The sequence below is a fragment of the Peromyscus californicus genome, unplaced genomic scaffold, assembly GCF_007827085.1.
Source record: "Peromyscus californicus insignis strain IS unplaced genomic scaffold, ASM782708v3 Scaffold_15__1_contigs__length_86483966, whole genome shotgun sequence".
NCBI lineage: Eukaryota > Metazoa > Chordata > Mammalia > Rodentia > Cricetidae > Peromyscus > Peromyscus californicus.
Genome location: NW_026294447.1, coordinates 40,713,721 through 40,920,081, shown reverse-complemented (window position 1 = coordinate 40,920,081; position 206,361 = coordinate 40,713,721). Strand labels below are relative to the sequence as shown.

Genomic DNA, 206,361 nt, shown 5'->3' with positions numbered 1-206,361 from the left:
ATTTTTAACTTATTCTTTGAGAATATCATGGGTATATATAATGTATTTGGTCATATCCTTTCCCCAATCCCCACCCCTAACACCTCCCAGACATTCCCACTAACAAGTCCCTTTTTTTTTTTAAATCCACTAAATCCAATTAGTGCTGCCCATGTACCTACAAGTGTAAGGTCATCCAGTGGGGCATGAGCCACCTACCAGGAGGCATGTTTTGAAATTTCAAGAAGCATGAAAAAAAAATGCTTCTCCTTCCCAGAAGCCATCAACTACTGTTGGATCCTCAGCTAGGAGTAGGAATTGCCCTGCCCCCGCCCCATCCCCCATCAGTGCTAGAAAGTCGAGGGTTTGACCTAGGAGGTGTTTCCCTGGGACCTACATCTGCTGTGAGTCTGTGGGTGTAACCGTACTGACACATCCAGAAAACAGTGGGTTTTTTTTTTTTTTTTCCCAGCAGTTCTCCTTGCCTCTGGCTCTTATAAACTTTTCTCCACCTCTTCCAAAATGTTCCCTGGGCCTTGTGGGGCTGGGGTGGGTCGTGTAAATAACGTTTAAGGCTGAGCATTCCCCAGTTAGCTTATTCTCTGCATTCTAACCAGTTGTGAGTCTCTGTGTTAGTAACAACCCATGACAAAAAAAAAAAAAAAAAAAAAAAAAAAAAATATGCTCTCTGATGAGGCCTGAGGATTTTACTTATCTCTGGACATGAGGATCTGTCACACCCAGCCTGTTATGCACCACGAGAAAGAAGAGAGACAACACTTACGGGTTCCAAAGATTTTAATAATTCGCCACATAAGCAGGTCACTGATCAATCAGGGCTGCAGGACAAGGACTCGGGAGCCTTGTTTCTCCTGACAGCCCTGCACAGGGGCAGAAGTGGGGTTTATGAGCATAAAATTCACCAACATTTGTTGCCAAGTTACAGTTACAATTTTCACCCATCAGAAATCAAAGATTAGGGGACTGCCTTGTGAGTTCCATCATTGTTAACTGACATATGATGCAAGCCTTTCATTCCAACCAATCAGATTCTTTTGTTCCTTCTGTTGTTAGGGACAGCCATGATGTTTCTAGAGACTTAAGATGCATAACGACTATTCTATGGCTTAGAGAGGAGGGTGGTCAGCTATTGAAAAGTTCTCAGCTCCCTCAGGGCTTGGGAACCTGAGCTTTATTTCACCCTACAGGTAAAATGGAGTCTGAAGTCAAAATGGCAGTACTCAGGCCAAGGTGCTTTTGCCTGCTCCCTTCAGATAAATGTGTTGAGTCATGCCTGATGACCAGAGTTTGATTGCTGGGACAAAAAAAAAAGAATGGACTCCTGCAAGCTGTCCCCTAACCCCCACTCACATGCCTCCCTCCTAAGAATAAATCATTGTTTTCTTTTTTTTTTTCTTTTCTTTCTTTTATTTTTGACAGGGTTTCTCTGTGTAACTGCCCTGGATGTCCTGGAACTTGCTCTGTAGACTAGACTGGCCTCAAACTCAAAGATCTGCCTGCCTCTGCTTCTCAAGTGCTGAGTTCAAAAGGCGTGTGATACGCAACCCCCCTACCCCCAGCTGTAATTTTTTTTTAAGTTTAAAAGGTAAGCATTTAGAAAGTAGTTTAATGCTATGTCTATTTAGCAAAATAACAGTAGTCAGTTTTCCCCTAAGGTTTATGACCTCCCCAGCCATGGGTCTCTGGCCTAGTTTACAGTACTAGGCCTAAGTTCCGTCCTGTGGACAGAGCCTTAAATCCAATCAAAAAGTGGTTGGTTACCCACATAATGTCACTATCGTATCAAAGGACATATCTTGCCAGTCTGGACATTGTTTTAACTCTCAGGATTGACTGTTGGATGAGACTGTTGTTTTCCAACTTCAGCAACCTACATAGTACCTCCCAGCACTTCGAAAGCTAGCCAGCAGGGAGGAGCTACCTGATTGGCACCAGCTTGATGCCTCCATGTCCTGTGTCCAAAGTGTGTGGTGTTTTCACTACCACGTTCTGGAAGTCAACCAAGAGTGATGACAATAGCCTGTTTGGTTTTGAGCATCTCTGGGCCCCCTTGACCAACAGAGTTTACCTCGCTTAGCCCTGTGTATTTCTTATACCACAAGAGGACACAGCTCCCCCTCTGGAGAACGAGGTAGCAAGGTGCCATCTTGGAAGTGGAGACTGGCCTCTCACCAAGTGCTGCACCTGCTGGTGCCTTGCTCATGGACTCCGAGCCATCAGCACTGTAAGATATACATTTATATTCTTTTAAAAAACATTTATTTTTACGTGTATGAGTGTTTTGCCCGCATCTATGTATGTGTACTACATGCATGCCTGGTGCCCACAGAAGTTAGGAAAGGGTATTGGATTCCCTGGAACTGGAGTTACAGATGGTTGCCAGCCACTGTCTTAGTCATTGTTCCGTTGCTGTGAAGAGACACCATGACAAAGCAACTCTTATAAAAGAAAGCATTTAATCGGGGGCTTGCTTATAGCTTCAAAGGGTTAGTCCATTATCATCATGGCAGGGAGAGTGATGGTATGCAGGAAGGCCTACCCATGTTCGATTCTGGAGCAGTAACTGAGAGATTTATGTCCTGATGAACAGGCAGCAAGGAGAGAGAGGGAGGGAGGGAGGGAGGGAGGGAGAGAGAGAGAGAGAGAGAGAGAGAGAGAGAGAGAGAGAGAGAGAGAGAGAGAGAGAATAGGCCTGGTGTGGGCTTTTTGAAACCTCAAAGCCCCACTCCCCAGCAACACACCTCCTCCAAGGCCACACCTCCTAATCCTTCCCAAACAGTGTTTCAAATGAGGACTGAGCATGCAAATATTACATGAGCCTATAGGGGGCCGATTTCTCATTCAAACCGCCACAACCATCATGTGTGTTCCGGGAATCAAACCAGGTATTTCTTCTGTAAGAGCAACAAGTGCTTTTAACCAATGAGTCATCTCTCCAACTCCAAAAATGTATACTATTTATAAATTACCCAGCCTTAGGATAATACCACAAAATGGACTCAAACAACTAAAACAGCTAGTTCAAACTCAAGACATCCTATTATTACAAGGAAATATAAATATCTGGAGAATGTCAGTTATGTGTGCCACATTTGTTAAGCCCAAATGCCCACCTGCTCCGAGGCATCCCACAGACAGCCTAAAGCAGCAAGAAGCATGCAGATATGGTGTTTACCTTAACCACAATGACCAAGTCTGCATAGCAGTCATGCTTGAACTTTGTCTATTTGTAGACCTCCAGCAATCCATTACCACTCTTTACCATGGAATTTTCAGATTATACTGTCTGTTTAAAAAAAAAAAAGAAAGAAAGAAAGCAGCCACCACCAAACCTACCAATCTAGCTACATAGTCTCAACATCAACTCTGTTTTTCTCCTCATTCTTCTCTTTTACAGTACATAGAGGCCCTAGCAATGGGGCTAGGGTGAGGAGCGCAGGTGAATAAATACCTCCTTTTATAGCACAAGCCCATCTTTAAGCAATAACATTGATAGAAAATGGCTGTAAACTTTGGAGCACAATGCAGGCTTGCAACTTCACAGAGAAGCCTTAGATGGCAAATGGCTGTTAATTTTGGTCGTTTTCAGCTCTTGGCACATTAACGGTTTTCCAGCTACCACTCAACCTTTTGGCAGACGGCCAGGCACTCATTCCAGGAACAGCTCTCATATAGCCTGTGGGAGCCCCGTGGGTACAAAGGACACTACCATGCGAGTGTTTGGATCTGTGGCCCAGTAGCTGATTGAAGTTTAGACAGATTATATTTTTAGAATAGTTTCAGGCTCTCAGAAATTTCCCATATACTCTCCACACAAGCATCAGCACTGGCAGCATTGTGTTCAGTAGTGAAAGACAGAAAGCTTTTCCTTTGAGATGAGGAACAAGGCAGGGCGGCCCACTTTCGCTATTCCTGCCCATCATGCTTTACTACAGGCAATTAGGAAAGGAAAAGAAATAAAAGGCATCCCAATTGGGGGGGAAAAAGATAATAAAATGACCTCTCTCCCAGATGGTATGATCATGTGTGTGTAAAACTCTGAAGAGTCTGTAAAAAATTGTCAAAATTAAGAAGGCAAATTTAGCTCCAGAGAGACAGCCCAGGGGTTCAGAGTACATACTGCTCTTGCAGAGGACCCCAGTTCAATTCCCAGCATCCATAATGGATGGACGTATCGGACACCTCTGACCATGGTGGGTACTCACATGCACATATCCCCACACGGACAACACACACACACACACACACAATTAAAAATTAAAAATAGCTGGGCAGTGGTGGCCCACGCCTTTAATCTCAGCACTCAGGAGGCAGAGGCAGAAGGATCTCCGTGAGTTCCAGGCCAGCCTGGTCTACAGAGTGAGTTCCAAGATAAGCCTGGGCTGTTACAGAGAGAAACACCATCTCAAAAAAACCAAAAACGCAAATAAACAAACAAACAAATGAAAATAAATCTAAAAAAGGACCCAATTTAGTGGAGTTGACATCAAATCAACACGCAAAAACTAGTTAGAACTTCTTTGTACTAACATCCATTTACAACAACAACAAAATCTAAAAATACTAAGGAATTAATCTAGACAAAGAAGTTAAAACAACTGGCTGCTCTCCCAGAGGACTGGGGTTCCACTGATTCCAAGCAGCCACACAGAAACTCACAACCGTCCATAACTTCAGTTTCAGGGAGCTGGTGATCCAAGGCCCCTTCTGGCCTCTACTGGCACCATGCGTGTCAATGATGCACAGACATGCAAGCAGGCAAAACAAACACAAATACACTTAAAATAAATACTTCAAAGTAGTTCAAAATAACCAAACACCTAACTATCTAAACGTTTTACAAGAAAGTACGAACAAAAACTTCGCGGTTAGATTTAGTGATGATTTCTGTGTTTCCAAAGGTACAGGCAACAAGAGAAAAAAATAGACAAATTGGACTTTATAGAAAATAAATTTAAATGAGGTGGAATGCGATTTTAGCACGTCTGGGGACCCAGGTTCAATCTTTAGCATCCTCGACCCACCCACCCCAAGAAATGGTGTGTGGAGAAGACACTGTTGGGAAATTAAAGAGTAGAATTGCAACCCAGATAACAGGAAACCAATTTGCAAATCATGTAGTTTGACAGGGCTTTAATATGCACAACATAGAGAGAACTCTTAAATTTCAACAAAGCAACCCAGTTCAAAAGGAACAATGGATCGAAGTAGAGATTTTTCCAAAGATGCCAATGGCCAATAATGGATGGGAAATGTCCAACATAACTAGGCCTTAGGGAGATACAGACTGAAAACATAAGGTGTCACTTATAAGTCATTAGATGCTTAAGAAAAATACAGAAAATAAATGTTGGCAAAGATGTAGAGAATTTGGAAATTGTGTGCAATGTCAGTGGCTACATAAAACAACACAATTAGTGTGGAAAATGATGCAGCACTTTCTCAGAAAAATAAAAATCTAATTACTATGTGATCCATCAATTATTTCCATGTCTGGATCTATACTCCAAATAATTGAAGGCAGGGTTTCGAACTGGTATCTAGATGCTGTGGCATATAAAGAGACATTACATTTGTTTATGCTGTGGAATATTTGTTTTGATGATGCAAAGATGTGTTGCATTCTATTATGTTGCATTTGTTGAACTCTGTGAAAAATCTTGTATAATATTAGAGGGACCAGCCTTAATATTATACGTCCCAGGGGCTCAGGAGAGGGAACTACTAACGGCGAGGACTGTTTTCGGGAAATAGAATCTCAGCACACCGAGCTCTATAGTCCACTTGCTTTAATTCCTCTGGCATAACATCCTATATGCATAGCTTCAGTTCTTCTGTTCACATGCCTAGCTCCTTTCTTGCCTGATTTCTCTCTCTATTTAGCTACTGTTCCCTCTAAGTTCTATCTTAATTCTTTTGTCTTAATTCTGCCTCATCTAGGTCTGGGGGTGATAAGAATCATATAGAGGGGCAATAACCGTTAATTAACATTTGCAACCCCAAAGGGAAGTGACCAATGGGGAAATGAACTAACTAAAGGATAGATTTGGGTAATATCTAAGAAGAGGGATCTTATGTGCTCAACTATAGTCTTAAATGTGATTGGTAGAAAATGTTAAGAATCTATAAGTTGCTAGGTCAATAGGAGACAATAAAACTGCCTTCTTTTTTTTCCTGTGACTCCTATCTGTGCAAGCTATCTGCCATTTTTCTGCAGGGTGGGGAAAAGTGTGCTCGGTCACTAGGCAACCTGTGTACAGCTAGATGCCTCTGGTGATAGTTAAAGGGAGATCTGGAACTAGAGGTAAGATTTGGGAAAGGTCGGGCGGTGGTGGCGCACGCCTTTAATCCCAGCACTCGGGAGGCAGAGCCAGGCAGATCTCTGTGAGTTCGAGGCCAGCCTGGACTACCAAGTGAGTCCCAGGAAAGGCGCAAAGCTACACAGAGAAACCCTGTCTCAAAAAACCAAAAAAAAAAAAAAAAAAAAAAAAAAAAAAAAAAAAAAAAAAAAAAAAAGAAAAAAAAAGATTTGGGAAAGGAGGAAGTTAAGCTTAATTGGCACAGCTGCCAGGCCTTCTCAAACAGGTTGCCTGGATGCTTAAGTCTGTTCTTAGATAGTACAGAGGTATCTCTGATAAGGTACTTTCCTCCATCTGGGAATGGACCTGGTCGGATGTTGCCAATGGTGATAATTACAGGGAGGCTTGAACTGGGGTTCTGGCTGTGCATAGCTGTCAGCACACAAGGTTATCTAAATATTCCTAGAAGTGGTTAGGTAAGGAGTTAGAGGTCTATAAAGTTAGTAAGGCTGTAAGAAAGGAGGGTCCGAGCCAAATTGTGTAAAGCTATTACTTAACGTCCACCTGACCTAGGCAGTGTCTCCTTGTGGAATTTACCTTAATTACCTTACAGGAGACTTGCATGTGGACTGTTATTACTGTTAGTCCTTGATAGTAGCTAAGGGAAATATCTGATTCCAGAGGAAGCTTTTCCTAAGGCTGTTCTCCAAATACCTTGAATGTGTACGCCCAGAGAGTGATCAGTCCACACTGTTAGGCCTTCTTAGGGAAATGCTCAACATCATTAGTCATGAGAGAAATGCAAATCAAAACGACTGTGAGATACCACCTTACACCTGTCAGAATGGCTATGATCAAAAACACTAATGACAGCCTATGTTGGAGAGGATATACTCCTCCACTGTTGGTGGGAATGCAAACTTGTACAACCACTATGGAAATCAGTATGGTGGTTTCTCAGAAAATCGGGAATTGATCTACCTCAAGACCCAGCCATACCACTCTTGGGCATATACCCAAGGAATGCTCAATCATACCACAAAGATGCATGCTCAACTATGTTCATAGCAGCATTATTTGTAATAGCCAGAAACTGGAAACAACCTAGATGCCCGTCAACTGAAGAATGGATTAAGAAAATGTGGTACATATGCACAATGGAGTACTACTCAGCAGAGAAAAACAATAACATTATGAAATTTCCAGGAAAATGGATGGAACTAGAAAATATCATCCTGAGTGAGGTAACCCAGACTCAGAAGGACAAACATGGTATGTACTCACTCAAGTGGATACTAGATATAAAGCAAAGGACAATCAGACTGCAACCCACAGATCCAGGGAGGCTATCTAGCAGGGGGGACCCTAGGATGACTGTGGCTTATAATAAGTATTGGTTTTGCCCAATCACTGGGCAAGCTTTAGTGGAACATTTCACTATTAGGATAATAATTTGTACTGTATCAAGCTGATGAAAGAAAATGCTGGCCATACTTTCAGGAGGGGAGGCTAAAATCTTTTTAGATTATGGATTAGCCTATAGAAAAATGTCTGCCATAAATCAAACAGTGAAGGGGAAGATGAGTAGGAATCTCACTTACACAACTTAAGTAAAACATAGCTCTCTGGACAGATGAAGATAGGTCTCTTCTGTATCCCGGAATCTAATCAATATGTATATGTATAATTCAGCTATTATTTGGCTTAAAAGGGCTTATTGGGAAATGTTATCATTTTTACTGTTTTCTACAGAGAAAATATTTTACTGTTTAAAATAAACCCTGGACTTTAGAATTATAACCCGTTTTTATGTTCAAAAGGAGGAGGAGGAGGAAAGAAATTCAGTACAGAATGTGAAGCTCCACGGCTTCTGTTCAGAATGTCTGCTCCAATTGTATAGAAGTTCATTGAGTTGTATAGTTTTTGTGTCTGGTTAATTTTGGTGTGTGATTGTTTTCAACTATTTTTATAATAAAGTTTCAGAAATTAAAAAAAAGAAGGTAGATGGGATAATTTAAGGAAAGCTGACTAGAAATAAGCCAAGATAAGGGAGGGCATTTATAAGAAAGAATAAAAAATAAGCTTCTGTGTGATTTATTTGGGAGCAGGGTGGCAGCCCCCACCAAAGCCATGAGTAAAAAACAACCAACTACATCTATATAAATCACAGCAGCATTATTTGTGATACCTAACACTTGAAAGCGAACTAATGTCCATTGCCACATAAATGAAAGGTTGGAAATACACATAATGGACTGTTATACACCCTTAAAAGGGAATGGTGTTCTGGCACATGACAGCATATACGAACCATCTGGGAAAGATGCTGAGAGAAATAAGCCTGATTCAGAAGGCTAAGCGTGGCATGGTTCTTCTTATACAAGGCACTTAAGTCGAAATCATACAGACAGAAAGTAGACCGAGAGGAATGGGGATTTTTTGTTTATTAGGTGTCTATCAGATGTGCCAAACACAAAGAGTTCTAGAGGTCCTTGCTGGTACTGACTGCACAACACTATGAATGTATTCGCCATGACTAAACTCTTTACTTAAGATGGATATGACAGTAAATCTCATTTTATGTGTGCTTTACTACAAGGAAAACAGAGAAAATACACCTAGCCCCTACGCCAACCAAATAAACCCCATCTGGGGTCTCTCACAGTAAAGCTTCTTAAAATGGCTACCTGTAACTGAAAAGTTTCTCTCTGGTCCTGCCAAGCCCCCGCAGTCCTGAAGCCCACTTATAAAATAATCACTCAGAAGCTTATATTACTTATAAACTGTATGGCTGTGGTAGCCTTCTTGCTATCTAGTTCTTTTATCTTAAATTAACCCATTTCTATAAATCTAGCCACGTGGCTCCTGGCTTACCAGTGTCTTACATTTTGCTACTTATGGCGGGTCTCTACTTAGCCTTCCACCCCGCAGAATTCTCCTCTCTCCTTATCCTGCCTACACTATACTTCCTGCCTGGCTACTGGCCAATCAGTGTTTTATTTATCAATCAACCAGAACAACACATTCACAGGATCCCCAGCAGCCACCATTCTCCCACTTCCCTCTGACTTCATTCCAATTTCTCATTCATCTCTACTATCACACTAAGGTATGCTTTTGTCATAGTCTTCCAACTTGACAAATCTAGGGTCCTATCTGCCATCGCCTTAACGTGCCTCTCAGCAGCATCTGACACATTTCATGGTTCTCTTCCTGACACGCTTCTCTTTCTTTGTTGTCTCCCCTCCCCTCCCCACCCTACCCTCCTCCTGACTGACATGCTCCTTCACAGTTTCTTTCCATTTGAGGGAGCCTTTTCTCTTCTGGGGTTCTAAGTATGAAAGAGCCTCCACTTTCTCCCCACAACTCCTCCAGCGATCATGTCAACCTTCTGGCTGTAATGAAAACATTCCAAAGGCACTCCTGGCCCTCCCTTTTGCTATCAGACCAGTGAGATAATGGTCTCCAAAGAATTGGAATTTCTCTTGGAGTCTCATGCTGGGAGAAGGAAAAGGTCAGAGCCTAGATACCAGCCAGAGAAAGAGCCTATCCCCAGGGAATGGGATTTCACAGAGTGCTGACATGTCAGACCACCTCACAGGAGAGACTAGAGCTGAAATGATGGGTGCCACTGCACCACACTTTGAAGGGGAATGCCCACTTATGCACACCTTTTGTTGTCTCCTTACCTGCTTAGCTGCCGGCCTCCCTAGCCTGAGGAGTCCCCCCATGTTTTCAGGAAACTTGATTTAGGCCAAGCCAGGATCTGAGGCATCAAGGCTGAGGAGAATTTCAGTTATTTAGAATACAGAGAATTAGTTATTTAGAATATAGAGAATTTCAGCTGATACAGTGATGCAGACTTAGAAACTATATTAAAGATATTTTACTTTAGGCTTGGGCATAAGGGTTAAGAGAAAGAGATGCGATCAGAGGTAAGGTAAGGTGCACATAAGTGGGGACATGCAGTACCCAAGGGAGACTAGGGGTATGGAAGGGAGAGGAAGCCACTCATTTCTTGGCATTAGCATGGTAGCTCTGAGGCTGCATCTAAAAGTCACTAAAAACTCCCCCCCTCCCCATTCTGGATGCCTTGAACGGAATTATGATCTTACAAGGTAAACCTGGAAGTCACTAGGGTTATACAAGGGGTAAGTACATGTCCTTTCCTTAGAAATGGGTTTTCTGGTGAGGTTACTAGAAATTGCAGGTTTATGGCTCTTTCGCAGGTAATAATTGTGCTGGGGTTCTTGCTTCACACTGGCAAGGGTTTTAGTCAGATTCCAGAGTGAGGGGATCCTTTCCCTGTTCAAGTCTCCAAAACTCCCCCTGGCTTTCTGTACTATTTCAGTAATGGGAGTCCTAATTAGAATTTCTTCAGGAAGGTAAGAACAGGCCCAATCCCTGCCTCATGGGAAGATTTCTCTCACAGTTTTGGTGACTTATCTCATAGCCGAATCAATACATACACGTTTCCTGGCATTTGTTTCATCTTTTCTGTGAATCCTAACACTGCCGCAAGGCAGAGAGAAGCTGAGAATTGTACTTCCTCAGTTCTAGACAAAACTGTAAATGAAACCTGTTCCTTTCACTGGTTCATCGAGCTTCTCCTGGTTTTCAGTACAGAGATCAACACACCTGAAATTCTGGTCACATCGTGGCTTAAATAAACAGAATTGTCAGAACTTTTTCCACTTGTGACCCCTTTCACCTGAGCGGGGTTGTGGTGGAATTTTGTGGGTTTTTTTTGTTGTTGTTGTCGTTGTTGTTTTGAGACAGGGTCTCACTGTGTAGCTCTGGCTGGAACTTGCTATGTGTCCAGGCTGGCCTCCAAGGATCCAGCTGCCTCTACCTCCCATGTACTGGGATTGAAGATGTGTGCTACCACACCCAGCAAGAATGGCTTTTTAAAAATTTTTTTAAAAATATTTTTACTTTTTAAATTATGTTCATGTTTATGCATGTGAGTGCAGGTTCCATGGAGGGTAGAAGAGGGTCGGTCCTCTGGAACTGCAGTTACAGTTGTAAGCTGCTAATGTGGCTGTTGGAAATTGAACTCTGGTCCTTTGGAAGAGCAGCAAACACTCTTAACTGCTGAGCTACCTCTGCAGTTCCACACCTGAACATTTTTTTATGTATCCCTGGGTATATAGGCATATAAAATAGGTATATCGGGCCGGGCATGTAGCTCAGGTGGAAGAGTGCTTGCCTAGCATGTGCAACGCCTTGGGTTTGTGTCCAAGGATCACATAAACTGGCCTAGCAGCATGTAACATAATCCAAGCAATCTGGAGGTACAGGCAGGAGAATCAGAAGCTCCTCCTCAATTATATAGTGAAGCCAAGGGCAGCCTTGAGCTGAAGTGTTTCAGGCAGCATTGCTTGACTACGCATGATGTGACAGCATGCACAGTACAAAGTGCACACTGTGTGTTCATAACTAAGCCTGCACTAAGATTTCACAATGCCAAACAAGAACTCCTAGAGACACATCAGAGTCAGAGTCCTCATTTGATTTTAAATTCGATTTTGGTCAATGTGCTTTCAGAATCTTTCTTTTTGCCAAATGTTTCGTGATATCTGTAGTAGGACAGGCCCATAGGGTCGAGGAAATTGGCTTAGACCAGTTGCCAAGGCATGCACATAATGTACTCCTTAAGAGCCAACCTGGAGTCTGCCTGAGGGCCTAACAACAGGAGCTGTCAGTGTTCCCAGTCACTGTCAGAGTTCCTAGTTGCTGTCAGAGTTCCTGATCAATCAGAGTCTGCCTGAGGACCTAGCAACAGTTGCTGTCAAGAGTTCCTGATCAATGTCAGAGTTCCTGATCATGCCCAGTCAATGAAGGATGACCACACAGACTGGGTGTGGGGAGGAGGGTATATAAGGCCTTCCCTGTTATTGAGTAAAGGAAGTCGTTATTTGCCTTGAACAGATTCCCGGTGTCTGTGTCATTGACACTACACCTTCTCACTCCCCTCCCCTGAGGGAGCCATTAGGATCCAAGCTACAGATATCAGCCTCCAGTTATGCAACCCCAAATAGGTTCACAACCCACAGTGTAAGATGCTGTGGCCTAGAACACAGACTGATGCTCAACAGACATTTGTTGAATGAAAAACACAGTGCCTGGAATCCTAGCACTCTGAAGAGGCAGAAACAAAAGACTCAAGTTCAAGGTCACCTGTAGCTACACAGTGATTTCAAAGTCAGCCTGGGATCCATGAGATGGATCTTAAAATGTATGTTTTCTTTTATTGAATGAATATAAAAATGATAATTAGGCATAAATTATAGTCATAAGATATATTTTAAAACAAGAATACATACCAAGTTTAGGAAAGAGAGGATTTCCAGATATTTTTGAAGTAGGGACAGCTTTAGTTTTTCTCTTGAGACAAAAAAGAAACAATCACAAGAATTAAAAAAAAAAGAATACTGGAGCACACTCACCTTAATTTTCCTGTGGATGTGGATGTCTAAGCAAAATATACAACAACTATGTCAAATATTATCACTTTCCACATGTTTAAAACCAAGACCACAGGGGTTGGGGAGAAAGAAGAGAGGCAAGGGGAAAGTCAGGGGAGGGGACAGGAAGGAGAGTCAGAAAGAAGGGATTTAGACCTGACCGTCTTTGGCTGAAATGAGAGAATTTACACGCAAATATGTGTGGAATTCTATGCTTTGAAAATGAAGCCATTGTTATCAACACATTTCACCACGGAGACTAGAAATGTGAAATGTTTCCAGACTTTGTGCTTTCAGGGCCCAGTGGTTTTTTTTCTGAGTTCAGGCATATTTTGCCATCCCATGGCCAACTGATCGTACTGAATGTCAATTACCTCACATATTATAATACAATATACCTGAAGGCTAGAAAAAGAAAAAAAAAAACACCCACCATTTTAATCTAACAGTTACTGAGGAATAACTTGAAATACATTTTACACTTGAAAAATGAGCAATGATATTGCTTGTCTAGATGTTGATATAAAGAATCTAGTTTTAAATACGTTGAATCATCCCAGGAAACCAAGGGATGGTTTTCAACTGAGAAACAGATTAGTTACTCAAATGATTTAGCTCAAAAAAGCTGGCAGAAAATATACTTAGAGTGAGATGTGTGTTTAATTTCAAACTGGCAATTGATTTCTTTTCTGATTCTCATTTTTACAGATGGAAACATGCATGTCTTTGTAGGACAGACGTGTGTCTCGTTGGTAGCCTGGGTTCACAACTGTGCCCTAATTTCCCGATTCTTTTTCTACTCCATCACTCAATAGGATCTAGGCAAGGACAATGTAGAATCCATCACTTAATCTTCTACACTATCAATACTGTCAACGTTTCTGACATTTACTGAAGATCTACTTTGTGCCAAGCACTATATAGGGGTTTTGGGGGGAGTTATCTCTTAATTCTCATACAGTTCTCTAAAGTAATTACTGAATGCCTTTTTATTTTTTTTATTTTTTATTTTTTGTTTTTCGAGACAGGGTTTCTCTGTGTAGCTTTGCGCCTCTCCTGGAACTCACTTGGTAGCCCAGGCTGGCCTCAAACTCACAGAGATCCGCCTGGCTCTGCCTCCCGAGTGCTGGGATTAAAGGCGTGCGCCACCACCGCCCGGCGCCATTTTATTTTTTTAACTTAATTTACTTTGTCTTTTACATCGTGCATCTCTATCCCTTCGTATCTACCCTCTGCCGCACCCCCCAACAGCCTCCCCCCAAATAAAATAAAATTTAAGAGAAAAAAAAATCTTGTCATGGAAGCTGCAGTGTGACACAGTGAGTCACGAAGTAAACCCTTTTATCCATATATTTTTACCTGCAAGTGTTCATTGCAAAGAGTCATTGGTCTGGTTTGAGGCCTCTGGTCTCTGCCACACCATCCTTGCTGGGCCCTCACTGGGACTCTTCTTGGTTATCCTGTTGTTGTCCTGTGTCTCGGAGATCCTGCAGCTTTGGGTCTGCAGGACCAGCCCCTTCACCTGTTCCAGCATAGATCACAGATTGGGTGGATTTTGGGGTGGGCCAAGTTAAAACCCTGTTTCTGGGCCTGGGTAGTTGCAGGCTTGGTTAGCCTGCCAGCTCTCTCCCATCCTTTGCACCAGGGTGAGCTCTCCAGCATTGCCCTTGCTAGTTCACCCTTTGCAGTAATGAGCAAGGGGGACAGGGCCAGTTCTCAGGCTGTCACATCCTCTGGGTAGGTTCTCCCACACCTACACCTATGGTGCTGCCCAGGCAAGGTGTAGGGGACACTCTCCTGAGCAGTGCAGTTGGTAGGGGGCATGGGACAGCTCCCCTGCTCTTATGACCTCAGGGCCAGCTCTCCCACTGTCAGCATGGGGTGGTGGTGGTGGTGTGGTGGGGATTGAGGTGCTGCTGCTGCTGCTGCTGGTTGTGGTGATGGTGGTGGTGGTGGTGGTGGTGGTGGTGGCGGCGGCGGCGGCGGCGGCGGCGGCGGCGGCGGCGGCGGCGAATACCATTTTATAAATGAAGTAATTTGCCTGTAGAGAGGATAGTGCTTGAATCCATTTGTCTCATGCACACTCTGGAACTTGCAGTAGCAGGATCTTTCCAACACTTTCTCTTCTAATTACTGAGCAGCAAGATTGGCATGGGCACAATTTGCTTTTCTGTTTCCATAATGGGAAGTATGCCACTGGCCCATTAAGTAAAATAAAAAGAATTCTCCTTCCCAATTTTCAACCACTAAATATGACCATCCTTCATTTTTCTTGTTTTATGGAAGCATTTACAATTTATAGTGTTACTAGATGGCAATGTTTTCCACTAGAAAGAATCTCATTGGAACATTACTACTTTTTGCCAAATTCAGTAATTGAGAAATTGCTTTTCAAAACAGGAAAGTGAAGGCTTTTGACTGATACAGAAGCAGAGAAAATCTGTTATTCAAATGATTTTTTTTTTTTTTTTTTGGTTTTTTCGAGACAGAGTTTCTCTGTGTAGCTTTGCGCCTTTCCTGGAACTCACTTGGTAGTCCAGGCTGGCCTTGAACTCACAGAGATCCACCTGGCTCTGCCTCCCGAGTGCCGGGATTAAAGGCGTGCGACACCACCGCCCGGCTGTTATTCAAATGATTTTACAAAGACTTTTTTTGTTTGTTTCTGGAGAAGGAGTCTCACTCACTATGTAGCCTTGGCTGTCCTGGAACTATTATGTAGACGAGGCTGGCCTTGAACTCACAGAGATCAAACTGCTGAGATTAAAGGTGTGCACCACCATGCCCAATAATAACAAATATTTTTTGATGACCAGGACAACTATATTTAATTGGAGTGAAGTCATTGTTTCAAGTCTTAATTTTATCTACTATATGTTTCTCTTCTCCCAAACTTATATAATCTATAAGAGTAATTTATATAATTAAGAAATATAACGATTTTGGAGAACAAGATGTTCCAATGCAAAACCCTCACAAGCTCCTGGGCAATTCCATATTGCTAAATCAGGTGCAAAGAGCCTTGAACTTGTACCTGTAAAATTTCACAAATAAGCCGGGCGGTGGTGGCGCACGCCTTTAATCCCAGCACTCGGGAGGCAGAGTCAGGCAGATCTCTGGGAGTTCGAGGCCAGCCTGGTCTACAAAGCGAGTTCCAGGAAAGGCGCAAAGCTACACAGAGAAACCCTGTCTCGAAAAACCAAAAACCAAACTAAAACAAAAAAAAACACCCGACATTTAGTGGTGGTTACATTATACTATAATACCAGACTTTCTGGGAGTTTCCACCAAGTCTGCAAGATAAACCATATAAATATGGAACTATTGTCAATGGTAACATAATGCTGCATTGGGTTTACTTGTCAGCATTTTAGTTACTTTAAAAAAGATTTATTTTAGTTCATGTGCATGAGTGGAAGTGTATCACAGCATGCAGTGTCCTTCAGCCGCCAGAAGTCAGATCTCCTGGAACTGGAGTTGCATACAGTTGTGGGTAGCCATGGGGGTGCTGAGAACTGAACCCCAGTCCTCTGTAAAAGCAGCAGTGCTCTTAACTGCTGAACCATCTCTCCAGCTCCCCACTTAGATTTGTCATGTATGTGTATGTTTGTGTGTATGCACATGTGTGTGTGGCTGCCCACACAGAGGCCAAGAGTCAACGTCATGTTTCTTTTTCCACTGCTCTTCACCTAATTTTTGGAAACAGGGTCTCTCACTGAACTCGGAGGAACTCTTTTGGCTAGATCAGCTGGTCAGCCAGACCTGGAGGATTCCATCTCTGCTTCCCGTATTGGGCTTGTACGTAAGTTCTACCATGCCTTCCACCATGCCTGGCTTTTCTGTGAGTGCAGGGACTCCAAACTCAGGATCTCATGATTGTAAAGTAAGCACTTTACCCAGCCTGGTCTACTGAGCGAGTTCCAGGACAGCCAGGGCTACACAGAGAAACATGTCTCAACTCCCACCCCCAAAATATAAATAGATAGATAAATAAATAAATAAACAGAATTAAATAAAATAGTGTACTGAAACCCATTGTACCCTATTCACTTTTAACCATGTTCAACATTGGTCAAACTTGTTTCATTTATACCTGTCCATGCTTCTGTTTTTCAATTACTTTAAAATAAATCCAGAGCTCTTACCAATTAATTCTTAAATTCTTCAGTATGATCCTGGCTGTATCATTTTAACTTCTACCACTGTGGTCATACTTTTCTTTCTTCTCTTCTGTTTGTTCTCTTTTGTGTGTCTCTTTTAAACTTGTATCTATTTTTTATTTTTATTTAAGTGTAGGTGTGTGTCTGGAGACAGAGACAGAGACAGACAGTCAGTGACCATGGGGACCAGAAGTGCATGTTAGAGTCCCTGGAACTATAGTTACAGGTGGTTTTGAGCTGTCCAATATGTGTGCAGGGAGCTGAACTTGGGTCCTCTGGAAGAGCAGTAACTGCTCTTAACTGCTCAGCCACTTCTATGGCCCCATTGTTTGCTCTTTTAAGGATACTTGTTGTTAGATTGAGGTTCTGTCTAGGTAATGTGGCAATTCTTCCTAACTGGTGCCCTTATAAAAAGGGAAGTTGGGGAACAAAGGCAAGAGAGATTGGCTTGTAAAAAGGGAGGCATCAGGCATGGCCACTCACACCCGCAACCCCAGCACTCAAAACGCTGAGGCAGGAGGATATCTATGAGTTCAAGGACAGTCTGGGCTACATAGTGAGTCCAAATTATGTACAGATTAAGGAATACAGGGATTGCTGGGCTCCTGACACTGGGAATAATCAAGGAAGAGATATTATTTGCATTGTACAAAGAAACAAGATCAGTAGGAAAATTGTATTGAGAACACGTGCACATCATTATTGAGACTGAGAAATCCAATGACCAGCCATCTACAAACTGAAGAACCGGGAATCCATTGGTGTAATCCAGGGTGATTCCAAAGGCCTGGAAAGTCACAGGAGCCAGCGGTGTAAGACCAGGTCCAAATGTGTAGGACTGAGAACCAGAGTGAAAGGCAGAAACTGAAGGACATTATGTTCTACGTTCCCAGTCCCCGCTCAAAGCCCCCCAAAACCGGAAATGCTGAAATCCTAGGGAAGACGACAGATGTTTGAGTTCAAGCACAGTGAATTCACCTTCATGCTGCTTTTTTTTTTTTTTTTTTTTTGGTTTTTCGAGACAGGGTTTCTCTGTGTAGCTTTGCGCCTTTCCTGGGACTTACTTGGTAGCCCAGGCTGGCCTCGAACTCACAGAGATCCGCCTGGCTCTGCCTCCCGAGTGCTGGGATTAAAGGCGTGCGCCACCACCGCCCGGCTCATGCTGCCTTTTTGTTCCACCGTAGCCACCAACAAGATAGGATATCAGTGCACATTCATGATCCTAATCTTCAGTATTTAGTTTACTGACACAAATGCCAAACCCTACTGAAAATACTCGTATTAGTGACTTCTGCATATTCGTAACCAAAAATATCTAAGAGAACAACTTAAAGGGAAGGAAAGATTTAATTCATAGTGTCAGACTCTCATGGCAGGGAGGGTAAGGCAGAACAGACTGGCTCATAGCGTAGTGGGAAAGCAGCAGAGAAAATAGGATTACACAAAGGGCCAGGCCAAGATATAACCCCAAGGGAATGCCTCCAATGACCTATTTCCAAAACAGGTCCCATTTCCTACTTTCATCAACCCCCAATAATCCAATACCATCATATTACTACTCATCAAGAGAATAATCTATTTACTAGTCCAGAGCCTTGAGAATCCAATCCCTTACTAAAACTCCATCCTTGGCAGCCAAGCATCCAGTGCACATCCAGACCACAATACATCTTTAGAGACACACTCATAAAATAATGTTTTATTACTTATCTGGACACTCATTAGCCCAGGCAAGTTAACACAGGACAATTAACCATTACAGGATTCTATCCAGTGTCCATGACTGTATAGACCTGCCCACACCTAAGTTTCAGAATGCTAGTTTCCAAAGCCATGAGAAAAATAATTCTTGTTTAAACTACTTAGTGAATGGTACTTTGTCACAATAGGAATTAAATTCCTTTTTGGTTATCTGTAGGAAAACATTCCACATTTGGTTTGGATGAATAATAATTTTGTTTAGACTCAAGTAAATTTTCTTTATTTTTGTTTTGAGACAAGGTTTCATGTAGCCCAGGTTGGACTTGAACTTATGTAGTCAAGAATGATTTTGAGCTTTTGATACTTTTGCTACTGCCTCAGTTGTTAAGATTACAGGCTCACAGCACTATGACCAGTTTTAGGAAGTCCTGGGGATAGAACCTAGAGCTCTATGTATACTATATACTCTACCAACTGTCTTACATGCTTCTGTCCTAAAGAAATATTTTTCTTGTACCATTTCTGGAGTTGTTGTAGGGTATTCACCAGAGACTACTTGGACATGGTTTAAGCCAATAAGAAAGCCCTTATTAGCAGGCTGGTGATTACAGGATCCTAATGTTGCCTTGAGCCTTTCTCGGGGTAAACTTTTAAGCACAAAAACCATATCCTGGTTTGACATACATTAGTTAACAAGAACAGTTAGCTAGAAGTGGAACTACAGAAACCAAGAAGCAAGCTTAGTACTTTAGAGATTTTCCCATAACTATGGACTTTGATGGATTAGGTCTTTGTTTTTGTTAGTGATGCTGTCTATGAGCTGAGTTTTATGGTCAGAAGTGTCTTTACTATCTCCAAGCAACCCTGATTCCCCCTTGTGAGAAATAGTTCAAGATCATAACCCAGAAACAACTTTTACTCAGCTACTGGATTGGTCACTGTTTTGAAGCTCTTTGAGGTGCCTATTTTATAAAATAAAAAATTGAGAGGTTTCGTTCTTATTTTAAGAAAGGCACTCTGGACTCTTAGAATCAGTAATCAGAAATTTCTCAAGAGCACTGGCCTTGAAATAACACACACAAGCTAGGTACTAAGTGTACTTGTTGCTGCTAGGTTGATTTCTTCTAGGTCTCTTCAAAGACAGAGGAAAAGAATTATGGGAAAATTTGTCATGATTCTTAAGATTCAATACTAAATTTTGTTTCTGCTCTGTTTCTTGCATCTGTTATTTCTTCTCTCCCACATTGACAAGAGATTAGCATTTCAGTGTGTAGACTAGGTAAGGATAATTTTCACTAATTTGTGTATCATCATGGAGGTCCTGGTTCTCCAGAATATACAGGTTTTTTTGTGTCCCCCCCCCCCCCCCCAAATGAGACAGGTTCTATGTAGTCCTTGGTTTATGCAGATGTTTCTTTCTTTCTTTTTTTAATCTTTGAACTTTTTAAATTTTATTTTTATTCATTTATTTTACATCCTGAAGTTTCCCCTCCATCCTCTCCTCCCATTCTCTCCCCTCCCACTTCCCTCACCCCAATCCATTCCCTGTTTCTGTTCAGAAAGGTGCTGGCCTCCCATGGGTATCATTGAAGCATGGTATTATCAGTTTAAGTAAGGACTAAGTTCCTCCCCTTGTATTAAGGCTGAACAAGGCAACCCAGTATGAGGAACAGGTTCCCAAAAGCCAGCTAAAGCATTAGAGACAGCACCTGCTCTCACTGCTATAAGTCCCACAAGTAGACCAAGCTAACGACTGTTACTCATATGTAGAGGGCCTGGGTTAGTCCCATAGTCTCTCTGGCTCTCAGTTGACTGTGAGCTCCTATGAGCTCACGTTAGTTGTTTCTGTGGGTTTCCTTGGGATGTTCTTGCACTCCTGGCTTGTACAATCCTTCCTGGCTGTGGGTCTCTGCATCTGTTTCTATCAGTTACCAGATGAAGGCTCTCTGATGACAATTCAGGTAGTCACCAATCTATGGGTATAGCATTAACATTTTTTTCTCCAGTTGTGTTTGGTTCTATCCTAAGTCTCTGGGCCATCCAGCCTCTGGATCCTGGCACTCCAGGCAGTGTCAGAGGTGGGCTCACTCTCGTGGTATAGGTCTGAGGCTACACCAGTCATTGGTTGGCCACTCCCATAATCTCTAAGCCACCCTTGGACAAAGGTTGTGTGGCTAGGCTGGTGTCCCAATCCCTCTACTGGAAGACCTGCCCAGTCACAGGTAACTACTCATCTACCATTGCTAAAAGTCTTATCTGGGGTTATCCTTGTAGATTCCTGGGAGTTTCCCTTGCACCAGGTTTCTACCTGACCCCAGCATGCAGCCCCTCCTTTCCATTCATCTCTTTCAGTACTCTCCCCATCCATCCATCCCCCAACCTGATCCATCATGTTCCCATCTCCACCCGCCTCTCACCCACTCCGATCTATTCTTCCCTGAGGCCATAAGAAACAGGCTGTATCCTCTCCTTGCTCTGCTAGTCTTTGCTATATTTCACTGGCATAGATGACGTCCACTTGGATTCTTTTTGCTTATAAACTTCACATTTCCACATTACATTTTCTTTTTTTAATTCTGCCTACGGAATAGGAGTCTGTTCGGTGAAATACTGATACAAAGGCAGAATTTGCTTGAATGTCACAGGTCAAACTGTTAGTAAGTTGTACCCCGAGATACCGACAAACTCTGCCTGATCTCTTTTAAGTGACTGGCCAGGCAAGTTGGTGAGTTGGGACATGAGATCTCTTCTATTTTCTCTTCCCCAGGAGATCCATTTATGCAAGTATTTTTTTTTATCAGCCTATATAAAACATTTTGAAGTTAGAGAAAGATACTCATTACAAAAAAAAAAGCACTATTATGTGTCTACATACATTAAAAAATAAATTAAAAATGATGCTGTTTTGCTTGAGTGATTCCTGGCTACAGTCTTTGTTTTATAAATTAAAGGGCTAGAGGTTCCAAAATTTTAATTTTATTGATTTTTTTTTTTTTTTTTTTTGGTTTTTCGAGACAGGGTTTCTCTGTGTAGCTTTGCGCCTTTCCTGGAACTCACTTGGTAGCCCAGGCTGGCCTTGAACTCACAGAGATCCGCCTGGCTCTGCCTCCCAGTGCCGGGATTAAAGGCGTGCACCACCACCGCCCGGCTTATTGATGTTTTTTGAGACAGGGTTTCTCTAGATAGCCTTGGCTGTCCTAAAACTCACTATGTAGAGCAGGCTGGTCTCAGAACTCACAGAAATCCATCTGTCTCTGCCTCCTGAGTGCTGAGATTAAAGGCATGTGCCATTACTGTCCAGTCCAAGTTCCAGAATTTTGATACAAGATCAGAAAATACCTCAAACTTGCTGACACACACACAGACTGTGACTGAAAGGGTATTACAGCTAAATGAAGAATTAGAAACAATACAGAATCCAAGGTAGGTGTTTAGAAGTTAGGCACATGGGCCCTGGAGAGGGGAAGCATCTTGGGAAAATATTAAGTACTAGGCATTGTTGCAATCTAGACTGTACAGAGAACTTAGAGCCAGTAAGTAGTCTAGTGGTATTATCTTTTTCTAAGACAATTTATTTATTTATTTTTTTTGTTTTTCGAGACAGGGTTTCTCTGTGTAGCTTTGCGCCTTTCCTGGGACTCACTTGGTAGCCCAGGCTGGCCTCGAACTCACAGAGATCCGCCTGGCTCTGCCTCCCGAGTGCTGGGATTAAAGGTGTGCGCCACCACCGCCCGGCTGACAATTTATTTTTATTTACATATATATGTGTGTTTACCCCTTGTGTGCAGGTACTAAAAGAGATGGAGCAGTAGTGGTTGTAAAGTCTCCTGATGTGGGTGCTGGGAAACAAATTGTTCTCTGGAAGACTAGCAAGTACTCTGAACTGCTGAGTCATCTCTCAAGACCTTAAAAGAATCCTTAAAAAAAAAAAAAATCAGTGGGGCAGTGGTGGTGCACTCCTTGAATCCTAGTACTCGGGAGGCAGAGCCAGACGGATCTGTGAGTTCAAGGTCAGCCTGGTCTACACAGTGAGATCTAGGACAGGCACCAAAACTATACAGAGAAACCCTGTCTTGAAAAACAAAAAAACAAAAACAAAAAAATCCAATTAACACTGATTTCATAAATCAGACCTAACAACATAGATCTCATTAATCCCCTATGAAGATTAATTCTGTAGAAGGAAGTTTATGAATTAGCTTCCATGTTCTGTCTTCAGTGGTCTTAACCTTAACTGATGGCAAAACACCTGATCACTTAGTTACAAATACCAAGTGGCAGGAAGAAAAGCTAGGTGCAAAAAGTACCTAGTATGTATGCACACAGGTTTTCAAAGTAACAGGGAGACTCACTAGGAATCGGCCTCCTCAGTTTTCAGACTAATTGTTACCTAAATGTTAAATACGTTCAGAATGTTGGTTGAATCAGTTTCATATACCAAGAATACTTATGTCCTGTTAATTATTTTAAAGTGCTCCAGACCAGACAAGCCTGTGCAGGAAACTGCTGAGCCACTTATTGGCCCACCGGAGTGGTACATGCCTTTAATTCCAAGCACACTAAAAGGCAGAGGGAGGAGGACCTCTGTGAGTTCAAGGCCAGCCTGATCTAAAAAGCTCGCTATGCAGTCTTGACTGTCCTGAAACTTGCTATGTAGACCTTGACTCAAAATGTTAAAGCAGAGAATGGAGCTGGTGTTGAAACCCCACACATGCCTTTAGTCCATGCAGAGGCAGATGGCTTTCTGAGTTTTGAGGCCAGCCTGGTCTACAAAGGGAATCCAGAACAGCCAGGGCTACACAGAGAAACCTTGTCTCAAAAACAAAAAAGAAAAACAAACCCAAAAGCAAAAAAACAAAACAAAAAAGCCCAAATCTCAAAACCAACAACGAACAAATCCAAGAGAAACCTCTCGACTTTTTTTTTTTTTGGTTTTTCGAGACACGGTTTCTCTAGTGTAGTTTTGCACCTTTCCTGGAACTCACTCTATTCCAGGTTAGCCTCGAACTCACAGAGATCCACCTGGCTCTGCCTCCCGAGTGCTGGGATTACAGGCGTGCACCACCACTGCCTGGCTGAGACCCTTTTATAGTTCAGTTTCTCAGTATTCATGGCCTTCTGTCTTTTCCAATTCCTTCCCCGAGGTCGTAGGAGACAGGCTGTATCCTCTCCTTGTTCTGCTAGTCTTTGCTATTTCACATATCTGGCTTTACTGGCATAGAATGTCGTTGTTCGCTTGGATTTGCTTTTTGAATATAAACTTCACATTTCCACATTACGTTTTTTTTGTTGTTCCCAAATCCCCAGGACCAGGAAAAGTGGCACTGTAAATCCTGCCTACGGAACATTCCGTGAAAACACTGATGCAAAAGCAGGATTTGCTTGGATGTCACAGGTCAAACTGCTAATGAGTTGCGCTCCAAGATAACGACCAACTCTTTTAAGGGACAGGCCAGGCAAGTTGGTGAGTCAGGAGCATGGGTTTCAGATGTGGTTAGTCACTATGCGCTGGCCAATGTGCAAATCACAGTACTTTGATAACATTACAAAACAAAAGCAATAAAATCGCCGGGTAGTCCACAATCTAGTGGTTGGATCCGAGTTTCGTTTTCTTTTTCGTCATTTTTCTACCACCCTAAGAAGTCATGTAAAGATCATGCGAGATGGTAGGAGGCTGAATCTTTGGGGGGTCCTGTATCCCAACCACGTTATTAGCCTCCATCGGTAGAGACAGGAGTTCCTAACTCAGGAATGTAGAGAAGGGCGAGCACCACTTCGACACACAAACTTTACCAGGTCTATCCTTGGCAAGAGGCGCGAAACTTCCTCTCCGTCTGACCTCCGCTCGCGAATCAGAAGATGACTCCGCATTTCAAACTGTCCCAAGCCCCGACCGCGCGCGCGCGCGCGCGCCGGGGGGGGGGGGGGCCCGGAAACCGGGCCACGTGACGTGCCCTCCCTCCGCAGCCCTCCGGAGAGCCCGTACCCCCACCTCCCTTCCCCGCCCCCCCCCCCAAGGCTACTCCACGCCTCATCTCCACCAGGGAGGTCGGACGCCCACCCGAAGCCGTGCTAGGTACCCTTGAACCCGGGAGGGTGGTGGTGGTGGCTGGGGATGGGGCGGGGGGGGGGCGGGGGGTGTCCGTAAATAACCAGCGTCCTCCAGTTCCATCGCCCCGGCGGTCAACTCCTCCCGGCACGCCACCCCCGGAACGCTCCCGCCAGCCGTGTGCCCGCCACGTGATCACGCGAGACTTGGAAAAGGCGGCGGCGGCGGCGACCGCGTCGGCGGCAGCGCGCCTTCTTTACTCTAGCCCCACCCACCCCACCCCCACGCACGGCCCCGCCCACCCCACGGCCACGCCCCCCACCCCACGCCCACCCCACCCCCTTCCAGGGCCAGCGACGCGCCCGGCCGCGCGTGCGCACGCGGCTCTCGCGGTGTCTCGCGCTCGGCCCCGCCCCCCGCGGCCCCCGCCCTTTCCGCCCCTCCCTCCCTCCGCCCTGTCTCTCGGCGGCGGCGGCGGCGGCGGCGGCGGCGGCGGCGGCGGCTCGCGCAGCTTGTTGGCTCGCTATATAAAGGGGAGAAGCAGGCGGACCGGACGGCTGGAGCTGCAGCCGGTGGCGGCAGCGGCAGCAGCGGCGGCGGCGGCGGAGGAGGAGGCGGCGCTGGGAGCGGTGACCGGTGTGGGTTTCCCTCCACGGCGCCCGAGTGGGGAGCGGGCGACGCCCCCTCATCCTCCCCCCCCCCTCACCTCCCCGAGGGGTCGTGGCTTGTATTTTTTTTTTTTTAAGATTTTTTTTTTTTTTTCTTTAAGGCGATTCTCGAGGCTTTTAGCTGCGGGAGGAGTGCCCCCCTCCTCCTGGTCTCCCGCCTCTTACTCCTTCGGGATCGGTTTTTGTCGAGAACATTTTGCCCCACGCTTTGGCGGGTGACTTGGGTCCGTCACCCTCCGGGTCTGAGTTTTTTTTTTTTTTTTAAATCCTTTTCCTTTTTTTTTTTTTTTTTCTTTTTCCTTTTAAATCTCGTTCCCTTCTTGTTTGTGTTGTGTGTGGAAATGGCGAACTCGGCAAACACAAACACCGTGGTAAGGACGTGGTGCGGTGGCCGGCGGGGGCTGCGAAGGTTCCGGCGGCAGGCAACGGCCGGGGCGAGCGGGGGCGGGCCCGGGCGAGGCGGCGCTCCCGACCCGGTTTCCCCCCTCCGCCCTCCACCGCCGCTGCCCGCCGCGGGCCTGGCCGGGCCGGGCCGGGCCGGGCCGGGCGGGCGAGGGGGGGGGGTGGGTGGGTGTTCGCCGAGGGCTGGCGGGCGGAGGGCGGCGGGGCCGGGAACGCCGCGGGGCGGGCTCACGCAGGCCGTTGGGCCCTGACTGCCGACCCCAGGGTGCGGAGAGGCGGGCGGCGACCCCACACGCGGGACCCGAACCCGGCCAGCCTTCCGTGCGGCCGCGGATCGAGCCCCGCGCCTGGGGAGCCGCTCGGACGCTGCCAAGGTCCGACGTGCCTTCGGGGGCTCTCTCTCTCTGGAGGAGGTGCTTTGGAAAGCCTGCACTGGGGCCGGTTTTGCTAATCCTCCAAAAAGAAAAAAAAAAGGACAAGAAAAAAAAAAAAAAAAAGGTTGGAAAGCACTTGTCTCGGTTCCTCCCCAGTGGGTAAAATGGCGAAGGGGAAGCAAAACCCCGGTGGTATCTTCGACTAGCAAAAGCACCAGAACAAACAAAGCCTTACAGTGAGTGGCCCAAGTGTCCCTGCACTCGCCTTGAAATGTGCCTACTTCTTCCCGCTGCTCCCTTTTTTGGTTACTTGCGATCACGTAGGTTTGCAAAAAGCAGTCACATAAAAATAACCTTTTCAATAGTCACCAACGCAATGTGATCACTAGGCCACCCCGACTCTTGATTTTTTTTTATTATAACAATAAAACACGTGGTTTTCATTTTTTGTTTTTATTTATTTTGTTTGGTGTGTTATTTTTTTTTTTTGTCCGGTCCCAAACGCCGCAGAGCAGCCCGCAGCCGCCCGACACCGTACCGTTGGCGACTCGGGTCGATCCATCATGGCTGCGGCCGCTTACCCTGCTTTTCAGTGCCTGCGCCTTGTGGCTGCCCTGTTTATATAGAGCCATTGCCGCTCTCTAATATAGACTCTGCCAGGATGGGAAGGTGCTTTTCAGGCCTACGTCACCGCCTCTCCATTTAAACACCAGATCCGGCTTTAAATAGTGAGAGCTGCCGAGCGCGGGGCTGGGAGGTGCGTGCTCCCGAGGCGAGAGGCGCCGGCGTGCGGAGCTCAATTTATTTCTAGGTTCCTTTCACGCCGAAATTTCGCTTCCGAGCCGGGAGGCTGCTTTCGCAGATCCGAGTGTGGTTTACTGTAACAGCTAGGGTACGCTGCCTTTGTTTGCAGTGGGAAGTAGGCCAGAATTGCTGCGTCGTTTTGGGTCCCCCCCCCTTTTAGTTATAGGATTTCATTTTAAATTATTTTAGATCACATAGAATGCTTTTTTTTTTTTTTTTTTTTCCTTGAAGAGGTACCCTCGACATTCTCGGCTTTAAAAAATACATTGTACATTAAATGTTTCTCCCGCAGAGGACCTGGTTTGGTAATGTTTTGTTCATCAGTATTCAGGAAATGTTAAGAAATACAGCTCCTAACGTTTCTTAAGACAAATACACAAGGCACGAAGCTTTTCAAAGAAGTAGTGACGGGAGGTCCCTTGTGACTTGTGAGATCTTTATGTCCACAATGCATTGATATGTAGAGTACTTGAAGAGGCATAGCCTAAAGTGGATTTTAAGAATTAAAGATTAGGTGGTGGTTTTAATTGTATCTGCGGTTAACATGGGGTCCAGTGTAAAAATCCACCCAGTTTACTTAATTTTGTGCCAGAAAATTAGTACTTTCTAAAAGGAAATTCCAGCGAATCACTTGATAATGCCACACACGTGGCCTGCAATTTACTGTTTCAAAGTTTGGAATATTGTGTTTTGAAAGGACAAATCTAAATGACTGTCTACAGTGAAGACAAAAACTGGCTGAGGAGAAGGTTAGAATGTAAGCGTTTCCCTTTTTCCTTCAAGCACAGTGAAACCAGATTTTTACCTAAGTCTGAATCTCTAAGGAAAAGATTTTGGGGTAACTGATGTCTGAAACATTTAAACATCTGGTTTGCTGGAAATTTGTCCTACCAGTTTCAAATTACACAATTCAATATATAGTTGAGGTATAGCTTAAAGGTACAAACCAGGGCAGGGAAAAAAGGGGTTATTTTATAAGATCAAATACTAATTAGACTGCTGGTTATGACCAGGAGATGACTAGTGAAGGAAAAGTTCCTCAGAGTCCAAGAATTGGAAGGTTATGAGATGGGACAGGGGTTAAAACAAGCACGGGCAGTAGGAACCAGACATGACCATAAACTATCATTAATCGTGATGCTCGATATTTTGCTCACAATCAAGGAAATTATAACTGGGATTTGTATGGACTGTCAGTATATAAAAAATTTTGGTTTATGAACGCCATTGCATAGCCTTATACTATAAAATATGTAGTTATCAAACCTAGTTTAATGAGACCAAAATATGTTTTATGGTTTTTTTTGTTTGTTTATTTTTAAGACAGGGTCTCTATGTAGACTAGACTGGCCTGGAACTCTGAAATCTTCCTGTCTGTGCCTTCCAAGTGATAAGTCTGGTTTAGGATTGCTATCTTTAAAGGCACAATTTAAAGTAAATTTTAGATAGTTGACCAAATGACTTGTATTTAAGGATCAGATATTTAATTAAGGATTTCTTAAAGGCTGCTAAACTTTTGAAATCAGTCTTTTATTGAATCTTATTTTTCCTTTAAAGCCTAAATTGTATAGATCTGTGATTGAAGATGTTATTAATGATGTCCGAGACATCTTTCTGGATGATGGAGTGGATGAACAAGTCCTGATGGAACTAAAAACTGTGAGTTTGTTTCTTTTTAAAGAATATCACCCTCAAGGAAAACCTATTTCCTTAGTCACCAGTAAGTAACTTTCTATAGGATGAATGTTTGATGTTAAGGAGAGACGCTGTAGTCTAGTGAAGGGTGTTCATTTTAAGCCCAGCTGTGCCATCTATTCTGACTGTGGGCAGAGATCTTGTATTTCAGCTTCCTTTCCTAGACTTAGGAGATGGTTGTTCTCAGGATTTAATGTAATAAGTGTAGAGAATACCTATCAAAATGCCTAATAATGGCTATACTTGTTCACATGCAGTGTTTTATGGTCCAGTTACTTGACATGTCAGTAACAGTTTTTTAACTTTTTTATAATCTTACTATATTTGTATTCTAGGATTTGTTTATGTTGGAGGGATTGAACAAATGCTTGATAAAAGAATTTAGTACTAGACTTAAATCCTTTGTGTAGGTACTAAATGCTCCATTTATTATGTTGTAAAGATTGAGAGCTAGTTTTCCTCTTAAATTTTTTCAGAAATACTTAGATTTGTAAAATGGCATTTGTGTGGGGGACTGGAGAGATGGCCCAGTGGTTAAGAGCTCTGGCTGCTTTTCCCCGAGAAATTGGGGTTTTCAAATCCTAGCACCCACGTGGTGGCTCATAATAGTCTGTAACTACAGTCCCAGGAGATGCCCTCTTCTGGCCTTCACAGGCACCAGCGCACAAGTGGTGCACAGACATTTATACAGGCAAAATACCTAGATACATAATAAAAATAAACTTTAAAAAGATAGGATTTGTGCAGAATGATTGAAATTGGAGTATTTTTGTACTGGTTGGACTAAGTAAGTACCCAAGTTTGAAAATTTCATAGTTTATTTATTTATATTTATTTAATTTTGGTGTTTTTGAGACAGGGTTTCTCTGTGTAGCTTTGGTGCCTGTTTTGGATCTCACTCTGTATACCAGGCTGGCCTCGAACTCACAGAGATCCACTTGGCTCTGCCTCTCGAGTGCTGGGATTAAAGGTGTGTGTCACCACCGCCCGGCCAATTTATCATTCTTTAAAAGTTGTATCCAGTGTGGTTGGAGAAATGACTCATTAAATAAGAGTGCTTGCTCTGAAATTAAGAGGACCAGAGTTCAGATCTCCAGCGCCACATAAAAGCCAGGTATGGCCACATGTGCTTGTCACCCCAGTGTTTTGGGGGATGGAGACATCTGGATCCCAGGAGCTCACTGGCCAGCCTGAAACCTGTCTCCAAGCAAAGGTGGAAAGTGATGGAGGAAAGCTTAGCATCCTTCTGTGGCTCCACATGCTTACATACAAAAGTCCAGTGAGAAGCCAGCAGCTCAGCTCACACTGTGTGCACAGTATTTACTGTACCTTTCTTTTAGAGCAGCAGGCTTGCTTTAGTTATATTTACTCTGCTGATGACTATTTTAAAGAGGATGTATACTCGTTGTATAGGGAAATGTGTGAACGTTTGAAAGATGTGCATAATTCATTTTCAATGCATGTTGAAAGATCCATTCAAAGTATAAGACATATTAGATTACTCTAATTAAATATGAAAAGTTCATTGGTATATAGGTTGAGATACATTGCTGAATTTTTTTTTTTTTTTTTTTTTTTGGTTTTTCGAGACAGGGTTTCTCTGTGTAGCCTTGCGCCTTTCCTGGAACTCACTTGGTAGCCCAGGCTGGCCTCGAACTCACAGAGATCCGCCTGGCTCTGCCTCCCGAGTGCTGGGATTAAAGGCGTGCGCCACCACCGCACGGCATATTGCTGAACTATTAAGAAATATTTTAAAATATCTTTTGCTTTTTCAACTGTGTAAGTGTAAGAGAAGTTTTTCTTTCTACCCTTGAACCAAAGCAGTAGCAAAATGCAGAGGCAGATGGGAGATCTGGCTTCTTTCTACCTTTTTTTTTTTTTTTTTTTTGTTAATTCTGGAAAAATTGGTGTCATTTATGTAAACATAGACCTTTATTTCATTTAAAAATCTTCATAACACTAAAAATACCTAAAATTTTTTGAAGTCTTGAGTAGTTTTTGAAAAGAGAGAAATGGAACAGAAACTGATTCCCTAAAGTTGTTCTCTATGTGCCGTGGTATGTGCACCCTCTCCATCATCCATACACAAAATAGTAAATTAAAAAACACAATGAACCTAAGATCAGAAGATAGTACCGTTGATTTAGAAATTGGGAGCAGTTCCTTTAGAGCTGTGTTCATCACAGCTAATAAATGGCTAGGAACATTAGCTGTGGTCTTCTCCATTCAGATGTGGAAGCTAGAATTTAGCACTCACTCTAAGTGAAACAAATCTGAACTTCATTGTGGAGATGAAATATGTCTTAATATGTTGAAGCACCCATGGGCAACTTCTAGAATATTCAGTAAGAATTTGCCAGTGTGCTAAAGGAGATGAGTAATATCTAGTAATATCAGTGAGATGAGTAATATATCTAGTGGGAGAGAAATGTGTTATTAATGCTTAAGGATGCAAGTTTTAGAATACCTCCTCTGAAACAGGAGTTGGAACAGCATTGAACAGCATAAAGTACCTAAGTTACATGAAGGGTAAATAGAGATGTTTAGCATGATCCTTCATTTACTGGGGAATGTTTTACACTTTGCTGCACTCAGTGGTTGTTCTTACATTTTGTGACTTTATGTAGAAGATGCAATTTCTGTAGATGTGGAAATGAGCCCTAAGTACTTCAATTGATTTATGGTAGGGGTCAATCTGGGATTTTTATTTTCTTCTTTTGTAAGTTGACAGACTGGAGAATTCAGTCTTCCTACTGGTCCCCAAAGCTGTAAGACATTCTCTTCAGAGAAACTGAGGTTGTCTTGGAAAAATCAAGTATCTTCATTTGCATGTTTTTTACATTTGAAAGTAACTCATTCAACTTTTCATCTTCAATTTCTACCATAATACCTGGCATATATGGCCGGCACTCAGTGAAATAGTTAGCTGAACTGGTTAATGACAGATGCGACTCCAGAATCTTAACAATGCTATTTTTGTTGTTGTTAAGTGGGGCATACTCTTACATCTTGGTTTGTAATAAGAGTTAAAGCTGTTAGACCAGATTGAACTTAATTCTCTGCACTAATTTTTTTCAAGACCTCATTAGAATTTTCAGAATGTGCCCTAGATTTAACGATTGGACACTAGTCCTGTCCAGGAAACAGCTTTCTACAAGTGATGTAAATGCTCTGGTGTCCGTTGTCCACTGCATGCTAGTCATTAGCCACATGTGGCTTTTAGGTATTTGGGATGTGAGTAGAGGAACTGAGGAATACATTTTTAATTTTACTTAATTTAAATTTAAATCACTACATGTGGCTAGTGCTTACCGAAGTGAGCTACACAGATTTTCTTGTTAAAGTAAACATCCATTGTGTATTTTATGATTTATAATGGATTTTGATTTAGCGCTAGCCTTTCTCTTTTTTTAATTGTTTAACAGATTATCAAAAGGTTCCTAAGGCTATCAGATACAGTGGCAAATTAGATTATGAAATGAGATGCATGGTGAGAATGCCTGTAATTTAAAGCATGACTAGATACTGCAGGAAATGTCATGATTAAAAAAAAATCTGCCCAGTTATTGTGATCATTTCTGAATTGTTAAGAGCTCACTTTGATGTGTGAACTTTGGGAGGTGGGGAGGACACAAGATATAGTTGGTAAACTTGCATTTAAGTGGATTGTGGATTGGAATAACCCTAGAAATTCTCTTCAAAGTGAATAATAAGCATCTAAGAAGGGGAAGGTAGGAGAATCTGCACAAATTTGAGGCCAACCTAGTCTGCATGGTTCTAGGCCAGTCAGGGCTATTTAGTGAGGCTATCTCAAAGAAAGAAACGAAAATAAAACCCAAACAAACAAAAAACTTGTAAAAACTAAAACTTAAATGATTAAAAACAATGTCAGACCTGCCTATATCAAAATAGCAAGTACAACTTGAATATAAACCATGACCTTTTTCCCCCACCATTGCTGGAGCTCAAACCTAGAGCCTTATGCTGGCTAATGCTCTGCTGCTGAGCCACATCCCTTTGCCTCTGTGCTGATCAAATAGATTCATCAGAGAGATGAGGCTGAAAATGCAGGTTCCGTGTGTCTGTAGTTTATAGTGCCTGAGCTTCGGTGCTTTTGACATGTTGGATTGATTGGTTAGTTGCGTACAGGATGTTAGCAGATAAGTGACTTCTGCTCACTAGATGCCAGTAGAGCACCTTTTAGTTGTGTTCAGAAATGCTGTTGCTAATCTCCCTAAGGAAATAGTAGCAAAATCACCCCAAGTTGAGAACCACTTTTCTAAACACTCTAATTATACATTGATACTTGATACACTGATAACAATATCTAGACTATAAATTGAAAAATTACCTGCTTTGTATCATTTGACAAGAGCATTTGGCTAATAGGTAGTAGAAATGTGAACCTAGGTGTGCCATGAGGTAAAAGGTATACTTTGCCATTTCTGCAATCTTCTAGCTAAATGCCCTTGTCAAGGGATGATCAGAATTAACTTTTGAATCAAAATGTGAACTGCCCATTCTTCAGCAGTATGCTGGGCTAGAAATTTAAACAACTCTTCCTGCTTCCATATCTAGCTCCTGGATAAAGTGTACAACTAATTTCATTTCAGAGCTTCCAAAAGCTGTTAGGGAACTCAGCTTCCCCAAAGAGCAAATGAAATAGAAAGTAGATGAAGTAACAGTGTGGTTAGATGAGAAGCTTGGATTAGAGCCAGCATTAGGGTGAGGCGAGTGAGTACCCAGGGTACAACATTCAGAGATGCTGAAATTAGACTTCTGGGTTGTAATTATCCTATTTTTTGCCTTCTATTCTTTGTTGATGTAGGATAACTTGCCTAACTTCTTGTTCTTCAGGTTCTTTTTCTCTAAAGAAGAAGGTGATGCTGTCTACATATATACTTACTATGTAGAACTAAATAAAGTTTAGTTATTAAACAGTAGCACATACAGTTGTACACCTTAGTCTTTTGGGGAACAGAGTTAAATTTTCTTCATGTCATTTTTAGATACCTAGGCAAAAATTGCTGAAGTGTGGGTATACCAGAATAGTTACTTGTGGGAAAGGGAGTAAATAAAGTAAAAGGGCGCTTCTGATTTTCTAAACAAAAGAAATATTTAACAATTTAATATTCCTAATTTCAGCATTGCTAATCCAGTTACTATTGCAAAAACATTGTAACATAGTTTCAACAGCTGATATTTAGAACCTGAAAGTTTCTGATGTAGTTAAAATTGTACTGAAGTGAAATTAAAGGGCTGGAGAGATAGCTCAGCAGTTAAGAGAACTTGCTGCTGTTATAGAGGACCTGGATTCAATTCTCAGTACCCACGTGGAGGCTTACAACCATTCATAACTTCCTTTTTCCAGGGAATCCAAGGCCTTCTGACTCCTGTGGGTATCAGACACATACATCCATGCAAGCAGGCAAAACAGTTGTACACATACATTTTTTTGTTTGTTTGTTTTTGTTTTGTTTTTCGAGACAGGGTTTCTCTGTGTAGCTTTGCGCCTTTCCTGGAACTCACTTGGTAGCCCAGGCTGGCCTCGAACTCAGATCCGCCTGCCTCTGCCTCCCGAGTGCTGGGATTAAAGGCGTGCGCCACCACCGCCCGGCACATTTTTTTTTTAAATGAAGATAAAGTATAAACATTGGATATATCAAATTTTACTTGATGGTATAAGCTTGGTGTTTAGTTATATGGTATTATATTTGTTAAGTTACTAGAACACTTACCATGATTGCCAAGTCCTGATTCATGGTTGACTGTCCTAGCCCCTGCAGAGCCTTTGGCAGTATGTGGGACCATGTTCCTGTGTCATGATTAGCTAACACTTTTAACATTTAGTAGGCAAGAACTAGGAAAGTTTCATTTCCTATGGTACCGTCCTGAATGATACAGACATACTCTGCTTAAAATGCCAGTAGCATGCTATACAGAAAATAGATAACAATAGTTTTTTTTTTTTTTTTTTGAATTTTGTTTGAATATAATACTAAATGGGTGGTAAATTCTTAGTTATCTGTTAGGTCTTGAGTAAAATAGTTTCTTCATGAAGGAGTTTATTCGAAAGTAGAACTATTTCTAGTATGCATAGGGAGTGACTGCCATGTCTCCCTCCCCCTTTTTGAGCCCTGGCTGGCCTTGAACTCACAGATCCACCTGCATCTATCTCCCAAGTGCTGTGGATTAAAGGCGTGCAACCATCATGCCCAGCCTAAGTGACTGCTTTTCTTTGAGGCTGTGAAACTTTGATGTTTTCATTTTAGAAGACTGCAGATTAAAAGCAGTGGAATAGTCTTAAGGTTATTTCACTGGAAGTAGTTTAGTAATGTAAGAAACACAGAACAAGTTAAAGTAGCAGCCAGTCTATTTTGACTAGACCGTCTAAGTTCTACTCCAGAGTGTGACTAAATGGGGTAGTAGCATGGGACCAAGCCGCCGTTTTTTTAAAATTAGTTAGCGTATTAGTTTCCCCTTCTCTATGGTCTTCTTTCTTAAAAAATAGATTTTGTGTGTAAGTGTTTTACTTGCATGTATGTCTGTCCCATGTGTGCTTGGTGCCTGTGGAGGCCAGAAGAGGCCATTGGATCCCTCGGAACTGGGGTTACAGACTATTGTGAGCTGCCATGTGGGTGCTGGGAATTGAACCTGGGTCCTCTGGAAGAGCAGAAGTGCTTTTAACCTCTGATCCTTCTCTCTAACTCCTGATCTTATTTTTTGAGGTTTTGTTTACCTTGGTCAGCTTTGTTAGAAAATATTAAATGAACTATTCCAGAAGTAAGCAGTTTGTGAGGTTTAAGTTGTGTGCATTCTGATTAGAATGATGAAATCTCTCCCCAGCCAGCAGCGTAGTATCTAGGTTTGAGCCATTTCTCTGTCCAGCTTATCAGTTGTGCATATGCAACTCATCCATTAATCACTTAGTGTCCACCTAGTTGTCAGTCAGAGTCCCTGTGGCAATGGCACAGTGTTTGTGTTCAGGTAACCCGTAGAGTTGTTCTGTCACAGTGTCTGTGTGCCTTACCATGTTATCACGTAGGCATTGTATTTCATATCCCCATGAGAAGAAGATTTCTCAAGTACAGTACATTCAGTAAGGTACTTGAGAAAGAGACCACAGTCACAAAGGTTTTATCATAGGATATCCTTATAGTTGTGTTTTACTAATTTTAGTGCACTGTATATAATTTACAAATTAAACTTTATCATGGTTATGTATGTATGAGGGAAAAGTATCATATTTGAGTCGAGTATGGCTTTAGACTTCCTGTTGGAATGTGGACTATTTTCTCAAATATAAAGGTGAATATATTATAGGTTTTATATACTACATTATATACAATATTACATATTGTATAATTTACAGATTATGATTTACTCTGGGTACAATTAAGTAGAAGATGTGTTTCTAAATTTAGAAAATGAATACTGTTAATAGTGCAGAAAAAAATGTTTCTGAAGCTTCTATGCACGCTGTATAACAAATAAAAATACAGAAACTATTTATGTTGCATTTCCCTTTCAGTTTGGTTTTCATAAAATTCAGCATTGACTTTTTATGACCCACTAATGGGTTTCAACCCTCAATTTGAAAAGCATTGGTTTAGACTTGAATACAGCTACTCTTACTTTTGCAAGCCTCACAAATAATCTGGACAGTTCATTACAACACTTGTGGTTCACTTCTAAACCTGCTGATAGAATAGGTCTGGGATCACACTTTAGAATTAGCTTCCCTCTTCTGCAGCTGCTATGGCCACCCCTACCCCCTTTCTCTTTTTTCTTTATTTTCTTGTGGTTCTGGATTTGTGGTTCTCTTTTATGCTAACTGCGCAAGCAATCTTAGCCACTGAAGAATACTCTACACCTTTTTAGTTATGACTTTGATTGCTACGTCCTTGCCATGAGAACATAGGGGAGTTGAATGTATGCTCAGCTGCACATTACAGGTAGTCAATATTTCTGCTTATCATAGACGCTTCGTTGGAATGACGGGCTCTCATTACAGTGGGTAGACCAATTAATTGATGGTAGTAAAAGTGAACCATGAATTTAGAAAAGTGGGAATGGGAGCTAGAGCAGTGACTTAGTCATTGAGAGTGATATCTGCTCTTCCAGAACACCAGAGTTCTGTTCCTAGAACCCATTTCAGGTGACTCCAAACTGCCTGTAACTCCAATTCCAGGGGATCTGACACTCTTCTGGTTAGTGAGGGCAGCCACAAGCATGTGCCATATTCACACACACACACACACACACACACACAAAATAATAAGATAAACCTTTTTTTAAAGAAGTGTGATGGATTGGGGTTTTGGACCAGTGTTAGAACTTTAAGAACTAGGTTGGATCTCCATCATCATCTCAATTAGAAAATTGTAGTGCAAAAAAACCTTTTTCACACCCTCAAGGCAGGCGCTCACTATGTAGCTCTAGCTGTCCTGGAACTTACTATGTTGACCAGGCTGACATCGAACTCAGAAAAATTTGCCTGCCTTTGTCTCCCAAGTACTGTGAAGGCATGTGCCACTACACCTGGCTTAAAAACCAATTTCTTAAATAGTAATAGTTCTTTTACTTCACACTTCAATTTTTTTTTTTTTTAAGAAAAAATTTGTGTATGTGCACATCTATATGTGTGCATACGAACCACCATGTGTGTGTGGAGGTCAGAGGAGAACTTGTAGGGGTTGGTTCTCTCTACCCGTGTGGGTCCTAGGAATCAAACCCATGGTCAGCTTGGTGTGCCTTAAACCCCTGAACCAGCTCAGCAGCCCCTCCACCTTGATTTTGACTCATAAGAAACTAGGTTTTGTTTTGAGTTTGAAAAAGGGCAAGAGGAAGATGGGAGGTTCAGGTGAATAGCATGTCTGAGAAACTTACCGTATATAATACACTAATCATAATATGTCTTACTTGTCATGCACGTACCTGTTTTGACCTGCTTTTAGCCCACTTTGGGGAGATCAGCCAGACAATTTGGACTCTGAGGAAGTAATACTTTGTTGCTACAGGAAGAAACCAGTAGTTTTTAGTGTGGTGTTTGTAGAAGCCTCTATTACTGGCTTAGGAAGTTTAGGAGTAATCTAAATCAATTTTCCTTTAATTTTAGATGAGGAAAATGTCTAAGAATGTTACATGATAGAGTCACATTAGTAGACAAACCAGGATTAACTGGTTTCCCAACCTCTGATGTAATGCTGTTACCTAATTAAAGCCACTACTGCAGTAGTAATAGCAGCTAGCATTCAGTGGTCACTACTTTTAAACTCTGATAACTATGAATACAGTTTAGAATCTTTTTAAGTATAGATTTCTATAGCTGGAAGTTTTCCTGTGTCCCACCTAGTTCTGCAGCCGCTCAGACTCAAGTAAATACACAGAGGCTTATATCAATTATGAATTGCATGGCCATGGTCTATGGCTCAATTTTCTTGCTAGCTAGCTCTTATAACTAAATTCATTCCATTTCTATTAATCTATATGTCGCCACATGTTCCCCCTGGATGGTATCTCCTCTCCTCTGCATTTCTTCTCCCTGTCTTTCTCCTGGATTTCCCGCCTGCCTCTGAGCTGCCTTGCCATAGGCCAAACAGCTTATTTTTTAACCAGTGGGAACAACATACAGCATACAGAAAGACCAGGCATTTAAGTATTGGACTTGCTAGAGAAATAGTTTTACTGTGAACCTGACTTTGACTTCATTCTTTCAGTATACCTTTGGAAAGATGTTCAGGTTGTTACTAGCAAGTAGTCATACATCTAGGTCGTCTAGATGAGGAAAGGTGAGGGTTTTTGTTTTGTTTTAAATCTGTGAGTATGGCAGGAGGAGCCTCTGAGAGGATCTTGAAGAAGCCTCTGAATTAGCAGTAAGTATCCCAAGAGCAGGTCCTGGAGTTAAAAGCAGTATATGTAGATGTGCTAGTGTAAAGATGACCAAATTGTTCATTTGCATTTTAGGGCTACAGCTTTACTTTCTTGGATAATTTCTTATGGAAGTGAGGCTCTAAATTAAAACTAAACATAGCAGTAAGCAAATATATTAAGGAAAGAATGAAATAATTGGAAATGTTTTCGTTTCTTCTTTCTTGGGTGGCTCTTCCTCCTTCCTCCTCCCATTAGAGAACTTCCCCTGTGGTGAAATGAGAGAATACAGATTGGGTATCCCTAATCTGAAAGGTGTCACCAACCCAGGAATATTTTCTTTTTGCATTTTTTTTTTTCAGATTTTGGAATACTTGCATATAATATACAGTGAAGTTCACTTATGTTTTATATATACCTTGTATACATTGCCAGAAACTAATTTTATACACTTTTAAATAATTTTGTGCATAGAATAAAATTTCATCAGGTGGAATTTTCTGCTGGTCATGTCATGTCAAGAATCAAAACAGTACATATTTTGAAACATTGCAGATTTTGAATTTTCAGTTTAGCTATGTTCTGCCTGTAGAAATGGCTAAGGGGAAAGTGATTGTCATATTGGAAGAAAGGAAATTTCATGAGATGTGGAGGATTGGAATGACCATTGAGGCCTCACTTTCTTTTCCTTATAAGATGAGACAAATGGAAAGGAAGTTGGTCTGTCTTAATTTAGAATGTCTCTTTCTCATTCTACTGAAGGAGAGGTGAATATTTGTTCTGTTGACTGCTATCTAAGAGATAGAAAATTTGGGGTTTTTGTTTGTTTTGTTTTGTTTTTTCGAGACAGGATTTCTCTGTGTAGACCAGGCTGGCCAGAGATCCACCTGCCTCTGCCTCCCAAATGCTGGGATTAAAGGCATACACCACAACTGCCTGGTGAGATAGAAAATTTGTATTGAGCAAAGGTCTATAAGAGTAATTTAATAATGGTTTTGAAATGAAAAGGTAAGCTATGACTACTAAGATATTGACTCTGGGAACTGCTTTATTAAGTAATTTCTGCCAATTAAGGAATTAGTATAGAAAGTTTCTTGGAATGTAAAAAAAATTCTTCAGTATGCTAAAGTAATAAAGATGAAATTTGATTAAAGTTTATTTTCCTTATATAAAACTTATTTCCTTATATAAAACTTAAAAAATTCTTATTCAAGAATTAAAGGCTTGGGAGGCAGAGGCAGGCGGGTCACTGAGTTCGAGGCCAGCCTGGTCTACAAAGCAAGTTCCAGGACAGGCTCCAAAGCTACACAGAGACACCCTGACTCGAAAAACCAAAAAAAAAAAAAATAAGTAAATAAAAATAATAATAATATTAATAATAATAAATAAATAAAGGCTAATTTTTTGTGATTGTATCATTTCTTAAAATGGGAGAAATGTCTAAACATGTAATAAATGTTTTGCCTGTATGTCCAGAGTTTTCTTTACCTCACTGAGAAGTCTTTACTCTTCTTTGTCTTAGTTGTGGGAGAATAAATTAATGCAGTCTAGGGCAGTAGATGGATTTCATTCAGAAGAGCAGCAGCTTTTGTTGCAAGTTCAGCAGCAACACCAACCCCAACAGCAGCAGCATCACCACCACCACCACCACCAGCAAGCGCAACCTCAGCAAACGGTACCTCAGCAAGCACAGACCCAACAGGTCCTTATACCTGCATCACAGCAAGGTGAGAAGAGCTGGATTGTTCCTGCCATGGCTTCCAAATTACACTCGTCTTTGGAAAGCATTCCTTTGACTCTTGAGTTTCTTGGATCCTCCTTTTAAATAGATGCTTGGTTCGGGGGGTGATCTACACTGATTGTTCTTTTTCTTCCCCTCTATTGGCTGAGTTTCTGCTTGTTGATATTTATTTAAGAAAAAAGAAGAGAAATCCTGATCTATAGAGGCTTATTTTATATAAGATAGTTTTCTTTATGAAACATGTTATTTCATAAACATATTTGTTTTGTTTTATCCGTGTATCTTAAATACTGGAGAAATGTGTAACTTTTGTAATCTGAAAATTTAGTCTAATTTAAGTAGAAAATGAATATAAAATTTATTAATGCTTGGTTTAAAAAAAACTCATTATAGACTTCAATCATAGTTCTTTACAATATGCAAATATTGTAAATAAGGTCCTGTTTTGTTAATCTTTTATTGGGGTGTTGCAGAATAGCTATTAGCTCCATTTCACAGTTGAAGAAAATCTGGGCCCTGGAAAGATTAAGAATCTTGCTAGGTGGTGGTGGTGCACGCCTTTAATGCCAGCACCTGGGAGGCAGAGGCAGGCAGATTTGTGAGTTCGAGGCCAGCCTGGTCTACAGAGTGAGTTCCAGGACAGCCAGGGCTACACGGAGAAACTGTCTTGAAAAACCTGGGGCGTGTTGGAGGGGGAAGACTCTTGATCCATCATACATACCTTTTTTATATGACAAATCTATTCAGTTACAAAATGTCCTCAGTATTGTGGTTGGATGAATCTTAACTGCAAAGGAAACAGGATAACTGAAAGCTTGGTTAAAGGTGGTAACTGGGGATTCATTTGTTTCATCTCATATGTGAGATACAAAATGAACAGTAATATGTAGTAGAAAAGCCTAGATGATTTGGTTTACTGTTTCTAGTGAATCGAGTTTGAATCTTTTTCTTTGCAATTTAAGATTTGCTTAATTTAGTGTTTGTGGAGGAGTGGTAGACCATGGTACACATGTGGAGGTCAGAGGACAACTTGCAGGAGTCTGTTCTCTCCTTCTTTTCTCCCTTGTGGGTTCTGAGGATGGAACTCTGGTCTTTAGGCTTGGGGGTAGGTGCCTTGGCCCACTGAGCCATCTCACCAGCACGTAATACCTATGTCAAGTCTGTACCACATGATCTCATCCTTTTCATCTTTGATGACTGTTCCTCCTATTGCCTTTAGGCATGGCACTAGGATTTTAGGTCATCATAAATTAAAATTGATTTTTTTCACTCAGAGAATATCAAGATAATGGGATTATCTGTGTATTCTCTGAAATTTGCGGGATCAAACAGTTACTTCTGTTTTTTAACTGACATTACCATTGTTTCTGAATAGTGTGTGTGATGCCTGTGTGTGCACATACAGATGTAGGTGCTCTTGTACCATGGTGCATGCATGGAAGTCAGAAGACAACTTGGAGTCTTGATCTTTGCTTTCCACTTGTTTGAGACAGGGTGTCTGTTGTTCTCTGTATTCACCAGGCTAGCTGTCCTCAAGCTCCTTAGAGTGCCCCTGTGGTTGCCCTCAGGGCTCCCCGTCCGCCGCCTGGAGCAGTGGTGCTCTAGTGCTCATGCTGTCTATGTAGCAGGCTTTTCCGTGTGTCCTGGGGATTCAAACTCAGGTCCTCATGCTTATGCAGCAAGCACTTATGCCCCTTGATTTGTATTTTCTAAATAATTAGAATGCCATGATTGTGGTAGTTGTCAAGACGGTAAAAAGGATGTTGTAGGGTTTATTTGTTTGTTTGTTTTTAGACAGTGTCTCTATGTAGACCAAGCTGACCTTGAACTCAGAGATCTATCTGTCTGTTTCCTTAGTGTTAGAATTAAAGGTATGGACTATCATGCCTGGCCTAGGTATTGTCATTTTAATGTTTTTCAGTATAAAATGAATATATCCCAGCTGTTGATTTCCATAGAAAAATTTAAAAACTCTGAAATAGAAAATGGTTTAGAGTATTTTAATGTACAAAATACAACAAAAGCATAAAAATAAAAAATTATTTTGTATTTTATAACATGACTGTGACTGTGAAGTATCCTCGTGGTTCCTTGTTTGCAAATGTGTCTTTTTTTTCTTTGTATTTTTGTAGCTACAGCACCACAAGTTATTGTTCCTGATTCTAAGTTAATACAGCATATGAATGCGTCAAGTATTACGGTAAGACTTGAACATGGCACGTACGTTGGCTTTACTTACTTAATTTAAAATTGCAATTACTAATATGTATATTGTATTTAGCAATTCAAGGATTATGGAAGGTTTGAGCAAAATAGCTTAAAGTTCATAAAATAATGGTTCAGAAAATCAATTAAGTGTAAGAGGATAGGAATGCTAAGATTTACAAACTTGTTGAAAATAAACTGTTTTGGACAATTCAAGATAGCTATTTCTTTTTTTATTTAATTTTATTAGTTATTTAAGAATTTCATGAGATGTATTTTAATCACATTCACCCCCTACTCCAACTTTTCCCAGATCCACCCCTTCTTTTCTACCTACCCACCCAAGTTTGTGTCTTCTGGGTGTCTTTTAAACCATCAAATCCAATTTTACTGCCTATGTACACTTGAGTATGTTGCCATTCAAGGAGACTATTTCTAAAGTCACATGTTTAAAGAATCTTGGTTCTGACTTAAATGTAACACATAGTATGTTCTACTGTAATCTCTAAATTCATACCTTAAAATGTGTTTTGTGCAGTTGAGTTATGGTAGAATTTTGTGATGTTTCAGGTAGACAGGTACTCTCCCCATACTTGGGGCATGAAATCTATCTTATCAGATGAATCAGCGTGTGATACTATGAACTGATGAAAGAAGCACTGTAAGCTCTCAGAATGTCTTCACTGGATCTTCAGTGTTGAAAAGAAACATGAAAACACATCTGATCAGTTCTTTAGTACCTTATCACAAATGGCTCATTTTCTTATACTATCTATGTAAGCTCTTTTGAAAGTTAGTTTCACAATTGTGGTCTTTCATTTCATTCTTTTGGGGGGGGCGGGTTTGGGGGGGCTTTCAAGACAGGGTTTCTGTGTGTAGTCCTGGCTGTCCTTTGTAGACCAGGCTGGCCTCCAACTCAGAGATCTGCCTGCCTCTGCCTCCCAAGTGCTAGGATTAAAGGCATGAGCCACCACTGCCTGGCAATGTTTCATTATTCAAATTCAGTATAAGTATTGCTAGCATTGAGGTTTTTGTTTTTAATAAAGAACAATATTTTTACAAACACGTTGACTTTTTGAGTGGTAACTAGTGAACTATAAAAGTTCACAAATGTAATTTATAAGCACATAAGAAGTAGGGTCACCTGCTAGTCACATGACTTCTTCCTGTGTACTACCAGTCTTGCTAATTCATACCTAGGAAGCATTGTATATTGCTGCACAATGCTAGTAATTCCAATCTAATTTTTACTTATTTGTATTTTTAAAAAAAAATTCTTTGTGTACGTCTGCTTGCCTGCATGTGTAATTGTGTTCCACATGCATGGCCAGGTACCTATAGAGCCCAAGAGAGGGTGTCAGGTCTCCTGGAACTGGAGTTACAGATGGTTGTGAGCTACCATATGGATGTTGGGAGTAGAACCTGGGTCCTCTGCAAAGGCAATAAGTGCTCTTGATCACTGAGCAGTCTTTCCTGCGCCTGAATTGCACAAAGTCATTTTGATCTCTTGGACATTAGTTTCTCCACAACACTTACATACTCATTTCTCTAAACTTAATCCAGATGTGGGTTTTCTAAAAATTTATGCATTAAACAGAATGTATAACAGGTTGGTGTCTTGAGGAGTATGTAAGCTTAAGGGAATAAAACCCTACCTAAATGTAGTTACAGTGAGATGCATAAAAATAATTAAAAGTACAAAATGAAGCTAACAGTGTTGTAAACCTGTTGGGACAAGCAAGAGGAGAAATGACATCTTTGGAAGAAATAAATGGAGTGATTTTGCCTGTTGTAGTCAAAACTCAAGTCTCACTGGGGCCATCATAGGGCACTTTTGTATTCCCATCCCTCAGGAGACAGAGGCAGGAGGATCACCAGTTTGAAGCCAGCCTGGACTATGTAGTGAGACCCTGTCTTAAAAAAAGACTAAGGGGCTGGAGAGATGGCTCAGCAGTTAAAAGCACTGGCTGTTCTTCCAGAGGACCTGGGTTTAATTCTTAGCACCCACATGGCAGCTCACAACTGTCTGTAATTCCAGTTCCAGGGGATCCAACACCCTTACACAGACACACATGCAGGCAAAACACTAGTGCACATAAAATAAAAATAGATAAATAAAAAAAAGACCCTGTCTCAAAAACCAAAACAAGACTAAATATGTTGGTATACACTTGTGTTCCCAGTACGTGGGAGGCAAAGGCAGGAGAATCATGTCAAGTTGAAGACTAGTCTGTCTGGAGTTACAGGCTAGAGAGGATTACATAAAAGACTAATCTTAGAAGAGGAAAAGGGAAAAAACTCACGGGCTACGAAATTATATCCAGGGTGTATGTACAAATGTATGAATGAAAAATAGCATCCATAGACCTTTGGGTTCACATATCCAGGATATATAGATTGTGTGTGTGTGTGTGTGTGTGTGTGTGTGTGTGTATGTATGTGTACACAAGTCTTTCTAAATCTGGGGAAAATACCTGACGTTTGAGATACTTCTGGCTCCAAGCTTTTGGGATAAGAAATACTCAGCTTATTACAAAGTTTACCTAGACTATTGTGTCAGTGTGTTCATGTTCCTCTGAGATAATGTGGCATCGTAGAAGAAGTGCCAGTTGCAGAAACCAAGACGTTCTTCAGATTGTTTGGTAGGGAGACCTGCTGATGCTGGTAGAAATGTAGAAAATGAAGAAACAAGAGTGGGTTGACTTTGGCCTTTAGTGTATTATTACTTGAAGCAGGAAATTGGGTGTAAGGAGCCAAATGTGGAAGGATGACAGTCATGGAATGGTGGTCTCCTCTGTGGCACAACATGACTGCTAGTGCATGTATTTCTAAAAACATACAGAGTAGACCGTGTCTGTGAGAACTTGAATCGGGAGCGAAAGAAGCTTCGCTGTGAGGTTGCTTAGAGTAGGTTCTGTAGGGGAACCAAACAGACTTGTAGTTCCTTGAAATACTTGACTAGGTTTTTTAGGCTATGTTGTCTGTCTTGTGCCACACGGAACTTCATCCTGTTTTTAGAGTGCCATTATAGTCAATTCTTCCATGTACTCTTAAAGTACACTACAGATAAGCTAAGGTCTTGTTGAGTGTACATGAAGATATGATTTTTCCCTTTGTTTTTATTATTCCAGAGTGCTGCTGCTACAGCTGCTACCTTGGCACTTCCTGCAGGTGTGACTCCTGTTCAACAGATATTAACAAATTCAGGTAATTAGAACAAGGAATGCAGTTGTAAATATTGTTCAGAAATGAACTCCAAGTAGCTCATAATGTTGTATTGCCATTGAAGGGAGACAATACTGACACTTGTTTTAACCTTTGTTAAAATAATTTGAGGGCTATAAGATAGAGAATTGTAATCTTTGTTGAGGATACAGTTGAAAAAATGAAAATTGTAGCCAGATATGGTAACATACATAATCCTGGCAGTTGGGAGTTGGAGGCAGAGGGTCAGAAGTTCAATGTCATCCTTGATTTCATAATGAGTTTGAGCTCAGCTGAAACCCTGATTCAAAAAAGAAAAAAATTAAAGTGGGAATGATGAATCTTTTATTCTGTAAATGAGAACCTTGCCAAAGAAGTGGGATTATATAGAAATAGGGTTTTTTTTTTTTGTTTTTTTTTTTTGTAAAAACTAGGCATCTGTTTTGCCAAATGAGTTAAATGAAATATTTGAATCAACGTGATGCCCAAATTAAATTTCACAGGATCTGAAGAGTCGATTCATTGTGTACTTTTAGACATAGTGTTTCTGCATTAATGTTGAATGCATATTTTTCATCTTATCTTTTGGAAGACAGGCTGTTACATGGACTGATGTCTGTCATTATTTTATTTATTTTCTTCTTTGTTAATTTCTAAATTTGTGAGAAACCAATTAGAGCTTTGTCTTGGTGCGTGCTTTTCTTCACTCTTAAGAAAAATATGAGACTATTCTGTATATTATATGTTATTTAGTCATAATTACAGCAGTTCTAATTGGCTTAGCAAATTTTCATTGCTTGTTGAAAATTTGAAGCAAAGCCTTGTGCTTTGAAGATATAAATGAGATGTTTGTGTCGCCATTGAAATGTCTGATACTGTTTACTGTGCTTTCTTCACTGCTACCATGTAAGCCGAAGTGATTAAGGCTATCTTTAAGTCTTTTTGATGTCATTTTAAATTTTACATGTATGAATATCTTGCTTGCTTGTGTATCACATGCTTGCAGTTCCTTGGGAGTCCAAAAGAGGCCATCAGATCCTCTAGAATTAGAGTTAGAACTGACTGTGAGCTACCATGTGGGTGCTGGGAATGGAACCCCAGTTCTCAGGACGAGTAGCTAGTTCTCAGAACTGCTGAGCTATCTCTCTAATCTCTTTCTCTCTCTCTCTTTTTTTTTTTTAAGATTAATTTATACAGTGTTGTACCTACTTTCTTATTAATCAAATCTTATAATATGTTGTTAAAGCTGTATTGGTAAAAAGTGAATGAAGGGGGCTGGAGAGATGGCTCAGTGGTTAGGAGCACTGGCTGTTCTTCCAGAGGACTCAGGTTCAATTCCCAGCTCACATGGCAGCTCACAGCTGTCTGTAACTCTAGTTCTAGGGAATCCACCCTCACACAGTCATATGCAGGTAAAACACCAATGCATGTGTGTGTGTGTGTGGTGGGGGGGAAGCTAATGAAGATAATAAGTATGGTAAAACATTGGGATATAGAAGGAAGTTGGGAACAGTAATGATTGTAGTTTGTCATGTATAGTTGATAACCCTTAGTAAAATGGTTAGTCTTCTAACTTGGTAATTTCTAGGTTCTTTGGCTTGAAAGCAATATAAAGTCATTTTTTTGTGTATTGATTGCTGCTGAAATAGCAACTTGGAGATAAACAAACACACACACACAATTATATATTATAATTTTTTTTTAATTTTTTATTTTATTTTTTTTGCCTTAGGCCAACTTCTTCAGGTGGTCCGAGCAGCCAATGGTGCCCAGTATATCTTTCAACCTCAGCAATCAGTTGTTCTACAACAACAAGTTATACCACAGATGCAGCCTGGTGGAGTACAAGCTCCTGTTATCCAGCAGGTAAAGCAATGTTACCATCCTCTGGGACCCATCTGCTGCTGCTGCTGCTGCTGCTGCTGCTGCTGCTGCTTTTGCTGCTCTAGCTGTATGAATTTATTGTGTGGTTCTCCACTTTCCCCCCACAAGTTTATATGTGCACAGTAGTCAAAACAATGTTACTCTGAACTGTTGTTATTAATGTTACTACAATCATCATCACCATCATCGTCACCAGGCCTCCAAGCCTAATTCACGTTTCTCATGTTTAAAACTGAATTATTATTAGTTTGGTTCTGGTTTCTTGATCCCTCTTACCAGTTGCTAATAGGTGGTTTTGTTTGCCCTAGGTCCTAGCCCCACTTCCTGGAGGGATTTCACCACAGACCGGTGTCATCATCCAGCCACAGCAAATCTTATTTGCAGGAAATAAGACTCAGGTCATCCCTACTACAGTGGCAGCACCCACACCAGCACAAGCACAGATACCTGCAGCTGGCCAGCAGCAGCCACAGGCCCAGCCTGCTCAGCAGCAAGCTCCATTGGTGCTGCAAGTTGATGGAACGGGAGATACATCATCTGAGGAAGATGAAGATGAGGAAGAAGACTATGATGACGAGGAGGAGGAAGATAAAGAGAAAGATGGAGCTGAAGATGGGCAGGTGGAAGAAGTAAGTTTCTAGTCAAAAGAAAAGAGACTTGACTAGAGAAGCCACTCATCATTTACTGTTGGGTTTAGTGCTCAACAGACAAATGATATGCTATCTCTTCAGAGGCAGAGAGAGGTGGATGCTTGGCCTCAACTAGCTTTCTCTACACTGTCCAGGACCCAACCCCAGGAAGTGGTTTCACCCGCTTTTGAGTGTGGGTCTTCCTACCTCAAAAACCACATCATCACAGTCCATCAGAGGAATTCTCAGGAGCCAGATTATCCCTCATAGGTGTGCCTGGGGGTTTGTCTCCTAGGCGATTATAGATCCTGTTAAGTTGATAGTAACAGTAGCCACCACAGGCTCAGTTTTTAAAGGTATGTATACCAAATGGAAATTATATTAATAGGGATCGTGCAAATCAAATTCTTGCACTTAGTTATTTGTAACGTGGCTTAAGCATAAGCTATTGGTAGAACAGATGGGTGTAATTTATCTCCTGTTTTAGTAATTAAAAAGGCATGGCAGTTTTTGGGGAGAGAGGAAACTGGAGAAAAACTGAATGTGACAGCCCAAGCCAAAGCCATCTTCTGACCTATTCTTACCAGGTCCTCAGTAATCTGATATTCATACCTTTTTCTTGACGCCTATAAACATGTTCCCAATTTCTCCATTCCTCCAGGGTAGTTACTATGCCCAAGGTGATTATTTGGCCCACCACAATTTTCATGATTATTGCTTTGCCATAAAATGGAATCTTCCTTTTTTAAAATCTTAATACAAAATTGTTTCATTTTACTTATTTGTATTTATTTATTATTATTTTGGTTTTTTGGAGACAGTTTCACGTGGTAGCCTAGGCTACAGGTGTGTAACTCATTATCTGGCCCAGATGGGCCTTGAGTTTGTGGCGATCCCAAGTACTGAGATTGTAGGTTTGAGCCATTGTTTGGGCTGAAACATTTTATTTTTCCTAAATAATTTAGTTGAAGATAGTTTATTAAATATTTGAGGAAGCAGAGTGAATAAAATATTTTAAAATATGACTGTCCTGGCCTCTACCATTGAGGTGAAATTTTTCCATTACTTAAGTGTTTTGGTGTTCTTCCCCTGTCCCACCTCTTCCTTCTGCTCTCAGAGCATCTGTGCCAGACTCTCTCATTAACTTGTCTTTGTATTTCAATCCGTGTTCATGTTTCCAAAGATAATATTGCTTGAGGTTTGCTTGTCACGAATAGTGGAAGTGCAATATTTTTAACATAGTTTCTGTTCATTTTTTTTTTTAAAGAAGATAATCCTGAGGTTCAGCCAGGTTGTTGCATATAACTGTGATTATTTTTACCGTTGACTGTACCATTATTTGATTATCCTTTTTTGGATCCATTGAACTTTTGGGTGGCCTCTAGTTTTTTACTGGGAACTTACATATGTATTTCTCTCCAGTATTGTACATGAACATGGACTTGGCAACTTACTGTACTGATGTGCTCTGCCATTTTGTCTGTAATTTGTAGATGTCCACATCATCACTTCCTGCTATTGGCAGACTGTTGAGGTTTTCCAGTCTGGTAGAAAAATGGTGTTTTGGTTTGGTTTAGTTTGAACTTCTTTAAATACTTAGGTGCTTCGGCCTCTTTTCATGTTATCTACTTGTTATTTGTATCCTGATGATGTGGAAATTCTTACTTAGCATTAGCCCCAACCCTTTCCTCAGCTTTGATCCTTCCCTAAGGGACATTTATATTGCATTTCCTCCTGCTTGCTGGTGTTAGAGATATGTATACAACTTTTCATAGTCCTCATTGAGCCAGCGTGATGATGCCTTTTGTAATAATGCCTTTGTTGATTCTTTTATTTTCTATGTAGATGGACCTGCTTTTAATAGTCTACTATTAAGTATATTTGTTGTTTTTTGTGGATGTCTTTTAGGGCTGAAGGAATTCATTCTCTTTGTAATTAGCCAAGTGCTTTGCTTTAAAAAACAAAAAACTAAGGAAATGTATTTTGTTATTAAATGCTTTTCTGCAACCATTAGATAGTCACAGTCTCTGATTCAGACTGTCATTTATGAATTTCATTGATTTATTTTAATTGGCAATGACACAGCTTAGTCACTGTGTGTTGTATGTACTCCCTGTAACTCCAGACTCACGTTGACAGAAGTTTTGCATCCGTGTGCATAAGTCCTGTAACTTCTTTTCTCAACCATCTTCTCACCAGTTCTCATGTTAATAGTACCCTTATGGAAGAATTTGGACTGTTTTGTTCTAAAGATGATATGAATCTCTTCTGTATTTGTTTTTGTTATTTTTTTTTAATTTACTGTTTTTGAGACAGGGTCTCATGTAGTCCTTGCCAGCCTTTAACCCTGTACCGCCTAAGTATTGGGATTAAAATTGTGCACCACTGTCCATGCCTGACTAAATTTGGGGGTGATGGTTGTTGTTTAAAGGCAGAGTCTCACTACGTAGCTCTGGCTGTCCTGGAACTCAGTACATAGACCAGGCTGGTCTGTAGCTCACCCAGATCTGCCTGCCTCTGCTTTCCGAGTGCTGGGATTAAAGGCGTGGGCCACCATTAGCAGCATCTGTGGGTATTGTTAAAACTTGTTGCTTTATTCTGCCATTGAACTGTCTGTCCCTCATCTCATGAGACCACCTACTAAAGTAAGGTCTCATTGTTAAAACTTTAAGCAATTCAGTTCTGCCAACAACCTGAATGAGCTTGGAAAAGGACCCAAAGATTCAGATGAAGTTATGTCTTGGGATACCATGAATTTTAACCTTTGTGAGACTAAACAGGGAAACTTGTTATGTTGTGCTATATGCTTGCACCTTTGACCATCAGAAACTATAATAACAGATGTGGTTTTACTAAGCATTTGTAGTCATTGGGAAAATGCAAATTTAAACCACAGTTAGGGGGGCTTGTCACACCTCCTAGGAAGACTACAATTGTGTTTGTTTTTTTTAAAATTATGTGTATGAGTGTTTTGCCTGCATATATTTCTGTGTACCACATACATGCAGTGCCTACAAAGACAAAAAGAGAGAGTGTTGCCCTTGATGGTTGCGAGCTGCCATGTGGGTGCTGGAAATGAATTCAGGTCCTCTGGAAAAGCAGCCAGTATTCTTAAGTGCTAGAGCCATCTCTCTAGCCAGGATGGCATAATTTTAAAAGAAAGTATATATACATTGGTGAGGATTGGGAAAAATCGGAAAACTTGTGTTTTTCTGGTGTGAACATGAAGTGGTACAGCTTTTACGGAAAACAGTGTGGTAGTTGTAGTTCCTCAGAGTTAAGCAGAGAGTTAGTCCTGTGCTGCCGAGACTCACTTGCAAATGCGTGTAGGGAAGAATTGAAAATAGGTGCTCAGACAAAAACGTGTACATGAGTGCTCATGGCAACACTCTGTCTATCCAAACAGAATAGGCGTCCTGGATGTCTGTTAGTCTCTTGTGAATAGCAAATAAAATGTGTCATATCCATACAACAAAATAGCATTTAGCTGTAAAGAAGCATGAAGTACTGAGTACACATTGAAAACCTGACAGCACAGCACAAACGCCCACAAATTGTGTTACTCCATTTTTTTATCCAGGATAGGCAAATTCATGAAGTCACAGAGCAGATTGGTGGTTACCAGGAGACAGGAGGGACTGTAGAGTGATTGCTTATGAGTAAGGTTCTGGAAGTGCTCTGGAGCTACATAGCAGTGATGATTCCGTTAGGAATGTCTGTAGAGCATTTGAAATGTACATTCTGAAAGGGTTAAAGTTTGACCATTTTTCGCCATTTAACATAGATATTTTCATTTAAAGAGTATATATCCATGCACACCTATGTTTGAGTGACATACACCTAATACACGTAGGCTTTTATCTTTCTTGGTAGTTTTCCTTTTTACCTCTGTTTTGTCTTGTCTTTTTCCTCCTTCATTTATTAGACAGCTGAGTTAAAAACTTTTGTCCTGTACAGATGGAAGTTTAGCCTTAGTTTATCCCTTCCTTTGGCTTTATTTTGGCCCTGAGATATTTCATCCTCTGCATTTAAGAGTAATTGAAATCTTAATTATTTATTATAGCTCCACCATAATGTCATTGTAAAGACAAACAGTACTGATTTGGTCTTTAGTGTAGTCCTAAAGCCATATTACAAAACGATTGTATTCGTTGCTTTCTTCTCCAATGTCACTGTTGGTTTGGTTTGGTTTTTTGGTTTGTTTTACAGTTGCTGGTGCATAATACCATGACCTCACAACACAACCTTCATATTTTCTCAGGTTTATTTCTAGGTATCTGAAACATTTATTGGTGAGAATTTATTTTGTGCAATTATTGCTATTATTATTATTATTATTATTATTTTCCAAACAGGGTTTCTCTGTGTAGTTTTTGCCTGTCCTGGATCTCACTCTATAGACCAGGCTGGCCCCAAACTCACAGAGATCTGCCTGGCTCTGTCTCCCTATTTTGTGCAATTATTAAAGAATAAAGAACAATTTAAAAATTACTTTATGTGTATGGCTGTTTTGCCTGCATGTATGCCTGTTTACCACATGAGTGCCTGGTACCCAAGGAGTCCAGAAGAGGGCATCTGGTCCCCTGATTAGATTTAGAAATGGTTGTGAGCTGCCATATGGGTGCTGGGAATTAAATCCAGGTCTTCTACATGAGCAGACAATGCTCTTAACAAATGAGCCATCTCTCTAGCCCCAAAGGAAATAAATTTTAACCCCTTTGATTCTTTTGTGTTCTGTAGCTTAACTTTTACTGAGTTTCTTGCTGAAGTAACACTGGCAAACCTTCAGTATTGACAGCACTACATCCATAGTGTGTGTGGACACACCTGATACTTAGTTCTCAGAGAACAGCAAGGTCACTGTACTTCTTTTCACTAAATGTTAGTTGGAGACTCTATAGCAATACATTGAGATCTAGGTATAAATTCTCTTTTTGTTTGCAGGAACCCCTCAACAGTGAGGATGATGTAAGTGACGAGGAAGGGCAGGAACTCTTTGACACAGAAAACGTTGTTGTATGCCAATATGATAAGGTAAGGACTTCATTTTACTCATGGACATTGTTTTTGCTGTAGTTTCTCCTCTAAACCATCTTCTCAGCCTTACTGAAAGATGTAGGCAGATGACGACTGCCCATACTTAATTTTATGTTGTACTTCTGAGACCAGGTTGTATTTAACAACTAAAGATGGCCTGCAACTCTGTGTACCTAGCTAGCTCAGGGTGGCTTCATTTTCAACTGTACTCCTGCCTCAGCCTGGGTTTATAGGTGCACACTACCACATCCAGCTTAGTGGGACACCAGCCCCCACCGTTATTTACCCCAGGAACTCTTGAGGATTGAGGGATAAGAGACTTAGTTAGAAATAGACTGGGCGGTGGTGGCGCACGCCTTTAATCCCAGCACTCGGGAGGCAGAGCCAGGCGGATCTCTGTGAGTTCGAGGCCAGCCTGGGCTACCAAGTGAGTCCCAGGAAAGGCACAAAGCTGCACAGAGAAACCCTGTCTCGAAAAACAAACAAACAAACAAAAAAACCCAACAACAACAAAAAAAGAAATAGAAGGGAGAGAAAGAGAGAGAACACAGGATAGACTCAGGTGGGCCTGGATCCTTATCCACCGGCCTGAACTTTATTCCAAAGGTCTATTTATAACAATGCCAAGGGGTGGAGCAAAAGCCCTCCCCCTTGCTAGATACAGTCCCTGCCCTCAGGACCGTGGTCCAGTCATCCTCTCTATGCAGACCTCTTGGGTAAAGCTACTAGGAAACCTGGAAGTGGGCTCCTCCTACATAGCTTGCCTTCATTTACTTTTTATAGGCAGTGTGAAAGAAAGCATTGTGTTTGCTTCATAGATTGTCTGGATAGACTAATTCCTTAGCATTACCTTTGAAAAGTAAGTAATGAGTAGAATGGCAAGAGATGATTATTTTTCTTTCTTTTTATAAAAATTTATTTTTTTTTAGTTCATGTGCATTGGTGTTTTACCTGAATGTAGTATGTCTGTGTGAGGGTGTCAGATCCCTTGGAACTGGAGTTACAGACAGTTGTGAGCTGCCATGTTGGTACTGGGAATTGAACTCAGGTCCTCTGGAAGAGAAACCAGTGCTCTTAACTGCTGAGCCATCTCTTCAGCCCTGAGATGATTGTTTTTGTATTCATTCCACATCAGCTTGTAAACATCCCCTTTTCCTTTCAATGACACAAACTCTTAAGAGAATTTTGTCTTCATAAACTTCAGCTCCCTTGAGTCTGAAAAGACCTAATTAGATTATATTTTATTACTAAGAGGACCAGGAAATAAGCAGTAACCAGTAAACAGATGAGCTTTAAGAGATTGCTTAAATATTGTGTTTTCTAATGGTCTTAGGCAACTCCTACAAAAGGGTCATTTGACCCCCAAGGGGCTGCGACCCACAGGTTGAGAACCATTGTATTAGTTTTTTTTTTGAGGGGGGGCTATAATTAAGTCACTTAGTGGTAAGCTCTTTGTCAATCTTGAAATTTATAATACTTTCATATATTACTTTGATTTTTCTTTGTAACTATGTGTTTCTTTCCTTAAAGAAATGTTTATTGAGAAGCAGGGAGCCCTAAGTACTTGGGGACTAGAGTTGTGATAATGAACATGCATTATTTGTATCCTACAAGAGATTCCCTTTTAGATTAAAGAAATCTTAAATTTTTGTTGTTACAACGAATATGATAAGTAGTGCTTATATCAAACATCTATAGGGAGAATGCGAATGTAATGGTTCTTACTTAGTAAAAGGTAAAACCAGTCCAGTTGCATACCAGTAACCTAAAGTCTGATACATTATTGATAATTTTGTGTATTGTGACTTACCCTCAACTACAAACCGTATAGCAAATGGAATTTTTTTGTTACCTGTAGAAAAAAGAATATGAGGTTAAAACAGCAGGAAGTCCTAAGAGACCTACTTGCAGCCAAATACCCAATACATAATTTCATGATAGCAAGTTACCAGATGAGAACTTGCTTAAATAATATTTCATGATGTATTATGAATGGGATTTTGTTGTTATGTTTTCCTATGATATCTTTTGCATTCTCAATTTTTGTTTAGATACACAGAAGTAAAAATAAATGGAAGTTTCATCTCAAGGATGGCATTATGAATCTTAATGGAAGAGATTATATATTTTCCAAAGCAATTGGAGATGCAGAGTGGTGAAGAGTTGCTTCTTTCCTTTTATAAGTAAGACAAAAGAAACTTAAAAAGTTAAAATGGACGGTTTGAAACTTGGAACATATATCAACCAAAACTTCACTTCTGCATGTCAGAAAGCTCAGTAGAAGCAAAGCTCCTGGAACAAAGCGACCGTGACAACACAGACACTACTAACTGGCAAGCCATGGAACTGTAGCACCTGGGGTTGTTGGGCGGGCGGGTGGGGGAGGGGTTTGTGTAGGAAACTGTAACTGTCCATTTTAAATACAGGAACCTGCCATTGGTAATTAGCATGTAAAGCTTTGTCTATATTCCTTTCTCCAAGTTGGGCTGTCAGAAGATACTTGTTGGAATGACCTGAAGAAATTTCCCTTTTGATAGATTGAACTGAAACTGCTTATTGTATGTGGTTATATTTGGTACAAATTGCTTGTGAGCTTTTTACAGAAGGGCAAGAATTATGGTGTTGAATTTTAATTCACTTGTATAAGAAAATTTAAAACTCATAATAGATCTTAAACACTTTTACTTGTTATTCTCCCTCAGTAATACATACCTCTTGCTTCCCTGCTGTATGAAACATCTACTTTAGATTTAAAGAAAGGATCAGTGGTCACAGTTTGGAGACAAAGTTGACCCAAGAATGGATGCTTGTTTTAATTAGGTTTCGTACTTGTTAAATGTAACTTAAAGACTTGGGTCTTACCTGTGTTGAGTAGAATTAAAATGACAGCTTAATTTCCATATAGAAAAACTGCACTCAGTCCCATACTTCAAGAAGAAACCCCAAATTGGCTCTTCAGGAATATGTTTTTATTCACAAAGGTACCACCGAGCTGAAATTGTACAGTACTCTTGCTGTGTGAAGGTTTTTCTTGTGGGGCTACAGTGTGTGCTTAGCTGTGCATTTAGTCTTTATGTAACACTGAGGTGGCATTCTGTACATTGATCGAAGAGGCATAAGGGCAGGTGGTGAGGACTGGATTTTTATTAAACAATTTAGTAATTATAAAAGTTTCTTGTGTTTACTAGTAAAGAATTTTAGAAATTATTATTTCAATTGAACAAATTTTTTAAAAACTTTGTAATTTGAGGGGAAAGTTTGGGGGTGGAGGGGGTAGAGGGAGGTGGGCCACTAAATACAAATTTACCTCTCTTTCATTGGGTAGCCCTTCCAGGCCATTGATGATCTAGACTTGGGCTCCAGTTTGCACATGGGAAAGAAAGTATAGAGCTTTGACTTGTAGATGAAGAACTCTAGACATTGACTGTGTGTGATGATGTAGCTCTGGTTCGTGCCTGTAAGGGGCTCTCCCCAGTGTGGCGCTACAGTGAGTCAGCCTCCTAGGAACTGCGGGGATGCTCGCTCACCTTTATCGCCGTCCTAGTGACTAACAAAATTTACATTCAAGTTCGCTTGCCTGTTGGTTTTTTTTGTCTTCCACTTTTGTCTTCCTTTAATTTGACTTTATGTAGTTCCAGAAGTAACAGATAAACTAAAGTATATTACAAAAGGAAAACTGTGAGTTATATAGTGCTTTTTTAAGCACGTATTTTTAAATTTCTTAATGCAATTGATTCCCCTCCCCACTTACCACCCCACTGAGCCAACTTATGTTGTGGCACTTGGTATAAGTGGTGGTGTCTTAACGTAATAGTAGTTAGATAATACAGTTTCTTGTTTTATTATTAATGTAGCCTTTGGGGGGAAGTTTGTTTATTCTCCTATTCTCAAAGCACACGCAGTTCTGTTTAATTATAACACTTGGAGAACGGAGGGAGTAAAGTCCCATGGGTTCTGTTGTTAAGTTGTCCCTTGGTATAGTCTCTGGAAGGTTGTGTTTACTCAGTGAAGCCAGTGACCTGAACTACCTATGGCAGTGCAGCGGTGTTGCTTCAGTGAAACTCGGGGGCTAATCAGTAGTTGTCAGGCTACGGAAACTTGGCTTCCTGTATGATAATTCAGCACACGTCCTGGGCCCTCTTCGTAGTCAAACTTACTGAAGGTTAGCATTGTACGCCGGCCTGTTTTTTCAAACACGAGAGTGACAGCAGAGGACTGTTTTGAAGCAGGAAGTAACCATTTGTATTTGTACCTGTATGTTGCCTACTAATGATGGCCTCCTGGATGAGTGCTTTTCTCTGTGAAAACTCTGGAAGCTGGTTCAAACAACCCCGCTCACCAGATTGTGCTCTTATATGCTGGTATATTGTGTTCCTTTTTAAATCAAGTAGCATGTTGTATTTTTTATTATACTAGCTTTTGCTATGTAAATGTCACTTGCTTTGAATTCCTAATCATGCTTTTGCCATTACATTTACCAGATGATGACATTAGGGCCTATTAAAATGTCATTCCTTTGGAAAGGCAAGGGATTCCCACTTGCAGAATCTTAAGATGAAAGTAGCTTGTTTATCCAAAAGGTAGAAATAGTTCCGACTTGGAAATACTGAAGTCTTCAGCAGTGTTTTCAGAAGGTGATCTGTTGAGATTTGTACCAGTAGTGATGGCACCTCTTATATACCATGATACCAATAGTGCTAACGTCAGTTGACGCTGAATGACTGACTAAAGCAGAAATGTGTGCCTTTCAGTCTACGAACTCTTGCCTGGTGGTCATTTGCAGTCTCAGACCACTGGAATGCCCGGGAGCACATGTGGTTTCTTAGAGTAACACAGCTTTGTCACGTGCAGTTTCTAGAGTCAAACACGACAAGAGGGGATCTTTATATTGGGCTTTTATATCTGCAATGTTCACATTTCTGTTAAATACACATCCTATTACACTGTTGCCTTTTTAAAAAGTCACGCTGGCATCATGACTCATGCAGCGTGTGCAGTGATTGAAATGTGTTCTTGACAAGCATACTAGATTCTGGCTTTAGAAAACAATGTAAAATATACTAGTTTTTATAGAAAGGCTTTCTTTTGTTGTATTGAAAATCAAGGAATTTTCTTTTGGTGGCTTGTATGGACGAATGCAGAGTTGTCTCCCTCTGAGAATATTTTTTTTTATTTTCTTATAGCAATAATGTCACCATATTAGAGGGTAAGTATTCCTTGTATAAGAAAACAAACATATCTCCTCTTAGCAACTTGCCCTTTATAACAGCATTTTCCTCCACTTGAGAAAGTTCTTATATTTTCTGATTACTTCATCTTGAACTTTGGAGCTTTTGTGCAATGTGCTATTTTATTGATCTTTGTACATTTTCGTTTCATGTTTCCTGCCTACCTGTCTGAATCAGCTACAGCAGACACCGATGTTTTGGTTTAAAAAATGGTTGTTTTGTGTGTTTTCTCATGTGTTTCTCCTTAGGTTTGGATTTTAATCTGTTAGCCCTATGGAAATTATTCTGGTTTATATTCTTCCACCTGGAAGCCTGCCTTTTGTCTTTCTCTTTAATCTTTCTTGCATGCATGATTTAAGGAAGAATCATCAAATTTAACCTTTTTGCTTATTTTGAGGAACAAAAGCTTCCTCCCTTTTGAGGGGAGAACAAAACAACATTGAATAAATAACTCCTCATTCAGTCAAGCTTCCTTAAATCAGTCCGGTATGCATCGGGTTGGGGAGGGGCTAATCCCTAGCTCTTCGGAGCTACTATTGTCGACTGCTGTTGTACATACTGTTATGTGTAAGGGCGTAAATATATTTATTATGTTTGTAAAATTCATTCTGTACACTTGCAGATCAAGGTTGCTCTTCTGTGATATATGGGGTGTTAGGTTTTAAAGACCATCTTGGAATACAATTAAAGAGCTTAGTATTTTGATGTATACTAAGACCTATTTTAAGTTTAATATTTTACCTTGCAAAAACTTTAATTAAAGATGTTATTTAAAAAAAGTAATGTTGCTTGCTTTGCTTACTAGTCTATGACATTGGCATATGGACAACTGAATAAAACCATACAGTTTAGACAGGAAAAGTTCAATAAAAATAGGGATATTGTTAAATTCTGTACCCTTAGTTAAATTCTGTACCTTTAAGGTAGTGGGTTTGGGATGCCAGACTGAATTGTTAAACTGTCTTAGAAATCTTAAGTGCGTTTAAAAGTTGTATTTCCCAGGCACAGAGACATTTAGGATGGGTAAATTCAAACCAACTAAATGTAAATTAAGGTTAATATACCTAATGTTGTATTGAATGAGTATTTCTTCTCAAAAGCTTAGATTACATAGAATGAAGTTACTAAGAACATCATTTCATTTCTTTGTCTGGCTAAACTGTTTTCTCTCAGTTCAGAGTTTGTAAATAATTGCTTATTAGGAGATTTGGATTATTGAGGTTTGTATTACATATTGAATATATTTTGTGTTACTTTAGAAGATATTAAATTACTAGCAGTATTTTGATTTTATAGTTAATTCAAATGAATCATTAAGAGCTTGCCTTTTTGTAATTTTTTATCCTGTTATAAACTACTTTATCTAAGGAAACATGCAGATTTTAACTATTAAATAATCATAATAAAGATATTTTATTTATTGCCAGCATTTCTTGTATTTTGCAATTTAATTCAAGCTCCTACATTATGATTTAATCCTTGTAACCTGAGTTCCTGTCTGAGAAATAACAATGGCAAGGTTTTGAGTATGAAATAATTTGGATAATTTAAAATGACTTTTTTAAAAAAAAAAGTAAATCATCAAAATAACAAACTGTGATTGAGAGACCAAAATGTTCGTTCACAAAGAAGCCCAGAAGGGAGAGTTGGTGGACCTGTGCAGCTAACAAGAGCCGACCAAGGCAGAGGAGGGAGAGGAGAGGATAGGATGGGCATCAGAGAGTGGGAAGACTTCATGCCCTGAATTACATGTCCGAAATAAGTTGCTTTTTCAAAATTGAAATTGATAGAACTATACTATTTTTCATTTTCTGTGTATGATTGTTTTTTTTTCCCTGCATGTATATACATGTACCATGAGCATGCATGCAGTACCCGCAGAGATCAGAAGAGGGCATTGGATCCCCTGGAACTGGAGTTATGAATAGTTGGGAGCTACCATGTGGGTGTTGGGAATCTAACCTACTGTCTCCATGTCTTTAAGTAAACATCCCCTAGGGTCTAGTGTAACTTTGCTTCACATGTCTGTCACCAAAAAGAACCTCAGCTGCCATGATGATTTAATTGGGTGGCGACCATAATAACAGTAAGTACAACAGTACCCACCGACAGGGTTCGAAGGCAGTGGGAATGAGACTTGCTATTTGCCTGTCGGGGTGGGAAGGGTCAGGATACACTCCCTTGACTGCAGTCACCACACCCCCTGCCTCAGCTGCACATCATCCTGCCCCTAGGGTGGTCTTAGTGTGGGGGTGAGAGCATGTAGGAGGTGGCAGGTTATTTGGGCATTGAGATATCAATGATGCAAGCTGGACTTGGGGCAGAATCCCTCCTGTCTGCCTGATCTCTATATGAGGTGAGTAGATTATTATTATTTTAATCATCTTGGCAGGAGGGAAGATATTCTAAAGAGAGACACTTATGCCTCTGCTTTTGGCTACCAGACTTGAAACAGTAGTCCCCAAAGGAATTGGAATTTCCTTGAGTCTTGTGCTGGGAAAAAGGAAAGGAAGAACCCTGGTGCCAGCCCGTGGGAGAGAGGGGAGCTTGTCTGCTGGAAAGAGATTTCAAAGTTTTAACAACCCATCATACCACCTTTCAGGGGACAGCTAAAACCATGAGTCAGTTGATGGGTAGATCACACCTTGCCCCGGACACTTAGCACAAACCTCTAGCTCTGTCTAAACCCAAACCAAGTCAGGACCCCAAATACGGGCTTGGGAGGGTGTCACTGGACCTCTTGAATGTGGCCACACTGGATAAATCTTTGACTAATACTGGTCTCTTCATTTGGCTTGTTGAGGACAGGTGGCTGAACCTAGCTTATGGCTGCCAGGGCCCAGGCTTCAACCCTAACAGTTCCTACGACTGTGTTCCTAAGTCATTCAATCTGGAAGCATGAGGGCAAAGTCACTGCTGCTCATGTGAGAGTCAGCAAAGTGTGTAGTTAAAGTGTTTACACCTCACACAATAGTAAAATGAATTAAAGATTGGAAAAGATTGGGTTTTGTTTTGACACGGGGTGGGGGGGTAGTTATTTTTGTTCGCCCAAAGGAGATTTGTCTAAAATCAACCCATGTTTAAGTTTCCCAGTGCAATTAAGTGGTCTTGACTTCTAAAGTAGTGTGTAGCCCCCCCCTTTTTTTTAGGTTATTATTATGATTTGAATCTGAAAGTCTTGTGTCTCTCTTAGATTCTATATTGAAATCCTAACCATGAAAGTGATCATATTTGAAGTTGGGCCCCTGAGAAGTGAATTGGTCATGAGATCTCTCCACTTAATGAAGATAGTTAATCACTGTCATTATGTGATACCCCAGAGAGTTAGGGAGTGAACCTCACGTGTGAGGTTGCTGCAAAGAATGGTCTCTGGGAGGATGCTAGGTGTACCAGGATCTTGACCATGGGCTTCCCGATCTCTAGAACAATGAGAAAGGAATATTTGTAAGTTTTCCAGTTCTTGTATCTTGTGATTAAACAGCCCTAACAAACTAAGATAAACACTCCAGTCATCAAAGTTAAATATCTGAGATCAGTAGCTCCTGCTGCCAAAGCTGTGAAATCACACTGCCTCACTTGGCATGTTGAGCAGCACAGGTGTGCTGGGGTGAGGGGTGTGGTCTCTCCTGGGAGCAAGCAAGGAGAGGATAGATTATTGGGGGCCTGTATAAATGATTAAAATGCTGATTAACGTCAGTGTACTTTTTGTTATTATGAAGCTCCAGCAGTCCTAAATCATACTTAGGAAAAACTCCTCTCTTCCTAAGAAATAATTATGTGTTCCAATCGGTTTAGTTGTCACAGTGTAATGGAGCTTTAGGACAAAAACCCAGCCTCAACAGTCTAGGCCCAGCCGCCTGTTCCAGTACGCCAGTTAAAGACAAGCAATGGTAAAAAGCAGTGCATGGCCGCATTGGGAAGATGGATGGATGCAAGGATCCAGTGATTACTAAGTCCATTGTGGCGCTGACCTGAACTTTCTGTTTATTTAGAAAGAAGAGAGAGAAGATGCAGCAGTTGGGCATGATTAGGCAGTCTGGTCGAGCTGTGGCCTAGCTGATTGTCTCGGCACTTCTACCAGATGATTTGGAGCTCAGAGGGGATCAATCTGGTTCCAATAAGGTGATGCCCCTGCTCCAGGCTAGACCCTCTTTATCACAGATACTGTTCTCAGTTTAGAGGTGGTTAGTCCTGCAGGATTTCTGTTCCTGGAATCCGAGGTGTCTGCAGATTTAGGACAGACCTACCTTTGTGCCGTCAGCTTTGACTGGGGAAGGGATGGGTCTGGTTGATAGACAGTCCTTGGTGATTATCATGGCAATTCAAAGAGGTAGGGATCTGACCCAAGGAAAACAGACACAGCGGCCAAGCTTTCAGCTTGCCTTTATTTTTAATTCAACCTTTTTTTTTTTTTTTTTTTTTTTGAGACAAGGATTCAACTAGCCCCAAACTCACTGTGTAACCAAGGATGACCCTGAACTGCTGATCCTCCTACCTCTACCTCTCAAGTGCTGGGATTACAGATGTGTATTACCACATCTGGTTTATGTGGTGCTGGGGCTCAAACTCAGAGCCTCGTACATGCTAGACAGACATGATGCCAACTGAGCCCGCTCCAGCCCCTGTTCTGCTTTTTAGCCACCTCGGGCTTGAGTGGGGTTGGTGCTTCTCAGCAATGCAGCTTCTAATTCCCTGTTGTGAGAGTGCCGAGGACTTAAAAAAGTTTTTTTTTTAATGTGTTGTATTTTTATAACTACAACTTAGAGATGTTAAATACATTAATGATGAATTTGAATCCTATTTTATTGTCTAATATTTTCTTAAGTTTTATAGAATGGTTAAGGCAATTCCCAAAAGAGGGGTAGTGTATGAATCCGCGTGAATGAGTCATCTACAGTAGTGAAGTTCTTAAAAATAGCAGAATGGCCAATACCAAGACCTGAGGATTGAAGAAATGCTTAAGGGGTGTAGAGTTTCAACTTTGAAAATTGACAAAATCCTGGAGGTGGTTTTGTAACCCTATGAATGTACTTAATACTGGATAGCACATTGAAAATTAAGATGGTAATTTAAACCATTTTAAAGTTTGTTTATTTTTCTTTTTTACTTTCTATGTGTATGGGTGTTTTGTCTGCATGAATGTCTGTGCACCATGTGTGCACAGTGCCTGTAAAGGATGCTGAGTCCCCAGGAACTGGAGTTACAGAAGGTTATGAGCTATCATGTGGGTGCTGAGAACCTAGGTCTCTGCAAGAGAAGCAAGTGCCATCTCTCCAGAACCAATTCGTGTGTGTGTGTGTGTGTGTGTGTGTGTGTGTACACCACAGCATCCCATGAGCAGATGACAATTTGCAGATGTTAGTTCCAGCCTTTTGTCACGTCCCAGACAGAACTCAGGTCTTCACACTTACAGCTAGTGTCTTTATTCACTCTGGCCCTGTTGCCTACAATTCTGTCTTTAGTCCTTTAATAGCCAATTATTGCCACCTCTGTGTCTAACTGAACTGGCATCCTTGTAACTAGTGGATCAAACCTTTTGGGATATATTATATTAGCAGATCACTAGCTTCCACTAACCAAAAGCTAAGAATATCAATGACATCTGAAACCTGTACCAAAGATTTCCTCTCTTTGCTATTACCCACCTTGGTTGCCCTACATTCTCACTGATATTGGTCACAATATTGGTCACTCATATTGGGCTCAAGAATAAACCGTTACTCTCTTTTAAGTGAGAGCTGCATTTAACAGTTTCATTGACTATAATATAACTTTTAATATGCTAAGACCCAAGATGTCTTCTTGATTCTCCTCTCAAAACACATTGGGGCTGGAGAGATGGCTCAGCAGTTAAGAGTGTTTACTACTCTTTCAGAGGACCCAGGTTTGGTTCCTAGCATCTACATTGGGCATCTGCTAACTGCCTGTAACTCCAGTTCCAGTGGATCTGGCACCCTCTTGTGGCCCCTGTGGGCACCTGTGCATACATACCAAAACACAGAAACAGACACATACAAGCACACACTCACAACTAAAAACAAAATTTTAAATGTTTAAAAAAACGTAGATTTCAAACCACCATCAAATCTCTGTGGCTTCACTTGCCAAATTTAGACAGTAAGTACTTCTTACCCATGCATCACTGCTGCCCTGGTCTAGCTTGTCATCACTGCTCCTCCTTCAAGTATTGATGGTCTGGTTTTCTCCTCTTGTCTCTCACCACAATCTGTTCCGGGGTTGACAAACTACCTTTCCCCAGGGACTAAGCTGGGCCACTGCCTACTTTTCTATTTCCTAGGAGCTAAGAATAGTGGTTTTTTTTTTTTTTTTTTTTTTTTTGTGTGTGTGTGTGTGTGTGTGTGTGTGTATGTACATGTGTGTATGTGACTGCATGTGTACATGGGTATGGCTGTGTGTGGCCTGAGGTCAACATCAGGATGCTAGGTGTCTCCCTAATCACTTGCTCTCTGATTTGTTCTCTCTCTCTCTCTCTCTCTCTCTCTCTCTCTCTCTCTCTCTCTCTCTCTCTCTCTCCCTCCCTCCCTCCCTCCCTCCCTCCCTCCCTCCCTCCCTCCCTCCCTCCCTCCCTCCCTCCCTCTCTCTCTCTCTCTCTCTCTCTCTCTCTCTCTCTCTCTCTCTCTCTCATTTTTGAGACAGCGTTTTAAAATCTGAAGCTTATTAATCAGGCTAGGCTGGCTGGCCAGTGAGCTTTGGGGATCTGTCATCACTTCCCTCACCCTGTCCCCTGTTAACCCTCGCCCAGTACTAAGGTTGTACCACCCCTGGCTTTTTGCATGGGTCCTGGGAATCTGAACTCAGATTGTAGTGCATAGGCAGCAGGTGCTTTACCAACTGAGCCATCTCCCCAGCCCCATAGCTTCATATTTTTAAATGGTTGGGAAAATAAAAAGACAATTTTGAAGCATATGAACCATGACATTCAATGCTAGCACTCCTAAATCGTTCCAAGGGAAGCCAGCCAGTTGCTCATTTTCTTACTGTGTGCAGCTCGTCTTGTGCCATAACAGCTGAGGTAGACAGCTGTGGCAGAAGTGTACAGCCCACGACTCTGCTTTTTCCAGAACATTCTTTTTTTTTTTCAACCAGTGCATTCTCAACAGCTCAGCCAGGGTGTTTCTGTCAACAACACTCAACTCACTCAGGCCGCTCTTTCTGCCCAAAGCCTCTGAATGGCTCTCCAGTTCTCTACAGCAAAGGGCTCTTTAATAAGGCCTGTAGGATGCTATCAATTGCCTCTTAGTTTTTATCTCTTATAGATCTCCTCCATGCTGGCTTCATTCTAGCTGCTCTGCTCTTCTATTCCCAGGCGTACTCCTAACCAGAATGTTGACATTTGTTCATTACTGTCTAGAATGCTTTCTCCCTGTAGCTGAGTAAGTCTCTCCCCTCCATGAATCACTGGCCCAAATAGCAAGGGTTAGCGAGGCCTGCCCTGACCTACCCTGCTTCCTTATGTCTTTATTATACTCTATATTTTTTTCTACTACACCATTACCAACTAGCAGGCTATGTACCCAATACAAGCCCCACAAAAGCAGATATTTGGGTTGGCTTTATTCACTACAATGACCCCCACCCCATAGCAGATGCTCCATAATATTTGTTTGATTTGAATTGAATGTCTAATATACCACTGTTTGTGTTCATAATTTGTTTACTTGACAGTGAGCACTTACAAGCACCTCCCAACTACACTATCATAATTCTGGCACAATAGAAATGTTTGAACATGGACTGGAGAGACATCTCAGTAGTCAGGAGCCTTGGGCTGCTCTTCCAGAGGACCAGAGTTCAGTCTCCTGGTGCGCACTTGGTGGTTCTCAGCTGTCTGTAACTACAGTTCCAGGGGATCTGATGCCCTCTTCTGGCCTCCTTGGGCACTAGTTACGCAAGTGGTACACAAAACATATACAGGCAAAACACATTAAACAAACAAACAAATAGAAAAACATTTGGCTGTTATCTGCCTTATGACATAGTGGGGTATCTTTTGTAGTTGAAAATTACAGTTGGCCATATAAATTCCCAAAGACTATGAGAAAAGATTTTGCCTTGTACCATTTCCTCTAGAGGGTGGGCTCTATACTGAATCATTAGTCTTAGAGTTAGGAAGCATTATGACGTCACTCTGAAAACCTCCTAAGCTCCCAAAAATTCATAACTGCTTCCCTCTTAAAAGCACAAAGATTTTTTTTAAAAAAAGAACAAAGATCGGGTCATCTGCATCTAAGAAAGAATTGATTAGGGCTTTTGTTTGATTCAGCTCTTGATTCAGCCCCCAAGAAGGCTGCCTCCTTCTCTAGCTGGGCACCCATAGAGCTTTCCTGCAGACAGCCTGTCCTTGGGCTCTTTAGCTGGCATGTTCACTGTCCAGTCCTGCTGGATGATTCTTACTACATAGTTTATCCTTCTGTGAAAACTCCATCTACTGCTGTGATTCATTTCCAGTGTCCAATGTTGTAATGGAGCCTTAGCATCTACCTCAATGACACCAAAGATCTCATGAACATTTGACTACTATGGTGACCTGTTTTCTTGAGGCATCTACTCTTAACTTCTGTAACTTAGCTACCAAGAACTAGACTTGTCCTATTAATAACACTCACCATAACACACAATATTTACTCTCTTATCCAAACCAACCCCTTGCCTTCAAAAACAGACAACAGAAAAATATACTAGGGATTAGGAAACTACCTCAGTTGGTAAAGTGGTTAACTTGTAAGCATGAAGTCCTGAATTCAACCCCCAGAACCCATGATAAGTCAGGCATGGTAGTGTGTACATGTGATCCCAATACTGAGGGGGAGAGACTGATGAGTTCTGGGGCCCACTGGCCAGTCAGTGGTGTCTACTAGGCAGGTTCCAGGGCAACGAGAGACCTTGTCTCAACAAATAAAAAAGATAGATGAAATCTGAGGAATACACACAAGCACAAAATATAATAGCCATAGACTATTTAATTCAGAGATAAATAGCTCCAACTTTTTACCCCAGAAGCAACAACTTTAACATTCAAGTATCTCTCTCTTTGTCATGCTTCTTGGCTAAGTTCACTCTGAACTAGCTTTTCTTAGCGATCAATAGAAAATTCTACTTTCTCCCTCATGTGAAGCAAGTATGAGAGATCCCCCACCAGTTAAGTATGCACTGTCACAAGACATTGGTGAACTCCCCAGCTTGTCACAGGTCATGTGTAATAACATCTAAGTTATTACCTGTGTCCCAGACTAATCAGTTCTAGGAAACTGAGCTCTGCCATGGTATCCCAAAAGGACCCCAAAGTCTTAACCTCCAAGTCAAAATGTGCCAGGGATGAACCTTCCTCCATATGTGGACAAGGCTAACATGATCTTGCTTAAGTGATAACTCCTTTGTTCTTTGCCAAATACAATTGGCTATTCTTCAAAGGACCTTTGTGAATGTTGTAATTTAAAAGAAAATGGCCCCCAAAGGGAGTGGCACTAATAGGAGATGTGGTCTTTTTGGAGTAGGTGTGGTCTTGTTGGAGGAAGTGTGTCACTGTGGAGGTGGACTTTGAGGTCTCATATATACTCAAGATACCATCCAGTGTCTTAGATCACTTCCTGTTGCCTGCAAGATGTAGGACTCTCAGCTACTTCTCCAGCACAACATCTGCCTGCACTCTGCCATGTCCCACCCTGATGATAATGGGCTGAACCTCTGAACTGGAAGCAAGCTGCCCCAATTAAATGTTTTCCTTTATAAGAGTTGCCATGGTCGTGATGTCTTTTCACAGCAATAGAAACCCTAACAAAGACAGCAGAGAACTCAAAAAGAGAGCCCTAATGAAATACACCTACGTCACCAGGTGCTTAGAAAAGACACTCACTCAGCAGCCTATCGGGTCAATGAATGAGGTCAAGAACTAAGTCACACTGAAGGATCCTTGTCAACCAGTGGAACAGAAAGAGGAGAAGGAGGTAGAAAGTTAAGTAGTTCTGACCTGAGAGGTGAGGCACTGCCTTCTCAGAACTGCTTGAAAAATGTATCTTTGTCCACTTTTCTCTTGCCAAAGAATTAAGTGCCTGTTGGGTTCTTCACGGTTGACTGATGTTACACACCAAGTCCTTGCCTGGATAGAATGCTCTCTTCCTACCACGGCAGCACAGAAGCACAGAAAGCATCTCTCTCTGTGTGATCCTGTGTATAATCCTGTGTGACTTGTTTCCTGAACCCATCATCTTTGGATGTCACTATGTCAGCCAGCACTTTGTGATATGTATGACTAATTTCTCTGCTGTTGAGTCACAGACTAGGGAGTAGAAATCACAGCAAGGCCCTGTGTAAGACCGACATGGTTGTTTCTTGACCACTCTGTGTTGGTCTGTAACATAGGTCATGGGTTAGGTACTCGTGAGTGTGTGTCTCCTACAGTCTCCTTAAACACTAAATTGGAGCTGGGAAGATGGAGAAGTTGATAAAATACCTGCCATGCAGGCAGGAGAACCCGAGTCCAGATACCTTAACCCATACAAAAAGCAGGGCATGGGTGTGCCCAGCACTGGGGAAACATTGACAAGTGGATCGCTGGGGCTGGCTGGTCAGTCAATCTACCCTAATTGGTTCAACAAGAGATCCTATTTAAAAAAAATAAGGTGGAGGGACTAGAGAGATGGCTCTATGGTAAAGAGCACTGTTTGTTTTCCTGCGGACCCTGGTTCAATTCCCAACACCCACATGGTGGCTCATGACACTCTGTAACTAGTTCCTGAGGATCTGATATTGTCTTCTGGCCTCCTCAGATACTAGGCATGTATTTGGGTAACTTAGGAGACATTGGAAGATATGGAGCCTTTAACTGATGAGATATTTATTATAAGCAGGTATATGATGCCTTTGCTTATAAAACCAAGTCCCAAAGAATAGGTGGATATCCAAAATGATCAGAAATGTGATATTCTGAAATGATGCATATGAGGGAGAGATGTTGTCCTCAAGAACCAAACAGGGCTTCTCACAGAAAAAGATACCTCACTAGATAAAGATAGACTTGCCAGGATTCTCAGTGCCCATGAGGTGTAGAACATCTCCTTGTAGTATATATGGAGTTTTTGGTGAGAATTCTAGAAACTTATAGGTTCGTAGCTGTGAAGGGAGACAAGCCTTTAAGCAATGTCCCTAAGTGTGTTGAAATTCTTGATTCTCAGCTGGCAAGAGGCATCAACCAGACTCTAGAGGGAGGGTTCCTCTCTTTTTTCATTTAAATAACCCCCCCATCTTTTTATCCTGCCTCATTTTGTAAGGGACAAAATTGAGAACTGCTTCTCGAAATAAATGGGCTATGTGTTTCTGGGCATTTCTTCCCACCACTAGTTGATTGTTAACTTATTAAAAAGTTAAGGAATTATTCTCTGGAAATGGGTGATACCAGGCAACTGCTATCAGAGTCAACCACATGTGTCTGAAACTCCTAGCCCTATTCCACTTTTCTCTACCTGGGGCAGATGATAGGGAACAACGGCCACAGTTTCTCTATCATGTCTGTTCTTGCTGTGTCAAATACACTGACAAAAGTCACTTGGGAGGAAAGGGTTGATGTGGCTTACACTTCTAGATTACATTTTATTATTACAGGGAAGACAAAGCAGGAACTAAAAGTATTACATCCATTGTTAAGAGCGGAGAGAACCCACAGATTGCTTCTCTCTCTTACACTGGATACCACCACCACCACCACCGCTGCCACTACTACCAACATCCCATCACACCCGCCTAGGTAGTGGTGCCACCCAACGTGGGCTGGGTCTTCCTATATCAATTAACAAGACGTTTCCCTACAGGTATACCAACAGGCCAACCTATTTTAGATGATTCCTCATTAAGACTCTCTTTCTAGGTGATGCTAGGCTGTGTCAAGTTGACAGTTAAAACTGACCAATGTATAATTAAGGTCTCTGTAGCTAGAGTTTTCCTGCCTGACCCACAGTCAGGACAAATCTCTGTCACCCTCCAGTCCCACAGCCACTCAGACCCAACCAAGTAAACACAGAGACTTATATTGCTTACAAACTGTATGGCCATGCCAGGCTTCTTGCTAACTGTTCTTATATCTTAAATTAACCCATTTTTATAAATCTACACCTTGCCACATGGCTCGTGGCTTACCGGCATCTTCACATGGTGCTTGTCATGGCGGAGGCTAGCAGTGTCTCCCCCCTCCTTCCTGTTCTCTCAATTCTCCTCTCTGTTAGTCCCGCCTATACTTCCTGCCTGGCCACTGGCCAATCAGTGTTTTATTTGTTGACCAATCAGAGCACATACAGACCATCCCACAGCAGGTCTCCATTGCTAAACCATTTCTATTACATGATTACTGTACACACTTTCTATTTCTATTGCCATCTAGAATGATTTTTGGGAAGTTTCTCAATATATCATAGATATGGCATCAGCCATTGTAGGCCCCTTTTCCAGCTTTAATGGTAGTGTTGGGGCAGGAAGTCCCAATATACCCACTTAGAAAGACACATGGACAAGGACATAATGGAATAGGTTGGAGGGGATGATTCAGACTTGTGTCCTTTGGGAGGATTAGTGTAGTATGCACATTGTCCATGTGTAATACACAATATGGGCTTAGGGTGAGTAGGCTGGAAGAGAATGATTGCTCTCTAGATCGGATGGACGAACAGTTAAAGAAACAGAAGGAAACGCTTGGATTTCAAGTACTGCTCCCACCAGTGCCTCCCCTGTACTAACTAAAATGAAGTCAAGTGGCAGCATGCATGTCTGGGATGGCTTACGAGTGTCACAGACATACTCAGTTTTTCCTTTTTACTACAGTTGGCTTTGAGATGGTGAAAACAGGTATGATGTCAGCCATCTCCTCTTTCTCCTGGATCGTGATGTTGATTGGAAGGGTATCCCTTTTCTCTGACATTTGTTGAAGCTATTAACACTTCCCCTAGTGCCTCTTCTGTCAGAGTGCTTAAGGAACTCCGAGAAAGCAGAAAAGCATCTCAGCAAATAGAATGTAATCAGGAGTCCCGTGTTTCCACAGATCTATGGACCATTTGTCAATGTCTACTCTGAGGTTCTCATAACCTTTATCATTCTAAAGCCCTTTCCACCTGCTGTTAGGGGACTGAGATAGAATGTAGTAAAATTTAAACTTGAATTTGTTACCAAAAAATGCGAATAGTAGTTTTGCTTTTCTCAAAAGTTCACCTCATTTCTTTTGTTGTTGTTGTTATATTTTTTAACTTTCTTTTTATTTATTCTTTGCATCTTTCACATCATTCATTTCCCATCCCTTCATATCCACCCTCTGCCCTTGCCGCCCCCCACCCCCCATAAAATTTAAGAGAAAAAAGAAAAGGAAAAAAGGAAAGGGGAGAAAGATCTCATCATGGAAGCTGTAGTGTGACATAGTGAGTCACGCAGTAAACCCTTCTGTCCATATATCTTTACTTGCAAGTGTTCATTGTAAAGTGTCATTGGTCTGGTTCAAGACCTCTGGTTTCTACTACACTATCTGTACTTCACCCTCACTGGAACTCCTCTTGGATATCCTGCTGTTGCCCTGTGTTGTAGAGATCATGTCGCTTTTGGTCTGTAGGACCGGTCCCTTCACGTGCTCCTGCAGATCACAGGTGAGGTGGATATTGCAATGGGCCAACCCATAACCCTGGTTCTGGGCCTGGGTAGTTGCAGGGTTCGTCAGCCTGCCAGCTCTTCCCTGTCCTCACCACCAGGGTGAGCTCTCCTTCACTGCCTTGGTGAGTTCACTCTGCAGCGATGAGCAAGGGGCGGGGCCAGTTCTCCTGCTTTCATGTCCTCAAGGTCAGATCTCCCACGTCTACACCGTCAGGGTAGGTCGCCCAGGCATGGTGGAGGGGCCACTCTCCTGAGTGCTGCAGCAGTTGAGGGACCAGCTGTCCTGCTCTTATGACCTCAGGGCCAGCTCTCCCACCTGCCTTAGACATTGATGGGAAATGGGGAGAAGGATATCTCTCCCCTGCCCATGCTGCCACAGGAGAGGTAAGTAATGGGGACAGCTCTTCCATGTTCACAATATCAGGACTGGCTCACCCACACCTCTGGCAATGGGCTTGGCTCTATTGTGCTGCTCAGATGAGGTGCAGGAGCAGCTCTCCCGTCCTTCTGACCTCAGCCCCTTAGTTCTTCTTCTGACATAAGGATTCTGAGTTTATTTCTGGCAGACAGCTTGCTGAATCACATGGTAGTTGTGGTGGTTTGAATAAGCCCATACACTTCATTATTTGAATGCTTGGTCACCAGGGAGTAGAACTGTTTGAAAGGATTAGAAGGTGTGGCCTTGTTGGAGGAAATGTGCCACTGGGGGGTGGGCTTTGAGGCTTGAAAAGCCCATGCCAGACCCAGTCTCTTTTCTCTGCTTGCAGATCAGGTTGCAACTCTTAGCTATTTCTCTAGCACCATGCCTGCCTTCCTGCTGCCATGCTCCCTGCCATAATGATAAGGGACCAATCCTCTGAAACTGTAAGCAAGCCCCTGTCTATGTAAAAACCATAGCTCTCCCTCCCTCCCTCCTTTCTTTCTTTCTTCCTTTCTTTCTCTCTTTCTGTCTGTCTGTCTGTCTGTCTTTTTAGGAACTTCCATACTGCCCTCCATGATAACTGTACAAATTTACATTTCCATCAACAGAAGGTTTTTCTCAGTGCTTGCATGATAATGGTATAAATGCCAACATGTTACTTTCACATTTGAGCAGTAATTTGGATGGTTTTGGATCCTAGATTTAAAATGTATTTTTTATGAAGGCATTGAAGGTATTGTCAAGTTGTTTCAGATGCCAATCTGATTGCTAATTCTTTCCCAGACCTGACTTCTTTCTCAGTTCTCTCCTTAGATGTTTCCTTTACTTTGGAAGTGCTGACACTGTAAAGGGCTATTCCACATGTGAGTCTGACTCATCCATCTTAACAGTTACTAAGCACAGAGTATCTGTCTTTACAAGTGGAACAAATTCTTCTCTTTCTATTTCTCTTCATACTGTATCTTCTATGCTATCTCTAGAACAGCGGTTCACAACCTATTGAATGACCCTTTCACAGGGGTTACCCAAGAACATCAGAAAACACAGATATTTATGCTACAATTCACAACAGTAGCAAAATCACAGTTATGAAGTAGCAACAACAACAAAAAAACTTTTTTGGTTGGGGGGGGTCACCACAACATGAGGAACTTAGAGGGTTGCAGCTTTAGGAAGGTTGAGAACCACTGCTCTACACCAGTCTGGAGGATATTGGAGACTGACTAACATCTTTCAACTTTGTGTGTGTGTGTGTACGTTCGCATGTGCACATGTGTAGGACAGAGACCAATGTCAGGTACTATCCTCTGTTACTCTCCTCCTTATTGTTTGGAGACAGATCTCTGATGGAACCCAGAGCTCATTGATTCTGCTTGATTGGCTGGCCAGTGAACTCCAGGGATCTGCCTGAACCTGCCTCCCTCCTTGGAGTACTAGGGTTCCAAATTCAGATCCTTCTGCACCTCTCCAGCCCCCAGACCTTTCACCTTTTACTTCATAGCTCACATCGTTGTTCATTTACTTAACATTCTTGGAGATTTCCCAGCTTTAACTTCTTCTGTTAAAGCTTTTGACTTGGCAATTTGATTTTAAAATTTCCAGAATTCCTAATTTTGGGCTACTTTTTTTTTTTATTTTTAAAGATAGCTGTTGTGGTGAAGTTCAATAGTTTTTCAGATTACTCTGTTGCTATTAATTGAAATTTTAGTTCTAATATTCTGGACTTGGATTATCTTTTTTTTTTCCTGAGAAAAATGTTCTTTTTGTCCATTTATTAATGTGAAGTTAATGTTTTTCAAGTGTGTGACAATTCTTTTGGTCCATTTATATATTTGAAAGAAGGATGAAAGTGGTTAATGTAGATGAAGTTTTCCTGTGTCCTATCTGGTCCCGCACCCACTCAGTCCCAAGTAAACACACAGAGGCTTATATTAATTACAAACTGCATGGCCTATGGCTCAGGCTTCTTGTTAGCTAGCTCTTTCATCTTAACTCAGCCCATTTTTATTAATCTATATGTTGCCATGTGGCCATGGCATTACCTGTCTGCTGGCATTTTATTGCTCCTTGGGTAGCAGGCTGGCATCTCCTCACTCCACCTTCTTCGGCTCTTTCTTCAGTTTGAATGTACCGCCTAACCTTATTCTGCCTCACCATTGGCCAAACAGCTTTACTTATCAACCAATGAGAGCAACACATATTCACAGCATACAGAAAGATATCCCACAGCAGGTTAATATCATCAAACAGTGTGAAATGATTTCCCCCCAGATGCCTCTCTCTGACTTGGGGATGGAGACACTCTGGTTATAATGCTCAAATCATGCTTACTTTGTGTTGCTGGGACTAAAGGCGTGCACCACCACCAGCCAGCTTAGGACACAAATTTTATAAAATCTACCCTATGGGTAGTTTTTTTATTTAATTTTGGTGTGTGTTATGTGTAAGTGTTTGTGTATTCGTGTGTATATGTGTGTACGTGTGTAGGTCAGGGGTAGATATTGGTGCCTTCCTCTATTGTTTTCCGTATATTTTTTGAGAGACAGTGAATGGAACATCACCCATTTGGTGAGGCTGGCTGGCCAGCAAGTCCTAGGACCAGGCCCACTTCTCACACTTGGTTTTTCACACTGTTGCTGGAGCTCAGACTCAGGTCCTCATGCTTGTGCGATAAATACTTCCTGACTGGATCATTTCCTGGAACGTATCCTCACTAATGTCAGTCAATCTTCAGATAATTAAAGGATTCCAGTTAAAGTGACTTCTTAAGAGGCCTTACAGACGTATTAGTTCATTACAATAATACTTTATTTGAGTATGTATATTTCTCTGTTTGCATGCCCATATGTGTACAGGCATGCCGAGAGGCCAGAATAGGGTGTCAGGTCCCTTGGGGCTGGAGTGATAGGACATGGAAAGCTGCATGATGTGCGTGCTGAGGACCAAGTTCTAGTGCTTTTCAAGTGCAACAAGAGCTCTTTAACTGCTGAGCCACTTCTTCAGACCTTAGCATGCTATTTAAATTCAGTATCTATCAAATTCAGTATGCTATTAAAATACTGATCATTTGTTTGATATATTTTGATTTACTATCTTTCCTTCTTATCCATAGATGCCTACTAATGAATCCTAATCAACATTCTAGGAGTTACTAACCCATCAATTTCAATCAATATGGTTTTCTTAGCAACTGTGCACAGTGTTTTCTCCTCTTTGATTTTAACATGCACATCTAATGTTAACCTCAAGAGAAATTGACAAATTAAAAAAAAATACCGTATACCTTAGTCCAGGAAGAAAATTTACTTTATTTTGTCAATGTGAATTTTTAGTAACAATTTTGTTGAAGTCACTCTTCTAGGACTTTGTTTTCAAAGCACGCGATCAGCTACTCAAGATGAGACACATCATCTGTCCAGATGTGATATTTCAAAATGTCACAAGAGAGAAGCATATGCCACATGGTAACACCTTTGTTCAATTTCAGTAGTACAAGTGAACTGTTGGGAAAGCCAACACTTACGTGACTGTGACAAAGCACCGGGCCAGTTGTCACGCCAGGACCGTATCAGATGACCCATAAACCCTCCTTCACAGACATAAAGCGACAGAAACCCTTTTATTTCCTGTTTTGGTTCATGAGCACTGAGAAGCAAATATCAGATCTGCTTGCAGGGGAGACCAGAACAATGCAGTAAGGAGCTCTCCTGACAGGAAACCCGGAAGGTACTCCCGTAGACACAGTTCACCACAGCTGTTTGAAGCAAGGTTACTATGGGGACAGAAATGTGTTACGTCAGTGACTGGCAGGGTTAGAAGGAAACCGGCCGTGTCAGATGGAAAGGGTTCTCTTTTGACAGTGTTAGTGTGGTGTGGGCTGCAGAGGGCTAAGAACTAATCTGTGATGATGAGGTAAATGTTTTGAAGTGAGTCTACACAGTCGAATAATAACTCTATTATTAGTCTATCTTTTTTGTTGTTGTTGTTTTGAGACAGGGTTTCTCTGTGTAGCCCTGGCTGTCTTGGAACTTACTTTGTAGACCAGGATGGCCTCGAACTCAGAGATCAACTTGCCTTAACTTCCCAGTGCTGGGATTAAAGGCATGCACCACAACACCAGGCTGTATTATTAGTCTATTACACAAATTCCAGTCTGTTTTGGACTTAACAGCAGAATAGATAAAGGAATTAGGTGAATAACTAGGATCTGTCTCCATATAGTCACTCAGTAGAATTTTTTGGTTCAGACATGATGATCAAATTGAAATAAAGAAAAATCTTTTGGGTCATATCATGGTTCCAAAAAGAAGTAGACAGCAGCTCCACAAGACAGAAAAACCAGATTCTTCTTACTTGGTGCTTTTCCTCTTTGTCATGAAAATGTATCTTTGAGGACAAGATGTACCTAGAGTTCTTAAAATGGAAGAGGGCATAAGTGGCTCCATTTCTAGAGAATTTGGAGTTCCAGGGACTTACTCAAAGCCCAACTATTAAGTGACCTATAGTTATATTGTTCAACAGGTGACAAAATGTGCATGGTCCTCATTCCCATGTGTTGCCTAGAAATGCCTTCCGGAGCTCACATCTTCTACAAGAAGATACTCCTCAGATTACTCAGCCACAAAAGATGAAATCTCAGCAGTTCCTCCAATCAATGCATAACAGTTGGGTCACAGCAGGTAGATTCTGGTGAAGAGATACTTGTTTCAGAGTCTAAGAAAAGAACAAAATCCCCTCAAAGCTAAACTTCTCCCGTTTCATGTTTAATGGAAGCAATTGCGTGCCATCTAGTTGTGTTTGGTTTTCCAGGGTTCTTTTGGTCTCTTGAGATGGGGTCTCATGTAGCCCAGGCAGGCTTGGAACTCACTATGTAGCTCAGCATGAACTTTGGATCCCCCTGCCTTCACCTCCCACACACCACATGTGTGACATGTTAATTTTAAGGAACAAAAACTTTCTTTGGTTACATCAGGGGATCCAATATAGAGCTGCTTAAGTAATTGAACACTGGCCATCTGTTGACTCTTTTTTTTTTTTTATAAAGCAGCACTACATAAACCAGAGAAGATAGATGTGGGAATGGTCCAGCTGGTATCAGTGGAACATGTTGCACAGTGTCACAGATGAGCATCAGGCAAGTCCCCCAGAGAGCGTAGACTATTTTTATATCACCTGGGACTCAGATATGCTGATAGCTTATCTCCCTTCTTGGAGATAATACTCTCTAGAGACGAACTGTGTTCCTATGAAACATCACCTGCATGAAGCTAGGCATCCGTGTGTTGTAGATTAGAATGTGTGTTCAAGAAACCAGCCTTTTAAAATCCCACTGTGAATAGAGTAGCATCACTTTACAAGGCTGTTTGCTTATACTCTTCCGAGCCGTGTCCCTGTATTTTTGGAGTCAGGTGGGAGTTTCCAAGGAGTTCATAGGCATCTTGCATGTTGGGGAGACTCTGCCTCCTGTCCTGGGGAATCTTTGGAATCTGAATACCAGTGCTGTTATTCAGATAGACTCTCTGACCTTGATATGCCTGGGCCTGGCGTTTACAGATGCCAAACTTGCTGAGCAGGATGAACACATCCCTCTGGAAGGCCTTGGTGAAAATAGCATAGAGGAATGGATTGGCGCAGGAGTTGAGGGGGTAGAAGAGGACCAGTAAGATTTTGGAGTTAGTAACGGTGATGAGAGGCTTGTTCATAAGTGCCGACAGGGCGTAGAAGGAGATAGGGGCCATGCACATGAAGTCGGTGAAGATCAACACAGCCATCCTCTTGGCAATCTTGGTGTCTTTGTCTCGAGGGTTGTACTGGGGACTCCGGACTGTGATGTAGATCTTTACATAGCAGGAGCAGACGATGACAAAGGCAACGACGTTGAGCAGCAGAACAAGGACAATGTACGCTAGAGCAAGGGGCGTGTCGGTGTCCATTGGCAGGCAGATACTGACCTTGGCATAGCTACTTATTCCCACCATAGGGAGCAGGGCAAGGAGGAAGCAGGAAACCCAGCCCCCAGCCATGATGGTGTATGCGTGCCGGAGGCGGAGCTTCCTATCCAGGCGCATGGCGAAGGTGATGGCGTACCATCGCTCCAGGGTGATGACTGTTAGCGTGTACACGGAGAGCTCACTGGCAAACACAGTGAAGAAGCCAGCTGTGTTGCACCCAGGGCCTGTCTGCCAGTCAATGGCATGGTTGTAGTACTCAGAGTGTGTGTACAGGTCTACCGAGGCAATGAGAAGCAGGTACACCCCCATGCAGAAATCCGCAAAGGCCAAGTTGCACATGAGGAAACGTGGCACAGTCAGTTTGTAGTGGCTAGTAAGGAGAATGAATAGGACAAAGATATTGCCCAGGAGAGCCAGCAGACTGACAAACCACACCACGATTCTCAGGAACTTGTAGCCCATGATGTCTTCACAGGGGTTAAACTCATCTGATTTGGGGGTACACACCATGTCTTCACTGTCCCCACACACGGTGTAGTCATAGTGGCTGTCGAAGGCTTGCAGAGTCTCTTCCTGAGGATTTTTGAGCACTTGACCAAAACCAATGATCTCATCCTCTTGTTCTTCAAAGAATACATAATAATGAGAGTTGCTGGGGCTCTCCTGGAGCTTGGAGTTCTGTTTGTACCCAACACTGTTGTCACCCAGATCTTCCTCGTATTCCTGGTAGATGGGACCTCTCAAGACATTCACCGATTTCCTTTGACGAAGGTTCCGGATACTGCTCTCATTACACATCAAGGATTCTAGGAGTCTGGAAGGCAACAGATAGGAGTCACCTCTTGCTTAAAGCCCACCTTTGAGTCCCCTTAACCTCTAGGAAGATATGCAAGTTACTTATTTTAGTCTTTGTGATGCTACCGAGTTTGCATGATCTGGGTCAGGCCTGCCTCTGCTACATCACTGAAAACATTTACTTAATTTATTATGCATGCCTGCACCACAGCACAGCGCAGTATGGAGTTCAAAGTGTAATGGCAGAATTAAACCTTCCTAGTCAGAAATCACTCCAAGCACTTCAAAGATTAATAAGATCACGTTAATAAAAGCATGCATCCAGATTCTGGCTAAGTCGATAGGATCCCGGCCACAGACAGAAATCATCTACAGCTTGGAGGCTTGAACTACAATATGGTAACCTTACATATGCTTTCATTTGCTGGAGGCTTTTTAAAAAAGATTTATTATTATTTGTTATGTATACAGTGTACATCCTGCACACCAGAAGAGGGCACCAGATCTCATTATAGATGGTTGTGAGCCACCATGTGGTTGCTGGGAATTGAACACAGGACCTCTGGAAAAGCTGCCAGTTCTCTTAACCTCTGAGCTATCTCTCCAGCCCCTGCAGGTGGGTTTTTTTAAAGCTCCCATCCCAAGCTATATTTTCTGAGCAATTAGGTGGGTTTTATAGAAACAAAATGAAGCTGCAGGCTTTGGTTATCTTTAGATTATGCTGAGCAACACAGATAGAGTTCTCTGTTAAACCAGCTTTGCTGTCTGAACAGCTGGCAGCCAAGGCCATTTTTGCTTTGCTTTCGCTGATGGGAAGAAGGGCTCCTCATGAGGGAGTTCTATAGAAACATCCCAATTTATTTCACTAGTACAACTCTGCCTTCCTCATCTCCCACTTCCTAAGTTTGGTTAGTATGCGATTTGTCTTAGGGTTGTGTTGGAGGCAATACTTCTTTAGGTAAATTCTGCTTCTGTGTGAATTCATGTTTTCTAAGCAAACATTGGTCAATCCTCTATGACGCTTGTTTATTATTTTTCATTTTCTTTTCTTCAAAAGGACAACCGGTGGGAGTCAGTTTTCTTTTTCCACCATGTGGGTGTTAGGGATGGGACTCAGGCCAGCAGACAGGGCAGCAAGCATCTCTCTGTGCCATCTCTGCCACTCTTGGCTGCATCCGTTTATACGACCTCACCTCTCCTATTGTGACCAGCGACATTGGCCTTCTTTCTCGTCATCTTGAGCCACTTGAAGAAGAGTCGTGATGGAAAAGCATGAACACTGGAGCCCACTTACAACATGGCTCCTTTAGTTATGGACATTGGAGCCCACTTACGACATGGCTCCTTTAGTTACTAGCTGTGCCCCGTTGGGCAGATCTGTGAAACTTGTTCATTTGTGAATGGAAAGAGAGCACTGAGTGAACAGACAAGTATCTTTTCCAAGCTGTTACAATGGTACTGGGAGCATGGGCTGTGCCATCTATGTGTTTGTGATTGCTGTTAACACTATTCCTGTTCTGAGTTCAGGACTCCATACTCCCTTCGCCTAGAAATTCATGGCCACCTCTACTTACTATTCATTTTTAAACATAAACTGCTTTTTTCATAGGAGTCTTTCATGATCTCCTTAAATAAACCACCCCACCCTGGTGTTTCATCTCTTCACAGCCTTAACTGACATTTCCTTCTTTGTTTGTTGACTTCCTCCAGCAGAGGATAAGCTCCATGCAAGAAGCTTCCTTGTACTTCCTGCTGTGGCTAGGACAATGCCAGGCACATAGGCGATGCCCATTAAACATTTGCTAACAAATGAATAAATGGCCACAGCACACAGGTATAGTCATAGAAACAGAACTTACTTTTTCAACTTATTTTTTTATTTCTTTGATATTATAGTATAATCACATCATCTCCGTTTCCCGTTTCCTCCTTCCATCCCACATACGCCTCCTTGCTCTCTTTCAAATTCATGACTTTTTTTTTGTTAATTGTAGTTATTGTTGTTATTGTGTGTGTGTATTCCTAAATACATAAACACAACCTGTTCAGTCTGTATAGTGTTATCTGTATGTATACGGTTTCAGGGCTGACCATTTGGTATTGGATAACGAACCGGTGTGCTCTTCCCTGGGGAGACTGTTTCTCCTACTCCCAGCATTCCTGAGTTGCCTGTTGTTCTTTGTGTGGGGTCAAGGCCTATGGGCTTTCCTTGCCCCGATAACAGCATGCATGTCTATTGCTGTCCTTGTTCAGCTCGTGTTTGGGAGTTGTGTTTGGTGAGACTCCATGGGTGTAGCTCTGACACTTGTAGGAGATACAATCTCATAGCAGACTCTGTTCCTCTGTCTCCGATGTCTTTCCATCCCTTCTTTCTCCATGGTCCCCAGGCCTTAGGTGCAGGGGTTATGCTGTAGTTGAGACTGGAAGGATTTACAGTTTTACTACATCGCCAGAGCTATATCTGCCAGCGAGGTCCACTCTAACCATGCATTCACCCAGTCCTTTCCCGCCAGTGTCCTGTAGTGTTAGTGTAGCTCCTGAGACCAACACCTTGTGCCCCTGCAGTTATGATGGCCATGATGGTCCCCTTTGCCTAGCTCTTCATCCTTCCGCTTTGCATCTGCCTCTGTGACCAGGTCCTGATATATATATATTTCTGGTTAAAATGATGAGTGTGGAAAGTCACCTAGTAGATACTTGTGTGGAAACTAAAGGAGATGGAAATAGAGAAACGAAGGGCAGAGTTAGAACACGAGGTGGCACAAGACACAAGAGAGGAAAGAGGTCAGAGCAAGAACCCGAGGCAGCTTGGAGTGTAAAGTGTGAAGGAGCATCTCACCTTGGCACTCCTGCAAATATCCAAATATTGAAATGTCATAGTTAATACTTTTTACTTGTTACATTACAGATATTCAACTCCTGGTCTTTTCCAGTAAACGTCTTTATCTTCTCAAAACCCCTACGGATGACGACATGATAATTTCAATCCTTAGAAGCTCAGAGTAGTTGAGTAACTAGTCTGAGATAACACAGCTAGAAGCTGATAGGCTTGGTATACAAACTGATCCTGCTTCATTGTCTGTGCACACCGGACAAATTAGCTTCATAGTGAGCCCTGTCTCCATGACATCATTTCTTATCGTCTCCCCTTCCCCACCACAGTCCAACAATGTTGGCCTGATTTCTCATCTGCAACCATTTTGCTCCCACAGCCATCAGGCCCATGGATTTCCTGCTCATGTGGATGTTTCCAGTTCTTTCCCTCCTGGGATTTTCAATCCCGATCTTTTCCAAACCTAAAAATGAACTCAACTGCCCTCATGGCCTCTCCTTGCTTATTCCAGAGCGCTGCTACTTACCCCCTGATTTTCTTCTGGTTCTTGAAGGCACAGCAGTGGCTTGGGTAAGAGAGGTCAGCCCGTGTGAGGTGGAGGAAACTCAAGGACAGTGGGAGCTTCTTGAGAGTCCAAGTGTCCTTTGCGATCAGTTCTTTCAGGTGCTCCAGGCCTTTGGAGGGAAGGGCAGTGACGCTGGTGGAAGACACGTCTCTGGGATTCAGAGAACAAAACAACACAGACAGGCAATGAACAGCCAGGGCCTTCTTGTCTTTGTCCCCCCCCCCCCCCAACCCTCCAAACAAACAGTCCTGAGATTAACCGCGAGACGACGAGTTCCTTTCTGCTATTGACTATGCAATCTGAATTCATTACCTATATCTACTAGTCCACAGTGGATATGAGTTTCTAAGTCCAGGTTATAAGGGACTGCTGTTTTTTTAAAGTTTTAATAAGTCATTATTGTGCATATGTATATTATGTATGTGTGTGTGTGTGTGTATGTCTTAGTACACACATACCCTGGTACGCATATGGAGGTTAGAGGGCACATTTGTGGAGTTAGCGCTCTCCTTTCACCTTTACACGGGTTCTGGGGATTGAACTCAGGTCTTCAGGCTTACGTGACAAGTGCTTTTTACCCGGTGAGCCATCTTACCCGCTTAGAGCTACTATTTTTATTGCATGAAAGTCTTGCATTTAATCAACACAAATCCATAAACATTTGATTCTCTCTGTAAACGCTTGGAATCAGAGAGGGATATGAATGCTATTTTGTAAAATGACATCATACAACTATTAAAAGATCTCCCGAAAAAAAAAATCAGACAAGGTCAGTGGCAACCAAACTGTTGTCACTTTCTGGGGGTGAGGTTGGGGTTCCCCAGAACCTCATGTCTGGAGTCACATAAACTACTCCTTTGTTGGGATTAGCATCAATATTATGAAATTACTCTCCATTAAAGGCAGAACTTAAGAATTCAATAGTTACATAATGAGCCATGGCTAAGAGAACCCTCCCCAAGACAGTTTCTTTTTAGAAGACTATAAATATATTCCTATTTTTAAAAAGCTAATTATTTTATTAATAGTCTAACATTACTTCTGCAAACTGTGGGAGGGAGATGTGGTGGGCCTAGGAGTTGCATAGTAATGTTGGTTATTAAAGTAGAATGGTTTTTGGCTTTTAAGTAGCAATTCTCTCTTCTCTAGTCCCAAAGGGTATAGACTGTCTGTCTTGTTGATAATTTTTCTTGCACTGAAAAATAGCTTGAATAAAGCAATGAATATTTAAATTATCATCTCTCTTCTCTTTATTTCATCAGTTAAAATAGTCACTATGTGTTCCCTGTCCAAGGCTTTTCTATTTAATATGAGTTGGGTGTGGTGATGTATGCCTTTAATCAGAGCACATGGGAGGCAGAAGCAGGTGGATCTCTCAGAGTTCTGGACCAGCCTGGTCTATGTAGATAGCAGGTTTCAGGACATCCAAGACTACAGAGTGAGACCTTGTCTCAAAAAAAAAAAAAAGGCAAAAGCAAATTTAAAAAAATTAATATAAGCCTGGCATGGTGCCATATGTCTGTAATCTCAGCACTTGGAATGCAGAGGCAGGTGAACCAGGAGTTCAAGGTCATCATCCTTGGCTACACAGTGAGTTCAAACTAGCCTGGACTATGAGAAACCCTGTCCACATACCTAGGTGGTAACCAATAACTCTCTAATAGAACTTAAGACTGACTTAACAAGAGGGAAACTGTGCTTGCTACTGGAAACCCAGCCAACTAGCAGGACTAGTGAAGTCATGGACTTTGGAGGAGACTCTACAATGCCATTTTACTAAGTCAGCATATCCCCAACTACATTCTAAATATTTGTCTTCTACCCACAGATAAGTGTAGTCCTCACCCCTCATTAAGGAATCCTCCCTTTGCAACAGATGGGGACCAGCACAGAAAACCACAACCAGTCAAAGTACAGAGTTGTGGGGCCCAGTCCCAATGTATACATCTACAACACAATTCCTAAACCCAAGGCTCAGGGCTCATTGCAGAAGAGGGGGCAGAAAGACTGTAAATGAGAGGAACAGGAAGTTTTCATCTCCTGGGAATGTCAGAAGCTACACCCATAAAGTCTCACCAACTTGATTTCCTAATCATGAGCTGAACAAGGACAATAACAATAGATGTGCTGAAGTGGATTTGGGGGGAGGGGTACCTACCACAAGGCCTCAAACCTACAGAAAGAACCACAGGCAACTAGGGAATACTGAGAGTGGGAGAAACAGTCTTCCCCAGGGAAGCACACACCAACTAGTTATCTAATACCAAATGGCCAGCCATAAAAATGTACATATGAGTAACATTATACAGACTGAGCAGATTACACTTACATATTTAGAAATATATAGGTATATACATGTGCATGTATGTGTGTAACAATACTTAATGAAAAATAGAGGCCATGAATTTGAAAGAGAGGAAGGGCATATGGGAGGGCTTGCAAGGAGAAAAGGGAAGGGGGGAATAATGTAACTGTATTATAATCTCAAAAAATAAAAAAATTACAAAAAAACCAAAAAGAAAAAAAAAACCAATTAGTAGTGTCTGCTAAGCGAGTGAAATCTAGTGTTGCCAACTTCTTCCATTAAAACCAGATTTAACTGGGGTTATATTATCAAGGTTCCAGGGTGCCAGAACTTCATACTCTTCTTCTTCTTCTTCTTTTTTTTTTAAAAAAAAAACAAATATAAAGCTCATATATTATCCTTGTTTTCACCATAGAACTACAATTGTTATGGGAGAAGGTGTCATATTAATTTTTGGGGTTTGTTTTTTATTTAAATTCTACAGTTCTGTGTTGGCCAACCTTGCCTATCAACGAGAACGAACTTTGGCACTTGTCTCTGAACGCTCTCCAGGTGATTAACACTAGAGAAAGATGTTTGGGAAATTGGCACAAATAACGCCGCAGCTGGGGAAAGAGCAGAGGGAGGAGAAGGAGCCTTTAGCACAGCTGTGAAGTGCGGCCTCTCCTGTCCTTTGGATGCCCCTCACTCACTCCTCCTCCAACCTCCCCCCCCCCCCCCCGACTGTCTTCTAGGTCAGGCCATCTTTCAACTCCAGTTTCTCTTGAAGCAACTTAGGTATCTCTCTATCTTGTGGTTCATCCATCTGTCTATCTGTGATATTGAAGGAGGATAGCAACTTTCAGCTCATTTTCCCTGTCTTGCTCTCTTCCAGGAAGTATGACTGGTATAGTATGTGAATGTGGCCCAACACAAAAATTGTAAACTTGCTTAAAATATTATGAGATGTGTATGTGTGATTTTTTTTGTTTGTTTTTATAACTTGGTTTTGCGCTCTGGGTGGTGCCATGTCTGGCCTGATGATCCTGAGTTCTATAAGAAAGCAGGCTGAGCAAGACATGAGGAGCAAGCCAGTAAGCAGCACCCTTCCATGGCCTCTGCATCAGCTCCTGCCTCTAGTTTCCTACCCTGTTTGACTTCCTGTCTTGACTTTCTTCAATGATGAACTGTGATATGTGAGCATCAGCCAAAGAAATCGTTTCTTCCCCAGCTTGCTTTTGGTCATGATAGTTCTTCATAGCATATAGTAACTCTAACAGTAGGCATGGACAAGGTCAGTGTTGGAACATGAGTATACACCTGAGAGACATCTGTGGCGTGATGTGTGTTTGGAATTTAGTGGAGCTCAATAAATCTTCATTTCCTTCTATCTTCAACTTTGAGTTTATCTGAACTCAAACCCAAAGCAAAGGATTCAGTCAATATAACTCCAGCCTGGAGCTTAACTAGTCTGTGTAACTGTTCACTTGACATCTTATCTGCATGCTTCACAGGCATCTCTAGTTTAATAGAGTCAAAACTGAGGGGTGGCAGTAATTTGTGGTTACCTACTGCCACCCCCTCCTCTTTATCCTCCATTTTTATCTGTCACAACAATCAGTACTCCTATAGCTCAGTTGCTCAATCTTGGAGTAACTCCAGTATGCTGAACTTCAACATTTAACATAGCAAAGAGCTATGGGTTAAACTTCAAAAGATCTCAAATCCATGCACATCCAGCAATTTGTACCTCTGGGCTCTAAATCCTTGGATTTAACCAACTCCACACTGAAGACTTTTAAAAAGATAAGCTGCGCCGCGCGGTGGTGGCACACGCCTTTAATCCCAGCACTTGGGAGGCAGAGGCAGGCGGATCTCTATAAGTTCGAGGCCAGCCTGGTCTACAGAGCGAGATCCAGGAAAGGCGCAAAGCTACACAGAGAAACCCTGTCTCAAAAAAAACCTAAAAAAAAAAAAAAAAAAAAAAAAAAAAAAAAGATAAGCTGCATCTGCACTGAGGATAAATAGAGTTTTTCCTCATCACCACTCCCCCAATAAAATATGGTGATATTAGCAGAACATTTACTTTGCATAAGGTACCTATAAGCAGTTTAGAGATTATTTAAAATATAAGGGAGGACATCCACAGGATATATGCAAATACAATGCCATTTTATATAAGGGATTTGATCAGTCTGGATTTTGATAGTCTTATTGGGTGCCATAATTCCTCTTAGATATCAACAACGGCTATGTTCAAATCCAGCTAAGGAATCTGAAGACCGCTGGACAAATGAGACATGTGAAGAAAAAGGACAACCACTCTCCCCCACCAAAAAAATGTCCCAAGAAAAAGAGTAAATTGGCCTATTGGTATATCACATCTCTTCACTTTAGCTTTCTCCCTCTAGCTAGCATCCCCTTTTGCTGCAGTAGCTTTTATGTTTACTGTTTTTTCCTTTCGATCTGTTTTTCAGACACCACCGAGAACAGTGTTGAGAACTGAGTAATGCCACTCTCCTGCCCAGCTCCCCAGTGACTCCCCAATATCCTATTCGCTCTTTGTCTCCTCCTTCAAGGCCTTGCAGATCTGGTCCTAGACAACGTCTCCAACTTTGGTCTCAGGGGTGTAAGGTCACTTGACACAGCTCGAAGCATCCATTGCACATGCTGCGCTTCAGGCATCCTGGTGTGACTCTCCGGAAGCACGTTATCCCACCCACATGGCTTCACACTCACAGGGTCAAGTAGCACAAGCTGAGTAGCTTTTGTTGTTCTTTTCCTCAGCTGTTTTAAAATTGACTCTGTCTTGCAGAGATCTGAAGTTCTCAACAGACACTTGGGATGTTATCAGAAACAAAGGTTGCGGCACCTCTCGGTTTCCCTGGCGACACTGCACGCTATCTTCACTCGAAACAACTGGAATGAATCCTCCCTTCATTCCTATGGGTATCAAAGAAAATCTTTCCTGCTTTTTCTGTAGCGGCTTCCAGGGTTTGAAGCTCCCATGTTCTTTCATGTGGTCTCCTTTGCCTTTGTTCTACGTTCATGCCATAAACATCTATAGTAAAATAAAACTGTGCCCCCTCCAGCTGTCAGATACCAGCCTTGTTGTCCATGTGTCCACATACTTGTGATCCTTCCTGCCACCATAGTTTAGGTCTCAATTACATTTCATCTGAGCTTTGCAAGAAAGGTGCGAAGGTCTCCCAGAAATCTAATGATTCTGCCTTAACACTTAGAATGGAATGTTCTGCATAAAACATAATCTCATCAAATTGCTCCAGCAGTGTGAAAGTCATGGTTCCTTCAAGGAAATTCAAGTTGCTCAGAAGCATGTTCTCCCTTCCCTCCGCAGGGAAATTGTTCCTAGATTCTATGTCATTTATTTTGATCCTCTCCCTCAGTCAGACTGCACTTTCAAACAACCTCTTAGAAAGGCCATCTAGAAAGAGATTTTCAGCATGCTTGGATTAGTGCTTTGCCTGGCTATAGCATTTTGCATTGCAAACTTTTCTTAAAAATCATTCTTTCAGGGAGCCGGGCGGTGGTGGCGCACGCCTTTAATCCCAGCACTCGGGAGGCAGAGCCAGGTGAATTTCTGTGAGTTCGAGGCCAGCCTGGGCTACCAAGTGAGTTCCAGGAAAGGCGCAAAGCTACGCAGAGAAACCCTGTCTCGAAAAACCAAAAAAAAAAAAAAAAAAAAAAAAAAAAAAAAAAAAAAAAAAAAAAAAAAAAATCATTCTTTCAAAATTTGTCTTATTATATTCCAACCCCACTGGTGCTTTTCATAAATAGGATGCCACTCAAGTTCCTATTAGTTGGACTAGCTTTAACTCTCTCTGTCTCTCTCTGTCTCTCTCTGTCTCTGGCTCTGGCTCTCTGCAACCCCCTTCTCTTTCTCTGTCTATCTCTGTTTCTCTGTGTCTGCCTGTCTGTCTGTTTAGCCGACTCTCTCTTTCCCCTCTATATGTGTGTGTGTGTGTGTGTGTGTGCGCGCGCACGCGCGCGTGTGTGTGTGTGTGTGTGTGTGTGTACCTGCCTGTATGTACATGATGGTGATTAAACTCAAGCTTTTACACTCTACAGCTGACAGTCTAACCCGCCCTGGAAGTCCTTAGAACCTTCTCTTTATCCTGAGTGTGAGATTTCATGAAGCTGTGCCATTCTGTGAATCTTTTTACCACTTTTCTCCTGGGCACAGGGGTTTGGATCCTGCTCAGTCTAGACATTTAGGAAATGTTCATCTCTGGGAACTTTTCTTATATCATTCTTGCTACGACTCATTTTTCCCATTTTCTCTTCCTCCTTTCTGGAATTCCCAGAAAGTGGAAAAAAGCATCTTGTATTCCTCAGACACATGTTCATCTTGTGTTGTAATTTTCTCCTCTTGCTCTTTAGTCTTCTGGTAGACTTCCTCCACTGTATTGCCCATCTCTTGTACTGAATTTCTAACTTTGGCTTCATGAGAGCTGGTACCCTGTCCTGTCTAGAGCAGTATTTTTGATACTTAGACTGAAGGCTCTAAGTAGGGTTTCTCAAGCGCAAGAGAATGTTTTTGAGCCTTTCTTGTTCTTTTGTTTTTCTGGTATCAGGGTAAACTGGGAAACCCAGCACAATGTTCGTGAACGTGGATAAAACCACACTGGATTTTAGCACGGTGAATAAACAAATATAGAGGATGAGTTTGAAATTCATGTCCGAATCCTGGCTTCCTCATTTACTAATAGTCACTTAGCAGCAGCTGCCAGTGTGACCTCAGTAAATACTAGCTGTCATTATTGTTACAGGTGTGGGTCACTAATTATTGCTTTGTGAGAAGTTCCTTGCTGTTCTCTGCAATGTCTGGTTCTTCAGGCTCACTTTCCCCTTTGTTTACCTGGGTTTTGATCTCTCATGTTAGAAGTATTCTTTGCCTGGTGATCCTTGGTTACTCATTAACACTTAAGAGTGAGCGTTGCCACTGGCTGATTTTGTTTAGGGCAATTGTAAAGAAAGGTGAGTATTATGTTATTGGACTCTAAAATGTCAAGTTACATTCCAACATGGAGGGTAGAGGGGCTCATGAGCCCCTACCCCTGCTGATGACCTACTGATACTTGGTGGCTTTTGGGTGAGGGAGAATCAGTTTTCCTTAAGGGTGTGGCCTCTGGTAGATCTCCACGCTCCAGCAAACGGCCCACATGCACGAATATTTTGGCAGCACAGATTGGACTCACTGGATTATTTTAAAAAACAAAAGGACTTGAAGTTTGGAGGGAGGTAGGGAGTAGGGAGTGTTTCTGGGAAGAGTCAGCGGGAGAAGTGGGGAATGAATATATTCAAAATATATTGTATGTGTGTAGTCAACTGCCAGAGAATTAATAAAAGTATTGTATTTATAAAATGTCAGGTTATGGTGTCTTTTTGTTTCAGTGTTTCCTAACTTCTTCACAAAGGAGATTTGACTTCTAAAGTCCTGAAATCCTCGTAAGGAGATATTATGATGCTAGCATTTTGCATGAGTGTGTTAGGGGGGATGATGGTTAAGTATTGACTGTCAACGGGACAGAATCTAAAGCCACTGAGGAGATGAGCCCCTGGGTATGCATGCTTGTGAGGCATTATTGAGTTTTGGTTAAATGAAAGAGAAATCGTACCCTAAACGTGAGAAAACCTATCATTCCATGGGATGGGATTCTAGACTAAGTAAAAAGGAGAAAGCTAGCTGAGCACATATACTCATCTCTGTCTGCTTCCTGACTACAGATGCAGTGTGATCAGCCGGCCGCCATGCCTTCCCTGCCGTGAAGGACTGTGCCCTTGAACCATGAGCCAATATAAAAAACCCTTTCTCCCTTCAGTTGCTTGTCAGGGTATTTTATCTCAGCAATAGGGAAAGTAACTAATCCAGAGGGTCAATGTTACCAGATAGACACATTCAGCCAATCCTTCATTTAGTTCCACGTTCTCTCTTGACACAGGCCACACAGATCACCTCTAAACCCTGTACTACAGAGGTTCTGTGCAGAGTGAGACTGTCGCCTCTGGCTATCTTTCCCCGTGAGATCTCCGCATTTTGCTTTCTTTCTCCCCTGCCGTTCTTTTTCAAGATTCTCCAGACCCTGGATAGGCTCTTACTCATCTTCTTTGCCCTTGTAGATGTATATATCTTAAAATTTCTTTTTTCACCTTTTAAAGGAGGGTCTAAAGAAGAAGAGAAAATAAAAGCATGACCTGTCATCTTTTACTTTTAGCTACCACTCTGCTGAGCATGTGCACATGATGCCAAATGCCAAGCTAAACCAGACGGTCTCCCATCTATACTATTGATGGAAAAGAAATACCGAGCTAAACCAGATAGTCTCCCATCTATACTGTTAATGGAAAAGAGTGCTGGTCTGAAGAAAATCCCCAAACGGAACAACTTCAGGTCCTTTTAATGTACTTGAAACTGTATATCTTTTTTTACTCTGATTTTTTTTTTTAAATTGAATCACTTTTCATCCTGGATTTTCTTAGGGTAATTTCTTAACTACAATTAGATATTCAGTTAAAGCCTACAGGTACCATAATTTATGTCATGAGATCTCATGGAGTTTCCTGTTGCATTATGGATCTTACAATGAAAAATTTCTCACAAACTGGAATCAATCAAGAGAAGAGCTCTACCACAAGGAGAGGAGAACAAAGGGACTCTGAGTCAGTCCCTTTGAACTGAATTAACAAGATGAATTTCTGTGTCCTGTCAGAGTGTGCTCACATGAAAGCCCACAGCTTCCTCTTTCCTTCCACTATTGTGGGAACAGAACTGTAGGGGAGACAAAGGAGTTGGTATTCACCCCTGTTTGCATGGGACAAATTGTGTGCATAAGTCTATGAACTAAAATCTCCACGTAAACTTATGTTTGTGGCTTATTTGTTGAAAAACAAAAGACTCCCAGATAGACCAACCTGTCCCATCAGCTAGTCAGCCACCAGTAGTGTCTAGTTAATTAGAGTAAAGTTAATCATGAGTAAAAGTTATTGCAGAATGTAACACACTTGATTTTTTTTACCTTTACTACAAAGTCTTATACATCCTCAATTCTTTTAACCATAAGTACTTGAATCAATATAAATAAAACCATCAAAACTTATGAGATGAATGGTGATAGAAAGGCCATAATTTTTTGAAATTGAAAATACAAGATAAAATTGGTGTGAACATGGTTGTCAGAGTCTTATAGGCATTCACAAAAAGTAGATTTCTTTATAAAGACGTGAAACAGGGAACTGTACTGTTCACTTGACAGGCACATCACTGGGGAGGGATCTTGGTTAACAAATGCTGACTAGTTAATAAACCATGAATTTGCATGACATTTTGACATTCAGGATGTTTTGCCGGTGTTATTTTCCTGGGGTTCATTCAGCAAAACTTCTTATGTTCCATTGTTTTTTATCCTACTAAAAGACAAACACAAAAACACCCTTTACCTGAACAATTAGCTGTGGTAATTGTGTGCTACGAGAGAGCTTATGGATTTTTTGAATTATTTTCTCAGAGATGAAACATTATTCTACTGGCATTTGGCATATATGAAAGCATTTATTCTGAATGAATCTCTAGATTCGGGGCAGGGGTTCTCATGATTTTAGTGATTTTTTTCTTTATTTAAAATAAAAACAAACAAGAAAACAAAACCCCCTATTGAAGGATAATACTGGTTGTATTTTTAGTTGATTGAAGAAAAACAGTATTTGTCTGACTCTGAAGATCTTCACACTAACTCTGTCACCTCTCTCCTTCCCACTAGCTAGTGTCTACTCTGAGAATGATATCTCAATAGTTGTTAAAAAGTAATGCTAGCATTAGAGACTGCTGTGATTTTTAAGTATTAAAATTTTCCCCATGTCCGTAGCTACAGTAGTAAGAGATCTCATTAATAAATGAGGATTTGGAGGAAACTTAAGCATCCTTAGTTTCTGGTACCACTTCTTTGATCTGAAGATTCCTAGGATTGAAGCTGCCCTTGTCCAGAAGTCAATACACACAGTGCCTGAGGGATGACTGTCTATATTTACTCTGAAAAGACTTCTGTGAACCTCTTTCAATGCCTTTGCTGGGACCATGAAGGTAGGCCTGTGTCTTAAGAGGCATGAGGTACTTGAGCTGTTTCCTTAGCAACCTGGCTCCTGAGCTGAGCATTGCAACAGATCTGTTTGTCTTGGGTTTGCAATGCTTTCAAAGTCAGTAAGCAGAGTGACTGGTCAGATCTTTGAATCTTCTAACTTTGAATCCTTAGGAGGTCCCCTTTCCAAGACAACGGCTACAAGGAGCTCTCTGAGTAGCCCAGAAGAAAGCTAGGGTCCAAGTTGATATGGTTTTCGGAACTAGATTCTCTTCTTTGAGGGAGGCACAATTCCTTAAAAGAAGTTAGGAGATCCAGAAGAGTCAAACCAAGTACCCAGGACTAATAAAGCCAGGATTAGAGGCAAAGTAAAGGAGGCATGTGGGTTAGTTGAAGGCATGTGGGCCTCTCTCTGTAAGGAGTTCTTGGGCTACTACCAATGTCCTCACAGCCACCCTACAGTCAACCCTTCTTCCTCATCCGATCAGGTTCTCCACAATATGCTCTCAATGGATCCTTTAGATGCTATGTTTTGAACCTAGCTAAATCACACTAACCAGAGCTAGTATCTTGATTTTTCTAAATATCTCTTTCTGGTTCTTCTGACGTCAAATTTATGTCATAGTCACTTATTCACATGTCTCTTAAATTTTGTTTTAACCTGTCTAAAAGAAGAGGTCTCATCTCTTCATTCAACAAAATGCCCAAGACAAAGTGAGTGAATGAACGTCTACCCCTACCTAGTCTTAGGCCAGTCAGTTGTCCTCAGGAAAGGAAGAAAACAACGGAGTATAAACTAGAGATGGCGGAGGGTCGGTGGTTAGAACTAAAACTGACCTCTTTTAGGACCAAATGTTACCCAGGATTACAAGTCAATAAAAGACAGAAGGCCCTGTTAGCATTCAGACCTGCCTCTGGCCTGCCCAGCGCCAGAAAGTCATCTTACATAAAGTCCTCTTTAAGAGAAAGCCCCGCCCCTTCTCTCTCTTCCTTCCTCTCTCCTCGAGGTAGTGCGCACCTCCTCCCTTCCTTTTCTTTCTTTTTCCCCTTTCTCTTTCTCTTCTCCTCCTCCTCTCCTCAGACCCTGCCTATTTTCTATTTCTTTCCCCTTAATAAAACTTTCCATGTGGGTGCCATGTCTGCATGGTGTAAGTGACTTTAGCTGCCACCCACTGTGTCTGCATGGCCGTGGGGCCCCCTGGCTCCACCCACCAAGACCTCTCTCCCACCGTTTTACAAAAGACCCAATAGAAAAACGGACACAAGATTTGAACAGACACGTTTCAAAAGAAAATATGCAAATGCTAGTAAGTACATTAAAAGATGATCAACGTCATTAAAATTAGGGAAACACAAACTGGCCCACAATAAGATACCATTTATACACACTGAAATGACTAGACTCGAACAAATGGACAGTAACGCTAGATGTGGTGGTACATCCCTGAAACCCCAGCACTTGGGAGCCGGCAGCAGGAGCTTGAATTTGAGGCCAGCCTAAGCTACCCAGTGAAACTCTGTCTCAAAAAGTTAAGGGTTTGGGATATAGCTCAGTGGTAGAATGTTCGTCTAGTGTATGCAAGCCCTGGCGTTCATTCTCCATCAGTACACACACATATATACACACAAATACTTGACTGATTAGAAGGAAAAAAAAAGGTGGCTGGGATGAGGCTCTCATCTCTTATTGATGGGAAATGGAAAATGAGACGAACAACCAGGGCTGGAGAGATGACTCTGCAGTTAAGAGCACTGGCTGTTCTTCCAGAGGACTGGAGTTCAAGCCTCAGCACCCACATGGCAGCTCACAACTGTCTGTAACTCCAGTTCCAGGAGATCTGGCACCCTCACACAGACATACATGCAGGCAAAACACCAATGCACATAAAAAATAAATACATCTTAAAAAAGAAAATGAGATAACCATTTTAGAAAACAGTTTGGCAGTCTATCCAATAAAGTTAAATACACATCTTCCCTGTGGCCTGGTAATTTTGCTCCTAGATTTTCACGCTAGAAAATTCAAAAGATACATGGTTGTTTATAAGAGATTGTAGCATGAAGAAGGTGCTAGGTGATAAAGATGTTCCCAGGCTTACCTAGGGTAGAGTAACTAAACTGTACAATTAAAAATGGTTTGTTGTTGCATATAAATTACATCTCAATAAAAAAGAATTTTTTTGAAAGGACTTATCTAGAAAATTGTGCATTTAACACACTTGTGGGTTTCAAACATGCTAGGAAGAACTTCACCACAAAATTCCTGCTAAGAGTATAACCTTGGGATGATCATAAAGAGCCAAAGAAAACAAAAACTTACTCTATGTAAACCAAGAAAGTTGGCGGTGCCATGCCTGGGGTTTTTCAAATGACTAATTTGAGAACAGCTGACAGCAACAAATGCTTATTTTTGTTGATAAATGTAATACAAACTCAAGAATATAAACACGAAGACTGTCTCTTCTTAAGTGATACTTATAATAGTAATTGGGACTGTTATGGTAATTATCATCAGCATGCTGAGTGCTGTTAAGGCGAGTTACATAATTCAGAATCTGGAGAGCCCTGATTGTTATGGAAAGCATTACATGTCACCGTGTTGTTTTCTTTGCTATTCTAAACACAAGGAGCTTCTCTTTCAAAATAAAGTGGGAAGGAAACAAGGCGTTCAAAAAATAGAAAGTATAAAAATGGAAAGGGAGATTGACTAGCTCTGTGACAGAAATCAGTCAATAAAATGTTATTAAGTTCCCAAGCCAAATTAAAAAGCCTTCTTAGAAAAAGAAAATAGTAAGGACTGCAGACTCGATGGTATCTCAGATTGTGCCTGCTAGAATCATATTCGTCTTGGAGAAATGACCTTGAAAAAAAAAGGATGTTGCATAGGTAGGTTTAATGATTTTTTTGTTGACTGTGGGGGATGGCTACTCTTTCACCAAGATACCGCATGAGGCAGAAACATGCATAACATACGTTCCCTTTTCTTTTTTTTTTTTTTTTTTTTTTTTTTTCTTTTTTGGTTTCTCGAGACAGGGTTTCTCTGTGTAGCTTTGCGCCTGTCCTGGAACTCGCTTTGGAGACCAGGTTGGCCTCGAACTCACAGAGATCCGCCTGGCTCTGCCTCCCGAGTGCTGGGATTAAAGGCGTGCGCCACCACCGCCCGGCACGTTCCCTTTTCTTTAGATGGTACTTTGTATTAGTTATTTAGCGGCGCTCTTACTCTGCGAGGAAATGTCACGAAACACGACAGAATCCACTAACGAGTTTTATTAAGATAAGGGAGAGAGACAGATGTGTGCAGGCCCACAGAAAACACACGTGAGTAAAGATGGAGCCGGGAATATGGTGCCGGCTTATAAAGGCTGGGCTGCACCTGCGCACACAGGCCCATGTGGCTATTCCACGTATGCGTGTAGATCACATGGTTGTGTTGTGCGCTTTATGCAACCACGCAAAAGCCACAGGGTCCTGGTCACTCGAGACATTTTGACCTGGAAATGGCTAGGCGGAAGTGTCTAGGTCCACTGAGTATGCGCAACCATGCCCAACCATGGGGGTGTGTTGTGAATCCCTATCACTTTGGATTTTTCAAGTTGGGCGTGTATGCCAAACGGCAACCAAGACACAATTATTTGACATAATGCATCTGATAGTCATTGGATATTTGCTAATTCCTGCTTTGGTGAGGGCATTGCAAAACTGTGAAGCATAGTCTTTCCCTGTGGGAAAAGGACCTTCACATCTAGTTAGGGGAAGATTGTAAGAAAGAAAGTGAAGGTTTTGATACAGGTCTAAAGAGATGTCCCAGGTCATACATACACAATTTGAAGAGAACATCCGTGATTGGTATTTGAGGATGATGTTGTTCATTTCTCGTTTTTACTATTACTCAACCTTCACATGCTGACAATTTCATTAACTTTCTTCTTACATTTTATTTGATTCATTTAAAATTTTTGTTAATATAATGCCTGGTATTTGTTAGGTCTCAGACTCAGGACAAGTCTCACTTGGTACCTGTGGCTCCTCCCAGCTCTCTCAGCACTACTCAGTACCTGTGCCTCTTCCTTGCACTCCTTACACTCTGCCCCCTACCCTAAACCTCTCCCTTACCCTTGATCTCTAAATAACTCAGCCATTTTGGCTGCTCTGCTCTCTTGGCCCAGGCCATCTCTTTTGGTTGGTGGCTTCTCTCCTGCTCTCCCTTCCCCTCTTTCCTCTCATGGTCCTGTTTAGTCTGTTGGCCATGTTCAGCCTGGATTCTTCCCTCTGCCTGCTTTCTCCCTTTTATCTGTAATAAAAATCTTCTCCATACCTTGTAGCTAGTCTTTTTCTATCCTGCCTGCCAGCTCCCAAATCACAACACGGAGACTTATTATTAATTAATGAAAGCTCGGCCAGTAGCTTAGGCTTGTTTCTAATTACCTCTTATAACATACATTAACCCATTTCTATCAATCTACTTTTTGTCTCCTGACTTTATTACCTTTACTCTGTACTGCCCACGCTGCTTCTTCTCTGTTTGGCTGGAGACTCTCCACATTTCCACCCTTTTTCCCAGAATCCTCTCTGCCCCCCAAATCCTGCCTAGCTATTGGCCATTCAGCTTTTTATTAAACCAATCCAAGTGACAACTCTTCACGGTGCACAGAAAGATTATTCCACAACAATGCTTCTCCTTTTATTCCATTTTTTCATTTAGTACTATTTCTTTAATTAAAATTTTTTAAAAAATTATTTATTTTGTTTTATGTGTATAGGTGTTTTGCCTGAATCTATGTATGTGCACCATGTGTGTGCCTGGTACCCTCAGAAGTTACAAGAGAGTGTCAGATCCCCTGGAAGTGGAGTTACAAGTTGTTTTGAACCACCAGATGGGTGTTTGTGAATTGAAATTAGGTCCTAGCAACAGGTGCTCTTAACTGCTGAGTCATCTCTCTACCCCTAATTTATTTTTTATTTTGTGTATGTATATATGTGGGTATGTATTTGTGTAAGTATGGTTTATGTGAGTATACATATGTTTATCTATGTGTGGTATATATGGGTACATGTAGCTCTGTATGCCAAGAGACTGGAGGATGGCTTCAGGTGTCTTCCTCTTTCACCCTGCCTTGTTCTTTTGAGGCAGGGTCTCTCTCAGAATCTGGAGCTCCCAGTTTTTTTTTTTCCTTCTACACTGAAAACTGGTAAGGCGCAGTGATGCGCTTGTCCTTACCCCCCTCAGTGCCGGTTTATAGGCCTGCATGGAATCATATCTGGCTTGTTATTGTTGAGTCTCAAACTCCAAAAGGCAGTGCATATGTCTAGAAATGACAGTCTTGGCTCAGCTCACAGCAGACTATAGGATTGCTGGTGGATACTTTTAGCATTCCTCAGGAACCCATGAAGCAGGTTTCTGTCTTCAAGAAAGAGTCACTTGCCTATCTCACCTTTCTCTGGCAGATTAGGCATCTTGCTCCCTATTGACATAGACCAAAGCCAATGCTAATGTCCATACTCTTCCAGTCTGTATTCACTTGTGCTTGTTATACATCTTCAAGGCCCTGCTGGCCTCCTGGCCCTTCTCACCTCCCCCTCTCCTCCTCCACTAAACTATCTTTTCTAGATTACAGCTCACTTCCTGCTCTTTTTAAAATGATAAGGATCCCTCCATTCTCTCTCTTGCTATTTTCTGCTATCCTCACTTCTCTCACAGACAGACTTGGTACTGTCCAATCTGCTTTCTTTTCCTCTCTGCTCTGGACTCTTTCAGATGCCCCTGGATGTTCTCTCTCTCATACCTATAATAGAAACCTTTCCACCAAATCATGGACAGACATCTTGGTGATTCCCTTACTGTGCCCTTGTAGTTAGACAGGGGTGTGGTCTGAACTCTGGTTCCCATGTTTGTGCAGCAAGTACTCTTAACTCCAGAGCAATCTCTCCAGTACCCCCATTTCCTGAGCAGTAAATGAAAACACTGGAAGCTCTGTCACCTGAACATCAGGTTTCTCTCTAATCCATATCTTTGATCCACTTTCTAAGGCCTCCAAGTCAATCACTTTCAACTATGGCTATCCCTTCCATAACTGTCTACATCTCTCCATGTACTTGTTTTGGATTTTGTTGGCTGGTTTTCTTCTCTAGAACATGAATGTAACACTTTTCCATGACCCTTTACCCACATACACCCCTCCTTATATATATATACATATATATAGAGAGAGAGCTCATATAACTCTACTTGCCTAGCAGTTTCAGGACCTATTTAATCAAAGCCATATCTAGGATTTGGGTTGTTACTCTGTGTATTGGGATTTCTCCATTTTTCAACTATAGCTTTTTGTTCTGTAATGAGCCGCTTCTCTCTTGGCCTCTTTCTTATTTACATACCTTGGTTTGAATGGATCTCTTGCTCAATTTCCTGTGTGCTCCACCGTTCTATAAGACACCTCCCAAACTAGACCAGCATTGCTCCTAATTTGATTTTATTTTTTATTAATTAAACTTATTCCAAGACACCACCATACATGTGTATAATGCATTCTACTTATTCTCATTTATCTCCCCCCCCAATCCCCACCAACCTCCCCACTCCCTTACATCTCTCTTTCTCAGATTTATGTCTCTTTTATTCATTTTGTGACAAACTGTGCTTAACCAGGGCTGTCTACATGGTCACCAGTTTGGAGATATCCATTGGAATATAGTGGGCTCACTGGTGCATAGAAAATTGAAGGAAATAACTCCCTGTCCTCAGGATTCTACCCCTAACCCATGTTCAGCTGGGAGGGCTGAGCTCCTGAGCCCCTCCCTCATCCAGCCCAACTGTTGATGGGTCACTGTGGTACAGACTTAGTGCAGACAACCGCACCCATTGTGGGTTCATAATTGCAGTTGCTCTCTCTAGCACATTCTTCTGTCTATACTTCACTGTGAGTCAGGAGAAACTCCCATAGCGTACAGAAGACCTTAAGAAAACTGCTGGGCGATGGTGGCGCACGCCTTTAATCCCAGCACTCGGGAGGCAGAGCCAGGTGGCTCTCTGTGAGTTCGAGGCCAGCCTGGGCTACCAAGTGAGTCCCAGGAAAGGCGCAAAGCTACACAGAGAAACCCTGTCCCGAAAAACCAAAAAAAAAAAAAAGAAAACTGGACCACTTACCTACTTAACTGGGTGCATTAATTCCCAAGGTGAAATAAATTGTAGGAGGTGAAAGAATGGAGGTATAAGGTGCTCAGGATTGCCAACCATCCACTCTCCTCTTGGGATACACCTATTGTTTATCAGTTTCTGGGGTCATCTGTATACATGTTAATACAATTTAATTGTTTTCTATTTTTAGAAATAAATACTTTCCTCTTGCTTCCAAAGGATTGCCTTGTGGATCTTTAGGGGACTGTGTGTCTCACTCCATAAAGGACTAATTAGATGGTCAGTGATGAGATCTTAAACCAAGGGAATGAAGAAGGGGACATTGATCAAGAAGCCTGAGGGAAGTAGACTTGACAGGACATGATTACCAACTACACGTGGGAGGTGTAGTTAGAACAAATGCACAAACAGGTGCATTGTCCAACTATTAAAGAAAAGAAACACTTAGATCCCATCTTCCCTAGAAGTTCTTCAGTTAGGAATCAGGCTATAATTTATGTTTTTCTCCTCTGTGCTGGCCTCAGGTGGTTGCCTTTGGGTACAATTTCTCTGTAAAGACTTACTTGTAAATCTCATATCTTAGGATTTTGTAAACAGCACCGGTCCACAAAGAGAATTCCTAAAAGTTGCCTGACCAGGTGGCAGATGGAATCCTGGGACTTGGGGGCTTCTGAGTCTCAAAGACTTCTTCTAAGACGTAGCCTATAGAGGCAAGTGGGGAATAGTGGCAGAAACTTTTACCCAATATAACAGCTTTCTCTTGTCTTGAATGTTGGTGCGGTGGTCTGAATGAAAATGCCCCCCCCCCCAGGCTCATAAGGAGTGGCACTATTAGGAGGCGTGGTCTTGTTGAAGTAGGTGTGGGCTTGTCAGAGGGCTTGTCACTGGGGGTTGGGTTTTGAGGTTTTCAGATACTCAAGCCAGGCCCAGTCTCTGTCTCTGTCTCTATCTGTCTGTCTGTCTGTCTCTCTCTCTTCCTCCAGCCTTCAGATCCAGATATAGAACTCTCAGCTACCTCTTCAACACCGTGTCTGCCTATACTCCTACATGCTTCCCTCCATGATGTTAATGGACTAAATCTGTGAACTTTACTCCAGCCCTCAATGAACTGCTTTCCTTTATAATAGTTGCTGTGGTCATAGTGTCTCTTCATAGCAACAGAAATTCTAAGACAGTTGGAATCACCTCTCTTCACACCTCTTTCATTCCAGAAACGTAAAAGAGAAAAACAGTAAAAAGCGACTAGTCATTCATTTGTCTTACTCACAGCAAGGTTGGTCCACTGTACACTCCTCCAAAGGCATCTTTGTCTATAGCTGTCAGGAATTTATTCTTGTTTAGGTAACTAGACAGAATGAGAGAGAGAGAGAGAGAGAGAGAGAGAGAGAGAGAGAGAGAGAGAGAGAGAGAGAGAGAGAGAGAATATGAATTAGGCAAACTTAAGCCATCACATAACATTAGAATAAATACCAAAATAAAATGTAACCAAGGTCATATTAATTTTGAAGACACTTTACGTTCTTCTGACTTAAGCACCATTCTCGGTGACAGGAATGCCAAGTTTCATTGTGGCAGGAATCTTTGAAAATTAATGATGTCTAGGGTCTAGTTTGCATCTCTACATTTTATCAAAGTTTCCCAAATTGCCTATTTCTTGGCAATCATTTTTTTTTCTACTTTGGCTCAAATTTTGCTTTTCAAAATTGACCATTATTCCCATATGTCTTTGAAGCTGGAACTTTTTTGTTGTTGTTCTTAAGTCTTTAACTCTATTCTTTTTTTTAAATTTTATTTTATAATTTAATTTAATTATACATATCAGCCATGGATTCCCTTGTTCTCCCCCCTCCTGCCCCCCCTTCTCCCCAGCCCACCCCCCATTCCCATCTCCTCCATGGCAAAGACTCCCCTGAGGATTGAGTTCAACTTGGTAGATTCAGTCCAGGCAGGTCCAGTCCCCTCCTCCCAGGCTGAGCCAAGTGTCCCTGTATAAGCCCCAGGTTCCAAACAGCCAGCTAAGAGGTGGGATGGGGCTGGTAAGGGTGGGTGGTGGGTGGTGGTAGGGATGGCCAGAGACTCAGTTCTTTTCTTGGAGCAGAGTGGCCAGATTTAGTAAGTTAAAATACACGATGTCAGTTTAATTCGAATTATAGATAAGCAATCAATAATTTTCAAGCGTAAATATTTCCCATGCAACTTATCTGTTGTTTATCTGAAATTCAGATTTAATTGAATGGCATGCATTGTATCCAACAGCACTAGTGCTGTGGGATGTTCTGTATGGCAAATGTGTTGCTCTGATTGGTCAATAAATAAAACACTGATTGGCCATTGGCTAGGCAGGAAGTGTAGGCGGGACAAGGAGGAGAATAAAGCTGGGAAGTGGAAGGCTGAGTCAGAGAGACACTGCCAGCCGCCACGATGACAAACAGCATGTGAAGATGCCGGTAAGCCACGAGCCATGTGGCAAGGTATAGATTAATGGAAATGGATTAATTTAAGCTGTAAGAACAGTTATCAAGAAGCCTGCCACGGCCATACAGTTTGTAACCAATATAAGTCTCTGTGTTTACTTGGTTGGGTCTGAGAGGCTGTGGGACTGGCAGGTGAGAGAGATTTGTCCTGACTATGGGCCAGGCAGGAAAACTCAAGCTACACACTAGTTTTGGTGTAGGGATATTTATGTAAATAAGATTATAGCATATACCTTTTGTGAAAAGTGATGGGGATGTTGATCTTTCCCTTTTTCCAACACATTGGTCATTTGAAAGGATAGTATTTCTTAGGCAATTTAAGTCACAAAGTGCTTTTGAAATAAAATTTCCTCCAAATGAACAAAAGCACCCAAGGATTTTGAAGTTGGCCCTTCTCTCCCCTGATAGGTTTTTTTTAGAGAGTAAAATAATCTAAAATGAAATAAAGAATATCTGTCTTTGTTATACAGGACCCCAATTTATACATTTACATTATCTCACAGCATAGTGTAGGCAGTTTACACTAGTGAGTGACCATGGTTTGATGCAAAATAAGCACAGTGGAGACGCTTGGGGAGGTCTACTTAATTATAGATAATCCTTCCTCTATCATATCAGTGGGCTTTGCTCTACAGGATGGCACGTGCTTAAGGATGATGGCTAATAATAGTAGAGTAATTGAAGACTTTCAGTCAGAATTCTTTCTCCAGAGCTTTCATCAAGAAAGGTCCCTCTAGTTAATTGGATCCGGGTGTGTCTTTGCTGGAGCAGTGTGAGTAGGAATAAAACAATCCACCACCAGTGTGGAAGAGTTTTATCATCCTCCTCGCTCTGGGCAGGCTAAGAGATTTAACAAACAAGTACTAGGATTACAAGCAATGGCATGAGGTCTTACACATGTCAATACAGTTTAGAGCCTTTCAATTATTTTTTAAAATAGAGGTCAGGGACTATTCATCTAAAGCTGCACTACATTGCCCTCTACTCTCTTTTTCCGCCTGACATTACCAGAATCTGTAATACCTAGTTTATTTTCTTACTGGAATATTATGTTATTTCAACAAGAATGGAAGTTCTGTGCCTTATTTCCTGCTGTGTACCCACTGCTAACTTCAGGGCTCCCTAAGTACTTACTGGGTGGGAATTGGGAATGATCAAACAAACAAACAAACAAATAAATATATCTTTCCTTCAAGATAGTGACACTGATACTTTCAAGCTTTGAGGGTGACACACAGGACTGTTTAAAGAAAAAAAATAATGAAGACTAAAAGAAGACTTAGCATATGATGTGGTGGCTTTGGGGAAATCGGCCTTCCTGGTGGCAGCTCGTTTACAAAGAATGGCCCTCACATGGCCTCTTTAAATAGTGGCTGAGTACACAACTTCTGGAGTGTGTTTAGTAGCTCTGTTTTATAACAAAATGATGGATACAATCAGTGTAAAAGAGAAATGGATTACATCTGTTCACAGTCATGGAGACGAGTTGATTGCGTTCTTTTGGGGTCTGTGGTACCATGGCTTGCCATCGTAGGAGCATGAAGCAGAGGAAGCTGCTTTTCTCATGGTGGCTGAGAAGCCAATAACAAAGGAAAAAGAAGGGCCTGGTACCATATCCCCTTCAAAGGAATGTCCCCAATGACCCAACTTCCCCTCACTAATCTTCTTAAAAGTTCTACTATTTCCCACTAACACCAAGTTGAGAACACCAAGACTTTAATACATGGGACTTAGGGGGGCATCCCAGATACCATCTATACCAGAGGTTGTTATGAAGCCTCACATAGAAAAGACCAGTCTTCTATAGGTTCAGACACCTGAGTAAGCTGCCGAAACATCGTTATGTGTTCCCAATGGATTAATGTCATATAAGGCTTGGGTCACAGCACCCTCATGTTCACGGTTTGATTCCATCATAAACCCATTATGCTTATGAAGATCTTTTGTTTGATAGTAGCTGGATTGGGTAAGACCCATCTTGGGAAAAAAAATAACCGGAGAGAGACTCTTGATGAGCACAATTTTGTAATATAACAACTATGATGGGTATAGTGGCCATGCTGGCTTGTAACTCTTTCTATAGTTTTGGGCCAGTATAGCTATAGATTTTATGTTGTTCCCGGGCTGCCCCAAATCAAGTAATCTCTGCTGAGCTCCTCTCTTTTCCCCTCTTCATTGAGAGCAAAAATTGGCTTGCTTTAATCATCAGAAATTATTGTAAAAACTAAATTATCACTTGTCCAATTTTGTAGTGTTTTCAGCTAATACTTAATACACCCCTGAGGACGAGCAGACTGGGTGATAAGCAGTGCACTTTACCAGAAATGTTGCAGAAGGCTTCAAACTGGGGAAGGCAGCCAGAGTCCAGAATGGGAGAAAGAATGTAGCAAGAGGTACAGCCAATGTGAACGGAGGTGAACCAGCCTGATGGAAGGCCCTGTTCTCGAAAGACAGTGTGGTCGTTTCGTTACTTAACCTCTGAAGATGATAAGGTGTTTAAAAATGAACCTGCCGCTCTTCCCTGCTCAGTCTGTTGGTTTTTTCGAGACAGGGTCTCACTAGGACTGAGTTTGGGCTCATGAGCCTCTGACTCCCATACCTTGAGAGTCTCTGGTAGTTTTCAGGGCTGCCTCTTTTAGCTTTGAATCTTGGCTTCTGATTTCTCCTTCCAGCTCCCACCAGAAGCTAAGGGGGAGGAATTACAGACCCAGAAGCTTTCACATCTAGGAAGGATGGGCTTCTATTCACCTCATTAGCCACATGCCAGTGTCTGGGAATGTCAGTCTCCTTCAACTGGTTCCTTGATCCCAACATATCCTGAGTCTGAGCTGTGTACACTGACTTGGATAAATCAGTCACAGATCTTGGTAAGCCAGATGGGAATCTAGTCTAGACAAATGACTATTTTGTATGTGGTTGATAATAGAAGACGAACTCCAAGAAGGTTCAAAAGTTTAGGAGGACTTGTCAGAAGTGTCAAAATGAGAGATTTCCTAAAAGTTAGGGTTGCTAATGTGAATACTGGGAAGGGCTTTTAGAAAAGCCTTAATAGTTCCTTCTAAAGTAAAACAGATGCTGTGGACTCTGTCTGTGTAAGGACACTTCATTATTCGCATGGATTCTGCCTCTTTGAACCTGGTGAAGAAATTAAGGTTTTCCTAGAAAAGAGTTGTCAAATTTTCCATATTTCAATTTGAGAAGAGTTGTCAAATTTTCCATAGTTCAATAATTGAGAATCTGAAAAGTGGGGTTGGGAAAATGAAGATAGCGATGAGTTGGGGGAAAGTATCTAATGGACAGCATCAGTATTGTGGGGGTGTGTGTGTGTGTGTGTGTGTGTGTGTGTGTGTGTGTGTGTGTGTTTTCAGTTTCTTGGATTTACTTTTTTTTTTTGTTTTTGTTTTTGCTTTTCAAGACAAGGTTTTTCTGCAGCTCTGGCTGTCTTGGAACTTGCTATGTAGACCAGGCTGACCTTGAACTCAGAGATCCCTCTGTCTGTCTCCTGAGTGCTGGGATTAAAGTTGTGTACCACCATTGCCCAGCTTGGACTCACTTTTTTAAAATTTCTTTTTTGAAACTTATTTATTTTTATTTTATGTGTTTGAATGTTTTTCCTGCATGTGTGTCTGCATATCATGTTCATGGAGTGCCTGCAGAGGTCAAAAGAGGGGTTCAGATCCCCTGGAACTGGCATTACAGATAGCTGTGAGCATCTATGTAGATGCTGGGAATTGAACCTGGGTCTTCTGCAAGAGCAGTTGGTGCTCTTAAGCACTGAGCCATCTTTCCAACCCCTGGGTTCATTCTTGACACACAGGGGCCATTCAGTAAAGACTTGTTTGACAAGAATGAAAGCCCTGTTTATGGGTAACTCACAGGTAGGACAGTTTCTATTCAACCACAGAAGTGATCAGTGTCAAAGAAAGGAGTATGATGTACTGGGTAAATTTGCTGTGACTCCTGGTCTTCGTTCTCTGAGGAGTTCAAGGATCCATTTCAGTTCCAAGATAGAATTTCATCTCATTCCTACATAATTACTTAAGGGGAAAGTGGGGTTGGCATCTGGGTATGTTGTGACATTCACATGGGAGTACTTCTGTGGGGAACCATTTTTTTTTTTCTACATGGCTCTTGTTAAGAAAATGATAGGGATCCACAGCCTAGCTCTTACATTAGTCTAAATGGAAACTGGATTGCTCTGTGGAAATCTTGTTCGTTACAGGGATCAAGGCACTTGTTTATTGACAGTAACAGGTGAGAAAGTGTTCAAGACTGTAGGAGGCAGAGGGGACAGCCAGCCTTGGAGCATATCCTACGAGCTGTTTAAATACTTACTCCGTGAGAAATAGCAGCCTTCTTAATCCTATAATCTTCTCTACCGTCATCTTTTCCCAGTGGCTCCAAGCTGTGGTGAATTACTTCTAATCAGCTCATGTGTGATGCTAATTAGCACGTTGTTTGTGTTGACTTCTCTGCTCATAATGATTACTGTCTTGGTAAGTCCTTAACACGTCGAAGTTTTTTTATTTTATTTTTGGTCTGAATGTTTCCTGCTAGATAGAGGCTGAATACCTAGAATCCAGCCATAGAAAAATTTCTCTCAGAGAAGCAGACACTGCATGAGAAGCAACTCAGTTCTAGAAGACTGGATAAAGAGAGAGTAGAGAGGTCCAGAGAAAGAACATGGGACTTAACTTATGATTGAGAGCAGTTCAACTTCTCCTGAGCAAGGACACTCATACTCAATGATTTGTCATCCGAGTGATGACAAGGTGCTTGGCTGTCAGTGAAACCACAGGGCGATGAGTTTTCACCCACTTGCCATGATTTTCACAAACTTCTAACTAACGACAGCACTGCTGCTGGATTCTGTGCTTGTCCTCAGCATGGGATTGGTCCAACTTGGCTGCGATAACATTACTCAGTTACACTAAAACAATGGGTGTAATTGAGGTCAGACCCGATAATTTCAGTACATCAGCATGAAGTAGATGAGTGTTGTTTTGGATGACAAATTATTTAAACTAAAACCTAGAGCTATGTAAACACAGTTCTAGAGAGATTATGCTATTTCAATCTTTGAACCCTGTTAGGATAATTATTACAGAAGGTTGATATGTTTTCCTTAGTTTGAAAACACAGTAAAGATTGAGCTGTGTTAAAAACATGGTGTGAGGATCTAGAGAGACGGCTCGGGCTAGAACACTTTCCATACAAGTTTGACTCCCTGAATTTGATCGCTGGGACCCAAATAAAGGCCTGGAGTGGTGGCACATATCTGCAATGGCAGCATTTCTGTGGTGGGATCTGTAAGGATTCGGTCCTTAATTACATCATCAGCCTTCCTTCGACAGCGTCCCAGCCTAAAAAGCGGGTGGGCCCTTAGTGCACCCTGTGTCTCTCCTTTTCCGCTCCTTCCTCCCGTCGGCCATCGCTCCCCCTTCTCGGCCCTCCTCTCTCCCTCCCCCCTCTCCCCTCTTCCCAGTAAAGCTCTAAAAAGGTAACCATGGCTATGATTCTTTCAATCAGCACGCTCCGTGGGTGGCGACCAGCCATGAGGGGCAACGCCGTGGCATAACCAACAGGATCAGAGGTGGAGACAGGAGAATCTACCTGAAGCTTGTGGACCAGCTAGTGTCGAGTACACTGTGCAGGGAAAGAGACAGTAAGAGAGATCCTGCCTCAACAATGTGGAAGGCAGGAACTGATTCTCAAACATCCTCTCAGATTGCTAGATGCACACAGTGACACATGGGTATACACACACACACACACACACACACACACACACACACACACACACTAATTAATTAAAAACCACATATAGTAACCATGGAAATATGACTTATTTTCCCTTCATCTAAGGAGCAGTCCTTCTCTTGAGGGGCCCCTGATAATGACCATCAATTTCAACACACATTGGATTTACATGATATCTTTTCCCTGGAGCGTTGAAAAGTAGGAAGAAATAACTTTTCCTTAATCAAAGTAAGGTACTTGGGAGACGATGGGAAGCAGATGGAGCAGAGTTCCTGTTTGTGTTCCCAACACCGACTGGGAAACGCTGATTTGTATTCTGTTACGGTTGGATCTGAGCTTTTTAGCCCTGAAGTATTTTTATCCTGACACTTCTTTTCTTAATCAAACGCGTGTCTTTTAACCTTTATCAGAGAGACACAAAGATCCTCCTCATCGAATAGCTTCCTCTACTCTTAAGATCTGCAAACTGTGACCCGTCAGTCGGCGGCGCCTTACCCCTGTTCTTGTCAATGTTTTGTTGAAAATACAGCCATATACATGTATTTATGTGTTGATTTCGCTGTTTCCTACGACAACAGAAGCTGATACACTTGTGTGTATTTATGGGCGTGGGTGTGCATGTGCTACAACACACGTGTGGAGGTTATAGGACCACTTCGGGTTTCAGTCCTCACCTGCTTCCTGAAACATGGTTCACCACCATGTATGCCAGTGAACCACAGGCTTACGTGGGTTATCTTGTCTTTATTCCTGTCTGGCAGGAGGAATGCTGGGATTACCAGTGCATGGTACCATGCTGGGTTTTGTGTGAGTTCTGGGGATCTGAACTCAGGTCCTTGTGCTTGCATGGCAAGTACTTTACCTGCTGAGTGATTTCCCCAGCCTGACTTTTTCCATGTGCCTGAGCATGCATGTGTGTGTGTGTGTGTGTGTGTGTGTGTGTGTGTGTGTGTGTGTGAGTGTGTGTGTGTGTGTGTGTGTGTGTGTGTGTGTGTGTGTGAATGTGTCTGGAGACCAGAGTTGATAATGGGCAGTCTCTAACTTTGGACTTTGGAGCTCACCAATTCAGCTACATTGTCTGGCCAGCAGACCCTAACTCTGTCCCTACCCTACAGTACTGGGACTCCAGATGCACTCTGTGGCACTGGGCTGGTGCACAGGCTCTGGGGATCTGAACTCAGATCCTCACACTTGTTCGGCAAGCCCTTCATCAACTGAACCATTGTCTTCGCCCTCCTTTCAGAGCTCTGTAGACATGAGCAGGATGTCAAACACAAATAGGGTGTACTTCGAAGCAACAATGGTCAATTTTAATGCTTGCTAACTGAATTATCCATTATTGAAAGTCTTAGTCTCCCAGAATTCTGGAAAGGCAGCTTTGATTTAGGCAAGAGTGGAGTCCATATACTTACTGCATTTGGGAGTCATTTACTCAACTCTAGTCTCTCTGGTTGGGAGTTTTTAAAATGTTTCTGTCCCCGAGCTTGCTGATGTGGTTCTCTGTTGTCTCAAGGCTAAGTTCTTTCTGCTCCCAACATCTACAACGGTACTGTCATGCTTTGAAGTATTTATACCCTGGGTACCTCTAAAGTCACAATTATTATTATTATTATTATTTTGGTTTTTCGAGACAGGGTTTCTCTGTGTAGCTTTGCACCTTTCCTGGATCTTGCGCTGTAGACCAGGCTGTCCTCGAACTTACAGAGATCCGCCTGCCTCTGCCTCCCGAGTGCTGGGATTAAAGGCGTGCGCCACCACCGCCCGGCCACAATTATTTTTAAGAGATCCTAAAAATTAAATTACTAGAGCCATTTTTCCTACGTGTGAAAGCTTTAGAATCAAAGAACATATTTGGTGGTATTTGCCTAATATTAAATGCTGATCTTTAAAAAAAGCATAGGATAAATTTAGAGAAAAATCATGCTGATTTCTCCAAGGTAGCTGGCCAATATCTTTGGATATTCAGCACTTGGATATTTTCTGGTTGATGCTGATTTGGGATTGGATAAATTTCCTGCTGATACACTTCGATCCTTGGTGTAGCTGGGCTTGTATTGACTTCATAAGAATGTAATTTTCATTGTGAGCAGGAAGCATGTTGTGTTTGCTTATTTTGTGGCTAGCACAGGGCTTTGTGCGTTGCAGGCACACAGTAGCTATGCTGAGAAGTCAGTGAAGGGCTGTGTGAGATTAGTGTAATCAAGTGAAGACAGAAGGAGGGGCTTTCCAATTTTGTCAATGACTTGTATTGACGAGAATTATGTACCCTGTGGTGTCTTTCAGAGCTTCCTCGGTAATTATATACTAAAAAGATAACTGAAATCAAACCATAACAAACCCGCCCTACCAAAAAACCAACAGAATGATATTCGTCTTCCAATAGAGACTAGAAGGAAGCCCCCAAACCCAAGAGCTAGACTCCACCTCAACAGGATGTAGCGAATCTTACCTAACTATAAGAAATTCAAAACTTGTTACCATTTATGTTTTAAAATGGAATCATTACAGAATCTAGTGCTTAACTTGCAAAATAACAACCAAAAGCACTTAATCTCCATGCGTGCTCTTTTCCACTCAGGCCCTCTGCACATAGTTGTACAACTAGTTTACCTAAAATGTAGTCCATGGGCTACAGCACCAGCATTGTGAGAGAGTGTGTTAGAAATGCAGAACCCCACAGCCCAGCCCAAATCTACTGAATCAGAATGTATATCTCACAAGATCCTTAGATGGCTTGCATGTCTAATAGTATTTGAGAGGCAACGTAGAACACAACACATTTAGACTCATAAGGCCTTCAGATTTTGTAATGATCAACTATGTAGGAATGTTTTAAAGAATAGGAGAATATAGAATCACAAAAAGTAGTAAGTAACACGTCACTGTAAGAAATGAGCAGTTAAATTTGAGGAGAAAATACTAGATAACTTGGAATTAAAAAATATAGCTGGGTGGTGGTGGTGTTGTACGACTTTAATCCCAGCACTTAGGAGGCAGAGGCAGGTGGATCTCTGTGAGTTTGATACCAGTCTGATCTGAGCTAGCTCCAGGACAGCCAGGGCTATACAGAGAAACCATGTCTCAAACAAAACCAAAAACAAAACAAATAAATAAAAAAATATATAACTGCTAAAGAAATAAAAAAGTATTGCAATGTCAAGTGATGCATATCTTTAATTGCAGAACTTGAGTGGCAGATGCAAGCAGATTTCTATAAGTTCAAGCCAGCCTTGTCTACATAGCTAGTTCCATGACAGCCAGGGTTACATAGTGAGACCTTGCCTCAAAACAAAACAAGACAGGCCGGGTGGTAGCAGCGCATGCCTTTAATCCCAGCACATGGGAGGCAGAGCCAGGCAGATCTCTGTGAGTTTGAAGCCAGCCTGGTCTAGAGAGCAAGATCCAGGACAGGCACCAAAACTACACAAAGAAACCCTGTCTCAAAAAAACAAAACAAAACAAAATAAAAAAAAAACAAGACAAAACAAAACAAAACAAAACAAAAGAAACAAAGAAAAGGTATGGCAAGACAAATAAAATGTAAGTTTTTTTAAAATTTTGTTGTTGTTTTGTTTTGGGTATCATTTATCTTTTAAAAAAGAAAAAGCATGTCAAAACAAATTGAGTAACTCTTTCAAAACAACTTTGGATGCAATAATACTCTTTTCACTTCATGTAATATCAGATGAATATTTGCAGACACACACACACACACACACACACACACACACACTCCTACACCCCTATAAGATACCTGATGGTGACAGTATACATCTCCATTTTATTGAGAACGAGAGCTTTGGGATTTAGAACTGGGGCCAACATTAAGTGTCCATTTCAAATGGCCCTTGTGAAGTTCCTTTCAGCATTACTTTCAAAGTTTGAGATACTTAAAATAGCTCTCAACAGAATTCAGACTCTCTGGATGGTCCTTCTGGGGGTGAGATGTGGGGAATGGTGGCAGTTTCCATGGTTACCCTAAACTTACACAGCATCCAGCTTTGTTCCATTGAAAGCATGTCCTTGAATCGAAGTAAATCCATTGTTGTATAGTTTCCTAAAATCAAGAGAAAGAGAGAAAGAGAAAAATCAGTGGTCATCTAGCTCAATGGTGAGTACTGGCCTAGCATATACAAGGCCCTGAGTCAGCAGATCCCCAGAACTGAATAAATAAGTAAATAAAATAGCTGGCCTGTGGGATATGTGTTGTTCCTTTTTAAATAATTGGACTTCATCTCTTTAGTATCAGCATTGTGCATAAAATTTCACTCGTCATCCATATGCATTCCTCAAGAAGGAAAAAAAAAAACCTCTCACTATGTCTTGTGTGGGGCATAAGATATTTCCAAGTTTGAAACTCTATTCTCCAGAATTAGGAGCCAGTGAGTCAGCCTTTCCCCAGAAGCTGACTTACTCTGAAGAACAAAGGTTTGCAAAGGATTTTTTTTTAAAAAAGGTTTATCTCTATTATTTTTTAGGGGTTTTGTGTGTGTGTGTGTGTGTGTGTGTGTGTGTGTGTGTGTGTGTGTGTGTGCACACATGGATGTGGGTGCAGGTGTCCATGTGGGCTCAAGAGGGCATTGGATCTCCTGGAGCTGAGTTACAAGCAGTTGCAAGCTGTCCTGTGTGAGTCCTGGGAATCAAACTCAGGTCCTCTGCAAGATCAGCAAGCACTGTTAACTACTGAGTCCTCTCTCCGCTCCTGGGATTTTTAAAAAATGTGGGTATATTAAAGGGAAGGAAATTTCAGATGACGGTTAAGCTCATGTCAACACTGGAGGAGGGAGAGCAGTTTCTTAAGATGACCATTTGACAAGACATTCATCTGAATGCATAGACTGTTATTTTTAAATTTAAAGTCTTATTTCATCCCCTCTCTCTAAAAACAAAAACAAAAGCCAAAAAAACAATGCTTGGTCTCATAGTTTATCACAAACCAAATGCTTAATAGTTATAGGTGGAATTAAACTGAGCCTCACAGATGACTCTAAGAAGATAGATAGGTCATGCCCTTTTGTGGTAATTTTTTGAACATTTTAACATGCTATTAATTTTTTACCTCAATTTCTGGGAGCCAGCCTGAAACGTTACCACTCATTTCCTAGTAAAGTTACTGAGACATGGGAGTGACTTGCCAAGAATTTTCTAGTCTAAACTTGTTAGGGATCAGGATGCTTGACCTCAAATGCAGTGCTCCTCATCTACCAAGAACACACCTCTGCAAGAGAAGGGACCCCAGTCTTCAGAACTCCCAAGGTATGTGGCACTCACGATTGTTGGTAGTCATTGGCCACAATCAGGCACTGCTCCCAGGAATTCCTCAGAACAGGCAGGGGAGAATTTCAATAATTTTTATTTTATTTTTTTTTGAGACAAGGTTTCTCTGTGTAGCTTTGCAGCCTGTCCTGGAACTCACTCTGTAGACCAGGCTGGCCTCGAACTCACAGAGATCCGCCTGCCTCTGCCTCCCGAGTGCTGGGATTAAAGGTGTGTGCCACCACCTGGCTTCAATAATAATTTTAATCTACTACTTATGGACTTGATAAAACAATAACTACAGAGGAGACTCCAAGTTTACAACCAGGCCTGGGTCTGCCACTTAATAGCTGGGTGATCCTGAGACTCTCATATCCTCTTCCATTCTGCTGTTTTATCTCTAGAAATATGATGCTAATACCTCATTACAAGTTGCTAGGGAGACCAAGTCACTATATCTAATAATGCTGAATGCTTAAAAGATGGCATATTAAAGGAGAACTCTAAAATTTGAATTCATTCTAGATAACTGTGGGAAATTGAGGAATAATCTCATGGTTTTGTTGTTGTTTGTGTTTTTTTTTAAACGACTGAGTTTATTTCTCGTTCCTAAAGAATTATGGGTGTGGACTGCAATCCATTTTCCAGGAACTCAGGCACAGAGAGTGAAAAATGTTAATGGATAAAGTCCACTTTTCCCGAACTACAACTCCTTTGCAAATATGTGGGAAAAAAAAAATGATGCGCTTTTTTATTTTCTCCAAATTTGTCCTTGATGGGCTGGGAGAGATGTGTCAGTCAATAAAATGCCAGCCATGCAAGCATGAATCTGGATTCCTAGAGCCCACTTAAAAAGTCAAGCGTAGCGACATGGGCCTGGGACCCTTGTCCTGTGGTGGAGTGCACACAGGTGGATACTTGAAACTGGGTGGGCAGCCAGCCTAGCCGAACCGCTGAGGTTCAGGGTCAGCCAGAGACCCTGGCTCCATAAATAGGAGTGGAGAGTGATCAAGGGAAAAAAAAAGTCTACCTGTAAGCTTCCATATACACACACACATGTATACACCTATACAAACAAGTACACACACACACACACACACACACACACACACACACACACACACACACACACACAATGTTCTTGGTTTGAGTTGTGCTTTAAAGACTAAATAAAACTTCATGGAGACATAGGTCCTGAAAAATGTAAATAGCACAGACGGGAAGAAGCGCGGACATGAGCATGGATTCCGCTGTTAGACACTTTCCTTGTACATTTAAAATTTTGAGCTTGATTGACCGTCAAGGAAGAAAAGGCTTTTATAAAAATATAATTTAAAAAAATCACCCGGAAAAATAATGGACAAACCATGCCATTCCCACCTCTACAGCCAGGATTCAAACATTGGGTCTCAACGGAGGCATTGGACTGCTCTGGTTGGAAAGGGAAAGGAAGTCCTGGGGAAAAGTGTTACAAGGGGAAGCTAACATCCTTAAAAAAAAATAAAACTGAGAATGTAGGAGCTTCCTTGGGAAGAATGCTACCCAACACAATGGAAACCTTTACAGAGGGTATGCATGGGACTGAGCTGAGAACCCACTGCTGCTCAAAGTAGAGGTGGCCGAGTTGGAATCACCTGTCTTTTCCTAAGAGCTCTGCCCTCATTGAGAAAAGGATACTTTGACCTGACCCACCCAAGGAGGACAGCTGTGATGTTCACATACCCCAAATGGATACATCAGCAGTGGTTTGGAAAGGAGGGTCCCCTGCAGAAAAGCTGAGTGGAGGCTTGGATCAGTTTCACTAGGGAATAAGTAAATCAGATTTGCAGCCAGCAAAGACTCCAGACTGGCCGGGCGGTGGTGGCGCACGCCTTTAATCCCAGCACTCGGGAGGCAGAGCCAGGCGGATCTCTGTGAGTTCGAGGCCAGCCTGGACTACCAAGTGAGTTCCAGGAAAGGCGCAAAGCTACACAGAGAAACCCTGTCTCGAAAAACCCAAAAAAAAAAAAAAGACTCCAGACTGTAGTGTGACCAGAGACAGAGAACTTGGGTGGCCATCCAGGTAAACACAAAACCAACCAACAAAACAAAAAACAGTAGCCTTGGGTGGGGGTAGTGTGTGGGATATAGGGAGAAGGGTCTGCAGAGATAGCCCTAACTCTACTTTGTGGCTAACACTATGAAAGGAGAGATTTCTATCAGCTTGGAGAATTAACTGATCTTCTTTCAGTAGATCTTTGCCATTAGAAAATTTTATTGCTATCCTTGATTTGGCATCAACTTTGGTTTGTTTCTGTGCTTTGAAGCAGGGTCTGGAACTTGCCATAAAGCCAAGGATGATCTTGAAACTCAGATCCTCCTGCCTCCACTTCCCAGGTGCTGGGATTTCAGGCATGGGCCACCATGGCCAGTTTAAGGGTACGGGTGATGGAATCCAGGGCCTCGTGCATGTCAGACCAACACTATACTAACAGAGCTATAGACCCATCCTTCAGCATCTACTTTTGAACAACCGAAGAGCAGGTCATGTTCTGAATAAAAGCACTATGTTTTCTGTTGAGCAAGAGTTATAGGAGCTATGTCATAGTCTGTGATCTCTGAGAGAAAGTGTAATTACAGACTATGAAAAGCACTCGGTGGCACTAGGCTTTATTCAGGGACTCTGTGAAAGTCACATTTACTCCATGGAGTTTCTTCCTGTATAGAATGGGGATATTTGGATGTCGGATGATGTACCATAAAGCCTACAGGTCAAATCTGATCCACATTCTGTTTCTATAAAGGGACTTAATCGTGACACAGACTTATGTATGCATTTGGCTGCTTTTGCTTTTCAGTGGCAGTTGCTATGAGGCAGTGCAATGTGTACAGCCTACCTCACCCTTCTCGGAACAAATGACCAGCCCCTGCCATAGAGAATATGCAGTTCTTATCGTCTCAATCTGTTAGTGGTCTGTAGAATATCACACCACAAGGCCACACTCAACTACGTGAAATCCTTCCAGTCACAGAGTGTACATTGGCATGCTTCTGTAAAACTCAGACACGTTTTTAGCTGGAAAAACTAAGACAGTAGCCTCAGATAAAATTCAGGGGCTGGCAAGAGTGAAACTGGAAATACTCACAGGGTCAAGGTTTCATTGCACAGTCCCTGAAATGCATTTTCAGGGACTGAAGTCATGTAAGGGTTGTCTGTGATTTCACTGCAAGAGAAAATGATGAAAGCAGTTGAGAGAAGAACGCCGGGAATGGCTTCTTGCTGCACAGACGCACTTCAATGAACCAGCCATGATACAGCTCAGTTTTCAGCTGCTTCTTTGACCCACTTCTAATCACTGGTGGTCATAGGAGGTGAGGAGAGCTGTTCTGGGGGATACACGTTCAGACTCAAGTGTACATCAAGCAAACAAACTCCAGTGTGAGCTGAAGTCTCTGCCTTACTCCTTATCTCAAAGCAGCTGGAGCTCGGGAGACTTCTGAAACAACACTATGTCCATAGCAACTAGAATTTTCTATGTCAATAGAAGGATCGGGAGAAAGGAAAAGGCTCAATGGATTTTATTTCATAACTATCATTAGAATGTCCTCTATTTGCAAAACACTGCCAGGCAGGTGCTCCCAGAAGACTGCTTATGTTTAAACAGAGTTTATCTGTAGCAATTTTTTTTCCCCCTGGAAAAACAATATTAAGAGTTTGCAGCATGCCAGGCGGTGGTGGCACACACCTTTAAGCCCACCCCTTGGGACACAGGCAGATGGATCTCTGAGTTCGAGGCCAGCCTGATCTACAGAGAGAGTTCCAGGACAGCCAGGGCTATACAGAAAAACCCTGTCTCAACGAAAAACGGGGAGTGGGGAGGGGGTGAGTTTGCAGCTAATCATTCTACACTTTGCTGGCTCAGCAGGGCAAATTCAACCTTTGCAGTTAGTTCTCCTGCATACAGACTTTTTCATTTCCATTTGAATGATTAGGTAAGACAACTGGTCTATGTCACAGTTTTTGGAAAAAACAAAGCAAAACACCAGACAGTCAATCAAAGGCATGCCCTTGACTGCTCTGTTGAACTCGGATCACACACTCATTTGAATTTTCTAGTCCTTTGCTTCACCGTTTATTGAAAAAAAAAAAAAAAAAAAAACAAACAACTTCCCTTTATACTTCGAGTGAAGCAAGCATAATGCCTAGGAAAGTGAAAAGTTATCAGAAAATATGAAAAATAAGGTGTCACTCTTATCTAAACCCCCTCCCCCATTCAGCCACTCCCCTCAGAAATCATTTGATCATTTTTCCCATTTAAAAATTAAATGTGGGTGAGGGAGCCTTGAGACAGTTCTGTGGGTGAAGGCACTTGCTTGTCAGGCCCGCCAGCCTGAGTGTGACTCTGGGAACCTACACAGTGGGAGAGAACCAACTCCTTCTTGTCGTCTTCCAACCTCCACGCTCCACATAAAGACACATATACACTAAATAAATCAATGTAAAACATACAATAAAATAGGCTAGGAATCATTCTGCTTAATTAAGGTGGGAAGACCCTCCCTGAAGGTGGGTGGCACCATTTCATGGGCTGAATTCTGATCCTGTAAGAGTAGAGGAAGCCCATTGAGTTCCAAGGAAGCAAGGCAATGTTTATTGTCTCTTTACTCTTTTTATTTATGTATTTATTTATTTATTATGTATACAGAAGAGGGGACCAGATCTCATTACAGATGGTTGTGAGCCACCATGTGGGTGCTGGGAATTGAACTCAGGACCTCTGGAAGAACAGTCGGTGCTCTTAACCTCGGAGCCATCTCTCCCGCCCCTGTCTCTTTACTCTTGACTATGAGTATGATGTGACCAGCTGCTTGACTTCCTGCTTTGACTTTCCTAAAATGATGGTCAGTTACTTGGAACTGTAGCCAAATAAACCATTTCCTGCCCAGTATGTGTGCCTTGTGCCCATGGAGGTCAGAAAGAGGTATAGGATCCCTTGGAACTGGAATTACAAACCATTGTGAGCTGCCACATGGGTGCTGAGATTTGAACCCGGATCTTCTACAAGAGGACTTGAGCTCTTGACCTCTGAGCTATTGACTCAGCCCATCTCTCCAGCCCCCTCACCACTGTTGTCTTTTGATGACAGAAATGAAATCAGAACAACAACAAAACTGATGAGTTGGCTTTCTTCCCCCTCTATAATGCTCTCCCAAAAGTCTCTCTTGACCCCTGTCTTAATTAGGGCTGTCATGAAACCATGACCAAAGAAACTTGGGAAGGAAAGGATTTCTTCAGCTTATGCTTCCATGTCACAGTTCATCATCGAAGGAAGTCAGGACAGGAACTCAAGCATGGCAGGGATCTGGAAGCAGAAGCTGAGCTGAGGTCATGGAGGGGTGCTGCTTACTGGCTTGCTCCTCATGGCTTGCTCAGCCTGCTTTCTTATAGAACCTGGGACCACCAGCACAGAGATGGCACCACTCTCCCCTCTCCCCTCTCCTGGGCCCTCTCCCCAATCACTAATTTAAAAAGTGCCTTACAAACCTGCCCACAATCCGACTTTATGGAGGCATTTTCTTAGTTGAGGTTCCCTCCTCTCAGATGACTTTAGCTTGTGTCAAGCTGACATGAAACTACCTAGCACAAACCCATTTCAACTCAGCTTCCTACCGTCATTATCCTACAAAAACTGTTTTTGTCAGAATCACCAGTGGCTCTCAATTTGTGAACTCAGTGGCCATTCCTCACTTGTGACTGACTCCATTCTTCAGCATAGTTACCCTGCTTACTGCTGTCTCTTGGTATCCATTGTTTTTACTGGCTTCTACCAGTTCCCATGACTGCACCCCAGTTCTTTATCTGGGGCAAACAAAATATAGCAAATACTGCATGTTTAGCATACTTACAGTATAAAGAATACATCAGTGGAATAAATTTTGGTCAGGTCAGGGAATATTCTAAGTCCAGTGTTGAAAATGCCACTAAATTAAAAAAGAAGAAATGTAAGTTTAGGTAAGAAAATCAATACCTAGGAAGTGTACTGTAATGGCTGAAATCGCAAGTTTATGAGTTAAATCTCAAATCCTCTACTCAATACCTCATGACTGTGGCAAGTGCTAACCCTGGAATGGGATGGTATACCTTCAAAGCATGATAATTTAATCCAGTCAATAATAGCGATGCCTATGCTCTGCTTAGAATTCTCTGTGGATATTTTGAGCCAAGTGAGATTCCTAGAAATAGAGCAAGGGACAAGGGAGAGGGGAGGAGAAGAGAGGAGAGAAGAGAGAGAGAGAGAGAGAGAGAGAGAGAGAGAGAGAGAGAGAGAGAGAGAGAGAGAAAGAGACAGAGAGACAGAGAGAGAAAGACAGAGAGAGAGAGAGAGATTTCTGTTTTAATTGGAAGACTGTGACACTTTTATCAGCTACTAGAACATAGCTAATGGAAACTAAGTTTTGAAAGGCTTGGTATGGAAAAGGAGAGGCTTAGACCCTACCCAGCTCTTCTAGTGCAAAACAACTCAAATTTCACTGATACATGTTCAAAGGCAATTCAGTCTTGACTCCTTCTAAAGAGAAAGACATTGGATTGAAGAGGCAGCAGAAGACAGAAAACTCAAAACAAATAAATGGGATAATCCAGAAGGAGAGAAGTGATATCCCATGGGTGTATATGAAATATGGCAACGGTTCAGCTATGGTTGGGGGTTCATGAAAAAGAGCGGGACAAAATGGCCAGAGAGTTCAATGGAGGCAATAAATGTAAGGTTAACGAGACTTGAACCGTGACCTCTCTCCTCTCCAAAACCCACTAAATGAGTTCTTTTCTTCTTTGATGTCTCCCTAATTATCTGATTAACCATCTACTGAGTTGAAAGCAAGTCCATAAAAGGATTGACTGCTTTGTCCCCCAAGATACCTTTAAGCCACACATGCCATTACTCTGGAGTCTCCCTCTCCTACCCCTGCAACAGGGGGTTGTTTCTAGTTCTCCCAAGTGAGTCATGCAGCTTCATGCTTCTATCTTTATCCTGGTACCTGAATTTTTCTGAATTATTTCTGAATAACCTCTATCCATCCTTAAAGATTTACCCCCTAAAATATCTGTGAGATATACTTTTATTTTAAAAGTCTGGATGGAAATGAACATGTTAATAGTGATTATTTCTAGGCACAGGGATTAAGATTGATTTTTATTTTCATTATACTGTTTTTTGTTTGTTTTCTAATTTTTAAAATTATATTTAAACAGGAAAGAAGGTCCCTCCAGTTGGTGTCTAGAGGGCCTTGGGTCAAATATTCACATCCATTCAAGGTATTTTTCTGAAGTACCTACTGGGTGATAGGCAGCAAGGATGAAACAGAACCAGTATGCCCCCTGCTCTGATGGAGTTTATGGCCAGCTCATAAGTCATTACCAAAGCCAAGTAGAAGTGTGTCCCTTCTGTATTGAAGCTTTGCTTTTTGAAATTTCTAATATTGTTTTTGTTAATAAATATAAATATAAAATTGTTGTTTCCAAACAAAATTGACCAGTTAGCTCTCAGGATTTTGTTTTATCCATACTTCAAGACTATGTATATATTTTACTGTTTTCTTTTTCCTGTCTCTCAGAGCAGGTCTCTGGTCCCAGAACGATGTGCTGACTTTGGAGATAGGCTTTAAACATGTGAGCTGTTTTATCTGGTACTTTGCCCAGTGGAGAAGGGTGAAAAGTCACAAGAAATGATCTGATTGTGCCATACACCACTAAAATGATGCTAGACAATGTTATTTTAGGGAGATTCCTGATGAACAACAGCATCACAACTCTAACACACACACACACACACACACACACACATACACACACACACACACACACACACACACACACACACACACACACACACACACACACCCCGATAAGAAAGGAGTCCATACTTACAGGAACTTGAGCAAGGGGAGTTCCGTTAGAGCATTAGGGTCTATGTAAGTTAAACTTCTGGTGTTCCGGATTTCTCTGCAAGAGTTACAGGAGAACTGTCAGCAAAATGCATCCATTTCTGTTTTTACAAAAGATAAATAAAGTTTAACCAAAGTTCATGAACAGACGAGGATACATTTATATGATGGGACAGGAACTATAAGTCACTGAGCACAGATTCCCAGCTCCTCCCCCAGACATGATTGCCTTCCTGGACTTGGTCTCAGTCAGTTTGAATTTATGGACTACCTTTCTCTTAACTGGAGTCTCAAAGCTTTGTTTTTCTGTGGCTTTTTTTTTCTTATCTTCTCCACTTTCTTTTTGGATTTTGGTAGAAAAAAAAAAAACAACCCTCCAGTGGTTTGGCAAGCAGCTGAGGACGGACATCTTTTTATTAACAAAAGCCAGTGATGTTGCCATGACAATGACCTCTAGAGTGGGAAGTTAGTGAATCATGACAAATGACAGCATTGCAAAGAGGGCCAAGTGTCTGTTCATCGCACTTTCAGGTGAAAGGGGCAGAGTAAGCCTAAACGGCTTGTTTGGGTTTAGTTTGTGATGCCAATAATTTAAAACTCCAGCATACGTGTGGTGATATCATATGAGTGTGTAACTTACATAATAAGGTTCGTGCATTCACTGGTCAAGAATATATAGTTAATGTAAGTGTCATAACAACTGTTAAACATGGACTGTCACTAGTAAAGTTAAAAATATTTGACACACATAAATTGGCTGGAAGAGGTTCATAGCACTTCCTATGCTTGCAAGGAAAGTCAGTAAGAACCCACTGAGGCCTGTAGTCTTTCCTTCTGTAGATGGCCCCTGAGGCTTGGTCATCACGAGTATTGTGTCCAGTCGTCCATGCTAATATTTGAAAAGCTTGGAATGTGGCTCTTTGTAATTCTTAAAAGTGCTTGCTCAAGGATAATTTGCATTCATGCCACAGAATTCACACATCGTAGGTACATGGTTCGATAATTTTTAGCAAATTTGCAGAATTGATCATTATAACAATCCAGCGTTAGAACACACATTACTACTATCAATGACAAAAGAATCATGTGGACATTTGTAGTTTATCTCAGCTTCCTTTCTGCCAGACCTTCTCTCCTCCTCTCCTTCCCTCTCCTCTTCTCTCCTCCCACCTCCCCCCCCAGTGCTTGGGATCAAAGCCAAGGCTCTGTGCCTGCTAAGTACTTGCTAGACCACTGAGCAACTCTCAGACCCTGCTCTAAAATATCACTACAACTTTGTCTTACGTGGACCTTTCTGATAAATGGATGCATATAGCAAGTGACCTGTTGTGTTTTACTTCTTCCACTTAGCTTGATGTCTGTGAGGTGAGGTTCATCTACACTGTAGCACAGATCTGTGGTTTGCCCCTTTTACTACTGAATAGCCAGACTTGCGGTAGAATCTTGACTCAACACTTCTGGTCCCATAACTTTGGATAAGGTCCTCGATCCCTTTGAGTCATAGTTTCTTCCTCTGTAAATAGGGACAATAACAGTCATTCCTCCTTCAACTGGCTCTTGTGAGGTATTGGATGTATCCTACAGTTGAAAGCTTTCTACAAATAATGTTTTTATTATGGTTATTTCCACAAATCTAGACTTAGGGACAAAGGTATTGCAATGTTCTTGCAAAAAATAATTGAAAATTGTGCTGTAAAGACAATGACTATGAAACACACCTTGAAGGAGGTTGAGGACAGAAACTATTCACTTTCATTCTTCTACAATGTATATCTTAATGTTTATAAGAACATGGCCTTACTGGTCCATTCTATTCATTAAATAAAAAACCTGAAAGGCATGTATCTTTGGAATTCCCTCTACCCTAGACAGAATGAAGCCGCTGGGCACCCTATTCCACATTCACACGACAATCCTGCCATGGACAAGGTGGTTTTCTCTCTCTTTTTCTAAGACAAATGGCACGCTTGCTAGAATTTTTCCATTTGGGGAGGAGAGCTTGAGTTGTTACCAAAGACAAACAAATGGGAAACAGGAGAGTTTGAAAATTGTCTAGGTATGGTTTGCAGCCATAAATTGCTTTATAAAAGGCAATTATTTGAACAAGTGAACTTGAGTGAGTGGTACCAAGGAGTTACAGTGAAAGGTCATGCAGCCCACCAACAGCAGTGGGCATAAGGGCAGTGGACTGTTCAGGTAAGGAAGGTTGCCCAGTGACGGTCTAGAAGAGAGGAGAGGAGCTGTCGGGGAGGGGGGGGCCCTGCAAGGAGTGAGGGGAAACACAAAGGAGGTTTAAATACAAGATACTTAAACAAAAGATAAAATACAACCAGCAGAGCCCTTTGACAGACAGAGGGAAGGAGGGCAGGAGGTAAGCAGTGAAGAATCTCTCACCAGAGGCAGTGAAAGTCCAATTGGAATAAGATCCCAGCATGCCTGTGAGGGCAAATTTGAATCAAACAATTTGGAAATTCTTGATCACAGTCCAAGAATGCAGGAAGCTACCTGTGCTTTGAGAAAGCAAGGACACTGTAAAGAAGAAACACAGTGGGGTTCAGCGCAGCGGTGTGGAGGGGACCAGCCCTCCAGGTCGAGTTTGGAGGAAATCTGAGAAAGGCCTCGCTTGCAGTAGCCTGGATGCCCAAGGGACTGCCTGGAGTCTGTGTTGGCCTCCTGTTCATCCCCCCCCTCCCTGCTTCTCTCCTCTCCTCTTCTCTACTTTTCTCTCTCTTCTTCCTCCTTCCTTCCTCCTCCCACTATTGTTCCTCCTCCTCCTCTGAATAATATTTCAAGGAACTCATCACCCAAACCAAAGATATTTAATTAAGAAATTATTGCTTAACTCCCCTTCATTTCAAATAAAATACACATGTAGATGAAAGTATAATGTTAAAGTTAATGTTTAGATCAATAATTAAGTATTCACTAAATGCATCTAGTCTAGGTTCTAGAGTGTTCTGGAGAACACTTGTTAATGTTAGTGAGACCAGGAACAGAGAAAGTGGCTTGCTTAATACAATAACTTGGCAGACACCCATCCTCAAAAACTTCATGAACAGCATGGGAAAGGCAGCAGCAGAGGAGAGAAGCCCTAAGGTGGGGACAGAGGCACAACAGGAGGAGCAGTGAAGGCACAGACCCTGTGTTATTAAGCAGCTCTCCAGTCACCGAGTTCCTCTATTGTTCCGCTTTGTTCCCACCTTAGTCATTCAGTGCTGTAGATCGACTTTGATCTCTTCTATATTGCATTTAAATATGCCTCTTGCAATCAGTTACACAAATAGATCTTTAAAGTTGCACAATATGGAAATCTTTGTATTTTAATTAGAATTCAATTGTTATTGTTATTATTATTATTTTACATGTAATGCAATGATTCTTTGGGATTGAATTTACTATTTGCTCAGGCAATTCTTTCTTTTCATTTCTTGCCCTTTAAAACATTCATTAGTTAATTCTTTCATGCCTCCCAACTATAAGCTTACAAGTTATTTATTCTTCTACAATTATTTGAGTCACTTTCTCATGGATTATAACTTTATTTATGATTTATAGAAGTCTGATATTAAGTTAGAACTTTTGCCATTATGCTGGTTAGTTTTCGTCAACTTGACACAAACCTAGACATACTTGGGAGGAGGAAATTGCCTCTACTGAGGAATTGCCTCCATCAGATTTGCCTATGGGCATGTTTGGGGGCCTTTTCTTAATTGGACAGCCCATGACCTGTGAACAGTGCCATCCTCATGCAAGTGGGTCTGGGCTGTGTAAGAAAGGTAGGTGAACAAGCCGTGGTGAGTGAGCTAATAAGCAGTGTTCCTCTGTGGGTTCTATTTCTGCCTCCAGGTTTCTGCCTCCAGTTTCCTGCCTTGGCATCCTTCAGTGATGGACTCTAACCTGTAAGCCAAATAAACCCTATCCTTTTCCGAGTTGTTTTTGGTTAGTGTTTTATCCCAGCAACAGAGAAGCAGCTAGGGCAGCCACTTCTCAGATAATCTGAAGACTCTAGAACATTTTAATATCATTCATAACCTTCCCATTCTTTTTTATTTGATATCATGTATTCTAATTCTGTGTATATGGAGGCATTCCTTGTTTTGTATTGTGCTTATATGGATAAAGATCAGTTACTGTTATCTAGTTAAACAACTAGCCTTAGTAACAGTTTCAAACGGAGTTAACACAGGATGTTTGCTGAATAACAGAATAAAGACCAAGTTTTACTGTCGGTCTTCACTACACACACCATTGGGTAGACAACAGAGGGAATCATAGTAGGTGACCAATCACATCACTGTTTCAGTCACTGGTAATTGCCATCACAACTCAGTTTACTCACAAACAATAAAGAGTACAGTGTATCACCTATGAGTTTCTTAGTAGCAGATCAATATGAAATCAGTTAATTGAAAGAGAGAATTGATGAACAGAGATGAAAATACAGGGCCTACTTGTGGATGTTCAAGGCCAGCTCATAGTACATAGTTCTTGACCAGCTTGGACTACATAGTGAAACCCTATTTCAACCCCACCACGCTCCCGCTTTACCTTAAAGCAAGGCGTAGTGTTTTACACCTATCATCTCAACATTTAGGAGAGCAAGGCAGGAGGAATGTTCCAAGTTTGAGGCTAGCTTGGGCTACAGAATGAGTCTCAAAATCCTAAACCAAACCAAACTAAACCATAACAACCATCAAAACCTCCCAATCTCCTAAACACACACACACACACACACACACACACACTAAAGAAATTCTTGGAGATAGTTTATTACACCTAAGAAAGAAGATTGAATGTTAGCATCCAGACCTAGAATTTGCCAAGACATTAGAAAGATACTTTCTTGTAACTCCTAGATGTAATAGATGGATATCTGGGGATGGCTGGCCAGCTGGCCTATTCTACTTAGGTGCCCCACACCAATGAGAGACCTTGTATATAAAAACAATGTGGATGACATCCTGAGTTATAACAATCAAAGTTTCCTCTATCCTACACACACACACACACACACACACACACACACACACACACACACACACACAAATACACTGTTCATCTGCACACACATGCACCTACATACACATGAACACATGCACATATGTACATAAAAATACTATAACAAAGTCAAAAATGGGCAAGCACAGTTTAAACTTCGTAATAAACTTTTATAACCCAATTAAATTCTGTAATTCTAAATATTTTTTGATTAGATTTACTATCTTTTCTTTCATTCTATGTTTGCAACAGTAAGACAAATTTTAATGTTTTGACAAAAATTTTAAATGTCACAAAGTACTCAAGCTTTTCTCATTGGTAGTTGAGTTCCTTTACCCAGTTCCGGTCTGCATAGTTTTAGGATGCCAGACTACTGTGCAGAGCGTGGGTTGCCTGTATTTTAAATTCCACTGGTTTTGTTTTACGCAGTCAGAATCTATTTATATTTGCCCACAGATTTACCCGCTCTGCGGATGTTCATCTTCTTCTGTACAGAATATATGGCTGGATGGGGCCATCTTTCTTTTTTCTAATCATTCCCTTTAGCAGTAATTTTACTTTGAGTCTAACGCTGCCAAATTCTCAAGAACTTTCTTTGTGGGTTTGGTGAGATGACTCAGCCTGTAAGGGTACTTGCTACGGAGTCTGATGACCTGAGTTCTGTCTCCCAAACCCACGTGGTGAAAGGAAGGAATGGACTTCTGCAAGTCGTCTTCTGACCTATGAATGTATATTGCGGCACACCCGATACCACAAAAAATAAAATAAACAAATGCAAAAGGATATTTTTAATAGCGGTTGTGGTTTGGCTCTATTCTGTACTTTTCCTTGTACTTACATGTGAGTCATTTTACTCAAATTGTAGAAAGAATGTGGTTCCAGCCGCTGCAGAGTTGCGTCTATAGATAAATAGCTGAACATTTAAAATAATAAGACAAAGTAGAAAGTTAGCAATGAACTCCAAACATTCTATTTCATTTTATCATATTGGTTTACACAGGCCATTATAATACAAGGATGTGATGTGCTTTTAGTACATCCCCCTGTATTCCGCTGCTCTCTACCTTTTCTTGCTCCACCCCTTTCCCATTAGACCTCTTTGATCCCCTGGACGGCATTGCTTCTATTTCCATGTTATCTGCATATATGTGACTTTATGTATCTATAAAGTCTAGGACCCACAAGTGAGAGAACACTTGCAGTATGTGTCTTTCTGAGACTGGCTTAATTCACTTAACACGATGGTCTTCAGTTGTCTTAACCTTCTGTTCTTTATGGTTGAAACAAATTCCATTGTGTCTATAAACCACATTTTCTTATCCACTCCTATTGATGGACACCCAGGTTGGTTCCATAATTTCAGTAGTGTGAGAAGTGTGACAATAAACACTGATGTGTGAGTGTCTATGATATAAGCACACTATTTTTTATGTACATATGTGCATGTGTTCATGTGTATGCAGATGCATGTGTGTGCAGATGAACAAGTGTATTTGTGTGTGTGTGTGTGTGTGTGTGTGTGTGTGTGTGTGTGTGTGTGTGTGTGTGTAGTGTAGGATAGAGGAAACTTTGACTGTTATAACTTAGGATGCCATCCACATTGCTTTTACAGACAAGGTCTCTCACTGGTGTGAGGCACTTAAGTAAACTAGGCTGGCTGGTCAGCTATCCCCAGATATCCATCTATTTCAACCTCCAGAGTACTGGGATTTATAAATATGTGCCAGCACATCTGTCTTTCAAACATACCTTTTTTTTTTTAAATAAATTCTTTGTTAGGGGCTTTCTAAAGCTTAGGCCATGCACAAATCACGTGTGTAAACTCTAGCTACAATTTTTTTCCCCAGATCCCAGTATGTCTAAAATTTCCCAATACTTTATGTTCCATACCTTTGCAGGCCTCAAATGTCACTTTCTTCAGAAACTCACTACCAGCTTCCCAAAGAGGCTAAAATTACCATAGTGCACCTTCACAGCACTATGAACATCTCTTTCATAGATAATCACAGTGCATCTTTGAGTAGTGTCTGCTTTATGTCATGTTATTAGACTGTAAGTTATCTAATGTGGAGGTTTATGTCTGCTTTTGACCATTGAATTATGAGTGCCTTTATAGTTCTTAGCATTAAGCAGGCTCAGTAAGTATATGCTCAGTTAATACATAAATAAATAAATGAGTAGATGTGTTACTCAAAATAGCAAAACCAGAAAGTGTCAGAAAAGAACATTGAAGTGAATAAGAAGCATTTTTAAAGCATGGGAATAGAAATGAAATTTCCAAAGAATTAAAGAGAGAAATGGCATTTCCCTAGTAGAACATTCCAGAGGGTGTTGACTATGGTGATGATGCAGTATTCTGAAAATATCTCTTATATTCTAAGAGACTGGAACTTGTGCTCAACCTCACAAACAAAGTTAACAATACAGCTTGAAGTCAATTAAGATGAAAGACTGCTAGCCTCCTGTGTGCTCAGCCTGTTTTAAGAGAACAATGTGACAACCAGCCTTCCTTGCCTTGGATTTCCCATGCAATCAACTTTTACAACCTAAGCTAATGTATAGCTGTAACCTTAAATTATGTGCTTTTAGTAGAGTGTGGTGGCACATGTCTTTAATCCCAGCAATCGGGAGGCAGAGGCAGGCAGATCCCTGTGAGTTCAAGGCTAGTCTGGCCTGCAAAGCGAATTCTAGAAAAGTCGGAGCTGTTACACAGAGAAACCCTGTCTTAAAAAACAAAAACAAAAACAACAACAAAAATTATGTGCTTTTCCTTGTCCCGTAACAATGCATGTGTATTATTTGTTGAAAGCAGCAAATACAGAAGTTGAAAGCAATTTTCTAAAATCTACCATAAAGGTTGAAAGCATCCATTTATGGATATTGGTTGATAAACAGTGTTTGTTATTTGGTCAGTTTGTTATTTGGTCAGTTTGTTATTTGGGTCACTGGAGCCAGTGACAGTACTTAGTAAAAACTTAATTAAAGATTCATGTAAAGTTGCCCATTCCTCCCCATATGATGCTTTCTGACTGCTCAATAAAGATAGAGTGAAACCTTTTGTGAGGGACAGACACACAACACACATATACACACATGGAGACAGAGACAGACAGAGAGACAGAGACAGAGACAGAGACACGGGGCAGATTCACCGACAGTCAGACAGGGCTCAGGCAGGCACAGATTAAGACTCATACAACAGACAGACAGAGGACGTAAGACACAGAGAACATGAAGTAGAGAACTCAAGTCTGGACTGCCTTTGGTTAAATGGCTCCACGCAGAAGAGATTTTTATTTCTTCCCCTAATGTGACATAATGCATTATTGGTAATCAGAGTTCATCACTAATGCATTAGTGCACATAGACTACATTCTCTCTTAAGAACTATCTTTTTGATTTTGAATGAAACTGCAAAGTCAGGATTTGTTTTGAAATTATAAGCAAAATATTATTCAAATAAATGATTTAGGTACTTAAAGAGGGAAAAAGAGAGATACTCATTTACATGAGCAGTTGTGAATCTGTATGTAAGCTATGTTGTTTTAGATGATTCAATGATCATTGTCTACTGAGAGGCACTTCTATGACATTTGGGAAAAATGAATGATTAACATAGCCATAACAGAGAGTCTCAGTCCTGAACATAGAATTGAACAAACTGGACACATTGATGTTCAAGACCATCCCAGGATCATCGATTCAGGGTTATGAGGGCTGGGCCAAGCCCTTACAGTTTTTGAAAAGCTTTTTTGGTAATTGTAACTAAGTGACATTCTTCATAAGAGGGGCAGTAATTGTTGTCTGTCACTATTCTGGTGGCCCTGTGCTGATTGTTTGGAATTATTTATTCTATAAACAAACAACCTTTGATTTATCAGGTTTCCCAACCCTTTGTCCTTTGTGGCTAAGCAGCAATACATAAATTGTTTTGATCCAAACATTATCTCAGAACACTTTTCACAGGATGAATTTACTGTTTAGGGACCATAGAGAATTTTTCATGGGTGCAAGTGGAGCAAGATTCATTCTGAAGACTGGCAACTCACTTCCCTATGCTTGGCTCACAGCCTTTGCCCCACATTTCCCACTGAATTTTCAGAGGATGCTCATTCTGCTTACCACACTGAACAGAAGTTCTGGTTTCTCTAACTCAGGGCTTGTTATAGCTTAAATATAGGAATCATTTATTCACTGGGATTGAAGCAATGACTGCTTCATCCCATTTTTATCTTTTAAAAAACAAGACATCATCTCTTCATCGCATGTCAATGTTACTCAATTACTATGATGACTATACAACCTATTATACAAACTAGGGTACTTTTCTCCTATTAAAACATTTGCCGGAATAACTGCTGGAGATCTTTAATTTACCGGGCAAACCTAGGGTCATCTTGGTGATCTCCACTTGCCTCCCCTGAGATACACTACAGCTTTAACTATTATTACTGTGTGTATACACAGTATATATATATATTGAACATTTACTTTATGTCAGATGTCTTTCTGGGCATTAATAAAACAGACTTGTTCCTTAGCTTCAAGGAACTCACAGAGCTGGGAGATGCAGACAATCAAGTGGGATTAATGCAGCAAGTATTAAGTGCTCTGAAGGTACAGGAAATCTCAGACTGGTAAATCCAGTGCTGGCTCCCTGGGGGATGCCTCACTGAGACTTTCAAATCTTCACGAGTGTCATCTATTTCTTAGTCGCCCCTCCTCCTATCTGCCTATTCTTTATTATAGACTATTTCAAATTTTGGCTGTTCGTCACCCATCTTAACAGACAAACTTCTAGAAGAGGTTGAAATCGGAGATAGAAATTCCTTGAATTACCCACCAATAACTTTGCCGTGACAGTGGAGGAAGGGACTGTTTTCTCACATCACCTAATTCTGTTTGGCTGTGATCCTCTTCCGTCTGTTCAAAGAAGCTCTTAAGGTTGTTCTTGTTTCTCCCTTTAGCCTCTCCCATCCTACAGCTTTCCTCTTGTACTTGAGCCTGTTTTTAGAGCTGGGGTTTCTCTGTGTAGTCCTGGCTGTCCTGGAACTCGCTCTGTTCCAGGCTGGCCTCTAACTCACAGAGACCCACCTGTCTCTGCCTCCTGAGTGCTGGGATTAAAAGTGTGTGCCACCACCACCCGGCTTGAGACTTTTTATGACTTCCAAAAATCTCAGTCTCTATTCACATCACTCCCCTGAACCTGCACGTGCCCAGAACATCCAATATTCCTTATTATACCTTGTATTTTCCCCTTCTTGTATGCATTCTTTCTATCTGAATAAGCATATAATTTACTTTATTATGTTTTGGATCATTATCTGTTTCCTCCCAGTTGAATATAATTTCAGAGCAGCAAGTGCACATAGCCGAAGTGGAATAAATACTTGTTGACTGAGTAAAAAAAAATAAAAAATAAAATATATATATATATATATATATATATATATATATATATATATGTCATATGTCTGCAGAATATACACACACCTCCAATGCCACATGCCCCAAACAGAATTCCTAGCTTACCATTTACCCTCCACTGCAAATGGGCAATATTTTTCTTTTCTATACCAATGGATACACTCATTAAGCACACAGATCTCCCACACAGAAATCAGATACAATCCTTAAGTTAATCACTTTTAAACTCTCCCTCATTTATTTTTCAGATGTCTGTATCTTTTTTAATCCTAATTAATCACTGTTACACAATTTTCTTTCCGCTTTCACCAGGGTACTACACCACTCTCTTCACTAGCTTTCTGTTTGCACCTTGACTCGAATTCCAACCCATGCCCACAGCACAGCCAAGAGCTTTGGAAAGTAAACATTTGAGCATTTTGCTTGCCTGCTTAAAATCATCCAGTGGCTTAGTTCTATAGAAGACTTGATATTCCTTCATACAACAGGAAGAAAAGATCCTGTTCTTGACCATTTTTGGTGTGTGTGTGTGTGTGTGTGTGTGTGTGTGTGTGTGTGTGTGTGTGTGTGTGTGTGTGTTTACTGTGTTTCTATTTTTCAATTTATTTATTTGGTCTCCCCTGTGGTTGAAATTCCAGCCCCAATGAACTTATTTTAATTCTTCAGAAGGCTCAGACTTTCCCCTATTTCATAATGATCTTCCCCTCTACTTTTGGCTAGCTGGCATGGATCACAGGTGAGATGCTGTTCTTCCAAGCTTTCCTCAGCCCCTTCTTCTTCCTCCTACTCAGGAACACATCTCATGTGTGAGTTTCTGCAGTTTTCAGTATCTGGTCCCATCATGGTACTTATCACTTTAATGGAGATGAAATGGAAGGCTCTGTGAATATTGTCTATTGTTGTTTTCCGGGCATTCTGTAAAGCATGAGGAAAGAGCAGGGCTCCATAAACATGTGGTGAAGGTGTGAACAAGAGAATAGACAAGCTATTGGGTACCAAAGCGGAGATACCAAATGCATAGTTGTTTAAGGTTGATTAACAATTTTTTTTTTTTAGAACTGTTTGTTGTCTGGGTCAGCTGGGATCAGTTGGAGTTGGTGATTTGATCCTTGTAAAACTCTATCCAAGATTTCTGTAAAGAGTTCCATTTTTCCCCATTAATGATTTCTATCCTGTCCAATAAATACAGAGCAGAGTGGAGAGGGACACACAGAGACACAGACAGATAGATATACACCACACAACAGAACACACAGATGTACACAGATGGAAAACAAAGACACAGGGACTGATTCATACAGCCTCTAACCAGGCAGACTCAAGCAGCAGATAGACAGAAGTGGGCAGACACAGGGAGCATGAAGTAGGAAATTCAAATTTGAACTTGCCCTTGGTTAAATGATTTTAAGGAGGAAGCATTTTTTATTTCTTTTCTTAATGGGACACCAATGGATTACTGGTGACTCAGAGTTAATCACTAATGGGTATAAATCTACACACAGACAGTGATTGTCAGTCTAATGTGCAAGTTCTTTTTCTCATCTGTCTGCATACCATATCTCTGTTTTTAAGACTTAGAATTGTTTTTAATTCATTCTTAAGTGAGAGAAATCTGAAATGATTGGCTGCATTTGTGACAAACTGTAAATGTTTACATTTTATTAGTGGTGAAAATGAATCAACAAAAATCTAGGATGAATGGATAAAAGAGAGACACATAAATGTCTGGGAATTCTCAGCTAAGGTTTTTGTCAGATCTGAGAAGATACTGAAATACACAAAAATGGTGAATTTGACATGACCACACGAATTTAAACTTGCATTAGACTTAAAAGGATCAAAAAGTGGAGATGTAATTAAGCCGATAAGTATCATCTAAATAAAAATTTCAAATACATTAAAAAATGCAGATGTCATTGACTTATGCAAGTACAATAGAAACTGCTTTTTCTTCTGACAGAGCACATTTAGAAGGTAGTATGTCACAACTGCAAAGTTCTTTGTATATTAAAATAATTACTTACATCCTGGAAATATTGGGCAGATTGGAAAATGCAAGACTGGGGATGGTCTTCAGGTGAGTCTCAATGAGCTTCCTAAGGAAAAGACAGCCACATGGTTAGAGTTCTCACCATTTGTCTTTTCTAATAACTCACCTAATTACAAAGAATACCTTCTCAGAAGCGTGGTGACCTTTACGACACAAACAAAACCAACAAAAACATCGTGATTTCTCCTCCAGTAAAATAAGAACTGAGAATGTTAGACTGATGCAGAAAATGAATTCTCAAGCATCATGGATTGGCAGTGGAGTAATAAACTCTGTCCAACGTCACACTGCATTTGTTCCCTGAAAAGGAACGTAGTGTGTCCCTACGGTCTGCTCATGAGAATGTCAAGTCTACTGTAGTATGATGATAACTGATGACAAGCTAATGCTTTCCCAGAACCAGAAGTCATCTTTGTTGGACCTGCAAATTGAAGGTATGGCGTTCCCCAACTTTCCTTTCTGGGACTCCTCATCAGGAAGAAAGCATCTTCAAATATTCCAGTATGATTCTTCATATAGGTGTTGTATTTTTTTTTTAAATTTTTTTCTTTACATAGTGGTTACTTGAATAGAATCTTGTATGGAAAAGATGTTCCCAGTGTCCCAATCCACTTTGCAAAAGACAGTGATGTGTCCCATTAATCATCTCTGCCCATGTTTGGTTTTGCCCTTGAACACTGGAAATCACACATTAGTCACTTACTAACTTACATATAGATAATAGACTAATATAGGGCATCTTTCTTTCTGGATTGCCAGGTTGTTTCTCTATGATCTTTGTTTCCTCTTCCTCCCTTCCTTTCTTTTCTTCCTTTCTTCCATCTATGCTTTCTTTGGACTGCTTCTGTTAGAGGTACTTGAAAAATATCCGGAACATGCCTGATCAAAATGCCAGCAGGCCAGCTTGGAGTGTGAAAGGACTTAGGAACTTTAGTGAAATCGAGGGTAGGTGAATGAAAGAGGTACATTTTTTAACCTCCTCTCAACCTCTGAGCATTTGACTATGAAGTTCAATGTTGCTTTAATATTAAGAAATCACACACCTTTAATCCCAGCACTCGGGAGGCAGAGGCAGATGAATCTCTGAGTTCAAGGCCAGCATGGTCTACAGAGTGAGTTCTAGAATGGCCAGGGTGACACAGAGAGACACTGTTTCATAAAAAAAAGGGTGGTGAGTGGAGGGAGAGGAAGAAATTCAGTGTTTGAGTGGCACCTTAATCTAGCTGTGTGGTGTTTTAATTTATGTGTTCATTACAATAATGCAATTTTATTATTAAAGGAATAAAAAAGGAAAGAAATTCAGATCCCATAAATTGCCTTCATTTGGAGTTATATTGCCTTAACTGGGATGATTAAAAGCTTATTGATGCTGATCCAGGATTCTGGAGCTAAAAAGACATGAGAACAACTTGTTCTATTAAAATCACTGTGTAAAAATTGGGCCACGCAGAAGGAAAACAAAGGATAACATGCACACCTGTTGGGTATTACGAAAAGAGGTTGAGCATCTCGAGTCCATAGGTGGTCTTATAGCAAACATTCTGGGAGCCTCCTTTCATAAGATTTCACATTGCTGGCAGGATATGTGGACCTAAACTGCAACTTTCACTGACTAAAAATTAGGGCACTTAACCTTATCCAAAGGAGAGAAATAGGTCAGGTTTGGGGGGTGTACATTTATAATTCTAGTATCCAGGAAGATGGGGCAGGACAATTGTGGGTTTCGGCCCAGCTGGGGTACATATTGAGAAATGTTCAAAATAATAATAATAATAATAATAATAATAATTTTAAAAATAGATAATACATGCCAAATTAAATGGAAGTTAAAATAAAGTTGAAATGGCATTTAGCAGTTTGATGAGGAACAGAAATAGCGTATAAATAAAATTTAATATTTTTCAATTTAAACTCAAATTGTATTTATATACTTTCCTGGAGAGAGAGAGAGAGAGAATACTATGTGTATGTGACTGTGAGTTTATGTGCATGCAGGAACCCGTGGAGGCCAGGAGGGGGTCATGGATCCCATGGAACTAGACTTACAGATGGTCATGAGCCACCATGTGGGTGTGAACCTGGGTCCTTTGCAAGAGTAGCCAATGCTCTTATTAACTACTGATCTATCTCTCCAGCCCCATAATACCTGTTTCTTAAAGTATTTCTTTTCTCAAGCACAAAACCTTATATACACTTAAATCTGAACAAGTTATTCTTTCTTCTGTGTCTATCTGCTTCTACCTCTTTCTGCCTGTTGATCTGTCTGTCTCTTTTACTCATGCACATGTATATATAGACCAATACAAATTATATACTTTAGAGCAGCTGTCTTAGTAACAATACAGTAGGTTCAATAAATCTTCTAGGAGAGTAAAGAGAGTGGTGCCAGCCATCTTAGATGAAGATGAAAATAAATAGCCTATTTGTTGAGTGAATTTAATGCAGTGATAATCATAAAACAGACTGATTTCAATAACATTAAATGAAGTGTCAGAACGAAAAATGATCACATAAATTCAAATTCAATAACAATCTAATTTACAAGTTTTTTTGCTGTGCATATTCACAGTAATGTATAGATGAAATACAAAAGCACCTCTGCAACTTTTAATTCATTTATTTTTACTTTTAGTATAAATAGCCTTGTTATCTTTCTAAAATTCACCTCATATTTGCATACACTCGCTTTCTTTCCTAATTTGAAAAGTTTGATGAACTCCAACAAACACTTTGAAAGGATCGCTTCCCACTGCTTATCCAGACATTTGAATTTCTTCAGAGAAAGATAAAAAAGATAGGTGACACTATGGCACCTAATTAATGAAATAATGAAGATACAATGTCTACATTCATATCTCATATTCTGGTTTTTGTCTTCAGAAGACAAGCCTGGAGACCAGGCTGTGTCCTGTTCTAAGTTGCTGTCCTGTCCTAAGTTCCATATTGTGGGATAGTGGCTTTGGGCTGTGCCTTGCCCTGGCTCCACTTTGAGTTCAAATGCAGAGGTAGGGTGACTGTACATCCTGATTGTGCAAATAAATGCTCACCACCTGTCCAGATTGTACCACAAGGCACAAGGTGCTAACTCATTCACACAAGTAAAAAAATTACCCCCATGCCCCATGCACACATGGCAGCACACTAGGAACATGTGAGCATATCAGAAAAGCCAGGGCCATGAATTTACTGAACACACCAGACATAATTTCTCACTTATGACCATAAAAGGAGCGCACCCTAAGACTGAGTTATAGGGGACAGTGACTTGTCACCTGGTCACTTGTGAGCCTTATCCAGGACAGTCACCACAATGATGGATTGTCGCCTCTGTCCCCTGGCTCCAGCTTGAGGGCAGTTTGTTTTGCCCGCTTTCAAAGTGATCCTCCAAAGGTCTTCTTGATCAGGAACTGCACTGGTAACTCTCTGCCTTCAGCAGCTCTGAGCCTGCTCTGCAGTTCACGGGACTTCTGTGGACCATGAAAACTCTGTAACCCATTTGTAGCCATTCTTCAGCCTTAACGTCGTTGTGGGAAGTGGAATGTGTGATCTGAGAGTTAATATTAGTAATTTAGATTGGAATAAAAGCCCACTGATCTCCAGTGGCCACATTATCCATCAAAAGCACCTCTAATCGCTGAGTTATGGCCAACAAAATAGATTTAGTTCATGAACATACACATTCTGACATCATGGAGAGGTTAACCTGCCCATCTATATCTGTGAAACGGCACATTCACAGTGTGAGAGTGTGCGTGAAAATTCCTGAAAAGAACCTGTGTCTGTCTGTCAACAAAAACCTCCTGGAAGGAGTTTCTGTGTCTGCAGAGACTGGTGGACCAATTTGGAGTTTCAATACTGCGGAGAGATTGGAATTTTGCAGGTTCAGAGGCTAATTATTTTATCCCGGGCAATTTTTAGCTTCTGGAACAGCCAGTCCTTGCTCCACCCTGTATGTGAACTAATGCCTCGTGATAGTAAATACAAACCTCTTAGAAGCTATTTACTTAGCAGAGCACTAGCTTTCACCAATGCAAGAGCTAAGAATGACACCAGATAGCATCTTGGGCCTGTAAAATAGCTTCCCCATCTCATTGTACCTGACTCTCTGGTACCCACCAATAGATTTTAAACTTGCCTTGATTTATGACTTTTTTTGTTCTTTAAAACTATAAAATCGTCATGAAACTGCTGCCACGTTGGAACATGGAATTTAGGAATTTAGATAAATCTGCGTTCCTGGGCCACGGTTGCTTATAATGGTTCCAGAATAAACTCTCTCTCTTTCTTTCTGAAATGAGAGCTGTGGTTTTTAAGTCAACAAGTCAGCAAAGGAGCACACATCACTAAAACACGAGGATTCCTTGGTGACACCCAATTGTTCCTCTAAGCCTCAGCAGTATCCCCAGGTAAGTTTTGTGGCTACATTGTGTGTCTCAGTTCACAGCTGGAGTTCAGTGGCTGGACAGTCTCTCCATTGCCTACATTCCCAACAGCTAACTTTTTATTCAAAGAATTTTCAGACACCCTGGTTACAGCTTTAGGGGTAGGATAAACAAAACAAAATGTAAAAAATATCAAACAACAAAAATCCAAATCTCTCTCACCCGCCAGTCCTGAAGTCATTCAGACCCAACCAAGTAAACACACAGAGACTTACATTGTTTACAAACTGTATGACCATGGCAGGCTTCTTGTTATCTAGTTCTTATATCTTAAATTAATCCATTTCTATTAATCTATAAGTTGCCATGTGGCTCGTGGCTTACCGGTACCTTACATCTCACTTTTCATGGTGGCGGCTGGCTGGCAGTGTCTCTCTCTCTCAGCCTTCCTCCTCCCAGAATTCTCCTCTCTCCTTGTCCTGCCTATACTTCCTGCCTGGCTACTGGCCAATCAGTGTTTTATTTATTAACCAATCAGAGCAGTACATTTAACATACAGAACATCCCACAGCAAATAGATGTTTAGAAGTAAGTTCGGGGTCACACACACACAAAAAAAGAGACCACCACTCCAAATGAATGTCTCCTCAGGGCAACTTGACTCTTCCTCAGGAGGGTGTACCGCTCACAGTAGTGGAGGAGCAGGCACACAAGGGCAGGAAGTGAATGGAGATTTTTAGTCTAAGGAAGGTGGTGACTGTGTCTTTCTCCCTCTTGGCTGGGATTTGACCTCATACATTCTTGCGAGATAGGTCAGTTTTTTTTTTTTTTTTTTTTTTTTTTTGGTTTTTCGAGACAGGGTTTCTCTGTGTAGCTTTGCGCCTTTCCTGGAACTCGCTTTGGAGACCAGGCTGGCCTCGAACTCACAGAGATCCGCCTGGCTCTGCCTCCCGAGTGCTGGGATTAAAGGCGTGCGCCACCACCGCCCGGCTGCGAGATAGGTCAGTTTTAAAAAGAATTAATGTTAAGAAAGTGAAGGGGGAAGGGACCAATCACTTTATGCCTAGAACATAGCAGGGCCTTAAAAAATTTAAAGATTTTATGGTGATATTTTATTTGTATTAAAATGTTATTTGTATGTTAATAAATAAAGTTGCCCGGGGATCAGAGCTATTAGCAAGTCATAGGAAAGCAGGGCGTACGCTTGTAATCCCAGCACTTGGTAGGCAGAGTTAGGTAAGTCTCTGTGTGTTCAGGGATACAGCCAGCATTGGATACACATGCCTTTAATCTCAATACCAATCATAGAAAACCTGGAGGTCTATACAGACAGGCTGTGATGAGGCTGTCATGTGGTTGGGTTTACAACCAATGAGAAGGCAGAACAGAAATTCTATATAAGGACTTTAACACAGGAAGTAGCTCTGGTTCGGAGAGGTAGGACCACCGCAGGAGGAAGGGTAAGGTTTTAGCTCTTAGCTCTGACCTCTTGGCTTTCTTCTTTGCATTGGTTCTGTGTTTCTTATTTAATTAGATGGTTCGTTACATCTACAAGGTTTTTACAGGGGTGAGGAGGTGGGGGAGCATAAGACATCTGCGTGAAAGTTATACATTGGGAGGGAGAAAAAGATTTGAATTCCTTGTTGTAGAGGTTTGAATGATAGTGGCCACATAGTCTATATATTGGAATAATTTTCCCCAGTTGGTGCAAGGAAGTGTAGACATGATGAGGGAGGTGTGCCACTGGGGGAAGGCTTTGAGGTTTCAAAAGATTTCTCCCATTCCTAGTTGACTCTCTATCTGACTGGTAGTTGTGTCTCAAGATGTGAACTCCCGGCTACTGCTCTCCCACAGTGCCTGCATACCTGCTGCCACTCTGCTGGCCATGGACACTAACCCTCTCAAATGCTAAACCCCAAATAAAGCTTTCTTCTATGAATTGCCTTGGACATGGTGTCTTATCACAACAGTGGAATAGTAACTAAGATACTTGTCTTAAACACAAGTTTTTATAGTATTTCATAGAAAATAGTCATATTTAATGGTTCTTTCATAAAGAAGCTATGAAGTTTGTGTGTTCTCTCTGAAGGTGCAGAAGTTCTCAGCCATGAGATAAACTGGCAGGAGGAGGGTTAACAGGGGAAAAACATACAAATTCACAAACATACAAAAATATGGAAGCCATAGATGAAGTACAGGACTCCAAGGAGGGCTCTTGGAGAGGCAAGGTCAGGGGTTATGGTAGGGTAAGGGAAGGTGTCTCCTAACACGAAATAGCAGCTCACATAGTGCCTGGTAGTGGGCGATGATCTGTTTTTGAATCAGGTGTGATCTCTAATAATCTTCCTGTGAGTTGCTAGGCAGCGAAGGGGGCCTCACAAGCAAGCCTCTGCTTGAATTCGCTGTTGCTCCACTGATTTGGTTAGAAGTAAATGTGCTTTACAAATGAACAGCTGTGTGTGTGTGTGTGTGTGTGTGTGTGTGTGTGTGTGTGTGTGTGTGTGTGTGTTAGAAGACAACCATAGGGTCTCTCACTGCTCTGGAATTGGCCAGGAGGCTAGGCTAGATGGCCAGTGAGTGCCAGAGACCCACCATTCTCCACCTCCCAATAGCTGGGATTGTAGATACATGCTATCACAGACTCCCCCCCCCCCCGCCCCCCTGCTTTTTTAAATGTGGGTTCTGGGAATTGAACTGCAGTGCTCATGGGCCATACAACAGTTTCTACAATTTCAAATACATAGTGTGTGTGTGTGTGTGTGTGTGTGTGCACCTGTGGGGTGCTGTGGGATGTTCTGTATGGCAAATGTGTTGCTGATTAGTTAATAAATAAAACACTGATTGGCCATTGGCTAGGCAGGAAGTGTAGGCAGGACAAGGAGGAGAATAAAGCTGGGAAGTGGAAGGCTGAGTCAGAGAGACACTGCCAGCCGCCACGATGAGAAACAGCATGTGAAGATGCCGGTAAGCCGCGAGCCATGTGGCAAGGTATAGATTTATGGAAATGGATTAATTTAAGCTGTAAGAACAGTTAGCAAGAAGCCTGCCACGGCCATACAGTTTGAAACCAATATAAGTCTCTGTGTTTACTTGGTCAGGTCTGAGGGGCTGTGGGACTGGCAGGTGATAGAGATTTGTCCTGACTGTGGGCCAGGCAGGAAAACTCAAGCTACAAATGGCATCCAACGTGGTGGCAAGAGTTTCCACCTAAAACCTGAGAAAAAAAAGATTCTAAAACGGAGCTAAAAACAGTTCCTAATTGTCTCTCTCAAATGAGCGGCAGCTGCCTGTTTGAGCTACTGGTGGGTTCCTAGAGTGCGCGCTGACCTGCTGTATGGCGGGAATGAGGCCTCTGCAAGTGGCACAATAAGCTGTGTTGTGGATTTAGCCTTTTCTAGTACAAAACAAAAAAAAAAGAGGTTTCTGGGCTACACGCTGCTTGGATAAAAAGCATAGACCCACGATAGCTCCCAGAGCTGGTGGTAAACGTAGCCATTTTGGGAAGCTGAGGTGGGCGGAGCCAGTAGCCACAGCTGCTGCAGCTTAAAGCAATAGATTCACAATAAGACAGATTCAGATGTAATAGTTTAAAATGTATGTAAAAATACGTAGGCTTGAAAGAGACAAAAAAGGTGATATATACAGTTATATAAACAAATACATAGTTTTAAAAAATAAAGTCTTTAAAGAGACAGTAAAATTAATATAGAAAATAAGCCACGTTAAAATGGATATTACACAGAGAATCTGCATTGTGTTGTCTTTGGGATTTTTAACTGCAGAAAAACATTTGATTGTAAAAGCTGTTGAGTTATGCCGAAATGTATATTTTAAAGGTACCTTGACTTCAAAATTTGGATATAAGGATATGTTGCTTTGGAAAAGAGTCTCTGCTTTTGTTCCCACAGAAAGCCAAAGGCTATGGATTTGTTCCAGATTAAGATACATCAGGTTTGACCAGCCAAGACCCCCTGAAAGGTCTCTGATGACACCATGGCCCAGATGACCCAACATCCGGAATGGTTTCAAGGCAACTGGCTCAGATGATACACCCTCATGGACTATTCTATAATTCTAAAATTTTCTTTGTATCCCCATAAGATACAGCGCCCCCCTCCAGCAGGAAGTAGTAAGAGAAGCTACGCCCAAATTCCCAAATTACATGTAATTTTACTTTGTTAAGGTTAAAACCTTCCTTTTTGAAAAAAAAAATGGGGGAAGTGCTGTGGGATGTTCTGTATGGCAAATGTGTTGCTGATTAGTCAATGAATAAAATACTGATTGGCCATTGGCTAGGCAGGAAGTGTAGGCAGGACAAGGAGGAGAATAAAGCTGGGAAGTGGAAGGCTGAGTCAGAGAGACACTGCCAGCCGCCACGATGAGAAACAGCATGTGAAGATGCCGGTAAGCCACGAGCCATGTGGCAAGGTATAGATTTATGGAAATGGATTAATTTAAGCTGTAAGAACAGTTAGCAAGAAGCCTGCCACGGCCATACAGTTTGAAACCAATATAAGTCTCTGTGTTTACTTGGTCAGGTCTGAGGGGCTGTGGGACTGGCAGGTGATAGAGATTTGTCCTGACTGTGGGCCAGGCAGGAAAACTCAAGCTACAGTGGGGGATTTGTAGCATGAATCTTAAAAGGTCTTATTAATAAAAAACACTCAGAAGCCAGATATTGGGGGTGAACGCTGAAAGATCAGAGAAGCAGAACAAGCCACAGCTAACTTCACCTCGCCAGCTTCTCAGCCGATCCTGTTTCCTCAAACTGGAAGCCTCTGAGTCCTCATCCAAATGGATCTCAGCTGAACTGCTGCTAAAAGCCTAAAAACTTAAAAAGCCACTAGTTCCTGGTTTTCACACCTTGTATACCTTTCTGCTTCCTGCCATCATTTCCTGGGATTAAAGGCTTGTGTCACCATGCCTGGCTGTTTCCAGTGTGGCCTTGAACTCACAGAGATCGGGATGGATCTCTGCCTCTGGAATGCTAGGATTAAAGGCGTGTACCACCACTGCCTAACCTCTCTGTTTAATATAGTGGCTATTCTGTTCTCTGACCCCCAGATAAGTTTATTGGGGTGCACAATATATCAACCACAGGAATTTAAGTTGACCAGTGCTCCGTGTCATCCATTGCAATGATAAGGAATGTGAAGTACAAGTGGATGCACACAACTGAGTCTAAGGATGTTCTTCGGAATGGCGAAGCCTATGCAGTCTGGTCACAACAAATTTCTCATTTCTTTTTTTTTTTTTTTTTTTTTTTTTTCGAGACAGGGTTTCTCTGTGTAGCTTTGCGCCTCTCTGGAACTCACTTGGTAGCCCAGGCTGGCCTCGAACTCACAGAGATCCGCCTGGCTCTGCCTCCCGAGTGCTGGGATTAAAGGCGTGCGCCACCACCGCCCGGCTAAATTTCTCATTTCTTATTCACATGGCATATCTTTATCTCTTGGCAAAGAAGCTAAGAATATTCTGTGATTCTATATCAGATTTATTTGTTTAATAGCAAGGTCTGCATCCCAAGGCCTTTCTGTGTATTCAGGGCTGTGCCAATCTATCAACCAGTATTAAATTAGTCTATATGAACACAGAAAATATTGGCAATAGAGAGAGAGGGAATTGGTACAAATAATTCATATAGATATTATGAAGTTGGACTAGACAATGTTAGTGCAATCTCAATGTGACATTTATCATTTGCCTGGGGTTTATTTTGTGAGATGAAATTCTTCATGGTGAATATGTTTTAATGTGCAATTTCAGTATCCTGTGGCAAGCTGTGTACCAGTCATGGGGTTTTAGATCAGGACTGCAGACCAAGATATATCATGCATGCAAACACCTGGGATGATTTGCATATAGACTACTTTTAAATAAGAACAAATTTCAAATCTGTATTTTTGCTAAACTTTTTTTTCTAATGCTGGTAGGAGAGTAGGATTTCCATGCTGTGGTTGAACTATTTGCCAATAATATAAAAACTGCAGGAGATAGCTATGGTGTAAAGTAAAACATTGCAACTTAAATGGAGCTATAGACCACTAGGAATTCAAGTGTGCCTGTGAGACATGATTTTGGGACAGACAGAGTTTCCATTTGGGATTGGTTTGACCCTTAGAAAACCAAGCAATAATTCAATAGATTTGACTTGTGAAAAATTCGAGGTTAGGACCATCAGGGGAAGAACTATTCTTTCACAACTCGTGGGTTATGTCTCCAGGTCACTGAAAATATCAAAAATTTATTTCACTATTAAGTGTAACTTTTGTATTAAAATGGTTTTCTTAGTTATTTACATTAAGAGATGGAAATGTTAATGCATGTGCTTCAGGATTTACAGATTCAGCCTCACACACCTGCCACCACCTTGACTCATAACCCACCTGGTTGGCCTTGAGTGACACTAGCTAGATTCTCCTGCATAGCTTTCCAGAACATATAGACAGAATAGACAGAATCCATTAGGGTGCTTTGTGGAGCTTTACAACTAGTCTCTGTGTTTTAGCCACTTTTCTATTGTTGTGAAGAGACACCATGACCAAGGCAACTTATAAAAGAAAGCATTTAATTAGGGGCTGGCTTACAGTTTTGGTCCATCACCATAGGAAGCATGACAGTAAGCAAGTAGACATGGTGCTGGAACACTAGCTGAGAGCTTACATCTCATTTACAAGAAGGTGGCAGAGAGGGAAGGAGAGATGGCCTGGCTTGGGCTTTTGAAAGCTCAGAGCCTCCCCCCACCTCCCAGCCCCCATGACACACCTCCTCCAATAAGGCCACACCTCCAAATCCTTCCTAAATAGTTCACCAAGTGGGAATCAACACACTCAAATATATGAGCCTATGGGGGTCATTCTCATTCAAAGCATTCCACTCTGGCTCTAGGGATATACCTAACTCTAAGACATAACCTAATGATAATCCAGGTATATTACAGCTAGAAGAAATCACTTTTGTCCTAATCCATAAACATGTCCATATTTCTAATCCAAGTTGTGGAGATTCAAATGGTCTTGCTACCATACAGGACTATACTTCTCCTACAGGACTATATATTCTCCTATTTTTATTTGTGCTGAAATGTGATTTTATTTGTATGTTAATAAATAAAGATGTCTGGGGGTCAGAGCTAATAGCAAGCCATTTAACCGAAGTCTGGTAGTGGTAGCACACGCCCTTAATCCTGAACACATGACAGGCACATCTCTGTGTATTCAAGGATACAGCCAGCATGGAGACACACGCCTTTAATCTCAGTTCCAACCATAGAGACCTGGAGGTCTGTATAGACAGTCAGTGACGAGGAGGTCATGTGGTTGGGTTTACAACCAATGAGAAGGCAGAACAGAAAGTCAATAAAAAGACAGACACACGGGAAGTAGGTCTCTTTCTCAGGGGAAGGACGGCAGCGACAGCGGGTGGTAAGAAGGTGGTCTCAGCTTTTGGCTACTGCCCTCTGGTCTCTGGGCTTTTAACTCTGCATTTGACTCTGTGTTTCTTATTTAATAAAACCGTTTAGAATTACATCTACATTCTCCCAATCAATTGCACTCTGAAATCCCACATCTGTCCATCTCTGTTTCTTTAGTCTCATGCTCCTTGGTTCAGGTCCTTCTTAAACTAGGAACAGGGTCTTCTGGAACACTTATCAACTAAATATTACAAAACTATAAAATTTAAGAAGGAAATGTGTATTATATTTACCAGTACAATTTTCATAACTTTATAGTTATCATGTGTCACTGGTTTGAACAGGAGTACAGATCTATGTGGTATAAATCTTCTCCAAGGAAGAAGTTATGCTGGTGTTTAGGTAGAAGCTCCACTCCTACCGATTACCATCCATGGTACTGGGTCATATTCTGCATACCACCTGAGGAGAAAGATAATCACCAATATCACTCAGCTCCAAGCTCTGCAACCTCCAACAGTGACATGCCCGCAAGACACTCTGATGCAACAGTGGTGTAAATGTTATGGGAGTAACCAACTGCTTTAAAAAAAAGTGTTTAAGTCCCACTCCATGAGACAGAACCCATTCCTGACACTGTTAAAGTGGCCAAGCACCTGAGACTAGACTGGTCATGGGCCCTAGGGGGAAACTTAATATTATTCTTCTGATAAAGGAATATAGCAATAAAAGGACTCCTAACCACATACTGTTAATACTCATAGATCTGTGCCTCATTCAATCTACATTAGAGAATCTTCTAGCAGTGGATGGGAATTAACGCAGAAACCTACAACTGAACACTGTGTAGAGAGTAAGGGACTTTGGAGCACTTAGTCATAAATGCAATGTCTTCATCAAACTCTCCCCTTGGGGCTCAGGGATCTATGCGAAAGAGGAGGCAGAAGGATTGTTAAAAGACAGAGGTGACGGATGACTCCAAGAAAGCAGAATCTTTCAGATACAACAGGGGCTGACTCGAATATGAACTTACAGAGACTGTGGCAACACACACACAAAACCTGCACAGGTCCAAGCCAGCTGGGTTCTCAGCACTGAAAAGAAGAAGTAGACATGGGATTCCAAGAAGCTATGTGTAGTTGATGCCCACTGAACAAAGGGAAAATCCATTTTCTCCAACTGAGTGTCACTGAGTGCACCAACCACTTCAGGGCAGTCCCTAAGCCCCAAACAAACAATGCTATTTCTGTGGCCTTTTTGTTGCATTTTGCTTTGTCTTGTCTTTTTTTGTGTGTCATATTGGTCTTTTGCTTGTTTGCTTTGATTTTTATTTTTGTGTTTCTCTGTTGTTTGTTTGCGTTTCTTGTTTATGGTTTTTTTGTTTGTTGGTTTTTGAGACAGAGTTTCTCTGCGTAGCCCTGGCTGTCCTGGACTTGGTCTGTAGACCAGGTTGGCCTTCAACTCGGAGATCTGCCTGCCTCTGCCTCTTGAGAACAGGGATTAAAGACATTCACCACCACCGCCCAGCGTGTGTGTGTGTGTGTGTGTGTGTGTGTGTGTGTGTGTGTGTGTGTGTGTGTGTTTTAAGAGAAAGAAAGAAAAAGAACATAAAGTCACGTTAGGTAGGAAGGTGGGGTAGGATCCTAGAGCAATTGGAGGAGGGGAAAACATGACCAAAATATGAAAAAAAATGCAATAAAAGGATAAATCTCCAAGAACTGATTTCAGGTAAGATCTGAAGGCTTCTGTTTATTGGAAGGGTCTGAAGGGTCCAGAAATGGTGGTAAAGGGGGCATGGTCATGAGTTGGAGGCCAAGAGTTTCTAAATTGAAATTAAATGAAGAGTTGTGATAGTGTCTCCCCTCCTCAGTTAGATATTCTGAGATGGCAAAGTAGACATGAACGTGAATTCAACTGTACAAAACCCTGTTGATGATCAGTAATGATAATGCAAGGGATCTTATCTAAAATGGCGTCCTTCTGGACATCCTGGCACACGCTTGTAATCTCAGTCTTCGAGAGCAGAGGCAAGAGCATAGTAAGTTCGTTAGTCTCATCTACATGGGCTAGCCTGCACTAAATAACTTCCTTTCTCCAAAGAAAATCAAGGGCTGAAGATGGAGTTTAGTCACAGAGCCTTTGTCTAGCCCCCCACAAGACCCTGGATTGGATCTTCATAACAATAATAACAACACTGTTCATAGCTACAGCTGACACTCTGTTTCCTTCTAAAAAAGGGCAGTCTTGGCTTTGGCACAGTCTTGTCTCTGCCCCCCCCCCCCCCCCCCATACTCACATAGTCTTGGCAGTTTGAAAGTTTACCACCTCTTGTTAAAATTTAAGAGCACTGCATTTGAATTATATCCAGGGAGTAGAGGCTTGGCTCAAGGACCTTTCACATCCATCAACACAGTGAGCAAGATATTCAAGAGAACATGCATGTATTTATCATCTATATGTGTTACCCAGAGGCAAGCAGTTGAGGAAGTGAGTAGCAGTGTGTACGTGTGTATGTGTTGTTGGTTGTTGCCACTGTTGTTACTTGGAATAAAAAATCATTTTATTTTAAAATGACAAAGAAGAAGAAAGTTCTTATTCTTAATTTGCATTTCAAGTGTTAACAGGTCTGCATAAATTAACTTTCATTACTGTTCTTGCATTTCAATTGTTTGGCTTTAACCTCAAACCACATCTTCATCTTACCCACATTTCTTATTACTCTTTAAGTCATGCATGCAAATTCAAGTTTCTGTTTTCCTTCTGGCAGAAGAACTTCCTTTAATGTGGTTTGATTCTCTCCCCGCTCCCTTCCTTCCTCCCTTTCGCTTTTTTCCTTTTAAACACAGTCTACTGGCAATGACTTTGCTAAGTCTTTGCTCATTTAAAGGAGTTTCTCTTCAGCTTCCATATGGAAAGATATCTTCACTGGGCATTTAACAGTCTAGAAAGGCAGACTTATTTACTTCCAATGCTTTAAATACTATTACCTTTTAGTTCATGTGGCTTTTTGACAACATATGTTTTTACTCTTGGTAGACAATGGGAGCATACAGTTTTTCCTGGCTACTATTACAACCACTTTATACTGACTTATAGCAACTCAATTGCATACACCCCATTATAGTCTTCTTTTCATTTATTCTTTTTTAGATTTTATAGAATTTGTGAATTTAGAATCACCAGATTTGGAAAATTTTGGTTTGTGATCACTCTAAGCTTTTTCCTTTATTTTGTTTCTTTCTCACCTTCTTAGGGTTAGTTATGTGGAGCTGGGTGGTGGTGCATGCCTTTAATCCCAGCGCTCAGGGAGCAGAGGCAGGCAGATCTCCGTGAGTTCGAGGCCAGCCTGGTCTGCAGAGTGACTTTCAGGACAGCTGGGGCTACAGAGAAAAACCCTGTCTCAAAACCAATCAAACCAACAAACAAAAAGATCTAGTTATGTGTAAGTTAGGTCACTAGATAGATATTACCCAGATCATCGATGCGTCTTTAAATTTTTTAAAGATACAATATTTTTATTAATTCTTTGAAGATTTCAAACAATATGTTTGATCATATACACCCTCTACTTCTCCAGCTCCTCCCAGATCCATCCTCATCTCTCTAGCATCCCACATAACACCCCAACTTCATGTACTTTGAAAAAGTAACCCGAAGAGTCCAACTTGTGCTACCCACATACTCATGAATGTGAGGCCTTTCTTTGGAGTATGGTCCACCAACCAGGAGCCAAACCTTTAGAAAAAAGTGGAATCTTTCTCCCTAGATGCTATCAGTGGTCCATAGTTCCTTAGAGGTGGGAGCTCAGGAGCCCTTCCCCCATCATGCTAGAATCTAGACAGGCTGAACTGAATCCCCATGGGAGACTTTGCCTTGGAGGAGGTGGGAATGAGCGGTGGGTTGGCGGGGGGGGGGGGGGGGGGGGGGGGGGGGGGGGGGAGGTTGGAGGGTGGGAGGAGGGAGGACAGGGAAATCCGTGGCTGATATGTAAAATTAAATTAATTATAAAATAAAAGAAAAAAAGAAAGAAAAATTCTTTTAATCACATTTATTTTTATTTATATATGTGTGTATACATACATGTGCACATATGCTACAGCATGCATGTGGAAGTCATAAGACAACCTGTAGAAATTGCTTCTCTCTTTCCTCATGGGGGGGTCCCAGGGATAGAACTCAGGTAGTGAGGCTTGGTGGCAAGTACTTTTAGCCACTGTGCCATCTTGTAGGCCCTTTTATGTTTTTTTCAGCTTTTTTCCTCTTTATGTTTAATTTTAGATTACTTTCAGTTCCTAAGTTTCTAACTTTTGATTCATTTTCTTTCTGTAGTGTTTAATTCTCTAAATCCTGTCTATGCTTTTATTTTATATATTACTAACCTTAGCTACCTCACTTGAGTCTTCTTTGGAGTTTCTGTTTTTTTTTCTCCTTATTATAGTCATTCTTTCTTTATTTTATTATGGTTTGGAAGGCTTAACACAGATGTTTTGATGCCATGGTTTGTGAAGTCATCACTATCATCTGGGCTTGTTGAGATGTAATGGCATTTTCTCTTCCTTGCGAATCAGACTTTTCTCTTCTTTCAATTTTTACTCCTACTATATAGAGAAGTAAGACAGTATGATAAAATCCATTGGGAGGGGGCTTTCTGAGTTAGATGGACACAAATTCATCTCTCTTTGAACTGGGATTGCTCTGACTTTTGTTTGGCCACAGCATGCTCTAGGAGTGGAGTTCTGGGATTCTGAGGTTTGATAAGAAGCCATGCTGCTTCTGTGAGAGTCCCTTGGGGAATTTCTTCTGGGAGTTTGGTTCTGCTCTGTTAGTGTAACTACCCAGAGACAGCCATGCAGAGAAACCACAGAGGAACTGCCAAGTGCCACCTGAGACTGGCATTCAGATGAGTGTCACTAAGGCTGCCAACGTGTAAATGAAGCCATCTCGGGCTCTCCAGCCAAGGCTGCTTGTCACATGAACGCCACTAAGAGAAAGCTGTTGATGCCATGAGAACAAGCCAACTCTCCTTCATAGTACAGAAGTAAATGTAATGAAGTAGTTCTTATCTTAAATCGCTACATTTTGGAGCAAGTTCTTATGTGGCGATAGAGAACAAAAATGTCCTTTATTCAACATTGTTTACATAGACAGTTTGCATTTATGAAATTACTGATTGGACTCTGAGCTTTCTGAACCATTCAGAAAATGTGGAATTCTTTGAGTTTGTTTTCATCACCAGAATGGTGATGGCAGAGGAGAGATGGTCTTTGTATGCTTACTTTTAGAATGTCTACTTGGAAGAAAGGAAGAGACTGTACATATAATGGTTTTCTTTCATTGCTTTCTTTCATTCGATTAAAAGGTGTTTAAGATATATATTCAGTCTCCAGATACAATTCAGTCTCCAGATACAATGTGCATAGTTTTCCTGATTTTTCTTGAAAACCTTTTGTGTTTGTTTGATCAAACACTTGAACACACCCCACAGTTAGCCAACTGAATATTGTTTAGTTGTCTGTAATTTTCAGTTTTCCTCGTCTTTATAACACCTCTTAAAATTCTTCCCCTGCCACTACAAACATGAGCAAAACAAACATTGTTCATTCTTGATCACTAAGCAAAACGAAAGAAGTGGGGGAGGAGGGGAGGGAGAGAGACTTGAAATATCCAGACAAGGGAATGTAAATAAATGATGGCACATCCACTCAGTGAAATAGCATTCTGCCATTCAAGTTTCTCTAAAAGATATCTGAAAAAAATCAGATGAATAATTCCTTCCAAAGCACAACTATAGGATCACCAACTAGATGATGCTTAGTTGCCTGTGCAGGTTAGTTTCCCATCTCCTTCACCCCTGCAGAAAAAGAATAGACAGGTTTGCAAGACAGAGACTTATGCAGGGAATCCTGGGACTCTTGATTCTGTAGAAAGAAACCTGGAGCTTTTCCTGATTATTTTATTCATCCACACAAGTAGCCAGCACTTCCTGCTTCTCCAAACACTTCAGCTTTCACAGACAGATTTAAAAATTTATGACGCTACAATTTTATATAAAAAGGCAGCAAATGGGTATGTCCCTTAGTAAAGACCCCTCTGCCATAAAAGGAAAGTATCATCAGCAAAGTGTTCATTGATTTGTTCCATGTGCTCCAACCAAAACATATTGCCTACTGATAATCTTGATTATAACGAAAAACACGACTGTAAAAGCACTGTGGTGGTCTGAATGAAAATAATCCTATAGACTCATATGGAATGACATTATTAGAGGTGTGGCCTTGTTGGAGTAGGTGTGACTTTGTTAAAAGAAGTGTGACACTGGGGGATGGGCTTTGAGTTTTCAGAAGCCCAAGCCAGGCCCAGTGGCTCAGTCTTACTTCCTGCTGCCTGAGGATCCAGATGTAGAACTCTCAGCCCCTCTTGAGCATCACATCTGTCTGCATTCTGCTATGCTTCCTACCATAATGACAATGGGCTAAACCACTGAATTGTAAGCCATCCCCCAGTTAAATGTTTCCCTTTATAAGAGTTTCTGTGGTCATGATATCTCTTCACAGCACTAAAACCAGAACTAAGTCAAGCACATTTCTTACTACAGTCCTCTCATTTAAAAAATAATAAGGAAACCATGATTTTTCATTTTTGAAGGGAGTAATCTAAACAAGTGGAATGTTCAGATTCATCGCCACCTGGAAGGCCATTGTTGGCTCCATTCAGAAACACTTTTATATCTTATAAAGTTCTTTTCTGAGTGACAGCATTAGGCTTAGACAATCTGATTTCACAAAAGGGGGAGATCATTGATAAAGTCAATTTAATTCACATTTATATCTACATGATTTTTCAGTGGAGCTTACATTTGCCCTAATTCATTAAGAAAGATAGATAAGATGAATAACACCATACTTCATATTGTATCACAATTCAAATAGAATTCACTTTCAGTATCCAGATCCAAAGCAAAAACTTCAGACTTTTAAACAAAATATATTTTAATGTGACAACCTTGAGCTCCATCCTATTATTAAAATAGCGAACCTATTATTAAAAGTAATGCATTGTGCATTCCTTTTTTAAAAAAATTAAGTGAAGGATCAGTGTTCTATGGTCTCTTGGTCAAGTAACAAGGGGGACATGGAGCATGCTCCGTTCTACATGGGTATCGGACAGCAGACAGTGGAACAGTCTCTGTGAAAGTGATTTCTTTTTCTTTTTCTCCTCAAGGGCTCTTAAGGGTTCTGTTGGAATGTCAGTGCCTTGTGTTTGCTGTTGTTTTTAGTTTTTTTGTTTTTTAAACCAGGAGTTTGTATTCACCACCCTTAGTTACCTTCCATGTTGCGGTAAACATGCCCTCCTTGTGGTAGGCACTAAGTTTCTGTCAGGAGGGCTGCTACTCATGACAACATCAGCTTTCTGCCCAACTTCTGCTGATCTCAGTCATTCCTAAAGCATCTATTTTCTACTTTGGGCCACAATAAAGACATATTTAGAGGCAGTTCTAGTGAATTATTTTTATACATCCAAGGTTTGGAGATTCCAGACAGTGCTTGGGAGTCTCGATAAACTACCTAACAGATAAACTGGTAAGGATGTAGAGTCTCTGAGTGCATTTTTGTAAAAAAGGCCAAGTTATTATTCCATCCTCTTTTCTTCAGGAAAAATGTCAAATATCTTGATCAGTTCACAAGTGACCCGGTACCCCAATTTAAGAACAGTTTCCCAATTTAAGAATAGTTCATGCTCATTTCTGCTATTGGTAGAAAACAAACCCAGGGCTTTGCATGTGCTAGACAAGTATTCTACCATTGTGCTATTTCCCAACCCCATAAAATATACATAAAGGAACTTAGAATAATTTGAGATTTTTCCTCACATTTTGAAACCTAACACCAAGTTATACATGTTTTCACTTTTCTCTCCATCATAACCATAAATTAATATTCTTTGGGAGCTTTTACGACCCAGATTCTGGGCTAATAATGTTATGTGCATTTTCTTATTTAATTACTCCCATGATAGTATGAAGTAGGTACCATGGTAAAGTATATCTTTTAGACTAAGAAACTGAGAACTAAAAAAGTGAAGAAGCCCGTTAAGGGCCTTGCTCAAGAATTATAAAATTCCATATACACATGTAGGTATACACACTCATGAAGACACAAATATTAATAATCTTGACATATTGCCTCTCTGCAGATACTCTGTTTAATAATAGTTATAACCACTTTGTGCCAGAAAGCTGTATGTAGACTATAAAGAGGGGATATTGGCCTATAATGATACAAATCAGAATGTCTTTCTTTTTTTTAAATCCCTCCTTCCCCATTTCCCTTCTCTCTTTTCTGCCTTCATTATTTAATCTGTTCTCTTGGTTAGAAATTTAGCTGAGATGCCAAAAAATTATGTCACCCTTACCCTCTGCATGCATGTCCATTCTGATCTGTGCAAACCAAAGGTGAAGATTATTCACAGTATGAGCTGATTTCACATTTTATTTTAATTAATAAATTATTTCCAGTACTGGGATTGGACTAAGGTCCTTATGCACACCAAATAGGCACTTGGTCATAGAGCTAGAACAGAGGGCTAAAGCCCCTGATTTCATTTATTGATTGATTGATTTGGTGTGTGTGTGTGTGTGTGTGTGCATTTAGGTATGTGAATTTGGGTGTGTGCTTGCCAGAGCACATGTATATAAGTCAGAGGACAATCTCAGATGTTGGTCCTCACCTTCCACCTTGTCTGAGACAGGATCTCTCTGTTGTTTTTCCACCATGCACACCAGTTATCTGGCCCATGAGCTTCTGGGGATTCTCCTGTTTCTGCCTTCTATCTCCCCGCAGGAATGCTGGGATTACAGACCCTTGCTCTACGTGTCTGGCTCTCTGGGGATTCACACTCAGGTCCTCATGTTCGCGCGGCTGGCACTTTTACCCCCTGTGTTATCTCCTGAGCCCAATGTAACAGTTTAACTAAAAGTTTCAATGACACCAAGTAGAATCTTAACCAAGGTGAAGTTAAATTATTTAAGTAGATTCATGTGTTTGGGAGTCTGGAGAGATGGCTCATTAGTTAAGAGAACCTGCAGATTCAGTCTTTAACACCCACATGGCAGTTCGTTAACCCCTTGAACTCCATTCCAGGGGATTCAACACCTTATTCTAGCCTCTAAGTGTACCAGGCATGCACATGGTGCACATACATACATATAGGTACTCGCGCATACACATGAAATAAAAATAAAAGAAATATTTTTTAAAAAGAAATATATTTTGGACAAGAAGAAAGACATTAAATTATTTATCAAAGAATATTTAGCAGACATTATAAACTAAGGTCTGTGTTCATCAGAGAGATAAAAACAGGTAAAGGGGAGACATAGCCCAAATCCAGTTCTTTTCCTACTTTACCTATCTAATGCTCCATGTTTTATTGACTGTCAAATCTTAACCTCTCCTTATTTCCTTAACTCATTGCAAGTTCCTTCCCCTTAGTTATTCAAATTTTAGGATATCTACACTTCAGACTTCTGACATATATCTAATGTTATGACCCTCGTCTTCGTAAGATATAGACAAAATTTTCTTAAGCAAACTGATAGTATTTTCAGTAAATAGTTTTGGGAAAACTGAATCTCCATATTCAGGTAGAATAAAATGTCCTTTTCTTATATCAAAGGCAGAAGTCAAAGTGGACAGAGATCCAAGGGTAAGACTTTAAACACAATCCCTGGAAGAAAACATCATGGGAAGTTTGTAACACGAAATCTGATATGGTCTTTTAATAAAAATCCCTGAGCCAGATATTGAGGTAAATGCTGAAAGATCAGAGAGACAAAGGAACAAGCCACTGCCACGTTTCACCTTGTCAACCCCACGAATCCTCTCACTTAATGTCTCTGAGTCCTTAGCCGAAAGCTGTCCAGCCAAAAAGTCTCTAGCCGAAAGGGCTTCAGCCAAAAAGCTTCTGGTTCCTGTTTCCTCACACCTTATATATCTTTTTTCGCCCAACCATATTACTTCCTTCTTAGTGCTGGGATTAAAGGTGTGTGACTCCCAAGTATTGGGATTAAAATTGTGTGCCACCACTACCTGGCTCTGTTTCTCTCCTAGACTGAGTCAATCTCATGTAGTCCAAGGTGGCTTTGAACTGACAGAGATCCAGACGTATCTCTGCCTCCTGAGTGCTAGGATTAAAGGTTTGTGCCACTACTGCCTGGCATCTATGTTTAATTTAGTGGCTTGTTCTGTTCTCTGATCTTCGGGCAAATTTTATTACAGGAAACAATACATCACCACATTTACCATTTTTTGTCTAAAATAATAAAAGAAGGTTATAAATAATAAAAGAAAAACTATATACAATAACTACAGTAAGTATATACAATATATACAGTCAAGAATGACATTAACAATGTCTAGTCTATTAACATTTGACTGATTCAGAGAAAATAGTCCATTTTTTATCCTATTTTGGTAAGTTCAAAGTGTACCTAATTCACTTTCTATCATAACTTGTATTACCAACGGAAAACTATCTTTTGATGTCTTTCAAACTTATATACTTTATACTTCTTTAGTGAGTTTCTTTTCTGAATCTGTTAATAAGGAAAACTATAACTATAACGATCTGTTCTTCAGCTCCCTCAGAGACCCGAGAAGGAAATAATATTTACTGAGTAAGCAGGAGGGGTAAATAAGCAACTTCTAAAAAAATGTGAGAAATGACAGAAACATCTGGCTACCTGGACAGTCACCCAAGTTCCTCTGCAATGCTGGGGCATCCATCTTTGGCCTACAGGCCTAGTGTATCTGACAGACTCATCTGTGAAGCAGGGTTTTCTGATGGGCCTTGTACCTTGTCTTGGCAAGGTTTGGCAGTCCTTTCTTTTATGTCCTGCTTATTCATTTTGGACAGTATACTGTCATCAGTTGAGGCAAGGGCATTTTCTTGCCTGGTTGCTAACTTGCCACAAAGAAAGTAAACTCCATATGGAGTTTTCTCCAATGCCCATCATCTTCTCTGAAGTAGATTGGTGCTGCCAGGAGCAGATAGGTCTCATGTTGTAAAAAAAAAAAAATCTGTTATTAAAACATTTTAAATGCAATATTCTGTAGATCTCTGAAGTGTTTGAAGATGACCAATATGAAATATATATCTGTTTGATCTTGAAAACATACCTAATATGACTACAAGTTTGATTGTAATAGGTGACTAACTACTAACTTGCATTTCTTTATATCCTAATTAGTTGGTAATAATTTTCAAGGACTAGAAAATTGCATTACATTGTTAAATGAGTTGTATGGGTACAATACCTTGAACAAGAGTGGAAATATATGTACAGTATATTCTAATAAAATTAATCTCAAATTTGTATCAATATACAAAATTTGTATAAAATATATAAAAATTCAATTCAATGTAAAATATCTAAAACTAGTAGTTGCTTTTTAAAAGTACATTCAATAATCTACCTTTTTATCTTACCATATCTATATCCTCCCCTTTTTCTTTTCAGAGTAGATTTAATAATCTGCCTTTTAACTTATTATTTCTAGATCTCTTTTTTCAGAGTTGATTCAATAATCTACGCTTTTATCCTATTATTTCTATATAATACATTTTTATTTCATATTCCCCTTACTTCCTCTAGAAAGAGATCGACTATGACTAATAACAATTTTTAACCAACTCCTAAACAAAGAAAAACATCCATAATCCATTTTTTTGGGAATGTGGGCATAGTTTTCTAGGCTACGTCCTGATGATTGGGGGTGCTGGAAGTCTTATGCAGATATAAAGAAAATTTAGAAGTATGGTCAAATCCTGATTGGGTAGTCTGCGAGGCTGTATCATCTTAGCTAGCCATCTCGATATTGTCCTGAGCAGTTTGTAGTCCAAAGCTGATCTTTAGTTGGTGTTTGTCATCTTAATGATATTATTATTGGCCTGATGGAATCATCATTGTGGAGTCCCATCATCTTTTTGGAGACTTCAAAGTCACCATTAGGTGTGGTCATGGCTCATTGTAGAAAATCATTTTCTTAGGACAAGTTTTCTTCAGATGTCTCATTTGTCCAGTGTTCTTCAGATTCCTTAGCCTTCATTCTCCTGAAAGACAAAAACAAAACCCTTCCCTGACCCTAACTTTGGGGAGGTTCTAAATCTAATCTTTATCAATTTTGATTTGTAATTTCTCCTTAAATTTTTTGTTCTCTTTTCTATTGCTGTTCCGTCATCCAGAGCAGTGTGTTTTTTTACAATAGGCATTAAGTTCTTTAATTGCTGTGGGAAGGAGTTTCTTTCATGGTAACAGGAAAGGACTGAACTAAATATGACAGGGGGTCCTGTGAGAGGTCCCTCAGGGAGTTTCCTGATGTCCAAGGCAAGGGATTACCTTGTCTGTCCCTTGATGAACTACATTCATTAGTCCAATATCTGCCTTTGCCACACCTTCTGTATAATCCAGAAGAAAGGGGTGTTCTCTTGAGATTATTCCTTGAAAAAACATTATTTCTAAGTATGCCCTGTTTACAGTCCCTTTTTAGGTGACCTTCATTACTTGAAGCATTGACATTACTATTTTTCTTTAAACCTCTGGAAATTACCTCTCCTATCCAAGCATTATCATGGTCATGAGATTCAATATTGTATCTCTGATCCATTCCTCCAAGGGTGCTGATCTTGCCTTTAATGGCCTAATTATCCTTTTGCATTGTGCATTAGCATTTTAAAAAGCCAGAGATTCAATTATTATCTGTCTAGCTTCTGAATTTTGTATCATTCTATTTACTGTTAAAGTCAGTCTTTGTAAGAAATCAGTGAAGGTTTCTTTTGGGCCCTGTAAAACTTTTTTAAATGACTCAACTTTCTTTCCTACTTCTTCAGTTTTGTCCCAAGCATTCAAGGCTGCCATTAGGCATAAAGCTGGGGTGTGGTTTTCATATAAAGATTTTATTTGTGTATCAGCATAATCACTCTCTTCAAGAAGTTGATCTTGGAAGATTTCAATACCTCTAGTCCTACTTTGTTGTTGTTCAATGGTCTTGGCCTCATCCTTCCACCAGGTCTTCCATTGTAATTGGAGACCAGCCTCTAAGACTGCTGTAACCAAATCTCTCCAGTCTTGAGGAATAATTCTATTACAAGTTGACCATGAGTTTAACATCTGCTTCATGAAAGATGAGTGAATACCATATGAGACTATTGCTTCTTTGAATCCCCTCAAATCTAACATTTGCAGAGGAGTCCAATAAGCTCATATACAGTATTGGGGATATCTATCATTTGGCAGTTCCTGTAAGGTTACTGGATAAATTAAGGTTGGCTCTTTGAAAGCCATAGGATGTTTATCTGTAACCTTATAATGCAATATTGAGATTGGTTCTTCTTTAAATTCCTCTGTCTTGGTCTTAATATCTCTATGATCTGTTTTAACAAGTTTTTTTTAAAAAACTTTTATCTTGGCACTCATATTAACCAACTTTTTAAATGATAAAACAGAAATGATCAAACAAACAATATTTATAATTGACATTACATAAATCCCATTAACATTAACTATCCTCTCATTTAATTATTCTGTTTTCAGATCATCCATTGTATTATCAAACAGTGACTAAACTCCCTCCATTGTAAAAATGTTTCCCATTTTTTTTAATATGGGGAAAAAACTTTCTTTTAGCTGATTTTTCCCTTTAAGAAATCTTAATTGACTCACCAGATCTGCTGACAATGGCAATTCAGATGATGGTGTGGAAGCAGCCCAAGGAGGGAGCCCAAGGAAAAGCAAAACCCACCAGGAGAGGAAAGAAGATTTTTGGGCTCCAAAAACCAATGGAGTTTGCTGCAGAGAGGCTGCAACCAAAACTTAGCTGGCAGGGTGGGGACTCTGGCTGCATGTAGCTCTGGCAAGTTGTTTTTCATGAATTCACGCTCCACATTAGGCACCAGATGTTGTTAGAATTATATGAGTTTTTGGATATAAACCTCAGAAAGACAGACAAGAAAAGAACACAAAGTGGGGGGGGGGGGGGGAATAGAACTAATTCGATTGAAAAATTTCTGCATAACAAAAGAAATAATTAACAGAATGGCAGGCCAGCATGTAAGTTGGAAGATGGCATTTGCTGACCATGTGGCTGACAGGCTAATCAAAGTGTATAAGGAACTGGAGAACTCAACAGCAAGTTAGCCCTACTAAGACCAGGCAGAGAACAGAAACAAACATTTCTCAAGACCAGACTTATAAAGAGGCCAAGAGGGATGTGATGGACTACTCAGCATCAGTGATTATCAAGGAAATGCAAATCAAAGCCACACTTGTCAGGATGGCTTTTAGGAAAAAGAGCTGACAGATGTAGAGAAAGGAAGGGGAACAGGGAAGCCTCCTCCACTGTGGATGTAAATATAAAGTGGAATTGGCATGACGGAAAAGTACAGAAGTCCCTAAAAGAAAGATAAACAAAAATAGAGCCACCATATGGCCTATTGATCCCACGTCTGGAATAGAATCAGATGAATGAGCTCAGTGTTTTGTAGAGACAGCTGTACTCCCACATTCAATGCAGTAAAATTCCATGATGGGCAAGACATGGAAACAACCTAATAGCTATCAAAAGAAGAGTGGATGAAGCAGATGCTCTGTGACTACATAAGGGAATAGTATTCAGCTTTTTAAAAACAGTATAAAACTCTGCTGGTTGTGACAATGCAGATGAACCTGATTGATAATATGTTAGGTGAAATAACCTAGCCAAAGAAAGACCTAAAATGATAAATGAATGCTTAGAAGCAGGAATTGGAGTGGTGTTTACCAGTGACTAGGGGAAGAGATGGGGGTAGGGAGGATATCGGGGAGACGTAAAAGGACACAAAGTTCAGTTAAATAAGAGTTCTGGAGATCTAGTATACAAAGTGGTGATTACAGTTAATGGCAATATAGTATGCACTTAGACATTATTGACAGGAGAGTTTTAGGTGTGTTTATCAGGAAACATGGTAAACATGTTGAGATGAGGCATATGTTAACTCAATTTTGCCATACCAAAACGTATACGTATTATAAAATGAAACCATATTGTGGACCAAAAATATAAACAATCTTATTTGTCACTTGAAATAATTAAAATTTTACGTGCTGGATTTTGAACATACATCTAACACTACTGTAACTATATGTGGATAAAAGAAATCCCTTGTTGGTCTTGATAACTATGTACTGGAAGTTTAACACAAAGTTTTAAATTGACAGCAATTCCTCATTTCTCCTCCCTTTTATTCCCGTTTACCACAAACCACAGCTCTCTATCATTTTCTCCTTTGACTGGCCAACTTCTTTGCCATCCTTGTGTTTTTATAACTTGACATTGTGCAGAACTTCACGGTCTGAAAACTTGATTATTTAAATTTTCTCAGACAACGGGATTTAGGTTGCCTGAAAAGTCCAACTTTTATGTTTCAAAAACTTATACATGACTCAAAGAAGTTTTAAAGTTTATATCCAAACTCCGAACATGACCCAAATTTTCAAAACCAGACCGTTTCTGTATTACTATCACGTAAACAGAATCTGAGGACTCCATCCCTAATACTCAGATCACCATTTCATGATGGGATTGAAATAAAGGTAAGGAGCTGGTTGAAGGTTTATTTTGCAGGAAGAATCAATCCAAAACAAAGTTAAATTCAAGAATAGGTTCTGTTCTTTTAGATTTCCTTTGGTTCCTTACTGTCATTACAGTTGGCTCGAACTATCTGTCCAAGAGCCAAGTATTTGGAAAGCTTTTAGGCAATAGTGTTCTGCAACTGTGTTCTACTAAAGCACCATGACTAATAATGACAGGAACTATGACTCAGACTCCAAGTCATTCTATGCCTCCTTCTTGGTGTGGGGACTCTAAGACAAAAATCATCTCAGCTTGATGGCCACCTTGCTCCCACCCAGTGAAACTGTGATAACAGAGGCATATTGAAAGATCTTATAGTGTAGGATGACATTGTTGGATCAAACCCTGAGCATTCACAGACAAGGCCGGGAGGATGCCAACGTTGAGATGGAAAGGAGAAAGCAGAGAAGGAATCTACTGGAGGCTGTTTTCAGATATTCCACCTGACTTTTCCTATAAATCACACCACTTACTCTCCTTTATACCTGCCTGGCACAACATTCCTCCATTCTAGATCTTATCATTTATAGAAATTTTGTCATTTGGCATCTTGTCATCCAGTGAGAACATCTTAAAGTAGTAGTGCTTTGATGGCTGGTTTCTAGCCATCTGTTCAACTCTAAGTTCAGCTCCTTTGGAATCTCCTAGGATGACAAGCATTCCCTTACAGGCAGACCCTCTGAGGCTCCACAGAGAGCTTCCCGGACATTATGCTCACTGCTCTTCTAGACTACAAGCAAATGAAAAGCAGTTCTTTCTCATAGAATGTCCCAGAACCTTTGACAAAGAATGGATCTCAATTTGGCTTTGGGACTAAAATAAATGAGTCATCAAGTTATTACAGAAGTATTTATTTGTTTCCTTTTTCAAATTGTGATTAAATTTATAGATTCATAGTCTACCTGTTTTAATACTAAATTAAGGATTAGAAAACAATTTCCCACATACAGCATTCAGGGGTGAAAATAATTCCATAAGATTAACTCATAAAAATCTTTTCATCAAGGACCAGTGTTGTATAATACCCTAAATCAGATCAGGTAAATATGAACAATGCCAGACCACTAGGCAATATTTCCCTGGACTCTAAGAAATCAGAGTACATCCCTCCCCTTGGGCATGTGTATGGTCTGAAATGAAGAGGACTTTTGGATTTAGAATACAAGCTCCCATGCTCACTAACTATGGATGCTGGCTAGTTACTTACTCTGCTCAGTGCCATAAGAACCTCCCTTAAAAAATCCGTGGCTCACAGCAGAAATGACAATGTACAGTAAAGGGGGGTTACATATTTCTATTAGTTTGCAAACTCCTAGAGAACAAACAAGTATGTTTTTCTTTATAGTGTCACTGCTTACCACAAGAGCACCTATCTAATAAATTTTATAAGAATATATGTTTGTTGAGGGGAACATCACTATATCTGTTTACAATCATGTGTATCTTTTAAAAATGTTTAGCAAGAAATTTTCACAGAAAAAGATATCTTAATTCCTATTTTCTAGTGTGGCCAATGCTCTTTTAAGGATGAGGGGAGAGAGGAGGGGGCAGAGAGATAAATGGGAATTATTATTTTCATTGTTTTTCTATATCTATTTCTAGATACACCAATTTTTAAAATTCTGTCATTTTTGATATCATAATATTGTTACATAATTTCTTCCTTCACTTTAAATATTTCCATATACTCCTCCTTGCTCACTATCAAATTCATGGCCTCTTTTTTCATTGATTATTATTACTTACAGATGTATATGGATGTGCATACATCTATACACATATATATTACTATATGCATCGATACATACACACATATGTACACATATATTCCTAAACATACAAGTACAACTTTCTCAGTCTATATGATGCTACTTGTCTGTGTGTTTTCATGGTTGGTAATTTGGTATTGGATAACCAATTGGTGTATTCTTTCCCAGAAGACTATTTTTTTCTGTCCTCAGGGTTTGTTAGTTGGCTGTAGTTCTTTTTACAGGTCTCCCTGTCATCAAACAGTCTATGTTATCGTGTCTATTGGTGGTGTCCTTGCTCAGTTCATGTTTGGCCCTTCATGGTGGCAAGCTTTAGAGTGTACCTTCTGACATTCCTAACAGACACAGTCTCACAGCAAATTCCCCAGTTCTCTGGCTCTTAAAATATTTCCACCCTTTCTTCCACAATGATCTCTGCATTTTGATTGGTTGTGCTTTTCTGTATTGGTCTCCATCTATTGTAAAGAAAAGTTTCCTTGACAAGGGATGAGGACTACACTTATCCTTAGATCCACTAATTTTTAACTGTTTGCAATTTATGAGTATTGAGCTATTCATTGCATTTTAAATTGTTACTATATTTGTACTTGTAGCTTCTTTTCATTACTAACATAAGTATATATTGTGCTTTTTCTCTTTTATCAATCAATTTTACCAGATGTATATTTTATTGTACTGTACTCTTTCCCTTACCAATCAGTTTTACTAGATATTTGTTCTATTAGTTGTTTCAATGTATCACTTTTTATAGCTGTTTGTCAAGCATTATTAAACAATATTATAGAATTACTAAATCACATTTACTGTATAAAAGGAAGAGAAATGACAATTTTTGGTCATATATATTAACTTCTAGGAAATGTTTCTTTATGTGTTTCAATAGCATTATAATGAGGTTATATGTAAAATACAGCAATTCTTCACATCTCATGAATAATTCCTGCATGACTAAGGACCTTAGCTTCTGCTGAAGAGCCATTTTTTGACTTCATTTTACATTCTTGTGTTGCTAAAATCAATGCTTGTGCCATTTGCTGGAAAAACAATGTAAATTACATAGAGTTCATATCTAAGGCACAATTTCTGGTAAAATTCATATTTTTGTTTTAGAAAATAATCTTAAGAGTTTCTTGTATTTGTCAGATGAAATTCAGCAGAAATCCACATAGTTATTGGGAACCAGTTTATGAACAACAATGTCACCAGTATGAACAGACACACACTTTTCTCTCCAGACAGTTTCAGAGCTGAGTCTGAACACAGGATATTTGTGCTCTGCCCAAAGCTAATTAATTTTGTCAGCACCAACTTCAAGGAGCCCTCCCATTATGTTTCTGTCCTCAGTTTCTCCCAGGGTAGCTGCTAAGAAGCTTAAAACTATAACTCTGTGATTCTATTCTCTCTGTTCTGTGAATCCACCCTTCATTTTTAACCAGGAAAGTACTTCTCACGAATTACAATTAAAAATCTAAGGCAGTTTGGAAAACTGAACTCAACTCACTATTTCACAGATAATAAATATGAAGCCTCAAAACTCTCCGCTCCTGAAGTGTGGGCCAAACATGATGACTTCTTGTCAAAGAGTACCATGTGGACAGTAAGGGGCAAGAACAACCTTCTGGAAGAGACTGGTGAAACCTGACACCCCCACTGCAACCAGGCAATCCAGGTTAGCATCATCATGAAAAGGCATGCTGACAGTAGGCATTCTTAGGAAGAGGCGATAAGTAGCACTTTATATATGTCCTGCTCATCCCCCCCAAAAACCCTATACTCCTAGTCTAATCATGAGGAAACTTTGTATATATCTCACTTGGAGGACATTTCTACAAAATCCCAGACTAGTAGTTCTTCAAATTATGGGAGCCATTAAATCTGGAAAACTCTGAGTTTGTCAGACAACAGGAGTCTAGATAATCTGTTCTTGTCAAGCTGCCAAAATAAAGCTGCAAAGGCTGGTTGAATTAACCAGGCAGTAGTTATTTCTCATGGGTTGGGAGAGTAGGAAGATAAAATTGAGATAGACGAATGCTTGGTTCCTACAGATGGTCCACGTCTTCGCTTACAACCTCCTTTCTTCATCCTCACATAGTGGAGAAAGTTCAGTTCTGTTGGTTATTTCTCTTCTTGTATGAACACAAACCTCACTCTGGAGGTCTTATCATCCTGGCTTCATGAAAAACGAATTATCCACCAAAGGCCCCGTCTCCAAATACTATAACATGAAAAACAATTATTATGTGTGTGGATATGTGCATGTGACTACAGGTGCCGTGAGAGGCCAGAGGCCTTGGGTTCCCCTGAAGCTGAAGTTACAGGCAATTGTGAACCACCCAAAATGAGTGCTAGTAATCAAACTCAGTTCCTAGGAATCAAACTCAGATTTGAATAGTGCATACTCCTAACCCACTCCAGTCCCACACCATCATATTTTATTTGGATCTTAAACATAAATTTGGCAAGGGTACATTCAGTCCATAACAATGACAAAAATATAAGATTGTATTTTAGGTGGCGTTTTATAACAGATAATGGTCACTGGATGAAAAATGTAGGCCTCTAAGTGCAAGCTATTAGTATTACTAATGTATCAACATGGGTTACTGTTTATAACAAATGTACAATACTAACATAGAGAGGACAAGTCAAAAAGAAAAAGGAAAGTGTCAGAAGAAACCATCTCTACCTATACCTTAATCTTGGAATTTAAGCCTCCAGCACAGTGAAAAAATATGGAAAGTTGTTTTCCTTACAAACTAGAGTAAAGGAGATGTGAGAAACACCGTCACTAACTTCCCAATTTTTGTCTTCAATCAAATTTATCCTAAAATAAAAATACTTACTTTAAAGAAGTGAAATCTAATGAGGTTAAAAAGACAGTGAGTCATAAGTGCCGTGGAAAAGCCGAGGCCTCTGATTATCTGGCCGTTTGTCCTCTGTAAACTTTTGCTCATTTGTAAAATGAACGTGCCCTACTTACTTCACAGAGTTAGTATGTTATCAGTGACACTAATACTGGCAAAAGCAATTTAATCAAAGTATCTGTTACCATTAAATATCATGTGCAAGACCCATAGTTTTTGCAGAGAGAAGTCAAATTATTTAGAAGTCATGCTTCTCGGTGGAGTGCCCCACACTTTATCACCCACTCCAAGGCTCAGGAAACATTACAGAAGAGAGAACAGAAAGAATATAAGAGCCACTGGATGAGGAGGTATGCTGCAAAAAAGATATCTTCTAGACAAGACATGGCCATTGAACTCGTGACCTCACCATGGCTTGTGCTTACAGAGATCTGCACAGGATTGAGCACACCAACATTAATTTCCCTCAATGAAAGACTATCAACAGTTAGTGGTTGCTAGGAGAGTAGGTATCAGTTTCCTCAGTGGTATAGCCATTAATAAATTACCCATAATCCAGTAAATCTCCCACCCATGCCCTTGCACACAACCCCAAACTCAATGAATCACACACAAAGAAGACATGGAAGTAGGGAAGAAGAAAGATTTCAACCAGAGGGGGAAGGGGAGAGAAGAGAGTAATGGAGGTTATACATACTCAGGTATTAACATGGGTTCATGATGGATGTACAAACATGTGTGACACTGTCTAAGAGTACAGAGTTTAAATGGAACTCTTGCCATCTCTTAGTGTAGTCCTAGCATTCATTACAGGCCATATAACTAAAGATGTGGTTAACCTAGTGATTCCAGAGCCATGGGAGTCATAGTCTATTGTTGGGGGCAGCCTGTTTTTCCTATCCAGGCTGAGCGGTTTGAAACTACAAATGCTTGTCTTCAGTGGGGTCCTGTAGGATGCCATGTGCAAACAACACAGTATTGGTGGATCAGTGTTACTCCTATGTGACAGTTAGATATAACACTTCCCAGTTAGTCTCCAGAGCATGGTGTCTAAAGCAATAGTCTGAGATACAGAAAATATTAGGATATCCTAGTAATTTTGAAAATTTGTACTCTCTGAATTTATTTTTATGTGTTTGTAATTTACATAGTACATGTAGTATGTAGTAGTAGTAATATGTGCCTATGCCACATGTATGTATAGATTCATAGTTTAAATTTCAAATGTATCTTAGAGTGGAAACAAGCAATAAAAGATTTGGAAACATAGCAAAGGAAGCAATCATCAGCATAAAGAGACTGTCTACAGAATAGAAAAAAAATTCTTTGCCAACTGCACACCAGACTGGAGATAAATAACTAAAATACATAAAGAACTGCAAAACTTAAATAAATACATAAATAACACCAAAAACAAATCAGCCACGAAATAAATGTACTGAATTGAGAATTTTCAAGGGATGAATGGTCAAGACATACTTGACAACATATTCGACATCTTTAGAAATCAGAGAAATACAAATTAAAGTTATTTTGAGACATCATCTCACCCCATTTGTAATGTATGATTATGCCAAGATGAAATTAACTTTTTTGTGTGATAACCTAAAATATTTACACACATGATTTAGAGATAATGTCACTAGAATTAATGAGAAATTGGTATAGCAGGTGGGCAAGCTTAAAGTTGGATTCTTACTCTTTTTTTTCCTTTAATAGAATGGCAGAGATAAGAGCATGGTTTTATTTCAAGAGCTGTTTTCAAACCCCAAGGCTCTTCTACTTGCTATGAGTAACTTGCGTGAGTAATTCATCTCTGCATCTCAATTCCCTCATCCATAAGGTGGTAATCATTACAGCAGCTACTTCGTCATTCAAGAGGAGAATGAGAAGAGTCCCTAGGATGAAAACTTTCACAATCAGAAAGCCATGGGTTCACTAAGGTTGTTATCTCCAGATATGTCTTTCTCCTTGTCTAATAAATCATGCCTTCAAGGACCTCTGAGGCAAAGCAAACCAGAGGAAAGTGAGGTTCAGGCTACTGTGCCAGAGGTCACTGAGATGAGCTCACAGAAATGGTTAGAGCCATTTCTGTCCATGAGGAACACTGCAACCAGAAGACAGAATAGCTGGAGAGGCCCATGAATGAGACTCAGTATCACTATTGCCAATATAGTCTCATGAAAAACACAGACTTTTTTTTTCTTTTTAAAGATAAGATCTGTCTATGTAGCCCTGGCTGTCCTGGAAATTGATACGTAGCCCAGGCTGTCCTTGAACACACAGAAATCTGCCTGCTTCTGACTCACAAGTGCTGGGATTAATGGTGTGTGCCACTACCCCTAGAAAAAAAACATAGATTTTTATAAACATGCTAATGTAAATATTTGCCTAATGAAAGAAAGGAGAAATAATATGTGTAAATGTATAGAGGTGTAAAAGTACAGAAGTGTTAGGTCCTGTGAGGACTCTGTTAATTGCTAATGTAAATGCCAAATCAGCAAGCCACACTTATTAGATTATGAACATCAGATCAAACTAAATATTCATAATTGTTTTGATGACTGGGTAGAACATGTACAATGTGGCAGAATCACCTCGTGGGGACCATTTCTTTTGTCAAATTATAGTTGCTACCCTTGGGAATTCCTATAAATTCTTCTGAAGTGTTCAACAATTGAGTCACTATTAGAAGCATAGGAGAGCTCATCTCAGTGACCTCTGGCACAGTAGCCTGAACCTCACTTTCCTCTGGTTTGCTTTGCCTCAGAGGTCCTTGAAGGCATGATTTATTAGACAAGGAGAAAGACATATCTGGAGATAACAACCTTAGTGAACCCATGGCTTTCTGATTGTGAAAGTTTTCATCCTAGGGACTCTTCTCATTCTCCTCTTGAATGACGAAGTAGCTGCTGTAATGATTACCACCTTATGGATGAGGGAATTGAGATGCAGAGATGAATTACTCACGCAAGTTACTCATAGCAAGTAGAAGAGCCTTGGGGTTTGAAAACAGCTCTTGAAATAAAACCATGCTCTTATCTCTGCCATTCTATTAAAGGAAAAAAAAGAGGGAGGGCTGGTAGAGTATCCTTATTTCAGGTTAATTTTTCATACTGTAAGTTGTAACTCATTGATAGATTACAAAACCAACTGAGGCTATCATGAACATCACTTAGAAAGATAAAGCAAGATGTATACATTAATACGTCTGTAACATGAGGCATAATGTAAAAATATGTTTTGTACTATAAGTCTGTAACCAAAAGTATCAGGCAGCTAGTCTGCAGATTTAATGGACACCCTCACTAAAGTTGTGGTTAGGTTTGGTGCTACCACTATAAAAGAGTTGTTGGAACTTAGTGACCAATTACATACAAAAGTTGAGGAAAAAGATGAGATTATCTGGTTCAAGCTAGTAGACAGTGACTGAGATTAAAGATTAGGAAGTATGTAGGCTGTGAAATTCTTTTCAAGTGAGAAAAAGGGGCAGGGTATCAGGGAAATGATCATTCGGTCCAGGTATGCTGAATTTGAGTTCCTGTTAGTCTTCCAGGTAAAAATGTCCAGAAGGCAATGAGGCGTGTAGCCTGAAGCACAAGGAAGAGTTCAGGATCAGTGACAGTAGACATGTTAAATTGGATGAGAGTCTCTAAGAAGCCTGAACAAAGGATGTGGCCCTCCAGGCCAGTCTTTCATGAGAGAGAAAGTCAAGAAAATAACGCATGGAGATTAGGTAGGAAGAGAATTGAGTTTGTCACTGACATACTGTCTTAGTTACCGTTTCTGTTGCTGTGCAGAGGCACCATGACCACAGCAACTCTCATAAAGGAAAACATTTAACTGAGGTTGCTCACTCACAGTTTCAGAGGTTGAGTCCACTATCATCATGGCAGGGAGTATGGCAGTGTGCAGGTAGACATGGTACTGGCTAGATCTTGATCAGAAGGCAACAGAAAATGGACTGAGTACCACCCTGAGGGGAGCTTGAGCAAAAGAGACCTCAAAGCCCACCCTCATAGTAACACACTTCTTCCAACAAGGCCACACCCACTAATAATGCCACTCCCTTTGGGGGCCATTTTCTTCCAAATCATCACACATATGTTGCAGAAATATTAAGCAGGATACAAACTAAACAGTGACTTTTATAATTGGTAATTAATTAAGTCTTTCAGGACCTTCACTGGAAAGCAATTGCTACGCAGTTGAGTAATAGGATGGCAAACCACATTCACCAATCATAGAGCGGTAAACAGGAACTGAGAACATATATTTTTTAAAGGCACAAAGACAAGAAAGCTAATAGAGGATTGATTAACTATGGGGAAATAGCGTCAAGAACCAGGGTTTTATAATGGGAAAATTCTGGACTCTATGGGTATGAGGCACACATACAGTTAACATACATACAAGCAGACAATATAAAATATAAAATAACTATCCATATAAAATAACTCTTAAAAAAGACAATAAATAAATCTAATAAAAGGGGTGAAAGACTTCTCCGATTAAATTTAAAAGTTTAGAGAATTAAATAAGACACTAGAAGATTGAAAGACCTCCCATGCTCATGACTAGCAGAATTAATACTATGAAAATAGCCATCATAGCCATGTTGTTAAAAATGATCTACAGATTCAGTGAAATCCCTATCAAAATTGCTATGCCATTTCTTCCCAAAACTGGGGAAAAAGCAGTCCTAATTCACATGGAAACACAAAGACCCTGAAGAGGCAGCTTACTCCTGGGTGTACCCAAAGGATTCCCAGCATCATACCACAGAGAGGCTTGCACATCCATACTCACTGCTGTGTTAGTCACTGAAGTCAAGATTTGGAATCAACCTGGATATTGATTAACCGATGAATGGGTAAAGAAAGTGCGGTGCAAACATACAAAAGATTTCATTCTCCTGTGTAGAAGAGTCAAATGGCAACAAATGCAGGAAAGTAAGTGGACGAGCTGCAGTCATCTTGTAGGGTAAATTAAGCCAGACCCAGAAATATAAGGAGCCAACGTCTTCTACCATCACTGGGATCTAGACTTAAATGTGTATGTGTAATTCATGAAAGTAGGATGCAAAACGAGAGGGGAGGAAGAGGTCTAAAGGGAGGAGAGGCAACAAGAGAGGGTAGTGGAATAGATATGATATGATGGCAGAAGGAGCGACTATCTGGGGAGAGGAAGGGAGCCAATCCAGAAAGGGTGGGGAGTGAATGAGGACAGTTGGGGAAAATGAAAAGCAAAATATAATGGTAGTGGAGATGTAAATTTCTCTGCTCCTACCCGGCCCGGCGGTCCCACAGCTGCTTACAAAACAATCACTCAGAGGCTTAATATTAATTGCAAATTATATGGCCTATGGGTCATGCTTCTTGCTAGCTAGCTCTTATACCTTAACTCAAACCCATTTCTATTAATCTATATGTTGCCACGTGGCCATGACATTACCGGTCTGCTGGCATCTTGTTGCTCTTTTGGTGGTGGTTTGGCGTACCCCCACCCATTCTCCTTTCTCGTCTCACTGTCTCTCTTGGATTTATCAGCCTGACTCCATCCTGCCCTGCCACAGGCCAATGCAGCTTTATTTATTAGCCAATGGGAGCAACACGTATTCACAGTATACAGAAAGACATCCCACAGCATGGTAGCTGTATCTGAAGATGAAAATGACACCTTTTACTTTGTATGCTAACTAAAATAATAAGGTAAGCTTCATTTATTTTAATCTTCGTAACAGCACAGGGGTAGGTGCTGTGTTTAGCCTCATGTTACAAGTGGAGGAAGCAAGGTACAGAAAGCTTAAATCAATTGAGCAAGGCCACTCAGCTAGATCAGAGACAAGGTTTGAATCCAGCTCAGAGCACCAGAGTTCATGCTCTTCTAACTCATTTTGCTGGAAGGAGAGACATGAAAAATAAAGGGCAATGATCTCACAGATACAAATATTCTGAGATATACAAAGTTTAGAACGTTAATGTACATAAGTTTTATTCTGTCTCTGGTGGTGTGAATGAAAATGTCCCTCACAGGTTTAGATGTCTGAACACTTGATCCTCTAGTTGGTGGCACTGTTTGGGGAGGGTTTGGAGGTAGTGTTGCTGGAGGAAGTATGTCACTGGGGGTGAGCTACGAGGTTTCAAAGCCTTGAACCATTCTCTGCTTGTTCTCTCTGCATCTTGCTTATGGTTCAAGATGTGAGCCCTTGGCTTCTGCTCCAGCTACTGCACCTGCAGCCTGCTGTCTGCACTCAGCATAATGAGCTCTAACCCCTTGGAACCCTAAGCCCACATAAAGCTTTTCTTTTGGAACACCTTCATGGTGTTTCATCACAGCAATAGAAAAGTAACTAATGCAGCACCCAATTGGGATCTAGGGCTTCACTTCAAAACAATCACATTGATAAGTGACATTTTTGTGGTCAATATGTGAATGTAAAAAGGATTGTAGATAAGCTCCCGTCAGCCTGTGCCAAGCCCTGTTACAAGGTGACTTGCCATAAAACATCCATATTCAGAGCTGGTAGTACTTTTAAAACTGTAGATAAGGATCTGTGTTCTTGCAACAACCAAGCCTTTCTTGGATGGAGAAGAAGGAGGTTGGATAATGTGTTGGCCTTTGAAATTACTATTCCTTCCTGAACAGAGAAGTCAAAGCAAGACAAAAACAGATGGGACATCAGCTCCTCGCTCCCAGTCTCACAAGGAGCCCCATTCTTCTTCCTCATCCAAGTCCAGGTTCTACACTGACCTCAATTTTCCTCTAAGGTCCAGAACCAGACTGCTCTTGCTTTTCCTTCAAAAAGTCAATGCATTTTATCTGACTCCCCGGTGGCCTCTCTTTGCCAGGTCTAAGTTACATCAAGAATAATGAGAGGTTGGAGGCACAGAGGTTCTACCGGGTAGGCTCTATGGCTGCCTTCGCTTTCTGTGTCTAGCAGCGTTCCCTTTTAAATTATTTGCTATTGTGGCTTCATCATTCAGGAATCATCTTGGAAGCCTGTTAGAGCCTTGGAGAGTGTTTACAGGACAAGCGATGTGAAACTGAAAGATGTGGTCGTGACTTGGTGGTGAGTGAGCTTGGATAAGACACTGTGACTTGGGCTGGTATGGAAGGAAAGGGCAGATATGGCAGCTTGTGCCTTTAGTTTCATGGCTCAGGAAGCAGAGAGAAGCGGATCACTGTGAGTTAGAGGCCAGCCTTGTCTATTTGGCAAGTTCCAGGCCAGCCAGGACTACATAATAGGATCTTATCTAGAAAAAAACATAGAAAGAAAGAAAGAAAAGAAATTTCAAAACTGTTATGAAGGGAAGATTATAACTCTCAGTGGAGCCAATGAAGACCTAGACAAGAAGCTATCAATATGCTTTTATAAAATTTACATTTATTTTTATATTTTATTAGAGTGTGTGTTTATGTGCACACTTGAGTGTGTGCATGCACATCCTGGGCAGGCCTATGTGTGGCATTCAGAAGACAACTTATGGAGTCAGTTCTCTTTGTCAGCCATCTGGGGCTCAGGAATTAAATATATATTGTCAGGCTATGTGAGGTTTGGGAACAAGTGCCTTTACCCTCTGAGCCATCTTGTCTACCCAATGGCACCTTTGTCTACAAAATCTAGAGCATCTGGCACAGTACACATCTTCCAGCCCTCTCTGGGCTCGGGTTGTAAGGAGCTTAGGACTTTTGTTCAGAGCACACAGCCAGGGCATCTTTTACCCAGTTGGGTAGGAGAGGGGAAGTGACTGGAGTCATTTAGAGAAGTGATTGACCATATTAACCCAGAAAAACATTGTTAGACAGAGTGCTGGGTGCTAGAATATTTCTAGTTATGTGTAAGGTACAGGTTAACCAAAATCGTCACTAAACAGAAACCTGAGATTATGTTTTACTTTGTGACTGATTTCTGTAATGATCAGGTATTTCAGGAGTTAAAAGGTTTTGGTAAGCTGATCTGAAAATGTAACATCTGTGTAAGTAATCAACCATCTAGAACACAACCCTGTAAGTTGGGATTGTTTTCTTGTATTTCCTTTACCAGCATTATTAGAATGATGGTATGTTAGAAACGAAAGCAATAATTTCTCTCTGTGACTCAACATCATGGCAGTATCTTCAAACCCAGGTTTAATTTTAGAACTAACACAATTTTAAAATTTACTAGACCCAAAGAGAAGGAGTTGTTGAGCCACCTCGTGTGGCAACGTTCATGAGGAGATCAGACTATGCGCTGCTCAGATCTGACAATGTCACAAGGCTGAGAGAAAGAACAAATGCCTTAGGTAACAGACGTAAACGTTTTGATCTTTCACCTCTTCCCTCTCCCACACCCAGACTGGTTACAGTCTAGAGAGTCATGTTACAAAAGAATTGTGGGGGAAATTGGCATGATTGGAAAAGGGTGACTCACTAGTGGTGGAGAGGAGCAAAGTCATTAAGAAGAAGTGAAATTCCATCTGATTTTGTCAGTGGGGCTCTCATAGATCCAAGACCATTAGTTACACATTTTCTCTACTGTGAGAAAGCATAGGAGGAGCTGGGGAGATGGCTCAATGGGTAAAGTGATTATCATCTTAAGAATGAGGACCTAAGTTCGAATCCCTAGGATCCATATAAGCTGGGCATACTAGCACAGGTCTGTATTCTCATCTCTACACTCATACAAGGAGATGGGAAGCAGACACAGAACACCAGAAGCCTCGAGGCCAGCTGTCGGGCCTTTCAGAGCAGTGAAGAACAAAGAGACTTTATTTCAGTAAAGGAGGAAGGCAAGGACAGCATCGAAGATTTCCTGTTGACTGTCACTCATGTCTCATTGCGCATGCGTGGCTCCACCCTCCCTTCACTACAATCATTCAGAGGAAGAATGGTTTTCACTGGGGTTCTAAGATTCTTCTATTGAGGAGGAAGAGGTAAGAGCTGATGAGTTCCTCTTCTAGGATTCTGTGAGTTCGTGAGAATTATTCTATACCCCTTCCTTCCCCAAACCATGTGATATCCTAGTTGGTTATACAATTATGCAGCCAATGTGGGACTGTTCTTGATGAAGCCAGCCAGCCTGAGACTGCCTATTTACTTATTCGTGGACGTGTGCTTTTGGAACCCAAAATCTGTAGTAGGCATAAATCAGTCCAAGCCATGAGACTTTCCAGCAGGGTATGATTACAAAAGACGCAATAATTATTATAGCCAAGAAGAGGAAAAGTCAGCAGAATTCATTATTCTTCTAGAACAGGCCCTTTGACTCTCCTCTTATGCTATCGCGTGCACTTTTGGGGTTTTATTTTGTTTTGTTTTGTTTTTTCGTTGTTTAGTTGTCTCTGCGGTCAAAACAGTGAATCTCTCATTTCTTACATTTTTTTTTCCTGCGAAAGTAATTTGTGCTTTCTTACTTTAAAAAAATATTTCATTATACTCATTTGTTGTGGGTGGTGTGTGTCACAGTGTGGCTATGGAGGCCTGAAGACAACCTCTGGGAATTGACTCTCTCTCTCCATGCGGATCCTGAGCATTGAACTTAGATCATCAGGCTCGGCAGCAAGTATCTTTACCTGCTGAGCCACCTTATCAGCTCCCATTTCCTTTATATTAGCTTTGGAGAGATGGAGCTAAGATTAGCCATTCTAGTTTCTTTCTATAATAGTTGCTATTTAAAAAATTCAACAGTCTTTGGTGTTGTGAACCATTTGGCGTTCACACAGTAGCTTTCACCTGACCTCTAAAAATATTAACTCTGAGCCACTGGAAGCTTATTTTTTCACCTTTATAATACCCACCAAACTTGTAATTATTGCATCAATATCAGCTGTCTGGAATGCATATTTAAGGAACACAGGGTGAACGACCTATTGGTCTTGTTCAGCATCTACTCCTGGTGCCTAGAATAATGTTAGCACTGAATTGAACAAATGGATCTAGCAAGTCCAGAGCATCTGCTCCCACAATGCTCTTTTCATCAATATGCACATGCACACACTTTTTGGGGACAGACTCACAGGAGGATAAAAGCAGCCTATCTTCATTGCAAACAGATGAAAAAAAAAAAGCACTACTGTCTCATGCCTTTGTGCAGAGGTCAGTGCAAACATTCCATCTCTTCATTTTAAGCTGTTTCAGAATTTATTAGTTTTAAGTATAACAAACGGGCACCAGGGCAGTTCATAATGACAGTTCAAAGTTGTCTTTGACTTACTGATGTTTGGACCTATAATTTTTTATTTTATGATAGTATGGAAGCACTATTTATTGATTAGAAACTGTGCTTTTTATCTTTTTCCAGGCTACTGAACACTCTGGTTTTTCTTTTTCATGATTCTGAGTAGCAAGACAATAGCTCTCAGCTAGCCATGACAGGGCAACACCTAGTAACCAGCAGCTCGATGTCACTAGGCTGTGATGTTCGGTAGGAGATGCATGAAGGGCATTTTTTACTGTGATCTCTTCCACTTGCTGTGGATGGATTGATGTCGCTATGATAGAAGTTGGGGACCGTCAGTGGTGACAACTTGCCTGATTTCGAATGCCACTCCAAAGTACAAGAAGACTGTTTCCAAGTCCAATAGAGGGCAGAATGAGGAGCGGATGGCTTCCCACATACATGAGTAGTACCTCATAGGACAGCCAGACAAGCAGATGCATCACAAATTAAGTAGGATAGATATGCCCTTTAAATACCTTCTAATGCTTTTTTCAAGCAACATTCCTCTCTGAGAGGCAGGACAAAGGGAACAGGAAAGGTGGTTAACAGGATTTGGAGAGTAGAAGGTGAGCACCATCCAACACTAACCTGAAGAAGCAAATAAAAGAGGAATTTGCTCTGTCCTGCTATTTTGCCAGAAGATACACCTAACTTGGTTCCTAACTCTACCCCAAGATCATCTTAATAACGGGATCTTATGGCTTTGTATATTGTGTACCTATCTGATAAACGTCTTCATATATTATTTCATTTGATCTTTGTAAATCACATAATAGAATTCTCATTTCTATAACGAGAACTCAAGGTTTAAATGGTCGTGTTGGTAATGATTACGGTGTCGAGGGCAAAGCTGAGTCCCCTCAGCTGTTGGTGGCAAAGCAGAGTGATGTCTCAGTCACTCCCTGCTCTATTCCTTATGTAAAGATAGAAAACTTCTTTTGATTTTGTGAGTTTCAGTTTTCTGAATTTTTTTTAAATTAAGAATAAAAGTATGTGTATGAGTATTTGCCTACATGTATGTCTGTGTACTGTCCTCATGCCTGCTGCACGCAGAGATGAGAAGAAGGGGTCAGATCCCCTGCAACCAGAGTCACAGATGCTTGTAAACCACTATGTGGGTGCAAGAAAGTGCAGCCAGGTCCTCTGCAAGAGCAGCAAATGTCCTTAACCACTGAGACATTTTTTCAGTTCCAACCTAATTTTTTTTTTTTTTTTTTTTTCGAGACAGGGTTTCTCTGTGTAGCTTTGGAGCCTGTCCTGGAACTCACTTGGTAGCCCAGGCTGGCCTCGAACTCACAGAGATCCGCCTGGCTCTGCCTCCCGAGTGCTGGGATTAAAGGCGTGCGCCACCACCGCCCGGCCCAACCTAATTTTTAAAATTAGGAGCTAAAGAGGTAAAGAGGAGTTGGGGGAGTTGGGTGTTACTATTTGTGTTCACCTTGCAGAATCATTTAGAGGCAGGGATAATAGTCGTTAAAGTGATCTGGACAGTACAAAATACCTATAAGATGCTGTCATTTTTCTTAATACTGATGAGGACGTTGGGCTTCGGAGTCAGAAAGACCTTTCTAGTTTGTGACCTTGATTGAATTCTTCACTGTGCCTTTATTTCTTCCTCTATAGATGGGAACAGTGAGACCTGACTCTAAGGGCTAATGTGAGGATTAAACACACACACACATACACACACACACACACACACACACACACACACACAGAGAGAGAGAGAGAGAGAGAGAGAAGATTAGTGAGTCCATGACGATGATGACGGCAGGGGACAGTTGCTTGCCATCATTACTACATGTTCTTTATGGTGGAAGAAACAGACTCCATAATTTAATAATTTGAGATCCTACAAACCAGTGTCGTCTTAACACGCTACTTAGATAAAACATTTTAGGTGAGAGCTTCTTTTCTTTTTCTCTCCATCTCATTAATCTTCCAGGGAGCCACAGAATCACTTTATTTAGGGTTTCAAAAAACCAGAGCCACTGAGCTGTGAAGAGAAACCTGCACAAAAGAGACTTCCCCCTCCTTGAAAGATCTTAGGCAAGAGAATGGACTCCTGACGGTGCCGCACACAGAACTCCAGCTTTTTCCACTTAAGTTTGTTGTGAAAACCTTTCTGGAATAGGCACTCTGACACCAGTGAGAGTGGAAGGGAGGAGAGGTCACCAGTGGACCGAAGCCAGGACAGCTCCTGAAAGGCTTTGGTGCTGAGGCTGGTCTCTATTCTCATGTTTTAAAACCATAAGGTGGGGCAGGCCAGCAAGCAATATTTTACAGAAGCCGTCAGGGGGTTGTTACAGGGAACGGCCATTGTTTTAGCTCTTTCTCCAAGGTCATTCCGTTCCAGGTAACAAGTGAAGTCGTGCTTGATGAATAGGTAGTACAAGCAGTGCTTTAAGTAAATCACCAAATAAATCAGCAAATCAGTATCTAATAATTGGTCTTTTCTACCTTATTCCACTTCAACTTGTACAGCACTTCTTCCCGCAGAGAGCAGACCTGAATGAACAGAGGCTCCTGGTGCACCCAGGCCCTGAGAAGACACGGGGAGTCTTCTGGCGCTCCCTCTGCTGGTGAGTTGAGAACTTAATATCGCAGAGCAAAGCTCTTCAGAATGTCTTGCAAATTGACAGGTCCTGACCACTGTATGGGGCATAGTGAGGTAGGAAATGAGCCGTGAGGAAGAATCCTGTGACTCTGTGTCATCATGTAGCCCCACAATTCATTTAAAAGTGATTCAGATCAAAGAGGAAAGAGGTAACATACTGGTGAAGCAAAGAACATCAGAATACTCAAATAAGGGTTCTGGGTTTGTGTTGGGGCCTAGGGATTTAATTGAAATTTCGCAGAAAGGAGCAAGAATTGTTGATTCAATTCCTGCTGATGCCTTCATTTAATTTTTATCCTTTTAACAGAACACTGCAACTGCTTGTATAGAATTTAAGGTATTTGTAAGGACATAGCATATGTTTTTTTTTTTAAAAATAGCAGATAGAATGAATAAAAGGGTTTACCGAGTGACCCATTGTGTCACACTACAGCTTCCATGATGAGATTGATTTTTTTCTCTTCATTTTTTCCTCTTAAATTTTATTTTACTTTATTTAGGGTGAAGATTGAAAGGGCAGAGGGTGGATACAAAGGGACAGGGAAATGAATGGGATGGAGATGCATGATGTGAAACACACGAAGAATAAATAAAAAAGAAAGGTTAAAAAAACTATATCATGCCGGGCGGTGGTGGCGCACGCCTTTAATCCCAGCACTCGGGAGGCAGAGCCAGGCGGATCTCTGTGAGTTCGAGGCCAGCCTGGACTACCAAGTGAGTTCCAGGAAAGGCGCAAAGCTACACAGAGAAACCCTGTCTCGAAAAACAAACAAACAAAACAAAACAAAACAAAAAACTATATCATAACCAAAAAAATATAAAATATTTTTGGTTGTGAGCCTAGCCTTTAACGGCTGAGCCATCTCTCCAGCCACACAGAGAAACCCTGTCTCGAAAAACCAAAAAAAAAAAAAAAAAAAAAAAAAAAAAAAAAAAAATATATATATATATATAAAATAAAATAGAAGATAGAGAAGTTGGATCAAATCAAACAGAGTCAACAAGAAACTGGCTTTTGGAATAATTTTCTTTAGGAATTGGAAAAAGCATATAGAAATTTCAAGAACTCATGTTTCTTTCTTTGCAAAATATCCTATATAGGGAAAGAGAAATAGAAAACATATGATTTATATATAGACTGTTTAGTGCATGAAAGGGCCAAAGTATCTGGCTGTGTGAGGTGGGTATGATAAAATCCGTTGATGAGAAAACACCCATAGTTTGTGTGAACTTCAGCTCCCAGAACAAAGCTGCGCCTTAGGTTGAAAACTTTTGCAAGGTGGATGAACCCTCAATGCCTCCCCCAGTGATGTGCTGTCTCCAGCAAGGCCACGCCTTCTACTCCTCCCCAAATAGTGCCACCGACTAGGGACCAAGTATTCAAATATCTGAGCCTCTGAGGGACATTCTCGTTCAAACCATCACACCCACTAAATAGCCATTCCTTGCCTACCTCTGTGGAGGCCTAGCATCCTGTGACTAATAGATAATCCATTTGGAATGTATTAACAAAACCATAGGTTCTGCCGACCAAAATGCTGAGAGTCATCAGCCAACATCTGAGGCCCCTAGCTGGGCCTTCTCCATTTTGGGGTAACCACCTACTTAATGTTTCCACAAATGTATTTGAAAAGTGCCTTGGTTTGTGACTTTTCTTTCTCTGTTATTATAAACAAAAATAGCTTCATGAAACTATTTCTACATTGGAACATGAAATCTGGGATAACCCAAATCTGGGTTCCCAGGCCATAGTGCTCCTTGGTTATGGCCCCTCATTAATTTTCCCCAAATTCCCAGAATTCCACATAGTCGTACCCTCACAGACTTGTGACTGGATCACTGTAGAACTGTGAGGTATAACCCATTTGGTCTAATTGGTGTAAGTTCATTTAGTACAAATTCCGTACCATGTGCCATCTGCTATTGGTCTATGGGACTCTCCTGTAGGGTTTCAGTCAGTCACAAGAATCTCCCTGGGCCTTGGATTCGTCATTTGTAATCATTGGCTAACTTGACGGTGTCCTCTGGCAGCCAGACTACCCTTTAATTGATTTCACTGTGCTCTAAACTCGGCTTTTTAATGTCTCCTTCACATTAAATTTTATCCTTAGTTTCTACACTTTTCTTTTCCCCTCCAGTGTCTGACAATGAAATCTAAGAGTGGTGTTAACAATAAAATGAAGCATAACCTTTTGATCCGTCATGATTAATTACCTTCAAACATTCTCCACCTACAAAATTTGTTTCTTTTTTTCCTCTTTCTAAATGGACCCAGACTTGGTTATTGAACATCTGGACTGGGATTTTTGCTGAAGAAAAATATTCAGGGTGTCTTGAAGTGTATGAGGGTTTCTCAAGTCTGCTTTGTGAGTGGTAAAACTACTTGCTTGGAAAAAGGAAACACTCTCCCTTGCTTAAGTGTGTGCTGGTGAATAACTTTCACTAAGAGTATGAGTTACAAATGAGGGTAGAGTCATAGCCTATAAGGATGGATTAAAGATGAGAGAGGGATGCAGGGCTTATACTAATCAATATGAGCTATATGCATTCTGAAATTGTCAAAAAATAAACACAATAAAATTATAAAAAGATTAGAGAGAGAGAAAAGGATGGATTTATTTGCATTTTATTGAGTAATGAGAAGAGTTTGTTTTTCATGTAGAATTATGACATAATGTGAACATGAAGCACTAGAACTTAGTTATCTTTGAAAATCATATATGGAATTACAAATTATTCAAGAGACAACAAATTAGAACTTATTCAGTATGCATTTTGATATCATTCATGAATTTCGCTATTTATTTGCATAGCACATTTTAAACATATCCTCCATTTAGGTCTGTGTTTTTTTTTTTTTTTTTTTGGTTTTGGTTTTTCAAGATAGGTTTCTCTGTGTTGTTTTGGTGCCTGTCCTGTATCTCGCTCTGTAGACCAGGCTGGCCTTGAACTCACAAAGATCTGCCTGGCTCTGCCTCCCTAGTGCTGGGATTAAAGGCATGTACCACCACTGCCCAGCAAGAATAGATCTGTGTTTTAAAAAGATTTATTTATTTTTATTTCTATGTGTATGGGTGTTTTGTCTGCATGTATGTCTATGTACCATGTGTATGCCTGGTGCCTGCAGAGGTGAGAAGAGGGCATTGGATCTCCTGGAACTAGAGTTATAGACAGCTGTGAGCTGCCATATGGGTACCGAGAAATGAACCCAGGTCCCCTGCAAGAGCCACAAGTGCTTTTAACTGGTGAGCCATCTCCAGCCCCCATCAGGCCTGTTTCCTTAAAACAGATGCCACTGGATTGCTGTTGCCAAAATCAACACTGCCACACTCAACAAGGAACAATCTAGGGTAACAAGTATAAGAAACAGGCCTAAATTCAGAGATGCTTTATCAGATACACTCTGGCTTCAGCCTCTTCCACTCTAGACTTCAAAAAAAACAAAAAACAAAAAAAACCCTTCCTGCAGAGCATGGACTCCGTCTTTCCAAAGAGCCATTGAAGAGCCAAAGGACAGACCCAGATGACCAGGGGTGTAGCTCTGATCAGTAGGAAACAGTGATAAGAAATAAGGATAGTAAATTCCTTCCTGCAGGGGCTGCTCAGGGCCTGGTTTTCCCAGAGGGCCTATCAATAGACAGTTGGTCTATCTGTGCAGACATTGTCTCCACATTATCTGCAAAGTTTCCAGGGGTTCTCTGGGAAGCAGGGATGCTACTGTTGCTTCCTATTCCTGCCTCAGTGCTTTCTCATTATGAAGACATCTCTGCTTCATGCTGCTTTTCAGGGAATTTAGGATAGCATTGGTTGAAAATATCAGTCAACTAGCACATAAAACATTCATTTCTAACCAGTATGGTTCTGTCTTAGTTAGGGATTTCATTGCTGTGATGAGACACCATGATCATGACAACTCTTATAAAGGAAAGGATGTAATTGGGGGCTGGCTTACAGTTTGAGAGGTTTAGTCCATTGTCATCACGGGGGTAAGCATGGTGACACACAGGCAGACATGGTGCCGGAGAAGTAGCTGAAAGTTCTACATCCAGATCTGAAGGCAGCCAAAAGAGAGAGACACTGGAACTTGCCTGAGCATCTGAAATCTCAAAGCCCACCCCCTAGTGACACACTTCCTTCAACAAAGCCACACCTAGTTCAGCAAGGTCATACCTCCTAATCGCTGTCAAGTAGCCCCATGCCCTAATGACTAAGCATTCAAATCTATGAGCCTATGGGGGCCATTCTTATTCAAACCACCACAAGTTTCTTGGATGTACTATATGAAAGGGATTATTACATTGGATACTGTGAAGAAGGCAGAACTGATTAAAATTCAGCCCTGCTCCTTATACTCTACAGAAAAGGTAAAACATTTGCACAAATATTATTGCCCTGGAAAGGGATTCGGGAGAATTGCATTCTAAGCCTGGACGGTATTTAGTTTTTAGCCATTAGGTATAGAGTAGTCTTAGATAAACTCTAAATTCCTTCCACAACCAAACCCTACTCTTTAATAAATTTAGTCCTATAGAAGATTGTAACCAGTTCTGTAAGAGAGGTGCTATTCAAGTTCTATGGGAACTAGAGCCTTTGGGATTTGGGAAGAGTTCTTTGTGAAGAGTAAGATACTGGATCCAAGCCTGGAAGGACTTGTCAGAGCATAATGGACAGCTATGGGCATTTCAAACAGGAAGAAAAACAATGCCCCCCCCCCCCAAGTAGATGGTCATTAAAGAGAGCCATGAATATTTCAGTTTGGCTCAAACAAGAAGTAAATGAAGGTGTCTAAATGAAAGACGTTGACAAAGTGGAAATGGAAGACATTGTCTACCTTGTTTAAAAAAAAAAACAGTCTAACCTTCAGTCTGTATCTACTGACTCAGACTACTTTAGAGTTCGTACTATGTATCAGAGAATGAGTGAGGTACTGAGGGCACAGACAGTGATACAGTATCTCAAGGGACCCTCAAGGGGCTTAGGAGCAGTGAGCAGGGAGTGGGAATCCTGAATGACATGGATGTGAGAAACTCTGGTGAAGAAAACCCAGATGAAATGGAACTGGAGCCCTTCAGGGGCAGAATTGATGGTCGGAGACTTAAAAGTGGCAGGGAAGAGACACAGATAAGTAGGGACGTTTGATATTGATTGAAAAATGAATTTGTTTTGGATAGTGAATTTCAGGTGCTCCCAGCCAACCAGGCAAAATTACCTAACAAGTAGAGAAATGCTGTGTTTAGGTTGAAATCTTGTGAGAGCTGGAGAGTATTATTCGAGCAGCATGTAGGTCTGGGAGAACTGCCAAGGAGAAAAATATAGATAGAAAAGCCAAGATGAATGAATGCCTTTAGGCGATGCCCATTTTGATAGAGGCATAAGTCAACAAGAAAGCGTCAAGATTAGCAGGGATGCTGGACAATGAGCATTAACCATGTCAAGAGAAGAAAGAACCTTAGGAAAATTGAATCTAACCAGAGGCACCACATGCTTGATGGACCAGGTCCATAAGGTCAGTGAAAAGATTTCCAAAAGCATTAACTTCTTGTGTGCACAGATCCCCTAGAATCTGAAGAGAGGATGGTTTGCAGGAGGCAGTTTAGAGCCAGAGGGGGCGAGACTTACTCCTTAGTGAGGCAGTAGAGAAAGACAGGGAAAGTTATGGGGACAAGGAACGCCTCATCCTGAGTCTGGTCGAACACTCTCACCAGCAGTGTAGTAAGACTACCAGCACAATTTACAACTGTTTGATGCCGTCCTCCCTCCCCAGGTACCAACCTGCAGTTTCCTGGGGATCTCATCCCAAACCCCTTCATAGAGAAAGGACACGTACTAAATTCCTATGCAACCCTAACAGCCACTGGGTTCAGCTTGTACGATTATTATTCCATGAAGGGTATCTCTGGAACCACATTCTACTCCCACTTGTCCAGAAAGAAAAGAAAAAGAAGTTTCTTAGTACTGTTTTGAGATGCAAGTGGAGATCCATCAAAATGGTGAGTATGGCTAACGCTTTGACAGGTAAGGCTGACCCTGAGGAGCCCATGCCCACAGGTGAGCGTATCTTTCCCCTACTTACTCTTGAGAAGCACACAACAACATTTGGGTATGTCTTTATTTCTGAACACCTCTCCTTCTCTTCAGCCTTGTGCTTAAAGCCTAGTTAAATGATCTTTAGGGAAACCTTCAATTCTGCTTCAAACTGGCTAGACCTGATTCTTTTCAAAGCCAGGAATCCGGGATTTCCCCCAGTCATTGTGCTAAAAGGTTAAGGGGACACATCAGGCTGCCAATGATGACCTTAGAGAGCTCTATTTCTGCCCCTCTGGCTGACATTTAGCATTTTCCTCTTAGTATTATTTAAATTTTTACCAAGTGCATGTTTTTACCTGATTGTATAAATATGTGAAAATTCAGATTTAGAGCTTCTTTTTAAAAATGCTTGATTTTTGATTATGTGTATTGGGGGGTGTGGTATGTGCACATGAGTGCAGGAGACCAGAGATGCTGGATTCCTTGGAACTGGAGTAACAGGCAGTTGATATCTGCCCAGCATGGGTGCTGGGAATCGAACTTTTGTCCTCTGTAAGAGCAGCATCCACAGTTAACTCTGAGCTATCTCTCCAGCCCCCAGATTTATAACGTATCTCAGACATACAATATGAGAATGTTCAAGAGCCTGTACCAGGCATCATTTCAAATAAATTCCCCAGCAAATCTTAAAATGACAGATTTGAAAGCCCTTTGAGCAGCTAACTTCTGAACTAACTTCTAGTCTTTCTAATAATTGTCCCATGGTAAATGAACAAGAAGAGCAGCAGTTTTGAATAACAGGAATAACGTAGAAAATACACACACACACACACACACACACACACATACACACACACACACACACACACACACACACACACACACACACACACACACACACACACACACACACACACACACACACACACAATCCCTAAAATAAAAACCAAACCAAAACCCCAAACCAAAAAACCCAAACAAAACAAAACAAACAAAAAACCCTAGTCCATGGAATCACAAGTTTTGGTAGAAATATGGGATCTTCAGAAATCATTCTAAACACAGATGATAAACGCATAGAAGATGAAGAAACAGTGGCCGTGAGAGGTGAGATTACAGGGAGACCCTGAAGGGTGATTACATCAAGTAACAATGTTTCCCTCAGTCATCTGAAATAATCCAAACGCTAGTCTGCCACTTTCCAGCAGGGGGCAATAGAGAGCCCCCAGAGCTTTCCAGACAGAAACCTGGTGGAGGGATTTCAAGTCCTGTCAAATAAAAGCACGGGATGCAATTATATTTATTTATTTGGTTGGTTGTTTATTTACTTATTTACTTATTTGTTTATTTATTTGTTTGTTTGTTTATTATTCTGAAAAGATGCGGAGATGTCACACAGGACTTGAAGCAGAGTTAAGATGTAACCAATAGAAGATAGAAGACAACAGAGCCAATTTCCAAGGCCCGTATAGAGAAAAGGCAAGATTCAAGGTTCACCAGGAAAAAAAAAATCAGGGCAACTAGCAATCATGAGCACAGACAGCAGGTGAGAGCCAAAGTGTTACAACCAATTGCTTTATGTGCGACCAGTATTGCTTTGGAAATGGCATCTGGGAAGGTTAGGACTGCTCTGCTTGGTTTAAGGAAAACTTACAGCTGAGGAAATTGTGAGCTACAAACTGCTGGACTGAAGAAGAGGTGAAGTGTTGTTATTAGAAGGGCTAAGGGAGGTCTTATTGCTTTGAGAAAAGAGGGCACTTGAGAAAACACAGAGAGAAGAAAGAACTCAATCACAAGGAAAAGCTGGAAGTACTTGAGTGGTGGGGAAACTAACAGACTGATAATTGAATTTTCACCTCCTGAAGTGATGTATTCACCAATTACAGATGGTGACATCGTGGTTTGACTTACAGTTTTTCACTTTATGAAAGCAATTACATTCACTAAAAACTGTACTTTGAGATTTGCGGTTTGTTTAAGTTTTTTATTTTTATTTTCTGTCTGTCTGTGTGTCTGTGTGAGTGCATGCTGCGAATGTGCAGGTATCCCCAGAGTCCAGGAGAGGGTGTCAGATTCTCTGGAGTTAGAGTTGCAGGTGGTTGGGAGCCCATGTTGGGAGCTGAACTCGGGTCCTCTGGTGGAGCAGAAACTTTGTGGTATTGCTTCTTTTCTTCTACCTGTATCTTCTACCTTTATGCAGCTTCTGAGAGAGTTGTATAAGCTATGGGGATTGAACGAACCAAGGAAAAGCAGCCAGTGCTCTTAACCACTGAGCCTTCTGTCCAGCCCCCTTGTATCATATTTTAACCAATATCCAAAAGCAGCCACTATAGAAAAATCATTGAACAGCCAATGAAGGGTATCACAGCAAGCTGTCTCTCATTGTCAGAGTTAATCTAACTAATACATGACATAGTGACAGACAAAGAGGCATTGAGTTTGCTAACAGTATGCTTTCCCACTTAGAGGTGGTCAGGCTATGCCAATCACTGATGTTGAGTCTCTTAGCAACAGAGATCAGTGTGGCTTTCCCTCCTCAAGTGGATGACAGACATTTTCTGGAAGAGACCGTGTTTTGCCACCATGGTGTAAATGCTTATTCCAGGTAACTTGTTTATTTCTCTTCCTCATAGACCCTCATGGAACATCTGTGTCTGGGGAGATTTCAGAATCCAAATCTGATCCATAGTCATGGAATATCCTAAACTCAGTAGCCAACTGTGAGATGCACTTTGCAGATGATAAAGGAGTGATCTTGCAGCCATGCATCTTCTCTGCTTCTAGCAAGTATCATACAGAAGATCAAAGGCAAAACTGACGTGCCAATTTGTAGGTAGCAGTTTTCCATGCTGGGGTACCATTGTGTGGGCTACTCACTAAATCACAGCCTTTGATGTGGGTGTTGTTTCTCCATTAGAATAAATACGAATATAGGAATCAAAGGGCCAAAGTAGGAATGCTCGCACTGGTCAATATATCCAACAATGCACTGGAGGACTCTGTGCTTTCTATTCCTATTACTCTAGGGTCCACAGGGAATTAGGAATTATGACTGTGATCTGGACATTTCAGACATCTTGAACTAGACTACAGTAGTTAACTTCTGATGGGGAATAGCGGACTCTAAGGAAGGAGCAACAGGCTGCTGCTTCACTATTAGAGCAGAGAGGAATATGTTGGAACTCAGAAGATCCACTTGGCACGTCACTATACCTGACTACAAATAGACCGCTGCAGTGGTCCCATCTTACATAGAATATATTAATTGTGGCTGCAGAACCCCCAGCGATGAGTGCCTTGGTCATATCACCAGATCATTTCACAACCAGGAAAGGTGGAAACTGAGGGAAGTTTAGGATGAGCGTTGTGAAAGAGGTGATAACTACTAATCCTGGGCTTAAATCTAATTACAGCAGCAAATTGGAGTTTTTCCCTCCCAATCACTCTCTTCTAAGATTCCCTGAGGGAAGAGAAACCCATTGGTATCCTGGACAACCTTTCTCAAATGGATGCAAAGAGTTAGATCTCTATAGAGGATGGTGGCGGTCATCAAGATGAACATTCTCCTGGAGTCTGCTGCTTGCTGTATAGCTGCAAGAGTGCAGTTGACCCACTGAAGCAACTCACCGTGTTCTTCACTCTAAGTCAGCAGCTCTGCCTCCTGGGCCCATTAGAAAACCCCACTGAGGCACCAGGCAGTCAAGAGGAGTGATGTGGATGAAACCAAGGGAAGCCACTAACAGGACAAAGCCACCAGACGGTCAAACCGGGAAAGAGTCTGAAAGTGCTCCTTGGGTTTTGCAACAAGTATTGCAGTGACTTTAGCAAGAACTTTTTCAGTTGAGTGACGGGGACAAGAGCCAGATCACACTGGGTAAGGGGTGAATGGGAAATAAAAGCACCAAGAAAGCAACTTGCAAAAAATTCCTTGTGAGCATGTGGTAGAGGAGGAGGAGATGAACTTGGGGGCTTTTAAGTCAAATATTCAGGTTTTTTTGTTGCCCTTTCCACCTTCTATAGTCTCAAGATCAGTCTTTAGCAGAGCTGACTGTTTGGGTCACTCTTTCGGTCAGCCAGGAGACGACCAAATATTTATCAAATTATGACTTCACATCTTTGATGAGTAAAAAGTATTCTGAATATTGAAGAACTCCTTGGTTTACCTAACAGTTCTTTGAAGGCCAGAAACACATTTTGGTTTTCATTTAACAGATACCAAAGGTCAGCCACAGCAAGGGTAAATGCTTGGTAAAAGGTTTGTGACTTATTAAAGCTTTCCTGATTTATAATCTCCATTGCTATTAAAACTGTATGTATATTACCTTTTGAAATAGATTACAGGGGCCACCCACTTCTCCCCAGGGCAATGAGGCAAGAGTTAAACATTGTTAGAGCAGTGTTGAATATAGATATGTCACTGTTAATAATAAGTCATTACTGTTAGGACCCTCTTAAATGTGCAGTTTTCTTTAAGTAAGTTATAATGTTCAAGGCTGGAATGATTGGCAGCTGATAGGCCGTTCCCTCACCGGTGTCCCTGCTGACTTGAATTGAGGGACTATGGCCAAGCAACTAGTAGGAGGGCCCTCCCTCCTACTGACCTGATTGCTCTGAAAGCTTTGTGGATAACCCGAGGAAACGACATTGCAGACATGGCTGTTTGAAGCACCTTGTACCAGTCTTTTGGGTCAACACAAATTACTCCATCATCATTTTCACCCCGGCAAAGGAGGAAGAGTACTTCCCTGGGTGGCCCAAGACCTCAGTTTCTGCAAATACACTACTTCATTCGCATGAAGGATTGTGCTGTGACTGATACAAACATAGTCCTTCATGAACATGTAGATCTCCTGTAGTTGGTATAAACACCCTTGCCACACTCCCTTCTGGCTTCAGAAGCAGGCTGCTGAACACAGTGTTTGAGTCAGCTGAAAGACACCCTCCTGCACTGCCCCCTGGTGTTGCAACGTTAGGCACAATAAAAGGTTTCCCCAGACCAGTCTTTTCTAGTCCACTCTTGGTCCTTGGCATTAGTAAAACAGGATGGCCAGGTAACACAGAGGACTATAGACGTGGCGGTGGGTTAGTAGCTGTGGCCACAGTGGCAGTGTAAACATGCTGGCAGGAATGAAGATTTACGAGACACTCGAGCCTTTCCCTTTGACAATCAGACTATCGAAACAACCAGTTCCAAGGAGTTGGAATTTCCCCAGGAGAGAATGAAAAAACTGAAACCCTAGTGCCAGCAAGAGGAGACACTTCTGCCAAGAAAAGATTTTTCACAGCTCTACCTGCTTGTCAGAACACCTTGCAGGAGAGATTGAGCTGATAGTGATGAGTCAGTGATGGATAGGACCACGTCTTGACCAGGACTGCTCTACCAGTTCTCCCTTCCTTCCTTCCTTCCTTCCTTCCTTCCTTCCTTCCTTCCTTCCTTCCTTCTTTAAATATTTATTTACATATTTGTACGTGAATGAGTGTTTTGCCTGCTTGTGTGTGTAGTGCCTGCAGAGGCCAGAAGAGGGCATCAGATCCCTTGGAACTAGAGTTACAGACTTCATTGCCTTCATGTGGGTGCTGGGAATTGAGCCCTTGTCCTTGGAAGAGCAGCCAGAGCTCTTAACCACAAAGCCATCTCTCCAGCCCACCTCTTGCTTTCTATTTAAGCCTAAGCCTCATGTTAGAACCTGAAATGTGGACTTGAGAGGCCACTGGGCAGACATCTTTGTTTTTCTTTCACTCCGGCTGTACCGAATAAATCCTTTCTTTGCTCTTCGCTGCTAGTTGCCTATTTAACTGGTGTATTTTGAGTGGGTAGGTGAGCCTAGCTTGTTAGGGTTGCGAAGGCCCAGGCTCCGACCCTAAGAACTACAGTCATAGCAGCAATAAGGTGAGGGGAACTAAAGTATGGAGAGCAGTCAGGAGAGAAACAACAGCTGGAAGAGGTAGCAGGGACTCCAGGAGCCATGGAAGTAGAAAGAAAGCACAGGAGGGGTGTAGCTTAAGTTTTCCTGCCTGGCCCACAGTCAGGACAAATCTCTCTCACCTGCCAGTCCCACAGCCCCTCAGACCCAACCAAGTAAACACAGAGACTTACATTGGTTACAAACTGTATGGCCGTGGCAGGCTTCTTGCTAACTGTTCTTACAGCTTAAATTAATCCATTTCCATTAATCTATACCTTGCCACGTGGCTCGTGGCTTACCGGCATCTTCACATGCTGTTTGTCATCGTGGCGGCTGGCAGTGTCTCTCTGACTCAGCCTTCCACTTCCCAGCTTTATTCTCCTCCTTGTCCCGCCTACACTTCCTGCCTAGTCAATGACCAATCAGTGTTTTATTTATTGACTAATTAGCAACACATTTGCCATACAGAACAACCCACAGCAGAGGGGAAAAGTTGAGGCTACAGGTAAGAAAACAGAAGGCCGTGAAGAATCGGAGCAGAGACACTGTGGGCCTCGGTTACTGAAGGATTCAGTGAGCTATAAACCCTGAAGGACTAAGAATCTTAGATGCCCTTGGCCCGAGAACTGTAATGCTAACCATTCTCAAGAGCGAGCACTCTAGGGTTTAGGGTTTTGGTGCCTGAAACATGTAATATAAGTGATGCCTGATTCTGCAGCTGCTGTCTACTACTGTAGCTCTGTACGTCTGGAAACCGATTATACTAGCTGCTAAATGTGTATGTGGTGGTGGTGGTGAGTGGGGTGCGGGACATGCTGTTAGTTAAGGCCTAGAGCAATAAGCCTTCAACTTGAATGCCTACACTTCCTAAAACCTGCAGCTATCAGCCCCTAGCTTATTGGGTTTGTAGCTAGAAAGTCTTTAGGTCTGCCAGTCCAGCCACCAGGTCATGGGCACTCAAGGGCTCATAACTGCCAGCCCTTGGAAGAACATCTCCTCATCTGCCCATTATATCTATTTGGGAAGGGCAGACTGGCCCTAGCCACTTCACTGGTAACACTTCCATATGTTCCTAGGATAACTTTTGCTATTAGATGGGAAACCGGTGCTCTGCTTGTCACCATGACTACTGAATGGCATAGATTTGTGTGTGATATTTTTTCCGTCCCCCATTTTGCTGCTATTAATAATGAAGGTGTCAGCTATAATATGAAATATATATGATATATACAAATATATAATATAAAAATATAGCAACCATAGCTTCTCCAAGCTACCCTGTCTGTTTTGGTCTCTGTAAAGTGCCACGAGGAACCCTTATAAGAACATCAGACCTTGTGTTGTTACACAAAACTGAATCAGACAGAGCCTTAATGAATTCTTTCATGCTTCATGGAACACGTTTCGGAGCTTCTGGCTGTGTTGTTTTAGAGGGAAAGGACCGAGGGTGGTTGTGAAATGCCTATTTGGTTATGCTACATAAGAAGGCCAGCCAAGCATTAAATACGGGCATCTGGAGGGTCTGGAAATACTAACAGGCTTGTTATCCAAACTCTGACACAGAGCAGCTAAATTCTTACAGATTTATGGGCTCTATTAGGAGCGAGACCCGCAGATTATAATTTCAATCACTGTCCCCTGCTGATGGCAACTCCGTGGGATGATTATCTTTGAAAGGGGAAACTCATTCTTGTAAATCTTCATAAAGCCTCCTTTGCAAGGTGGACAAATGCTTTCTTAACAAAGTGGCACAGCCCTGATGCCAGGAAGATGCCGAGTGGTCTAGGCATAGAATAGAAGCTTGCCCTCTACACCCTGATGAAATATTCTAAATGAAGGTTACATGAGACTGGATGGCACAGTCTCTCAGATCTGCCACTGTTAGGGATAACAGCTAACCTGTAACCAAGGCACATTCTAGGTAATCCAGTTTCCTTTCTTAGTGATGTAACAAAATATCTGATGTAAAGTATCTAATAGGGGAAGGCCAGATTTTGGTTCACAGGTTCAGGGGTTTCAACCCACGGTCCTTGACTCTGTTGATTTTGGGTTTGCAGTGAAGCAGAATATTATGGGCAGCAGGATCCTCAGGAAGAGAGGCTCTTCTCCTGGTGGAAAGGGAGCAAAGAGAAAGGAATAGACCAGGGTCAGATATAACCTTCAGAGGCATGCCTCCAGTGCCTTCCTCCAGGTAAGTACCATCTCCTAAAGATCCCAGAACTTTCCGAACTAGCATCACTAGCTGGGGACCAAGTTGCTTTTCTCATCACTGTGACAAAATACCCAAGAGAAGATCTGAAAACAAAGGTTTATTTCAGCTTATGATTACAGAAGGTTCATGTAATCATAATCAGTTCACGGTTGCTTGGACCCATCCACTTGGGCCGAAAGAACACCATGGCAGAAGGAGTATGCAACATGGAGGAGCATTTTTAGCTCCCGGTGAATAGAAAGCAGAAAAAGAAATTATAGGAAGGAAATATAGCAAGACACTGTCCCCAAGGACACACCTCCAATGATGAATTTGCTCCAGCAGGACCCACTTTCCAACTTTCCCCAAAGTGCCAAAATAGTACTATCATCTAGGGGCCAGGAATTCAACACATGTGGGTCATTTCATATTTAAATAGCAATATGAGGAATGCTTGCTTCCAGTCTTGCACTCCTTAGAACCACTTGATGGGAGGGTATGGCAGATCTCAGAGGTCTTCCTGCTTAGTTGATCCTGTGACGTAAACAGCCAAGTAACCTGTGGGAGTTGAGAAAGTGATCTTACATCTTCTGCCTCTAAGAGCAAAGGAGTTTGGGGGGAAATGGCTGGGATAAAAGCGCTGATAACAGCCAGATGTGGTCTCACACCCTTTCCATCCCAGCACTAGGGAGGCAGAAGCAGGCAGATCTCTGTGAGGTAGAGACTAGCCTGGTTCGAATAGTGAGTTTGAGTCTGACCAGTATAACATGGTGAGATCTTAGCTCAAACACTAAAACAAAATAGAACAAACAAATAAACAAAAGAAAGCAAGAGGAAGAGCAGCATATTTCTTTTGTTTAAATTTTTAAAGGTTCTTAGGGAGGGGGCTGGAGAGATGACTCGGTGGTTGAGAGTACTTGCTGCTCTTCCAGAGGACCCAGGTGCAATTCCCAGCACCCACAAGGCAACTCACAACCACCTATCACCCCAGTTTCAGGCGACCCAAAGCCCTCTTCTGACCTGTGTGAGCACCAAGCATGCACATAGTACACATACATATATACATGCAAGCAAAATGCACATACACATAAAATAAATAAATCTAAAATGTAATAAATAAAATAAAATTCTTAGCATAATTCCTTTCTTGGTATATTGGCTAAACATTTAGTAGAGATATAAAATGAGATATAGAAGCCAAAGCTATTATATAAAAACCCAGTAGAAGTGGTATATCACTTGAGTTATTTCTCAGTTTCTCTGTAACAGAAAAAAGCCTTTTGCTTAAATATTGACTCATTAAAGAATTATAGACCATGGCATATGCCTTCCTCTTACATCATCTCCTTGCCTAACACTACCACAAAGCTCAGAAGCAACAAATGTATATCATTCTTTGGCCAAGTGGCTAAAAGTACTGTCCTTCACAAGATGGCACTCAAGATTTTTTTCAGTATTGGAAAATAGTTTGCTGTTTAAGCTTCTGAAAACATGTGTGAATATTCAGTTTTATGTTTTTTTTTTTAATCTAAGGTAAGGCACTGAGACATAGATTGGGGATGTTCTCTATACTGGTGTGTTAAAAATCAAAGGGGCCTGGAAAGTCTTGCAATCTTTAGATTGGCCTGTTTACATTCAGTTCTCCATCGGGTGGCTTGTTTAATCACTTTGTGATGACACTCTCAGTCAAAGACACAAGGCACAAAAAGGCATATATCCTTAATATCTATTTATATAAAAAGTCTTGAAGAGAGGTAAAACCCTAGAGAAGACAGCCAATTAGCAGTTGCCAAGGGCTGAGAGGGGCAGGGACTGTTGAATGCCTGTTCAATTAGCACAGGATCTCCTTTTGTGATGCTGGAAAAATAGCTGAAGCTAGATAGAGATGATGATCAGACAGTATTGCGAAGGTAACAAGTGCTGTTACTTAGCAAATTTCAGAGTGGTTGTGGTGTGCATTTTCTAGTTGAGAGCAGGAGGAAGACAGCTGGTGAGGAGGAGAGGAGAGGGGAGAGAGACAGAGACGGAGACAGAGAGAAATAGAGAGAGACAGAGAGAAACAGAGAGAGAGAGAGAGAGAGAGAGAGAGAGAGAGAGAGAGAGAGAGAGAGAGAGAGAGAGAGAACAAATTCTGTTTGGGAAGATAGATCTGGGGTAGAGAGCACCTTGAATTCATAGCAGGAGGTCTGTGCTTGAATTCTTACTTTTGTGATGGCTAAAGTTATGTTTTAAGTTTAAATTAATGTGCTTAAGAGATCTATAAAACAAAAAATACCTCTAACCTGTAAGCCCCACTTGCTCAAGGACAGATAATTTCCTGGAATGCTGGATGCATTCATATAAGATGACAAGTCACGTGTTTTTGCTTCTGTAAACAAGCTTGGTTGTCCCAACTGCAACGGATGTGCTTGATCACACATAAGCAGGAAGTACGTCACGACCTATGCTTGCTCCTGAGTGGAGGAAGGTGGGAAACCCATAGCCTTGTGGGATTTGCCTTTATAAGTCTCTGACTAATGTATTTCAGTGTCATACCCTGGGAATCTCAGGTATGGACCTGGCCAGTGTCCATCGTCCTAGCCAGTGCTTAATAAATCTTACTTCAAATTTCGCTCAAAATTTATGGTAGTGGGATTAACTTGTCCAGTGGGATTAACATTTTCTCAGTGGCGATGACTTTTAGGGAAGAAAGATGATATTTCTAGGTCTTACTTTAAAAGCGTAACTTTTAAACAGAGCCACTGAGCAATAAGCGAGGCATATGTGTTTATGAAAACATAGCATGAGTCTAGTCCAGAGTTGACAAAGCACACATAATTCAACAAAAGAAAACCTACTGGTGGTGAGTTTTAAAGACAGGAGAGAAAAGGACATTAAACTCTTGCTGTAGTTAAAAATTATTAAAAAAAAAAATGGGGGCTGGGGTGATGGTTTAGTTCTTAAAGAGCTGTGATACAAACATATGTTCAGATCCCCAGCACTGACACAAAAACCTGAGCCTGGGGGCATACATACAGCTATGGTCTCGTTGCTGGGGAGGTGGAGATGGCGGGGCAGGGGTTGTTACTGGAGCTTACTGGCCAGTCAGGCTAGTTGAATAGAACTGGTGAAGCTGCAGCTTCAGTGTGAGATTCTATCTCAAAAAATAGAGAGTACAGCAGTCCCCAACCTTACCTAGCCCAGCGGCCAGGGCCCCGCTACCCACCATACACTACCCCTCCGCGAACGAGACGGCAGCGCTCAGCCCCTGACCTCAAAGAGAGTGGAGCAGCTGTGTGAGTCCTAGCGGGGCCCTCTGTAGGAGAGATGCTGCTTCCCCAAGGAGCCCTGAGGCAAGAAGGCCAGAAAGCAGAGAGCAAGAGAGACAATGTCTGAGTAGGTGATAGAAGACACTGAGTGATTGAGCTGGAGGCTGAGGGAAGGAAGAGGGTGAGGAGTTGGCCAGGAGCAAACCAAAGTAAAGGAAGAGCCATAGGAAGTCGCTTTGGGGCCACCCGTTGCAAGAGGGGAAGGTCCCCACAAACGCTGCTATGGGCGGGTGGGTGGTCTGGGGTCTGCATAGCCAGTGTTTGACTTTCTTTTTGAGTGGGTGCAAAGAGGAGAGAACCAAGAGTGAGGTGGGTTCTCCTCCCTGGCTCTTGTCTGTCTGTCTGTCCATCTGTCTGTCTGTGGTGGGTTTCTGTTTCCAGGGATTTGGGTTAGAATCATAAGGCATTCCCTTCCCCTTCCAGGCAGGCCTCCTGCTGTATTTCGGGGACCTGTCTGGTTTGGCTGGAGTCCCATGAGAATGTGGGACCTCTTAATAAAGGAGAGCAAACAGGGAGCTTGTGGCTGGTTGGGTTTTAGTGGAGGTACAGGGTGTATGAGGAAAATACATCATAAAACAAAAAAAAAACAGAGAGTAACTGAAGAAGCCACCCGATGTTAACCTCTTGCCTCCTCCGTGTGTGCACACACATACTCACACCTATACACACACACATAGCTGTTAAAATGAGTTAGTCTACTTGATTTAATAATTCATCACACAGAAGCATCATGACAATTTTCAGGAATGCAAACATTTAAGAATTGGATAGCCCAGCATATAGCAAGAAACCTGGAAGGTTGGCGGAGTCAGTGCAACCCCCGCGCCCACAAGAACCAGGGCATATGTGTTTACTTACCCTCCTTCCTACAGCCAGAGTCCCAAGATGCTTAGCACCTTGACCTCACGGGATACAGCAACAACTGGGTCACAGCAGCTGCAAACTCCCCACCCTGCCATGTTCATTCCCACATTCCTCTATTCTGTCCGGTGGAATCAAGCTCCCCAGTAAGAATTCTCATGCCTAATTTGCTTTCATGAGAACTGGGGCTAAGACATCACCAGCTGCTGTCTTTTGCTAAGACCTGTCAGTCTTAGGAAACCCTGTTAGATTTACCTTCAAAATAAACCTTGGATTCCACCATTTTTTATCATCCTTCCTGCTATTCAGCTGGTACAAGCTATCGCTAGCTCTTACCTCATTGACACGCATAATAGTCAAGGCAATCCTAGCGAAATGGAAACCAGACTTTGTACTTCTTTGGGGGGGGAAGAGGAAGGGTTCTTCAAAAATGTTTATGAGCATCTTAATTCATTCAGAAAATAGTTATGTATGCATGTGTGTGTCAGTATGTATGTGTGTGAATATGCATACATGTACTCGATATACTCTATAGATCATATATAATGACCTACAATGCACACCATAATGGGTTCCCTAGGACTGTATTTCCCCTTAGTCTCTCTTCTTCAGCCACTTAGCTTTCTTGGTTTCTCAATATAGCCTGCAGATTTTTCTCCACTGTCACTTTCATTTCTGAATCTTTGCATTTCTTCATAATTTTACTCTTCTGGATATGACACTAGCTCTCTCTTTTCCCCATTTAATTCATCTAGCATGCTACTTGAATGTCACCTTTTCAATGAGAACTTCTGTTTTGGGTTGAATATCTGAGCCCCTTCAAAAAATTCACTGGGCTTGAATCAAAATTTCCAATGTGCCAGTTTTAGGAAGTGAGTCTTTTGGGTTGTAATTAGGTCATGAAGGTGAAGCTTTGGCTTTTGTGTCCAAGTCAGTGCCCTTAAAATAAGAAACAAGACTGGTGAGTGAGCTCAGCTTCCTACCATGTGTAGTTACAAGAAAATGGCCATTTACAAACCAAGGACAGGACAGCAGGTATCGCATCTGACCATTTGAAGGCAACTTCCAGGGTTCCTATTTTTTCTCTCTCTTCCTCCCTCTCTCCCTCCTCCCTCCTCTCTCTTTCTATTTCCCCTCTGAAGGTGTACTTTTCCCCACCTGCCAGTCTTTGTGTTTTACTCTGCCCTACACTGCCCATTTTAGAAGTTTTCTCTGTTTGAATGTAAGGTCAAGGTGGTCATTTATTATGTTTCACCAATGCCAGACTAGTATTAGCATAAATATTTACTGGAAAAACAAGAGGAAGGAAGGGAGGGAGGGAAGGAGGGAGGGAGGAGGGGAGGGGGAAGAGAGGAAGAGAGGGAGGGAACGAGCTAGCAATGTATGTTTATTTAAAGGTAGAATTTCTGCTTTTCCTAACCCTTTAGACCATGTCCGTAGGCCCAGAAGTACTTGAGAAGGATGGTGAGATGAAAACAACATAGCCCGAGTCCACTAAAGCCATCCTCCCAGGAGACCCCCCTCATCTCTCTGTTCCCTAGATCCTATGTACTGGCCTTCTAGTTTCTCAGCTTACAAAAAAAAAATAACAAGATACAAAGTGACAACACCTGGAAATAAGAAATATTTCAATCCTCTCTTTGGAGTTGAGTATTGTAACACCAGGAATGGGAGCACACCAGTGTTAGACTTTTGTAAACTACAAAGAGAAAAACCAGAGTTGACAAACAAATGTTCCACTTTCTTTGACTGCTTTTAAGGAGCCTCCATTCTTGGGTGTCTACTTTTTTTCCTTTTTCAGAAGAATACTATCTCAGATAGTTGTGAGCCACCATGTGGGTGCTGGGAATTGAACTTGGGTTCTTTGGAAGAGCAACCAGTGCTCTTAACACTGATCCATCTCCCCATCACGAGTACTACATCAGAAAAGTTCAGGAAGCATCAGTGAAGTCAATAGTTGGAGAAGACTGATATTCAACGTATCCTGAACATGGTTTGATGAAATGTCAAACAATGACAAGTAGTGAACAGGGTGGAAACCCCTCAGATGTCACTTCCGTATCTGAAAGGAAAATTCTAGTGCCCTCAACAGTCAGAGAAGCAGTCTTGGCTGTGGGGGCATTTGTAGACAGTGGTCTACCCTTCCATCTTGTTGGTGTACTATAGTTTTTTAATTCGTTCTGTCTTGTTTTCTGGTCATCACCTATTATGCATCAAGTCTAACTTTCCATCCTAGCAGCATCATGAGCTTTCCTAAGTAAATTTATTGCAGCTAAAGAAATGAGCCTACTTAAGCATACCAAGTGGTAAATAACACAAATGGAAGCTATGGTCCCAATTCCGAAGGTGGAACACGATCGTTTAGTTTAGAAAACACTGTGATAGTCACTCATTAAACCCTTAGGTGCAGCATGTAAACAGTTAAAAGCAGAAACTTAAAATCTCAGCAGCATTTCTGAACATTCTTGAACTCCTGCAAGGTGGACAAACCCTTGACAAACCAAGACTCAAGACAAGGTGGACAAACCAGGACTCAAGACAATGGAGGAAGTGCCAGCAGTACAGGTGGTCATTGCTGCCATCGTGAAGCTGACGGGGAGAATGCCAGGTATCCTGCTCTATCTATCTACTGAGTTAAAGACAAGGCAAGGTGAGTCAGCACTTTTCTGGAGAAAGAATCCATAAAACCACAAAATGCCATTCTGAGAACAGCATCCTCTTATGCAGAGAGGCAACACGTGGCAACCTTTTGAACAGAGGAGAATGACGATGGCCCAGCTTGGTGTGTTTGGTTTGGAGGTACTATTATCTGTAATTATGTGCCAAAATCTTGTTGTTTTGCTTTCCACTTTTCTCAAAATCCTCCAGAGAGGTAAATTTTTAATTCGTTTATTTATTGGGGGTGTGTGTGCTATGGTGCTCATGTGGAGGTCAGAGGACAACTTGCGAGAGTCAGTTCTCTCTTTCCAGGGATGAAGATCAGGTTGCTGTGCTGTGGGGCAAACTCTTTTACTCACTGAGCCATTTCACCTGCCCTATATGCCCAAACCTTTAATTATGTTCTTTTGCTTTCTCTGAGTTTCTTCATGTGATTCTCAAGTAAGAGGAGTAAATGTTTTCTTCCGATTTCTTACATCTCAACGATGATTGAAGGATGCAAATGGGGAGTAAGGATAGCAGCCCCCCACAACCTTGTCCCAGCCTCTGCTGTTCCCCTCTGGAGAAGCATGTAAGGAAAAGATCCAGAGCCCCATTGTAACTATTCCCTTCCCATTGTAAGACCACAGTGGCGGTGTATGGGCAGCGGAGAAAGAAGAGATCTTTGCTCCCATCACCGTAGCACATGCCCTCAGCACCTTAGCAGTGTGTAAAGCGGCCAACCTATGCTTGTATAGCATCCTGATGGATGTTGCCAAGTGAGGCCTACAGCTCTGCAAGAGCCGTTAGCCTTTGTAAGTCACACAGCTCTTAACAGTTCTAAAAGAGGATGGGGTGGAGTTTTGCAGGACGCTGTCTGGGCTGCAACAGTCTTGAACTAATAAAAAGCTGTGATTACCTGCACACAATATGAGCAAGATCGAACCTTTTGGCACCCTGCTATGAAGTGTGTAGGGGTTCACGAGGCCCCCACCCCTATTGAGAATTTATAGGAGGTTAATGGTTACTTGGGGAGGGAGAGACATTTTCCTTAGGGGTTTTGTCATGGGAAGGTGCCCATGCTCCTATAACTCCTCATTCACGTTTTGTAAGCCATCCTAGTGAAACTTGTTGGGACACGGACACACACACACACACACACACACACACACACACACACACACACACACACACAGAGTTAGGAGACTAGTTCAGAAAAAAAAAGGAGATCAGATGGAAGGGGAAGGGAACAAGAGAGGGTAATGGGGCTGAATATGATCAAATACATTATATATACATCATATATATCATATGAAATACATTATTATGTATAATCAGTATGTGCTAACAAAATGTAACAAGAAAGGTTAGAGAAGGGATTCACTCTAACAATGTAAATCTTGTGAGAGAACATCCCTCGGGTCGTTATTCGAGCAAGCATGTCATGCTATTCACCCACACTTAAAAACAAAAATCAACCATGTCGTTCCCATCTCAAAACAGCTTCGTTCTTCAGGGTCTAGCATCTGGCCTCCACCACTCTCCAGGTCAGATCCACCTGTCTCTGTGCATTCACACCCTATGATTATCTTCATTTGCATCACAGCATCAGAAGCCTCTTTTAAGTAGAAGGAAAACAGTCCTTTTGAATAAATGCTCTCACTTTCAGCATTTCCCCTTCTCAACATGTCGTGGGTGATGGTGAGTTCCTTTGCACTCACAGAACCTCATCTCTCTTCACTAATGACAACTCTGTGCAGAAGGCATGTCTTTGGGCTCCTGACAATCTGAGACAAGGATATGCATTTATTTATTCATTCACTGAAGCCTTTTTTTTTTTTTTTTTCTGTGTGAACTGCCTGGTTTGGAATTTGAGGTTGCATGACAGAGTCCCTGTGTTGGGTATTCAGCCTGCTTGGATAAGCATACAAACAGATAAACTAAGGGCAATGAGGTTGTCCTTATGGATCTTGAAGTTTGTACGAGAGTTCTGTTTTAGGGACTATCTGAACCCATTGTAGGCCTTTCATCACTAGGGTAAGGATGTGTTTTACTGTGAAGACAGTGTGGAGAACGAAGTGTTACTCAGAGGTTACTGCCGTAACACATCCATGGGAAATAAGAAACAAGGGTGGATGGCTGAGTTTCAGCTAATGGACCAAACGGAGTTCAGAAGCATGATCCCGAGAGGCAGTCATCTCCTGATGACTGCACCTATAACATAAATTCTTGAGAAAAATCTTGAAGTAGGATTGCTTTTCACCTTTCTCCACGTCCTCTGGGGGTAAGAAGCCCCTCTGGCTCACGGTTCTTTCTGTGGTATTTTTAACCAATCTGTTTTAGGGATCACTGATTTAAATGTTGGTTGAGAAACTAACATTTAGCACAAAGATGAAAATGTGCTCTATGAAATTTCATCTCTTTCCCCATGTATATTAAAAAGAAAGTCTGGATATGCTAAGTGGTGATACAGGCTGGGCGGTTCACAGTTAGGATCTATACTGGATGAAGGGCACTTATTATTTTAAAATAATTTAATTTACTCATTTATAATTTCATATATATATGAAATTCCCTTCTCCCCCATTCCCTTCTCTCAGTACCCTTCCATTTCCTTTGGAACCCTTCTTTGTTCTGACATGTCCAAGGGGACATTTGTAAATGGGCTCCTGATTAAGTTTCTTTTTTTAAACACAGGATCTCTTTACACAGCCCTGGCTGTCCTGGAACTCACTCTGTAGACCAGGGTGACCCAGAACTCACCGAGATCCACCTGCCTTTGCCTCCTGACGGCTTGGGTTAAAGGCGAGAGCCACTATGCCCATCTCTGATTAAGTTTTTAACTATTACTTGATAAGTCAAATGGCTAAGGTAATTTCCCACCTAGGGAGACTGAAAGGAGAATTGCGGGAGAGGAGCAGTTTTACTATCTGAGGTAATGTCTTAAAGTTGGTTCTAAAGCTGTTTTATGTCCTACTCTCACCTGAAGTGAAACTAAACCCAACCGGCGCTAAGAGTTGGCAAAACGTAGGCAGAATAGTAGCAACTCTTCAGAAAGCACAGCTCCCGTGGTCACCAACAAAGTTTTGTTAAGGGTTCTCCTTCCCTGTGTCAGCAGCACGGACGACCGTCCCAAGTCTGTGCGACTGAGTTTGTGCAGGAACTGACCAGACGACACCCGCGCACCCCACCACACACCAATGGTTTCTGTCCAGGGGCTTCGGCCTTGGCCTTGGCTACTCACAGAGTCTGGGTGCTGGGTGGTAGGCTGGGGATGCGGTGGAGTTCCTTGCAGGTGACTCTGAAGTCGTCCTCCTGGTGGCACTCGCAGGGTGGAGACGCACACCCTCTGGCCCACAGGCTCCTGGGCAGGGCGAGCAGCAGCCCGAGCTGCAGCAGGTACCCTGGCCTCATTTTCCAAGGGACCTCCTGGGCTACTCCATCGCCGCGCGCTGTCGCCTCATTCTCAGTGCCCAGCGCCTGACGCCCGAGGAGACCGGGGAGCGGGAGGGACGGGAGGGAGGAGGAGGGCTCCGAGGGGCTGTGACCTCATCGCTGGAAAGCACACTGGAGAGGGGGCAGGAGAGGCTCTCAAGTGCTCCGCTTGCCTAGGCAACTCTCCATCCAAACAAGTCAGCTTGCCACACTCGATCAGCCTCGCAGTTCCTTCTGTTCCGAGACACCCAGCCTTGGTCCCTGAGCTGTACTCTCGGTCCCACCCATTAGTTTTTTTCTAAAGCCTCATAGATGCACCTTCTTCTTCCCTTGTCTCCGAACTCCTGGAGCCACCCTTCTTGGCTGAGTAGCCTTTAAGAGCTGTAGCGACCGGAGACCTACTTCAAATGGGCTTCGTCTAATATCACCACGGAGGAGAGTGTTGTGGAATACTCTAATGTCGTCCCCCCCCCGCACCCCCAGAACTTCGGCTTCTCCAGGTTAAAGTCACCTTTGCTGAGAATTGGAACCGACAACCCAGCCGGGGCCACCTCAGGGTGCAGCCGAAGGGGGGATGTGACACTCTGGGAGGATCCTCGATGCTCTCCAAGCTGGAGCAGGCAGGGACTGTCGCGCGCCCTGGTGGCTCTCAAGCTTGAGCCAGGAAACCCGCTGTCTCACCGAATCCGAGCAACTCCGTGGAGTCAGGCGCTGGGCTCTGGGGCCATCTGCTGTGGAGAACTGGGAACTGCGTGTGCAGGTCCCCTTGCCGCGTGGTGACAATCTGGTTTTGCCAGAGGAAGGGAGTCTGTCTGCTTAGGAATCTAGAAATTGTGCTTTCATTCCCCTTCATTCTCTCCAGAAAACGAGAGTAAAAAGAACATTTAAGTGTCACATCATTCTTCACGCACTAACCAAAAATATTAATTACAAATGAAAACAAGATTGGCTCAATTTTCTTCTTGAAAGTATATTTGCTTTACTAATTCTTCTAGGAACAAAAGGAACACTAACTCCTGATATGCTACAAGGTTTCTTTTATATGTAACTCTAGAACAGGATGGAAAGGCTAGGGTGCTGGGAATCAAAGGAGACATTAAGAGAGAAGACTCTGAGTAACAGGTTGGAGGTCAAGGGCAGGTATACATTAAGATTCATTGAACTGTATGCTTAAGACTCTAGTGTTTATAGAAACTTATGGATAGTCATAAACAGGCCCACATGTCCTTTAAGAAGATAGTGAATGCACAGATGCCTTTCCACAGTAAAATCAATCCAGCATTAGTTTACACATCATATATAAATCTTGAATGTGAATGGTAAGTGCAAGAAATCAAATTAAAAAATATATATTTATATGTGACAATTCATATACATGACATTAGGGCTGGGGATGTAGCTCAGTTGGTAGAATGCTTGCCTAGCATGCTCAAGGTTCCTAACATGCCCAAGGTTCCAAACCCAGCAGAAGATAAACTTAATGTGGTGGTATACTTCTGTAATTCCTGCCTGTGGGAATCAGAGGCAGGAGGACCAAGGTCCTTGGCTGTACAGCAAGTTCTAGGTCACATGGGCTATATGAGACCCTAAAGGACTGAAATCTCAAAAGAGAGGCTGACTACAAACAGACACCCAGAGATTTTTCTGGGAAATGAAATTGTTCTCAGTCTTCATTGTGGTGGTCCAATGGCAATTTGTAAATGTGAAGAATTATAGTTCTTGCATTTTGAATGTTGAACCCATCTTAAACCCAGAGATAAACGCCCTTTGACTGTTCTGAATGTATTCTTGCAGTAACTTTACTGAAATTCTGTTTGAGAGTTTTGTGTAGATGTTCCTAAGGAAAGGTGGTCTCTTACTCCTTCCTTTCATTTTTGTATGGTATTCTCAGTTTCTTTTGTACAGTAGTCTCATGAAAAATGTTTCCTCCATCTAAATTTCTTTTAGAGTTTGTTTACAATTTAGTACTTTGTTCTTATCTGGTAGAATTTACCAGTGAAACCAATTAAACGTTGAGTTTTTCACTACAAATTTAACTTCTAAAAGCAAGTATAATGTTATTCAGGTTCTTTCATTCTCTTGGGGATAGTTTGGTAGTTTTCATTTTATAAAGGATTTGTTATCTATTATTGAAGCCATGGCCATAAAGGTGTTTAAAATATTGTCTCTATACATTCATACAAACATGTATAACATGTCCTAATGCTTACCCTTTCATACCTGATATTGCCATTTTGTGCCTTCATCCTGCTTTTCCCATTGACATATTTAGAGTTTTGTTTCATCAGAAGTCTCAAGGCAGTGTATTTTCAGTTCATAGATTCCATATTATAGTCCATTCACACTGGCAGGTCAACTGGTGTTGTCATTATGCAGCTCTTGTTTAGGTGGCCATATTGTTGATATTTCAATGACGCAGCTTTCCTGTCATACATAGAAGACACTGTGTCTCAGAAGATATCCTGGTCCTCTGGTGCTTACAATCTTTCCACCTACCTCTCTCACAGTGTCCCTTATCTATAGGTATAGGGGTTGTGTCATAGATACATTATTTAGGGTGGGGTTCTCAATGGTCATTTGCTCTCTGCATTTTGACCAATTGTGGATTTCTATAATGCTCTCCACAGGTTACAAAAAGAAGCTTCTTTGACGAGGAGTGTGATATTTTAATTTACCTGTTGTTTATCGATATGAAATACCCTGGCAAAAATAACTTGATGGAGAAAGGGTTTATTCTGGATCACAGTTCAAGGGTAGCACCATGAGGACAGAGAAGTCAAGCCAACAGCAACTTAAAGTCCCATCACATCCGCAATTAGGAAGCAGAGAGTGATGGGTACATGCTGGAGGTCAGTATCCGTTTTTCATTTATACAGTCCAGGATCTCAGCCAGGGAATGGTTCGGGCTACAGTGGGTGTGTTCTCCCCCCCCCCCCACCCCGGCCACTTAAAGTAGTCAAGATAATCTCACATGGGCATACCAGAGGCACTTTCTCCATATGATTCTAGATTTTGTTAAGTTGGCAATTGACACTAAGTGTCACACGTGGGGTTACGATTT

General features: G+C 41.3%; 2 protein-coding genes and 1 non-coding gene across 7 annotated transcripts; 2 read left to right on the top strand and 1 right to left on the bottom strand.

The window, feature by feature from the left end:
* Positions 1-24,625: 24,625 nt before the first annotated feature.
* Positions 24,626-59,843, top strand: Gtf2a1 (general transcription factor IIA subunit 1). Of its 3 annotated transcripts, none has more exons than XM_052738697.1 (9): positions 24,626-24,700; positions 28,479-28,580; positions 40,009-40,213; positions 42,360-42,427; positions 45,564-45,639; positions 47,369-47,502; positions 47,829-48,149; positions 53,094-53,183; positions 55,238-59,843. In XM_052738697.1, the coding sequence occupies exons 2-9, from the start codon at positions 28,566-28,568 to the stop codon at positions 55,343-55,345; spliced, it is 1,017 nt and encodes a 338-aa protein (XP_052594657.1). In that variant the 5' UTR covers positions 24,626-24,700; positions 28,479-28,565; the 3' UTR covers positions 55,346-59,843. The 3 variants fall into 3 exon arrangements, with proteins under 3 accessions (XP_052594657.1, XP_052594656.1, XP_052594658.1); XM_052738696.1 differs by lacking the exon at positions 24,626-24,700 and adding an exon at positions 25,155-25,712; XM_052738698.1 differs by lacking the exon at positions 24,626-24,700 and adding an exon at positions 26,253-27,009.
* On the top strand, positions 41,419-41,561 carry LOC128111366 (small nucleolar RNA SNORA79). Its single transcript, XR_008218612.1, has one exon. It is a non-coding gene; the product is annotated as a small nucleolar RNA SNORA79 (small nucleolar RNA).
* Positions 59,844-75,764: 15,921 nt separating the features above from the next.
* Tshr (thyroid stimulating hormone receptor) lies at positions 75,765-203,956 on the bottom strand. 3 transcript variants are annotated; one of them, XM_052738692.1, is made up of 10 exons: positions 203,110-203,956; positions 133,995-134,066; positions 127,382-127,456; positions 121,529-121,603; positions 119,509-119,583; positions 116,748-116,825; positions 112,355-112,423; positions 101,400-101,477; positions 82,582-82,770; positions 75,765-79,241 (listed from the first exon to the last, which is right to left on the bottom strand). In XM_052738692.1, the coding sequence occupies exons 1-10, from the start codon at positions 203,277-203,279 to the stop codon at positions 77,828-77,830; spliced, it is 2,295 nt and encodes a 764-aa protein (XP_052594652.1). In that variant the 5' UTR covers positions 203,280-203,956; the 3' UTR covers positions 75,765-77,827. The 3 variants fall into 3 exon arrangements, with proteins under 3 accessions (XP_052594652.1, XP_052594654.1, XP_052594655.1); XM_052738694.1 differs by lacking the exon at positions 116,748-116,825; XM_052738695.1 differs by lacking the exons at positions 127,382-127,456; positions 133,995-134,066.
* Between the last annotated feature and the right edge of the window lie 2,405 nt (positions 203,957-206,361).

Coding starts and splice junctions, on each gene's coding strand:
- Gtf2a1 (XM_052738696.1), top strand. CDS start 25,683: ATGGCGAACTCGGCAAACACAAACACCGTG. Junction 25,713..28,478: donor CGGCAAACACAAACACCGTG/GTAAGGACGTGG, acceptor TTTCCTTTAAAG/CCTAAATTGTATAGATCTGT. Junction 47,503..47,828: donor AAGCTCCTGTTATCCAGCAG/GTAAAGCAATGT, acceptor TGTTTGCCCTAG/GTCCTAGCCCCACTTCCTGG.
- Tshr (XM_052738692.1), bottom strand. CDS start 203,279: ATGAGGCCAGGGTACCTGCTGCAGCTCGGGCTGCTGCTCGCCCTGCCC. Junction 134,067..203,109: donor CCACCCAGCACCCAGACTCT/GTGAGTAGCCAA, acceptor TCTTTTCCTTAG/GAAGCTCATTGAGACTCACC. Junction 101,478..112,354: donor GGAACAAAGCTGGATGCTGT/GTAAGTTTAGGG, acceptor CATTCTGTCTAG/TTACCTAAACAAGAATAAAT.